Here is a 288,358-nt window from a genome sequence, read left to right on the forward strand (position 1 = left end):
TTTTGAAGTAACAATGGCACCAGCAGCACTGAAAACACGTTCAGAAGACACGCTTGCGAGTGGGCAAGACAAATAATTTAGAGCCAGGTTGGTGATCAGTCGCCATTTTGAGCTTTTCGTATACCAATAACCCAATGGGTTCTCATTATGACAGATCTCTGTTGGGTCATCCAGATAGGCCTGCACCACGGACTCAAGGTTCTCCAGGGTTGATCCACTTTGCGTACCATCTGCGACCTTTTCATCAGTGGACCGAGCGAACCCTTGCTGAGTTAGCCAATCCTCTTCCGACAATATTGGTTTGCGGCCTGGTGCAGGTGAGGATGAGGATATGGTTGCTGGTGTCGTTAACGGCTGTGAGGGAAAGTGACTCCCTTCGGCCACGGATTGAGAAGTGGAAATTGACCCGGATGGCCTGCTGATTCAGTTGTACTTGTGCTGCCTCCTTGAAGGTTCAGCCGGTCTTTTTCGAACCGAATGGCTGACACAGCTAGTCAATGTTTGTACTTTGAAACTTCTGCTTCAGAAAAAGGAAAGAAAGTATTGGTGGGCAGTGCCTTTTTGTACCGTGGATCAAGAATAGTGGCACAAATGTAATGTTGTTCTGTATGTATCTTTTTAAGCCTTTCATGGTCTAGGAGGCGCCATAATAACTTCTGCGCCAAACCATATGCTTCTCGCTTTTTACCATCATCTCGGAACGTTGAAGACACCTCCTTCAGTTGGTGCTCTAGCATGCGCAACAATGGGATAGCTTTGGTCAAAGAACAGTCCTCCCTGCTGACTTCACGCGTGAAGAGCTCAAAAGGACGAAGCATGTCTGTCAGGCTTGCAATTAGCTTCCATTCCTCCAACTCTAGCATCAAGTCTTTGTGAGCAGCACCCAGTTTAAAGACAAACTCATGTATTACCTCCCACTGCTCAGACAGACGCTCAAGCATGTAAAAGGTTGAGTTCCAACGTGTTGCTACCTCCTGGATTAGTCCTTTGACTGGCAGTTTACGTTCATATTGAAGGCCCCTCAGCTGCTTCTGGGCCTTAAAAGAATGGTTGAAATGGGTGCAGATTTTTCGGCAGGTGGTCAGTACTTTGACGACTGGCTCTTCTGCTTTCAAGAAGGCTTGCACCACGATGTTTATACCGTGCGCCAAACACAGCACTCTGAAATAGCCACCGTTGTCCATGGCCTTAACTATATTACTGCCGTTATCCGTGGAAACATAACCAACTGTGCGGTTTCTTGGATGCAGCCATTCTTTGACCTTCCTGTTAAACTCATCCAAAAGGTTAGGTGCAGTGTGAGATTTCTCCATGGCAAACATGCCTACTGTTGCATGTTTGCGAGTAGCTTGAAAAACTTCCTCCGTGTCAATATCTTTGTGTTTTAACTGTTTTTCGACCCCTGCAAAAGAGACCCAGTGTGCAGTGATGCACATGTAATCAAGGGCTTGGCAACTGGTCCACATGTCTGTTGTCATGTGGATAGTGTGAACAGCACTCTTCAGAATAGCTGCACCAATCACCTCCAGCACATCTTGATGTAGTGCTTGCAAAATAGTACCGGCTAGGAACCTTCCATTTAGGGCAGACTGTTGCCACAAATGCACGAAAACCCACCCCTTCCACGAAAGAGAAAGGGAGAAGGTCCAGCGCTAGCATTTTAGCCAGCTTTGCGTTATAGAGACGCACCGTTGGGTGGTTGCTTTCAAATGGCGGATCCGACCAAAACATGCTGCTAATGGTGCGCTGGACCGTTTTACGTGATGATGATGATGATGCAGACTTCAAACCAGTTAGGCTCAATGATTTACTTTTTTGCATTGGTGTCTCTCCCGGACTCTTAGTGTGCCTCATACATGTTGCAGGGGTAGAGGGTGTTGAGGTTCAAGGGGGCCTGGTTCCTTCTGTCTAGTTCCCCGTTAGCGGTTTTTCTTAAAAGTGCCAAGTGCATATGCGAATTTATGGACGCTCCCTAGAGCTCGCTTTAAAAGGGGGCTGCCAACAGGAAACAGGTGCTTGGTTTCTTTATTGGTCCCTTGCCGTGTGTTTCCTGTTCCTGTGGTTCTACCTTGTTTCCCTTCCTTCGAGCTCCGTTCCAGCGGTCTTTTCTAGTGCTGGGTTTTCCTATTCCCTATTCCCTTGGGCATTTCAGTACCCTTTATTGGGGACCTGTTTTTGATCTTCGGTGACGTTCTGGGATTCGCGGCTGCGTTTCCTTTGAGTTTTAACGTCCCGTTATTATCCCTTTTTTGTATCCAAACCATCTTGTTATACGCAGTGTTTGGGTGGTTTCACAAAGGAGCTGGATAACGGCCGTTTTTGTGCTACCTTTGTGTTCTTTTTTAGATTCCAGGGTTTTTTTGGGTGTCTTTCGTATTCCCTTTGATACCATTTTTCCCCTGTCCTTTTTGTCCTAAGAATTGGGAATTCCACCCCCTTTGTCATTCTCGGTGTTTCCCGAGGGGGCATGGTTGGTCTGGGGTTATGCAAGAAATAACCAATACGATTGCAGTGGAAGAATTCCTGTTTCGTATCAAGCCACTCCCGTTTGTTATCTCGGGTAAGCAGGGAGGTCGGTGGTTCGTGTGTGTACTTGGCACTGGTAATAGTAGTAGGGGTGTGTTTAATCTTGTCTCCTTCTTTCATTTTAGCGGTCTCGTCTGTGTCAAGATGTCAGCTGCCGAGAAGCCAGAGGAGACGAGTTGTGTTCCCCAAGACCTTGGGTTCCCTTGTTTTGTTACCCACCTTCTCCCGGTGTCGTGTTCTCCACCATCCGTTTTGATTGCGGGTGTTGGGGGTCACAGTGAGGGTAGAGGATTGGGACGTTCTTCACTCCCGCGGTGTTGGGCCGGTCGGCAACAGAACAGAAAACCAAGCCCATGAATTAACACACCGCCCGAGTGAAGAATGGTTGAGGAGGCAGCAGGGGGGCTTCTTCGATGCAGGAAATCATGCTGGCTTTAGCGCACATACAGGGTGAAGTCCAATCCCTGCGTCAGGAGAATCAGGACTTACGGGGGACACTGAGTGAGGTGAAGGAAAGCACTAAAAGAATAGGGAGGGATCCCTCAGTTAAGGCTAAGCCCCCATTGATTCAACCAGCCACATTTCAATATGAGAGGAGTGGGGGGCAGAGTGGGTCTCCTTCTCCTTTGTCCGTTACAGTGAACACTCCCGTGCCGGTGCCTCTAGCAGCTCCAGAGAGGTTTTCCGGGGATAGTAGCAGATATGCTATATTTATGAACCAGTGCCATTTGCACTTCATGTGTCGACCAACTGCTTTTCCTGACGACACTACTAAAGTAGCGTTTGTGATCTCATATCTTTCGGGTACTGCAGCTAGTTGGGCGGTCCCCTTAGTGGAAAACAATGGCGCTGTGTTGAATAGTTTCCCGGCCTTTAAGAACCAGGGGCCAGATGTAGGTAAATATATTTTACCGACTCATAAATACCGAATTTTACCGATTCGGTATTTATGAATCGGTAAAATATAAGGAGGGAGATGTAGGTAAATCCAGATGTGGATTTACCGAATCTGTAAAAGTCGGTATTTACCGATTCGGTAAATACCGACCGGTAATGCCCATTCATTCCTATAGGCTTTGAAGCCCATAGGAATGAATGGGCATTACCGATTCGGTATTTATCGAATCGGTAAATACCGAATTTCACAAGGGTGCAGGGGGTGTCACTTTGACACCCTCTAGCACCCCCAAAACAGGTTTGGGTGCCATGTGGCAGGCATACCTGCCCTAAGGGCAGGTCTGCCTGTCATATCGCACAGGTGTGCATGCACACATGTGCATGCACACCGGAATCGGTATTTTACCATCAAATTGAATTTGATGGTAAAATACCGATTCGGTAAGGCTTGTGGGACTCAGAAGAGTCCCACCTACATATCAAATTTACCGAATCGGTAAAAATACAGATTCGGTATTTTACAGAATCAGTAAATTTACCGATCTGTAAATTTACCGGTTCTGTAAAAATATGCCCCCTACATCTCAAATTCCATATACCGACCGGTAAATGCCTACCTACATCTGGCCCCAGATGCATAGTCTGTTTGCTAAGCATGCTTTTATGCAGGCAAGCGATGTTGAATTGTTAAAGCTCCGGCAGGGTAAGCAGGATCTTTTGGGTTATGTGGCTACTTTCAATCGCCTAGTAGCAGAGACACAATGGCCCATGGCAAAAAGAACCTCTTTGTTTTATCAGGGCTTGTGCGAGGACTTAAAAGATATAGTCTCTCAGGTTGTAGACCCCCCTGAAGATTGTGTTGAGTTCATCGATTTGGTTGTCAAACTCAACCATCGTATGAGTGAAAGAAAAGATCAGGATTCAACCCCTAAGGACAACTGTAAACAAGAGAGAAACATCTGAGAATGGGGGCGTGAAAACAGATCCTGAACCTATGCCTTTGGGTGGGGTGCGGGGTCCCTTATCCAAGGAGGAAAAGGAGCGAAGGCGCTTGTTGCAGTTGTGTTTGTATTGTGGGAGGGGTGGACACTTTGCTGGAGAGTGTCCAGTGAAACCGTCCCGGATCCCGGAGAATAAGGCTGTGGCTTTCGTGGGAAGGGATTGCGAGAGTCCTTTAGTCCATGAAAGAGGTTTTTGTAACCCATATGACGTACAAGGGGCGGTTCAAAGAGTCCCGCATCATTTCACGGTATCGGCTTGCTTCGCTTACTCATCTTGTGGTAGAGCTTCCTTGTCGGTATTATTGGATTGTGGGGCCACAGGGAACTTTATGGACATTGGGTTGGCAGAGTCGTTGATGGTTCCCTGTGTGATGAAGAAACAACCTGAACCCGTGAGGGCTATTGACGGCACGGAGCTAACCTCTGGGTCGATTGTACGACAAACCGAACCTTTGTTGATGACATTTGATAATGGGCATTCTGAGACGGTCTGTTTCGATCTGATTGCCGCACCTGCATTTGGGGTGGTACTCGGGGTACCCTGGTTACAGGCCCATAATCCCAGAATCGATTGGGCGCGGAGGCTGGTTACGCTTGATTCGGAGTATTGTCTTCTTCACTGTTATTGTGAGGCGACTGATAGGGTGTCTCCGTTGTCTTGTGCAGCGAGTGGTTGCAATCAGATCGGTTTGCCTCCTTCGTTTGTGGCATATAAGGAGGTGTTTGATAAGGATCAGGCGGGTGTATTGCCACCACACAGGGCTTTTGATTGCCGTATGGATTTGGTTCCGGGGGCCATTTTGCCCTGTAGTAGGGTTTATGCGTTGTCGGAGCCGTAGGAGAAACATCTACGGCAGTATTTAGATGAGATGTTAAAGAATGGGTTTATTCGGCCTTCTTCTTCGCCTGTGTCTTCCTCCATATTTTTTATACCGAAGAAGGAGGGTGATCTTCGCGCTTGCGTGGACTACAGAGCATTGAATAAGGTCACAATAAAGAACAAGTACCCATTACCTCTTATACCGATGTTGTTAGACCAGCTGCGACATGCCAAGGTGTTCACAAAGCTTGATTTAAGAGGCACTTACCATCTCGTTCGCGTCCGCGAGGGCGACAAATGGAAAACGGCTTTCCGTACTAAGTTTGGTTTGTTTGAATATTGTGTTATGCCTTTTGATTTGTGTAACGCCCCTGCCGCTTTTCAGTTTTTTATAAATGAGGTTTTGCGTGAGTTTTTGGATGTCAGTGTGATTGTTTACATTGATGATATTTTGGTTTTTTCCCCGTCCTTTGAGGAACATGATGCTCATGTTTCGCAGGTTTTGTCTAAGTTGTTGGAACACCGTTTATTTGTCAAGCTGGATAAATGCACTTTTGGTGCGACACATGTTGAGTTTTTGGGATTCCTGATATCTGCGGATGGTATAAAGATGGATCCCCGGAAGATCGAAGCTATAGTTAACTGGCCCATACCCGCATGTGTTAAGGATATACAGGTGCTACTTGGTTTCGCCAACTTCTACAGGCGTTTTATCAGTCATTTCTCTGACATTGTTTCGCCTATGACTTCATTGTTGAAGAAGGGAGTGCTGTTTGAGTGGACGCCTGCGGCACAGTTGGCTTTGGAAAGATTGATTGGGCTTTTTACATCTGCTCCTGTGTTGATGCATCCTGATCCTGCTCTTCCGTTTTATGTAGAGGCGGATGCGTCCCAGCTAGCCGTTGGGGGCGTGTTGTCTCAGCGTGACAATGAATCTGGGTTGATGCATCCAATTGCGTACTTTTCAAAGAAACTACTACCTGCTGAGCAGAATTATACGATTGCCGAAAGGGAACTATTGGCCATAAAGCTGTCTTTTGAGGGATGGCGCCATTACCTTTGGGGGGCTTGTCACCCCATTACCATCTATACGGATCACAAGAACTTGGAGTTTTTCCGGTCCGCTAGGGCTTTAACTCCCAGACAGATGAGATGGGTGCTATTCTTCAATGAATATGATTTTACCATCACGTATAGGCCAGCTGCTCAACAGGGGAAATCTGACGCATTATCTCGGATTTATGCGGATCCGTCACAAGGAAACAAGACGGAGGAGTTCCGTTTTATGATTCCTGGTGATAAGATAGTTGGTTGTGCTTCCGTGGATGATTTCATGGTTAAAGTTCAGAATGAAATGAAGCAGTTAGATCTGGCTCCGTGGCTGTCAGAACCTGGAATCACGTTAAAGGATGGGTTATTGTATCAGGCAAAGAAGTTGTTTGTGCCCCCCGAATTGCGTACACTGGTTCTTACATATTCATCGTCCTTGGTTAGGCATCCGGGGGTCAATAAGACCAAAGAGCTGTGTATGCGTTGGTTTTGGTGGAAGTCTCTGGCCCATGATGTACAGGTATTTGTGGCCTCATGCCCTGTGTATGCTGTTAGTAAGTCCTCGCACATGTCTCCGTCTGGGTTGTTGCCCCCATTGCCAGTGCCTCCTTCCCCCTGGCATACGGTCAGTATGGACTTTGTGACCGATTTGCCGCTTGATTCAGGGTTTACGGCCATTTTAGTTGTTGTGGATTTATTCACAAAAATGGCTCACTTCGTTCCCTTGCCAGGGTTACCTACATCTAGAGAATTGGCTGATGTGTTTATGGCCCAAGTGATCCGCCTGCATGGGGTTCCTACTGCCATCGTTTCAGATAGAGGGGCACAGTTTGTTTCACATTTTTGGACTGCCCTGTGTCGATCATTAAAGATGGAAGTACGTTTGTCAACAGCTCACCATCCACAAAGCGACGGGCAAACAGAACGTACCAATCAAACCATGGAGCAGTATTTGCGCTGTTTGCTAACGTCACTGACGGGCAGTTGGGTACAAGCCCTTCCTGTGGCTGACTGTGCATATAATAACAGCATGCACTCAGCTTTAGGCATGTCACCGTTTTATTGTTCAATGGGGTTCCATCCCAAGACCATTCCTTTTTAGCCATCTGAGAGGGTACCAGCAGTGGATTCCCTGAGTAGGGGTTTGATTGAAATCTGGAAGAAAGCCCAACAGCATTTATTTGAGTCCAAGAAAGCCATGAAAGCACAGGCAGATAGGCATAGACGGCCAGCTTCTCTGTATGCAGTTGGGGATAGGGTTTGGCTATCAACGAAGAATCTGAAGTTGCCAGGACCAAGAAAATTACAGCCTCGGTTTGTAGGTCCCTTTCCTGTCCAGAAGGTGGTGAATTCAGTTGCGATCAGGTTGGCTTTACCGGCTGAGTATGGTATTCATCCTGTATTTAACACCTCTTTGTTGAAGCCATACGTCACCACTTCTCAAGAGTTGCCACCTCCTCCTCCCGTTTTAATAGATGATAATGTGGAGTATGAGGTTAAAACTGTCATGAATTCTAAGCGGATGAAGGGACGGCTGTATTACCTAATTGACTGGAAGGGTTATCCCCCAGAGGATCGTTCTTGTGTTCCGGCAAGTAGGGTTCATGCTGCCAGGTTAGTTCGTCTGTTTCATCGTCTGCACCCTGGGAAGCCAAGGCCTGTAGAGAGGCTTTCGGGAGGGGGTTTTTTTGGGATTCAAGGGGGCCTGGTTCCTTCTGTCTAGTTCCCCGTTAGCGGTTTTTCTTAAAAGTGCCAAGTGCATATGCGAATTTATGGACGCTCCCTAGAGCTCGCTTTAAAAGGGGGCTGCCAACAGGAAACAGGTGCTTGGTTTCTTTATTGGTCCCTTGCCGTGTGTTTCCTGTTCCTGTGGTTCTACCTTGTTTCCCTTCCTTCGAGCTCCGTTCCAGCGGTCTTTTCTAGTGCTGGGTTTTGATCCCCTTTTTCCCCTGCTCCCTGGTTTTCCTATTCCCTTGGGCATTTCAGTACCCTTTATTGGGGACCTGTTTTTGATCGTCGGTGACGTTCTGGGATTCGCGGCTGCGTTTCCTTTGAGTTTTAACGTCCCGTTATTATCCCTTTTTTGTATCCAAACCATCTTGTTATACGCAGTGTTTGGGTGGTTTCACGAAGGAGCTGAATAACGGCCGTTTTTGTGCTACCTTCGTGTTCTTTTTTAGATTCCAGGGTTTTTTTGGGTGTCTTTCGTATTCCCTTTGATACCATTTTTCCCCTGTCCTTTTTGTCCTAAGAATTGTGAATTCCACCCCCTTTGTCATTCTCGGTGTTTCCCGAGGGGGCGTGGTTGGTCTGGAGTTACGCAAGAAACAACCAATACGATTGCAGTGGAAGAATTCCTGTTTCGTACCAAGCCACTCCCGTTTGTTATCTGGGGTAAACAGGGACGTCGGTGGTTCGTGTGTGTACTTGGCACTGGTAATAGTAGTAGGGGTGTGTTTAATCTTGTCTCCTTCTTTCATTTTAGCGGTCTCGTCTGTGTCAAGCTGTCAGCTGCCCAGAAGCCAGAGGAGATGAGTTGTGTTCCCCAAGACCTTGGGTTCCTTTGTTTTGTTACCCACCTTCTCCCGGTGTCGTGTTCTCCACCATCCGTTTTGATTGCGGGTGTTGGGGGTCACGGTGAGGGTAGAGGATTGGGACGTTCTTCACTCCTGCGGTGTTGGGCCGGTCGGCAATGGAACAGAGGGTGTGGGCGCTACCACTGCAGTGCTGCTGCCAGGGGTACTGGGTGTACCAGAAAAAATGTCTGTCGCTTCTTCACTTGCCCCTGCACGATCAGCCTCTCATCATCATCAGATGCAATATCAAGGGATACATTTGGATTTGTTTTGGCTTCATCGATGTCACTTAGGTGCTTATACCACTGGATAGGGTGGTGTTTTTTGAGATGACCTCTCTGGCCTCCGGTACCATAGTTGGTACCAAGCTTACCCCGACTAACTGATACTTTACAAATCGAACAAACAACCATGTTTTCCGCCTTTTTGCTAACAGTAAAGAAGTCCCAAACTGGGGACTGGAGATGTCTGCTGGTGGTGCTGGAGCTACTTTGACTTCCAATGCCAGATGAAGTGTAGGATGAGCGTGGCTGAATTTGTTTCTGTAGTTGACTTACAGCACCACTACTTGAGGTAATGGGGGTCGAGCTGGATGGAGGTCCCTGCCGGCCCTTCTGACGAGAAAATATGGAAGCTGTAGGTCATGTTGGTGTTGTAGTTAACTGCGTTGGTGGTGGTACTACCAGTGCCGCGCCGCCCACATCCTGCTCAGCAGCCATTCGGGCTAGGGTTAAAATGTCTGTCTGCTGCATGCCCGCTGTGGCTGGAGTGACGTCTGTGATGACTGGGTCATCGTCAGACTCTTCATCAGCAGCAGAAGGCACCACTTCTTGTTCATCGTCAGGAACCATAAGTCGAAGCCTTGCGGGAACCTTCCTTTTAGGCTTAGCTACCTTTGTCGGCTCGTGGCGTGCCTCACTGTCAGACTGCATTGGTAGGTTCCAATCAGGATCAAGGTCATCAGAATGAAGGTGGCTTGAAGAAGAACTTGTAGTAGTAGCAGCCCTCCTTAACCTTTTTCTTGCTGGGGATCTGGAAAGCAATGGATCATCCTCAGGAGGAGTGGATTCCTGGGATGATTCTTCCACTTGAATATCAATTTCCTGATGTGCCCCTACTTCTGGAGGGACAAGCATTGTAGGCAGTTGTCCCGCTCCATGAACCTCTAGTGGCACCTCTCCATGCACCTCTACTTGCGCCTCTCCTTGTGAATGTACTTGCGCCTCTCCTTGCCCATGTACTTGCGCCTCTCCTTGCCCATGTACTTGTGCCTCTCCTTGCCCATGTTCTTGTGCCTCTCCTTGCCCATGTACTTGCGCCTCTCCTTGCCCATGTACTTGTGCCTCTCCTTGCCCATGTACTTGTGCATCTCCTTGCCCATGTACTTGCGCCTCTCCTTGCCCATGTACTTTCGCCTCTCCTTGCCTATGTACTTGCGCTTGTACTAGTTGCACTTGTGGTTGTCGTTGCGGCTGTGATTGTTGAACACTCGCCAGCTGAGTTACACCCGGCGTTGATTGGATGGTACTTTCTTGTAATGAGCCAACATCACTAGTCGATGGTGATTGAACAACCAAAGTGGCTGCCTTTGCGGCACTCATGGGCTTGGGCCTAACTTGGCGTGGTGGCACTGACCCCAATGAGGCGGAGGTGCTGCTTCCAGCTTGATCCCCGGCGGACACCGCTGCTGCTGCAGGCGTAGTTTTTTTTTCTCCCAAAAAAGGTGTCGGTGGTAGGTGGTGCCACTTGCTTCTTCTGCTCCTTCTTACTGGCAGTGGCACTGGCAAATGTCTTCGCTGAGGCGCTAGGGCCACCTTTCTTTGGGCCCATCTTCTTCAGATGTCAGAACAGCAGGCCGCAGTTGCACGAGTTGCAGAGTTGTCTTGTCTGTGGCCACACGTGACGTCGCGTGATGTCATGCTGCACACACCGCTGCAGGACTTCTTCCTGGCACTGGTGGTTCTCTTGTGCACATAAAAGCAATGGAAGACAGAGGAACATCAGTTATACACCCCAAAAAGTCAAAAAACACATAAAAATCACCACAATCCCATGCCATCCATGCCCTAAATGATGTTTAAATTCAAGACACCCCACAGAAAGACTAGGCCCATGCACCACTGAGTACCCCTGGGCATAATGGATGAAAGCTAGGCATAATGGATGAAAGCTAGGCAAAATGGGTGCAGGCATGAGAACACTGCCTGCCTTCAAAATGGCCCCTTGCCCACCAGCACATGGCAAGACCCTGCCTGTGCCAGCACTCAAAATGGCCCCCACCCACATGGCCAGTCCCCAACAACACCCCCAAAAATCGAAAAACACATAAAAATCACCACAATCCCATGCCATCCATGCCCTCAATGATGTTGAAATTCAAGACACCCAACAGAAAGACTAGGCCCATGCACCACTCACTACCCCTGGGCATAATGGATGAAAGCTAGGCATAATGGATGAAAGCTAGGCAAAATGGGTGCAGGCCTGGGAACACTGCCTGCCTTCAAAATGGCCCCTTGCCCCCCAGCACATGGCCAGGCCCTGCCTGTACCAGGACTCAAAATGGCCCCCACCCACATGGCCAGTCCCCAACAACACCCCCAAAAATCGAAAAACACATAAAAATCACCACAATCCCATGCCATCCATGCCCTCAATGATGTTTAAATTCAAGACACCCCACAGAAAGACTAGGCCCATGCACCACTGAGTACCCCTGGGCATAATGGATGAAAGCTAGGCATAATGGATGAAAGCTAGGCAAAATGGGTGCAGGCATGAGAACACTGCCTGCCTTCAAAATGGCCCCTTGCCCCCCAGCACATGGCAAGGCCCTGCCTGTGCCAGCACTCAAAATGGCCCCCACCCACATGGCCAGTCCCCAACAACACCCCCACAAATCGAAAAACACATGAAAATCACCACAATCCCATGCCATCCATGCCCTCAATGATGTTTAAGTTCAAGACACCCCACAGAAAGACTTGGTCCATGCACCACTCACTACCCCTGGGCCCACTGGCTAGTGAGGCTTTACAGGCACCCCAAAATAAAAAAATAAAAACATATAACAGTGAGCTAAAATTCCATGACATAAATGAGAATTAAGTTAAAAAAAATCTGAGAAACAGTTGTATCATGCACCCATGACTAACCCTGAGCCTACTGGATACTGTGGCTAGCTACCCACCACAATATATATTTTTTTAAAGTTGTGAAAAAAGTTTTAGAACTGGAGTTGCCTCAACTGCAATGCCCCAAACAAACAACACCAACTTACTTGTAAAATCTCAAGTCCAAAAGTGATCCAAACTCCTAAGTCCAAAAATTCCTCAAATACAAATATCCACCAGCAGCAAGAAAAAGTAATCCTTCCAGCTCAACAGCCAAATGAAAAGTGGCCAGTACATGGACAAAGCACTGGGAGGAGCCTGCTGGACAGGAACAGGAAGTTGGAGACTCTGAGGCACTTCCTTCCTCCCACCCCACCCCACCCCAAAAAATGGACTCCTGCACCAAAAAGTGCAGCCAAATGTCAATCTGAGGAGTTATTCTGATCAAAATCATCATTTTCACAAGGTTTATGCTTCCTGCGGTGGATTTCGCCGTGCAGGATGGCAAGCTGCGATGACGTAATTGCGTTCGAAACACTCTCGCGCGATCACGCAGCAAGATCAAAAATGGCGCAGCACACGTAAAACCGGGAGAAAAACAACTCGGCAGGCTCAGAGTCAATGCTGCGCGCGCGATATTGTATTTTTGAAGTGTGACCAAGCAAAATAATTCGTACCTTGCGAATTTGCGGATTATTGGGTAAATTCACGCGATTCGCGGATCGCGAAATCGTAAAAAATCCGCAAATTCGCCCGCGAAACGGATTTTTCGCCCACACTTATTCAAGAGAGACAGTCAATTAGGATGTCTAAGATTTACAGTGAGTGTGATTGGATCGATCAAATGAACAAAGTCTGAAGAGATAACCATTTTACCTAAAGCAGGTTTTCATCAAACGTGGCCTTACAAAATCACCCCAGAAGCTTTTGCAGGAATTACTCCCATAATTGAGAGCATAATAAAATCAGGCGTCCTAAAATAAGTCATCAGAAATCCATGTAACTCTCTGATTATGGCCTTACATATGTCAAACATAAAGCAGAAGATAGTTCAGGTTCTCCAGAAAATTAATCAAATCGTCATTCCATCCTATCCTGTGGTACTGAAACCTGCCATGATCTCGTTCCAAATTCTGCCAAAAGCAGAATGGTTCATGGTCATTGACATCTGTGAGGTTTTCTTCTGAGTTCCCCTTCAAAAAATGAGACAATTTGTCTTTACATTTTAGTTTCAGGAGAAGATTCTCATGTGGTTTTGTGCTTCCTAATAGTAAATTGAAAGCCAATCCTATTTCAATCAGAAAAGCTCAGAGGGAAAAGGAACTGAAGCAGGTACAATATCTATGCAGAATTGATACTCAAACGGGGCAACATGAAGAAAAAGTGGTGCACACAAAAAGAGCAATTGGTAAGAGATTATGAAATAATGAAAATAAAAGTTCAAACTATGAAAAAGAATAACAATGGACAAGATATATACATCAAGAACAGGAAAGAATGTAACAAAGATGTATACACCTTAACAAGGAGACAGAAGCAATTTAAGGAAATCAGATCCAGGATGTTTCATAGTAAAGTAGTTACAAATCCACTGAGAAATATTAAGAAGTAAAGAAGAAGGAGACATGTAGTGAAACACAAATAACGAGTTGAGAGATTAGTTGATAAGGCCTTTGCTTTGACGAGGAAGCTTTTCAATTTGATTATAAATAGAATGACGACTCTTGACAAAATGATCTTGTGTATTAGGAGACAAAACCAGAAACAAATATTAGTGAATTGAAGGAACTTTTGTAGAGTTTTTAGTGGAGCATGGATACATAATTTTAGTACATCGCCTTTTTTAACCCCTTCCCTGATCATGACAGAACCACGCCATCATGAGCCACGGGCGGCGTGTGCTCATGATGGCGTGGTTCCGTCATGCTGTGGCCGCTCTGCCCACGCTGCATTGATTCCCCGCCTGTGCGGGCGAATTAGTGAGGGGGCAGAGTCGTGACGGAACCATCATAAGCACAGCGCACCCGTGGCTCATGACGACGCGGTTCCGTCATGAGCATTGTGGCGCCACGCTACCACCAACCCCCACCCAGCGCCGCAGCGGAATTACCGCCGCAGCCAAGGGGTTAATGAAGAAAGCTATCTGCAGGATAGCAGATTAGCTCATGCTCTTGATGATAGAGGACAATGTTATGAAATGAAGAATGACACTCTTATAGCGAAATAGGGCATGGTACCTACCATGAAGCGAAGCATATGTTTGTTATGGCAGGCTGGAAGCAGTGCTCCTGCCCTGCCATAGCAAACAGCAATGTCCCGGGGGTGGGAACCCAGGGATAATTCTGGAGCCAGCCCTGTGGGTTGGTGGTCTCCAGTATCAAGGAGGGCACCTAGAGGGGAACCACGTGACCCCCTCCCATCTATGTGCTGCCCTGGGGAGGTGGGGGTCCCTGGGGCCGGGGGGCTGAAATGGACCCCTGCACTTAATTGATGTATGCCCCATGGAGGTTGCTGTCCTCGGTCAGCTTGGGTGGGCAGGAGTGCGCCTGTGCTATTTTTTATTTAAAAAAACATGAACATGGCAGTCCCTGACGCTTGGGGGGGCCCTAATTTAAAAAAGCCTTGGGGAAGTGGTGGTCGCCAGTGCTCCCCCTGCACATTATTTAAAAAGCCCAGGAAGGTGATGGTCCCTGGGGCAGCGGAGGCCCCCACATTCCCCTGCATAATATTTAATCATTGCTCCCGGGACCTGGACCACCCGGGGCTTGAAAGAATCAAAGAGTAGGAGACAGTACTAGTTATGTGAATCCTGCTGAATTCTTTTTGAAAACAAAATACTTTTTTGGGCCCTCGGACGGGTTTGTGGATCCACTGCAATGGCCAGATAGTAAAATGTTGAGATATAATTTTCTCAGGAACTACTGTACAGATTTATACTATTTGAAGCAAAGAGTGCACTCTGGACCAAGAGCTACCTCTCTGCCAAATTTGGTGTAATTACGTTCAGCAGGTCGGGCTGTTGCTGCAATAAAAGGTTCCTATCAAAATTAACATGGAGAAAACAGGTTTTGGGAGCTCCTTTTTTCCTGGCCCCTCGTTTGATGAATCCTCCCCAAACTTTCAAGACAGGAGCTGACCAGACTGCCCCATTAGTTTTGAAAATTGCTCAAAGATTCGTCAAACTGCGCCAAAGATATTGGCTAAAGAAAAAAAAGTTTTTGGAATCGAAACAAGGTCCTAACTATAACTACCTGCTGGGGAGCGCAGAGGCTCCGAGGATTTTACTGGGTGCCCCCTTCTTCCTAGACCAAGTTAAGCATCTGAATAGCTATAAAGATAGTGAAACACAAGTCAGTGGTTGTTTTTACCCATTTAAGATTGGGCTGGATGGTATTTACCAATCCAAAGATTTAATACTGTGCATGGAGTGGTAAACAGCTTTGATGTGGTTGACATTGTGCTAATCATATGCTTAAAGAATTAGCCATAGCACTAAAAATTGAATCAGAGCAAATTTCCTCTTCTGATCCAAACATTCAATTGATAAAACTTTCCTCAGGGACTACCGGCAGAACAAAAACTGTCCTGCTAATAAATACATATGCACATCCATCGGCATGGAAGAAAACAGCTCATAACGACCAGTTGATTACTACGATAACAGATATAAGGAGTACACACTCCATATGGGACATGGCATTGACAGGGGATTTTAATTCTAACCTAATACACACCCCGGACAAAGATGAGAAGTTATCAGCCGACAATATATATTGGACTGTCCCACAGCAATATCAGTTAAGGAGATCAACATCGGACCCTGAAGGTCGGCGAATAGTTAACGCCCTGGAATTCCTGGGCCTTAGAGTGATAAACGGTAGAACAATGGATGATTTCCCACCAAAACACACATTTCATGGAGGAAAGACATGATCGAGATTTTATTATATAGCTATTTCACTAGCATTGATGCCATATCTCGCTCACTTCTTTATAGAGTATACAACAAGGAGCGATCATTCCTACCAGCATATACATTTTAGGTTAAAGAACGCCAAACATTAAGCAAATACAGAAACAGAAGGAAGCATCCATAAAATTGACCTAAAACCCTTAAAATGGTCAAATGGAACGATAGATACACTTTAGACCAAGTTAAAGACATTGATAACAGCTAGTGAACTAGAGGCCCAGAACAAAATTGAAGCTTGGGTAAAAGTAACCTCGGATCTTACAACATCAATGAAAATCAGTCAATAACTGAACAAAAATCGAAAGATCAGAAATTAATCTAATAAAAAACCATCGAAAAGGTTAAGAGATTTGAAAAATGAGCTCAAAAAAGCCATTAGGAGGTTAAAAATAACCTGTCATAACCAAGAAGCCTGGGACAAGGTACGTCATTTGAGGAAAACGTATAAAAAATAGCTATGGGAAGAAAAAAGAGCAAGCGATGATAAATTCTGGGCTGAAATACTTTGTAGTGCAAAGAAAACCAACTCAAACTCTTTTTGGAAAATAATAAATAAATTACAACGACCGATGAATGAGTTATCATCAAATATTCCAGAACATGAGTGGGCTAGATTTCTATCCATAAAGTTTACAGAAATAGCAACCCAAGACATATTAGCGGCAACGTCAAAGGAGCCCCAGAGGAAAAAAATACACCTGAAACCATCATATAGTGTGCTAGTGACACAAACAACACAGGAGTGGACAGAATATGTCGCATAAGATAAGTAAAGGCCCCAGGACCTATCCCAATTGAAGCAAAACCCAGAGCAAAGATAAGTGAGTCCTCCATGACAGCTGACGGAAGAAAACGTATAATAATGAAAGGCAGAGGAGATGGTGCTCCAGGACCTAATGGAATCCCACAAGCCATTTTTAAAAACGATCCGTCTTTTTGGAGCAAGCATTTACTCAAATTATACAATGAAATGGAGCTCTTAAACTGTATCCCATCGAATTGGCAAGGCTCGATACTGACGCCTATCTATAAAGATGGAAACAGAGGGAATCTATCAAATTACAGGCTAATTGCCCTCCTGGACGTCGAAGCTAAATATCACGCTGCATTCATCTTGGACCGACAATCTTAATCTTATTCCAATTAATCAGACAGGTTTTAGGCAAGGAATAGGGACAATATCAAACATCTTAACCCTATCCTTGTTGGCAAATAAAAGTAAACAGAGGAAACAACAACTCTACCTCTGTTTTATAGACTTGAAGGCTGCATTTGACAGCGTAGACCGCCATCTCCTTTGGAAAAAACTGCGTACGTGGAACATTTCCGAAAGGATACTACAGGGAATAATAGTATTCTATTCAAAGACTTGGATTGGAATCAAGATAGGAGACAGCACCTGATTATCAAGAAAGCTAAATACGACAAACAGCCTCAAACAGGGTTGCGTATTGGCGCCGCATCTTTTTAATTTGTTCTTGTCAGACTTGGCTCAGAAGCTAGACAGCACTAACTCACACCGGCAGAAACTTGGAGGGCTAGCACTCACACACCTCTCGTATGCCGACGATGGGGTGTTAATGAGTCTAATAAAGATTGGCCTTCAAAGAGTCCTGAATGAAATGTCAGACTTCATCTCAGAGAACAAACTAGAAATCAACACATTAAAAACCAAAACTATGGGATTGGAAGTCGGCAGAAATGCAAACAGACCATCTGGCTTAAAGGCAGTTAAATAGAGGAAGTAAAGACCTACAAATATCTCGGATTTCATATAGATAATCTTCAAAATCATACAGAGCAAAAAAAAGTATATGTCACAGAGAACCAGTGCACTCATATTCGCTTTCAGTCAGCTGACAAAAAAGTTGAAAGGTCCAACGCACAAACCCCTACTCACGGTGATAACTGCGAAGATTCTTCCCACGATAACATATGCGAGCTTCTAAACCTACTAATAGTTACCACATATAAAAAAAAATTTCAGGTTGAACGGTCAGCCTCTCCAGCGCAGGTTCGCCTTGAATTCAGACTAATACATGAAAAAATAGGAAGAATGTAGGCCACTGTAAAGCTTTGGTACCGGCTGAAACAGAATGCAATCACATCACCAAATATTAAAGCCCTCTGGACAGAACTAGTAGATAACAGAAAATCACCCTATAATCAATATCTAAATAAATCCTTGTCTATAACCTGTACAAATAATTTATGGAATAAAAACCTGCATACCAGTCCTTTAAACGAACAATGAATAAAGTAGCAAAAACTCACTCACTACTAATAGACAAAAACATTTTCAGGACTAGGTTGCATGCCTGGATGGTGATCAATAATTAAAAAGCACTTGCACCAGGCAATTATATGAACACAGCATTTTCTATTCACCTGAAAAAACAAGTAATGGCTATACGCTTCGGAAAATTACCAACAATAGGGGATCAGCCTGTATGGGTATACAAAGGGCCAAAACCATGCTGACTCTGCGGTTACCATAAAGAAGACATCATTCATGTAATTTGTATATGCAACCAAATCCATAATGCTCGAGCCACTCTTCTCAGACAAACTTTTAAAGATAGAGGCATCAGGTCCTGTAGAGCTGCAATATTAGCATGTTTAAATCCATCGGACACACAATTAAACTGTAAATTGATCAAAGTTTTTGCACAGGCACACAAAAGTTCGTTATTAGTACTGACCTCAGTTAAGGATCAATAATGTGGTAAAAAATGTGTTCAATAATGAAATCCTACAATTTTCTTTGTTTTTACTTTTTCATTGATGTAATGTGACTGTTTCCTTTTTAATGTTTTTACTTCTATTTTTTATATGTGTATATATTATTAAGGTTTTAATTGACCAAACAATAAAAATGTCCTTACTTACTTGACTTTGCTGTAGAAATGGAAAAATAATTTTTCCCTTTCTAGCTCAGCATGGGTGGCACTGTGCTAATCATTTATATACAAAATCCATATAACTTAATTGGGGTAAGGATGTAAGAAGCATCATGCTGGCTCACACCCACTGTTAGTTGTTAAACAAACCAATATTTGTTTCAAAGTCTAAACATTGTTTTCCAATATGGAGAAAAAAGAAAAAGATATGCCAAGTAACACATGAAATCACCCAAATTTATTTATTACCCATTTGTTTCATAGGAAATTTTTAGTACATGACAGTACAACAAAATTCCAAAATGTGTACAAACAAGAACTATCATTCAAATGATTTTTGACACCAGGTTTATAGGAATTGCACTACAGAAGATCTGCAATGTTCCAATATTCTTCAGATAAAATATCTTGAATAGCTATTCTGTAAATCCATTGCATTGGACAAATTGCTGCAATACGTCTTAAAAGCCAGCATGTGTTTCGTTGATTTTATGGAAGCTTCTTCAGGGCTGTAAGGAATTAACACAAATCTCATGAGTAATTCTGATTTTTCATACAGAAACTTTCCTATATTATAATATCTAACTTTATTTTCTTAACAGAATTGAGGGAGAGTGTGACAAAAGCAATGTCCAATATCTCAGTTTGCAAAATATGACACATCACAAATTTATCAACAACATATTGGAAAAGTCGCCAAAACATTCCAACTTCTGTAGCTCCAACATCCCCTTAGGATTTTAGGAAACCAAACCGCAAGCTTCTTTCTCAGAAAGTACTGATGATGTGGCAATAGTCGGGCATTAAGTAATATGCAGTCAGTACAGGTATGCAATGCCCATTGGGCTAAAAGGGCTTCAGCCACCCCGTTGTGTGCTTCAGACCGCGCTATGTTGGGTTGCGCTGCAGATGGGCCGCAGTGACAGCGTTCTACAAAGAACTTCACAGGTCAGCCAGAAACTGAAGTACATTAAATATGGGGACTGAGGGGCTAGATGGTAACAAAATACTCCAACTGTTTTGTGGGCCTTTCAGCCTTCAGGTAAATACATATAAAATGCAAGGTATACACTTTAAATACAAGTTAAAATAATTGGTGTGGAATGTATTATTTTATGCCACAGGACAGCACATTTGGTTAATGTAATCTCTGCAAATGTCTGTGTGTTTAACCAGACAGTCACAAACTGAACAGGGTAATAGGCTATGTGTATTCCACCTCCACTGAAAGCACTATGGTTATTCAAGTCTTTATCTTAATATTATACTCACCTAGAAGTGGGTGAGTCTCAGAAGGCTCAAGCCAGGTGCTCAACTTGAGCTCCTCCTGGCCCCTCATGCCATGAATGAACCGAGATTTTCAAGTGTATTTTTTCTTGATAATTGCTTAAGAGAACACTTTAAACTACATGAGCTCTAGATTTTTGCTGTACAAAAACCACTTGACTTTGATGCAATATTCTATAATGTTGCTCCATATGTAATAAAATGTAGATCACATGTAGGGTGTATGTCAAGTGACTTGACTCATCGTTCACTAAAAGCAAAGTCATCAGGCTGGGGGGACGGCAGGCATACATCACTCTAGATTCCTGCTTACCAACTATCACTTTTAGCAGGTGCTCCTCATTGCAGTAATGCACTCTTATGTACTAAGGTGAAAGCTTCAGCATGTTCACAAATATATATGTCTTTAAGTTTTTAGGTACTTTCATAATTTTTTCATAATATTTGCTGCATGATTTATATGGCAAACATTTTCAGGGCTCAGCTCATGCACCGGCTCTTAGCGCAAACAAGACCCTCTGCTCGATTTGGCTATAGCTCGGGTAGTCATGTCAATTTTAGGGCTCACCCTCTACATAACACCCATATAAGATAGGCTACTGAATTCAAAACACATTTACAGGTAAGGAAGTCTTTATTAGTTTTTTCATTGGCTCTCAATTCAATTCAAATAAGCTTTATCCAATTTTTCCAATAAAATCATAAAAGCACTTGATATCAAATGATATTATAAATTGTTCAACATTAAAGGAAAAACACTGAAAATACTAACAAAAACATGCTTAAAAAGAAACCTTCTGTAAATAATATTATGAGAAATTCATATATAAAGAGTGTTTCTGTATTTAATTACACTTTTTAAGAATGAAGCTATAGTCCTGGTGAAATGTTGTTTCTCTAAATATTGTAATACTAAAACACAGGATGACATTGTCTAGGATCAAGAAGGCTTACAATTGTTAAAATCCATCTCTTTCTTGGTACAGAATTAAATTAAATTGAAAAAATAACATGCATTGTTGTTTGCAGAGACTTAACATCACATGGACACATGGTCATGATACTAGACCAATCATTTGTGATGGGGAAACTGATTAGTCTGTGAAAGATTCCAAGTATAAAACAAGTCAACACCATCCTGTCATAAACACCTAAGATGATTTTAAGATTAGCGGAATGCTGTAGGTGGTTAACAACATTTGATTCGCCTATACAGTTGGCTTCAATATTTCGGTTGAGAATATGTGTGTCTCAAGGAGCATCTCACAATTTATTTTTAGATTTTTATGATACCAGGGTTGTCAAAGTATTCTAGATGCCCAAGGTCTTTCATAAATTTTTTGACGTATTTTAATTATGGGATAATAGAGACCCATTGTAATTTTATGCTATCATTTAGAATATCTTGATTAAATATGGTTTTAGAGGTGAGCCATATCCTGTGCCATGATAAAATGGGATGTATTTTTATAAGGTCGGATATATGCAGCATCCCAGGTTCAAAATAACTTATAAGAGTAGATATACTACTTGGGACTGGCAGCAAAAATAAAAAAAGCCATTCTTAACTGACTGCAGGGGCTGATTGTCTACATAGCCCCAGACGCCAGAGCCATAGATTGCCATAGAGACAATTTGGCTTCATAGATATGTAATATTTCGACAACCAATCATCTTCCCAGTATTCTGGAAAAGTTGGCAACTGCAGAAGTAGCTTTCATAAATAATAATTTTCTTGCTAGAACAGCCTGGGACCATGTCTCCTTCTGGTAAAAAAAAATGCCTAAATAAGAAAATCTCTTGGTAAATTCAACCTTATTATTTTCACTAAATATGTCTCTACATTTTGTATTATCTTTCCCACATTTCATGATACAAGTTTAAGAGGTGTTCACTCAAAAGCACAAATTATGCATAAATGTTGAAAAACTAGTCACAAGCCTTTGATGCCCCAATTGTATTCGCAACATCAAAACAGCTCCGTCTGTAGGGTGGGAATAGAACACTTATTCATTTGTGGCAGGCCCTTGCACTGATTCGCTATGACTTGAGCTAATTCATTATTATACAATGTAAATAAAAAATGTGCCAAAACACATCCTTGTCTTACCTCTCTCCGTATTTTGAACATAGCTGTACACTTCCCACTGGTCCCATAACGAGCCCTTGCTTTTTCATCACTATATAGCTGCCTCAAGAAGTGAACAAGAGGGGTTTCCATTACCACACCCATATCTTCTAAGATTTTCCATAGTTTGTCACTTATGATGCAGTCCAAGGCTGTAATAAAATCTACAAACGCCATATATAATCTACCTGCTTGGCCAGTGTGTACTTTCCCAAAAGAATATTTAAGATTAGTCCCTGCTCGACCATGCCTACGCCCTGTCGGAAACCAAATTGTAGCTCAGTTATGGTGCCATTGTCTTCAGCCCAATCCTGTTCTATTCAGTATAATGCGTCACACCACCATGACCAAGGAATCTAGCAATGATATCGATCAATAGCATACAGGGTTATGACAGTCTCCTTTCTTAAAAATTAGGATCAATGTTGATTTCGACCAAGTTGTTATGAAGCCGGAAGAGCAACATGCTGCTATTACTTGTGTTACCAGAGGGCCCCATTGGGACACATTTTATTTATAAAGATCTACAGGGACTCCGTCAGGGCTGGGAGATGTTCCATCCAAACTTGCAATAAGGGTACAGTTGACCTCTTCTAAAGTAAAATGTACATCTATAGGATAGTAATTCGGTGAAAATATTCTGACGTAACCTTTGATGTCTCATGTACATTATTATTATACGTGTTTGAATAATGGTCTACCCATTGATCCTCGGTAATAGCTATCTCTGTGGTTGGTATATCTCGAGGGGCCAGAAAAGGGCAATTACTGACTTCCAAAAGGCTGTATTATCTTTGGTTAAAGTGGCTTAGTGCAGTGCTGCCCATGATTCTTGACCTTTGCGTTCTAAACAAGCAATTGGAATATGCCCGGGGCGCTGTCGGAAGAGGACCGAAATGGTGATTGATACAGAAGTTTGAATACATAAATATGATGCAGATGATGACAAATAGATGTCACCTCTGAAGCCACCTTTATAGTATACAACCTCTCTTTAATGTATCCTTTCCTGCAAGGGAACTACTGAAATCCATTGATAAATTCTACGCTTCGAACGGTCAAAAATGTTCCTACTTAGAATTTGGAAAGGACATAGCAAGAACCAACTGGCCCTGAAGAAGTCCGTAAGGACAAAATGAGTTGGCTACTGCGTGTCATTTAAAAAAAAGAGAAGAATCTTGAATAAAAAAGATAAACTACGACCTGCTTTTACTAGTTGTTTTTTTATTATAAGTTGCTCTGTAATATTGAGTGGAGTGCCGTATCACTTGCTTGTTTAGTGCGGTCTTGTGGAGTGTTCCATAGGAGGTGTAAGGGTATTGCACGTATATCCACGTTTATAACCCCGTGCTCTTTTAATTTCTTGTCAATTTCTAGTAGGCTTGTGTAAAGCATGTTTCAGTTTAATAAAAGCCTTAGTGCATTTGCCATTGAACCAGCCTTGTTTAATATTATAACATTTTGTGTTCTCCACAAATAAGGCCTTTTTAACGTCTCTAGTGACCTGTGTGAAAGAGTTTAAAATTTCAGCATGGGGGTAGTCTCGTCAAAGCAAACTAAAAAGGCAGATTTACAGTTTATTAGTAGTGACCTTCAAAATTTAGTCAAGTCCGTCATAGGCCAGAATAGGGAATAGATATTAGTTTTGTTCAGAACTAAGTTTGCAATGAGTGATTTCTTCTACCTTGCTCGGCGGCTCTGGTTGCAGAGGTAGCTGGCAGCTGTCAACCTCAGGGTCAGGTCACGCCTAAGATGCTTTGCTGCACAGCCGATGACTCCAACTTCAGGATTTAGGGACACAGCAGTGAGGTCATTGAGGATGTTGGCCGCTGTCACAGTGTGCTGCTCTTAGGCTGGAGATGTCGCTTAAGGGGTCAATCTACTGATTGCAATCTCCAAGCCTTGGCTGCGGCAAATGTAATCCATGGTTACTTGGCCGGCTGAAAGGAGACAGGAGTGAAGTAGCATCTTGATACTTGTGTAAAACTTGGCTACCACTCCTTATTTCCAGGACACCACTTATTTATCTTCAGGCTCACTCTCGACAAGCCCAGTGGGTGCAATTCTTGTCACGTAGCACATCAATTTTCCTGCAGCTTGTACAAGACTGGATCCATCAATCCTTTGGGGTCTGCTTTGGTTTCTGACATCCACTGGCATCCCCCTTGCTGGGAGCAAATAGTTTTTGCCACAGACACATGTTGAACACATGATTCTTACTGTACTGGTACTGGAGCTGTGTTTTCTGGTGTGGGACATGTGTCTTAATGTTCTACTGGTGTTACATCACGTGTAGTCCTAGTTTTGGGGGATGCTGCTGTCTGAGGCACAATAATAATCCACATTTGTAAAGCGCACAATCACCCGTAAGGGTCTCTAGGCGCTGGGGGCCGTCGGGAAGATTAAGCAAGCTATTGCCCAGAGTCACATGGTGCTGGGCTAACCTGCCGCCGGAGCCGGGGATCGAACCCTGATCCCCAGATTCCAGCGTCAGTCGCCCTGGCCGCGACGCCACACCTCTCACAAGGCTCCATCTATGGCAACCTTTATATCATGAAGGGTGCTCTTGAATGGTTGAAAGCGAGCAATCATGCTTGGCAGTTGTATGGCCCTTTATGTCATATCTGTCTCCTACTAGTGGTGTCCCACATCAGAAAACTCGCAGCCATGAGAAAGACCGTCATTAAATCACTGGCCCTATTGAAAAGGTTGAAACGCATCAGCATACTAAAGCATGGTCAGAAGGCTGACATACCTAAACTCAACTAAAGATAGCCAAAGAAAGGTCATAGAGAACATTCATACTTCTGAGAGCCACGTATAAAGTGAAAAACCCAGGAACCTTGAACATATAGGGCCCCCTAGTACCAGTAGAACCACAGACTTGGAGGACAATAATATACCCCAATGAATTTATCCTTTTCACTTTTTATGTTGGACACTCCCACACAAAATAACCCTTATTTATAACAGTATTATGTGACTAGATATGTTGGACAATTATTCTTGTGGATATAACAAGTATTGTACAAAAACAGTCAATCCATGTATTGTTAGGTAATGTTAATTGGATGAACGTTTAAGTCTTCATTTTGGTTAAAAGTTTAATTTATGTGATTGTTCTTTGTATGTATGATGGATACGCTGAGCGCACTGACTAAAAAAGATCCACAGCACCAAGTTACACTCTTTAAATATTATTTATTTATACTATTGTTTGTTTGTAGTATGTTTGTCAGTATGTCTTAATATAAATGAATGTCAAGTAAGCATCTAGGTATGGAAGTGTGAGGAGAGACAGGAAGAATATTATAAGGAAATAACCAGCCTATGTTGGCCCAAGAATTACAGAGTAATTATTTAGCCTACAAATGTAACATGGAAATTCGATTTATGGGGTATACTTGAATACAAACGTACTCAAATTGGCATTTTTAAAACAATAAATCAGACCTTGCCACTAAAGAGGTGCTGCAGGCCCACTATTAGCATTTTGAGGCTCTGTGCATATGCAGTGTGCTTTAGTAGAAACTTGTAGGTAAATTAGGTAAGCCAATTTGGTATATGCTAATCAAACCATATTTAGGGGTATAAGAAAAAAAAGTACTTTAGCACTGGTTAACAGTGGTAAAGTAAACAGAGTCCTAAGGACAACAAAAAAAACCTGCAAAATTGCAGGCAAGCAGGCACACTTTTTAGGTGAAGACCACTCTAAGGCTGACAATCTAACAGCATCACATTCTACAGGGTTTCAGCAAACTATGAAAGGAAGGGGGCATGGGGGTCCTTACCTAAGACAATAAAAGCCCTGGGGAACTAATCCCCTGGAGCTGGCTCACTAGCTGTGTCCTGGAGAGCCCACCTGTGACACAGCAGTTTCCCGCCAGTAACAGAGTGAGCAGGGAAACATGTGTTTGTTCCCAACTGGACGGGGCGTAGATTATTTTCCTGCTAGCTAGGAGCATAATTTTGATCTGTTTCTCTATCCGTACTGATGAAACAGATCAAGAGATTACTCCCATCCATAGGGAGCAGCACAAGTAGCTGCTTCCTCCAGATGGGACAATCCGGCTTCCTTAGCATGCAAAAATCTAACTGGGGCTTTTGAGGGCCCTGGGACTCCCCCATTGCCCTCAATGAGGTTGTGGTTTGTGCCCTGGGGATGGGGTCAGTGAGGATGAAAATGGCTCAGGGAGGAGGGTATGCAAGGCCTCCCTCCCATGTATTTTAAGTAATAGCCCTGGGGATGGTGCCCTCAGGCCTAATAAGGCTCAGGGAGGGTGATCAGATAGCTTCCAATCCCTATAATGTAAACAATGGCTGTGGGGGATGATATCCCTAGGGCCTAATAAAATAATCCAGGATTTTGTAAAGCGTGATAAATCACCCATGACGGTCTCAAGACACTGAAGTGCAGGTATGGGGAGATAACGTTATTTGCCAAGAATCACAGACTATTAAGCCAGTTTCGAGGCTTGAGCCTGGTTCTCCAAGCTCCAAAGCTAAGGCTGCTACGCCGCATCCCCTCCTAAGACTCGGGGAGGGTGGCCATGCAGCCCTAGACCCCTTTAATAAAAAAGGCACTACGGGATGAGATGACAGGGCCTATTGAGGCTCAAGAAGGGGGGCATGTGGTCCCCTTCCACTTTAATAAACAAAAAAGGCCCATGGGGTTGTTGTCCGTAGGGCCTAATGAGGCTTGGGAACACTCAGAATCACTGGATGATATCATCAGTGATGCAATGTGAGAACTCCTCAGTGATGTCATCAGTGATGCCATTTCAGATGTCATCAGTGATATCATGAGTGTTATCACTTGCCATTTCATGAGTGATGTAATATGTGAGGTCATAAGTAGTGCATTGCGGGGCTCAGCTAACTATAACTGCTGAATTTCTCTGTTTCCGTGTGATTGAAATGTGAGCCTAACTATAATGTTCCTGTCACCTTTGGCTTTTTCAGTTAATTTCAAAATAGATTCTCTTTCTATTTTCTAACTATAAAGTTCCACTATCCTTTGTTTTTATCAGTGAATTTCAAAGGTATTTTAAATTCTATTTCCTAACTAGCAGGGAATGGGTATGGGCCTCTCACTAGCTTTCAGCAATCGCGCTGAGTGGACTTACTGGAAGTAACAGAAAGGGTTCTTGGCCCCTATAGCCCCTCACCATCCAAGTGGACTTCATCACCCAGCAATTTGCCAAGGGACACATTTGCAGAGTTATGGAGAAAGGGGACGGGCCTCCAATGAACTTTCAGCAATTCCATAGAGTGGTTCTTACTGGAGGTAACAGACTGGATTCTTGGCCCCCAAGGACCTTCAGCATCCAAGATTGAATTCTTAAAGTTTTTAAAATTCTATGTCTGGAGTACTGGAGAAAGGGGGCGGGCATCCCACAAGCTCTCAGCAATCCTGCTAGGTGGACCTACTGGAGGTAACAGGAGGAGTTCTTGGCCTCCATGGACCCTAAGCATCCAAGGGGTCTTTATCCCCGAACCAGTAGTTTGATAGGGGGTGTGTTTGCAGAGTGGTAGAGAAAAGGGGTGTGGTACCTCCGTGAGCTCTCAGCAATCCAGCTGTGTGGGACTTGCAGGAGGTAACAATAGGGGTTGTCGGCCTCCAAGAACACTTAGCATCTAAGAGTATTTAATCCCCCTTCAAGTTGTGGGCAAAGAGGACCCTTTGCATAGTCGTTGAGATGGGGGACCTCTGCTGACTGCCCCAGAACTGGTGTTTTTTAAGCATTTATTTAAACAATTTTTTTAATGGGGAGAGGGCTGCATCTTCCCCCTCCCTAGGGCTATTTTGGCCCCAGGGACCACATCCCCCAGAGCCTGGCCTTAAAATATAGATTTATAAGGGGATGGGGGCCACATGCCCCCCAGATGATTTTGGCCCTGGGGACACCATTGTGGGGACTGGCCTTTATTTAAATATTTTTTATTAGGGAATACACTATGGGGTGAGAGGGCATAGGGTCCCCTCCAATGGCTGATTTTGGCCCCAGGGACACCTTTCCCCGGGCCCAGCCTCACCCAGTGACATATGTTTCGGAATACCAGGGGAGCCTTACAGGCCACCTGATGTGACTGCTCCCCACCTCCTTCAGGAGCCAGTATCAATATAAAATACAGGGGGCTCCTGAAAGGCGTCACCCTGTCTGTCAGAGGTGTGTTGCCCAGCAACAATTTGAGAGCTAACACAACACTTTCACCAATCCGAAATTTCGCTTGTGTCCTGATGCTTTAGTACCAATAACATTTTGTGGGTGACTAATTATCACCTGAAAAGCAATGTTTCAAGTAAATAACATATTGAAAATAAAATCAAACCACACAAGCTAAAAGTGCAATTTAAAATAGACATATATAGAGACAACTTATAATATGCTCACGTTCAAACAGAGGAACAATACAAATCTTTTCCTACCTTTGCAATATCCTATAATAAAGCGAAAAAACAAATTGAGAAAGACTAGTTAATAACTATTTATATAAAAAAGACCAGTATACAAAACCCTCTATGCTTCAAAAACGTGCATCTTGAGCATTGCTGGCAGTCAAAAGCCATACAGAAAGAACAACTTTCTTAGGTGGAACACTGCTGTCCAGTGCCCGGTGTATGTGCTCTGATCACTATAACATGTAGACATCGGAAAATCCCTGGTTGGCATACTTAACTCTCCTTTATACCAGTTAACACGCATTGAGGAAGAACCAACTGCTGATAAGTTCGGAAAATACAGGCCTAACAGAGAAGTTGCAAAAAAGATAGCTACTAATGACACAGCACCTCCAATTTTAATCACCATTTCCAGCGTGGCCACAGAACCTGACAGACAAGTGGCAGCAAATGCGATTAGGAATAACCTTGATCTCATTAAAGTAACCTTTCCAACTGACAAAAAGGGGGCTAACTACGAAACAAGTAGAGAAGTGGGGGAAAGTCGCCGCTCGGTGAATCTGGCTAACGTAAGCGACTGCTTACCAGCAACAAGGCATGCGATAAACTCAGAAAACGAAGAAAAGCCGTCCCCGCTCCTAAGAAGGCACACCAAGAGTGCAAACTTAGTACTGAGGAATCAACCAGCGCGCTCGGTCCTTCAAGGAGCTAGAGGAGCTGAAATCTCAGCCTATGAGCACCTACAGCCGCAAATGTCACTTCCAAATTGAACCCCCGACAGATCAGTCAACACTGAAAGCCACGTCATAAAAATCCTCTCCTGGAACATTGCGGGCGCTAAAGACATTGTGAACAAAAACGGCAAAGCCGCCACTTAGGACCCATATGCAATAATAGCGTTACAGGAAACGTGGCTAATTGATCCAATCGACATCCCAGGCCGTTTGTGCTATCATGTAAGTGTGACTCGCTTACAGCGTTTTGGGCGAGCCCGTGGGGGCCTTTCCGTCTACATATCAACAGCTCTAAAAATGAGAACAATACAACTTTCTGACTCAACCACGGACATGCAAATCTTAAAATTAAGAGAGCACAACAATGGTCACTACCAGAACGCTGATCCTAATAAACATATACGCAAACCCAAAAAAATCTCTCAAAAAAGGACTGTTCCAACTTATTATTTCTGTGATCTCAAATACGCATTTGGAACACCCAGACAGGGAGATAATTCTTACGGGTGACTTCAATTCAAACCTTCTGCAAGAACCGGAGGATGAGGTCAATATCAACGCCGCAAATGAAATCTGGAATGTTTCGCCGCAGGTGATCCCTCCGGTAAGGAAGAATGACAATCAGGGCAAACAACTGATGCGGGACCTTGAAAACCTTGGCCTAAGAGCATTAAACGGAAGAATCAACCAAGACAACCCCCCTTCCATGACCTACATAGGCCACAACTCCTGCTCTGTACTGGACTACACATTTGTCACACTACCCCTGCTTATCCGAATACAAGACTTCCACATCATCTGCTCCTTGGACAGCGACCATTCTAAACAATATTTTGAGATCATGACGGACATACCTAAACTCGCACCTGCTCCTATGCTACCAGGTAATGTCACAACCATCAACCTGAAGCGGCTCAAGTGGACAAGTGAATCTCTCCCTCGGATAGCAAACGACGCTAAAAACTTACTAGAAGAGTTCCTGACAGAGAACGCCCTGAGTCCAGACGCCAGGAATAACTACTTGAAGCAACTTCCAAGGACAAACTTAACCAATAAAACAAAATTACCTTTTAAATCTAACATCGTACTCAATAGATCAGTACTACTATTAAAAAGGCATCTGAATAAATTAACACACCAAGCACGTGGCCAAACCCAACATGCCAGTGTCTGGGCAGCAGTACGCAAGGCCAGGACCCAATATAAGAAATTAATATGGATCGAAAAACAAAAACTCCAAAATGAGTTCTGGTCCAAACTACTGCATAATATAAAGAGAGCGGACTCGCGGGCCTTCTGGCTACAAATTAACTCCGTATATCGGACAGCCCAACCAACAAGCATGGCCTGCATAACAGAGTCTGAATGGTCCAAACATATAACGGAAACATTCTCAATCAACAACTTGAGCACAGCCACAGCCCTGAATATGGAAACAGAAAATTATGAGCGGGAAGACACCGCCCGAGCTCACCAAGGGAACTGCGCAAAGGCTTCCGGAACAACTGCATTATGCCTCAGGCAAGTTGACGTACAAAGCATTACAAAAATAATCAGAAAAAGTCGACAATACAGTACCCCAGGTCCAAACGGCGTTCCGCAAGCCATCTATAAGGAGGATCCACAGTACTGGGCTCACAAACTTAACTTACTGTTTCGATCGGTAACCAACACAGGCGGCATCCCCGAGAGCTGGAGGGGGGCGATCATAACTCCTATCTACAAAGGAGGAGACCGCAAGGATCCGAACAACTACCGTCTGTTCGCCCTCCTCGGCGCAGAATCAAAATACTACGCGTCATCGATACTAGCAGATCTGATCAAATGGTCTGAAACGAACAGTAAAATACCACCGAACCAGACCGGATTTCGCCGCGGCATGGGTACAATGACGAACGCCATGGCCCTATGCCTGATCGCTGAGAAAAGTCTACAGAATTCCCAAGAGCTTTACACGTGTTTCGTGGACTTCAAGGCGGCCTTTGACCGTGTCAACAGGCAAACGCTTTGGGCAAAACTAAAACATCAGGACCTACCGGACTCAATTCTCTTGCCCATTATCAACCTACATACCGGAACGTGGATGCAGGTAAAAATCGACAACAGGCGCCACTTGACCAGGAAGATCTATACCGATGATGGACCAAAGCAAGGCTGCGTCTTCGCTCCACACTTATTTAACTTATTTATGAGTGATCTGACAGAATGCTTAGACAAGGTCAATGCACATCCTCCCAGGCTAGGTACCCTTTGTCTAACGCACTTATCATACGCGGACGACGTGGTACTGTTGAGCCAGACAAGAATCGGCCTTCAACGCCTGCTACACGACCTGTCCAGCTATACAAAAAGGAACCTGCTAACAATAAACATCAGGAAAACAAAGACATTGCTCATAACACGACGTCGCAAAAATCAGCCAATTTTCCAAATAAATAATGATCATCTGGAAGCCGTGAACAGCTATAAATACTTGGGGGTATACCTAGATAAGCGCCTAAACATCCAAGAGCATTTTAAAGCCGTAGAAAATAAGGGGGCAACCCTTATTAGACTGGCAACCGAGCTAAAGGGTCCTCTCGTATCCCCTTTGCTAATCGCAATGAAAGCAAAATTACTGCCCATAATAGCATACGGCAGCGTCTTGCACCACGGAAAAAGTGCCACCCTCCTGGACAAAATACAAACTAAAGTCTTCAAACGGGTTTTTGTGTTACCAAATAGTTCTTTTCCAGCTCAAGTTAGACTTGAGTTCGGACTACAATCTCAAGTTTTACTGAAAAAATATGAAGCCATCAAATTCTGGTACAATGTCTGGAGGAACAAGGAGAATATAATGAACGGCGCACTCTGGGAAGGAATCCAGACTAGTCCGAACTCTGACTATTCAAAGTACCTAAGATTTTCACTAGAGGCAACCGAGCTGGGAACCTTGTGGGAAACAAAACTGCCAGTTCCTTCGTTTAACCAGGTGGTTAAAAGGATTGATAAGAAACACTCGTTTCTTATTGACAAAATAACTTTTAGCACCCGAACCCACGCCTGGATGACTATTAAATTGTACACAAGGCTCGCTCCAGCAGTTTACCTAGACACCGCATTCTAGCTGACACTTAAACGTAAATTCCTCCATTTACGGATGGGCATTCTGCCCACAAAACTAGACCAACCTAAATGGAGACCGCAAGAAACAACGGAATGCGATCTTTGTGGTGCAGGTAAACAAGACATTATGCACATAGTTTGTATCTGTCCTGCCATGTATCAAGGTCGGAGGCACTGGCTGAAAGACAAATTTAACAAGCAAGGAGTCCACACCTGTTGATCCGCGATAGTCCAGATTCTATGTTCAGCGGACCCACAATTGATCTGCCGATCAGTAAAATTTTTGGACAGCTTTGTGAAAAAAATTAGGCCAACGGCCATCGAACCGATCCTGGTCGAGACCTAAGAACACTGTTTGAATGACAAATTTGTGCTTCAGTAAAGCTCACTGGAACCAGTGACAGCCTTTCTGTAACATAGTTTTTATACTCGTCTTTTAAATTTCTCTTCCCCTCCCCTTTTACAACTTATTATTCCTTCCCCATTCCTTAAAAGTTGTTTTAAATGTCGCAGAATGTTATACATTGTAATGGTTTTAATTAACCGAGCAATAAAGAATTTACTTACTTTACTTACTTAACTCTCCTTTATAGTTGTAGCACTTTGTAGAGAAATTCCATCCAAGCCATGAAAGGTAATATATTTCACCTATGGACTATAACACTTGTGTACCATCCACTAGTATGAGAGAGAAGCCATGGACTAAGGCTGACCAGTGTAGCCTGATTGGTGCAGAGTGATCTGCAGTCAGACCTGTCGAAATACCCTCTTTAATGAGCAAAAAACTATTTAAAATATTTAAAAAGTACCCCTATCTAGTGCTTGTATCCCACAAAGTAGGATGCATGGTATTTAAAAGTGGGATATGTAAAATGTTTATATTACCATAGCACTACAATGACAACACAGTAAAAGCTATGTACACTGCGTGAGTCCCTGATTGTCCTCTAAGGAAAGCTGGAGTACAAATTAAAATAGTAATTTTGCTATCTTGAGCTTGAGACTGAGGGATATCAGGACCTGTTTGCAGTGCCCCCCTACTTTTTGTCCCTCTTTTCCTACTAGTTGCTGGTTTTCTGACTCTGATTCACCCTGGACTCTGCTAACAAGACCACAGGTCCGTGTAAAAGGTATATGGTAATTAGGTATCATTACAATTTTTACTGACAGACCCCTGTAAATGAAATTAACTGAAGAATTTGCATAGCACTGCATATACCCGGAGGTGTCTAGGTGCTTGACGAGCATACAGGCCGAGGTATTATAGTAGAGGTGCCCTAATATAGTCAGGTTTTTAAACCCTTCCTCAATTCAGGCAAATTAGATTCTTTTTTTAGGGATATAAGAAGAGAATTCCAGACTTTGGTGGTGGCATAGGCAAAGCTTTGTCCTCCCCATTTTACTTTGTGTTCCTTGGGGATAATCAAACTACCACTATTTGATGATCTAAGTGGTCTGATTGGAGTGTAGGATTTGAAAAAATGTGACAGTGCCACATACCAAGACCGTGTCTAGTTTTAAAAGCTATGCATAACAATTTGAAATTAATATGTTTGCTTATGGGCAACCAGTGTAGCTTTGTGAGAGCCCTGGAGACCTAATCATAGCGAGAGAGCTCAAACAGAACTCTTGCTATAGCGTTTTGAGTCATCTGAAGTTTGTGTATGCTGCGCTTGCTCGCGCTGGTAAATAAGGCACTACAGTAGTCCAGCCTAATTGCAATTAACGCTGTGACCACAGTTTTCCTTAGCTCAAATGGGATCAACAGAGGTACTTTTTTCAATATTTTCAGAATAGAAAAGCATGCCACTGTAGTATGATTGATCTGAATTTCAAAGGACAGCTTAGTGTTGAAGAAAATGCAGAGATTTGTTACTTTGTTAGCAGGTTTCTGAAGCCTGCCCATGTGATTGGGCCACCAACTGTGAGTAAATCAGAGACGGGCTGCCAAAGACCAAAGAGCATAACATCCGTTTTTGATGAATTAAGTTTTAAACAGTTATCCTGCATCCATTTTCCTATGTGGTCCATGCAGGCTGTGAAACGGGACGCAGTATCAGTGGAGAGCATAATGATCTGCGTGTCATCCACATAGGACACCAAGGTGAAACCGTAGTTTCTTATTAGCTTAGCCAGGGGAGTGATATACAGGTTACAAAGCTTGGGGATCAATGATGAACCCTGTGGGTCTCCACATGGGAGTGAAAAAGCAAGAGAAAAAATGCATCATGAGCCACCAATTGAGATCTATTAGACAGGAAGGAACTGACCAGAAGGAGCTATTGATCCCTGATTCCCAGCGAAGCGAGGCGGTCAATCAACACATCGTGGTTCACCGAGTCAAAAGCTGCTGAGAGATCTAACAGGATAAGTGTGACGCTCCCTCCTATATCGAGAATTTGTCTAAGATTTTCTGTGGTTGTTATTAGTGCTAGTTCGGGGCTGTGATCGCTCAGAATCTATATCACCGGCAGAACAAAAACTGTCCTGCTGAATAATACATACACACATCCATCGGCACGGAAGAAAATATCTCAAAACCACCAGTTGATTAGTACATTAACAGATATAAGGAGTACACACCCCACATGGGACATGGTATTGACAGGGGATTTTAACGCTAACCTAATATACACACCAGACAAAGATGGGACCTGGTAAGACTTTGGGGCTATATAGTTACACACCCACACATGCACATAGACACACATATCTCTCAATATATATATATGTATTTAGATAAGCACTTACACATACACACATATATATTCACACACACATGTATATATATATATATATATATATATACACTCACATGTTTACAAATACACACTCATACATATCTATGTATATACATTCACAGACACATTTACATATCTAACAAAAACAAAACCATCATGGGCTACTACATTCATTTTACATTTTGCATTCCCATAATCCTTTCATCAAGCCCTTTTTGAGCAAATAATGTACAAAAGATATACAGTCTTTCATAATCCCTTAAAGATTGTAAATATGTCCTACCTCAGCTACTTTTTCATAGGATCCTGGAGTCTAGAAAAGCAATTCAGGAGACAAAAACAAATTAGAAATATATATTGAAACCCACATATAAAAATACTTCTCCAAAATCTGATTCTCTGCTCAGAAAAGGCAACCAAACACATTCTGTTATGAATGATACATACATCTCTTCATCAATGCTTGAACTCCTTGGTATACATTAATATGATAATAGATGATAAAAGATCATTGCGCGCCAATGTGCAAAAACATCTTTGAGTTCCCAGGGTCAACAAGGCAAGAAGAGGAGGTTGCTCCTTTTCTTTTCTGACCACTAAATTCTGGAACCCATTGCCTATGACCCTACGTTTTGCTCCTTCGGAATCATTTCTTCATAAACTGCTGAAGACTTCTCTTTTTGATGCATACTTTTTCTGTTGAGGTTTAACTAGTCTTCTTCTCTTATACAATTGGGCGGTTAGCGCTGGACACTTCTTTGGTAGCAGCTACATGCTTTATAAATGTTATCACAGTGTATTATATTGTATGATATACCTGGACTCTGATCTACTTTGCTCCTTTTCCCTTTCACTCTGTATCAATCTCACAGGTCCAGAATATATTTATTTACTTATTTTATCATCCCCCATGGACATTTTCTTTTTTTTTGGGGGGGGGGGGATTATATGACAGCCTGGTATATGGAATCTTTCCTTCTTATAGCTCTTTGATACTGCAATATTCTCTTGTACACCGATAATGATATACTCCCTATATATACTTTGGAGCAAGAACATTGCAGCATATAAATAAAAGAGGCTTAGATTTACTTACTCTATCTCCATGGTGGTGAGGCCAACAACCTAATTTATAAATGACCACCAAGCTGGCAATCATTTATAAAGGTATTGAAGGGAACCACCGTCACAGTCGTTCCTGCCAAAGCAGTTTACTGTTTGCAACAGGGCTGCATCGGAAGGTTGCAGCCTTGTAGCACACAGTATTCTTTTCAAAACGAAAATCGCAAAACAGGACTTTCAATTTGAAAAGAAGAAATATTATTATTTCCTCGCCATGTGAGTCTTCCCCCACGGCAGGGAGAGCACAATACTTTTATTGTTCTTCACTACCAGAATTTACTGCAAAAAATTACTGCATGTCTGTCTAAATAAGTCAGGAAGACATGAAGCTATTTCTCTGATGGCCCTGGGAGGTAAGGGCTGTCAGAGAAGTTTGGCCACAGTGGAGACGGTACTCTCCACTGTGGCCAAGCTGAACATCTGCTGTTATTTAAATGGGGCAGGCGGTCCTTCATATTGGTGGTGCATATAACTTGTGACCTAAGATTGTCTGCAGGTACAAAAAGGTAGGGCAGGAAAATGCCAACTTTCTAAAAGTAACTAACAAGTGGGGTTAGGCCCAAAGAACCAGGCTCAGGTAGGGCCATATAACTAATAAAAAAGGGGTGGGGTGGGGGACCTGATACCTGCTTAACTTCTGTGCTGTCTCTTTATAGCAATGGTCAGACAACAATTATTCTAGTTTGATCTGGTTATTTATTTCCCTTTATCATCTATTAGTATTTTATGCTTTTTTCACAGTAATTCAAATATATGAAAATAATAATACTTGTTTAATGTTTTTGTTTATGAATATTGTTGAATCTTTGAATGTTTTGTTTATAAGTTGTTCATGTCTTTGGAATGAACACTAATATTTGTTTGAGACTTGCAGGAAACTCAAGACTTAAAAGTACCTGAACAACCTTTTAATTACATTACATTCTGCCCTATGTGCTACCTAGGGCCTAACTTAGGGGTGCCTTATATATGCAATAAAAGAGGATTTTAAGACTTGGTAAGTGAGTCTAAGTGCCAAGTTCACATGACAGTGTGGCACTGTATTCAGGCTGCAATGGCAGGCCTGGGACACATTTTAGAGGGCTACTTAGGTGGGTGAGACAATATGTACTGCAGGTCCACTGGTAGCATTTAATTTAGGGGCCCTAGGTATACGATATACCACTCTACAAAGGACTTCCAAGTAAACTAAATATGCCAAGCAGGTGTAAGTCAATTATGCTGTGTTTTAGGGAGACAGAAATAAGAAATGAAAAATAAACAATAGTCTCATCTGCTCATTATCTAGTAGAGTGGAGTTTCCAGTCTCCGATGGGTTTCTACACTACCTAAGAAATATATAAGGTACTACTGGAATACTAGAAATAAGCATATCAATGCATAAATACATTACCACTAATTAAACATTCCTTATCATCATTAATTTGTCACAGCTTGCATTAGTCAAACTTGTTTGCATTCTTTGCTTCCCTACATATATTTTCAGTTATATGCAACAGAGCTTTACAGTTGGTAAGAACTTTTAGCTCTTATTTTGGACAGGCCAAATAGTTTCTTAACCTATTTTACTCTCCATGAGGGCAATCACCTGGACTCATTTTTAATTTCAAATTTTTCTTTTTCTTGCTATGTACTGTCACAGAGCCTTTCCCAAGTTTCTAAAATACAGAAACTGACACTGGGGAAAGCACATGTTGTGCGGCTCTGCTATTTACTTTGATTCTTTCTGAAAACACTTGGGGGTCCATTAGGATGTCCGGCGGTGGCACCACCGCGGTGGTGGCGGGGCGGAAAAACAGGTTTTACCGCCCGCGAGCAGCGGGAATCACGTCTGCCATATTAGTATAGCAAAACATAGGTGATTTCCCATCTGCCGCGGAGCGCCGTGCACCGCCATTAAAGTGTGCCCGCCACCGCGGCGGTGGGAGCCAATCGAGACTCTCCGCCATGCGGAATGACGTCCGCCCGCTCCACAAATTAGGATGGCCCAAACAGGCAGACGCACCGCAGCGGAGACACCGCACAACCAGAGACTGCGGAAAGTCGACAGCGGAGCGCGATCGCCGAGACCTGGTCATGAACGCCATGGACACAGCCCTCCATATGCATCCGGTGATGTACCTCCTACAACACTAGCATCAGATGGGACGCCGCGGACGCCGCCACAGGTATGCAACTACACAAATACAACACACAGGCCGACAGAGGGTCCAATCACCACACAGACACCCTGCTGGGGGTCACAACACATTCACAAGGGCACCCACACATGACCCACCTGACAACAAGGAACCCCTCTGCATCCGAGACACACATCGACCACCAACCAGCAACAATGTCCCGGTCCCTGTCACGTCCCCGCCGCGGTCAACACATGCACACAATGCAGAAGGCAGGGCCACTCCAAGGCATGGGCAGGGCACAAACACCACAGGGACACACCACCCCCAACCAAACATCAACACACACCAGGAAGTCACAGGCCAGCTGTCCATCCTGTGCAACCCCATGCACACCAACAAGCACTGCAACAAGCAAGCACAATACACACCCTGCACCACACAACACACAACCAGGGAGACAGACACTGCAGGAGTGGCTGACAAGGAACACACAACACCAGTGCCACATACACTGAAGGCTGCCAATACTTGCCAGCACATACACACACAAACAAACACAGACCCTGGGTGTAGCCACAGACACAACACACACACACAGGGAAGCACCAATAGTTGCCTGACCAAAAACAACACACACACACTACAGGAACACACACTGAACCCCAACAGAAACAGACATACCCTGTCATCCAAACTGGGGAAAGGGAATGGGAGCACCGACACAACAGGGGTGCACACCATCATCACTTAGGAACACAACACACACACCATAACACAAATCACACAAAAGAAGTGAACCTGCACAGACCCACACTGCCACATCAAAACAACCACAGATGCACATGACATCCCCATCAACAAACACCACAGGACATCAGGGGATGCACATCAGGCAATGCCAAGGCCACAAACACACAGCCCTGTATTCACAACAAGCAGTGTGTGCACAACACGCACAACAGCCACACACAGACATGAATGACACAACCTCAACACACACACCACAAACCAGCACTACACATATACAACAGCACACCCAGGAAGTGAAGGAACACCACAGCCAACACACAGACAACACAACAACAACACATGCACCACCCCGGGATACAAGAGCCCAGCCACCCCAACCAGAGCACTGGGCAGCACACACAGCTGAAGTGCACATGACCAATCCTGAATGACTAATAGCACAAGAACAGCACACATAAACCACTGGGGCAATGTCTAGAGTGGAACAACACTCTTGGCCCAAGAACTGCACCACAAAGCACAGTCACACAAATAAAGTGTTTGGTAGGCACACACACATGGAAACCAAGGGGACAGCTGAGCTGACATCAAAGTGAACTACCCTGCATGTCAGTAGTAGACATGTAAGGGGTGTACCACACACAAATAGAGGGAAGGCAGACCCACAATGACAGGCACAAGTGGCACACATAGGGGATGGCTGCACACCTCACACACCATGCCATACAGGAGCAGAAAAGGCACCATGTGCCTCGAATGCATGACAAACACAAACACAATGGCAGTGTGGAGCAGCAGGGCCACACAGTCTACACAAACACACCCAAGACACATTGAGGATCAAACAAACACAACACTGCTGTGCAAGTCACACACTTTGCACACTTCCAAGTTAACAAAACAACAAGGAGGAGTCACACAGAACAGCATGGACACACCAACACAAAGCACAGTGCACAACAAACAGCTCACCCAAGTGCCTACAATCTCCTACACAGGAAAGACAAAACAAAAAACAGGCACACAACTCCTGGGTGACACATGTGTGTCTCTCACAATCCAGGGGCCCACACACATCCCCTACAAACTTACACCCTTCACACTGCACACCTCTGCTACACCCAAGACAACACATCTCATGTAGGCCATGGTACCAGGACTAAGGGCCAACACAAGATGACCATACACATACACGGCTGGGCACACAGAAAGGAATCCACAAACACTCTACTACTGAAGCGCGCACGCCCACTCTGCTACTACTGCTGAGTTTTACTCTTTTAAAATCACTTGCACTATCACGCTTAGGCCACAGGCGCTTTTTTAATCTTTGCTACTTTGGGGAGTGTTTATTTTCATTAGATTCTTACCTGCACATTAATAGGTCCTCACCCCGTACTTTGCGGGATTTAGGACGAATTAGAGCTCGCTTTCACTGCGTCGCGGCGATTCAGGCCGCCATCTTGGGTGGGGGAAACCAGGTGGGTGCCGATTTGCAGGCCCCATCTTGGTTGTGGGTCTAGAGGTCCCCTCGCAGGACTCCCGCGTTTGGAGGAGCTTTTAAAAGCAGACTCCTCTTACTGGCAGGTAGACTCTACTACTGCAGCGCGCACGCCTACTCTGCTACTACTGCTGAGTTTCACTCTTTTAAAATCACTTGCACTATCGCGCTTAGGACACAGGCGTTTTTTTAATCTTTGCTACTTTGGGGAGTGTTTATTTTCATTAGATTCTTACCTGCATATTAATAGGTCCTCACCCCGTACTTTGCGGGATTTAGGGCGAATTAGAGCTCGCTTTCACCGCGCGGCGATTCAGGCCGCCATCTTGGGTGGGGGAAACAAGGTGGGTGCCGATTTGCGGGCGCCATCTTGGTTGTGGGTCTAGAGGTCTCCTCGCAGGACTCCCGCGTTTGGAGGAGCTTTTAAAAGCAGACTCCTCCTACTACCTCGTAGGACCCCCGCGCTTATCGGCACTTAAGATACACAGTCATCAAGCTCGCAGCGCCGGCGCGCAGCGGTCGCGCCGTTGGCGCGCCGGAGGTGCGCCAGAGGTAAGCCCGTTTGCACCCGTTCGCGCACAGTTCACGCCCAGCGCCAGCCAGGCTGCCTCTTTTGCCCTACCCAGCTTAGTTTATTCCAGGGAGGAGCTTATTCGGATGGACCAGCGTTCCAACCGGAGTTGCCGCCCAGACACTACCCCCTGCTGCTCGGGCATGCTGTCTTGTGGCCTGCTGAATGTTAGATCCCTCAGCAAGAACCATGTGGAAATTGTACTCCTCATCGAATCGTACGAGCTCGACGTGCTATTCCTGACGGAGACGTGGACCCATGCCGATAGCATGGTAGAACTCGGTATGGCTTGTCCCCCGGGTTATAAAATTAGGCATAACCCTCGAATTGGGAGCAGAGGGGGAGGTGTGGGTTTCATCTTCAGGGACACATTGGCCCTATCTCAGCTAGAGATTAAAGAGGTCCAAGGTTTTGAACTCTTGGGCTTCTCTTTAAGAGGCCAGGGCGGAGTCTTGTACTCTGGGTTGCTATGTTATAGACCACCTAGCAATGCCTTGTCAGCTTTACCTGAGTTGGTAGATCTTATTTATGATCTTGCCAATACTCATGCCAGGCTAGTAGTTCTGGGGGATTTTAATTTATGGCCTAATGGCCCCTCGGACTCAGCTTATAGAGACCTGTGCCAGGCCTGCTGTAATATACATCTACAGCAGCTAGTACTATCCCAGACTCACCTGAAGGGTCATTTTCTGGATCTAGTCTTTGCGGACGCCACTCAAGTTACGATCAGGGACATAATTTCCCAAGGCTGGACAGACCATGCCCTTGTTCACTTCTCCCTACTTCTCCCTGCTGACACTTTGAGGTGTAGCAACTCAGGGGACACCACATTTAGTAGACAATGGTCTAAACTTTTGAAATATCCTAGCCTACCAACCCTGCTATCTGGTGGATTTACTTTAGGAGGAAATGTGGAAGAGAGCTATGCGAGCCTCTGCCAACAAATTACAAAATCTTTGGATAAAGCGGCTCCATTGCAGAAAGCAAGGGAAAGGTCAAAACTTGCCATGCCTTGGTATACTAACGATCTCCTCCAGTTGAAGTTGCACTGTAGGCAGGCGGAAAGAGCCTGGAGGAAGCACTATTTAGAGCCAGATAAAGCCCTTTTTAAACAGACACTTCTGGACTATAAAGCGCAGATTAAGTGCGCAAAAGCTAAGTTTCTTGAGGAGACGCTAACTCAGGCAGCGAACAAGTCTCGGACTCTGTTCAAAATTGTTAAGGACCTCTCTCATCCGGTCTGTGCTACTAACAACATTCCGGCCTCTCAGTCCTTATGTGATTCCCTGGCAGCTGCTTTCGAGGATAAGATTGCTGCCATTTTGAGTGGCCTATCCGACCCAGCTACCCCTTGCCCCCATCCTTTGACTGTCCCGGCACTACTGCCCACCCCTGGCGTTTTTGAGGAAGTTTTAGGGCAGGTACGCCTGGATAGTTTTCTTCCCCCTTCCTATGAAGATTTTTGTCTTCTGGCCAATAGCGTGTCTTCGGGATCCCCTATGGACCCGCTGCCCCACAGATTCTGGAAATTGTTCCAAGAGGAACTTTTCCCTCCTCTCCATGCCATTTGTTGTCAGTCCCTCAGTACTGCCACGGTTCCCGACTGCTGGAAACTGGCTGTGATCTCTCCTCTTCTGAAGAAGGCCACGCTGGACCCCACATGATCGGCGAATCATCGGCCAATTTCGCTTCTTCTTTTCCCTGTGAAAATCTCGGAGAAGCTGGTCACTAAACATCTATCCAGTTTCTTGGAAACTAATATCTGTCTGGATGTGGCCCAGTTCGGCTTTAGGCCAGCTCACGGCACAGAGTCTGCGCTGGTGGTCGTCTTGGATGATCTTCGTTCGCGAGTCGACTCGGGTCGGGCAGCCTTTTTAGTGCTGCTCAACATGTCGGCCGCGTTCGACACAGTTAGCCACGCCATTCTCGTCAGCAGACTTGAGGAAATTGGGGTGGTTGGCCTGGCCCGGGACTGGCTGATCGCCTATCTTCAGAATAGGCACCAGGTAGTGGCCCTGCCGCCTTTTAGATCTGACATTAAAAAAGTGGGACAAGGTGTGCCTCAGGGGTGGGCAATCAGCCCTATCCTATTTAATCTTTACCTCCGTCCTTTGGTCAGGTTGATCAGATCATTCGGGCTTATGGTAATCAATTATGCGGACGATACACAGCTCATTTTCTCCTTTGAAGGCAGAGATGCCGTGTCTCAGGAGACCTTTCATCGCTGCATGACAGCCACGGTGGACTGGTTGCGACAGAACTCCCTTCAGTTTAATGGCTCTAAAACTGAGGTGCTGCGCTGTTCTATGGATCGTATCCCCCGTCCTCTGCCGGCGGACTTCTGGCCTACTTCTTCCCTGGGCACAGTTGCGTCGGCCGCCTCCGCCAGTAACTTGGGCGTTATGTTTGGACCAAACTTACAGTTGGATGTCTTCGTTAACAAGACAGTTGCCACATGTATGTCGTTGCTCCGCATGTTATGTAAAATTCTTCCCATGCTTCCGGCTCAAGCTAGACCAGAGGTAGTGCGCAGTATTATTCTTAGCAGGCTTGATTACTGCAACGCTCTACTTCTGGGTTCTCCTAGTACCTTGATCGGTAAGCTGCAGCGCATACAGAACATGGCTGCTAAGTTGGCCCTCTCTCGGTCGCGCTCAGCCTCTTCACTCTTGGCGCTCAAAGATCTCCACTGGTTGCCTGTTCACCAACGCATTTGGTTCAAAGCGTTCTGCTTAGTCTTCAGAGCCCTTCATGGACAGGGGCCTGTCTTGCTGCAAAAGATTTTTTCCTGGTACTCCACAGCTAGACTTCTGCGATCTACATCGGCATGTCTGGCGACAGTTCCAAGAATTCAGAGGATACGGACGGGCGGCCGTTCCTTTGGAATCACTGCTGCCAAATTCTGGAACTCCCTTCCTCTGCTCTTAAGGTGTGCCGGGGAATTCACTTCCTTTAAAAAAGGATTGAAAACTTATCTTTTTCCTCGGGTGTTATAACATTAGGTCTGCATGATGGTCAGGTAGAGACAAAGTGCCAGGATACCCTCTGGGTGACAGTCTGCGCTATAGAAGTATGCGATACATACATACATACATACATACATCATGACCTTTCCCACCCTGCATGCAAACCTGTGCACAGCATCACATCCTGTGCTGGCAGTGTCCCCCAACCTGACATGTGAACAGTGTAGCCAACAATAGCAAATCACCAAAAACATGACTGCATGGCATGTAAAATATCCATCACAGATAACACTAGTATCAGGGTCTGATGTGGGCAAAGAGCTTGGCAAAGTTGAAGTGATACATAGAGCATGGGGCACAGGCAATCTAATGCAAACACCAAAATAACTCCAATCAGCAAGGGCACTGGCAAAACACACAACATGAGTAACTGTATTTATTCACATATTGTACAGATGTGAAAGTATAACAAAAGTAGACAACAGCAAGGCACAGAATGATGCTCATATGCAATAGAATCTGCACAGGTTAAATACAAACAGGAAGGCCAGTGTCCATGGCACAAGTGGCACAGCAAGTACATGAGAGGCTGCACAGGGGAGAGTACAGCACAGCAGAGCAATAGGGCCAGTGTCCAGGGCACAGGTGAGAGAACAGCACAGCAGAGGAATAGGGCGAGTGTCCATGGCACAGGGGAGAGTACAGCACAGCAGAGCAATAGGGCGAGTGTTCATGGCACAGGTGAGAGTACAGCACAGCAGAGCAACAGGGCCAGTGTCCACGGCACAGGTGAAAGTGCAACACAGCAGAGCAATAGGGCGAGTGTCCATGGCACAGGGGAGAGTACAGCACTGCAGAGCAACAGGGCCAGCAACACACCCAGGTTGTAAACAATGTCATTAATAGCACACCTGTATGAGAGACAGGCGTATGAGGGGGATGTCCACTCACTCCTGGCTGTCATGCGGAGTTGGACCTGGCTGTGTTTCGGGGACAGCAGGCCCACTTGAGTGGGGTGCCAGAGCCCCAGGTGATGTAGGGCTATCAGTGGCTTGGCAAGCTGGAGGGCTGTGTGAACCAGGTGGCATAGTGGCACGTGGATGTGGAGTCATGGCGACCTCTGACACAGTGTGGGTGGGAGAGCTTTGAGAGGTGCCCTTCCATTTTTTGGGAATATGAAATGGCTTCCCTGTCTTGGGGTTGATGGGAAGTGGTGATGACACAATAGGCACACACACCAACTGTCCCACATCAGGTGCAGACACTCGCACTACCTCTGGTGATGTGCTGGATCCTCCGGTACGCTTTGTCTTGCTACGCCTCTGGACCACCTTCCCCTCTTTGTCAGGTGTACCTCCTACAGTGCCCTCCTTTGCCCTTTTCTCAGGGGTGGTCTTTACAGTGCCCTCCTTTGCCTTTTTCTCAGGTGTGGTATTTACAGTGCCCTCCTTTGCCCTTTTCTCAGGGGTGGTCTTTATAGTGCCCTCCTTTGCCTTTTTCTCAGGGGTGGTCTTAACGGTAAGTTTGGTGATGTTTTCTCATTTGGTTGGGCAGGCACTGGGTCTAGTGTCTGGGTAACACAGTCAGACAACAGGGGGAAACATCCTTTACAACGCAACTTTTACCACGCAGTGCTTTTACATCGCAACTTTTACAACGCAAACCATTACAACGCATTGCGCTGGGGGGCGCTCTAGGATAGGGAATAGATTTAATTTACTATCCAACACCTTCCCTACTATCCACAGGGACTGGAGTTGGAATAGTAAATTAAACTATTCACTATCCAGCACCCCTCAACACTATGCGTTGTAAAGGCATGCATTGTAAAAGTTGCGATTTAAAAGCATGCATGGTAAAAGCATGCGTTGTAATGTCATACATCCGACAACAGGGGCACACAGAAACATTCACACAAGCAATTGCTGTCCTGGCACCTACACGGCTAACATCCGGTGGCTCTGTATGGCTGACAATGTAACACGCCCCACACACATACAAGTGCAGGCAGGGAAAAGACTGACATTGGGATACACACACTCGCTCGCCCTGGAGACAGCTTGTTTGTCAGTGTTTGACACACCCCACACCCTCAGGCATATACGGTAGCAGCACAACTACATGTCTGACACCCCCATGCCCTACAGCTACCTTCATGGTGACTTACCACTACATTAGGACCACCAAACAGCCTTGGGGACTGTGCCAGCACCTCATCCACAAGGACCTCCAGCTCCTCGGTTGTCAATGGAGTGGCACAGATCTTCTCTGTCCTTGCCATCCCTGTGGACATGGAACACCTGTGGTGAAAGTGAGTGGTGAGAGGTCCCAGGCAGCAGGCACTTCAGGCAGCAGCAGGAGAGGGTCCCAGGCAGCAGGCACTGCAGACAGCAGCAGCAGAGAGTCCCAGGCAGCAAGCACTTCCGGCAGCAGCTGGAGAGGGTCCCAGGCAGCAGGCTCTGTGAGCAGTGGAAATGTGTGGCTCACTCCCACTGATTTATAGCCCCCTGTGGTCATTTGTGAGGTGCAAAGATGCAACAATTGATTGTCCAGGTCTGCCTCTTTCAAAAGCATCCAATGACCGCCTCCGCGGTGGCCGAGCACACATACTGCGATTTTCAAATCTGCATCATGCCACCGCAGACATCGCTCCCATTGGCTGTAGGCAATGCTCCATGGCGGTGATGCACCGCAGATGCCCGGGGTGTGCTACAGCAATGGTGCATCATTCAAAATCATCCAATGACCGCCTCCGCGGTGGCGGAGCACAGGTACCGCGATTTTCAAATCTGCATCATGCCACCGCAGACATCGCTCCCATTGGCTGTAGACAATGCTCCATGGCGGTGATGCACCGCAGGTGCCCGGGGTGCGCTACCGCGATGGTGCATCATTCAAAAGCATCCAATGACCGCCTCCGTGATGGGGGATCACACCTACCGCGATTTTCAAAGCTGCATCATGCCACCACAGACATTGCTACCATTGGCTGTAGGCAATGCCCCATGGCAAGGCCAGGCGGTAGCTACCGCCATTTGGCTGGCGGAGCATGCCCACAGACATATACACATGTCTCCATGCCAATGGCTACCGCACTTGTGAAGGGGGTGGGGGAGGTGTCACACCGCCGTGGCCAGGCGGTAGCTACCGCCATTTTTGTAACATGTAATGTCTATGTACATCGTGAACACTACATCAGTACACCGCAGCAACATGGTGAGGGGCACATCATTGTGCACACAATGCCATTCTTCCATATATTCCACGGGTGGACGCACGTTATGTGTGACGCACTTTGGTCTGTGGTCCCTGCCATGTCACTTATGCATTTGACGGTTGATGATGCTTGACAGTCTTAAGCTGGTGTCAAGGATGTGTAACAGATCAATGTCTTGGGGGTCAGTGCTGACCTTGGCACGGCTTGTCTCACTGTATGGTATCGTACCAGACTGGTGCTTTCGTATCAGCTCATGCACACAAGTGACAGTTTTCCATCTACTGTGATCATTGTGGTGTGGATGTCTGCAAGGTTAAGATGATGCATTGAGGTATGACAGGTACAGCAGATGGGTATGATACAGTCAGGGTCATTTTGAACACATTGGCGGATGGCACAGCACCATGCGTTCACATGTGAAATGTGTGGTTCAATATGTGAGCATTCACATTCACCGATGTGTTGTTAGCGGCACTTGTGTATTGTTAATGGAGAGGTGTGCCCTCTGTGTGTCACAAATGGCCACCCATGTAACCTGGTGTACCACGCATCTCTCAGGGCAGTCATTGTTTTTCCATGACATCGTTGATGGTATGTGCTGTGGCCATCTCATGATGGTTGTCATTGACATTTGTCCATTTACATCTCAACTAGGAGGAGGCCTAATCTCCTATGTCACCTGACAGTGCGGGAGGACATGCAGGATATTGAAATAATTTGGAAATTCCACCTCGACAGACCAACACTGAAGACCCTATGGGATCTGTTGGAGCCCCACCTGCAGCCTCTTTGCCACTACCCAACGCAATTCACACCCACATACAAGGTCATGGCAGCACTCCACTTTTTTTGCAACTGGTTCCTTCCAGGAGACCATGGCCAGCGCTGCAGGGATGTCGCAGCCCTTGTTCAGCCAGGTGCTGAGGGATGTTCTTGCTGCCATGATGTTATATAAGAATCGCTACATTCAGTTCCCCCGGGGAGCAGAACTGGCCGGTGTGAAGGGTGACTTCTATCCTCTTGGGCGCATCCCCCATGTTGTAGGTGCCAGCGATTGCACCCATGTAGGTCTGGTCCCACCACAGGCAACTGAGCACATTTTTTGAAATTGGAAACATTACCATTCTATCAATGTGCAAGTGGTGTGCCTTGCAGACATGACCATTTCCCATGTGTGTGCAAGATTTCCTGGATCTGCCCATGATTCGCACATCATGAGGAACAGCATGGTTCCACGGATGATGGAAAATCTGCATCCCGAGCGTGCTTGGATTGTGGGTGAGTATGCCTAGTGATATGGGGTGCTGTGTGTTACCTGCTGCCCTCTGGCTGTGCAACAATGCAATGTTTGTTTGTACTTCACAGGTGACTCTGCATATCCCAGCCGGCCATGGCTGTTGAGCCTGCTAAGAAATCCCAGGACCCGGGCTGACATCAGGTACAATGAGGCCCATGGTAGGACCCACCGTGTAATCGAGCGGACTTTCGGCGTGCTGAAGTCAAGATTCCGCTGCCTTGACAGGACAGGAGGTGCACTGTCATACTCGCCTGGGAAGGTCTGCAAGATCGTTGTGGAATGCTGTATGCTGCACAACATGGCCATCCACAAGGGGATCCCCCTGCTCATGGACGATGGTGAGGAGCTAAGGCCACCGCCTGCTCAAGGACCTCAGTCCAGTGATGAGGAAAGTGGAGAGGAGGAAGAAGATGACCTGCGTCAACACCTCATCGACCGCTACTTCACTTGAAGGTGGGTAACAAGGTACAACTTGTACATTGTTTGGTGTGGTTGCTGTTGTTGTGAAGGGCTATGTGCGGATGTTACAGACAGACACATGTGGAGTCACCTGTGTGTGGAAATGTAGCAGTGACATTTCACATGTGAGCATATGCAGGACTCTGTTTGTTGAGACTTGCTGCACATTGTGTAGCCTGCCTGTACAGTAATGTTGCTGTTTGGTGTAGTGTTATGGCTGTGTTACCATCTGTGATACCACACTGACGCCAGTGACTGTTGTTCTGTTGTGTCTCCCTAGGTGATGGAGCAGTGAGTTGACAGTCATGGTCGATGAGATGCAAGAGTAAAGACCACATGGATGTGGTGACTCAGTCCAACAGACATGTGCCATTGACAAGACAGTGTGGGGACGGACAGTATAAAGAGTCAATGCAGTGGGGAAGAGGGTTGCCATCAGGGCTGGCTCCGTGACTGGCGTGTGGCAGGTGCTTTGCCAGGCTCTTCGTTGGACGCCCCCTAGATCTTTTTGGCAGTGGGGGGCCTGCTGAATGGCCAGCGGTGTCAGAGGACTCACCCCTCTCTGTTGGCGCAGGGGCGGATGGTGCACGGTCATCCTGCGGCACAACAGGAGGGGGCGGAGGTGTTGGTTGGGACACAGGCCTGTCCCTCTGCAATGCCACTTGCTGGCCCATGAGGTCCACCGTCTGTCCAAGGCGGTTGTCGATGGACCACATCAGCAGGATGAGCTCCCGCAATAGTTCATCAGACCGGCCACTTTGTCCCTGGACCTCTTGGTATGCCTCGACAACTCGAGTAAAGTGATCCAGGGATGGTGTCCACTCCGCCTGAGGTCTGGTGGTGACCCTGGCCCTCCCACCTGCTCTGCTGCCACGGACCTCTTGCCTCGCCACTGTCCACAGTTGTTGGTGTGGCCTGGTCATCCCCTGGGACAGGGAGGGTGCTGCAGGTGGTACTGGTGATACTGGTGGTACTAGTGGTACTGGTGGTGGTGGTGGTGGCGGTGGTGGCAGCGGTGAAGGCAGAGGCTGTGACTGCAGGGGTCTGCTGTGCTGTTGTTGCAGCAGACGTGGTGGTGGGGAGGATGGGGGCCTGGGACCTGTTGGGCCTTGGCACACCAGATGGGCCGGCCTGGAGCTCATCATCCAAACTGTCCTGGGAGTCAACATCCGAGAGTCCATGTTCCGGGGTTGGAGACTGGCTCTGCTGTTCGTTGTTGTGGTCCTCAGCAGGGAGTTCTTCATCACCTGTGGATTAGATGAGGAATGGTCAGTGTTGTGCACTGTGCAAGTATTGTGTCAGCTGCGTGTCCACTAGTATTATTCATTGCACCACTGTGTGTACTTTCATGGTGCAGAGGAACATCATTTACTCATACATGCCAAGTGTCAATGCATTGCATGCAATTGTTGCTGGGTGTAGGGATGCAGGTCTCCCACACACACACATCCAGAACAGTAAAGATGGCTACCTACCTGTAAGTTTATTTGTTGAACAGTGCAATGGCTGACACAGGCTTCTGGGTGGGGGAGGCCTCTTTCCTGCTCAGCTGTGGGACAGGGGGCATGGTGGTAGTGGTAGTGCAGGACTCCCTCCAACAGACAGACATCACAAGCAAGATAGCTACCTACCTGTTAGGTGAGGGTGAACAGTGCAATGGCTGACACATGCTTCTGGGTGGGGGAGGCCTCTATCCTGCTTAGCTGTGGGACAGGAGGCATGGTGGGAGTGGTAGTGCAGACCTCCCTCCCCCAAACACCCTCCCAGTGAAGATGGCTACCTACCTGTAAGTTTGTTTGTTGAACAGTGCAATGGCTGACACATGCTCCTGGGTGAGGGAGGCCTCTATCCTGCTCAGCTGTGGGACCGGGGGCATGGTGGGAGTGGTAGTGCAGGCCTCCCTCCAACAGACAGACATCACAAGCAAGATAGCTACCTACCTGTTAGGTGAGGGTGAACAGTGCAATGGCTGACACATGCTTCTGGGTGGTGTTAGGGGAGGGATCCATCTTGGTAGGCTGTGGTACAGGGGGTATGGTGTGAGTTGTTGTACAGACCACCCTCCCCCATACAGGCCTCCTAAGCAAGATGGCTAGCTACCTGTTGGGTGAGGGTGGACAGTGTAATGGTGTTTGGGTTGTACAAGGAAGTACTTCTCAATGTGTTGGTTGTCATTTGTTTTTACTTACTAGCCTCCGTTCCCCCGGCTACTCTTGTGAGACTCTCAGGATGCAGTATGGCAAGCACCTTCTCCTCCCGTGGTGTGAATGTTTTCTGTGGGATGGGAGGGCCACCGCCAGTCCTGCCAGCCAGCTCCCGGTTTTTGCTCCTCCTCTCTTTGACAACCCTCTTGAGATCATGCCACCGCTTCATGATCTTCTTCTTGGATCACAGGGTGGTCCCTACTGCATTGACCCTTTGTACTATCCTTTCCCACATTTGTGTCCTTGTGACTAATGGTGTCTGTTGGACCAGGCTACCAAACAGTTGTGGCCCCACTCTGACCATTTCATTGACCATGACTGTCAACTCACTCTCTGTGAATTTGGGCATTTTCTGTGATGCCATGGTGATGTGGTGTTTGAAGTGTTTGTGGGTGCAGGTGTGTGGGTGGTGGGTGTAGTGTTGTTGTGTGAGGTGTGTTGTGTGCTGGGGGATTGTTGGTGCTGGTGTAATGGTGGTAGTGATGGTGGTGGTGGTGGTGGTGTGTGTGTGCTCTGCTCTTTTGCCTCTTCTGTCGGATGTGGTGTAGGGCCTTCTCTTCTGGAGTATTGCAAAGGATTGTGGTCAGTGAAGGGGCTGGTTTTATACTCAGCTATGTGGGTGTGTCCAAGTGGGATTTGGCTGTCAGGTGTGTTGTGGGAGTTGTCCTGGGCTTTTGTTTTGCATTTAATATATTACATTTGTATGTGTTTTATGTATTTGGAGGGCATGGCTACTTGTTTGGCATCACTGCGGTGTTTTGGCATCGTCCGCCATGTTTTTCATGTATCGTCCGCTGCGGTGGCTATGCTGCGGCTCTTCCGCTATCTCTCCCATTCACGCGGCGGTCGAAAACAGCGGTTCCTCCGCGGGATCATCGGAGATATCCTAATTTCCCGTGCGGTGTCTCCGCTTTGCTTGCGGCGGGTCTTTGCTTTTCCGCTGCTTTTTCGACTGCCACAGTCGTTTTTTTGCCATCACCGCCTGCGTCGGACGGTTTTGGTTGGCCCGCTACCGCCGCGGTCGATCTTTGTTGGCGGTTCATCCTAATTTGGCCACTGGTTTATCCGCGGCCCCAGCGGGCGGTTGTTTCCCGCCTCCATGGCGGTTGGGGTGGTTTTCCACCCGCTATCCTAATGGGGCCCTTGTTTTCTATTGTTTTAACTAATCGATTGTTAGACTAAGGGTTCACATTAGTTTCTAGACATGCTGTCTGTGGCTTTCCTGATAAAGGCGCTTTGGTTACCCGAAACACAAGTAGACACGACACAACAGGATCCATCCATGATCAAAGCCACTTGACTGTCTCTCAATTTGGACATATGTGTTACTTCATAATTGTTCTCTTGTTTTTTCCTATATTATTGATTTTTTATAAATATTTAGACATTTATGGTCTTCATTGTATGACTAATTTGACTTATTCTGCAATACTATTCCTATATTAATTCTATTGTTGAAGCAATATACATGAAACATTTGTTTGATTATAGTTTTTCATTGATCGATATTTATTGAATGGAGCATATCTCTTGTCTTTCTTTATGTTTTTAAGTTTTGCCATGGAACATTACCAGACCTGGGCAAAAAAACTCTGCAGAGTTCCGTAAGACGCAGAGATTAATGAGAACTGCTGTTCGGACTGAACTTCCTGCCGCTCTGGTAGAAATTCTACCTGAGCAGCAACTAGCGCACTTAATGTTTGCGAGCGGGGAAAATCCCAGCTGCACTAAATATTGCAGGCAGGATGCATTATACATTTTTAGAAAATTTGTACTAATAAAAGTATTTTCTACATTATGTATGAGTGATCACTGAGCCTTTTTCAGTATCATGTTGCAAATATGTAATAAAATGCAAATTAGAACATTAATTGCCTAGGGATTTATTATTTACAATTGTATGTTACTTGCTCTTGGAATAGGTATAAGTCGCAGGGGGTCCTTATATAGACACATCAAGTCCCTACTACATACAGCTTTCGCCTTGTGCGGAAGTCTTTAAGGTGATTGACCACTCCTTCAAAGCAGCCAATTGGTATTGGTCTCAACTATAGACACCATACACCTCAAGATCCCTCATTCCCATTAGATTGTCATGCCTCTACTAAACACAGATTTCGTCTTCTACAGAAGTTTTTATGAAGAGCCTACTCCATCCAGTCACCAAGGCCCACTTTGAACACACTTTTTATTATGGCCCTCAACTTGTGAGTAATATTTTCAGAGAGATGATCCCCACCAGACACCCAAGCCTCATTGGGTGGCAAAGCTCGATCTACGCATAGCCTTCAATGTGTACAGAAGACTTTGTGGGGAGTCCAATCCTTAAAAACACCCAAGCCCATTACACAGCCAGCCTGCAACTGTGCAGAGACTTCTCCTTTTACAAAGGTCTTCCAGGAGAGCCCGCCCAACCAGACAGCCAGACCCCATTAGGTGGCTATGCCCTTAATATGCACACCATTCCCCTTGTGCAGAAGTCATCATTGAGAGCCCACTCTCTCAAGACAACCAAGTCCCATTAGCTTGCAAAACATACTTTTACCTCTAGACACCCAAGCCCCATTAAGAAGTGAAATCCCCATTAAGCACTGGATTGCTCTTGTACTGAAGCCTTCATGGAATACCCACACCCACCAGACAACTAAGCCCTATTATGTGATCAATGCGCTGCGACTCACAGTCTTTAGTTTATACAGAAGTCTTCATGGAAATCCCCATTTTTTGGTGGACAATTCCCTACTATGCAGATCCATCACCTCAAGACACACTAGTTCCATTAGGTGGCCAAGCTTATACTATGCACTTCTTTTGCATTGCGCAACAGTATTCACGGAGAGCCTACTCCGTCCAGATAACCGAGCCCCATTAGTGGGCCAAGCCCCTACTACTTATACCCAAGCTCAATTAAGTGACCAAATTCTTACTAGGCACATCGTTTGACTTGTACTTAAGTTTTTCCTGAGAACCCACTCCCTCCAAATACCAAACCCCATTTGGTGGCAGAGCTACTATGCACAACCTCCCTCTACACATACACAAACCCCATTGTCTGTCAAAACAATTACTATACACACCTTGCAAAGAAATCATCACAGAAAGCCGACTCCATCCAGACATCCAAGCCCCATTAAGTCGTCATGCCCATAATATGCATTCCCTTTGCCTCCAGATACCCAATCCCATTGAATTGCCAAGCACCAGCCATTCTCAGATTTTTATCTTGTACAGAAGTCTTCACCGAGCTCTCACTACTCCAATACAGCCAAGCTCCATCCCTACTTTACAATTATCTGGTCAAGTCCCGTGTACGCACATCCTTTACCTTGTGCAGACGTTTTTTATAGAGAGCCTTTTTTCACAAACAGACATCTGCGTCTTGGCTCAACCATTGAGCTGATGTGCGGCTGTCTGTTTGTGAACATTCTAGCATTTTCCTGGCTGGATGTAAACTTGCAATGTTGAATATATATATATATATATATATATATATATATATATATATAATCGACATTGTAAGTTTCCATCCAGCAAGGAAAATGCATACTTCTATCTGTGACCAGGGAGACCAGATCACCAAAATGTGTCAGGTGTTGTCCGTGCCACCTGCACACACTTTCCATGGGTCTATCAGCTCTATATATCTGGTAAGCAGCTTGCGGTGCAAGTTTTACTTATCAGATTGAAACTTAACTTGCAAAGTTGATTTAAATCTCACATCGACTGTGCACCGCAGCCAAATGAGCATGGGACCTCGTAAGACTTTGGGGCTATATAGTTACACACCCACACATGCACATATACACACATCTCTCTCAATATATATATGATATATATATATATATATATATATATATATATATATATATATATATATATATATGTATTTAGGTAAGCACTTACACATACTCACACACACAAACACATATATATATATATATATATATATATATATATATATATATATATATATATATTCACCCACAAATATATGCACTCACATGTTTACAAATACACACTCATACATATCTGTGTATATACATTCACAAACACATTTACATATCTAACAAAAACAAAACCATCATGGGCTACTACATTCATTTTACATTTAGCATTCCCATAATCCTTTCATCAAGCCCTTTTTGAGCAAATATTGTACAAAAGATATACAGTCTTTCATAATCCCTTAAAGATTGTAAATATGTCCTACCTCAGCTACTTTTTGATAGGATCCTGGAGTCTAGAAAAGCAATTCAGGAGACAAAAACAAATTAAAAATATATATTGGACCCACATATAAAAATACTTCTCCAAAATCTGATTCTCTGCTCAGAAAAGACAACCAAACACATTTTGTTATGAATTATACATACATCTCTTCACCAATGCTTGAACTCCTTGCTATACATTAATATGATAATAGATGACAAAAGAACATTGTGCTCCAATGCGCAAAAACATCTTTGTGTTCCCAGGGTCCACAAGGCAAGAAGAGGAGGTTGCTCCTTTTCTTTTCTGACCACTAAATTCTGGAACCCATTGCCTATGCCCCTACGTTTTGCTCCTTCCGAATCATTTCTTCACAAACTGCTGAAGACTTCTCTTTTTGATGCATACATTTTCTGTTTAGGTTTAACTAGTCTTCTTCTCTTATACAATTGGGCGGCTAGCGCTGGACACTTCTTTGGTAGCAGCTACATGCTTTATAAATTTTATCATGGTGTATTGTATTGTATAATATACCTGGACTCTGATCTACTCAGCTCCTTTTCCCTTTCACTCTGTATCAATCTCACTGGGGAAGAATATATTTATTTACTTATTTTCTCATCCCCCATGGACATTTTTTTTGGGGGGGAATTATATGACAACCTGGTATATGGAATCTTTTCTTCTTATAGCTCTTTGATACTGCAATATTCTCTTGTACACCGATAATGTTGTACTCCCTATATATACTTTGGAGCAAGACCATTGCAGCATATAAGTAACATAGGCTTAGATGTACTTACTCTGTCTCCATGGTGGAGAGACCAACAATCTAATTCATAAATGACCACCAAGCTGGCAATCGTTTATAAAGGTATTGAAAGGAACCACCGTCGCAGTGGTTCCTGCCGAAGCAGTTTAATGTTTGCTACAGGGCTGCATCGAAAGGTTGCAGCCTTGTAGCACACAGTATTCTTTTCTAAACGAAAATCGCAAAACAGGACTTTCAATTTGAAAAGAAGAAATATAATTCTTTCCTCGCCATGTGAGTCTTCCCCCACGGCAGGGGGAGCACAATACTTTTATTGTTCTTCACTACCAGAATTTACTGCAAAAAATTACTGCATGTCTGCCTAAATAAGTCAGGAAGACATGAAGCTATTTCTCTGATGGCCCTGGGAGGTAAGGGCTGTCAGAGAAGTTTGGCCACAGTGGAGACAGTACTCTCCACTGTGGCCAAGCTGAACAGCTGCTGTTATTTAAATGGGGCAGGCGGTCCTTCATATTGGTGGTGCATATAACTTGTCATCATTGGGATGGATTGCATATACAGTCATTTTATAAATTTGGCCCTTAGTCTCTCCAATATTCAATGCTCCTTTTCACATTGATGTTTTTCCTAAACGGTGACTAAAAGTCATTATGTTTTCATATTGACAGCATGCCTTACATTTATTGCATTTGGTAAAACCTGCTTTTGGTTTTCCTTTGTGATGTCACTCGATAGAAGTTGATCCTCAAGCAATCCTATCTATATGTAATAAGTGGTGTCCTGGTCATGAGTGTCTCAGCAGGGGTGTATTTCACTAAGTGCCATTGCTATGTTTGACTTGTACTTAAGTTTTTCCTGAGAACCGACTCCCTCCAAATACCAAACCCCATTTGGTGGCAGAGCTACTATTCACAACCTCCCTCTATAGATACACAAACCCCATTATGTGTCAAAACAACTACTACACACACCTTGCACCTTGCAAAGAAAGCAGACTCCATCCAGACATCCAAGCCCCATTAAGTGGTCATGCCCATACTATGCATACCCTTTGTCTCCCGATACCCAATCCCATTGAATTGCCAAGCACCAGCCATCTCAGATTTTTATCTTGTACAGAAGTCTTCACCGATCTCTCACTACTCCAATACAGTAGTGTTCCATCCCTACTTTATAATTATCTGGTCAAGTCCCTTGTATGCACAATCTTTACTTTGTGCAGACGTTTTTTATAGAGAGCCTTTTTTCACAAACAGACATCTGCGTCGTGGCCCAACCATTGAGCTGAGATGCGGCTGTCTGTTTGTGAAAGTTCTAGAGTTTTCCTTGGTGGATGGAAACTTGCAATGTTGATTAATTATCAATCAACATTGCAAGTTTCCATTTAGCAAGGAAAAATGCGTACTTCTATCTGTGACCAGGGTGTCCATATCCCCAAAATGTGCCAAGTGTTGTACGTGCCACCTGCACAAATTTACCATTTGTCTATCAGCTGTATAAATCTGAAGTTAGCAACTTGGGGTGCACGTTTTACTTATCAGATTGAAACTTGCAATATTGATTTAAATCTCACACCGACAGTGCACTGCTGCCAATTGAGCATGGGACCTCGTAAGCCTTTGGGCCTATATAGTTACACACACACACACACACACACACACACACACGTACACGCACACACGTCTTTCTCAATATATATATATATATATATATGTACTTAGATAAGCACACACACATACACACACACACACATATATATATATATATATATATATATATATATATACACACACACACATACATATACACTCATATATTTACACATACATATGCACACATACATAACTATATATATATACGCACAAAGACACATTTACATTTCTAACAAAAACAAAACCATTTTGGGTGCCTTCGGTCATTTTACATTTTTAATTCCCATAATCCTTTCATCACACCCTTTTTAAGCAAACAATGAACAAAAGCTATAAAGTCTTTTATAATCCTTTAAAGATTGTAAAGATGTCCCACCTTCGGTGCTTTTCCAAAAGAGCCTTGAGACTAGAAAAGCAATTCAGGAGAGAAACACAAATTTAAAATATATTTCAAACCACATATAAAAATAGTTCTCCAAAATATGATTCTCTCCTCAGAAAAGACAACCAAACACATTTTTGTTATGCAAGATACATACATTTCTTCACCAAAGTTTACACTCCTAGGTACACATTAATATGATAATAGATGATAAAAGATCATTGTGCTCCAATGCACAAAACATCTTTGCGTTCCCAGGCTCCACAAGGCAAGAAGAGGAGGTTGCTCCTTTTTTCCACCAAACTCCGGTACCCATTGCCTATTACACTACGTTTTGCTCCTTCCAAATCGTTTCTAAATTGTATTATAGCGTATGTGGGTTTCCCTAATCACGCATTCGCAAATCAGCGCCCTCTGTCGCACATGCAATGAGTTTTATAAATGTTATTTGTGTAGTGAATTTGTATATTGATTGTTAGGATTGTACGTATAGTCTCACTTAATAATACACTTGGCACTTATGTATGTTATTTATGTCCTCTTTTCCAGCCCTGATGAAGTTCATTTCCTGACCGAAACGAGTTGGCTGATGTTCTGTTTTTGTACATTTTGGATAACTTTAAATAAAGGATGATACCAACGAAGGAACTGATTTTGCTTCATCATTGAACGTTAGCATATTCTGGTTGTCAGGATTTCAGTCCCTGTTTCAGCGTGTGATGGCATGGAACTACAAATCCCATGATGCCGGTGTGCTGACAGGAAGTCATAAAACTTGCCAGGGCGCGCGCGAGGTTGCGCGTAATTCTTCCTGTTGTTTTCCTCGTCGGGTTGGCGAGGTTTGTCCTGGTGACTGGGGAGAGAGAGCTCGGAGCTGACGAGGCGGAGTCCTGAGCGTCGTTGGATTACCGTGAGTAACGGTGTGGTGCTTGTTTGGAGTGCTCCGCCTCTCCCCTGATTCTTTCTTACTGTTGGCGTGCCCAAGCCGCTAGCGGTTCCGTTCTTTCTGGACACAGCGGGTTACTGCCAGCATTCCGCCGCGTAACGCCGTATGTGTGAGAAACTATACCGATTCTGGAATTGACATTTCAGCGGGTTACTGCGTGCCGAGGAGGCAGCGTAACGCCGTCTGATTTTATCTATTTGGGGAATATTGTTTTGAGGACATTACAGCGGGTTACTGCGTGCGGCTGCAGCGTAACACCGTCTGTATTTTTGGACCTTGTTCTACTTGAAAGTTGAGGTGGAGCCGTGCGGTGGTCGCAACTGCAGGTTACCGTCACTAAAGGAAATTCCTTTTGGATTTGAACTTCTTCAGTTTAGCTGTGAGAGTAACAGCGCCTTTTTGTTTCTTTTGATATTGAACGATCCATCATCATAGGCAGGGGGGAGATCTACTGTTGGGAAGCATTCAGGCAGGGTGTCTTCCAACCTTGTCTTGCTGCCTTCCCATTCCACTGTTCCTGTTGATTCATATGTCCTGTAAGGCTCAGAGGATATACAAGCAGGGTAGGGGTTTTGATATAAGCATTGGTATTTGAGCGTATGCGAATGATTGACATTGTATTGATACTGTACTCTGCTTTCCTCATCAGATGGTGTACAGGGGGTCTATGATGTTTTATTAGAGATTTATGCAGAGGATGCTCAGGTATTATTGACATATGTGTTCTAGCAAGAATTGATGAGAGTAGTTGGTGTACAAGTATATAATGGTTATGTTTATGTCTTTTCAGAGCCTTGGTCCCTGCTGACCCCTCCCCTACCTGGTGTCCCTCACTTGATAACTCGAAGACCCTGCGGGGGAACCCCATGTCAGGGTACTTGGTGATGTCAGGAGATGGTCCTTTATTTTACTGCAGCTGAATCCTGCGAAGCCAAACCTGACAGAATTACGCGCCCAAGTTTATTGCTTCGCCCGATTCGGTTGTAGTGGAATAATGGCCACTATGGATGATGTGATGCAGGCTCTTCTGTTAGTACAGCAGGAATTAGCTTCGTCTAAAGCAGAGGCCACTGCCTTGAAAGAAAAAGTTGATAGAATGTCCAGGAATCCATTCGATGCAAGCACTGGGGCCTCTCAGATTCAGGTGACAGTCCCTCCTCCCATTCCTCTGGCCAGTCCGGAGAGGTACTCCGGGGATCCCTCGAAGGTGCAGGTGTTTTTAACGCAGATAATGCTACACTTTTCATGCAAGCCTGCTTCTTTCCCATATAACCACTCACGAGTAGCTTTCGCCATATCTTATTTGGTTGGGGATGCGGCTAACTGGGCGGTTCCCTTGGTGAGAAATAACGATCACATTTTATCAGATTGGGCTGCTTTCAAGGCTGAGTTCGAACGTGTATTTGACCGCAGAGCTACTACTTTTAGCGTTGACAGGGAACTGCTTGAGCTAAGACAAGGGAAAAAGGATCTGATCACCTATTTAACTACATTTAATAGGCTGATTGCAGAGACTGAGTGTCCAGAGGAGAAAAGGATGTCCTTGTTTTATCAGGGCCTACGAGACGAGCTCAAGGATGTCATAGCCCAGATAGACCCCCAACCTACCACTTGTGCTGCTATGATTAGTTTGACCCTAAGACTAGACGGCAGGATGGTCGATAGAGGTGGGGACAGACGGAGATGGGACAGGGGGGCTTACAGGTATGACAGGTCTTTTCGCAAGCCAAACCCCTCTCCGGAATCAGGAGCGGAACCTATGGAAATAGGAGCTATTAGACCTGCCCTGTCCAGAGAGGAAAGAAACACTAGACGCCTGCAAGGGCTGTGTATGTATTGTGGGAAGAGAGGGCATTTTGTAAGGGAGTGTCCCACCAAGCCCAAATCCTCTGACAGTTGGACCAGTGGCAAAAAAGTTGCTGTGTCTTACTTCGGTAGTCAATCACAGAGCAGCGACCCATTGGTGAGGGGGAGGTCAGATCAAGGGTTGCAGCTTCCTTCTTTGACGGCTTTGGCGCTGGTGGAAAGTGAGACACACATGAAAATACTCATGGATTTAACACACAAACACGAGACTCATCAGGTACAAGTGATGTTGGATTCAGGTGCCACCGGCAATTTTATCGATAGCGGTTTGGTATCCCGGTTTGGCATTCACAGGGTGAGATTGGGAAAGGCTGAGGAAGTGTTTACCGTTGATGGACAACCTCTGAAATCAGGGTTGATAGTGGAAAGAACGGAGACTGTGGTGTTGACGTATAAAATGACTATGGAAATGCACACCGAGAGTCTGACCCTGAATATAATAGAGGCCCCTCAGTACGAGGTCATATTGGGTATGCCATGGCTGTGTTACCATAATCCCATCATAGAATGGAAGACAAAAACCATCACATTCTCAGCTGAGGATTGCATAGACCATTTGTTTCCACTGCATCAGGTAGCGGTGACAGCTTTGTCTCAAGCTTACGTAGTGGCTACTGCAGAAGAGAAGGAGGTGTCTTTACCATTGGAGTATATACAGTACACTGATGTATTCAGTGAAAAGATGGCGGAGCTCCTGCCCCCCCATAGGGAGTATGATTGCCGTATCGATCTGATTGAAGGGGCCACTATTCCATCTTGCAGGGTGTATGCACTTTCCGAACCTGAAACTAAGCATTTAAGGGGGTATCTGGACCACTACCTTGAGATAGGTTTATACAGACTTCCAGGTCTCCTGCTGCGTCGCCTCTTTTCTTTATCTCAAAGGCGAATGGCGATTTGAGGGCCTGTGTAGATTATAGAATTCTCAACAAAAACACAGTAAGGAACAGATATCCGTTGCCCCTAATTCCTGTGCTATTAGATCAGGTTAAGGAGGCCCAGATCTACACACGACTAGATTTGAGGGGGGCGTACCATCTGGTAAGAATAAAAAGCGGGGACGAATGGAAGACAACCTTCAAAACTAGGTACTGGCTGTACGAATATAAGGTCATGCCTTTCGGCCTTTGTAATGCTCCTGCAGCATTTCAATTCTTTTTAAACGATGTGCTGAAACACTTCGTGGATTTGTTCGTTGTGGTCTACATAGACGACATTTTGATCTATTCAACTACTCCACGTGAACACGAAGGCCATGTTTGCAAGGTGTTAGCTCAGCTACGGGTGCATAAACTGTATTGCAAACTCAGAAAATGTGAGTTTGGAGTGAGGCAGGTTGAATTCCTGGGTGTGATGCTGTGTCCGGAGGGGTTGCAGATGGCCGAAAGAAAGGTGTTAGCCGTGCAAGAATGGCCAACTCCAAAGACTGTCAGGGAGGTGCAATGCTTTTTAGGCTTTGCAAACTATTACAGAAGGTTTATCCTGCAATTCTCCAAGGTGGCTGTACCCATTACTAGGTTGCTAAAGAAAGGGTGTGTGTTCCGGTGGACACAAGAGGTCGATGACGCATTCAACTACCTGAAGAAGGCGTTTACGGAAGCCCCGGTTTTGTCTCATCCTCGTACGGAGGACCCCTTCATAGTAGAGGCTGATTCATCAGACGAAGCAGTGGGTGCGATCTTGTCCCAAAGAGACCAGAGTACGGGACAGTTACCCCCCGTGGCGTACTTATCTAATAAGTTGAATTCAGCTGAAAAACATTATACCATAGCCGAAAAAGAACTATTGGCTATTAAAAAAGCTTTCGAGGAATGGCGACACTACTTGTGGGGGGCCAGACATCCCATCACAGTGTATACAGATCATAGGAATCTGCAATATATGAGAACAGCTAGACATATCTCCCAAAGACAGATGAGGTGGATGCAGTTTTTCGCTGAATATGATTTTGTGGTTACTTTCCGACCAGGGGCGGAAAATCATAAAGCGGATTCCTTGTCCAGGCTGAATACCGGAGAGGACTGTGCAATAGAAGCAGTGCCTGTTGCTATACTTGAACCATCCAAGGTGGTGGGTGCGGTAACAGCCGCAAGGTTTCTGGATCAGGTGAAGGAGAATCGCTCTGTGGGAGAGTGGAATACATGGGTGGCTCAAAATGGAGAGCGATCAATGCGACAAGGGTTGCCGTTTCATCTCTCTAAGTTGTACCTACCCACGTCCACACTACAAAAAGAGGCCTTCCGGTGTTGTCATGTGTCTCCTTTGGCCGGTCATCAGGGTATCAAGAAATCACAAGAGTTGCTGCAGAGACACTTCTGGTGGCCAGAGCACAATAAAGATGTGGCAAGGTGGGTGTCTGAATGTGAAGAATGTGCAAGGGCAAAAGGGGAGACGAGGGGCCAGAAAGGGAAATTGATGCCCATGCCCACGCCTATGAGTCCTTGGTCACACATAAGTTTGGACTTCATCACTGGGCTACCCCTAGAAAAGGGGTTCTCGGCGGTCTTGGTGGTGATAGACAGCCTTACTAAACTTGGTCACTTTATCCCTTGCACCAATCTTCCTACTGCCAGCCAAACTGCTCAAATTCTCATGTCTAATGTGATTAAACTGCATGGAGTACCTGAGACTATCGTGTCAGATAGGGGACCTCAATTTATAGCCAGGTTCTGGAAGATGTGGTGTAAGGCTTTGCACATAGATTCCTCCCTTTCAACCTCCTTCCATCCGCAAACGGACAGACAGACGGAGAGGTTGAACCAGACACTGAAGAAATATTTGAGATGTTATGCCAAGGATGCTCAGGAATCATGGGTAGACATGTTGTGGATGGCAGAACTGGCATATAACAATTCATGGCACAGTTCTATTGGTTTATCTCCCTTCCATGCCACCTATGGGTTTGACGCTAAGGTACTGCCTATCACCATCCCTGTAGAGGTGCACAATCAGCCGAGGGTACTGTCGGAAGCCAGGAGACTGCAAAACTTACAGAAAAAGGTGAGATTGCACTTGATTCATGCTAAGGAGGTGTATAAAAGATGGGAGGACAGACACAGGCGTGACGGACCTCAATACCAGGTGGGAGATAAAGTGTGGTTGTCAACCAAGAACATCAAGTTCAGGCTGCGCAGCATTTTTCATCCCAGGTTCATAGGCCCATATACAGTGGTGAAGCGTATCAATCCTGTGGCCTACAAGTTGCGTTTGCCGGGTTCATTGAGAATACACCCCGTCTTCCATTGTAGTTTGTTGAAGCCGGCTGTGAGAGCCAGACGTTGAGCTCCGCCTCCGGTGGTGTGTGATGGGGGTCTGGAATACGAGGTCAAGAGCATCAAGTATTCCAAGATACGCCGGGGGGTGTTGTGGTACTTGGTGTCCTGGAAGGGGTATACGGCTGAGGACGATTCCTGGGAAACATGTAGGGATGTGCACGCCCCCGCGGCTGTTCGTTCCTTCCATCTCCGGTTCCCTGCCAAACCGGGGCCAGGGAGGCGTTAGGGAGAGGGATGTACTGTCAGGATTTCAGTCCCTGTTTCAGCGTGTGACGGCATGGAACTACAAATCCCATGATGCCGGTGTGCTGACAGGAAGTCATAAAACTTGTCAGGGCGCGCGCGAGGTTGCGCGTAATTCTTCCTGTTGTTTTCCTCGTCGGGTTGGCGAGGTTTGTCCTGGTGACTGGGGAGAGAGAGCTCGGAGCTGACGAGGCGGAGTCCTGAGCGTCGTTGGATTACCGTGAGTAACGGTGTGGTGCTTGTTTGGAGTGCTCCGCCTCTCCCCTGATTCTTTCTTACTGTTGGCGTGCCCAAGCCGCTAGCGGTTCCGTTCTTTGTGGACACAGCGGGTTACTGCGAGCATTCCGTCGCGTAACGCTGTATGTGTGAGAAACTATACCGGTTCTGGAATTGACATTTCAGCGGGTTACTGCGTGCCGAGGAGGCAACGGCGTAACGCCGTCTGATTCTATCTATTTGGGGAATATTGTTTTGAGGACATTACAGCGGGTTACTGCGTGCGGCTGCAGCGTAACACCGTCTGTATTTTTGGACCTTGTTCTGCTTGAAAGTTGAGGCGGAGCCGGGCGGTGGTCGCAACTGCAGATTACCGTCACTAAAGGAAATTCCTTTTGGATTTGAACTTCTTCAGTTTAGCTGTAAGAGTAACAGCGCCTTTTTGTTTCTTTTGATATTGAACGATCCATCATCATAGGCAGGGGGGGAGATCTACTGTTGGGAAGCATTCAGTCAGGGTGTCTTCCAACCTTGTCTTGCTGCCTTCCCATTCCACTGTTCCTGTTGATTCATATGTCCTGTAAGGCTCAGAGGATATACAAGCAGGGTAGGGGTTTTGATATAAGCATTGGTATTTGAGCGTATGCGAATGATTGACATTGTATTGATACTGTACTCTGCTTTCCTCATCAGATGGTGTACAGGGGGTCTATGATGTTTTATTAGAGACTTATGCAGAGGATGCTCAGGTATTATTGACATATGTGTTCTAGCGAGAATTGATGAGAGTAGTTGGTGTACAAGTATATAATGGTTATGTTTATGTCTTTTCAGAGCCTTTGTCCCTGCTGACCCATCCCCTACCTGGTGTCCCTCGCTTGATAACTCGAAGACCCTGGGGGGGGAACCCATGTAAGGGTACTTGGTGATGTCAGGAGATGGTCCTTTATTCTACTGCAGCTGAATCCTGCGAAGCCAAACCTGACACTGGTAGTGCACCACACCATTTCTTTCCAAGTTGTGTTTCCGAGCAGCGGATTGCATCCTTCAACGGCAGATGCAGGAGTAGCTTGTGCACACCACACACTTAATAGTGTCTTAGAACATATTTTGGGTTAATTTACTGACGCTTGTGCGGAACTTGGAGTACGCCTTTGGATGTTGTGCTTTCATTGTTTGATTATAGTTGTTCATTAAGAGATATTTATTCAATGGAGCATAAGTCTTGTGAAATGAAATAAAATACCAGCATTTGTAAAGCGCACAGTAACCTCCTGAGAGGTGTCCCGGCGCTGGGGGCTGTTGGGATGATTAAGTGGGATAGCCCAGAGTCACATAGTGCTGGGTTAACCTGCCTCCAGAAGCGGGGATCGAACTGTGAACCCCATGGTCCAAATCAGGCACCCTGGCCGCTGCACCACACCTCTTTCTTTGTTTTTTTAAAGTTTTGCCAAGAAACATTACCAGGCCTGGGCAGAAAAACTCTGCGGAGTCCCGCAAGTGGCGGAGTTCAATGCAAACTGCCAGTTCTACCAGAGCGGCAACTTGCGCACTTACCGTTCACGAGTTTTCTGCACTCCGTAAGTTTTGTGGATTGCCGAGTGTAGAAAACTCCTCAAAGTCTGCGAGCGGAGTTCACCACCCAGGCCTAAACATTACATGCAGGATGCATCATACATTTTTTTATAATTTGTACTAATGAAAGTCTTTGTTACATTATGTATAGGTCATCAATTAGCCTTTTTCGGTATCATGTTGCAGTTATGTCATATCATGCAAATTAGAACATTAATTGCCTCGTGGTTTGTTATTTACAATAGTATTTTCCCTGTCTTTGGAATAGGTATAAGTAGCATGGGGTTTTATGATAGACACTCAAGTCCCTGCTACTAACAGCTTTCGCCTTGTGCAGAAATCTTTAAGGTGAGGTGACCACTCCTTCAATTCAGCCAATTGGCATTGGTCTCAAATATAGACATCTCAAGGCACTCAATATCATTAGGTGGTCATGCCCCTACTATACACAGACTTCATCCTGTATAGAAGTTTTTATGAAGAGCCTACTCATCAAGTCACCCCAATCCCACTTTGAACACATTTCTTATCATGGCTTTCATCTTCTGAGTAATCTTTACAGAGACCAGACACCCAAACCTCATTGGGTGGCAAAGCTTGATCTACCCATAGCCTTCAATGTGTTCAGAAGACTTTGTGGAGAGTCCAATCCTTAAAACACCCAAACCCATTACACAGCCAACCTGCTACTGTGTAGAGACTGTTACAAATGTCTTCCAGGAGAGCCCACACAATCAAGACAGCCAGACCACATTAGGTGCCCATGCCCTTACTATGCACACCATTCCCCTTGTGTATAACTCATCATTGAGAGCCCACTCACTGGAGACAACCAAGTCCCATTAGCATGCAAAACATACTTTTCCCTCCAGATATCCAAGCCCCATTAAGTGGTGAAACCCCCATTAAGCACTGGCTTCCTCTTGTACAGAAACCTTCATGGAGTACCCACTCCTACCAGACAACTAAACTCCATTATGTGATCAAGCCCCTGCCACTCAGAGCCTTTCCTTTATATAGAAGTCTTCATGGAAAGCCCCCTTTTTGGTGGCCAATTCCCTACTATGCAGATCCATCATCTCAAGGCACACTAGTTCCATTAGGTGGCCAAGTTTATATTTTGCACAACTTTAGCATTGCGCAACAGTCTTCAGGGAGAGCGCACTCTGTCCAGACAGCCAAGCCCCATTAGTCGGCCAAGCTCCTCCTACTTATACCCCATGCTCAATTAAGTGAGCAAACCCTTACTAAGCACAGCCTCTGACTTCTACTGATTTTTTTCCAGAGAACCCACCCCCTCAAAATACTAAACCACATTTGGTGGCAAAGCTACTAGCCACTAACTTCCTTTACAAATACACAAACCCCATTATGTGTTGAAACCATTACTACACACATCTTGCACCTTGCAAAGAAATTGTCACAGAAAGCCCACTGCCTTCAGACATCCAAGCCCCATTAGGTGGTCATTCCCATACTACGCACACCCTTTGCCTCCAGATATCAAATCCCATTAAGAAGCCATGCAGCAGCCATTCTCAGCTTTTTACCTTGTACAGACGTCTTCACTGAGATCTCACTACTCCAATACAGCCAAGCTCCAGCCCTACTTGTAATTCTCTGGTCAATCCCCTTGTAGGCACATCCTTTACCTTGTGCAGATGTTTTTTATCGAGAGTCTTTTTTCACAAACAGACATCTGCGTCTTGGCTCAACCTTTAGTTGAGATGCGAATGTCTGTTTGTGAACGTTCTAGCGATTTCCTTGGTGGATGGAAACTTGCAATGTTGATTAAATATACAATCAACATTGCAAGTTTCCATTAAGCAAGGAAACTTCATACTTCCATCTGTGACCAGGATGACCAGATCCCCAAAATATGTAAAGTGTTCTACGTGCCACCCGCACACATTTACCATTTGTCTAAGAGCTGTATAAATCTGAAGTAAGCAACTTGGGGTGCACGTTTTTTTCTTAGTATTTTTTCCTTTTTGGCAGCAGACAGAGAAAAAAACAAATACAAATATAATTCAGACAAAGCAATATATAAAAAAAACTCTTCACAGATTTCAATTTTCAGCCATCCTTAACAAATCCAACCAATAAGATAAAAACTTATAAACCTATCCAACTAGCAATTGGGGCCCAGAGCTTCCGGCTATTGGTTTTCCTTCTTATACCTTTGTTATGTTATGTTATGAGTTTGATTAAGCGCTAACAGCTGCCCCCGCAACGAGGTGTCCCGGCACTAAAGAACCTTGAAATACCTGCTGAGGGGAATGGGGAGGGGAAAAACAGGAGGCCTAAAACAGTGGGAACAGATGAGTTTTAATTGCCTTCCTGAAGGCGGACAAGTTGTTCATAGAGCGAATGTTCGGTGGCAGGGAGTTCCAAAGTTTAGCCCCCAGAACTCTGAAGGAACGGCCCCCAACACGACAGAGTTTCGTTCGAGGGACAGTCACAAGATGTTGGCCTAGGGAGCGTAAATTGCGTTGAGGGATGTAAGGTACTAAGAGTGGGCGTAGAAGTTCAGGACATTCTGATTTAAGAATTTTAAAAGCAATAGTGAGGGTCTTGAATTGAATTCTAGATTCAATAGGAAGCCAGTGTAATCTTTGGATAGTAGCTCTGGCGGAGCACCTGTGGGGGAGGCCCACCACGGCTCTTGCTGCTGAGTTCTGTACCCGTTGCAGGCGCGCTATTTCTGCTTTATTAGCGCCCAGGAATAGAACACTGGCGTAATCCAACCGGGATAGAATGGTGGATTGGATTATTAGCTGTCGTGTTTTTGAATCAAAGAATCCGAGTATTGGGTTAAGGCTCCTCAGCAGGCCCACACAAGCAGCCACTTTCTTTGTGTGGGTCTGAAAGCTGAGCGAGGAGTCCAGCCATACACCCAAGTTTTTCACCAGAGTTTTTGGTGACGGGATGGGGCCCAGCGCGGAAGGCCACCAGTAATCACTTTCATTTTATATAATGCAGTTTCAAGATAGTACATAGATAAAAGTTTTGTTTGCCACATTATAAAGTTGGGTGGGTCTGTGTCGAGCCAATGAGATGTAATACATGAACGATATGCTGACATGCAGATAAAGATGAAGCCTTCTGCTTCCTCAGTTCTTGACTGATTTAACCCCTGATTCAACCCCTCTTCATAGCCAAAAATAGCCAGTGATGCTGTTATTTTAATAGGAATACCTAAGTTCCTCAGCACAAAAAAATCTATATCGGCAATAAACTGACCCAATTTGGGACATGCATGGAACATGTGAACAGCGTCAGCTGCATAAAAACTACAGCGGTTGCACATCGTCCAACTCCCAGAATTCCATTTTACTAGCTTACTAGGCGTGTAATAAAGCTCAAATACTGACATAAAATGCTGGCTTATCAGGGGTCCATTCAACAGTGCTTTACCAGCTAACTCAATGCTTTTCTCTAAATTAACACAATCCATACCCATTTTGTTTTGCCACTTAACAGTTCTAATAGCAAATGAAAAGAAGAAAACTGCGGCTGACTAAGGTTCGCACTCAAATTCCAAAGTAGGAAATGTTTTGACGGTCGTGCAAATCACATCCGGGGCTAGCCGCACAGAAGCTCCACTGCCAAGGCAGATCTCAAATTATGCGAATGAAGGATGGTGCACCGAAAGAACTGGTTCATTAACAGCAAAGTAATTTTGAAAAAGTTCCTTTATTTCAAATGTTAAAAAGGCCTCAGCCAACGCATTTCGTCCCCAAGGGGACTTCGTCAGGGCTAGAGTGAACCGTAGATTGTAAAGGTCACAAAGCAATCGGGTTGTCGCTCCTACAGCAACAGCTAGATTATTCAAGGTTATTAATCTTCCATGTACGGAGAAACAGCAAGCGGTGTGGCATCTAATAATCCTATACACCGTTATAGTAAAGATCGCCCCATATTAAGGGAAAACACTGTATTCGCGGTGCCGTGTTCCCGCAGGTCCGAGATTCAAAGGCTCAAAAGAAACAAACTCATTCCCCTGAAACACATCCCCAAATTTACTAATCCCCAGGTTATACCATCTAAGCATCATCCCATCTTGAAATAATTCTGGTAAAAACGTACAGCCCCTCAGCGGAGTATAGATATTAATATTCGGGCCAAAACAAAATCTCTTTTTTAAATTTCTCCATATATAATAAGCCGTTACAAAAATCTTAAATTTGGTTTTCTTATAGTAACTAGGTTCAATGACCCAGGTTAGGAAACTTGCAATGTTGATTTAAATCTCACACCGACTGTGCACTGCTGCCAATTGAGCATGGGACCTGGTAAGACTTTGGGGCTATATAGTTACACACACAAACACACCCACACACATACACGCACACACGTCTCTCTCAATATATATATATATGTACTTAGATAAGCACACACACACAAAAACACACACACACACATATATATATATATATACACACACACACACATACATATACACTCACATGTTTACACATACATACAAACACATACATAACTGTATATACATACAAAGACACATTTACATATCTAACAAAAACAAAACCATCTTGGGCTACTACATTCATTTTACATTTTGCATTCGCATAATCCTTTCATCAAACACTTTTTGAGCAAATAATGTACAAAAGATATACAGTCTTTCATAATCCTTTAAAGATTGTAAAGATGTCCCACCTCGGGTTCTGTTCAATAAAATCCAAAAGTCTAGAAAAGCAATTCAGTAGACAAACACAAAGTTAAAATATATTTCATACCACATATAAAACTACTTTTCCAAAATTTGATTTTCTGCTCAGAAAAGACAATCAAACACATTTCTGTTATGAATGATACATACATCTCTTCACCAATGTTTACACTCCTTGGTACACATTAATATGATAATAGATGATAAAAGATCATTGTGCTCCAATGCGCAAAAACATCTTTGCGTTCCCAGGGTAAACAAGGAAAGAAGAGGAGGTTGCTCCTTTTTTGCCACCAAACTCTGGAACCCATTGCCCATGACCCAACGCTTTGCTTCTTCCGAATAATTTCTTCACAAACTGCTAAAGACTTCTCTTTTTGATGCATAAACTTTCTGTTGAGGTTTAACTAGTCTTCTTCTCTTATACAATTGGGCGGCTAGTGCTGGACACAACTTTGGAAGTAGCTGCATGCTTTATAAATGTTATCATAGTGCATTATATTGTATGATATACCTGGACTCTGATCTACTTTGCTCCTTCTCCCTGTCACTCTGAAGCAATCTTACAGGGGCAAAATATATTTATTTACTTATTATCTCATCCCCCATGGACTTTTTCTTGGGGGGGGGGATTAATTGGCAATCTTAGCTGGAATCTTTCCATCTCATATCTCTTTAACCCCTTCCGTGCTCTTGACGAGCTGAGCTCATCATGAGTTGCGCCGCTCGCATGCTCATGACGAGCTCAGCTCGTCATGTAACACGGCTTTTGTAAAAAAGCCGCACACAGCGCGAAAATCGCGGCCGCACGCATGTGGTCAATAATGCATAATTCACTTGTACACGGATAATGTTGTACTCACTATAAATACTTTGGGGCAAGAACATTGCAGAATATAAATAAAAAAGGCTCAGATGTAATGACTCTGTCCCCATGGCGGAGAGGACAATAAGTTAATTTCTAAATGACCCCAAAGATGGCAATCATTTATAAAGGTATTTAAAGGAACTGCAGCTGCTGTGGTCCCTGACAAATCATTTAACTTTTTGCTTCAGGGCTGCATCGGAAGGATGCAGCCTTGTTGCAAACAGCATTCTTTTGAAGACGAAAATCCCAAGAGAGGATTTTCTTTCTGAAAAGAAGAGCTATAATGCTTCCCTCATCATGTGAGTCTTCTCCCAGGGCAGGGGAAGCACAATACTTTTAATGTTCTTTACTACCAAAATTTACAGTAAAAAACTTGCTTCATGTCTGCCTAAATAGGTCAGGAGGACATGTAGCTATTTCTCTGATGGCCCTGTGAAGTATGGGCTGTCAGAAACGTTTGGCCACAGTGGAGACCGTACTCACCACTGTGGCCAAGCTGAAGGTCTGCTGTTATTTAAATGGGGCAGGCGGACGTTCGTATTGGTGGTACATTTAACCTGTCATCATTGCGATGGATTGCATATACCGCCAATTTAGGCCCTTATTCACTCCTATATGCAATGCTCCTTTTAACATTGATGTTTTTCCTACAAGGTGAAAAAAACTCACTATTTTTCCATATTGACTGCATGCCTCACATTTTTTGCATCTAGTAAAAGCTGCTTTTGGTTTTACCCTGACTCCCTTTCCTTTGTGATCTCACTCTAGACAAGTTGATCTCTCCTCATGCAAGCCTCCCTATATGTAATCAGTGATGTCCTGGTCATGAGTGTCCTCTAGTAGGATCGCATTTCACTAAACGCCAGTGCTGTGTTATCCCATGGAGTTGACAATTTTGGGCTAATTTACTGGGCTGTCACATGTGATATACACTATGTACAGAATGGAGAGGATGGTATCTGATTTTGGATGAACACAACAAAGATTATTGGATAGATATCAATTTCCCACTAACTATATTTGTTATAGAATTTTTACAGGGTTAAGTCCAGAATGACAAAAGCAGAATTTTGTTTGGGAAAGGAGACCCTGAACAATATTTTATTAAGATTTCATTGATTTAATATGTTGTAGATTGAATTGTCTTATCCTCCACTTCATTTGGGAGGTTTGTTTAATATTGTGTAGATTGCATTGTTTTTCTCTTCCACTTTATGTAGTTATTGCTTTACTGGTTTTGATTTTACTTTGTGTAACACTTTGAACTTTACCTCCCATAAAATGGCACCGCCTGTAGCATCTACATGGGTCTGCTTTCTGTGTTGTTGAATTTGGTTTTATTTAAAATCTGTACTTCACTATTGTCGTCATGTGAACACGTCATGGGTAATGAAGAATAAATATCCTTTGCTCCTCTATAGTGTATGTGTGTGTTTTCCCCTAATAATATGTTTTGAAATTGGTTTTGTATCTATATACACTTGCACGCACCCACAACACACAGATATAAATAATGGTAAAGGTACATATATGTATATATATAAAGTTAGGCAGAATAAAACTATTTTTACCTTAGTATGTACCTTCATTATGTTTGGTACTTGGAATTTAGGGCTTGAGATTTAGGCTCATGATATTATGTAGTCGATATTGTGGTGGAATACTACTCATATCACTTGTAAGATTCACAAGTGTGTTGTGCCAAAGGCATCACAACAATCACATGCTTGAGGCCAGATTTAGCTACACTTTGCACAGGTGCAGTGTCACAGAAATAACTTTGTGTGAAGGGTGCACTTTCAGGACAAAAACTATGCTAAATATCACACATTGTGTAAGAGCATAGATACAGGACCTAAAATGTGCCAGCTAAATGGAAAGAGCAAAAGTGCAATACCTTGGGAGATAGATCACTATCCCACTATCTCCCTTTTTATGCAATGCAGTGCAACAACGTTAGTTTCTGATCTGCATTGCTTGATTTCTTAGTAAAATTATCCCTAAATGTTCAGGTCATCTGACCTGTCCTATCTGTCTAAATCTTAAACAAAAAAACGCAGTGCCTCTCTCTGTCAGTCCTGCTTAAAGCCTTTATCTCCCAAGTTTATAACTTGATATAAGAGAGAGTCCCATGGTGTAAAAATGATAGAGATTCATCTTTCATGTTCTCTTGGGAGGAGATCAGGTATGTGTTGAAGTGCATGATTTGAATTTCTGAGTTCCTGGTTTTTATTTTTCTGAAGCCCTGTTCATAATTCCTTATCTTTGCTTCTCCCTATCTCCTTGCTGTCTTATCTGCGCTATATTCTGATTATTCTTTCAGTTTGAAAATATTGAGAGGATTCTTAGTTATTATGTTTTTTTATTTAGGGCCTGTCTATGATTTTAGTCAGAGTTGCCTCCAACCGACATCTCTGCGGTTTCAGAACCAACTGCCAATCAGTGGGTGGTCCGAAACTGCAATTACTATGCAACTGCACTTTTCTCTATGGAGTTTGTGCAGCACAAGCTACCATAGAGAAATGGGAGTTACTGTAATCCTTATCCTCATGGTGCCTGCCTCACAGGGCATGGATTTACAGGGGACACAATAGGTGCCCCCTGCCCAAAACCAGAGGCCGTGGAAGGAGTGGGGGCCCTGCTAGGGGCCCCACAAAGTCACTTTCCAACCGGCCTTCCATGTCAGAAAGACAAGTTTTCCATGTGATATAACCTGCCATGGAAAGCCTATGGGAAACCGACCTCATAATCTCCACAGCGGAAACACCATCTGTAAGGGATTATATGGTGGCTACGGCTAGCCGATGGACTCCTTGATCCAGTTGGAAGCCATTAGGATTGACTTGCCAGTTTGGACAACAACCACTGTCATTGAAATATGGCGGTTGGACTTTAAACCAAAAATGTCAGTGGGTAAGCCTCCGACGAACGGTCAAATGCTTACTGACCAACATCCTAATCAGGCATTTAGTTGTTAATTATTTATGTGCTGTTTAAACCACATACATGTATTTCTTGATTTAATTAAATATATTTTGTAATGAGAATGAAAATTGTAGGTTATTTTCATTTTATTCAAATTTAAATTGTACATATATTGAAGAAAAGTGTTACATAATTTAATTATTGTAAAATATGTTATTACAATGTTATTGTAATATTCTTCAGTTTAAAGTTGAAACATTAGTTCTATACCTTTGTAATTATGAGTTTTTTGAAGAATTTATGGAGTGGAGTGGAGCTTGCGTATTATCTAAGTTACGAGAGCCCTGAATATCTCTATCTTGTATGAATTCCTGTCATATTCAAAAACAAGATCAAATTGATGTTACATGTTGGTTGCTTTGTGGAACTTCAGTGCACTCTTTTAGTCAGATAGTTGGGGTAAAGACTAAAACTGCTCTCCTCTGCATCATGCCTTTAATACTTCTTAGAAGGAGCGGTTAAGAAATCACTGATGTAAAAGTTGTTCCTTCTGTAACAATGATGCCACTTAGCTAGCTTGACCTGCAATATACTGATGCATTTAATGGGGATGAAACTTTTCCATGGCCGGTCCAAATTTCAGATGTAAAAGGAGGAGGGTTATGTGAGGGGTTAGCGACCCCAACATGTAAAAAAAAGATCTTAACTACAGAAATGTCAACCAAAAGACATCCCAGCCTTGGGGAAAGAGGAATCTCTTTCACAGAGAGCTATGATGCCTTGTGGCGAAAGCCAGACATCCTTAGAAGCCACGAAGATGACTAAGACCATCACTATGGGAACATAGAACATGAGGACTATGTACCAGACATGCAAGACAGCACACGTGGCGGTGAAGATGAAAAAATTAAAACTGTCCCTGCTTGGCATCAGCGAGACCAGGTGGACACAGCCCTGACAGAACAGACTGGCTGCAGGCAGAATGCTGCTTTATTCTGGACATGCGCAAGAGAAGACCCAGCACACTCAGGGAGTAGCACTGATGATAACATCAGCATCATACAGAGCTCTGAATGGGTGGGAAGCTCTCACTTCCAGAATCATCACAGGGACCTTCTGCACAAAGAATAATGGATCAACACAAATGTAAACTATTGCTATGCAGCCATAAATGACAGCAAAGGAGAAGAAAAATAACAATTTTACAACAGATTATAGTCCATTCTGGAGTAATGCCTTGAGAGAGACTTCACCATACTGATGAGCGCCCTCAATGCGAAGATTGGAAGCAGCAACGTTGTGTACAAAAAAGTCATGAGCAACCATAGACTTGGCAACATAAAGGAGATTGGTGAAAGGTTTACAGATCAAGGTTCCCTGAACAGTATGGTGATAGGCAGTAGTGTATTCCATCACAAGAGAATACACAAGGAAATGTAAGTGTCACCAGACCATTTAAGTGAGAATAAGATTGACCATGCGTGTATTGCCAAGAAGCTCCAGAGGTTCCTGCATGATGTGAGAATACTGAGAGGAGCAGATATGATATCAGACCATCATCATGTAATGGCCAGGCTAAAGCTCAAACTGAAGAAGGCATTGATGGTTTGAACCAGGAAACCAACACCAGTGATGTAACACCAGAATCCTCAAGGATGCACACAACACCAGTTAATACTCAGTTACCCTCAGTACAGTAACAAGTTTCAGGTCCTGCAAGAACTAGCGGACCACAGAGACCCAGTAGACAGAAGATCAAAGAATCAGTAACTGGTCACGATTACCTGCCAGGAGGTACTGGGTCCCAAGAAATACAACCATAATGAATGGATATCCACTGAGACTCTCCACAAAAACTAAGTGTGAAATTTACAGTAAAATAATACTACAAGTATGCCTAAATAGGTCTGGAAGAAATTAAGCTATTTCTTGGATGGCCAAGGGAAGTAAGGGCTGTCAGAGAAGTTTGGCCACAGTGGAGACAGTACTCTCCGATGTAGCCAAGCTGAATGTCTGCTGTTATTTAAATGGGGAAAGCGGCCCTTGTATTGGTGATATATATAACCTGTCATTATTGTGATGGATTGCATTTACGGTCACTTTCTACATTTGGCCTTTAATCACTCCTATATGAAATGCTACTTTTAGCATTGATGTTTTTCCTAAAAGGTGAATAAAACTCATTATGATTTCATAATGACAGCACGCCTTATACTTATTGCACTTAGTAAAACCTGCTTTTGGTTTTACCCTGACTCCTTTTTCTTTGTGATGTCACTCCATACAAGTTGTTCTGTCCTCAAGCAATCCTATCTATATGTAATAAATGTTGTCCTAGTCATGAACAGACATCTGTGTCTTGGCTGAACCATTGAGTCGAGATGTGGCTGTCAGTTTGTGAATGTTCTAGCGTTTTCCTTGCTGGATGGAAACTTCCAATGTTGATTAAATATATAATCAACATTGCAAGTTTCCATCCTGCAGGGAAAATGCACACCATCAGTGACCAGATCACCAAAATGTGTCTGGTTTTGTCTAGGCCACCCGTGCACATTTTCCAAGGGTCTATCAGCTGTATAAATCTGAGGTAAGCGACTTTGGGTGCACCTTTTACTTATCAGATTGAAACTTGCAATGTTGATTTAAATCTCATACCAACAGTGCACAGCTGCTAAATGAGCATGGGATCTGGTAAGACTTTGGGGCTATATAGTTACACACACACACACACCCACACCTACACACCCACACAAATACACACGTCTCTCTCAATATATATATATATATTATATATGTATTTAGGTAAGCACACATACATACACACACACACACACACACATATATATAATATACATATATAAACACACACACACACATATACACTCACATGTTTAGACATACATACACACACATACATGTCTACGTATATACACACAAAGACACATTTACATATCTAACAAAAACAAAACCATCTTGGGCTACTACATTCATTTTACATTTTGCATTCGCATAATCCTTTCATCAAACACTTTTTGAGCAAATAATGTACAAAAGATATACAGTCTTTCATAATCCTTTAAAGATTGTAAAGATGTCCCACCTCGGGTTCTGTTCAATAAAATCCAGAAGTCTAGAAAAGCAATTCAGTAGACAAACACAAAGTTAAAATATATTTCATACCACATATAAAACTACTTTTCCAAAATTTGATTTTCTGCTCAGAAAAGACAACCAAACACATTTCTGTTATGAATGATACATACATTTTTTCACCAATGTTTACACTTCTTGGTATACATTAATATGATAATAGATGATAAAAGATCATTGTGCTCCAATGCGCAAAAACATCTTTGCGTTCCCAGGGTACACAAGGAAAGAAGAGGAGGTTGCTCCTTTTTTGCCACCAAACTCTGAAACCCATTGCCCATGACCCTACGCTTTGCTTCTTCCGAATAATTTCTTCACAAACTGCTAAAGACTTCTCTTTTTGATGCGTAAACTTTCTGTTGAGGTTTAACTAGTCTTCTTCTCTTATACAATTGGGCAGCTAGCGCTGGATACTTCTTTGGTAGCAGCTGTATGCTTTATAAATGTTATCATAGTGTATTATATTGTATGATATACCTGGACTCTGATCTTCTTTGCCCCTTTTCCCTGACACTCTGAATAAATGTCACAGGGGCAGAATATATTTATTTACTTATTTTCTCATCCCCCATGGACTTTTTTTTTGGGGGGTGGGGGGGAATTAATTGGCAATCTTAGCTGGAATCTTTCCATCTTATAGCTCTTTGATAATGCATAATTCACTTGTACACGGTTAATGTTGTACTCACTATAAATACTTTGGGGCAAGAACATTGCAGCATATAAATAAAAAAGGCTCAGATGTAATGACTCTGTCCCCATGGCGGAGAGGACAATAAGTTAATTTCTAAATGACCCCAAAGATGGCAATAATTTATAAAGGTATTTAAAGGAACTGCAGCTGCAGTGGTTCCTGACAAATCATTTTACTTTTTGTTTCCGGGCTGCATTGGAAGGATGCAGCCTTGTTGCAAACAGCATTCTTTTGCAGACGAAAATCCCAAGACAGGATTTTCTTTCTGAAAAGAAGAGTTATAATGCTTCCCTCATCATGTGAGTCTTCTCCCAGGGCAGGGGGAGCACAATACTGTTAATGTTCTTTACTACCAAAATTTACAGTAAAAACTTGCTACATGTCTGCCTAAATAGGTCAGGAGGACATGTAGCTATTTCTCGGATGGCCCTGCGAAGTATGGGCTGTCAGAAACGTTTGGCCACAGTGGAGACCGTACTCACCACTGTGGCCAAGCTGAAGGTCTGCTGTTATTTAAATGGGGCAGGCGGACGTTCGTATTGGTGGTACATTTAACCTGTCATCATTGCGATGGATTGCATATATCGCCAATTTATAAATTTGGCCCTTTTTCGCTCCTATATGCAATGCTCCTTTTAACATTGATGTTTTTCCTACAAGGTGAAAAAAACACTATTTTTCCATATTGACTGCATGCCTCACATTTTTTGCATCTAGTAAAAGCTGCTTTTGGTTTTACCCTGACTCCCTTTCCTTTGTGATGTCACTCTATAAAAGTTGATCTCTCTTCACGCAAGCCTCCCTATATGTAATCAGTGATGTCCTGGTCATGAGTGTACACATAGTAGGGTCGCATTTCATTAAATGCCAGTGCTATGTTATCCAATAGAGTTGACAATTTTGGGCTTATTTACTGGGCTGTCAAATGTGATATACACTATGTACAGAATGGAGAGGATGGTATCTGATTTTGGATGAACACAACAAAGATTATTGGATAGATATCAATTTCCCACTAACTATATTTGTTATAGAATTTTTACAGGGTTAAGTCTAGAATGACAAAAGCAGATTTTTGTTTGGGAAAGGAGACTCTGAACAATATTTTATTAACATTTCATTGATTTAATATGTTGTAGATTGAATTGTCTTTAACGTCTACTCGCGACCAGTGGCCTCGCCAAATGAATCACCAACCCTAAACGATCTGTCCTCCTTTTTGGGTCAACTTCCGGGAGATCTCAAGGTGGTGCTTGGAGGAGACTTCAATTGCCACTTTGAACCTCTGGAAGGTTTACTGGATGGTGCCCTTACGGCCGAGGATGACCACTGGGGGGTTCCACCCTCGTCTTCTCCTCACCCCAAAGCCTGGTCCCCCCTAGCAATACAACTCATGTCCCTTACCCTGAATTGCGCACTGAGGGCGTGTAATGGTCGTACTCCTTCCGACACCCCCTCAGTGTGTACTTTCAACAGGAGGGGCCATGAGTTGAGGCTAGATTACATCATGGTGGACATTACACTCTGGCCAAAAGTCCTCGACTTTAGGGTAATAAATAGGGCAGATAGTGATCACAATGCCCTTTGTTTAAATATCCAGTGCCCTTTGCCTCCGGCGGACACATCCCCAGTAGATCAAGGGGAAGACATGGGGGATTTGCTCCTCACAACAAATAGGCGCCGGGTTAAGTGGGGAAAGTTGGTGAGCTCAGAAGAGGCCATTAATAAATTATATGAGCTGGCACTCCCAAGGTTCATGGAGGTGGACGCACTTCTGGATGAACCGAGAACCCCAGATTATAATGAGAAACTGGGAAACATACATCAGGATCTAGTGAGGGATTTGGTTGAGGTATTCCATCCGGTGGTGCCAATTCGAAAGAAAAAGACCCATGTTCCTACCTGGTTCACCTCCGCCTCTAGGGCAGCAAAATCGGAGCTCATTGCTGCAATAAAAGAGGGGTCCAATAAGGCCAATGTACGTGACCTTAGGAAGCACTACAAATCAGTGACGGTGACCGCCAGGACCGAGTGGGATTGGAACCACTGGCAGGACCTTCATGATGCCCTAAAAGTTAGGGACTCCCGGAAATTTTGGGCCCTTGTAAATAATGGGATAGGGGAACTCAATAAAGCAATTGAACCTAACATTGCCCCCGCGGTTTGGGAGGCCCACTTTGGGGTACTTTATCAAGACATTAATTCCTGCCCGGACATAGCACTGCAACTGCCCTTGGGTTCTCAGGTTTTTGGCATGGAATTATCCCTGGGGGAAGTGGAGGCTGCCCTAGAGCGTTTACCAGTGGGGAAGGCGCCAGGTCTGGATAGGTTACCCGGGGATCTATTTAGGCATCACCCGGACATCTGGGGTCCATACCTTCTCATCCTTTTTAATGCCATTCTCGGAGGTATGGCGATCCCTGGGTCATGGCTGGGGGCAGAGATTGTACCAATCCACAAGAAGGGATCTACTCTGCTCCCCGCCAACTACAGGCCTATAAGCCTAATAGACGTGCCCCAAAAGCTCTTTGCGCGCCTCATTCTAAACCATCTCCTAGACTGGGTGGAGGACAATGACATCATGAGCCCCCTTCAGGCTGGCTTCAGGAAGAACACGTCGACCATGGACCAAATCTTTCGCCTCCTTCTCCTATATTGGAAGACGGTAACGCTAGAGGGAGGTCGATTGTACATGGTCTTCGTGGACCTGAGGTCAGCCTTTGACCTAGTCCCCAGAGGGAAGCTATGGGAGGTTCTGCAGAAGCTAGGAGTACCCCCCCACCTCCTTAGTATCATCATTAGGCTGCACGAGAACAACTTTGCACAAGTGAGGTGTGGGAGGGATGGAAAGCTCTCGGGTAAATTCCCGGTCCGTCGAGGCGTCAGACAGGGCTGTGTTCTGGCTCCGACCCTGTTCTGTCTGTACATTAACAGCGTCATTCAACATCTTGACGCGGTTAAAGACAATGACGCCCTGGTTTTGGCAGGAAGGAGGGTCCCGGCAATAATGTTTGCCGACGATACCCTCCTGCTTTCCAAATCCCCTATGGGGATCCAGAGGATTGTGGATGGTTTTGGCCTTTTCTGTCGCCAACATGGGTTGGAGGTGAACACGGAAAAAACTAAGTTCATGATCTTCAACCCCCCCACCAAAACTAGACCCAATCCAAAACTGGGGGAAACTAGTCTCGAGAGGGTCTCGACCTTTATATATCTAGGGGTATCACTTCAAGAAAACTTAGCATGGGACTCCCAGGTAGCAAGATCTAGGCTGAAACTTTCCCAGCTATCGGGTGCACTCTTGAAGGTGGCCAATAAGTCCACCTTTAAGCCCGTAAGCCCGGCTTTGGAAACATACAGGTCCCAAGCGAAGGCAGCAGCCACTTATGGCAGTGAGCTGTGGGGACATAAAGCAGGGAAGGTTATGGCAGGGGTGGAAAATTGTTTTCTGAGACGCTTACTTGCTCTCCCGCAAGGTACACCACTCCTCCCCCTAAGACTTGACCTGGGCCTTCCCTCTATTGCTGAGGATCTACTGTCGAAACCTGTGAAGTTCTGGCACCGGATATGGACCACCGAGGAACTGTATCATTATAGGCAGGACCTTATTCATGTCATGAGGCTGAATGCTAACTGTAAAATTCCTTGGCTGGCATTTATTAAGTCGGAACTGTTTAGCCTGAATTTGCCAGACTTATGGGATGATCCAGCTCAGGGCTGTCGAAGTATTTCGCGCAAAACCCTTGCCCAGCTGTACAAGAATAAAAACCTTGTTGACATGGTTAATGCTCATGATAGTGGCACTTTGACGGGACGTTTTATGGAATCCAAAAATTCTTATGTGTTTGAACCTTTTATGGATTTTATTTTTCCTCTCTTGGCGAGGAAACTGTTCCTGCAATGGAGGTTTGGCACACTCCCTACTAAAGTATTCACCTATAAATGGTCGCCAGGGGGTGATAAACTCTGTCCATGCTGTAAAGCCAATGACGAAGATGACTTGCACATAATGTTTTGTTGCCACGCCTACCGGAGCCCGAGGAGGCGCTGGTTAGCACCTCTGTGTCGGAACTTGGGCTTTAGGAAGTATTTACAGGCCTACAGGGTCATGAAAACCAACACCCTGGGCCACATTGTGTTCGCGGTTTCTAAATTCTTAATGGCAGCATGGATAATAAGGAAGAAAATGTCCGGCTAATTTATATTACCTTGTATTTCTCAACATTGCAGGTCCAGTAGGATTTTTATTTGTAAATATCGTGTTCTAAATGTATGTATTGTTTTTCACTGCATCTTTTATGGCCCATGTGGCCGAAATAAAGAATTTTTGGAATTGGAATTGGAATTGTCTTTATCCTCCACTTCCTTTGGGAGGTTTGTTTAATATTGTGTAGATTGCATTGTTTGTCTCTTCCACTGTATGTAGTTATTGCTTTACTGGTTTTGATCTTACTTTGTGTAACACTTTGAACTTTACCTCTCGTAAAATGACACTGGCTGTAGCATCTACATGGGTCTGCTTTCTGTGTTGTTGAATTTGGTTTTATTTAAAATCTGTACTTCACTATTGTCGTCATGTGAACGCGTCATGGGTAATGAAGAATAAATATCCTTTGCTGCTCTATTGTGTGTGTGTGTGTGTGTGTTTTCCCCTAATAACATGTTTTGAAATTGGTTTTGTATCTATATACACTTGCACGCACCCACAACACACAGATATAAATAATGGTAAAGGTACATATATGTATATATATATATATAAAGTTAGGCAGAATAAAACTATTTTTACCTTAGTATGTACCTTCATTATGTTTGGTACTTGGAATTTAGGGCTTGAGATTTAGGCTCATGATTTTATGTAGTCGATATTGTGGTGGAATACTACTCATATCACTTGTAAGATTCACAAGTGTGTTGTGCCAAAGGCATCACAACAATCACATGCTTGGGGCCAGATTTAGCTACACTTTGCACAGGTGCAGTGTCACAAAAATAACTTTGTGTGAAGGGTGCACTTTCAGGACAAAAACTATGCTAAATATCACACATTGTGTAAGAGCATAGACACAGGACCTAAAATGTGCCAGCTAAACGGAAAGAGCAAAAGTGCAATACCTTAGGAGATAGCTCACTATCCCACTATCTCCCTTTTTATGCAATGCAGTGAACAACGTTGGTTGCTGATCTGCATTGCTTGATTTCTTTGTAAAATTATCCCTAAATGTTCAGGTCATCTGAACTGTCCTATCTGTCTAAATCTTAAACAAAAATACGCAGTGCCTCTCTCTGTCAGTCCTGCTTAAAGCCTTTATCTCCCAAGTTTATAACATGATATTAACTTGCCCACATTTTATCTGAAAGAGAGAGTCCCATGGTGTAGAAATGATAGAGATTCATCTTTCTATGTTCTCTTGGGAGGAGATCAGGTATGGATCAGCAAGGAAAAATGCGTACTTCTATCTGTGACCAGGGTGACCAGATCCCCAAAATGTGTCAAGTGTTGTACGTGCCACCCGCACACATTTACCATTTGTCTATCAGCTGTATAAATCTGAAGTTAGCAACTTGGGGTGCACATTTTACTTATCAGATTGAAACTTGCAATGTTGATTTAAATCTCACACCGACAGTGCACTGCTGCCAATTGAGCATGGGACCTGGTAAGCCTTTGGGCCTATATAGTTACACACACACACACACACACACACACACATACACGCACACACGTCTTTCTCAATATATATATACTTAGATAAGCACACACACATACACACACACACATATATATATATATATACACACACACACACATATACACTCAGATATTTACACATACATACGCACACATACATAACTATATATATATATACGCACAAAGACACATTTACATTTCTAACAAAAACAAAACCATTTTGGGTGCCTTCGGTCATTTTACATTTTTAATTCCCATAATCCTTTCATCAAACCCTTTTTAAGCAAACAATGAACAAAAGCTATAAAGTCTTTCATAATCCTTTAAAGATTGTAAAGATGTCCCACCTCGGGTGCTTTTCCAAAAGAGCCTTGAGACTAGAAAAGCAATTCAGGAGAGAAACACAAATTTAAAATATATTTCAAACCACATATAAAAATAGTTCTCCAAAATATGATTCTCTCCTCAGAAAAGACAACCAAACACATTTTTGTTATGCAAGATACATACATTTCTTCACCAAAGTTTACACTCCTTGGTATACATTAATATGATAATAGATGAGAAAAGATCATTCTGCTCCAATGCACAAAAACATCTTTGCTTTACCAGGCTCCACAAGGAAAGAAGAGGAGGTTGCTCCTTTTTTTCCACCAAACTCCGGAACCCATTGCCTATTACACTACGTTTTGCTCCTTCCAAATCATTTCTGCACAAACCGCTAAAGACTTCTCTTTTTGATGCTTAAACTTTCTGTTGATGTTTAACTAGTCTTCTTCTCCTATACAATTGGGAGGCAAGCGCTGGATAGTTCTTTGGTAGCAGCTGCATGCTCTATACATTTTATCATAGTGTATTATATTGTATGATATACCTGGACTCTGATCTACTTAGCTCCTTTGACCTGTCACTCTGTATCAATCTCCCAGGGGCAGAATATATTTATTTACTTATTTTCTCATCCCCCATGGACGATTTTTGGGCTGGGGATTATTTGGCAATCTCGTAGCTGGAATCTTTCCTTCTTATAGCTCTTTGATAATGCATAATTCTCTTGCACACCAATAATGTTGACCTTCCTATAAATACTTTGGAGCAAGAATATTGCAGCATATAAATAACATGGACTCATATTGAATCACTCTGTTCCCATGGTGGAGAGGCCAATAATTTAATTTATACCCCAATATGGCAATCATTTATAAAGGTATTGAAAGGAACTGCCACTGCAGTGGTTCCTGCCAAAGCATTTTACTGTTTGTTTCAGGGCTGCATCGGAAGGATGCAGTCTTGTAGCAAACAGCATTATTTTCAAAACGAAAATCCCAAGACAGGATTTTCTTTCTGAAAAGAAGAGTTATAATGCTTCCCTCATCATGTGAGTCTTCTCCCAGGGCAGGGGGAGCACAATATTTTTTATGTTCTTTACTACCAAAGTTTACAGTAAAAAAACTTGCTACATGTCTGCCTAAATAGGTCAGGAGAATATGTAGCTATTTCTCTGATGGCCCTGCGAACTATGGGCTGTCAGAAACGTTTGGCCACAGTGGAGACCGTACTCACCACTGTGGACAAGCTCGCACGCACCCACACACAGATATGAATAATGGTTAAGGTACATATACGTATATATATAAAGTTAGGCAGATTACAACTATTTTTACCCCAGTACGTACCTTCATTATGTTTGGTATTTGGAATTTATGGCTTGAGATTTAGGCTCATGATATTATGTAGTCGATATTCTGGTGGAATACTACTCATATCACTTGTAAGATTCACACGTGTGTTCAGCCAAAGGCATCACAACAATCACATGCTTGGGGCCAGATTTAGCTACACTTTGCACGGGTGCAGTGTCACAAAAATAACTTTGTGTGAAGGGTGCACTTTCAGGACAAAAACTATGCTAAATATCACACATTGTGTAAGAGCATAGATACAGGACCTAAAATGTGCCAGCAAAACGGCAAGAGCAAAAGTACAATACCTTAGGAGATAGATCACTATCCCACTATCTCCCTTTTTATGCAATGCAGTGCAACAACGTTGGTTGCTGATCTGCTTGCTTGATTTCTTAGTAAAATTATCCCTAACTGTTCAGGTCATCTGAACTGTGCTATCTGTCTAAATCCTAAACAAAAAAACGCAGTGCCTCTCTCTGTCAGTCCTGCTAAAAGCATTTATCTCCCAAGTTTATAACATGATATTAACTTGCCACATTTTATCTGCCAAGGAAAAGAGAGAGTCTCATGGCTCCTGAGGGCAGACTGCATCCTACATGTTGGATTTCTGCCCTTCTTCTGTCTAACAGTCATCATGCGTGCCCTCACCATGCTCTAGCGGGCCTTTACCTGCTGCACTGGATACTGTCTCCCCCCCACCCTATCCAGGTTGTACTGCCATAGAGTGTGGCTGCCCTCTGCACTCATGGCTGCATCCTTCACACCATCAGGCTTTCCTGACAGTGGGGGTGGCCTGCAGCCATTTGCCCCATGAAGGTCTGCCATACATGGATGGCATGGTAGAATTTGCAAGTTTACATGCTATATGTGCCACTGGTGCTATGTACGTAGTGGTGAATCTAGGATGCCCTAAGATGCTGCAACTCCCACCCATGACTCCCTATATGGGATATATGCCTGGACAGAGAGGTAGGCCTGCAGCATCAGTGGAATGAGCTCCTCTGTGCGTATGATGTGGTGTCAGGAAATACCTTTGGTGAAACATGTTGTGACTATGTGTGATATTCTGACATCCAATTCCCATAATAAGGCTATGGTTTTCATAGATGGTCTATTTTCATGCACTTATAAATTGCTCAGATCATAGCTGGAAGATTTATTAAAAAACGAAAAAAGGAGCTTATTTACTTTTCAGAAGATAGGACAACTGTCAGTTGACTTTTACCCTTCCAATTATGTTACAAATGAATGTTATGGTGTTACATTACAAACCTGTCAAACGTGATGCTTCCATCAGGTGGTACTACTTGAAGACCTTCTTCCATTGTGAACACTACTTTGAAATCTGTGCTGCATTTCAATGCTTATTCACAAACTTGAATTCTTGCCATATTCTGAAACAAAGTCCAATCAATTTTCGACTCTAAAGTTTTGTTTTGCCTTCTTGTTGATTTAACTCTTAATGCATTATGATACTTATATGCCATCCTTGAGTCTGCCCATAGGATGGGAGTATTGTACTTATTGTTATAATACTTTGATTGCTAAGTTTCAAATTCCATCATGCACATGTTCTCTCTTGTATGAATTCCTGTCATATTCAAAAACAAGATCAAATTGATGTTACATATTGGTTGCTTTGTGGAACTTCAGTGCACTCCTTTAGTCAGATAGTTGGAGGAAGGACTAAAACTGCTCTCCTCTGCATCATGACTTTAATACTTCTTGGCAGGAGTGGTTAAGAAAATCACTGGTGTAAAAGTTGTTCCTTCTGTAACAATGATGCCACTTAGCTAGCTTGACCTGCAATATACGAATGCATTTAATGGGGATGAAACTCTGCCATGGCCGGTCCAAATTTCAGGTGTAAAAGGAGGAGGGTTATGTGAGGGGTTAGCGACCCCAACATGTAAAAAGAAAATCTTAGCTACAGAAATGTCAACCAAAAGACATCCCAGCCTTGGGGAAAGAGGAATCTCCTTCACAGAGAGCTATGATGCCTTGTGGCGAAAGCCAGACATCCTTAGAAGCCACGAAGATGACTAAGACCATTACCATGGGAACATAGAACATGAGGACTATGTACCAGACATGCCAAAAGTCAGTCAAAAGCTTTTTATTATCGGTTAAAAACCATAAAAAAGACAGTTAAAACATTCTCAAACAGCAATACTATGTACATATAGATATTAAGAAATGCTAAAAGGACCACAGAGGACAACGTGCTTAAATATAAAATCCAGGCAGCAAAAAAAAAAAAAAAAAAAAAAAGACACATGCGTAGGTATCCAACAGAAAAACAAGGGTTTCCTACTGAACCGCCTAGGAGGTTTAAAATGAGGGGGGATCTCCCATGTTATGTTTTTCTGTTTACCTTTAATAATGCACACCTTGTGAACCACATGGACAAAAGAAATTTTGATGTTGCATATACAGCCAAAAAGGTCGTATCAGTTTTAAAAATTCTAAAAGCCTCTCTATAGTCCCTTATACCACTGGACTTTCAGAATTGAATTAACCATTTGGCTCTTGCCCTGAATAGGAGGGGCAAAAGAGCAGAACATGTAGATCTGTCCCTCTGCTACCCTCGCATCCTGGGCAAGTGCTCACAGGGACTGGAACTTTTAACCACTTGTCTGTGGCTTCCCTAAGGGAGTGTGAGCCATGCCTGAACTGGACATATAATTTCTTGGCCAGGGGTGGCTGTATGTGGTCCAGGAATGTCTCAAAATTAGGGTGGACCTTGGTCTCTAAGAAGGTGTTAGTGAGCCTGCCCAAAGAAGATTTAGGTAATAGGAGTGCCCTGCCATGCTCTTTCAGCGCCAAACTCAAGGTTTTTCTGGGGAGCAAGGCACAAACCTCCTCCGGGGAGGACCAAAGGTCCCCCCTACCCATAGACTGAGAGAGGTGCTGAATGTACTTCAACCATGGGATCCTCCTCGCGCCCCTTCTGGATAGCAAGTCCCGCAGGTCCTCCCTATAACTCTCAAGTTCCGGGGTAGCCCAAAGCCGTCTCCAGTATAGCAGTGAACGACTCGAGACGACCTCCTGGATAGGAACCAGGCCTATGTTCAGCCTTAGGGGGACAAGGGGGTACTCCGAGGGAGTCGCAAAAGGCGCCTCATGAAACTATTATCTGTGAGGGATAGAAGAGCCATGCTTGCATGTCCCCATAGTTCCGCACCGTAAAGCGTGCCACCTCTAGCTTGAGCCTTGTAAATTTCTATAGGCGGTCCCATCAGTTTGAGAGAAGATTCATTAAAAACTTTTAGGATGCCACCCAAGGACTGAGCAAGCTTCAAATTAGTTTTAGCGATCTGCGAGCCCCATTCCATTCTGTCATTTAAGGTGACCCCCAGATACTCAAAAGTGGATACTCGATCGAGAGCTATTCCGTCCAGGTGCGGATGGGGGCAATTCGGGTGATTCAAATTGTACACCATATACTTCGTTTTAGAGAAGTTAATTTCCAGGTTCCTTAGTTTACAGAAGCTGGAAAATGCCTCTAGAGTACGCTGAATACCCCCCGATGATTTAGACAGTAGTAGGGTATGATCGGCAAACATCAAGGCCAGAATTTTCCTACCAGCTAGTGTAGGGGAGTCCAGGTTATTCACTCCCATAGGTGGACAATAAGATGGTTGAGGAATAGGGAAAAAAGCATGGGGGCTAGAACGCACCCTTGCCTCACTTCCCTTTCCACTAGGAATGGGGATGACAAATCCCCTGCCCTCTCAAACCTCACCCTCGCGTACGCGCCCTAGTGAAAACGCTTAAATAGCTCACACAGATAGGCCGGGGCACCCATTTCATTTAGGATAACCCAGAGCTTGTCCCTCTGGACCAGGTCAAAAGCGGACAGAAGGTCCACGAATATCAAATACAGGCTACCGCCCCCAAGAATAACAGTACTCCAGTATACCAGCTGTAACCTGAACAGCTGGTCGATCGTAGAAACCCCCGCCCGGAATCCTGCCTGCAGGGAGGTTAGGATGTGATGGTCGTCCACCCAACCCTGCAACCTAGTTAGAAGGACCCTGGCAAGAAGTTTCTGGAGGACATCAATCAGACTTATGGGGCGGTAGTTGGCCGGGTCCAGGGGAGAAGCTTTCTTTTGAATGGGTATAATTACCGCTCCCAACCAAGTCGGTGGAATGTCCATGCCCTGCATGATGGCATTAAAGAATATACAGATATATGGTGCCCACACCCTTTCTCGGTTTGGTACAAATCCCCAGGAATCTTATCGAGACCCAGGGTCTTCCCCGGGGTCAAGCTCCTAATGGCCGCCTTAATTTCTAAGATCGTTATAGGATAGCCATCGTAGTCCCTACCACTTGCGGGGGCTGAATCAGCGGCTTCAAATAAAACAACCGAGGTCTCCTCTGAGTCTAATGAATAGAGGAGCTTGAAGTGGGCAAGCCACACCTCTTCACTAAGATTAGGGATAATAGCGGACACCCCTGTGGCCGAGCCTCCGCGAACCAGGTTACAAAATGTCCTGAACTCGCGGGCGTCAAGAGCTTCTCTAATTTCTTCCCATCTGTCGTCCTCCCACTCCGACTTGGCCGTACAGATGAGACTTTTGTAAGTTAGCCGGGAATTTCTGATGGACAACTGAGAGCCCCATTTCACCTCCTTTATCAAGGTAGTTTTGGCCTCCCTACAACTTTGGTTGAACCAGTGCTCTTGCTTGGGTGCCCTCACCCTACCACGATTGGGGGTTACAAACAAATCGGCCAAAGAATTAAATAACGAGATATGGGTAGCCTGCAGGGCCGAAGAGTGTAAGGACTCATGGTTGCTGTTCCACAAATCACTAACCGCTGCAAGTGCTCCAGCTACAAGGTTATAAATCTATGCTAGCGTGTCTGGGTATTGGGCCACCTTCTCCCACCTGACTCGCCTGCCTCCCGAGCCTGGAGTTGGTCTAGAGCGGATGGGGTCCCCACTCGATCCTGTGTCGAGTGGTTCCCCAAAGGGTTGACTAGTTCAAGTGACAATAAATTGGTGGCACTATCAACCCTTGGTATTACAACAACCGCTTTAAGTTGTGCCCAAGAATCCACATTTACAAGGATTTAGTCAATTGTTGTGCATTTCCCTGGCCTATTAAAGGTGCGAGCACCTGGTACATCTGGGGGGAGTCTGCCATTACAGGCCCTTAAATAAAAAGTGATGGCCAGCTTATTAATAGCGAGTGCAAGCGGCGTCAAGCGCTTTGCGGCATACATAGAACACTCCAGAATAGAACTAGACTCGTCCTCTTCTGTCATAATAGAGGGAATCCCAATAAGTGGCTCAAAGTGGCAATTAAAATCTGCCCCAATAATTTTATGGTAGGAAGAAGGGAAGGTAGAAAGGAGCGCTTCCAGGGCCTCCAGGGTGAAAAGGCCCTTCTGAATAGGGGCGGGCGTAAGTAAATATTAATCACCGCCAGAACCAGTCCCTCTTTAAATTTGAGTGTTATACACAGAATGTCTGGACAATTGGTATCAATTACCTTTACTACGCACCCCAGGTGAGCGGCCACCCATGTGCAGAGCCCTCCCGAGGATCTTCCCCTAGGGCCCTGGAATGCCACTCTATGGTATGAAGCAAAACCTACCCTCACAGGTGCAGACAAGAGCCAGGTCTCTTGAAAAAGACAAAGGTCAAAGCCATCCACCAGCTCCCCCCACTCTGGGTTTTGTAGCTTAGGCCCCAGCCCGGCCACGTTCCAGGACCCGATCATCGTGGAGCAGGCGGCCGCTATCTCGAGGGGTGCTACGGTAAGGTGCGCTTGCCCAAGGGCGATAGGTGTTATGCGGGGGGTGGGGGGGGGGGGTATGGGGTAGTCCAGCACCTGTGCTTCAACCTTGGATACAGAGTTATTATCTGGCAACGGTAGGCCATGCATAGTTAGACTAGAGGTCTGTGGCAGGGACTCTTTCACCTTACAGGTGCCTTCCACCTCCTGACTCACCTCAAGGCTTTGGGTCAATGTGGAAGCGCCCAAAGATAACGACAGTCAATCCACACTGCTCAAGGCCCCGAAGCGGTTAGCCACTGGGATGTTAAACTCTGGGACACGGTTAACAAATGGGGGAAGGGTTGTTCTCGCATGGCTGGTACACGGTTTAAACAGTAGAAATAACCCAAGTGACAAGTGTCAATTGTACCGGGAAAGACTGGGCAACCTCTCCCCAATATTTGCTTAACAGCTGCGGGGTCCCAAAAGTTAACAATTATGCAATCCCCCTCAATATCTTTAGGTCTAGTACCCAGCCATTTAACCCTGTGTGCAAACATGATCTCCCCAGACCCTGTCCCAACAGGAGTCTTTGCCTATTTAGCGAAAAAATGACCCTATTTTTCAACGCATGATAGGATTCCCCACGATTGCTATCAAGAGGTGGAATGCCTGTGAGCACCACCACATAGGGTGCTGCCTCTGGCGGAAGCTGAGGGCAAGGAGGAGGCTTTAATTGACTAGTTTCTTGGGGTTTGGTAGAGGAGGGAGATTTATGTCTGCTAGAGGTTTCATGTTGCTGCCCATGGTGTACCAGGGGGGGAGGAGGATCACCTATCGACCTGCCTGGTGCAGCGGGAAGCACATTAGTGGGCCATAATGGTCCATTGTTGGCGGGTGGTTTAGTGAATTTGTTTGCTACTACATGTACTGGAGGATTTGAAGAGTTGGCTAGGAGGATGCTGTTACCCCGTCTAGCATCTGAGAAGGTGGCCGTACTGGGACCAGAGCCTGCTCTTGAATCCAAGTACCCCAATACACTAGGAGCCTGTACTTTCCCCACACCTTTGCTATTAATAAGTGTCACTAACCTATCTATCCTGGAGGACAGTGTTTTAAAATGTGAGGTAATGAGCTGTTCCAAGTGGGCCTGAAGGTCAATTAACAAATGAGTAGCCCATAGTGGTGGCCCAGAGAGAGGTGGGTCCGACTGCAAAGCTGCCGAAGTGGAGGCTGATTTATGAGCTTGTTTACGTACAGGTTTCTTTTCCCTGCGTTTCTGGCTCTCTCGGGTGGCCTTCCCACCTCCTAGTGTTGTGTCAGGCAGTGGGGCAACTATTGGATCAATCACTTCTGCGACCTGCTGTGCGCAGGGCAACTCTGCAAAAGACCACTGTACCAAAATGTATCAAAACAAAATTAATTACACGTTAAGGGGGTCACGATAAAAGATAATAAAGCACAAAGTCCCGACTCGTTCTACAAAGAGCAATAGGGGAAGCTTAGACTGCTAATAAAATATTAAAGAGCACATGGATAAATTATGTCCAGTGTTACAAATCGAGTCAGTAGAATTACCAGTTACTGGTGGCAATAGCTCGAAATATCAGAGGGGTAGCCCAGCCGTGCCTCGTCCTGCCCCCGATGGCCACAGATGGTCCCGCCCTTGTCCCGGGCTTCTCCCGGGACGCCCCTGCACGCTCCCGCGCAACGGGAGTTTGGGGTACTTTAGGTAGCGTCCGGTCACGGCGGAGCACAGTCTCGTGTGCAGGTGGGTTCAGCCCGATGGTTCCTGGGCAAAGTAATCAGGGATTCCGTTGCGGGCGTCACTGGTCCCGGGCCCGATAGATTAATTGAAAGCAAGCTGCCCCAACACAGATGGACTCCGGATAGTGCCTGCAGACCCCTCTCCTCGCTGCGGCGACCCGTGGCAGTGAAGATGAAAAAATTAAAACTGGCCCTGCTTGGCATCAGCGAGACCATGTGGACACATCCCAGACAGAAAAGACTGGCTGCAGGCAGAATGCTGCTTTATTCTGGACATGCGCAAGAGAAGACCCTGCACCCTCAGGGAGTAGCACTGATGATAACACCAGCAACAGACAGAGCTCTGAATGGGTGGGAAGCTCTCGCTTCCAGAATCATCACAGGGACCTTCTGCTCAAAGAATAATGGATCAACACAAATGTAAACTATTGCTATGCAGCCATAAATGACAGCAAAGGAGAAGAAAAATATCAATTTTACAACAGATTATAGTCTATTCTGGAGTAATGCTTTGAGAGAGACTTCACCATACTGATGAGAGACCTCAATGCGAAGATTGGAAGCAGCAACGTTGGGTACAAAAAAGTCATGAGCAACCATAGACTTGGCACCATGAAGGAGATTGGTGAAAGGCTCACAGATGAAGGTTCCCTGAACAGTCTGGTGATAGGCGGTATTGTATTCCATCACAAGAGAATACACAAGGAAATGTAAGTGTCACCAGACCATTTAAATGAGAATAATATTGACCATTCATGTATTGCCAAGAAGCTCCAGAGGTTCCTGCATGATGTGAGAATACTGAGAAGAGCAGATATGGTATCAGAGGTAAACAACGTTTACCACAAATTTTTTACAACACGGTACCTTTACCACGCGGCCGTTACAACGCAAGTCGTTACCACGACTTGAGCTGGAGGGCTCTGTGGGATAAGGAATTTTATAAATTTACATTCCAACACCTTCCCTAGTATCCACGGGGACTGGTGTTGGAATATAACATTATAAAAATCCTAAATACGCGCCCTCCAACGCAAGTCGTGGTAACGACTTGCGTTGTAGCGGCCGCGTGGTAAAGGTATGCGTTGTTACAACCTGCGTTGTAACAACGTACATCCGGTATCAGACCATCATCATGTAATGGCCAGGCTAAAGCTCAAACTGAAGAAAGCATTGATGGTTTGAACCAGCAAACCAACTCCAGTGATGTAACGCCAGAATCCTCAAGGATGCACACAACACCAGTTAACACTCAGTTACCCTCAGTAACAAGTTTCAGGTCCTGCAAGAACTAGCGGACCACAGAGACCCAGTACACAGAAGATCAAAGAATCAGTAACTGGTAAAGATTACCTGCCAGGAGGTACTGGGTCCCAAGAAATACCACCATAATGAATGGATATCCACTGAGACTCTCCACAAAATCAAAAAAGTGTGAAAGGTAAACAAATCTGCACCAGCCTAACATAAACCATAAGTACTCAAGGCGAGTACATCAAAACCATAAAGGAAGCAAAGAATAGTTTAACGGCAGACAGGCGAAGATTCATCTAGGGTCTTGCCACAGAAGCCTAGGAATCAGCAAATCATGGAATCATGAAAGAACTTGATGACATATATATATATATTTATATTTAAGATTTAGGGAGAGTAACATTCACCCAACAGACATTTTGGGATGGTAGCAATGTCATTTTACTCACAAGGTCTTACTTGCAGCAAAGGGTATTGGTAGAAATACTGTATTATATCATGCTAATTTTGGAGAAGAGCCATGTTTTCAGGCTTTTTATGAAACTCAGCAGATTTGAGTTTAGTCTCGGAGAATTTGGGAGTTTATTTCAAATTTGGGTTGCTTTCACTTGAATCACCTCCCTCCTTATTTTAACTTTTGAAAACTAGGTACACAGACCAAGTTAGTTGAGGACATAACAAAGAAACTGTCCAGCAGCTACTGCAAGCCATAAATACCTGTTAAAGACAAAGCTGTGAAGACAATCGTGGGTGAGGAAGGCCAACAACAAAGATGGGTGGAGCACTTTGAAGAATTGCTGAACCAGCTGTACTGCATTTTCCACATGACATACATCCAGTTGACAAGGACTTGCAAATTGACTGCAACAGGCCCATCAAGGAACAAATACTGCAGGCCATCAACTATCTGAAAAATGTGAAGGCAGGTGGACCTGACAACGATCACTACAAGGCACTAAAGGCAGACATTGAAACAACAGCAGACATGCTCACCCCCATGTTGGGAAGGATCTGGTAAGAGGGAAAGGTGCCAGTCGACTAGAAGGAGGACTATCTCATCAAGATTCCCCAAAAAGGTAACCCGAGTAACTGCACAAACTACAGAGGATAACTTTTCCATAAATCCCAGGCAGACAGATGAGGGAACAAATTGATGCTCAGTTGTGAGACCAGTAAGCCAGCTTCCACAGACATAGATCATGCAAATAAATAACAGATGGCAACATTGTGCCTACTCATTGAGCAGTCGATGGAATGGAACACTTTCCCATGTGAATTGTTTTGACTATAAGAATGCATTTGACAGCTTGGGCAGACTGACCCTGTGGAAAAGCCTTCACCACTATTGTCTGCCAGATAAACGTATAAGAATCACCAGCACCTATTACGATGGAATGACCTTAAAGAGAGTTCATGGAGGACAACTCACAGACGTCTTACTAGTGAGAATTGGAGTCTGCCAGTTTTGTTTTTCCTATCTTTTCTCTTCCTGATGGCCGTAGGCTAGATCATGATGACATTCACAGCCAGGAGAAGAAACGGAATCCAATGGAAACCTTGGATGCAGCTCAACGACTTGGACTTAGTGGACAACTTGCCCCTCCTCTCCCATACCTATCTGCAGATGCAAGAGAAGACCAACAATGTGGCAGCCACATTAGCACAACTTGATCTCCACATCCACAGGGGAAAACTAAGTTCATAAAGGCTAACACAGCCAACACCAACTGCAGTCACTCTGAACACTGGACGACATTGAGGCCTTCACCTGCCTGGGCAGTGTCATAGACAAGCATGGTGGACCATGATCACATACCTATTGCGACACACACACGCTTAGTCACAAACTCACTGACCCACTCTTACACTCACTCACTCACACATCCATTTTGAAATGTTACAGGTTACAGTTAGAATTTATTTTTTTTAAATATTAGAAATGTACTGAAAAAACTAAGGTTACAGGGATGTTAGGGTTAGGAAATATCATTTTAACACACCATAGAAATTTACTGAAAAGAACGACGATTACAGGCATACTATAGTAAGGTTCAGATTTCATTAGTTCAATCCAGTAACATTCAACAGCAATATTTCCCTTAGCTAACTATACCTTACACCCCACAATGCACTGCTTATGGCCTCACATATTACATCCCTCCTGACATGGTCAGTGACATCATTGATTAAATCACTGATGACATCCTAAATTATATCACTGATGACATCTTCCACAGAGCCTCTCTCACACCTACTCACGCCCCATGGAACCTCTTATAAACCTACTCCCACAATCTCACAACTGCTCACAACTAATTCACAGACCCATTCCAGTACTCGCACAACTAATAACTCGACCCTAGAGCCCCTCATATAACCACACACTCATACTGTCCCTCATATAACCACTAACATACTCATACAGCCACTAATGCACCCATTCATTCACCAATACAGCTACATACATATCCAGACATTCAGACATTTACACACCCATACATATTCTCTTGCAGCCACTCAAACAAAAATTCAATCACACATACAGTTCATCATACAGCCACTCACTCACCCATATAGGTACTCACACTTCTGCTTACTTATCAATACAGCTACTCACACACCTACTCACTTATCCATACAACCACTGACGGCTACTAACTCACCCATACAAACACTCACACACCCACTCTGTCACCCATATATCCACTTACACAGCTATTCAGATACCCATACGATCACTCACACACCGTTGCAGCCACTCATACAGCCTCTAACTCACCCATACAGTCTCTTCCACAGCCACGCACTCTCCAATACAGCTATTCAGTCATCCATACAGCTAATCTCATACCCACTAACACATCCATACAGCCACTCAGAAACCCATACAGCAACTCAGACATCAACTCACACACTTTTGCAGACAGTCACACAGACACTCAGATGAGATATATACATAGTATGGCTAATTACTAGTATAGAAGAATAGTATTTTAACTTATGTTGTAGTTTTGTTTATATCCGTAAATCTCAAAAACATTTAACTCTTGTACTCACAGGGTGATTTCATCTGTGAAGTCATCAGTGATGTCATTTGAGATGTAATCAATGATGTCACTGACCATGTTATGAGTTATGTAATATGTGTGGTCATAAGAAATTTATTATGGGAACGCAAGCTATAGTTAGCTCAGGTAAATATAGTTGCTGAATCTCTATGGTTTTGTACGAGTTGAAATCTGAGCCTAACTATAACCTCCCTGCAACCCTTGGTTCTTTCAGTGAATTTCTAAGGTTTTTTTTAACTCTATTTCCTATTTATAACATCCCTTTAACGTTTTTTTCAGTGAATATGCTCTTATAGTTTGCACCTCGTATTATTGGAAATGCATTTTTTTGTTTCACCAATAACTTTGGCACCTTTTGATGAAACTTTGCAAATGAAAGTTCAGCTACTACGCATAACGTTTTGGGGAATGAGAAACAAATTGTGTCCCAAAATGCAATTATGCTATGCAATTTCCAAAGGGATTTTCAACAGTACCACAACCAAAACAGCTGAATGGGATTGCACCAAATTTGGCAGAAAGTTAGATATTCTTCCAAAAAGAATGCTTTGGTAATTTGGTATGATTCTGTTTAATAGTTTTTGAAAACTTAAGTTCATAATGTATAAATATCTGAACCGTTCGGCTGAAATTCAAAACTTCAAGCCTTCTGATTGGCAGAGAGGGTTTTTTCAGGGCGATCACACTGATTGACTGGCTGCAACATGCATGAAAAGAAATGTTGTAACACGCATTACAGGAGCCTGTCCTGAAATGTTTGATTAACAAAAAACATAAAGGGGCTGGGTAGGGATATCCCGACCCCTTAGCCTTAGTGGGGGGCTCCGAGAGGGAGCCCGGGACTAAAATAAAAAAAAATCCTTTTTCTATTTTGGTGTCCAATGGAAGTTCTGTAAGAACCCACACAGAACCACCAAAGAGAAGGGCAGCCATGTTTTTGATTACATTTTCCTCGGGTGGGCTGGAATTCTGAAGGCTGTCACATTTTTAAATAAGATTTAAGTGGGTAAGGGGAGTGTACAGAGTCTTCCCTCCAAACCAACCATTCGCCCCAGAGACCTCATCCCCTATGACGCAATGCAAAGTTAATTTCCTGGTGGATTCCAACCCTCGGTCAGGACAATCTATCTTTTTCCCCAGCCCATGCTTGTGAATTCTCGGTCGTTTTAGTTGTTTAAAACTGTATATTTTAACTGATATTTTAACATAACTATAAACTCTCTATAACCTTTATTTCTTTTGTGTGAATATCTACATGTATATTTCATTATTTATCATTAAGTATTATTTAAAATCCATGTCATTATTTTCTTTGCGAGTATGTTTTAGTACTTGTGAGCTGCCTTGGGGATTTCTTCAATGACCTTAGGGCTGGATTGGACAACATTTATTACTGTTTTACCACTTTTAGGGTTATGGTAACCTTAGATGTGTAGTTCGTTAGGAGCAATGGGGTTAGTCTTTTTTGGGTGGTTGACTGTAGAAGCCTGTCTCTTCTCAACCTTATCCTTACTTTTTTGTAAATCCTTTACATTTTGTGTTAGATAATTCCTATTTTCCCATCACTCTTCCCCTGTCCTACATCTATGTCTCGGTACAGTGCTTCCAGAGCCTGGCATTACCAGGTCTGGTATTTTCATACCAAGGTATCAAGGACCCAGAAACTCTAGTCTCCTCACAATAACCTAGAGTTGTATGTTCCCTGTCAGGGACACTCAGGAGCCAGCATCTTTAAAGTACATGAGCAAAGAGAGATGTGGAGGCTTGACCAAAAATTGGTCATAATGCTGTCTATTGCTTATAATGTATTCCTGAATTTGTAGACTGTCGATTGATTTTTCACATTATACTTCTGGTTACATACACACAGGCATGTGACAATGTTCTATACTACTGCTTATTATTGGTGACACCACCAGTTTTCCTTTGGCACCATATGTGTCATGAACACCTTTTCTAGCAATGCCACTGGACGAACACCAGAGAAAGGTGAGGTGGTACTAGAAAGCTTCTGACCAAAGAGGCCCTGCAAACATTCGACCAGTAGGGCAGTTGACTTCTGTCTGCTGCAATTTTCTCCCTGTATACAGGGAAATCCATGTATTACAGTGCCACAGAACCTCTTACACACAGAGCTGCAGGACCAGAAACCAGGGATCAACAAGACAGAAACCAGAGTTGGCAACTGATAATGCATTAAGACCAGCAAACTTTGTGTACGACTCTCTCATGAAAGGATGTTTCATTGGATGTTTCATTGGATATATAAGGGCTCATGAACTTCACAATTAGTTGCAAGTTATCGGAGAACAGAAATTGGGAATGTACTTTCAAAGTAGGCTGTATTGCCACAAGCTCCACCAGATAGACAGAAGCCTCACTTTTTCACATAGTTACGGGTGTCATCCAGTATTAAGATCTGTACTCTACCATGTAAAGATGCTAATCTTAGTTTTCTTCTACCCCTCTTAATACTTGGCCTCAGTGTAACTATTTTACACCAGAGTAATTTAACATAATCTCATAAATGTTGCACTGGGGAAAATAATACGTAATGCTGGAAGTTATGCCATTATGCCCCTTTGCATGCATGATATTTCCACTCTGTGGAAAAAAAAGTATCCCAGGAACATGGCCACTGCACAATCAATCCAACCACCAGCAGTATTTCTTTAATTCAAGCGCCAGTGAAAGAAATTTTGTGTTAATATTTTTACCGGAGTGAACCGTTTGGGTACATTTTGAGCATCAAATGCATTTTATTTTATTTCTGTGTTTACACCGAGGGAATTCCATAAAAATGCGAGGCTACTGTACACATGAATGCAACTTCCTCTTCCTGTCCTTAACACTCTCCTTTGTGTTTTCACAGCCCATGGTCATTTTGGGTTTAGGTTCTGGAGGAAAAGCATTACACAGCCTTTGTTTGCATCTGCAGTTGTCTCTGTATCATCCAACACTAGTTTTTAATTTGTATTGCATTTATTTGTTACTGCTGGCCTAGGGTTTTGAATATGGAGAGTGATGATTTATGATGGAACCCTGCATGAATTTCCCATACATGCCTTTACTCCACAGTCACTACTCTAACTGTGATGTTACCACGCATTACTTTATCACAAAAGTTGTTAAAACAACTTACATTACGGGGGCACTGGACTTTTGAATAGTATAAATTACTATTTCAACTCTAGTCAGTGTATCAGTAGGGAAGGTGTTGGACATAAAATCCAACACTAGTTCAACAATGCACCCGCTAAAGCAAGTCATTGTAAAGAGTTGTGTGGTAAAGGAATGTGTGATAACATTGCAGTCAGGGTGGTGACTGGGGAGTGAAGGCAGGTTGTGATTTTTCCTGTTGGGTAAAGGATGTTTCCCGGCAGGACTGAGTGAAATTAAGGTACGATGGACATTTTGGGGTTTTGGATGCTGAAGTTATTAATAATTACACATTTTACTTGTGTTTTGGTGAAACACCTAGGGGCATATTTACAAGCCCCTATCACCCCCCAAAACATCATTTTCCGTGACATTGTGGTGGTGATAAGGTCTTCACCTTATTTACAAGGAGTGTTAAGCCACTTATTGTGGCCTAACACTGCCTTGTAAATACGGCTCCCTTTCATGCTATACTTAGTGTGAAAGGGGAGGGCAATGGGTGTTGCGGTGGACGTTCCACCGCAACACCCATTTATTTTGACGCTGCCCATATTTACAAGTGTGGCATAATTTCTGGGGCAGCTCCAAAAGTAAGACCTGGGTAAACCTGTTTTTTTCCCTGGTGCGATAAGGAGAAGTGTTGCTATTATTGGAGATTGCAAAAAACAACAAGTGATGGACTTGCTATTATTGGAGAGGCACATGTACCATGCAAAGGAGGGATGACACATAGAAGCATAGGGGTGCATTAAGGAGACAAAAAAGTGAAAAGCAAGTTAAAAAATGTGAAGTGCACTGGAATAGAATGAATATGGTTTGATTAGAGAAGACAGCTACAAAAGAGCATGCTACATTCTGAGAACAGCTTACTGTTCAAAAACGATCTGCACCTGTTCCAACCATCATGCTGGTTTGCATGCTATTATTTGTTTTAGTCTGACATGCTTATTTGTGCCATGTTTGTGCGTGAAATCTCAGGATCAGTATTTCACATATTTTCCCAATTTTGTATTTCATCTGATTATACTAGTAGCAATTGTGCAATATAGTACCTCACACCCACTCACTTACCTCTACACACAAAACAATATATATCCAGGCCCTCATTTATGTGGATTTGGTGTGCTGCCCCATATTAAAGTAAAAGGGCAAGAATGCACCATATTTATGCACTATGTTGCATCCATGTAATTTCCACCTGTGCTATTGCAATTTCTGCAGCTTAGCACCCAAGCAGGCAACCTTGTACCTTAGTGCAAGAGGGCCTGTGTTGTCGGCAGGATTGCTTTTGCCCAGGAAGTGGCCCTTTAATGCAGAGAAACAATCCTAATAGGCAGTTTCCTCTTTCTATGTGTGCTGCATAATACATCAAACATAAAAAGAGGACAAAACAGGAGAAATAACGTAATTTCTCCTCATTACTCTTCGCATTAGGAGGCATAAGTATTTGGCACTTCCCCTGGTTTTCATGGTCTTGTAAATCTGGGGAAGTATCAGAATCCATGGGTGTTGCATGTGAACACACACAGCACTGCCCATGAAATGCCTCCGGAGCGCAGAGTAAGGCAATGCAGTAATTTGCTCTGATTGGCCTTACTTCATATCTGGGATGTAATTCAAAGCTAAGCATAGGGGCTTTGTGTGGCCTGAGAGATATGATTTTGTAGTCTGCGCTGCCGAAGCTTCACAAAAGGTGTTACTCTGGCTCTGCATGAGGCTCGTAAACATACCCCTCAGTCTGCGAGTGATTTGCTGATTTTTATCTCCCGTCTTTCCACCCCACTTACTCTTTATTCTCTAAGTGTCTTCCTTTGTATACAAAGAAATCTAAATAAAATGTATAAAACAATTCCATATAAAGATAGGGGGCAGGTACCTTGCTGCAAAAGTGTCTGGTTCTGTCTCTTCTAAATTTAAATTTACTTCACCCAATCTACCTCTTTTGGAAATCACATTCTAAAGAACTTCACAAAGCAAAACGTATATTTATTACATCGTTTTACCTCTGGATGTCCATTGGAAGATTCTACAAAACAAAAAATAGGAAACAGAAAAAAGGAACATTAATAAATATTGCAGTTATTAATATATGGATTCCTTTTTGATAACACTGTCATCAGTAGAATTAATCACACCATGTCAAAGGTATGTCCTCTCAACCTTCATAATCCTTCATGCCTAACTAGTATTAAGCGACATTCAGAGCTAAAGTTTGGTTCCCTGCCACATGCTGGCAGCTTGTTTATAGATAAATTCCACAAATAATTGAAACTACCAATTGTTGCCCTCATATAGAAAAACCCATGAATAGATTGGATGCCGGAGAGATTAGCAATGGTGAGCAACATAAAAGACATCTGCCTGCAAAGAATCTATTTCAGTTCATCTTGGAAATATTTTCCAATTTCTTTTGTTGTTGTCATTTTACTAATGACAATTTTGTTCATGTCAAGGTTGTGTGGAATCCCTTCTTGTGCTATATTATATTGTATTGTAATGGTATTTACAGTGCAAATTAACAAACCTACTGATGCTGTACAGAGTGATCTGGTGGTATTTTAATAAAATAGTTTTAACTCTAGTTAAGTCTCTGGACCAAGGCCCATCGCAGGTCCTAACAGGCCCAAGCAGGAAAGATGCCACTGAAAAAAACACTCTCAATCTTCTGCCCTTCACCTGATTGCTCCGGGAGGAGGAGTGAAAATTGAAACAACAGATGATGGTGATAACCTCCAACTAAAGAAAATCCACAAATCTGTATGCTCTGAGTCTTAAAAGCCAGAGGATAGGGGTAGGTTAGAAATGCAGTTAATGTACTTTAATGTGGAGGGTTGTTGCTTTACAGCTTACTGTTATGGCTTAATTTTCCTAGAATGTTGTTGTAAATACACTTAGAAATGCAAGGAAAATATACACGATTTGATCACCGACTGATCCCCAATTCATTTGTAAATACATTTGCAATGAACACATTTTTGTAAAAGCATCATACAGGTATTTTCCTACAAAAGAACTGAAACGTCCTCTCCTACCCTATAAAAAGATGTTTATTAATCTACCTCATGTATAAAGGTAACCGAATATAAACTTACCAATGCAGGAGATAAGCGTCAGAACAATGAGGACAACAAATAGCTTCATGATGAAAGATGTTTGAGCCTGTTTCTGCAATACTCAGCTCAGTCCCAGATGAATGTACACATACAGAGCTCCTATATTTATATAGAACCTAGCAGCCTACATTCCTCCCACAGTCACATGACAGGTCCATCTTCAATATTAACTATGTTATGTTATGTTATGTTATGTTAAGGGGTGCTTATAAAGCGCACTGTCACCGTGGGTTTCCTGGCGCTAATCTGATACTGAGGGAGGCAAAAAGAATTGTGGGAAAAGCCAGGTTTTTAAGGATTTACGAAATTGAATGAGCGAGTTAGAGGATTTGAGTGAAGGAGGGAGAGAGTTCCAGAATTTGGGGGCCAGGAGAGCAAATCTCCGGCCACCGGTTCTGCAGAGATTAAAGGAGGGGACAACCAGGAGACGGAGGTGAGAAGATCTAAGATTACGTGAGGGGCGGTAGGGACAAATGAAGGATTTCAGGAAGGCAGGGCAGGGGCCGGTGAGGGATTTAAAAGTAAGACAGCCGATATTAAAGGCTGCCCTCGAAGTGACCGAGAGCCAATGAAGTTTAGCAAGAAGAGGTTTGGCGGATTGCCATTTCGGAATCCCAAAGGCCAGTCTAGCCGCTTGGTTCTGAACGATCTGTAGTCCAGAAAGAAGAACCTTAGGCAGACCATGGTAGAGAGAGTTCGAGAAATCCAAGCGGGAGAGGACAAGAGCCATGATGACTAGAATCAGGGCTTCGGGGGTTAAGAGGTATGCCACCTTTCTAATCCTGCGCAGCTGATACATGCAGGTAGAGACCACCGTCCCTATTTGGGGTTTAAGGGATAGTTCGGAGTCAATAATGACTCCGAGGCTCTTTACCGAGGCCACGGGAGTGGGGGAGGGACCAAGCTCTACCGGCCAAAAATGCGGGCCCCAATGGGCGGAGCTCTTACCAGGGAGGAGGAGCTCCGTCTTCCCGGGATTCAGTTTCAGTTGGTTCTGGCTCATCCACTGAAGAATGTGGACCATAACCGCCTGGAAATTAGAGATAGCGAAAGAAGAGTCAAGAGGGAAAATAAGTTGCAGGTCGTCAGCGTAATTAAAGACGGTGACGTCCCACTGCCTTAGAGAGAAGAGAAGGGGTTGGAGATAAAGATTGAAAAGAAGAGGGGATAAGGAGGAGCCCTGAGGGACCCCGCAGAGTGAACGCTCCCTGGGTGCCCTAAAGGTGCCCAGGCTGACTGTCTGAGACCTCCCGGTTAGGAAGGATTTAACCCAGGCCAGCGCCAGGCCCTGGATGCCGGCCTGCTCGACACGGTGGAGAAGGATGTTGTGGTCCCCCGTGTCGAAGGCGGCCGACAGATCTAAAAGAACCAGGGCCTGGGGGGTGCCCCTGTCAACGCCGACTCTCAGAGCGTCCAACACAGCCAAGATCACTACCTCCGTGGAGTGGCCAGGTCTAAAACCTGCCTGGTTGGCTTCAAGGAAGTTGGAGCTCTCGATGAACTGAGAGAGACAGGCGGTGACGTGGGCTTCCAGGATTTTAGCAAAATAGGGCAGAAGCGAGATAGGTCGATAGTTCGCCAAAGCTGTGGGGTCGGCGCCAGGTTTCTTCAGTAAGGGCACCAGGACGGCTGCCTTAAAGGAGCTAGGCACCGAGCCCGAAGAAAGAGAGGAGTTCAGCAGAGGGAGAATGCTATCAGGGAGAGAAAGGCATATGTCCCGTAGTATGGATGGTGGACAGCAATCGTCCGGAGAACCGGATTTCACCCGAACGGCCAATGTTGCCAGGGATTTTGAATCAAGAGGGGGAAGATGTGAAAGGGAGAGTGCGTTAGGAGGGGGGCAGACAGAGTTAGAGCCGTGAGAGGTGACCGGGATGGTGTCCTTAATCATAGCAATTTTCTCTAGGAAAAACGTGCTGAGGGCATTGCATGACTCCTGTGTGGGGGCCTGGGTCGGGAGCGTCCGAGAGTCGGAGGTAAATTCGTCAAAGACTCTAAAGATTTCCTTAGATTTACAAGAGGCAGATAGAATTCTATTAGATACATAGGCTGTTTTAGCTGCAGCGATGGCTTTTTTGTATTTGTTGCGAGCAGCCACATAAGTGTCTCTGCTCGTGGAACAGTAGGTTCTTCTCCACTTACGCTCCAATTGGCGTAGCTCCAGGTGTTGGGTTTTTAGTTGGAGATCAAACCATTTGTGGGAGTTACTGTGCCGAGAGCGGGGAAACTTGGTAAACGGAGCAAAGATATCGCTAGCTGACATAAGCCAACGAGAGATATTGCCGTCTAGCTCATCGGCGCAGATAACGTTGGGAAGGGAAGGACAGAACTGAGACAGATGGGAGAGGAATTTAGAGGGGTCGACAGCCCTCCACTTACGGGCGACACCGCCCTCCAGATGGGGGGCCCTGGTGTTACCATCGACTAAGATTGTAGTCTCGATCAGGGAGTGATCAGACCACACACAAGGAGTGATCTGCGGGCAGGAAGGCTTCACCCCATGAATCCAGATGTGGTCGAGGATATGACCACCGCTATGGGTGGGGGTCTTAAGAAGTTGAGTGAAGTTTAGACTTGAAAGAGTCTCGAATAGCTCAGTGGCATGTGGCCCGGCATCCTTATGTTGGAACCAATAATTAAAATCGCCAAAGATGGCGACACGAGGGGTGGAGGTGATGAGATTGGCAAGCTGCTCAGTGAAGGATGAGGGGAAGAAGGGCATAGGGGAAGGGGGTCGGTAGAGAATTATGACCGTGACTGCACCCACCTCAGTTCCCAGGCTAAGCACCATATTATCCACTTCGGGGAGAATGAGAGAGGCGGTAGCGATGGTTTTTAAGTTCTTGCGTATTACCGCTGCCACCCCGCCACCGGGACGGCCCCCAGGGCGATTGGCATTCAACAGGTAGTAGTCAGGGGGTAATGCCGCCAGGATATCAGGGAGGGAGTCGTCGGTGAGCCATGTTTCTGATAATAGCAGAATATCAGGACTCTCAGCCAAAAGTAGGAGGAAGATGTCCGTTTGGTGTCTTACAAGGGAGCGAGTATTAAGATATAGTATTCGGATGTTAGATTCGGTAGTGGCAGGTGGAATATGTGGCACATCTGATCCCAGGTGGGGAGGACTATTCCCCATGATACCCAATGAAGAAATGCGAGCTCTGACTGCAGGCGGGAGGGAACTAGGGTAGAATTGTAAGCTCTTTAGAGCAGAAGAAGTGTAAGAGAACGCGGCAGCAGCGTCCCTGGCCCCTTGGCCCATCCGGTCGCGGACGGGCGCAGACGGGCTTAACTCAGGCGCAACTCAGGCGCAACTCCGGCGCGCCTACGAAGCGCCCGCTGCGCTCGTCCGCTGCGCTGACGCATAGTGGCAGTTTAAATAGGAAGATGACGAGGGGGGTGTGGCGGAGGTGGAGCACGCCGACCAACCCAACCCAAGATGGCGCCCGCCGCCGCCGGGGAGCACCGTTAAGCGGTCAGCCCAGGGAGGATTGCTGGTTTCAGGCAGGCTGACGAGGTAAGTGTGGCTGCTAGTAATCAGCAAGGACAAAAGTGAGGGAAGTTTTAAAACTAATGTCACTGCTCGCAGTCAGCAGGACAAAAATGTCAGGGAGACAGGTTAGACTGCTCGTAGTCAGCAGGATAAAACCAAGAATTAAAATAAGTTAAAGCGGCGCTCCAACAGTTGCACGCAAGCCCTCTGCCACCGGGCTGCAAGCTATCACTAGAGAGGGGGGAAGGTGGGTCCTAAATAGGAAGATGACGAGGGGGGTGTGGCGGAGGTGGAGCACGCCGACCAACCCAACCCAAGATGGCGCCCGCCGCCGCCGGGGAGCACCGTTAAGCGGTCAGCCCACGGAGGATTGCTGGCTTCAGGCAGGCTGACGAGGTAAGTGTGGCTGCTAGTAATCAGCAAGGACAAAAGTGAGGGAAGTTTTAAAACTAATGTCACTGCTCGCAGTCAGCAGGACAAAAATGTCAGGGAGACAGGTTAGACTGCTCGTAGTCAGCAGGATAAAAACAATACTTTCTACATTATTTGCTCAGAAACCACATGTTCAGAAGACATCCGCTTTCAGACCCATGTGATGTGGAAAATGAATCACTGTACCAGACAGGCTCCAAAGTAATGAAAGTTAAAAAATAATATCACTATTTGCTTTGAAAGAAAATCAAAAGCCATGTTCATGCATACATAACCCTCTCTCCCCTATTAAAAATGTACATTGATTTTCATTCTGTTTAAATCTTCTTTGGGGAATATCTTGAGTATTCACAGTGCAGCATGTGGGTTAGTGTGGATCATGGATGACATTCTTCCAGGGATGTATTGAGGCACACATTCATATGTTATAGGGGAGGAACATATATAGTCTGTTCTTGTCACAGCTATACCTGATGGATGCATATAGCTAGTAATTCAGAATGTGGTGCCCTGATGCTGTCCATTTTCACAAACAACAACTAGAAAAATCACTAAACCCATTAGAAAAGCACCGCACCATAGCCATCACTTGACAACATTCAGAATGTACATTTTGGACAGTAAAGAACCAAAGCCACTTCATTATTTACAAATCAAATATAACTGTTTCCTTGATGCTGACTCTTGCTTCAATCATTTCTCACTTAATGGCACTCACTGTTTATCATACTTCAGGATGAAACACTGAATAAGATAACTGAACATCTAGCACAGTCCTTCAACATGTGCACAACACTTGTATGCATCCACGGTGATGTCTAACTCGATGTATAGACTACTTTGTCTGTGGTGCTTTGAATAGCCTGAAACCCCTGGGGCTACCTGACACTGAATGCTGCAACCAGTTGGTGATTCGGTGATAACACACTGCCTCTGATAATACTGATTATTGATATGGCAGTGTAGTGCTTGTAGTATGGATTTGATTAAATCCATTGCAGTCACCAACCATTTGTCCTTTCTTCCCTTAAATGTTAATACCCTTACACACTGTATAATGAACAAGCATTTGCAATGCAATAGGTCTCGCATTTGCGACAGTTGGAGCTATTGGCATTGTAAATGACAGTGGCTTTTTTATGTTTTGAAACCTGAAAGCGGTGCCTAAACACCCACTTTGTACTCATAAATGTTGCTTAATAGAAGCAAGGCTGGCAGTAACTGTGCTTCTTTTACTGCCAGCCGTGCTTCTTGCAAGCAACAATTACAACTTATAGTACAAAGTGCTTGTTTAGGCACCGCTTGCACGTTTTCAAAACATAAATAAAAGGCACTGTCATTTACAATGACAATAGCTCAAATGTTTGCAAATGAGAGACCTATTGCACTGCAAAGGCTTGTTTTTTTAGTCCCTGAGTCTAACACCGAGGCATCAGTGAGCATGGAAGTTGCCTTAATAACATAAAGCTGCAGTCCTTGCTGAGGTGTATAGAGAACGCTGTGGGTGTAGTGTAGTAACATTTGCAGGCTTGGGTTCTGGTAATGTGATTTAAATAAGCAAGCACAGGGGAAAGAGGAAAGGGTGGTAGTGAGGAGCCGAGAGAGAGAGCCCAAGATATGTAAAGGAGTATTGGGCGATTGGGAATCAACCTTGGGACCGGCTTAAGACCTGGGGTTTAGTACTTCAGACACGGATCCTGTAATTCTGATCCAATCACTACAACTCCCTAACTTTTAATTCGCAGAGCAGTAGTTCTGTCACTTTAAGAGGGTAGGTCGAACCAGGCAGACTACTTTCGGCCAAACACGCACATAACCATTAGGCGAAATAAAAAAAAAATACACTTTGCATTAAAACACAGCCATTGTTTTTCGTTGCTTTCTTTGCTCTGGCACAAGCCTCCGCTTTGTTTGTTACAAGTTACTTCAAATACATAGGTAACAAGAAAGGAGTGTGAAAAAAGCAGAGTGAGGCTCAAGGACGGAGAGTGAGGAGAAGAGCAGCTTGAGGCACAAGGATAGAGGATGAGGAGGAAAAGAAAATGTCTCAAAACAGTCATGCGCGATTGAGTCACAGTTTGTATTCAAGCGGTAACGTCAAACATTGCATTTATGTGATAACATCAAACATTGTGTTTATGCGTTGACATCAAACTTAAGCCTCACTTCTATAATAAAATCTGCTGGGTCCCGTTTCTTTGCAGAATCCCTGTGCGGCAGACAGAAGTGTAAATAATAGGAGTAGTTTCTGTCCTGTAACTCCAGTTCTGTAGTAGGGGTATCTCTGTTATAGTCATAATCTAGTGAATAGTCCCGCCCATGTGCGTGGACCCTGGCAATCAAAAATAATATCTTAAGTTGTCAGAAAATTGCAGAACTGCAAAGACACTTAAGAGAAAATTTAAAGACAAATAATGCAGCCTATATTCACAGGCTACACTGTCCAGTACTTCAACTAGAAAATTCCACCAAAATCCACAAACAGCAAAACCTGTCCAGATTTCCCTTGCTTTCACAGCAAACACCCTCAGAAATGATAGAGAGGAAGGCATGGACAGACAAGCCCCATAGGCTGCCATTATGTGGCTTAAATAGGATACTGTGCCTTTAAGAGAACCTTCCAGAACTTTCTCCCAGTATCCCAGAATGCATAGCAGGTCCAACTTACTTTCAGTTCTTTTTGAAGGCGTAACACGCCAGACCTGTCGCATTCCTTAAATGAACATCTCTCTCCACCGGGGAGGCGGGAGGGCGCTTATGACTATAACAGAGATACCCCTACTACAGAACTGGAGTTACAGGACAGAAACTACTCCTTCTGTAGTAGGGGATCTCTGTGTATAGTCATAATCTAGTGAATAGAATGGCAAGCCCATCCCCACACCAAAGCGGCGGTGGAGAAAAGAGAAGGAACACCACTACTGTGCGAACAGATTTCGCAGCGAAGCCTGTCCAACCTGAGCGTCTGCCCTGGAATCAGTGTCCAGGCAGTAATGCTTAGCAAAGGTATGAACCGACTTCCAAGTGGCCGCCTTGCAGATTTCTGCAATAGGAACATTACGGAGCAAGGCTGTCGTGGCAGCTTTGCCCCTGGTGGAATGAGCCTTAGGCTTACCTCCTAAGGTCTTATCAGCTTTTTGGTAACATAGCTGTATGCAGGACACAATCCACCTAGAGATAGACTGCTTAGAGGTCGCAAGACCCGTCCTGACTGATCCATATTTGACAAACAATTGGTCAGACCTACGAATATCTTTAGTCTTATCCAGATAAAATTTCAATACCCTCCTAACATCCAGGGAATGTAACGACCTTTCTGCTGGAGACAAAGGATTCTGAAAAAACGTAGGCAAAGTTATGGTCTGGTTAACATGAAAATCAGAAATAACCTTGGGAAGAAATTTAGGGTGAGTACGCATAACAATCTTAGCCGCATGAAACACAGTATAAGGTTCTTGGCAACACAACGCCTGAATTTCACTCACCCTGCGGGCCGATGTAATGGCCACGAGGAACGCCGCCTTCCAGGACAGGTGCTGCAGTGAAGCCTTATGAATGGGTTCAAAAGGCTCCTTCATCAACCTGGACAGCACCACATTCAGTTCCCACGAAGGCGAAGGAAGCCTGACAGGAGGAAACACTTTCTTCAGGCCTTCCAAAAAGTCTTTGATCACAGGGACCTGGAAGAAGGAAGTCTGCGAAGGGCATTTTCTGTAGGCAGTCAAAGCAGCAAGATGAACCTTAATAGAATGGACATTAAGGCCCGACTGCGCCAACTGTAGAAGATAAGGAAGGATGACATCTTCCTTACAAGTCGTCGGATCATAGTTCTTAGACTTGCACCAGATACAAAATCTCTTCCACTTGTAAGCATAGGAAGTCCTAGTGGAAGGTCTCTTAGACTCCTTCAGTATGTCCATACAATCTGCAGGAAGATTCAGATGACCATATTGTACTAACTCAGGAGCCATGCTGCCAAACTCAAAGACAAGAGGTTGGGGTGCAACATCAGCCCCCCGAACTTCGTGAGAAGGTCCGGCCTGCACGGCAGACGAATGTGAGGAAGGAGAGACCGGTGAAGCAGGTCCGTGAACCACCACTGTCAGGGCCATTCCGGGGCAATCAGTATCATCCGCCCCCTGGACTGGGACAGCTTGATGAGAACCGTCGGAATCAGGGGAATGGGTGGAAAAGCGTACAGAAATCTGTTCGACCAGTCGATCCATAACGCGTTCCCCAGCGTCCCCGGCTGGTAGTACCTGGAGGCGAAGCCTCGGCATTTGCTGTTTTCGTCGGTGGCGAACAGATCTACGTCTGGAGTCCCCCAGCTTGCGAAGACTTCTCCTAGTACTTCGTCGTTTATGACCCATTCGTGGTTTTCCTGAATCAGTCTGCTCAGTGCGTCTGCCTGAACATTCTGCACACCTGGCAGATGGGTAGCCGTTATCGTCAGTCCTCGAGCCAGAAGCCATCGCCAGATCGCCTGCGCCTCCTGCGACAGGGTGCGTGACCTCGATCCTCCCTGCTTGTTGAGGTAATACATCGTGGTCGTATTGTCCGTTTGCACAAGTAGAGAGTCGGTCTGAAAGGACGGGTGAAAGGCCTTCAGTGCCAAGTGAACAGCTCTGAGTTCCAGGAAATTGCTGTGGTACGTGGACTCCATCGGGGACCACGTCCCTTGAATCTGTAGGTCTCCGGAATGCGCTCCCCAGCCCTGGAGAGAAGCATCCGTCACGATAACCTGAGTGGGAATGTCCTTGTGAAAGGGAACCCCTCTGAGGAGATTTTCCGCCGAACACCACTACTTCAGAGACTGAAGAGCATGCAGAGATAGACGTATCTTGTCGTCCCAAGAACCTCTCCTCTGATCCCACTGATCCTCCAAGCACTCCTGCAACGGTCTCATGTGCAGCCGTGCGGTAGGCAGACAAAATATCGAAATTAAAATATCGATATGCAATAATATCGATGTTTTAATAACGATGGTACAGTATATCGATGTGCCATAATATCGACAGACAGAATATCGAGATTAAGGTATGTATGTTAGTAATATCGAAATTTTGTTGTTTAGTGTTATGTATTTTATTTTGTTGTTTGTATGTTTGCTAAATATGTTTAGAAATGTATGTTTGAAAATTAGTCATTTTGTTAACATTTTGCGTTTTAGTATTAGAGCGGGTTGTGGGTTTATAGGGGAATAGGGTGGGAAGTAATTTAATAATAATTAATTAATTAATATATGTTTGTACATATTTTAAATTAATAATTAATTGGTAATTAATTAATATTAATTAGTTAATTAATTAATATAATTTTGTACATATTTTTATTTAATAATTAATTGGTAATTAATTAATATTAATTAGTTAATTAATTAATATAATTTTGTACATATTTTTAATTAATAATTAATTGGGAATTAATTATTATTAATTAGTTAATTACATTAATTAGATTAATTTTTTAATATATATAATTTTTTTATTGTTAATTAATTATTTGGGAAAAATTAATATTAATTAGTAAATTACATTAATTATAGCTAATGTGCTAATATATTTACTTTATTGTTATTGTTAATTAATAATTAATTGGTAATTAAATAATGTTAATTAATTTTGGGTAAAGGAGTATTTTTAGGGTTCAGGGTCAGTTTTCAGTTCTTGGGTAAAGGGGTATTTTTGAGGTTCAGGGTCAGTTTTCAGTTCTTCGGTAAAGGGGTATTTTTAGGGTTCAGGGTCAGTTTTCAGTTCTTGGGTAAAGGGATATTTTTGGGGTTCAGGGTCAGTTTTCAGTTTTTGGGTAAAGGGGTATTTTTAGGGTTCAGGGTCAGTTTTCAGTTTTTGGGTAAAGGGGTATTTTTAGGGTTCAGGGTCAGTTTTCAGTTTTTGGGTAAAGGGGTATTTTTAGGGTTCTGGGTCAGTTTTCAGTTTTTGGGTATTGGGGTATTTTTAGGGTTCAGGGTCAGTTTTCAGTTCTTGAGTAAAGGGGTATTTATAGGGTTCAGGGTCAGTTTTCAGTTTTTGGGTAAAGGGGTATTTTTAGGGTTCAGGGTCAGTTTTGGGTTTTTGGGGTACAGGGGTATTTTTAGGGTTCAGGGTCAGTTTTGGGTTTTTGGGGTACAGGCGTAAAGGGTAAAAATAAAATAATTTTAAATTTAATTTAAATCAATTAAATGAAATTAAAAGAAATAAAATTACATTAAATTATTAAAATTTTAATTTATTTTAAATGTATATGTATTACTTTTAATTATTTAATTATGTTTTAATGTTTTTATTAATATTTGTTAAATTATATGTATTTTAACATTATTTTTACATTATTATTAATACATTTAAAAAAACAATATTTTTAATTTCGATATTTTTGTACTACGATATTATTTTTTCAATATTTTTGTACTTACCTTTATGAAGATAGGATCCCGATATTATTGTCCTCGATATTTTTGTTGCGATATTTTTGTATTGCGATATTTTTGTGGTCGATATTATGTCAGACATTCCAGCCGTGCATGTGGCGTCAGGAAGATACAGGAGGCCATCGATCCCAGTAGAGAAGACACCGTCCTCACTGTCGTGGATGGAGCAGTCATGAGAGCCCGAGCCTTCCGAAGCAGTGATAATCGTCGCTCCTCCGAAGGAGACACGCTTGCTGACAGCGTATCGATGGAGGCTCCCAAGTACTGAATGCACTGGACTGGAGTCGGAACCGACTTGGACATGTTGATGTGCAACCCCAGCTTGTTCAACAGAACGCACGTCTTCTGGAAGTGTGTTTGCGCTTCCGCGAAGGAGGAGGCTGTGGTTCTGAAAAATCTGGATTCATATTATAGTACCGGACTCGAGAATAAAAAAACTTCGTCGAAATAGGACGAATTTGGTATCAAAAGACCGATAATGACGAGTACATCAAGTACATGTATTTTCGTCATATTCGAGTGACGATTTCACCTCGAAATCGTCACTTACCTTCTGAACCCTTAGCTGCATGTTGCCCTCTACATAGGCCTTAATCCAGTTGAATTTGATTCCACAAGGACACATACTCCTTAATCGACTTCTCTCTGACCCCAGTACAAGTTAGAACCATTGCCCCAGGCCGAACTCGTTAGGTCAGTTCCCTCCCAGTGGCCGAGCAAGATAGCATCTAGGCCCAACCAGCCATAAAACCATTTCAGCATGCACAACTGCCATATCTCGCTCACAATCTTTCTTCACTCCTTTCCTTCACTTGCTTTATGATGGGGAGGTGACCGTTTTTATTAGGGGTCCAGCGATATCTGATGAAATGTTGGGCCTTGCCGGATGATTTGTTATGAGCAGCACGACGTGAAATATGTACATGTCATCATGACTCTGCTTTTCTTTTGTAATCAGTAACCGTAAATGAAATTCCATGAATCCAAGGAATGTCTTGCCCAAGGCTGAATATTATGTATAAGAAGAGAAGCCTGACTTCATGAAAGTGTGCAGTCTCCTGAATATACTTGTATCGTACTTCTAGGACCCTGTCACCTTGGTTGCAGCCAATAAACGAATCTTTGACTTCACCTGGAAGACTCTGAAGTTTCTGTCGGTCTGACTCAGGAGAACCCGAGGTCTCTGGGTGTTGATCCCCTGGCACCGCTGGGTTATCGGTTCTGTACCGGTTCTTAAAAACTCAGTACCTCAATTGGCGCCCAGCGTTTGGGGCGATTCCAGTGGTACCAATCAGCCTGAAGATCGTGAGGAGCTTCGTGTGAAAATTCCGGAGGAGGGCCTACCACCTCATCGACCCCTGCATGTCGACGTGGTCCGAAGGTCTTTACTGCGAGGTTCCCCGCTTCCCGACGGCTACAAGGACTGCTGCCCTGGCTATCGCCCTGATGTTGGACCCTTGAAATTTTCGGTAGAGCGAAACGTTGAGACGAGTCTTCTGGTGAAGCCATCGATATATTTCAGTTAAGTATAAGTGGAGCGTCTCCCAGTCCTTAGTTGGACTTACTTTGTGGTATCTTGGAGATACATAAAGGTTTTTATTGGTTCTTGCAAGCACCATAACCGAAGGACTCGTGTTTTCACGAGAAATATCGTAATTGATAAATCCTTTGAAGTTTTGGAACTAGACTAGAGAAAAAGGATGCCTAGTCTTAGACTCAGGAATTGGTTTTGTCTTGGTAGTAATAATAGGGACTCCCGATTGGAGGACTCATGTCCGGTTCCTCCAGTTGGAACTCCGACATACGAGCTATACGTTAAACATGGGGTAGGCCCCATCGTTTACAACGAGGTATGGATTAAATACACTAGGAAAGATGGTGTTTTAAAATGGCCCCAATATGGTAGCTTTGATTCTGAAATCTTAGACAACCTTGAAGTTAAACTCTTCAAAAAGAAAGCCCGGCCGGCGATGTTTGACTCTTTCCGCATATGGCGCAAAGAAGCCAAACAAAAAGAAATTAAATTAGCTAAGAAAAATAAGAGAGAAGGGGGACTTTCAGTAATGCAAGCTGCCGTGCAGTTTAAAGATAATGAGGAAGAGCAGATAAATGAGCAATTGCACAGGCAACGTAAAATGGCAATAGATAAGTGTTATCCAGTTTTGCCGTCTCTTCAGCAAGGGACAGCAAAAGAGCGTGAAAAAGACCAATTAATGTCGCAATTATTAACTTCGCCACCCCCCTATGCGCAGAATGCTACAGCACCCCCGCAACCTTTAGTTGCACAAGCTGCGCCTCTGGCTCTTCCACAGCACTCACCAGCTGTTCTTCAGCTGGCTCCTACTTCTTCGGTGCAGCCTCCTCCAGGCCCACCGACAACGTCTGTTTCACCTGTGTTTTCTACGATGTTGCCTACTGTACTTTTTACGTCTCCTAATGCTCCCTCTACGATTTTGCCTAGTGCCCCCTCTATTGTTTCTCATACCTCTTCTGCCATCTCTACCCCGCCTTATCTCACCCCGTTTTTTCATCTGTTTGTCCTTCCGTTTCACCTTCCCTTCGGCAGAAAATGGCCAGCACTGTTACTAATCTTCTTTTACCCCTTTTCGGGTCGCCTGCTACGACCCCTAACATAAGTAGAAGACAGTTGCGAAGTCAACTGCCTGATTATCAAGAGAGAGATTCCCTGAATAGTTTAGCTCGGAAATGGGTCTTGGACACTGCAAAGTATGATTTACAGTCTGTCATGGAAGTCTTCCATCAATGGGAAGCAGCGACACAGAGATATGTGTTCGAACAAATGTGTGTTTTTCTTTGCGAGGATTTAGAAGACAATGATCAGGATTGCCTCCCACAAGAGATGTGTCATATAAGGTTTAAGTTTGGACAGGGTATGATTGTAGGTCCCGATGTGGAAAAAGCAGTTGAGATGCTATTATCATATCGAAGTAAGGGAAGTAGTCCTGGGTCACCATCGGAATCTAGTACATCTAGTAGGAAAAAGGCACGACAATACCCTATGAGAGAAGTTCCCCCACAATGGAGAGAGGGTGACGCGACAGCTGTCCCACCTGTCCTGCCCCACTTTCACCGAGTATGGGTACATGTTCCATGGAAGCGAGCTGAAGTTTTAGCACTCAAACAAACACTACCAGATCCGCGTAAAAATCCTGCAGGGTACTATAAAGAATTGTCGCAAACTGCTGGGTCATGTATAATGAACTTGGCCGATATCGATATGTTATTCGGGAACGTTGTTCCACAGCCCTTATGGGGAAAAATTCGTCATGTAGATCATGACCAGGAATTAGGTGACACGTGGGCTAATATTACTGCTGCAGATGCACGACAAGTTGGTGGTGCCAAGCCTGAGCCTCTGATAGCGGAACTACCTGGTAGAATAGTAGATTACATGAAAACAATAATGCCTGCAATACGCGTAAATTGGGATAAGTTATCTGCATGCAAGCAAAAGAAAGACGAAACTGTTTCAGATTTCTTCACCAGATTTGAAGAAACATTCTTGACCACAGCGGTCAAGATATGACCACAGAAGGTGGTCAGAGATTGTTTGTCGATAAATTTGTGCACAATTTACTTCCAGACTTGTGTAGAAAATTACAAGATTCAGAAATTTCTTGGGCAGTCTCATCCTCAGCCCAGATATTAGCTACCGCACAGTACTACGAGAATAGAGACAAAGATGAGAAAGATAAAGTAGAGAAGAAAACTAGAGAACTCAAAACGAAGGTTTTGCTACAGCAAGCCTATCCGCCACGTGGTGGTGGTAATAAAAATAATAATGGTCCGAATCACTACCAGAACAGTTTTCAGCAGCCTCAGAGAAACTTGCAGAGATTCGATTACAATCAAAACCGCGTAGGTCCTAATCAGTGTTTATACTGCAAACAAGAGGGTCATTACAAATATGACTGTCCTGCCCTACCACAACGCGCAAATGGATTCTCTGGCGTAAGAGGTCGTGGTAGTCAGCAAGCGCCTAGAGGTAGAGGGCGTGGTAACGCCCCTCAGGACGCACGTCCCCTTCCACCGCAAAACTCTATGAACAGGTTTGATCAGCAAAATAACGTATCTGACAGGACAGCTCAATACTACGTTGATGAGTATTACACAGAAAATGAGCAGTGGGAGAATAATGATTGCTAGGACAGCCTTAGACAAGGAGAGGGAGTTGTTTCAGTTCCAGTAGATCAGAATGGACCTTACGTCGAGGTGATTACATCGGGTGTGTCAGAACCTTTTCTGTTGGATACTGGTGCTACAAAGAGTTCTATTATGCACTCCAAACTCCCTGGCGCACCTTTGTCTGGCGAAATGAACGTTTCCGTAGGTTTTTCTGGCGCCCCGGTTAGAAATCCGATATCTGACCCTTTATCTCTTTCTGTTGGTCCTTGTGAATTAGAAGCACCCCTTATTTTGACAACAGGTTGTGGTGAAAATTTACTAGGATTAGATTTGCTAAAAAGATTATATGCGACTTTGTACTGTTCTCCCTCAGGAGTACAACTTACTTTAGGTAAGATAGTGGTTTCTCCCATGTATTTGTCGAGAAATACGCTTCCAGCAGAATTGGCACTTCTTCCAGATATTCTTTGGGCTACTGGTCCGAATGATGTAGGTCTCTTGGAAATTCCACCATATGTTGTAACATTGAAGTCGAATGTCAAATTGCCACGTATTCCCCAATACAGAATATCCAATGAGGGCGAAAAAGCTTTGCTAGCGATTGTTTACGAGTTGATTGAGAAAAACGTAATTGAAGAAACACGAGGCAATGTTTGCAATAGTCCTGTTCTGCCTGTTTTAAAACGAACTGACCCTTCTCAGCCAACTGTGTATAGATTCGTGATTGATCTTAGGGAAGTGAATAAGATAGTGGTGCCGCAATTCCCAGTTGTCCCCGACATTACAACATTATTGACTATGATTCCAGCATCTGCATCCTGGTTTTCGGTGATTGACCTGAAGAATGCCTTCTTCAGTATCCCGATTGCTGAGGAAAGCAGGGATATTTTTTCCTTTAGTTTAGGTGGTCGCAGTTTCCGCTTTAAACGCGCCCCTCAAGGCTACTGTGAAAGCCCCTCAATATACAGTCAAGCTCTGAAAAGTCAGCTTGACGCAATGGTTTTGCCCAAAGGTTCCACTCTCGTACAGTACGTGGACGATTTACTAATCGCTGCGGATACTGAGGAAATTTGTAAAATGGCCACGTTGACGTTACTGCGTCATCTATGTGACCTGCATCACAAGGTGTCACTTTCCAAACTTCAATATTGTCGACAAGAAGTGACCTACTTAGGTCATCTCTTATCGAAGGAGGGAAGGAAACTGACCCCAGAAAGAATACAGGCAATAGCTAAATTGAATGTGCCAAGAACGCAGAGAGAAGTACGCGCTTTCTTGGGCATTACATCGTACTGTAGACAGTGGATTCCAAATTTTTCGTTATTAGCCAAACCCTTATTGGCACTAACGTGTACAAATACACCCAATCCCATTCCTTGGTCTGATGAATGTCAGAAAAGTTTTCTCGAATTACGCACAGCATTATGTTCGGCCCCTGTGTTAGGTAACCCCAACTACAGTAAGCCTTTCACATTATATGTCCACGAGAAGGAGGGTTGTGCATTGTCCGTGCTGACTCAGTTATACGGAGATAGACAGCGGCCATGCGCCTATTTTTCGTCAACTTTGGATCCGGTAGCACGAGCATTGCCGAGTTGTCTTGATGAAGCAAAGCTTCACATATTTTGCGGCTTGCCGAAGTCAAAAACCTCGTTTATGTGTAATAAGGTAACATAAGTATGTTTTACTAACGTTTATTTTTGTTTAGGCAAAGTTTATGAAGCTTGCCTACGTGTATTTCTAATACACTTACCCCGTGTACTTTAACATGGCCGCCGCTTGTATTTTAGTTACTGCGCATGCGTCAGCCACACTCACGTGTCCTGACGCGTCTGCAGAAGTGGAGGGAAATTTATGCGCATGCGTAATTCATAGCTGTGCTCATCATGTGGTACTGCTCGTGCCACTGCTCTTGTGCTCGTATCAATGTAGCTAACATTTAGAATGCATAAGTTTATTTCTTGATGATGAGTTAAAAGTACAAACCCTGTGATGTGTTTTCATGATGACATTATTATGTATTAATTTGTTTTCGCTTACTTTTCATGTACCGCGGGGAATGGGGGTCTGTCTGTACTGAGAGCCATCTTGGAGGTCCCTTCTGCGCAGATGCGACTTTCCGGGGACCTGACAACCTTGGCTGATGGAACTTAGCCAGCTGGCAGTAGTGGGCAAGATGCTCCTGAGAAGTGACCTGCAAGCTCGGCTGAACGGAGTCACATGACCCTGCTATGTTACATTGTTAAATTGTCATTGTATTTCTGCACAATTTCTCCTGGGAACCCCAAACTTGCTAGGCGGTACCCAAGTATGCTAATGAAGGCTTAAAATCTTGTATTGTGATTGGTGTGTTACCCAAATCCTACCTTAGGACCAATCGAAATTGAGGGATTCTGACACTTTGCAACATTGGGGGGTGGTACACTGTCCCCAAAATGTATATCTACCCTGGGTTCACCTAGGGAGCCGTCCGACTTGTCTGGTTTAGCTGACCTGTCACTGACCCATCGTACTCAATAGGTGACTGAAGATACAGAGCGCTGCGGAGCACTCTGTCCGAATTTGACCATAGACTAAGGTTCTACTGAACCTTAAAGTGCTGGCGAAGCACTTTGCTGGGAGTTCGCTGACCCAATCGGGGTCTTGATCGATAACTGCAGAGCGGGTGGAGCGCATGCGTTGCTTCCGAACTGTGGGTTCCGGTCCTGTCCTGAGCGGTCCTGTCCTGAGGGTTTGCTGTCCTGTCCTGAGGTCCTGTCCTGATTCCTTATCCGAGGGTATCCTGTCCTACCCGGGGTGTCCATTCTGCACCTGCTGTCCTTTGAAGGGTATCCTTCCTTGAGGGTTTCCTGTCCTTAACTGACCCGTGGCCAGGGTTTGGTTTCCAAACCTTTCTAGGTAAATATTGATCTGAACCTCTTAAATCTTGCACCTTCTGAATTTCTAACTTTTGCTTTAATAAAGTTCACCATTGCATATGTTATTTTTCCATGTCTTTCCGCAACTATTAAAAGTCATTTGCATTTTTCCATAAGTTTGTTCCTATGTCTTCACACTTGTTAGAAATTATATTTTGCATTGCAGTTTGTCATTTTCTGATATGGTCTAGAACCTCATTGCCTAGATTGTTCAAAGGCCCGTTCACCTTAAGTGAAGCGTGTTACTCTTTATAGGCCCTCCTGTAGTTATACCTACATAGTCTGCCCCATCTCAAATAATTCTGATTAGCATAGTATCTTCTCGTTATACTTTATATCAGTATTTCAATGATTACTCTGTCATTGTTTCTTTACAGTTATATCATTTACGTTATCTTGGTTATTGATTGCCTTATTTTACTGTACCTTATGCACGAAGCAAATGAACTTTAGATAAACATTTTTAAAACTTCCAGTTGTCCGTGGTCATTTCAACAGTATTTTGAATGTTATTGGTTGGGTTTGTATTTTGCTGCTTTCTTTTTACAGCTAGCTCCCTGATTCATTGTGGTCATTAGGTACTCGCATCGGTGGATGGTAAGTCGGGTGCACTGAGAAATAATAGTAGGGAACACATACACAAATTGATAGAGCTCGTGAAGTCACCTGATCGATGTATATGGTGATTTGAAAGTATATGGGCCCTGAAGCCGGAAACGGCGGAAACTATTGGTCGGGTGGCCTCGTGCGCTCTATCAGTTTTACTGGTAAGCAGAGGTATGGTTAGGGACTAGCTAAAGGTTAGGCAGGATTAGTTAGACTAGTTGAGTCGGAAGCTGCTAGTACATTAATGCTGCTATAAGAGCGGCTGTTCCGAGGGGACTGATCACTCTCTTGAGAATACGCTGCTGAAATAAATGAACTGTTTTTTCATTATTATTCTTGTTGTTATATTGTTATATGTACTAATCCATGCGTTAGTAAACCGTATTGTTTCTTGTTGTCCGAACTCCCCGGGGAATTGAAAGGGCAAGTGGTGAATAGAATCCATTGTCCTGAGGTCACAGGCTCGAGGAAAGTTAGGTGCAGGTTAAGATAACCGGGAAGCACTAACTAGGGTTTTCTGAATACATGTGTGAATAAATGTCAGTAACGGGGTTCATTGGCAAAATTCCCATAGTGGCGTAACCTGGTAAGGGTCACATCGGAAGAGTAGCAGGTTCCTCGGAGCTAGCGTGAAAGCAGAGGGGTCCGCTGGGAAACCTTAAACTCGGAATATATCCCGGAAAGAAGTGGATGAGTTTAGGGGAATAACAGGTTCACCGATGCTAAAGTGAAGGGTAGGCGGAAGAGATCTACCCGCAGCGAGTGAAAAGTAAATGGAAGTAGTTTACTTGCAGTAAAATAATTCTTTCTCTGTCTAGACACTTGAGCACTGTGGCGAATGTGTATTTGTTGTAAAATAACCAAGCACTGAGCACTTTAAAAGAAAGAAAGTTTCCGTTACCTTGTGAAGGGAGGGAGTCAGTCGCGAAGCGCCTCTGACGTCACTCTGTGCCGCGCTGGGATTGGTAGAAGCAGCGGGCGGGTAGCGGAGCTGAGATTGTAAAGGAGGGGTGAGAGCCAGAGCGTGGGAACTGTCTCACGAAGGGGCCGCGCACCCATTGGCGGAGATTATTTAGAGTCGCGCACCCATTGGTTGCACAGATTTCTGAAGCGCGTTCTGATTGGAGGTAGTTTGTAAACAAAGTTTAGCGTAGAAGTCGTATGTGGCACTCGCAGACTACAGGAACTCGACCTGATCCAAGGCACCTAGGGTTTGAAAGGGATCAGTGGAAAACTAATAGATACGATATTATGTACGGAACAAAGAGAAAATTGTCCCTTGTAAGTAAGGTGAAAAATTATTTTAAAACGGACAAACCAATTAAATCTAGAGAAGGTGTTCTTGTCCCACCACCCAATACTCCTGCCTCATTCATGATGTTTGACCGAGGGTACAATACCTGTGTGTGGTTGGAGAATTGGGTGAAGTACACAAAAGATGACGGAGTATTGGCTTTTCCGTTAGATGGTACTTTCAATGGTAGGATCTTATTTAATTTAAGAACTCGGATGAATGAACTGCATCCCAGACCGAGACTAACGCAGTATGAGGCATTAGAGGAATGGGAAATTGAGGCTTTTGAAAGAGAAAGACCCCGAATGGACAAGGGTTTGACCAAGTGGTACCCCAGGCTGAAACAGGAGTCCAGGGATAAAAGGATGAAACAGTGGAGGCAGAGCATGATTGTTGAGGGTCTGTTTCCCATGATGCCGGCATGTCATAATCCTGCAGCGGGTGAGAAAAGTACCGAAAAGTGTAAACATTGGGGGGCCCTTGGGGAGTCAGATGATGAATTGATAGATGACATCTGTACCAGAAGTCCGCCACCTTATAACGAGGGAACCCGACCTTCCAGTGTAGGAGATGCTCCCCGACGCCACTTCCTCAAGGAAGAAGACAGATCCCTAGGACTGGGAGGGGGTGGTCAAGTATTGCCCTATTTTGAAAAACCTGAACTGGCGGAAACAAGGGATATATATCCCAAAGTGCCCGCAAGCCAGGAAGAAAAATATTCACGTACAAAAGTTTTCTTTCCCAGACCCCTGTATGAAAAGGAAGAGAAACCATCGAATTCAGGACTGCCTTTTGTTCAACCTCCATATGAGGAAGAACGCAGGTCCTTTAACACTGGAACTTTATTCCCGAAACCAAATTATGGTGGGGGACCAAGTGAAACGCATCCTACTGCCCCGAGTTTTACTCCTCCCTTGACCCCACAGATATTACATGATACGACTTTAAGAAGGATACTAGTGGAAAAGGAGCAAGAGGCTCTAGCTAGACAAAGGACAGAAATAATTCAGAAAATCTCCCAGTTAAATACCAGTCCTGAGGCATTGACTATTCCAGTAACTATTGGACCAGTAGTCCCGTTATATGGAAATGGTCAGGGAAATCCGATTACTCCAGTTATGACCCCAGTCATGGCACCCCCGAGAGAGGAACCGATAATCATAGATGATCAGTCCAGTGAGTGCGAGTCTGAAGTTGCGTTCTTGGACTTGCCAAACAAACCGACCGGAAAGGGAATGCAGCAGAGGCATAACCCTTTTAATGCGAAAGAGATTAAATTAGAATCAGCAACAGGCACTAGGAATGTCTCTCTGGTAACTCCAGATGAAATTGAGAGTTGGAGTCGTGAATTAGAGAAACAGACTCCGCAAACGAAACCTTTAGACCTCTACAAACTGAGGGTAGAAATAGAAGAATTAATGGCAGGAAATGTGGGGTTGGATCGATTGAATACCTACTCTGAAGAAGAATTGTCGTTTATATGTAAAAGCTTTACAAGGAACACCAGAGTGCTCCACGAAAAACTGACCGAAACAGCAGTTAGCATGGGGGTAGATATCTCAAAATCCAAGCCCTTACAGAAACCGTACAGAGCAGACTTCTCAGACAAAGATATAGAGCACTTGAATGTGGCAGGAAAAAAGCTGCAGATTAAAGAATTATTGGGAGTACTGCAGAAATGGGGAGATGTGGAAAGATGGAGAAGCAGGTGGGCGAAAAAGAGGGAAGAGGCTCGCTCCCGACAAGTGACTCCTGAATTTGCTTTAAGGGAGGTGGAGAAACCTGAACAGTTATGCCCCATGCGCGAAGTACCTGGAGGGAAATATGTGCATGTCCCCTGGTCTAGACAGGATATTGTGTCCTTTACGAACGATTTTCCAAAATTACGAGAGAAACCAGTAGACTGGTACAGGCAGGTGGAAAGGTTCGTGAAGGTGCAGAAATGTCTGTGGAAAGACCTGGAGGGGTTTTTCGACATTGTGGTTCCGGTAGATTTATGGACCCAGTGTAAAATAGCCATAGACTGGCCCAGTGAGGAGTACCCAAGAAATAAGGAAACAGGGGAGCCATCAAAGGATGTCATGCGAAAATATGAGCAGGTAATTCAGCATTTGAAAGAAAAGGTGCCCGCAAAGGAAACTGATTGGACAAAAATAGATAGAACAACACAGGAAAGGGACGAGACAGTGCACTCCTTCTATGCGAGGTTATTGCAGGTATTTAAAACATACAATGGTATTGATAACATCGATTTGAAGGACATGACGCACTTTATTTACAGGTTTGTAAATGGGTTAAGACCTGAAATTTGTCAGTGGATAAAGGATAATAAAATCTGTTGGCATACCAAGAAAATGGATGAGGTCCTGCGGTACGCTAAGTACTGCGAGGACAAGATGGCAGAAAAGAAAAAGGCCCTTAAGGAAAAAGTGATGTGGGCTCAAGTAAAGCTCGCAGAACAGCAGGAAAAACAATTAAGTAACATGGTTAAAAATGCTGAGAACAAAAGTCCTGGGGGAGGGGGTGGAGGAAAGCCCCGGCCCAAATTTAGCAGGGAAGAGGCTATGAAGAAATTTCCCTGCCATCAGTGCGGCGAAATTGGACACTGGCGAAATGAGTGTCCCCAATTAATAGATGATAATGCAAAAACACCTGATTTAACTCCACAGACGCAGAAAGAAAGACCAAGAAAGACTCAACCTCAGGTAAAAACAGTTCAGGTGCCTCGTGCGCCAAAGCAAGTATACAGGGGAAAACAGGGAGAGGGTGAGGAGATAGAAGTTTGGGAAAGCGGTGAGAACAGAAATACAGCAACTTCGCAGTATCTGCTAAATGATACCTTCCTTTGTAATGATCAGTACTGACGGGGCCTGAGAGGGGAGGACGAGGAGTGCGTACTTGGCGCTTCCTTGCCGGTAGACCAGTCTGGACCATACATTGAAGGAAAGGTCGACGGAAATGATGTCACCTTTCTATTGGACACTGGCGCTACCCGTTCTACTGTAAGAACAGTGGACGTTCCAAACCTACCCCTCTCGGGAGAAAACATCCAAGTAGTGGGTGTATCTAATCAATTGATTAGTACTCCTGTTACCGAACCAATGGAGATTTCAATTGGAAATTTTAAACAAATGCATAGGTTTGTCGTCTGTGACACCAGTCCAGTGAATCTACTGGGTCGTGATTTGCTGTGCAAAATGAACTGTACCATCTTTTGCACACCAAAAGGTGTTGAAATACAGACCCCGGATGAAGATGGCATTTATAAACTATTGTTACTTAGACCTGACTCAGAAATTAAAAGATTGACCCTGCAGGATTTGCCCCAAGAACTCCAGGAAGCGGTAAAGCCAGAGGTGTGGGATTTCACTGGAAAAGATGTGGGCTTAATGAAAGATGTGGACCCCATACAGATAGCCATCAAGGACAATGCAGTATATCCTAACACTAAGCCCTACCGAATGAATGCTGAAGTGAAAGCAGGTGTCACTCTGGAAATACAAAAATTATTAGAAGGAAACATCATACAGGAAGTGATGAGCAGCCCATGCAACTCACCGATTATGGGCATCAAGAAGCCTAGTGGCAAGTATAGGGTAGTGCAAGACCTGAGAAAGGTAAACAAAATTGTAGTTCCTTGCTGCCCTATTGTCCCGAACCCAGCAGTGATATTGTACCAGATTCCTTGGGATGCTGAGTGGTTCACTGTGATTGATTTGTGTCATGCATTCTTTTCGATACCCCTGCACCCCGACAGCAAATTTCTTTTCTCATTTGCCTTCGAAGGTCACGTGTATTGCTGGAACCGGGTCCCTCAGGGGTATACAGAGAGCCCTTCTATCTTTAATCAGATCTTGAAAAAATGTCTAGAGACTTTGATCTTACCTGGGAACTCTGTCTTAGTGCAGTACATAGACGACCTTCTATTGGCGTCTAAAAGTCATAGGGACTGTGTAGTTGACACCATTGCCCTACTAAATCATCTGTGTGAGAAAGGGCATAAAGTGGCCCCTGACAAACTACAGTTCTGTGCAAAATCAGTGAAATATCTAGGACACCAGATAGAAAAGGGTGTCAGAAAAGTCACATCAGAAAGAGTGAGAATAATTCAAAAGATGCAGTTGCCCCGTACTCAAAAAGACGTCAGAATGTTCCTGGGTGTACTAGGATACTGCAGGCAGTGGATTCTGGGATTTGCAGTCTTAGCCAGGCCTTTGATAAAAATGACCACGAGAGGAATGCCAGACATTGTAGAATGGGACGATGAAAGCCTAATGGCTTTCACAAGACTGAAAAACTGTCTGTGTACAGCCCCTGCGCTGGGAATGCCAGATTATTCCAAAGAGTTTGCCCTATTCTGTGACACTCGCGATAATTGCGCATTGTCAGTCCTGACTCAAGAACATGGCACGACCAGAAGGCCTGTGGCCTATTTCTCTGCCACCTTGGACCCAGTAGCTGCTGGGTTACCAGGCTGTCTGAAAGCAGTAGCTGCTACCTGTGCAAGTTTGGAACAGAGTGAGTCCATAGTCATGGGACATCCTGTGACTGTGTATGTTTCACATGGAGTGGTAATTCTATTGACCAGAACTAAAACGCAGTATCTCACCCCTAGTCGGCTGACTAAATACGAGAGGATTCTTGTGGGTGCAGCAAATGTAAGCATTGTCAGGTGCGGTATTCTGAATCCTGCCACTTTACTCCCCGACTCCCTGGAAATGGAAGGTGGGGATGATGATGAACATGATTGCATTGATCTGACAGAGTTCAGCACAAAACCCCGCCCAGACATAAAAGAAACGCCATTGCCTGAGCATGATAAAGAGCTGTTTGTAGATGGTTCCTGTCTAAGACATGAACTAGGAGGCCTGAGTGCTGCTTATGCAGTAGTCTCTTTAACAAAAATTGAAGAAGCAGGTTACCTATATAACATCAAGTCTGCACAAGTAGCCGAATTGATTGCTATGATAAAAGCTTGCAAAATTGGGAAGAACATACGCATAACAGTGTATACTGACAGTCAGTACTGTTATGGAGTTGTGCATGACTTTGGCCAATTGTGGCTACAGAGGGAGTTCCTGACTTCCTCAGGTACTCCCATTCGGAATGCAAAAGTTGTTCATGACCTTTTAGAGGCCATCCAGTTACCCAAGGAACTGGCAGTGGTAAAATGTGCTGCTCATAAGAAGAGCATGGACAAAGTGTCACTGGGAAACGATTATGCTGACCGAGTGGCCCAATGGTGCGCCAGAGATCGGTATATCGTAAATCCAAAACGAGGGGGGCCAGGAACCAGCTGCCAACTTCAGGTGTTTGAGGAAGTGCCTACTTGGGATGAAGTGAGAGAGTGGCAGGAGTCGGCTCCTTGGCAAGAAAGAGAGAAATGGAAGGAGGATGGGTGTAGACCGAGACGTGTGGATGGTGTCATCTTGGGCCCAACTGGTATGCCTGTATTACCCCGACACTTGCTTGGCACAATGGCAAGATTAATACATGAAGGATCACACATTGGTAGGGATGCCATGATTCTGGTATTTCAACAGACTTGGTATAGTAAGAAGTTCAGGAAAGTAGCAGAGTCCCTCTGCCAGAGGTGCCTGTCATGTCAACAGATGAACCCAGGCAAGAGGACAATGGTTGAGCTGAGCAAAATTGGGAGATCAGGGGGTCCCTTTGTAAGGATACAGATTGATTTCATCACCATGCCCCGTTGTGAAGGGAAGCGATATGTCCTTGTCATTGTTTGCGTATTTTCAAAATGGGTAGAAGCTTACCCTACTCCCCAAAGTGACGCACTGACAGTAGCGAAGTGTTTACTAAAAGAGCTGATACCTAGATTCAGGGTGCCATTCATTATTGAATCAGATAAGGGTGGACATTTCCAGAATGAAATACTGGCTGAACTCTGTAAGGCCTTTGGAATAAGGCAAAAACTTCACTGTGCATATCATCCAGAGGCTTCTGGAATAGTGGAACAAGTAAATGGAACTATCAAAAACAGACTAGCAAAGCTGACTGATGCAACTGGCATGACCTGGGTGAAGGCCCTGCCCCTGGTCCTGATGGGACTGAGAAGTGTTCCTGACCGCAAGACAGGCCTAAGTCCCCATGAAATCATTATGGGAAGAGTGATGAGACAAGCATGGGTGCCAGGAAGCAAACTGTTGAGTATTACTGATGATTTGGTGCTTGAATACTGCAGAAGATTGGGTGACCAAGTGCGTTCTATCTCTCGCCAGATTGGAGACGACGGCATCCTCAATCTAACGACTCCTCTCCACAGCTTGGTTCCAGGAGACTGGGTCAAAATAAAGAAGCACACTCGATCAAGCTGTCTGGCACCAAGGTGGGGAAAGAAACGCCAAGTAATCCTGGTAACAACTACTGCAGTGAAGGTCGCAGGTGTTCCCCAGTGGATCCACGCTGGCCACACCCAGAAGGTATTGCCAGACAAGGGATTTGAAGAAGAAGGGCATCCAGCAGAGGACTCTGCAGGAGCCAGACCAGAAGCAGCTGACAACGAACAGCCCAGCACCAGTCAGGCTGCAGGAACAGCAGACGTTGGCCCAGGAGTAGTTGACTACGAACTGCCAAGAATCCAGCCTGCTGAAGAGGTCCAGGAAGCTGAGCCAGGAGTAGCTGATGACGAGCTGCCAAGCATATGGCCAGAAGAATGGATACCGATGATTGATCTGACCGAAGATCCTATCAGAACAAGAGAGCGACTTAGTGAAGGTAGAGAGTGGACTAGTCAGGAAAAGCAAGGCACAGGCGAAGAACCTCAGCCGCCTGAGATTCACATCAAAACTGAGGAAGGAGAAGGTCAGACAGGGACAGAACAGGTGTTCGATACACCTCCGCTAACTCCTGATGTGGATAAGGGACAGCTTAGAAATAGAGTAATAGTTCGAGCAGAAGAAAATCAAGAGATCGAAGTGCTTGAACAGGATCAGATAGGGTTAGAAGAACGGGTTCAGGAAACAGAAACAGAAACAGAAACAGAGACAATCGAAAGCCAAAAACAAAATATTCCTGAACAGGGCCAGATTAGTAACCAGGAAGAAGAATTTGATGCTAGCCCTGGAACTAGCGAGATAAGAGAAGAAGAAGAAGAAAGTGAAGCAGAATTGCCACAAGCTAAAGAGAACAAGAGGATAAGAGAAGAAGGTGAAGTCCAAGTACCCACTAAGAGACTAAAGAAAAGAAACAACCTTGAGCCTAGGTTCGTAAAGAGACTAAGGCTAAGGATAAAGACGGTGGAAGAAAAACGTGCAGAAGCAAGGAGAAGTGCACGGATAGCAGAGCAAGAAGAAAACTCTTCCAAAAGAAGGAGTGAACGAATAAAAAGACAAAACAAGAAGTACAAGTCTCCTGAATGGACACTCGTTTTGGAAGAACTTGAAGATCTTGATATAACTGACGTAAGCGACGGAGAGCCCGTCCCTGAGTACTCTGCTGAAGAAGAAGACGAACCACCGTGAATTTGCACAAAGTAAGCTAGCTGTGTAAAGACACAAAGAGGGGTCGAGAAACTTCTTCTGAGCCGAAATGTCTGATTCAACTGTGAATGGTAGACCAAATTGCAGTCGTTGCAAGACGTGCTGCAAGGTGTGTATATGTAGTATAATAGTATTGATAGTAATTTGGATAGGACTAACAATCTTTATACCCTTCACTGTAAGTAAAGATATTAACATTGTCCCTACTGAAATTGTAAATACAGACAGTGAGGAGTTGACAACACAGAGTGTAGCAAGACATGAGAGAGCACTGAGACAAACAAAACGAGACTTAGAAGCATCAGATGAGGGAGGACTAAATTATCATGGAATTAAGAACAGGACACACTTAAATGTTTTTGCAAACTTGTTAATACACTATGTAGAGACTATGGAAATTGAAGATTGCTATGTCTGCATGAAGCTACCTACTTCCGTGGCTGAAGGCGTGACATACCATCACTTGCCATTAACATATGGAATCTCCTGTAGCATTTTAGCTAGTTTATTTTACAAAAGAGGACCGTTACAGTACTATTACTCTAATAATGATGTAATCTTTTCTGAACTTCCTATACGTGGGAACTTGAATCCTGTACATACCAAAAGCGACACCATAAGATATATGGGAGACTACTTCTTGACTATAGGTAACATTGACATAGCTGAAGCACACAGAGATAACTTGACTTGTTCTTTGCGTGAACAGGAAAAGATGTTCCTGAACATGGCAGAGAAAAGAAGAATTAAAATACAAAAGAAGGCTAATGACGAAAGTCAGAAAAAGCCAAAGTGGGCAGAGAACATGGAAGGCACCTCAAATGGTGGGGCGGGACCTGCTCTGTTGCTGGATTTTGAAAAGAAAGGCAAGCTATGTCTTCACCGCGAGAAGACTAGCTATTATAATAATGTTTTCATTGGTTCCAGTGAATGCGAACATAATTACAAGGTAATTGGAGGTTGGGGTTTCAAAAATGGGTCAGAGCCTGTGTTTCCTGGAATTTATTATATTTGTGGGGACAAGGCTTATTTCAAATTGCCGGATCACTGGTATGGAAGCTGCTATTTTGGCATTGTCTTCCCGAAAATATACCATGTGAATGGAAAAGCTGGAAGCAATGAAGATACTAATGGCTTAGTGCGTAGTAAAAGAGAAAGTATAGGTGAAATTATGGGTAGTATTTTCAGTGCACTGATACCTGGAGTGGGAGTGGTTCTGAACACTCACAGAATTTGCAAATTGTCTACTATAGTAGATGTGCTGTCTACTGAAACAGCTCATGGATTTCTGCTGGTCAATACCGAAATGGTTGCGATCAGATCGATGGTTTTACAGAATCGACTTGCTCTTGACACCTTATTAGCGAAAGAGGGCGGAGTCTGCCGGATGTTGAAGGCGCAACATTGTTGCACTTATATTCCGGATAAAAGTGTACAGATCAAAAGATATGTGAAAAACATTACTAATTTGACAAAGGAACTCAAACCACTCGAGGTTGATAGTGCCTGGAAGAGACTGGTAGATGGTCTCTCAAATGTAGGTCATTGGCTTGCTAGTGTAGGTAAAAGCTTATTGTTCAAGATACTGATGCCAATTGGTATTATAGGTCTTATTATATTTCTCATTTTTATCTGTTGTAAATGCCGTAAGCGCACCAAGAAACACGAGGTAAATGCAAGAGGGTTGAAACAGAGTGTGGATGAGATTGAATTGGAGGAAGTGAATGATCAGATATACAAAAAGGTGAAGACTTCTCACCCTACTAGAACTGAGAGAGAAAAGTTAGAACGATTGCTGGAAGAGATAGAACTTTATAAGGTGTGAAAGAAAGTTGGCATCTGGTTCCATTTTTTGTGATGATAGTAAATATCATCAAAGAGGGGATTGATGAAGCAAAGCTTCGCATATTTTGCGGCTTGCCGAAGTCAAAAACCTCGTTTATGTGTAATAAGGTAACATAAGTATGTTTTACTAACGTTTATTTTTGTTTAGGCAAAGTTTATGAAGCTTGCCTACGTGTATTTCTAATACACTTACCCCGTGTACTTTAACATGGCCGCCGCTTGTATTTTAGTTACTGCGCATGCGTCAGCCACACTCACGTGTCCTGACGCGTCTGCAGAAGTGGAGGGAAATTTATGCGCATGCGTAATTCATAGCTGTGCTCATCATGTGGTACTGCTCGTGCCACTGCTCTTGTGCTCGTATCAATGTAGCTAACATTTAGAATGCATAAGTTTATTTCTTGATGATGAGTTAAAAGTACAAACCCTGTGATGTGTTTTCATGATGACATTATTATGTATTAATTTGTTTTCGCTTACTTTTCATGTACCGCGGGGAATGGGGGTCTGTCTGTACTGAGAGCCATCTTGGAGGTCCCTTCTGCGCAGATGCGACTTTCCGGGGACCTGACAACCTTGGCTGATGGAACTTAGCCAGCTGGCAGTAGTGGGCAAGATGCTCCTGAGAACTGACCTGCAAGCTCGGCTGAACGGAGTCACATGACCCTGCTATGTTACATTGTTAAATTGTCATTGTATTTCTGCACAATTTCTCCTGGGAACCCCAAACTTGCTAGGCGGTACCCAAGTATGCTAATGAAGGCTTAAAATCTTGTATTGTGATTGGTGTGTTACCCAAATCCTACCTTAGGACCAATCGAAATTGAGGGATTCTGACACTTTGCAACATTGGGGGGTGGTACACTGTCCCCAAAATGTATATCTACCCTGGGTTCACCTAGGGAGCCGTCCGACTTGTCTGGTTTAGCTGACCTGTCACTGACCCATCGTACTCAATAGGTGACTGAAGATACAGAGCGCTGCGGAGCACTCTGTCCGAATTTGACCATAGACTAAGGTTCTACTGAACCTTAAAGTGCTGGCGAAGCACTTTGCTGGGAGTTCGCTGACCCAATCGGGGTCTTGATCGATAACTGCAGAGCGGGTGGAGCGCAGGCGTTGCTTCCGAACTGTGGGTTCCGGTCCTGTCCTGAGCGGTCCTGTCCTGAGGGTTTGCTGTCCTGTCCTGAGGTCCTGTCCTGATTCCTTATCCGAGGGTATCCTGTCCTACCCGGGGTGTCCATTCTGCACCTGCTGTCCTTTGAAGGGTATCCTTCCTTGAGGGTTTCCTGTCCTTAACTGACCCGTGGCCAGGGTTTGGTTTCCACACCTTTCTAGGTAAATATTGATCTGAACCTCTTAAATCTTGCACCTTCTGAATTTCTAACTTTTGCTTTAATAAAGTTCACCATTGCATATGTTATTTTTCCATGTCTTTCCGCAACTATTAAAAGTCATTTGCATTTTTCCATAAGTTTGTTCCTATGTCTTCACACTTGTTAGAAATTATATTTTGCATTGCAGTTTGTCATTTTCTGATATGGTCTAGAACCTCATTGCCTAGATTGTTCAAAGGCCCGTTCACCTTAAGTGAAGCGTGTTACTCTTTATAGGCCCTCCTGTAGTTATACCTACATAGTCTGCCCCTGCTCAAATAATTCTGATTAGCATAGTATCTTCTCGTTATACTTTATATCAGTATTTCAATGATTACTCTGTCATTGTTTCTTTACAGTTATATCATTTACGTTATCTTGGTTATTGATTGCCTTATTTTACTGTACCTTATGCACGAAGCAAATGAACTTTAGATAAACATTTTTAAAACTTCCAGTTGTCCGTGGTCATTTCAACAGTATTTTGAATGTTATTGGTTGGGTTTGTATTTTGCTGCTTTCTTTTTACAGCTAGCTCCCTGATTCATTGTGGTCATTAGGTACTCGCATCGGTGGATGGTAAGTCGGGTGCACTGAGAAATAATAGTAGGGAACACATACACAAATTGATAGAGCTCGTGAAGTCACCTGATCGATGTATATGGTGATTTGAAAGTATATGGGCCCTGAAGCCGGAAACGGCGGAAACTATTGGTCGGGTGGCCTCGCGCGCTCTATCAGTCTAAGGGCCACAGCAGCAGCAGCTGTTTCTATTCGACAGCCTGCAGGTCTAGTAATGAATAATACACTAATCGTGACGGTCCCACATGCAGTAGACACATTGTTAAATAGGACCAAGACACAGCACTTAACTAGTGCTCGACTGTCCAGTTATGAATTGACGCTACTAGCGAGCCACGTGCACATAAAAAGATGCAGTACCTTGAACATAGCCACATTGTTACCAATTACTGAGGAATCGGATGCTTCAGAGCAGCACGATTGTTTCCTCAGAACAGAGGAGGAGACGAAAGGGAGAGTTGATTTATTCGACACTCCTCTTGCTGAATGTGATGGTACATTATGGGTGGATGGTTCATGTTTTAAACTCCCAAATGGTAATGTGACTACAGCATATGCTGTCACAACTTTGCACACAATCGTTGAGACTGCGCGAATACCACATGGTTCAGCTCAAGCCGCTGAACTCGTGGCGTTGACGAGAGCATGTGTGTTATCTAAAGGAATGAAAGTGACTGTCTATACCGACAGTCAGTATGCCTTTGGAGTGGCTCACAGTTTCGGACGATTGTGGAGAGAACGTGGGTTCCTGACTTCGCATGGAGCTAAGATTCAGCATGGTCAGTTGGTGAATGAGCTTCTTGAATCACTGACGTTGCCCCTGAAAGCAGCGATCGTGAAATGTAGTGCACACAAGAAAGTGATTGATGATGTTGGTCGTGGGAATGCATTCGCTGATGAAACTGCTAAGGACACTGCAAGAAATATGATGAGCCGAATGTATGTTGCGAGCCCAGAAAGATGGACTGGTGATGTTGGAATATGTGAAGACACGATAGAAAGTGTGAAGTCCATCCAAGCTGAGGCCACGGAGAAAGAGTTAAGCATGTGGAGAGAAAGTACAGGGAGAATGGATGCAAATGGTTTTTGGATTGAATCGACAGAGCAACAGAGATGGTTGTTACCCGATGCATATGTGCCTGCAGTGGTTACAATGGCTCATGGGATGGCCCATATCAGCGCGAAAGGGATTTGCGAGTTGTTGGCCCCAGTGTGGAAGAATTCAGGGATTCCCAAGTATGCAGAGAATGTTGTCAAGAATTGCATGGTATGTCTGAAGCACAATCCTGGTAGGGGAACCCCAACTCCAGCTGGTCATTTTGCGCCTCCTACGTATCCGTTCGAGGTTTTGCAGCTAGATTTCATACACATGGAGAGGTGCAACAACTTAAAATATGTGCTCGTGGTTGTTTGTGCCTTCTCAAGATGGGTAGAAGCCTATCCCCTCAGGGACAATACTGCCTTGTCCACAGCGAAAGCCCTTGTGAAAGAGTTCTTCCCCAGGTTCGGAATGCCTAGAATGGTCTGGTCGGACAACGGAAGTGAATTTGTGGGTTGTGTGATGAAAAGAGTGTGTGAAGGGCTAGGCATTAGGCAGAAGTTCCACGCTGCAAATCACCCCCAATCAGCTGGATTAGTGGAATGTTACAATGGCACGCTTAAACTTAAATTGGCCAAAATCCAAGCGAGCACAGGTCTTAAATGGCCTGACGCTCTACCCTTAGCACTCCTATCCACCAGAATGACTGTGCATTCGCGAATGAAACTCAGCCCCTATGAAATAATCTTTGGTCGGCCAGCCAACATATGGGGAGTGCCTAGGCCCACGAAGTTTAGCGAGCTGCAACACCCAATTTTGCTTGACTATTTGTATGACTTGACGGCTAAATTGCGTGTTTTGTATCAACAGGTCCACAACACCTTGCCTCCGGTCTCTGAGACACCGGGTCACTCCATTGACCCCGGTTCCTGGGTGTTGGTCCGGAACTTCCGAAGAACAAGAAACGACCAGCCCAGGTGGACCGGGCCTCACCTCGTCCTCCTGTCTACAAGGTCGACTGTTAAAGTGGAGGGGAAGGCCAATTGGGTCCACGGGATCCATTGTAAGAAGATACCCTTCCCTCTGCCACATGACCAATGGGTCCGAAAAGGAGGCACTGACTCAGATCGCACAACTGATGAACGTGTAAAAGAAGCTAAACGTGATTATAAGAGTGGGAACATTTTTCAAGAGACTACGCCACCATCAGAACAATTGAACTCTGTGGAACCTGAGCTACTATTTCTGGACCAGACAGTACCTGGGAAAAGACGCTACAATTTACGTCCAAGAAAAACAAACTAAAGTAAAAGTGATTTATTTTATGATCCGAGAAAAAAACCTGTGGACTAATAAAAAATTGTGTGTTTCCCCAAATCCTATTTTTGAAAGTGCAGATTCTCCCATCTAGGTAACTTGCTTATTTTTGTTTTTTTCGAACCGCCATCCGGGTTCCGCTGCTAGGGTCGCGGTTGATTAAAGACTTTTGGGTGCAGCTGACGACAATAGGTCGCTGGTTCCAGTTGGTCCAAGGGAGCCACCCTAGACTGACGGAAGCATCCTTTAGCAGAAACAACCTACCGCCGCGGGCAGCACCTTAGAGAGGATGGAGTTTCCTGATGTGGAGAGAGCTGCCAAAAAAATGAACTTTAAGCAGAGACTTTTGAAAACAGTAACGAAGAGAATTTTTATAATAATGTGTATTTTTATGCTATTTAGCGTTATGGTCTTTTTGATAAGCTATGTTTTATTCTCTTTTCATGTGACATTCACGCCCACTACATCACCCATACCTCCCCCTACTGTTTCCTCTCATTCTTTCCACTCTTTGCCTGACCACGAATCAAATAGGAGATTAGAGTTCATCAATAACTCCTTCGTTCAGCTATTACACCAACACCAACTTGTAATGAACACAACCAACTGTTGGGTGTGTGGTCTCATGCCCCACACCACGGATAGAGGTATCCCCTATTTGGTCCTGCCATTTAGTCGCAATGGGTCAGTATGGGCATATAGGACAATGTTCATATATACACGAGAAATCCAACCCCTACGCTCGGTAAAAGACAACCTCAAGACTAGCGCCCTAGTCAAGGGTATAGTTGACATGATCAAGGAAGTAACCTCTTACGAAGATACCCCGGATGATGAGATACTTGCATATGTAGGTTGGAATGTGACCGGATATGGCACTACATTAAGTGAGAAACAGCAAGCCAAGAGATCGTCCCCTATCTGGATCGTACCCCATCAAGGTCACCTGTGTCTGCAAGGTATTGGTAAGAATCCCAGAGCTCAGCTAGGGAAGAGTGTCTGTACAGAAACGTACGTTTTTGGATCCCAGACTTCCCCTGCCTTTTTAGCCTCTAAGGGTACTTATTTCATCTGCCATGATAGAGCCTATACATGGTTGCCCCCTGACTTCTCGGGCTCATGTTTTGTTTCATTCCTGTTACCTCCCACCTACACAGCAGCGGCGGATTACCATCGGACAAGGGTAGTTAGAGGTGTTTTGAGTAAAGAAGACACTGCAGGTCAAGAATTTGGTGATTTTGCAATGGGTGTTCTGCCGTTCTGGGGAGCCATGGCTAACAGTAGAAACATAAGGCAATTGACAAGGGTAGTTGAATCCACCGTGATTGAAACTGCTGGTGCCCTTAGTAACCTGACTGCTGAGCTCCAGTTGGATCGACTGATGACCCTTCAGAACCGGGTCGCTTTGGATGTAATACTGGCGGACCGAGGTGGAGTATGCAAATTGATCCAGTCCAGTTGTTGCATTTTTATTCCAGATAATGCTCCAACAGTGTACGGGGCCATCTCCAAACTACATAAGATTTCCGAATCTATTCATGTGGATAAAGGAGATTGGTCATTAATGGGATGGTTCTGGGGACTGATATCTGCCTGTGGATGGAAAATTCTGATGGTCATTGGGATGGTCTTAGCCATTCTTTTCCTGTTCTGTCTATGCATACAGTGTGCTCTGCAATATGTGGCCTCTGTGTTACATCATGTGTAAGGAAGCCTGTGTCAAGACATGAGCTCAGCACTAGAATGATGTTGCAGCAACATCTCAATGACTTTAGGAATATAGATCTGGACTCAGATTAACATGAGGATAGATTAATTGCCTATGTAAGGGCAAAAGGAGGGTCTGTGGTTCTGAAAAATCTGGATTCATATTATAGTACCGGACTCGAGAATAAAAAAACTTCGTCGAAATAGGACGAATTTGGTATCAAAAGACCGATAATGACGAGTACATCAAGTACATGTATTTTCGTCATATTCGAGTGACGATTTCACCTCGAAATCGTCACTTACCTTCTGAACCCTTAGCTGCATGTTGCCCTCTACATAGGCCTTAATCCAGTTGAATTTGATTCCACAAGGACACATACTCCTTAATCGACTTCTCTCTGACCCCAGTACAAGTTAGAACCATTGCCCCAGGCCGAACTCGTTAGGTCAGTTCCCTCCCAGTGGCCGAGCAAGATAGCATCTAGGCCCAACCAGCCATAAAACCATTTCAGCACGCACACCTGCCATATCTCGCTCACAATCTTTCTTCACTCCTTTCCTTCACTTGCTTTATGATGGGGAGGTGACCGTTTTTATTAGGGGTCCAGCGATATCTGATGAAATGTTGGGCCTTGCCGGATGATTTGTTATGAGCAGCACGACGTGAAATATGTACATGTCATCATGACTCTGCTTTTCTTTTGTAATCAGTAACCGTAAATGAAATTCCATGAATCCAAGGAATGTCTTGCCCAAGGCTGAATATTATGTATAAGAAGAGAAGCCTGACTTCATGAAAGTGTGCAGTCTCCTGAATATACTTGTATCGTACTTCTAGGACCCTGTCACCTTGGTTGCAGCCAATAAACGAATCTTTGACTTCACCTGGAAGACTCTGAAGTTTCTGTCGGTCTGACTCAGGAGAACCCGAGGTCTCTGGGTGTTGATCCCCTGGCACCGCTGGGTTACCGGTTCTGTACCGGTTCTTAAAAACTCAGTACCTCAAGGCCTTGATCAACCAGTCGTCCAGGTACGGGTAGACAAACACCTTGTTCTTCCTTAGGTGTGCTGCTACCACCGCCATGCACTTTGAGAACGTTCTCGGCGCAGACTTCAGTCCGAATGGCAGTACTGTGTATTGATAGTGATCGGCGCTGACGTGGAACCGCAGGAACTTCCTGTGTTTGTGTGCAATGGGCACATGGAAGTAAGCATCCTGGAGGTCGATGGCACACAGCCAGTCTCCCCGTTGCAGCTGAGGATAAATCTGATGCAACAACAGCATGCGAAACTTTTCTCTGCAAATCCACTTGTTTGCTTGTCGCAAATCCAGAATGGGCCTGAACTCGTTCTTGTCCTTCTTTCGAACCAGAAAGAACCGGGAGTACAGACCTCTTCCCTTTGAGACAGGGGTACGACTTCGATCGCCCTTTTCCTTAACAGGATATCGGCCTCCGCCTGGAGCTAGACTGTATCCATTGCAAACAATATTCAGCACCCACTTGTCCGGAGTAATTTTTCTCCACTCTGCCAGAAAAGATTGAATGCTTCCCCCCACCGGAGCGGGTAACAGTTGTCGGGGAAGTAAGTGCTCAGGGCCTAGACCCGGCCTGGCCCTTAGTCGCTGGTGCCGACTGATGGCCGCCTCTGCCCCTCTGGCGCTTCTGGAATGGTGTTCTGAACTGCTGCTGTTGTTGTTGCTGCTGTTTTCCAGAAGACTGGCCACGCCCTCTGCCTTGACCACCGAAGCGGCGTTGGAACGGACGGTACGTCTTCTTGGTCTCCTTGGGCTTCTCCAAACCCACCGCTGTAAGCGTCTCAGCTTCCGCCTTCATGCGGGCCATTTCATCATCAGCGTGCTTCCCGAACAGGGTTTCGCCAGAGAATGGCAGATTGGCAACCCTCTGCTGAGCGTCCTGTTTCAGAGACGTAAGGCGGAGCCATGCATGTCGTCGCTGGTTTATTCCGTGGCAGAAACCATGCGCCGCCAGAAGAGAGGAGTCGGCTGCAGCGCTGATGACTTGATTCGCCACCAACATCCCTTCGTTAAGCACCTCCTGGAAGTCTTCCCGCTTGTCCCGCGGAAGGAGTTCCACAAATTGTTGAAGAGATTCCCAGAGGGCTCTGTCATACCGACCCAACAAGGCAGTGGCACTAGCTGCCTTCATTGAGGTCGCCGAGGTCCCACAAACTCGTCTCCCAGAGGAATCCAACCACCTAGATTCCTTGTCTGGCGGAACTGTGGAGGAAGGCGTGGTGGCATGCTGTTTGCGCGCCACCGTCACAATCACCAAGTCTGGAGGAGGCTCCAGCCTTAGAAAGGCCGGGTCCGAGTCCGGAGCCCGGTACTTCTTCTGCAGTCTGGAAGGCGCCGCCTTAGTCACCGCTGGAGTGAGGAAAAGATCCAGGGCCGGTTCTTCCAGGCCCGGCACCAGCGGTAGTAACGGCCGAGACAAATGCTTCTGATGGAGCGTCTCGAAGATGACCGAAGTCTTTGGAGTGGGCACCGTCAAAGTAATGCCCAATTTCGCTGCACCCCGTAACAGCACGTCCTGGAAGGACACCAGATCGTCGACCGGTGAAACCCTCGTGTCTGGCGAATCTGACAAGGTCGGGGAGTAGTCCCTGGTCCCAGACGACCTGGTCCGTGAACGAGACCTGTGTCTCCTGTGGCGCCGTCTAGATCGTGTGGAAGACCTATGACGCGAACGTTCCCTTCTCCTGGAGCGGGAGCGCGACCTCCCAGCACGTGGGCGCTCTACCGGTTTCCGTGGAGGCATCTTCCGTGGCTTATCCTGGGGCTTCGGGGTAGGCGTACCCTTAGGAGGTGTCGGAAGCAGAGGCAGGGACACCGACCTCGGTGGCCTATGAGGAGGGACCGGCGGCAGAGGCCGCCCCTCAGGAGACGGGGGAGGCAGGGAGGGGAGCAGCGGCTTAGCCGGAGGGGCCTCCTTCGGTAGGGGAGGAGGGGTCAAAGGCCTTGGCGGTGTATATACCACCGAGTACATCGTGCCAGATGACGTCTTCGAGGGAGGGGCCTGTGATCCAGACCCTCCAGAGCGTGAGCGACGCCTCCTACGTCCTTCACCAGATCCAGCGTAACTTTTGGCACCAGAATCCCTCTTGCGCCTCTTAGAGGAGGTTGAGATCCTTGGTGACGAGGATATCTTTCTGCTCGACGTCGAGCGTCGTTTTTCAGGCGTGGAACGGCGATCCCTCGACTCTGGCGTCGAACGTCGTCTCCTCGACGTCGAGTGTTTCTTCCTCGACGCCGATCGTCGCCCCCTCGACGACGAGCGGTCAGACCTCGACGGCGAGCGTTGACTCTTTCTCCTCGATGACCGTTTCCTCACGGTCCTCGACGCCGAGGATCCCCTCGACGTCGAACTGGTCGACGGCGACCGGCGGTGTCGCTTCGACGGCGAGCGCCGGTGTCTTCGTCGACGGCGATGCCTCGACTTCGACAACGTTGAAGACGCCGTCGGCGGTGACTTCGACGGTGGCCTGGCCAGGCCTCTCGACGTCGATCTTCCACGCTGTCTCGACCCAGAGCCCCGGGGAGAAGGGGAACACACCGTCGTCATCCCTCTCGACGTCGTCGTCTATGCTATCGACGGAGACGGAGACCGGGACCTTTTGCTGGTTTTCCTGCCTCTGGGGAGCCCCCCAGAGGCCTCAGCAGGGGCAGAGGGAACCTTCCCAGCCAGCCCAGACCCACCTGCAGCCTGCAGTCGCCTCTCTTCCAGGCCTTGGAGCCTAATCTTCTGCCTTTCCCTCAGGGTCCTTGTAGAAAAGGCCTGGCAGATGTCACAATCTTCAGGGACATGCTCATCAGGGAGGCAAATAATGCAGACGTCGTGTGGATCAGTCTTTGCCTTCTTCCTTCCACATGCTGGGCACTTGTCGAATAAGGCAGGCATTTTAGATCCCTAAAAGCCTGAACAAACACACAGAAGTGAACAGGAAACACCAAGAATCAAATGAGAACACTTTTAAATCCAAAAAGTGCAAAAAATCCAATAAACCCTTGAAAAAGGGAGAGCTCAATGCACAGGGTCCTGTAAGCAGGAGCCGGAAAAAAGAACAGAAAGTAAGTTGGACCTGCTATGCATTCTGGGATACTGGGAGAAAGTTCTGGAAGGTTCTCTTAAAGGCACAGTATCCTATTTAAGCCACATAATGGCAGCCTTTGGGGCTTGTCTGTCCATGCCTTCCTCTCTATAATTTCTGAGGGTGTTTGCTGTTAAAGCAAGGGAAATCTGGACAGGTTTTGCTGTTTGTGGATTTTTGGTGGAATTTTCTAGTTGAAGTACTGGACAGTGTAGCCTGTGAATATAGGCTGCATTATTTGTCTTTAAATTTTCTCTTAAGTGTCTTTGCAGTTATGCAATTTTCTGACAATTTAAGAGATTATTTTTGATTGCCGGAGTCCACGCAGATGGGCGGGACTATTCACTAGATTATGACTAGGCTGTCCTGTTTTCACTTTCTATTTTTGATAAATTCTGGTGGGGTTTTTTCAGAGTTTTCAATATCTTAAAAAACAGTTGTTATCAGTGGTTACACATTTTCACGCCACTAAAAACAACTGAAAAAGTGTTTTTCCGGTGTTTATGGAACATTTTGCTTTTATCATTGCTTGCTTTCTGCACTGAAATAACATGGTATATAGGCAGTGTACGTATATGGTAATTTGAGGTCCAAAGAATTTTTTGCAAATTAATCTTATTGTAGTACACCATACACTAATTCTTCAGTGAGTCTTTGGTCATGTGATCTCGCGCTTTCCTTCCCATGTAAACCTTTGTGAAAAGGCCCTCTGAGCATTCATAGCCCCTTGGGCTGAGAACCGTCAGCTAAGGGACACAGTTGGGATGACTCTTTCTTTGATGCCACATAAAGCACAAAATGATAAATATTTGCGTTTTAGTTCCTGGGCATAAGAAACAGTGCACTAGAATTGACTAAAAAGTCGAAAGCATTCCTCATTAACTCTGAAGATTGTAAAGATGCTTTCAGCATACCATCTAACAAGTGGCAAGGATCTCCTACAGGGAATCGCTTCAGCTCAGGTATCAATTTTGACAGGTCATCACACAAATGTTTTAGATACGTAGTTGAATCACTGCAAATACAAACAATATCACTCCAATCTTTGTTGAACTTGGAAATAACCTTTTTTCAGAGCATAACAAGTGACACTGCGTTCCATGTTTTCCAAAAGTCTGGTGTCACGTTTTCACCACTATCCCAGAGGCTTGGTGATATATATACATGTCACTATACCTTGCAGTATCAATACTGACCCACTAGAAACTATGGTCTGATGTATTAAGGGTTTTTACCCATTCTCGGTGGGTAAATGTGATGACACATATTAGGAAAGATTTTTATGAAACTAGCCATTTTACCTATCAGTGAAAGAATAAAATGCAGCCAAAGAATCAAATATGAGTTTGATATGTCCTGATTCTCTACCGTTTATAAAATAATTAAACTAGACCTAAAACATGAAACTAAACCCTGCATCTTTAGACCAAAGGCCATAAAACTGAAAAAAGTAAAAGGAAGAAGAAACAATATTTTAGTGGCATCCCTAAAGAACAAAACTCAAGCAGAATAATGTTAGCCAGTCTTTCTTACTGCTAGCTTCTATAACAAAGTTACATTTTATTGACCCCTTCAGTAAGAACAAAATTACTTCTTCACTTTCTTTTTCCTTCTTTGAATGGCATTTAGTTTGTGGTTGTGCAGGTGTTTTTTCAGTGTTTATATGTTTTCACCGGTGAGGGCTATTTTTCTTTCAGTGGGGTTTTATCAGTTATTATAGGTTTAAACCTAAAACCCCACAGCCTAATTATGACTATACACAGAGATCCCCTACTACAGAACCTCAGTTTCTCCTCCACGTTCAACATTTAATTACACGTGTACACACAAGGAGAGGGGTAGTTCACAAGAAATGCTAATGAACGTGGGTTTCCCCCCTTGGTGAATGCATTTATCACCCCCTGGGTATTAGCAGCGCCGGCTTTTAGGCTGGAGAAGGGGGCGTAGGCCAGGGATGTGTAATCGGCACAAGGTATAGATTATTAGGCCTCCCTGACGACTAATTGACAAATGTTGGTGTGAGAAGAAGAGAAAAAAAGCAACCATTGATGTTACTTTCTTATAACAATACTTTAAAAAGCGCTGAGTCTGTCAGATTGCTTCCCTCGCATCATAGGATCTCCGTAAACCTACAAAGTATATACAATCTTTTGTGTTTATATTCATTAAATCGGTACGAGATCGGGGAACTGAACCGAAAGCATTTGGATCTAGAGAGCACGAGGCTTGGGGATCAGGTAAACACTGCCAGTGTGACACTTCAGGGTAACTCCAAGGGCGCAGCTACCATTGATGCAGCAGGTACAGTGCCAACGGGGCACTGGAAACCCTGATTAATACTGCAATTTTTCTTCCTCTTCAGCAGTCAAAAGGGGACACTTTCCTTCCTTGCAGGGCCCAGGACTTCTTTGCCGCGCTACTGGTAACCTCTGATATTTATTAACACCAGGCATGGAATGCACCAGCGGTATCTCGCTTAACACCGCTGCATTCTGCAGTAATGCTGGCAGTAATGGTACCACTGCTGCCGCCAGAAGCGCTTAAGGAGGAGTAAAGTTCCTACGGGCCCTTACTGCCATGGACAGCGCTTTGTTTCTGTCCAGTGAGGTGTGCCTTAAAGAGCAGAGCAAGAAATACACTCACAAGAGGTACGCGTCACAGCAGTGCAGCGCCGAGAAGCAGGACAGGTAGCACAAGGTTAACCGTTGTAGTGCTTCTGGGCACCGCAGCTGTATACGTCTGTAACCATCAAAGGGTAAATAATACAGTAGTGCAGCACTGAGAAGCACGACTGGTGGCGCAAGATTAATCGGTGCATGAGATGCCTTACTGCAGTGCTGCACTGCAGCAGTATAACTGTGTAACAATCAAAGGGTTAATTTTAAATATCATCAGTGCAGCGCCGATAAACATGACTGGTAGCGCAAGGCTAACTGTTACAGTGCTGCGGTGCGTAACTATCAAAGGGTTAAATATAGGCAGTGCAGGATCGAGAAATGCAACTAGTAGCACAAGGTTAACCGCTGCAGTGCAGTAGTAGAACTGTCTTCCTGAAAGTTAAATATCAGTTGTGCAGCGCAGAGAAGCATGGCTGGTAGGACACGGTTAGCAGCGCTGCCGTGCAGAAGTAGAACTGTGTAACCATCAAAGGGTAAACAACACAGCAGTACAGCGCAGAGAAGCGTGACTGGCAACACACTGTTAACCACTGCAGCGCTGCAGTATAACTGTGTAACCAAAGGGTTAAATATCATCATTTCAGCGCCAAGAAGCACGTCTAGTAGTGCACGGTTAACCGCTGCAGTGCAGTGCAGCAGCAGTGTCCTCCTGAAAGAGTTAAATATTAGCTGTGCAGCGCAGAGAAGTACGACTGGTAGCACACGGTTAATCACTAATGCGCTACAGTGCAGTGTAGAACTACAACTGTGAAATCATCAAAAGTTTAAATATAGACCGGGTGAGTGGGGGATTCTCAATTTGTGCCGATGAAGGCACAGTATCAATGTTTATTTCCTGAGCGGACCCGCCATTGCAGGCCACTCCAACGATGGGGCGAAAGTGAGGGGTGAAAGTGAAACTGCATGCTGGAAAGCGGGACAGGAGATGTGCGCGTGCCTGTACATGCATGTCCACAGACCCCAATCGCCTGCGCGTGCCCCTGTCTGTACCACTTGAGAGGCAAGTCGCTGACAATAAGTCTCGCTGGCGACAGCGCTTTCCGCTGCATCACCCAGTGCGAGACCTAAAAAGGAGGTCCACATGTTTCCAGGTGCTAGACACTCTGATATAGTTATTGTGAGAAATGTGGTTGTTGGTTTAGGGATGTGTGATCCCATCTCAAGCAAATGCCACAATCCTTGTCAGGGTGAACTACAAACCGTCAATATATTAACCTGGTGGCTTGGCACAAAAGCAGTCAGGCTTAAACTACAGGCAATGTGTAAAGTATTTAGCCGGCACTCAAACAGTAATAAAGTGAAAACACCACAAAAGAAAAATCACACACCAATTTAGAAAAAATAAATGACAATGTAATAAATTACACAAAAAAGACAAAGATCCAGTCAGTTCTAGTGAAAGTTAGTGCCACCCACAAACATTTAGTCGCATGAGACTGGGACAAAGTCAACCATTATGGCCGACCATGATGGAATGTGGTTCAGTAACACAAAATGGGTTGGCCCTGTCTCCGATTATCTTTGGACTTAAATGAAATTTCAGAGAAAAATATACGAGAAGGCAAAGTTCAGTTGGGCAAGGCAGCCTGCAGTGTCCAAGGAGGAAGCGGATTCACAGTGGAGATTTCCACATTCAGACTTAGCCTCTATTTTGAAAGCTGAAAATCTCTAGCGAGATGAGGCTGAAGGCTGTAGCCAATGTGGTATGTACATGGCCAGATTCCCTTCCAGAGAGGAGCCACTGATTTGCTGCTGCAGACTAACCCTGGGCGAAGAACTACGCTCCGTTCGCGGAGCTTGCGGAGTTTCGGCAACTCCGCGTTCCGCGGAGAACGCGTAGCTGTCGATTACTCCGCGATCCGGTGCGTAGCGTAGTTCTCGCGCGCTGAATAACATTATCGCGTGCGCGGCAATGGCTTTTTCCCGGTCGCGTGTGCCACCATGTAGGTTCGCGCGATATTTAGCGCGATCACGCACTTTTGTAGAAGATAAGTTCCCGAACATGTCTTAGCGCGCTAGCCATCCCGAGCATGCAGGCAGCGCCCCGAACACGCGCACCGCGCTCCCGAAGACGAAAAACGGCACGCGAACGGGTCTAGCAAGCAACTACGCATGTCCGCGGAGCTACGCGTAGGTCGCGGAGTGCAAGTGCGTCTTCGCGTAGCTCCGCGGAGTGCGGCTCCGCGAACTACGCCCAGGGTTACTGCAGACAAGAACAGAGTGGGTTCTACATGAAGTAAGGCTGACAGTGATGCACCTTGGGTGGATCGGCGAACAGGTAGGTCCTGGTATCCTCTCAGTTCTTAAAGTACATTTTGGCCATGGACTGGAGGGGCGCCACGCCACGCCACTACAGTGTCCCCCATGCTTCCAAAAAGAGCACCGTCTTCAGATTCTTCCTGAAGATAAGAAGATTATTTTCTTTCCTCAGTTTAACTGGAAGAGAATTCCATACTCGGGGCACCGTGCTTGAAAAAGCTCTGCCGCCCTTGGATACCAGGTTGAACCTAGGGCACATCAAATTGCATGCCTCAGTAGACCGAAGGGTCCTGTTTGGTGTATATTTAGTCAGCCGATCCTTGATATAGGTAGGGGCTGAGCCATGGACGGCTTTATGTGCAATACAAAGGCTCTTGAATTTAGCTCTCTGAGCAATTGGCAGCCAGTGTAGGTCCTGAAGTAAGGGCGTTGCCCTTGTACGCCTAGGTTTATTAAAAATAAGCCTGGCCGCATCATTCATTACTACTTGGAGTCTGGCTAGAAGGTTATTTGGTAGACCCAAATATAAGGAGTTACCATAGTCCACGCCACGCACTACAGTGTCCCCCATGCTTCCAAAAAGAGCACCGTCTTCAGATTCTTCCTGAAGATAAGAAGATTATTTTCTTTCCTCAGTTTAACTGGAAGAGAATTCCATACTCGGGGCACCGTGCTTGAAAAAGCTCTGCCGCCCTTGGATACCAGGTTGAACCTAGGGCACATCAAATTGCACGCCTCAGTAGACCGAAGGGTCCTGTTTGGTGTATATTTAGTCAGCCGATCCTTGATATAGGTAGGGGCTGAGCCATGGACGGCTTTATGTGCAATACAAAGGCTCTTGAATTTAGCTCTCTGAGCAATTGGCAGCCAGTGTAGGTCCTGAAGTAAGGGCGTTGCCCTTGTACGCCTAGGTTTATTAAAAATAAGCCTGGCCGCATCATTCATTACTACTTGGAGTCTGGCTAGAAGGTTATTTGGTAGACCCAAATATAAGGAGTTACCATAGTCCACGCCACGCACTACAGTGTCCCCCATGCTTCCAAAAAGAGCACCGTCTTCAGATTCTTCCTGAAGATAAGAAGATTATTTTCTTTCCTCAGTTTAACTGGAAGAGAATTCCATACTCGGGGCACCGTGCTTGAAAAAGCTCTGCCGCCCTTGGATACCAGGTTGAACCTAGGGCACATCAAATTGCACGCCTCAGTAGACCGAAGGGTCCTGTTTGGTGTATATTTAGTCAGCCGATCCTTGATATAGGTAGGGGCTGAGCCATGGACGGCTTTATGTGCAATACAAAGGCTCTTGAATTTAGCTCTCTGAGCAATTGGCAGCCAATGTAGGTCCTGAAGTAAGGGCGTTGCCCTTGTACGCCTAGGTTTATTAAAAATAAGCCTGGCCGCATCATTCATTACTACTTGGAGTCTGGCTAGAAGGTTATTTGGTAGACCCAAATATAAGGAGTTACCATAGTCCAGCCGCGCCAGAATCAGAGCGGAGACAGCCAGCCTAAGGGTGGAGACGGACAGCAGTGGGGAAAGTTTCCAGAGCTGGCGTAGTAGACTAACACAGGTGCCTACCACCGCCGACACCTGCTGTGTCATGGATAACAGGGCATCAATTTTGATTCCTAAGCTCTTTACTGCTACCGCTGGTTCTGGACATGGTCCCAATTCTACTGGCCAGAACAGATCATTCCATGGGTTGGCTGCTGTGGTAAATGCCAGGACTTCCGTTTTGTCCGGGTTGATTTTCAAAAAATTATCCGACATCCAGTTAATCGTAAATATGAGAATGTCTTGCATTCTCAAATAGGCCGCAGGTGAGTGTTCGATCTGGATCAAAATTTGCGTATCATCGGCATAATTATAGACCCTGCAGTCCAACTTGTTCAGGGCTGTAATCAAAGGCTGAAGATATATATTAAAAAGCAAGGGCGAAAGGGCTGAACCCTGGGGCACTCCACATGTCAACTTAGCTGGATTTGACATGAGGTCAGACAGTTGGACTCGCTGTGAGCGATCTTTCAGAAAGGAGGTCAGCCAGACCAGGACTATACCCCGAATCCCTAAGTCCTCAACCCGCGACAGAAGCTGACAGTGGTTCATGGTATCAAATGCCGCGGATAAATCCAGAAGGACCAGGGCACATGGATTTCTTTTGTCAGCCTTCAGTCTCAGGTCATCCAGCATGGAGACCATCACCAATTCCGTGCTGTGATGAGCTCTGAAACCTGCCTGATTAGACACAAGAAGATGGTTGCTTTCTACGAAGTGTGTAAGAGAGTGCAAAACATGTTGCTCCAGGATCTTAGCAAGAAAGGGTAGCTGGGGGATTGGCCTAAAGTTCTTTAAGTTTTTAGGGTCGGCACCAGGTTTCTTTAGGAGGGGGACCGCCCGTGCTTCCTTGAAGTTGAAGGGGACAAGTCCCTCTTCTAAGGAGCGGTTCAACAAGGTGGGGACTTTGTCCTCCATACCAGACCAACCCAGCTTGAAGATCTTGGGTGGGCAGGGGTCTGCTGGGGATCCTGATTTCACCCGGTTCATTATAGTGAATAGAGACTCCTTTGTGAGGGCTGGCACCCCCGTCAGGGAGCCCAATGTCGGTCTCGGGGATATAAGGGGTGGCTCAATAGAGCAAAGGAAGTGCGGGGTCTGCCTGATCTCTACCATCAAGTCCTTTATTTTATTTTAAAAAAAGGCCTGAAAGTCTTGACAATCCTTCAAATTAAAAATCGGATATGGTCCTTTCACTGTACGCAGATCATTCAAGACTTTGAATATTTCTTTCTGCGGGTTGACTGCCTCCGAGATAGCAGCTTCATAAAAATCAGCTTTCCTCAAGCGGATGGCTTTTTTGTATGCTGCAAATTGTGCAGTATAGGCATCCCGTGCAGTAGGCGTACGAGATTTACGCCAAGCTCTCTCGCATTTGCGAAGGACTTGTTTTTTTTCTCTAAGAGCACTATTGAACCATAGTGCTCCTTTGCCCTTGTCCCTCAGTCTAATTTTATGGGCCGCAGTTACTACCTCAATAGCCTCCTTCAGTATAGACACCAAGGCAGTGCTTTCACTTTCCAAATTATCCACCAGCGGCGGGGGGTAGTCAGAGTGTGATGGAATAGCTGTCAAATCTGCAGCCTTAACCTGGTTCCAGCTGCGCAATCATTTCCAGTCTGGTTTAACTTCCGGCCGTTTTATGGAAAGTGGAAAGTGACCTTCGATCAGATAGTGGTCTGACCAGGGACAAGGGGAGATCGCGAGCGGGGGCTAGGAGTGGACAGGAGGACCACATCAGGTCCAGCGTGTGACCCCTCTCATGTTTAGGTTCTCCCACCAGCTGAGTAAGACCTAGGGATACTAGGATCTCTTCCAATTGTTGAATCTGGCCATCTTTCGGGGTCCTTTCCCAGTGAAAATTCAAATCACCAAGCACCACCAGACCTTCATAGTGGGAATGAAGGTCGTGCACCACCTTCAAGAAAGGTTCCATGAACTTAACTGATGTGCCAGGCGTGCGATGTACTAACAGGAATACCACCCAGTCTGTAGGGGAGCTGAGCTTCACGCCTAGGACATCAGCACCTTCAATACACTCTGAGCAGAGTGTTTCAGTTTTCAGAGTGTCTTTAAAAAGGATAGCAAACCCCCCCTCAAATGTTATCTGGGCGGTTGGCATGGATGGCGAAAAAATTGGGGGGCAGGGCTGCCACCATCTCCGGCGTCGAGGATTCGTTAAGCCAGGATTCGGTGACACAGAGAAGATCTAGGTTATCCTCCTGTAGGAGGGAAAAGACCTCCAGACAGTGCTTCTGTAATGAGCGAGTGTTGAGTAATGAAAACCTACACCCCTGCTTTGGCAGAGACACCAAGGAAGGTGCCCTGATTCCCAACTTAAACCTTACATGCGGTCTCAAGAGCCCTTCCCGCTTAAGTTTCGACAATATTTTATCGGGCAGTGGTTGGGCCTCGGATTCCCAGCATAGTAGGGACTGCCTAGCCTAGACTACCCGAGGAGCAGGGGTCCTGGGCCCTGGGCCCGACCTGGCGTGGACGGGCGCAGACGGGCTCGCCTTGGGCACGCCCGTGGCGCGCATGCTGCGCGCATCCGCTGCGCGACGGCGCCGCCATTCCTCAAGTACTAATCACCCTGGAAGGCCCGCCTCCAAGAGAAGCACAGCTATAGGTCGGTAAAGCCCTCCACTCAAGCGGCAGCAGCCGTGGTGGAACGGGGCGAGAGACCAGCGTTTTTAAACAAAATGCAATAGTAAACACAGCAACAGTGCGTTAAAAACAAGTTAAACGAATAAAAGCTCTCCTCAGGTTCAAGCACTCCCAAGGTTTTATTAAAAAGTATCAGCGATATGTGCAAATGGCAAATCAGTGCAGTTTTAGGTTTATTAGCAAGATAAAATGACTGAATCAAAAGGATGTGCAAATTAGCAAGCAGGGCGCTCCGTAGAGAGCAGCTAGCGCCTTACCAAGGACATAATGCTGACAATGCAAACATTTTCCCCCCGTCAATCGATCTGGGTTGAATCCATCATTCTTTTGCCCACTACATCACCCCAGTTCGTAACCAGCAATATGCAAATCAGTCTTGACTCTGTGCCTCATGGGAACAGTCCAGACCAAACTGCCAGGCCCTACCTAGACCGGAAACAAGCATTCTGGGACCAGTTTCATGGTATGTCACCCTTCTTCATCCAGGTTAATACACGTGTAACAAGGTTACATGTTACTCCCTATTGCAATGGAGTTCTATTCAGTAATCATTGTCAATTTGAAAACATGGCAGAAATAATTGCACAGAATATTTTACTCTAAAAAATGTCTTTTGGAAACTCAATTGTGATTCTATAACTGTCCCTCATTCTTGCAAAGCATCCCGAGTGGAGCTGCTTTGGTGCCAGCATCTGACTTATCCTGTATTGGGTGTTTTTGTAATGGTTCCTTTGGTAACACTCTGGGATCGCCCACACGCTACATTGTACAAATACAGTACTATACTCAGCTACCCTGTCACAAGTACTGGGGAGAATTGCAGGCAAACTCATGCACCCCACTGGGATGATTCCCGTGTGTTCACTACTGAGACCATTTGTTTACAGTTTTGGGTGAAGAGGGAGGGTAGTACACAACCTGATTGGGGGGTTGGTGTGGGTGGGGGAGTACAGGGGTACTGCTCTATTTATTCTTCCTGCATAGTCAAATGTCACTACTAATGGAACACCACTGTAAGATGCATGCTTCCTGTTGGTTAGTTATTGATATTAGGTATTTTGCATGTCAGTGTTAAAATGCCTTTCCTGGAATGTGAGAGGTCTGAATGACCGGAGAAAGGTCAGACTGGTCCACTCATACCTTGTGAGACACAAAATAGACATAAGCCTCCTGCAAGAGACCCATTTGACGACTACAGCAGCTACTGCACTCAGACACACAACATGGGGGAGGTGGTGGAAGTTGGGTTCTCGAATTACTCAAGGGGAGTGACGATATTGATTCGGAGAGGGCTACAATGGCGGACACATCACAAATATATTGACAGCCAGGGGGGGTATATTTTACTACAAAGCACACTTTACAACACCCCAGTAGTGATTATAAATACCTATGGGCGGAATACAGACGATCCCCTTTTCTTCAACGATTTAGGGCAGAAGATTAGGACTTTAGGTGGAGCACTTTGAAGAATTGCTGAACCAGCTGTACTGCATTTTCCACCGGACATACATCCAGTTGACAAGGACTTGCAAATTGACTGCAACAGGCCAATCAAGGATTAAATACTGCAGGCCATCAACTATCTGAAAAATGTGAAGGCAGGTGGACCTGACAACGATCACTACAAGGCACTAAAGGCAGATATTGAAACAACAGCAGACATGCTCACCCCCATGTTGGGAAGGATCTGGTAAGAGGGATGGGTGCCAGTCGACTAGAAGGAGGAATATCTCATCAAGATTCCCCAAAAAGGTAACCCGAGTAACTGTACAAACTACAGAGGATAACTTTTCTATAAATCCCAGGCAGACAGATGAGAGAACAAATTGATGCTCAGTTGTGAGACTAGCAAGCCAGCTTCCACAGACATAGATCATGCAAATAAATAACAGATTGCAACATTGTGCCTACTCATTGAGCAGTCGATGGAATGGAACACTTTCCCATGTGAATTGTTTTGACCATAAGAATGCATTTGACAGCTTTGGCAGACTGACCCAGTGGAAAATCCTCCAACACTAATGTCTGCCAGATAAACGTATAAGAATCACCAGCACCTCTTACGATGGAATGACCTTAAAGATAGTTCATGGAGGACAACTCACAGACGTCTTACTAGTGAGAATTGGAGTCTGCCAGTTTTGCTTTTCCTGTCTTTTCTCTTCCTGATAGCCGTAGGCTAGATCATGATGACATTCACAGCAAGGAGAAGAAACGGAATCCAATGGAAACCTTGGATGCAGCTCAACGACTTGGACTTAGTGGACAACTTGCCCCTCCTCTCCGATACCTATCTGCAGATGCAACAAAAGACCAACAATGTGGCAGCCACATTAGCACAACTTGATCTCCACATCCACAGGGGAAAACCAAGTTCATAAAGGCTAACACAGCCAACACCAACTGCAGTCACTCTGGACACTGGACGACATTGAGGCCGTCACCTGCCTGGGCAGTGTCATAGACAAGCATGGTGGACCATGATCACATATCTATTGCGACACACACACGCTTAGTCACAAACTCACTGACACACTCTTACACTCACTCACTCACACATCCATTTTGAAATCTTACAGGTTACAGTTTGACTTTATTTTTTAAATACTAGATATGTACTGAAAAAACGAAGGTTACAGGGACGTTAGGGTTAGGAAATATCATTTTAACACACCATAGAAATTTACTGAAAAGAACGACGATTACAGGCATACTATAGTAAGGTTCAGATTTCATTAGTTCAATCCAGTAAAATTCAACAGCAACTATACCTTACACCCCACAATGCACTGCTTATGGCCTCACATATTACATCCCTCCTGAAATGGTCAGTGACATCATTGATTAAATCACTGATGACATCTCAAATTATATCACTGATGACATCTTCCACAGAGCCTCTCTCACACCCACTCATGCCCCATGGAACCCCTTATAAACCTACTCCTACAATCTCACAACTGCTCACATACCAATTCACAGACCCATTCCAGTACTCACACAACTAATAACTCGACCCTAGAGCCCCTCATATAGCCACACACTCATACTGTCCCTCATATAACCACTAACATACTCATACAGTCACTAATGACCCATTCATTCACCAATACAGCTACATACATATCCAGACATTCAGACATTTACACACCCATACATATGCTCTTGCAGCCACTCAAACAAAAATTCAATCACACATACAGTTCATCATACAGCCACTCACTCACCCATATAGGCACTCACACTTCTGCTTACTTATCAATACAGTTTCTCACACACCTACTCACTTATCCATAAAACCACTCACGGCTACTAACTCACCCATACAACCACTCACACACCCACTCTGTCACCCATATAACCACTTACACAGCCATTCAGATACCCATACGATCACTCACACACCGTTGCAGCCACTCATACAGCCTCTAACTCACCCATACAGTCTCTTACACAGCCACTCACTCTCCAATACAGCTATTCAGTCATCCATACAGCTATTCTCATACCCACTAACACATCCATACAGCCACTCAGAAACCCATACAGCAACTCAGACATCAACTCACACACTTTTGCAGACAGTCTCACAGACACTCAGATATATAAATAGTATGGCTAATTACTAGTATAGAAGAATAGTATTTTAACTTATGTTGTAGTTTTGTTTATATCCGTAAATCTCAAAAACATTTAACTCTTGTACTCACAGGGTAATTTCATCTGTGAAGTCATCAGTGATGTCATTTGAGATGTAATCAATGATGTCACTGACCATGTTATGAGTTATGTAATATGTGGGGTCATAAGAAATGTATTATGGGAACGCAAGCTATAGTTAGCTCAGGTAACTATAGCTGCTGAAACTCTTTGGTTTTGTACGAGTTGAAATCTGAGCCTAATTATAAACTCCCTGCAACCCTTGGTTCTTTCAGTGAATTTCTAATTATAAACTCCCTGCAACCCTTGGTTCTTTCAGTGAATTTCTAAGGTTTTTTAACTCTATTTCCTATTTATAACATCCCTTTAACGTTTTTTTCAGTGAATATGCACTTATAGTTTGCACCTAGTATTATTGGAAATGCATTTTTTTGTTTCACCAATAACTTTGGCACCTTTTGATGAAACATTGCAAATGAATGTTCAGCTACTACGCATAAGGTTTTGGGGAATGAGAAACAAATTGTGTCCCAAAATGCAATTTAGCTATGCAATTTCCAAAGGGATTTTCAACAGTACCACAACCAAAACAGCTGAATGGGATTGCACCAAATTTGGCAGAAAGTTCGATATTCTTCCAAAAAGAATGCTTTGGTAATTTGATATGATTCTGTTTAATAGTTTTTGAAAAATTAAGTTCATAATGTATAAATATCTGAACCGTTCGGCTGAAATTCAAAACTTCAAGCCTTCTGATTGGCAGAGAGGGTTTTTTCAGGGTGATCACACTGATTGACTGGCTGCAACATGCATGAAAAGAAATGTTGTAACAGGCATTACAGGAGCCTGTCCTGAAAAGTTTGATTAACAAAAAACATAAAGGGGCTGGGTAGGGATATCCCGACCCCTTAGCCTTAGTGGGGGGCTCCGAGAGGGAGCCCGGGACTAAAATAAAAAAAAATCCTTTTTCTATTTTGGTGTCCAATGGAAGTTCTGTAGGAACCCCTCAGAACCACCAAAGAAAAGGGCAGCCCTGTTTTTGATTACATTTTTCTCGGGTGGGCTGGAATTCTGAAGGCTGTCACATTTTTAAATAAGATTTAAGTGGGTAAGGGGGGTGTACAGAGTCTTCCCTCCAAACCAACCATTCGCCCCAGAAAACCTCATCCCCTATGACCCAATGCAAATTTAATTTGCTGGTGGATTCCAACCCTCGGTCAGCACAATCTATCTTTTTTCCCTGCCCATGCTTGTAAAATCTCTGTCATTTTGGTTGTTTAAAACTGTATATTTTAACTGATATTTTAACATAACTATAAACTCACTATAACCTTTGTTTCTTTTGTGTGAATATCTACATGTGTATTTCATTATTTATCATTAAGTATTATTTAAAATCCATGTCATTATTTTCTTTGTGAGTATGTTTTAGTACTTGTGAGCTGCCTTGGGGATTTCTTCAATGATCTTAGGGCTGGATTGGACAACATTTATTACTGTTTTACCACTTTTAGGGTTATGGTAACCTTAGATGTGTAGTTCTTTAGGAGCAATGGGGTTAGTCTTTTGTGGGTGGTTGACTGTAGAAGCCTGTCTCTTCCCAAACTTATCCTTACTTTTTTGTAAATCCTTTACATTTTGTGTTAGATAATTCCTATTTTCCCATCACTCTACCCCTGTCCTACATCTATGTCTCGGTACAGTGCTTCCAGAGCCTGGCATTACCAGGTCTGGTATTTTCATACCAAGGTATCAAGGACCCAGAAACTCTAGTCTCCTCACAATTACCTAGAGTTGTATGTTCCCTGTCAGGGACACTCAGGAGCCAGCATCTTTAAAGTACATGAGCAAAGAGAGATGTGGAGGCTTGACCAAAAATTGGTCATAATGCTGTCTATTGCTTATAATGTATTCCTGAATTTGTAGACTGTAGATTGATTTTTCACATTATACTTCTGGTTACATACACACAGCCATGTGACAAGGTTCTTTACTACTGCCTATTATTGGTGACACCACCAGTTTTCCTTTGGCACCATATGGGTCATGAAGGATGTATGACATCACAACGCATGCTTTCACAACGCATGCCTTTACAACGCGGTTTTCACAACGCATACCATTACAACGCATAGCGTTTTGGGGTGCTGGATAGTGAATAGTTTAATTTACTATTCCAACTCCAGTCCCCGTGGATAGTAGGGAAGGTGTTGGATAGTAAATTAAACCTATTCCCTATCCTAGAGCGCCCCCCAGTGCAATGCGTTGTAATGGTTTGCGTTGTAAAAGTTGCGTCGTAATGGCACTGCGTAGTAAAAGTTGCGTTGTACAGGTTGTCTCCCGTCATGAACACCTTTTCTAGCAATGCGGCTGGACGAACACCAGAGAAAGGTGAGGTGGTACTAGAAAGCTTCTGACCAAAGAGGCCCTGCATTCATTCGACCAGTAGTGCAGTTGCAGTCTGCCTGCAGCAATTTTCTCCCTGTATACAGGGAAATCCATGTAATACAGAGCCACAGAACCTCTCACAGACAGAGCTGCAGGACCAGAGACCAGGGAGCAACAAGACAGAAACCAGAGTTGGCATCTGATAATGCATTAAGACCAGCAATTTGTGTGTAGGCGCTCTCATGAAAGGATATTTCATTGGATGTTTCATTGGATATATAAGGGCTAAGGAACTTCACAATTAGTCGCAAGTTATCGGAGATCAGAAATTGGGAATGTACTTTCAAAGTAGGCTGTATTGCCACAAGCTCCACCAGATGGACTGAAGCCTCACTTTTTCACATAGTTACGGGTGTCATCCAGTATTAAGATGTGTACTCTACCATGTAAAGATGGTAATCTTAGTTTTCTTCTACCCCTCTTAATACTTGGACTCAGTGTAACTATTTTACACCAGTGTAATTTAACATAATCTCATAAATGTTGCACTGGGGAAAATAATACATAATACTGTAAGTTATGCCATTATGCCCCTTTGCATGCATGATATTACCACTCGGTGGAAAAAAAAGTATCCCAGGAACATGGCCACTGCACAATCAATCCAACCACCAGCAGTATTTCTTTAATTCAAGCGCCAGTGAAAGAAATTTTGCGTTAATATTTTTACCTGCGTGAACCGTTTGGGTACATTTTGAGCATTAAATGCATTTTATTTTATTGTTGTGTTTACACCGAGGGAATTCCATAAAAATGTGAGGCTACTGTACACATGAATGCAACTTCCTCTTCCTGTCCTTAACACTCTCCTTTGTGTTTTCACAGCCTATGATCATTTTGGGTTTAGGTTCTGGAGGAAAAGCATTACACAGCCTTTGTTTGCAACTGCAGTTGTCTCTGTATCATCCAACACTAGTTTTGAATTTGTATTGCATTTATTTGTTACTGCTGACCTAGGGTTTTGAATATGGAGAGTGATGATTTATGATAGAACCCTGCATGTATTTCCCATACATGCCTTTACTCCACAGTCACTACTCCAACTGTGATGTTACCACGCATTACTTTATCACAAAAGTTGTTAAAACAACTTACATTATGGGGGCATTGGACTTTTGAATACTATAAATTACTATTTCAACTCTAGTCTGTGTATCAGTAGGGAAGGTGTTGGACATAAAATCCAACACTAGTTCAACAATGCACCCGCTAAAGCAAGTCATTGTAAAGAGTTGTGTTGTAAAGGAATGTGTGATAACATTGCAGTCAGGGTGGGGGCGTGGCCAGCAGCATGGCCGGTTGAGAAGTGCCTTGCCGGAGCTCCCGACGAGCTGCACACAGATCCGCCGTTTCCATCATCCCCAGTGAGGCACCACGCACACAGACAGGAGCGGCAACACCCCTGGGACTGCCGGAGGTGCACCCACCGCACTATCGGTGCAAAGACACACAGCGAACCGAGCCCGAAGCTCCGACCCGGCGCCTGTCAGCGAGGCCAAGATGGCGGGCGTCGAGTCCGCGAGTCGCTGGTGCGCATAGAAGCCACCCCCAGGCCTGGTGGGGTCGGAAACCGCTGCCTAGAGGACGCGGCGGACAGGTCGGTCCGCAGTGCTAGCTACCCGGAGTGTGACGAACAGCACGGGCAACACCGACAACCGGCCGCCTTTACCAAAATGGCGGCCGGCATTACTCAGAGCTGGTGAGAGGGAGCCGGGCTGGTCGCCTCTGTAATTTCCAGCGCGCACACCAGCTGACTGTAGCTTCGGGGGACGGAACGTCCCTGGTGCATTCTCGGCGGAGCGGCGACCCCGGGAGCCGGCTGGCACTGGACCACTGAGCCCGCCACAAGGACCCGGATCCTGCACCAACATGGCCGCGGTGCTCGAGGGAGGCCCGAAGGAGATGACCGACGCGGGAGTGCTCTGCCCACGGTGAGGCTCCGGAGCACGCGACCCCCCCCCACCTCCCCCTGGCGCCCCACTGAAGACCGGTTTGCTTGCTGCCCTGCTCGCCTGAGTGTCGAGGGGGAGGCCCGAAGTGGCAGAGGTGAAGACGGTGAAGGAGGCCCTAAGCACCCGGCGGTGCTGTGCTCATTGTGGGTGGCAGGTGGTGACACCGCGTCCGGACGGGCATGCGGGACGGGGCCGGGTACGCACTGAAGAAGCCACATCTATCACTGGCTGGAGGTCGGCCCCCGGTGGCGGCAGGGGTCTACAACCTTTACTATCAGTCGGCGTTCCCCCCCCCACCACTGCTCGGCTCCAACTCTACTATTGACTCGTCAGGGGTCTGCAGATTACGGCCCTCGCCCGACGAGAGCGCAGCAATGGGGAAGAGAGACGTGGTCCCTAAAAATGCGAAACAAGGCCCCATGGACAACTTTGCGGCGCCAAGACCCACGGTGGAGCACCACTCTTTGACGCCCGGAGTGCGGACCGACACGGCGCTGTTGATGGAGGCCATTCAAGCATCCAGGACGGACATCCAGGAGTCCCGGGTGGCCCTGGAGGTGAAGATCGGGGAAGTGGGCTCCAAGGTTACACTACTACGGCAAGATTTCCGGAAACTGTCTGAGAGGGTGACGGAGACCGAAACGAGGATAAACGACAACATTGCGGCGATATCCGCCCTGAAGCAAGACATGGCAGAACTGCAGGCCTCGCACCGTCAGCTGCAGTGGAAGGTGGACGATGCAGAAAATAGATCGCGACGCAACAACCTGCGCTTCGTGGGATTTAGAGAGGGAATTGAGGGGACAAACATGACATCATTCCTCCACGCCTGGTTGAAAACCACCTTCCCGACAGCACAGTTCTCCCCATGTTTCATCATTGAAAGAGCGCATAGGGCCCTTCTAGCGAAACCTCCGGAGGGGGCGAGATGGAGACCGGTCATAGCACGCTTCTTGAACTTTGCGGACAGAGATCTCATCTTGAAAGAAGCCAGACAAATGGGGGAGATACGATCGGAGAACACGACCATAATGATTTTCCCAGACTACAGTCAGGAAGTCTCGAAACAACGTCGATCATTCGACTCTGTGAAGGCAAAACTGAGGACTCTGGACATTCGATACATGCTCCTTTCCCCGCTAAGCTCAAGGTGATCTACAAGGATAAAGCCATCTTCTTCTCACACCCGGAGGACGCCTGGCAATGGCTTGAGGAACGCCCTGTACTGAACAGCAGAGAAGCCGCGTGGGGCGAGAAGCCATGGAGAGATCAATACGGGAGAGGACACGCTGGGAAATGCCGAAACCACAGAGACGGAAATCACGGAGAGTGAGAAAGTTGACACCGGCGACCCCATACCGATCCCGGGCCACGGAAGACATTCGGGGTGGTGGATCGACGACACCCGCAAATAACTCAGTGGCGGGCTCAAGGTTCAGTTGCCTGCGCAATGGTATCCGATCTGAAGGAGATGAAGAGGAAGAATCGGAGGGCCGCGCATCTGGGGGAGAGGAGGTGGTGGAGGACTTGATCCATCCACTAGTCAAGGAAATCCATCACTTGGAACAGGACTCCTCAGGGCGATCCGGCGCGCCTGTAATGGACACTCAGGACTCACACTCGTGAAAGAAGGTGCTCTGAGAGTCATGGGATTGCAGCACGACATATGGGAGCACGCAAGTTACCACGCCCTTCTACGTTCTTTAAACTTCTCTCACTGTTTCTGAGTTTGTAAAGGGAGGGATGTGTGGGAGGGCGACAGGCCTTCACCTGCGGATGGTTTGGTCCTTTGGTAGGATGCAACTGGAAGGGGGGGGAGGCGGGGAGGTGGGTGGGGGGGATGAAAAGTTTTTGAACTCTCTCAAGTTGGGGGAAGGAGAGGGCAGAGGGAAGGAGGGGGGTTACTTGCACTAGATTCATACAGCAGCGCACATTGAACCCATGTACCACCTGCACAGGCCGGTATTGGACCACATGCAATCACCTCACAATCCAATGGCAAGTAACGTAGCCACACCAATAGGGGCGGATAGGAAAATGAGCATCCTGACATGGAATGTCAACGGTTTGGGTTCTAAAATCAAGAGGGGACTGGTGAATGCCTATATCAAAAGGGTCGATCCGGACTTTACCTTCCTGCAAGAAACTCACCTCCGGGGTACTGCATGCGCTTTCCTCGCTAGGGGGAGACACAGGGTATTGGCACATGCGGGATACACATCGGACTCCAGAGGGGTGGCAATTATCGCCAAAATAGCTTCCCCATTTTGCATTACCCGCACCTGGCTGGACCCCCAAGGGACGTACGCTGGAGTGCAGGGCACCTGGAACAGACGCTCCTACACACTTGTCTCGGTATATGCACCACCCAAATTGCAACCACGTACTCTCACGGCGCTCAACCGCATACTCTTAGAGACCTCAGATACAATACAAGTGGTGGGTGGGGACTTCAATGACGTTATGGACACCCAACAGGATAGATCAGGAGCGGGGGCCAGAGGCGAGAGCCAGACAACACTCTGCAGCCAGATGTCCGCCATAGGACTTACAGATATTTGGAGGTGGCTTCACCCGACACTACAGGCATACTCCTACTACTCCGGGGCTCATAAGGTGTTCTCGCGCCTTGACTATGTTTTTATGTCCCGCCAACACCTGAGGGTAGATGATGTTGCTGAATACAGGTCCAGGGGTATTTCGGACCACTCGCCGTTGTATGTAAGGGTAGGACGAGACCAGGCTAGACACATGGGAACCTGCCGCTTGGCGGCCTGGGATTTACAGAATGCGACCCTACTTAAAGGTATACGGGCTGACATTAAGGTCTATTTGGCTGAGAATGTGGGCACGGTGGACTCGAAGGTCACTCTATGGGAAGCCCTGAAGCCAGTCCTTAGGGATAGGATAAATTCTAGGCGGGGTGAAGAAAGACGTAGACTCCAGGCACCCTAGAACAGACAATCTTAGAAAGAGAAAGGGAATATCTAACCCAAAAAAGCGACGAGATCCTCAGGAAGCTGCTGGATGTCCAGACACAGTATTAGGGAATTGGTGAACGAAGAAGCAAAGACCCAGGCCCTTGCCACCCTCCACAGGCTATATGACGTAGGGGACAAGTCGGGGAAACTTCTGGCGTGGCTCAGCAGGAAAGAGAGGGCGGCGAGATGGATTGATGAAGTGCGAGACGGTAACGGCGTTACTGTACACACGGATAGGGAGATAGCCAAAACTTTTGCCACGCACTTTGAGGCATTTTATGCGGCACGTGACCTTGCCACGCAGGAGGAGGCGTTCTGCTACCTGGATGCTGCAGTTCTGCCGTCCCTCCCCCCTGAGTCAATGGAGGCCCTAGAGACGGCCATAACGGTGGATGACATTACCGAGGCCATTGCCAGCTTGAGGCCCGGCAAAACCCCGGGACCCAATGGCTTCCCGGCAGAGCTCTTCAAGCTCTTCTACTGTCGCTACACCTTGGGGGACTCTTTGCAGGCGTTTTTGAGGAGGGAGAGCTCCCCCCTGACCTGTCGAGGGCAACGATCGTCCCGATTTATAAAGAGGGCAAACCTCGCGAGGATTGCGCCTCATATCGACCCATCTCCCTACTGAACACTGAGGTGAAGCTGTTGGCCACCATCCTGGCTACCCGACTGCGAACTGTTATCACGGATCTGGTACATCTAGATCAATGGGGATTCCTTCCAGACAGGGCCACTAAATTCAATCTTAGAAGGACCCATAACTGGTTGCAAGAGGTGCGGGCCGTGCCGACCCCCACTGGTTCCTCTCTTTGGATGCTGAGAAAGCGTTTGACGCAGTGCACTGGCCATTCCTTTTCGCTATTCTACGTAAGTTCGTCTTTGGTCTCAATTTCATGCGGTGGATACAGCTCCTCTACACTGCTCCGAAGGCCAGAGTGCGGGTGAACGGGACTCTGTCCCGAGAGTTTCAGATTCAAAGAGGTACTCGGCAGGGTCCCCCCTCCTGTTCACGCTTACCATAGAGGTACTGGCCGCTAGGGTCCGACAGAACACTGACATCCACGGTTTTACAACCGGTGCCACTGACTCGATGCCTGAAAAAATCTCACTCTACGCGGACGATGTTTTATTATACATAACACAACCGGAAATCACGATCCCAGAGCTCTTCTGAGAAATAGACAGCTACGGCAGGAAGGCTGGTCACAAAATAAACTGGCACAAGTCAGTGCTTTATGACCCTGGGGGAAGCGATAGGTGGGGAACACTGCCGGACGACCTTCTGACTACTACCGAGGGCTTCCAGTACCTCGGGGTATTCATTACCGTGAACAAGGCTCTCTCCTTTAATAGGAACATAGAAAGGATCATACTTAATGCAGTGGCGGATATGACCCGGTGGAGACAGCTCCCGCTGACTCTCCTAGGGAGGGCGGCCATTTATAAAATGGTCACATTGCCAAAATTCCTCTACGCTCTGCAAAATGAATACTATCCGATACAAGCATCGGTCTTCTGTAGGATCCATGCAGACTTGAGATCCTTTCTCTGGTTAGGTAAACAGGCTAGGGTGGCTCTGTCCACTCTCCAGAGACATCAGTACAGTGGCGGGATCTCACTCCCAAACCTAGAGGCCTACTACTGGGCGGAACATCTAACGCCAATAAATGATTGGTTCCATGCCCCAGTGGATCACCCAACATACGCACTAGAAAGAGCAACAATGTCGAACAAAAATCTATTGTGTTTCCTCTATGGGACTCCGGGGCGGACCTCCCTCCTCCCAGCAACGCAAGTGACGCTACACGCGTGGAGGACGGCCACCCGTCGTGTGGGATGGGACAAAAAGCCAACACGACAGACGCCACTGTGGCACTGCCAGTGGTTAACGGAACTCCACAAACTAAAAGGCTTCCAGAGGTGGGATGAAATTGGCATCTCCACCATAGGGGATGTAATTGCCAAGGGGGAATTCAAATCATTTCAGACCCTTAAGTCAGACTTCGGGCTCCACAACACACAGCACTTTAAATATATGCAACTTCGGCACGCTTGGCAGGCCCAAAAAATCACGCTAGTAGACATCCCCGAATATGCACCTCTAGAGGGGAGGCTCCTGCAGGAGCAGATACAGGGGAAGGCAGTATCACTGACGTATAAGACTTTGACTAACCATATGCTGGGGGATTTGGCAAAGCTCAGGGCCACATGGGAGGCGGAGGTGGGAGAAATGGAGGGCCTGGACTGGGACACAGTGCTGATGCATCCCCCTGAGGTAGCTGTCAAGTCCCGACTGCGATTGATCCAACTCAATGTACTCCATAGAACCTATTACGACAGGCAGCGACTCTGCAGAATGGGAAAGGTTGAGGACCCCGACTGTCTTAGATGCACTCAGGAGATTGGGGGTTTTTACCACACGGTATGGTCATGCAGTGTAATACAAGCATACTGGTCCCAAGTGTTCAAAGAATTGGAGGAGGTCCTAGAGGTCCCGATCACGCAAGAGCCCAAACTAGCCTTATTGGGCATGACCAACGAGGTAGACTTGACACGTCCCCTTCTTATATTCCTGGTCTTGGCACTAGTAGTGGCAAAACGAGACATTGCAAAACATTGGGGAGCGCCAGAGCCCCCGACATAGAGGAATGGAGGAGGGGGCTTGATATCTACATGGCAGCCGAACGGGTGACATATAAGGCCAGGGGTTGCCCCAAACAATTCCGCAGAGTTTGGTCTAAATGGAGACGATACAGAGGACTAGATGGAAGGATGTGACTGTGATCCCATGGTTGAGGGGGAGGTGGAGGGCTGGGTTTGAGGGGACAGAGTTAATGTAAACTTGCTACATAAAAATGCGCCGGGGGACTGCCGTACACTGCCTAGGAAATGTGATGCAGATCTAGAAAGCGAAATCACTGGCATCGGCAGGGAGGGGGGATGGGTGGGAGGGTGCGGCTGCTGATGGGTTTCTTTCTGCATTTAGTTTGATGGATGCAAGTATCATGGTTTTTATTGTTCAAAGGGGGGGGGAGTTTTTTCAGCAACAGGGGAAAATCAACAAAAATAAGAAAAACTGCAGAGGTAAATATGGGCCCTTGAAATGCTTTGAAGAATACATTGGCCTATGCAAAAGCGTTTGATTGAAAATTGCCGCCCGACCTCCGGGGTGTGGGTTAAATGGCCGTGTACCCACTTGGGAAGCATGAGAGGCGCTATACGCGACGAATTTGAAGGTGCCTGATTATTTGTTCCTTGATTACTGTGAATCTGCAATAAAAAAAAACAATAAAAAAAAAAACATTGCAGTCAGGGTAGTGACTGGGGAGTGAAGGCAGGTTGTGATTTTTCCTGTTGGGTAAAGGATGTTTCCCGGCAGGACTGAGTGAAATTAAGGTACGATGGACATTTTGGGGTTTTGGATGCTGAAGTTATTAATAATTACACATTTTACTTGTGTTTTGGTGAAACACCCAGGGGCAAATTTACAAGCCCCTATCACCCCCAAAACATCATTTTCTGTGACATTGTGGTGGTGATAAGGTCTTCACCTTATTTACAAGGAGTGTTAAGCCACTTATTGTGGCCTAACGCAGCCTTGTAAATACGGCTCCCTTTCATGCTATACTTAGTGTGAAAGGGAAGGGCAATGGGTGTTGCGGTGGACGTTTTACCGCAACACCCATTTATTTTGACGCTGCCCATATTTACAAGGGTGGCATAATTTCTGGGGCAGCTCCAAAAGTAAGACCTGGGTAAACCTGTTTTTTTCCCTGGTGCAATAAGCAGAAATGTTGCTATTATTGAGGAGGCACGTGTACCATGCAAAGGAGGGATGATAAATAGAAGCATAGGGGTGCATGAAGGAGACAAAAAAGTGAAAAGAAAGTTAAAAAATGTGAAGTGGACTAGAATAGAATGAATATGGTTTGATTAATGAAGACAGCTACAAAAGAGCATGCTAGATTCTGAGAACAGCTTACTGTTCAAAAACGATGTGCACCTGTGCCAACCATCATGCTGGTTTGCATGCTATTATTTGTTTTAGTCTGAAATGCTTATTTGTGCCATGTTTGTGCGTGAGGCCCCAGGATCTGTATTTTACATATTTTCCCAATTTTGTATTTCATCTAATAATACTAGTAGTAATTGTGCAATATAGTAACTCACACCCACTCACTTACCTTTACACACAATACAATATATATTCAGGCCCTCTTTTATGTGGATTTGGTGTGCTGCCCCATACCAAAGTAAAAGGGCAAGAATGCACCATATTTATGCACTATGTTGCATCCATGTAATTTCCACCTGTGCTATTGCAATTTCTGCAGCTTAGCACCCATGCAGGCACCCTTGTACCTTAGTGCAAGAGGGCCTGTGTTGTCGGCAGGATTGTTTTTGCCCAGGAAGTGGCCCTTTAATGCAGAGAAACAATCCTAATAGGCAGTTTCCTCTTTCTATGTGTGCTGCATAATGCAGCACACATAAAAAGAGGACACAAAAAAGAGAAATAAAGTAATTTCTCCTCATTACTCTTCGCATTAGGAGGCATAAGTATTTGGCACTTCCCCTGGTTTGCATGGTCTTGTAAATCTGGGGAAGTATCAAAATCCATGGGTGTTGCATGTGAACACTGTTGTAAGGTGGAAGGTACATAGAGGTTTATTAGTCAAGTTCCAAGATAGTAGTTACAGGTTCCAAGCTACTTCAAGAGCTGGTTCAAAGCTGTAACAGAGCCCCACCAGGAGCTGCATCTTCGCTGCTCAGCCCACTCTCACCAACTGTCATCCTTCCCATCCACCAGGCACACCAACATTCCACGCAGTCATCACTCATTCCAAGGTTCCATACATACACACATACACACTGGCTGAGCAGCATAAATGTAAGTACAACATATCCTCTCTCTTTATGGAAACAATCAACAAAGATTAGTTTTAACTCTAAGAGAGAGCAACATATGTCTGTAAACAAAATGATACAACATTGCAAACAGATCAATTTAACTATAAAGAAGAATGAAAGTGGAAAGAATTGTGAAGCAGAGCAAGATGAGTACATATTGCAGAAGAACGAAGAAGGAAATGAAAAGTATAGAAAACCAGCAAGGAAAGAGTGCAAGCAGGAAGATATAGCTAGGCACATCCCCTTCCCTTGGGAACATCATGAAGAAAATATAAAATGCAATAAGTAAGTAACATGCTCATAGTGTGTGGGAATGGGAGAAAAGTAGAAATGAAGAAGATGTAAAATTCAAACTAATCACCCATTCTTACATAACACACACAAAAGAAAACACTGCGCAAAACTAACAGAATGGGGAAACACCCGCGGTGTGTAAACACCAAACCATTAAGTATCCTACACAAATGAGTTCTTGGTACACATTAATGAAGTGTACACAATAATCATGTAAATAAAAGATTTCAAAGGTACAAGAGTAAAGGACACATGTGTACAATAAAAATGAAATTTTTTTTGGGTGCAAGGCCTAATGTGTATTTCAAACATAGATAAAATCTAGGCACCGCTTTAACAGAGGCCAAAGTATGGGTACATCGCCCAAAACACTACAAAACCAAGGCGAGATTATGGGTCACTGCCCATCCCACATAACCAAGTATATGTGCATAACAAAAGAAAATTGGTGCATAACCCAAAACACATACCAAAAGTATGGACCACTGACCAACAAAGAGGCCAAAACATGGAACAACTGTCCATCGCGCATAATCCAATAAAAGTGGGTACAGAGCCCAATGCGCATAACAACAAAATATGGGTGCACAATTCAAGGCACTTAGCCCAAAACACATGCCAAAAGTATGGATCCACTGTCCAACAAAGAGGCTAAAACATGGACCACTGTCCATCGCGCATATTCCCATAAAAGTGGATACAAAGTCCAATGCGCACTACAACAAAATAAGGGTCTACAGTCCATTGTTCATCATGAATGAATGAGTAAACACAATAAAAACTAAGAAGAAACAGCAATTCACACTAGTGGATGAAAAATGTGGTACGAGTAAATGGTAATACTGAAGCTAGGTAAAATCAAAGACCATGTAGAGTGTGACAGTGAGAAGGGTGTGCGCACCACCCACACTGAAGATTAGGCCGAATGTATGGAGACCAGCTCCCGTACACAACTACCCTACAGGAAAAGTATAAGTTAATACACTAGCGATACCACAAACAGTCCAACCTGGAACAAATGAAGCTCTCACGAAAACATACCCACAGTAAAACACTCAATTAAAGTGCAAATGAAAATAGTGTAGTACCACCATAACATAAAACAAGGACTGTGATCAATTTCTTCTTACTCAGCCATTGCTAAACACAACACCATCTTCCTTAGATCATTAAATAAATCATTAAAAGCATATTAATAGGCATGTTAAATAAATGTACATAAACAGTTAAGGTGACAATGTTTTGTGAGCAAACTCCGGTGAGCGAACTCTCTCACCCGAGATCTTAAAGCAATATATTAGCTTTTCCATAGATACTTTGAGTAGCTGCAGCAAAGTGCAATGTGATGAGAATTCAAGATTTGCTGGTCTGGCAGTCTGTCTATAGAGTAGCGCAGAATACACTTTTTCTTTGTCTCAAAATACCTTAAAAACAAAGTTTTCACAAATACCATATGCCAGAAACAGCCCCGATCCGACATGTCGATTAATGACTTGCTGTGGTGTTGTCATGGTGATGTTACCTAAGATGGCCCCCAACGTCGTATTTGCGTCCTTTCTACGGAAAGTTGGGCTTACTTGTGATGTAAGTGCTGTTTCCATCGGAGATTGAGCACAAACAACCTGTGACGTGGTATACCATCAGCTCGAGGACTGTGAAGAAACAGTTGGACAGCTCGCTTGAGCCCACATTGCAGGTAACGACTTTCAAGTTGGCTTAACAATAGGAATAAAAGTTAACTAAAGAAACACTGACAGTACATTCCCAAAGTCCGCTGATAAACCTATTTCAGTTTGCTTAAAGGATTCCAAAATGCCGGCAATAAAAAAAATATTTGTTCGTTTTTATTTTCATACTTGAATTCTGCGACTTCCACACACAGGACTGGTATGCTGCCCAAATCGTCATCTAGATGCTGCAATTACGCTGTCAGAGCATAAATCACTTTTAAAACCGTAGATAACAATATTTCCATTAGTTTGAAGGCGGAAAATGGAGTACACTGGCAGGCCCACTAGATGGCACTAAATGCTCACACTGTTGGATAATGCATACTCAAGCTAAAAATGTGGATGAACGATCTCCTTTAATGCCGAAAGGCAGCAAGTTTGCATTCCTGACACAGTCTATCAATCTTAACTTTGTAGTCAAATGCAGATAAATGATTCTTAGTGACGTTTTTGGAAGGCTAGAGGCTTTGGTGTGAAACAGTGACTGATAGCCTTAAACGACACAACAACATTTCTTGAAGTTGCCGACTGTTTACACACACTTCTTTTCATTAATGCCTTCCTTTCCTTCAAAGGTGATAAACACGAGGAGTGTGAAGCGCCCGGAGTAGGCTGTCCCGATAGTAATGGACACTGGTGGGGCTAAACGGGCGTTCTTCTCCTTCTTGTTATTTTTTTCCTTAAGACTGCTTTATTTTGTTACTTGAATTAAAAAAAACGTTCCGTACAACTGTAGGTTTCCTCACCTTCAATAGATGAACGCAGGTTTCTCACCTTCATTAGGTTGCTTCCCAAAACATACAGGATTTGATCCCAAGCGTCGCCAAAATGTTGTAAGGTGGAAGGTACATAGAGGTTTATTAGTCAAGTTCCAAGATAGTAGTTACAGGTTCCAAGCTACTTCAAGAGCTGGTTCAAAGCTGGAACAGAGCCCCACCAGGAGCTGCATCTTCGCTGCTCAGCCCACTCTCACCAACTGTCATCCTTCCCATCCACCAGGCACACCAACATTCCACGCAGTCATCACTCATTCCAAGGTTCCATACATACACACATACACACTGGCTGAGCAGCATAAATGTAAGTACAACAAACACCCACAGCACTGCCCATGAAATGCCTCCGGAGCGCAGAGCAAGGCAATGCAGTATTTTGCTCTGATTTGCCTTTCTTCATATCTATGAGGTAATTCAAAGTTAAGCATAGGGGCTTTTTGTGGCCTCATAGATATGATTTTGTAGTCTGCGCTGCCGAAGCATCACAAAAAGTGTTACTCTGGCTCTGCATGAGGCTCGTAAACATACCCCTCAGTCTGCAAGTGATTTGTTGATTTTTGTCACCCGACTTTCCACCCCACTTACTCTTTATTCTCTATGTGTCTTCCCTTGTATACAAATAAATCTAAATAAAATGTATAAAACAATTCCATATAAAGATAGGGGGCAGGTGCCTTGCTGCAAAAGTATCTGGTTCTGTCTCTTCTAAAATTAAATTTACTTCACCCAATCTACCTCTTTTGGAAATCACATTCTAAAGAACTTCACAAAGCAAAACGTATATTTATGACATCTTTTTACCTCTGGATGTTTCTTGGAAGATTCTACAAAACAAAAAATAGGAAACAGAAAAAAGGAACGTTAATCAATATTGCAGTTAATAATATATGGATTCCTTATTGATAACACTGTTATCAGCAGAATTAATCACATCATGTCAAAGGTATGGCCTCTCAACCTTCATAATCCTTCATGCCTAACTAGTATTAAGTGACATTCAGAGCTAAAGTTTGGTTCCCTGCCACATGCTGGCAGCTTGTTTATAGATAAATTCCACAAATAATTGAAACTACCAATTGTTGCCCTCATATAGAAAAACCCATGAATAGATTGGATGCCGGAGAGATTAGCAATGGTGAACAACATAAAAGACATCTGCCTGCAAAGAATCTATTTCAGTTCATCTTGGAAATATTTTCCAATTTCTTTTGTTGTTGTCATTTTACTAATGACAATTTTGTTCATGTCAAGGTTGTGTGGTATCCCTTCTTGTGCTATATTATATTGTATTGTAATGGTATTTACAGAGCAAATTTACAAACCTACTGATGCTGTACAGAGTGATCTGGTGGTATTTTAATATAATGTTTTTTTACTTTAGTGAAGTCTCTGGCCCAAGGCCCATCGCAGGCCCTAACAGACCCAAGCAGGAAAGATGCCACTGAAATGACACTCTCAATCTTCTGCCCTTCACCTGATTGCTCCAGTAGGAGGAGTTAAAAATGAAACAACAGATGATGGTGATAACCTCCAACTAAAGGAAATCCACAAATCTGTATGCTCTGAGTCTTAAAAGCCAGAGGAAAAGGGGTAGGTTAGAAATGCAGTTAATGTGCTTTAATGTGGAGGGTTGTTGCTTTACAGCTTACTGTTATGGCTTAATTTTCCTAGAATGTTGTTGTAAATACACTTAGAAATGCAAGAAAAATATACACGATTAGAGCACCGACTAATCCCCCATGCATTTGTAAATACATTTGCAAAGAACACATTTGTGTAAAAGCATCATACAGGTATTTTCCTACAATAGAACTGAAACTTCCTCTCCTACCCCATGAAAAGATGTTTATTAATCTACCTCATGGATAAAGGTAACTCAATATAAACTTACCAGTGCAGGAGATAAACGTCAGAACAATGAGGACAACAAATAGCTTCATGATGAAAGAGATGTTTGAGCCTGTTTCTGCAATACTCAGCTCAGTCTCAGGTGAATATACACATACAGAGCTCCTATAATTATATAGAACCTAGCAGCCTACGTTCCTCCCACAGTCACATGACAGGTCTATCTTCAATATTAACAATACTTTCTACATTATTTGCTCAGACACCACTGTTCAGAAGACATCCGCTTTCAGACCCATGTGATGTGGAAAATGAATCACTGTACCAGACAGGCTCCAAAGTAATGAAAGGTAAAAAATACAATCACTATTTGCTTTGAAAGTAAATCAATAGCTATGTTCATGCATACATAACCCTCACTCTCCTATTAAAAATGTACATTGATTTTCATTCTGTTTACATCTTCTTTGGGGAATATCTTGAGTATTCACAGTGCAGCATGTGAGTTAGTGTGGATCATGGATGACATTCTTCCAGGGATGTGTTGAGGCACACATTCATATGTTATAGGGGAGGAACATATATAGTCTGTTCTTGTCACAGCTACACCTGATGGATGCATATAGCTAGTAATTCAGAATGTGGTGCCCTGATGCTGTCCATTTTCACAAACAGCAACTAGAAAAATCAATAAACCCATTAGAAAAGCACCGCACCGTAGCCATTACTTGACAACATTCAGAATGTACATTTTGGACAGTAAAGAACCAAAGACACTTTATTATTTTCAAATCATATAGAACTGCTTCCTTGATGCTGATTCTTGCTTCAATCATTTCTCACTCAATGGCACTCACTGTTTATCATACATCAGGATGAAACACTGAATAAGATAACTGAACATCTAGCACAGTCCTTCAACATGTGCACAACACTTGTATGCATCCATGGGGATGTCTAACTCGATGTATAGATGACTTTTGCCCACATGCATCAAACTGAATTGTGTGAAAAATGTACTTAAAGTTTAATTTCAAGGGTGCGGAGGGGATGGGGGTTCCTTTGGACCCCCCCTGCACCCTTGAAATTGGATCGCAAAATGAGAATGCCTTCCAATTGATTCCTATAGGCATCTAGGCCCATATGAATCAATGTAAAGGGATTCCTTATTTGCGATTCGCAAAATTGGGAATCGCAAATAAGTAAAAATAAGGAATCGCAAAACAAAATGCGAATTTTTAATGCATAGGTATTTGCGATTTCTAAATTGCAATTCCTCAATTTTCGCAATTTAGGAATCGCAAATACCAACAATGATGCATGTGGGCAAAGGTCTTTGGTGCTTTGAATAGCCTGAAACCACTGGAGCTACCTGGCATTGAATGCTGCAACCAGTTGGTGATTCGGTGATAACACACTGCATCTGATAATACTGATTATTGATATGGCAGTGTAGTACATGTAGTATGGATTTGATTAAATCCATTGTAGTCACCAACCATTTGTCCTTTCTTCCCTTAAATGTTAATGCCCTTACACACTGTATAATGAACAAGCATTTGCAATGCAATAGGTCTCGCATTTGCGACAGTTGGAGCTATTTGCATTGTAAATGACAGTGCCTTTTTATGTTTTGAAACCTGAAAGCGGTGCCTATAAACGTTGCTTAATAGAAGCAAGGCTGGCAGTAACTGTGCTTCTTTTACTTCCAGCCTTGCTTCTCGCAAGCAACAATTACAACTTATAGTACAAAGTGCTTGTTTAGGCACCGCTTGCACGTTTTCAAAACATAAATAAAAGGCACTGTCATTTACAATGACAATAGCTCAAATGTTTGCAAATGAGAGACCTATTGCACTGCAAAGGCTTGTTTTTTTAGTCCCTGAGTCTAACACCCAGGCATCAGTGAGCATGGAAGTTGCCTTAATAACATAAAGCTGCAGTCCTTGCTGAGGTGTATGGAGAACGCTGTGGTTGTAGTGTAGTAACATTTGCAGGCTTGGGTTCTGGTAATGTGATTTAAATAAGCAAGCACAGGGGAAAGAGGAAAGGGTGGTAGTGAGGAGCCGAGAGAGAGAGCCCAAGACATGTAAAGGAGTATTAGGCGATTGGGAATCAACCTTGGGACCGGCTTAAGACCTGGGGTTTAGTACTTCAGACACGGATCCTGTAATTCTGATCCAATCACTAAAACTCCCTAACTTTTAATGCGCAGAGCAGTAGTTCTGTCACTTTAAGAGGGTAGGTAGAGCCCGGCAGACTACTTTCGGCCAAACACACACAAAACCATTTGGCAAATAAAAAAAAAAAATACTCTTTGCATTAAAAAACAGCCATCGCTTTTCGTTGCTTTCTTTGCTCTGGCACAAGCCCTGCTCTATTTGTTACAAGTTACTCCAAATACATAGGTAACAAGGAAGGAGTGTGAAAAGAGCAGAGTTCGGCTCAAGGACAGAGAGTGAGGAGAAGAGCAGCTTGAGGCACAAGGATAGAGAATGAGGAGGAGAAGAAAATGTCTCAAAACAGTCACGCGCCATTGAGTCACAGTTTGTCTTCCTGCGGTAAAGTCAAACATTGCATTTATGCGGTAACATCAAACATTGTGTTTATGCGGTGACATCAAACTTAAGCCTCACTTCTATAATAAAATCTGCTGGGTCCTGTTTCTTTGCAGAATCCCTGTGCGGCAGACAGAAGTGTAAATAATACCTCAGTTTCTCCTCCACGTTCAACATTTAATTACACGTGTACACACAAGGAGAGGGGGAGTTCACAAGAAATGCTAATGCATGTGGGTTTCCCCCCTCGGTGAATGCATTTATCACCCCCTGGGCATTAGCAGCGCCGGCTTCTGGGCTGGAGAAGGGGACTTAGGCCAGGGATGGGTAATCGGCACAAGGTATAGATTATTAGGCCTCCCTGGCGACTAATTGACTTATGTTGGCGTGAGAAGACGAGAGAAAGTGCAACCATTAATGTTACTTTCTTATAACAATACTTTAAAAAGCGCTGAGTCCGTCAGATTGCTGCCCTCCCATCATAGGATCTCCGTAACCTAGAAAGTATATACAATTTTTTGTGTTTATATTTATTAAATCGGTACGAGATCGGGGAACTGAACCGAAAGCATTTGGATCTAGAAAGCATGAGGCTTGGGGATCAGGTAAACACTGCCAGTGTAACACTTCAGGGTAACTCCAAGGGCGCAGCTACCATTGATGCAGCAGGTACAGTGCCACCGGAGCACTGTAAACCCTGATTAATGCTGCAATTTTTCTACCCCTTCAGCAGTCAAAGGGGACACTTTCCTTCCTTGCAGGGCCCAGGACATCTTTGCCGCGCTACCGGTAACCTCTGACATTTATTAACACCAGGCATGGAATGCACCAGCGGTAACTCGCTTAACACCGCTGCATTCTGCAGTAATGATGGCGGTAATGGTACCACTGCTGCCAGAAGCGCTTAAGGAGGACTAAAGTTCCTACGGGCCCTTACTGCCATGGACAGCGCTTTGTTTCTGTCCAGTGAGGTGTGCCTTAAAGAGCAGAGCAAGAAATACACTCACAAGAGGTACGCGTCACAGCAGTGCAGCGCCGAGAAGCAGGACAGGTAGCACAAGGTTAACCGTTGTAGTGCTTCTGGGCACCGCAGCTGTATACGTCTGTAACCATCAAAGGGTAAATAATACAGTAGTGCAGCACTGAGAAGCACTACTGGTGGCGCAAGATTAATCAGTGCACTGCTGCAATGTAGTGCTGTAGTATTACTGTGTAACCATTAAACAGTAAACATCACATCACAGCAGTGCATGAGATGCCCTACTGCAGTGCTGCATTGCGGCAGTATAACTGTGTAACAATCAAAGGGTTAATTTTAAATATCATCAGTGCAGCGCCGATAAACATGACTGGTAGCGCAAGGTTAACTGTTACAGTGCTGCGGTGCATAACTATCAAAGGGTTAAATATAGGCAGTGCAGCACCGAGAAATACAACTAGTAGCACAAGGTTAACCGCTGCAGTGCAGTAGTAGAACTGTCTTCCTGAAAGTTAAACATCAGTTGTGCAGCGCAGAGAAGCACGGCTGGTAGGACACGGTAAGCAGCGCTGCCGTGCAGAAGTATAACTGTGTAACCATCAAAGGGTAAACAACACAGCAGTACAGCGCAGAGAAGCATGACTGGCAACACAAGGTTAACCACTGCAGCGCTGCAGTGCAGTGTAGCAGTATAACTGTGTAACCAAAGGGTTAAATATAATCAGTTCAGCACCGAGAAGCACGACTAGTAGCGCACGGTTAACCGATGCAGTGCAGTACAGCGGCAGTGTCCTCCTGAAAGAGTTCAATATCAGCTGTGCAGCGCAAAGAAGTACAGCTGGTAGCACACGGTTAATCACTAATGCGCTACAGTGCAGTGTAGCACTACAACTGTGAAATCATCAAAAGTTTAAATATAGTAAAGCAGTAACGTTTACTAATGGCATAAAACTGTAGCGCGTCTTATGCTGCGGCGTACATTAGTAAATAATCCGAAAATGAGAGTTATTAGCAGTCCAGTGTAGCGCAACGATGCAGAGACACTTAAATACCTACAGATGAAGCCTCACGAAGTTGCCAAATCGGAACAAGCTGTTACCATGCCATTGCGTGAATGAACAAAAACAAGCAAAACAGAAAGCAACTTCACATCTGTCCTGGGGAGGAGACCTGGGAGGGCAAAGGCTGCCGGCGCATGCGTGGTACCTGCAACTTTAGCGTGCCCTGCGGTTCCTGCCCATTGGCGGTGCGTGCAGCCGTGGCAGGCAGCGCCTGGTCCCTTCCGGGGCTCCCGTGGTGAAGAGAGAGCCCCAGCGCCAGAGAGGAAGAGTGGTACATAGCAGTGTGGGGCTCACATGCGTATGGAGAGAGCCCCGCGTCATGCAGCCAGAAGTGTAGAGGAGTTGGAGTGCTCCGGCCGCAGCCAGCCAATGTTCAGGATAATCCCCCCCAGACCCGGTGAGTGGGGGATTCTCAATTTCTGCCGATGACGGCACAGTATCAATGTTTATATCCTGAGCGGACCCGCCATTGCAGGCCACTCCAAAGATGGGGCGAAAGAGAGGGGCGAAAGTGAAACTGCATGCTGGTTTGCCTGGGAAGCGGGACAGGAGATGTGCGCGTGCCTGAACATGCTTGTCCACAGACCCCAATCGCCTGCACGTGCCCCTGTATGTACCACTTTGGAGGCAAGTCGCTGACAATAAGTCTCGCTGACGACAGCGCTTTGCGCGTCCTAAAAAGGAGGTCCACATGTTTCCAGGTGCCAGAAACTCTGATATAGTTATTGTGAGAAATGTGGTTGTTGGTTTAGGTATGCGTGATCCCTTCTCAAGCAAATGCCACAATCAGGGTGAACTACAAACAGTTAATATATTAACCTGTGCTTATCCCTCTGGTGGCTTGGCACAAAAGTAGTCAGGCTTAAATTAGAGGTAATGTGTAAAGTATTTAGCCGGCACTCAAGCAGTAATAAAGTGGAAACACCACAAAGGAAAAATCACACACCAATTTAGAAAAAATAAATGACAATGTAATAAATTACACAAAAAAGACAAAGATCCAGTCAGTACTAGTGAAAGTTAGTGCCAACCACAAACATTTAGTCGCATGAGACTGGGACAAAGTCAAACATTATGGCCGACCATGATGGAATGTGGTTGGCCCAGTCTCCGATTATCTTTGGACTTAAATGAAATTTCAGAGAAAAATATACGAGAAGGCAAAGTTCAGTTGGGCAAGGCAGCCTGCATTGTGGATTCACAGTGGAGATTTCCACATTCAGACTTAGCCTCTATTTTGAAAGCTGAAAATCTCTAGAGAGATGAGGCTGAAGGCTGTAGCCAATGTGGTATGTACATGGCCAGATTCCCTTCCAGAGAGGAGCGGCTGATTCGCTGCTCCAGACAAGAACAGAGTGGGTTCTACGTGAAGTATGGCTGACAGCAATGCACCTTGGGTGGATCGGCGAACAGGTAGGTCCTGGCCTCCTCTCAGTTCTTAAAGTACATTTTGGCCGAGGACTGGAGGGGCACTACTTTCAAGGTTCAGACTCACTCAGGCTTGGTCCAGGTATGGGTTCAAGATGGTTGGAGCCTTTTACATCCCTGAGGCTCTAAACAAGAGGGCAGTCATATAGCTCTTTGTGTTGCTCAGGTAATCTTGTAAGCAGAGAAGCAGTTCTCAAGCAGCAGGACACTCCTCTGACTGAGGGCACAAGGCAGGAGCTGCACAAATGGCAGCCCCCTTGATGCAGCCAGGCAGTCCTCTGGAATACACAGACGGTCACATGAAGCAGGGAAGTCCTCTGAGACTCCTCTGCAGGTCCAGAAGTCAACTGATAAGTGTGTGTGAGGGTCCTATATTTATACCTGGTGCCAGCTTTGACATGGTAGAAACGTCTGAAGTTTTTCCCCCACATAAGTGACTTGGATTTGCTGCATCCTTGCCCAAGTGCCACTGGATCTGGTGTCACAAAAGTTAGTATGAAGTTCTTCGTGTGTGTTTGTGTGCAGATGCTGTTTGAAACCCTATCTTCGCGGTGTCCCGTTTCCACCGAGAGCCGTATTCGGAGACCGTTTTTTATATCTAGGAAAAAACCCATCATGAGTTATCATCAAATCCCCGGCTCTCGGCCGCTCGCAAGTCATCAGATTTAGATCAGAGGATCCCATTTTTCTCCACTTCATCATCGACAAAATTGTCTTCCTATTCAACTAACCTTGTGCACATACAATTGGATGTGGCTGTAAATACGTTATAAACACAGGGGCCATTTTGAGGAACCACTACTACCAGTACCTGACGTTGGGGCACTGTCCAAAATACCTACCTTCACCCATTACTAGCTCAACCAGAACAGTGAATGTTTTCAGACTGGCGACTTCTAAACGCTCTCTTTCTCTCTATGTATGGCCTGGATAATATAAAAAGTTTTTTTGCAATAGACGGTCACCTGAGGAAGGCTGTCCAGCCGAAACGCGCGTAGTCACTACCCTACCGCATTGCCTCCATCATCTGCCATGTCTTACGCTAACTGTTTGTTATGTGATTTTAACAATAATTTTTGTACATGAACTGTAAATCATTTTTACAACAAAAGAAAACAAGAACAGAAAGTGTTTAAAAAAAGATAAAATATATATACAATTTATGATGAATAAAACAAATAATTGATTCAATAATTGGGTAGTTAGTCTTTGTACTTTTGGGCGTTATTATTATAATTTTCATTAGTGTCTTTTATATACACTGTTTTGCATCTTTAGCTCTCTCACTTGGCTATAGACTGTTCTCAAACAGATGCATTGTGAGCCATTGTCTTTGAAGTGCAAGATGGGCTACGACCATCTCCGTCCCTCCATTGTGCTGAAATGACCCACCCTGCCAACACCATGCCCCCTTCTGTGTGGCTGTCTGGCAGGAATACACACAGATCAACTGTCAACTAGACCTAGTCATGTTCCCATGAAACAGGCTGATGGCACCAAATCGTTAGGACAAGAAAATGACGGCTTTCTAAAAGTGGCATTTTCAAAATTGTGATTTTAAACCTGACTTCATAATTAAAGTGAATTATAAATCAGAACATTCAAACTCACCCAACATGACATATCAACCTGTTCCCACACAAATAATTTCACTTAAATGTAATAAGGCAACCCTAATGTTATCGTATGGGAGAGGTGGGCCTCACAGTAGGGAAAAACAAATGTGTGGTTTTTGTTCCTACCAGGATCGTAAAAAATGTAAAGTATATATATCCAATGTTTTAAATATACTGCACCCTGCCTTATGACTTGTTTAGGGCCTATCGTAATGATGATATATGTATTAAAAAGGATGTTATAGGCTTGATTAATAGTTTTTTTTTTAGCAAGTCAAATTGCCAGTTTAAAAATCCCCAGAGGGTGCAAATGGCAGGCTTGAGACAAGTTTAGAAGGGCTTCTTAAGTGTTGCAGGCTCACAAGTAGCAATTAATGTTTATATGGCATTGAACTTTAAAAGGGACTCATAAATACATTAAATACGCCAATAAGGTGTAAGCCAGTTTGACCATGTTTTAGGGCTAAGCACAAGCACTTAACACTGGTTAGCAGAAGCAAAGTGCACCGAGTCCTAAGTCCAATAAAATCTATTTTAGAAAAAAAGAAGGAGTGCTAAATGTTTAGGGGAAGACCACCCTAAGGCTGACAGGTAAGGTGATTTGTGTGTATTGGTCTCAGTCCACCAATCTTAACAAGAGGTCTTGGTAAAATCAAAGAAAAGGGAATTTTGTGGTACTTCTCAAAAAACCTGTATCCAAGTGAATGCTTAAAACCTAGTCTAACACATTGCAGCATTTGGGTTGAGCAAAATTTAAATTAGAAAACTCTTCTGTCTATGCACTGGTTTGAGATAAAGCATACTTTCTCATCACCTTCTTTTGGAAAGCAAAGGTTATTGAAAGGTGGACTTTGGAATTCAATCATTGATATGAACTTAGACAGAACTGGAAGGCCTGACCTTAGACACATGAAGGACAGACAAAGAAAGGGAGATGTTTTAGCCGGCTACACATTGATCGATCCCTGACAACTGGTAAACCTTAGGGAGTAGGGACTACACTTCCTATGTTTATGGTACACTTTCACATATTGATTATTTCCGGTTTTCCACAACTCTAATGCAGAGACTTTCTTCAGCATCCATCATTCTGAACATAATCTGATTGAAATATTGATGAACTTTGCCTTATTGGTATTATTTACCTGCCTGCTGGCTAAGCAGATTAGATTTCATAATATTGTATGTTTTGCAGATTTCAACTGGCACTTATCACCAAGCATAAACTCAAATAAGGAGTGAACACAATTATCATCCATCAGATTATTGGAGTCCTCCTGTATTATTATTCCATTTTCAAACAATGCACACAGAGTTTTTGTGAATGTGATAGAATTTTGCAAACTGAGCTTTGTACTATTAGGTAGGTTCACAAAATACTGAATCACAACGGGTTAAAGATCACCCGCCTAATTGGTATTCATTAGGCTGGTGTCAATTTCTAATTGTATGCAATATGTTGTACTTGCAGGGACAGTGGCCTTCAAGGGACAGCTACAACTAACAAATGCTATGATTATGTACCAGGGCTAGATACAGAATTAGTGTTATTAGACTAGAGCTTTTTCTACATTTTGAAATAATAAATTCTGGTTCATTTCACTTGAACAAATTAGACTAAAACATTTGAACAATAATTTGTAAAAGCAAAGGCCAGAACTGGTAAAGTTGCATTAAATGATGTATCTATTATTGTGATCATTAGTACCATTTTTGTACACTCAGAAATGAAATGGGCATTCAAAGGACTTCTGTGCATGGATTAGAGTGGCAGGCCTGTGCAGATAGTGCTAATCTTCCACAGGTGCAGCTTTTCAGAAGGAAAGCAGAAGCGTGCTTGGTTCTGTTAACATGGAAATCGATGCATTAACTGATGAAAATTACATCTTGTCCTAATTAACATAATTGCCCATTGTGTACTCCACATCAACCGTGACTCACAAATATGTAGTCAAGTAGGCCCTGAGACCAAGGCCCGGGATTGCTAATTGATAGGTGACAGGAGGAACGATGTGTAGCTGTCAATCTACTGATCGGGCAGGAAACTCTTGATCAATCCCATGGATAGGTGCAGCAACATTACAAGGTTCAAGGGAGATTGCCCCGATAAAGCACACATGACCGGTAGGGATATGAATGTTTTTAAAAAAACATAAAAAGTCAGAAGCCACATGAGTTAGGAACGCATAGCCAATGAGGAAGTAGCATATGCAGTGATCACGCACTTCCCATGCCAGACACCTGCACATGTTATCCACTGTCACATTGTGTCCACGCGAGGTAGAGAGCCACATCTGGTAACCATTAGACAAATGATTTACACTTTTAAAGAAAGCAACCAACATTTCTCACCACATTTGATACGCTGGAAGCTTTTATAACCCATCATGTTTTGTATAAAATAAGGAAATATCCTGATTGTAAATAGAGAGAGTCCCCAGACCTTGTGCCTATAACTGTTCGCTTGGCCGGAAAATGTCTTTAAACAAACTGTTCCTGTTTTGCCAACCGCCTCTTTCCTTCTCTTTGTAAAGGCTTTTGAACTCAAGTTCAGGAGTTGCAGCTCCTTGCCCGGATCTCCAGCTGTTGAGACTCCTCTGTATGGATCATGGCATTTGCACTGGTGGTGACAATGGCTCCTTTACTAAGGTCACAGCATCAGGAAGTGGTGCACCAGTCTCTTAGCATATGTCATTGATGCCACAAGATGCTGCTCTTCAGTTGAATGTCTTGCTTCAGTTCTCTATGAGAACTGCTGAGGGAAACTGAGAGACCCTTCATGACATGGATTACCTCCTGACTTTGTTCCCTTCTGTTTTTTCTCATGCTAGGCTTCTCCAACTGGACAGTCTCTCTCCTTCTATCTCTGAGAAGACAGGTAGCCAAGTTTCTAGGTGGCAGGCAATCCATCAGGTCCCCCAGCAAGAAATGCACACCTCAGCTGATGGCTGTCATCTCTGGGAGATTGTCTGTCCTGCAAATATCAGCCCTGAGCACACAACAGTTTTTCAAGCAGTCTGCAGAGAACTCCTTTCCTGAGGCATGAAGAACCTGGAACTTGTTCAAAGTGGGGTAATGTTGGTCCCTCTGTCACATTTCAAAGCAGGCCCTGCCAGACAAGTGACGTACCTGGTAATGCAATACTGGAGAAACGTATAGCAAAAACAAATCGGTAGTACAATGACCACACAATATCTAACAACACAAATGGTTATAGTTTATCATCCTTTGTCACTGATACAGTAGCAGATCCTACTTTGAAAATGTAATAGGAGAACCCTCATGCATACCCTCTACCCTATGTCATCACTTAGGAAAGAAGTAATTACAGCCCTTTGCTAACAAAGACCTCACTGAATTTCATACATACATGGAATATCAGCACAACGTTTTGGGAGTCACAGACAACTCTACTGGTCTTGACTCTCAATTCCTTTTTATAGACCTTCAAAACACTTCTGCCACATATGTATACATATTGTTAGATTAGTGGACAGAGGCACAATGAGAGCATCAATTGCCCAGAATGTAAACAATTACTTGAAGAAGTAGACACAAGACTGCAACACTGCTACTAGCTGAAAAGGCTACACATTGCCACCATATTGCATTTTGGTGAATATACCATGAGAATAGGCGCTTGCTACTCCCCAAGGAACAGCCTGGACATTTTTAACCACACACTTACTTGCAGTTATCATATTGATTCTAAAAGCTCACAGTTTTGTCTAAGGAATACGTTTGAAAAGTGATGATTTTCTGCCTGCGCAAAACCACAGTTTGACAAATTGGAAGCTGTTATTTAAAACTGTATTTACTAGTTCCACATTTTCATGTAGTCTTCTAGTGGCAGTGACTCTGATGGCAAGCTTGTGGTGTTGCCCTTCTAAGAAGTTGTGCTGTAGGCCATATCCAGCTTTAAAATATAGAGTTTATTTTTAGCATATTTATGTCAAATTGTAACACTGAGATTAGATGTTTAGTATCCTAGGTCCATGGCTAAAACATGATCAACCGAATCAGATCCTGTGACATTAGCTAGTTACTGAGCGGCATGTGTGGTATATCCAGATATATACCATTGATGTTCCAAATCTCAAGACTATTTCATTCTGCTTAGATTCCAAAGTTGCTCATTTTCAAAACATGGCAACTTTATGTAACTTGTGAATTCTGATAAAAATCTACATCATAAGGATATTAACCCAGCATAGCATCAGCGGAAAACTAAGTACACACACTGAAAGTATTCTCGGAACACTAGCCAACCATATTTCACTTTGCTCTTTCAGCTCTAAACTTACCAAAATGAATTGTGGCAGTCGAGTAAAAACTCTATCACATACCATATTAATGTACACTAATCCACCAAAACGGAAGTGCTTTATACTGCATTGTGAGCTCTTAGGACACTAGTTCACCATTCTTTATTATGTCCCAGTCACATGAATGCACAACACTGTGCTGCACAATAAAGTTAGAAAACAGCATGCTGAGCTTCACTCTATGAGCATTCCCTGTGCACTACAGTGCTGATTAACCATACTGCTTTGCATCACACCTCAAAATGGTCTTGTCCTTTATGAACTAAAACAATCATTCCAAATTGCATTCCAACTTTAGAAAACTTAGATCGTGATGTTGTGTTTGTTGAACTGGGTATGTCTCAAACACAAATGTTGGGGAGTGCCCTGTCTGCCACAATTACAATCCACCAGCATCATTATGTTTTATGTTGACAATTATTTCTCCAACAGTGATCTCGATCTGGCTCTGCAAGTGCAACACTGACACATTTGAAGTTAATGGTGTAGGTGCATTAGAGTCTCCAACTTATTTAGAATGGAAGGTCTAATGTACTTTTTTCAGCTTGGAACTGCGAGGATACATGGTGGCCACTAAGCAAAATTCCAATGTCAGAGTAGCTTCCATGGCCGAGGCTTGTATGAAGGCTCAGAGACCTCAGCAGGGCCTGTGGCAATATCAAAATATGGGAGGCAGTAATCGGGCTGGCCACACACTAAAGTCAAAATCAGGCACAAAATTACCTAAACAAATTTACCTCAGCATTCCAGAAGCAATATGCATCAGCTTGCACCCTGGATGCTGTCACCAAATTGTGGTGCATCCTAAGAATACTAGTCATCATACTGCAATGATTCCTTTCCTTTCACATGTGACCCAGCAGTTCATTATAGTGGCATTAAGGGCCAGATGTACGGAATTCTTATTTTGCATGTCCTAAATAGCAGTTACGTAGGAAGGTATATTTAGGAACTGCAAAATGGTATGTACAAAATTAGCGATTTGCTAATAGTGATTCCTACAGATTAGGTATTGGTATTAGAATATTGCAATAGGAGTTGCTATTGCATTCCCACCTATGGGCGAAATAGGAAATTGTTTGCGTTTCCTAAATTGTGATTTCCCAATAGGAATTCACAATTTAGGAAATGAAAAGCTAAAGGTGCATCTGGGCTTAAGGCCCCCTGGAGGCACCCCAAAAATCGTAGTGAACATGCAAGTGCACATATGCATTTTAGATTGTGCACACGGTTACCATCTACTTGGAGTCGATGGTAATAGCATTTCCTAAAAGCTTTGTACATGTGCTTTAGGAATTGCAAATAGGTAATCCCTATTTGCGTTTCCTAAATTGGAGTCACAATTTGCGATTTCTATTGGGGTAGAAATCGCAGATTTTGACCTGTGGACATATGAAAAGACTGTTTTGCATCTCTTAACTAGCCAAAATTGTGATTCAGCCCATTAAATCTTTTGTACATCTTGCCCCTAAATCACTATGCTACTGTGCCCTGCATCATGGGGAAATTAACAAACTGCATTGCTTGCAAAGCAAGACTAACTTCCAACACCAAACTATATTCAAGAGATGCCAACACATTATATTGCATCATATTCCGGAGGACACTAACTCTGAAACACATCACATTGCTCTGACCACAGACACCCAAGCCATCACAGTATGCTGTTTCATTCGAACACTAATCCCCTACATTGCACTGCATCCTAAGGACTCAATCAAATTACCATGCACTTTACCATACCTACATTCCACGCCACAGTGTAACTTATGATCACTTATTGTCATGATTCTGTCCTTGTGGACCTCTGGTGTAGCTAAGTTTCTTGGCGATCAGGTTACTTCATCACAACAGTGATGGATATCCTGTCCCCTGAAATATAAATCTCAATATATCCTAGAGGATTTATATTTTGCCTTGGCAGGATATCTGACGTTGTGATGGAGTAACCTGTCCACCGAGATCTAAATCAGGCACTAATTCTGATTCCAGCTATTGAGTCTGCCCCAGCTCTTGGATGTGTTTCAGTGTGAATCTTTCACTTTGCCTCTGAGACTTATGAATGGGAGGAAGCAGGATCTCTACAGACTTCAGCTCTTCAGACTCCAGACTAGGTAATCTCAGTGCTTTACCATATTCTTGTATTGTATGAGCTCTCCATTTTCATGGCACTAAGGGCAGGGTATACGTATGGAATGGTTTTACAATTACCAAAAAGCAAATTTTTGTGATTCCCTATTTGGTGATTGCGAATACCTATGTACAAATGTGTGTTTTAAACATTTTGTGATTCCCAGTGAGTCACAAATAGACCTACCTCATTAATATTCATGAGTTAAGTCTCCGTTTGCGACTTTTTAGGAATTGTAAAAAAATCACAGGAATGGTGGTCGGCTGAGGTAGGCAGCCCACCATGTCTGTGATTGCTTTTTAATAAAAGTAAAGTTTTTTTGTAACCTTAAATGAAAATGTGATGCATTTCAAAAATAAAAATATTATTTTCTTTTTTAAACAGTGGGGACCCCTTCCCATTTGCGAATGGGTTACCACCTACTTGAAGAAGGTGGAAAAATGCAGATGTTTTGCAACCACATTTCGGTGACAAAACTGTAAAGTTCTGAAGAAATAAGTAGAAAATCCAGGTTTCTCAAAAGAAGTATTTATTGAGAAAAAACACAGTATAGCTGTCACCAGATAAAGCACCAGCATAATCCCAAAGCTCCATTCTAAGTGCTGTAATACAACAGTCAGGCATGAGCCATGGATTGAATGTATACAGTCAGGTTAAATGGGAAATACACAATTAAAAGGGAAAGAAAGAATATAACACATCTCTTCTCTTACAAAAATCAGAAATTATTCATTTTACATTTTGAAACTCGTCTCATATTCCACACCTGTCCGTCTTGTGTTACCACACTGTTTTTGTTAACCCTCACAATTTTCACAGGTCTGCTAAACTTAGCTTCATGTTTCTGAAGAATCCCAGGTCTACGAATTCTGACAAAATCTCCCACAACAAAATCCGGACATCATAATTGTCTTTGCTTTTAATTTGCTTCTCTTCCACCCTCATTGCTATATCTTCCTTGTTTAACTGAGGGATCTGACTATTTACAACTTTTTTAAACCACCCAGGACACAACTTAGAAACGGGATCCCTCCCTCTAAGCAAACGGAAAGGTGAAACTTCAGTGGTGGTATGGGGATATACGGTACAACCACAATTTCTCTCTCAACTTATCTTTCCAATCAGCACCAAAAGTTCTTTCCCATAAAATATCTTGCTTAAGAACTCTGTTGCATCTTTCCACTTGACCATTTCCTTGAGGATCATAGAGAGAAGTAGTAACATGCCGAATATAATGTAATTTTAAAAATTCCATCATTTCACGAGACTTCAACTGTACTCCATTGTTTGAAATAATAACTTCCGGACACCCCTCTCTGGCGAAAACTTCCTTCAAGAACATAAAAACACTATTGGTGGTGACATGCGGAACTAACTTCACTTCAGGCCATTTAGAATGATAATCCACCATAACAATGGCAAATCTGCAATATTGTGGTAGAAAATTAAAAGGACCAGAAATATCTAATCCAAGCTTCTGCCAGGGATGATCAGGTCACTTTACTGGGATAAGAGGAGCAGGATTACACTTGCGAGATTTCTCACTGCACACACATTCTGGACACTCCCTAACAATCCTATCTACATACCTGTCAAAACCAGGCCACCAAAAGAAAGATCTAATCAGCCTCTTCATGGAAGACATACCCAAATGATTCTCATGACTTAGATTTAGAATAGTTTCACGTAAAGGCACAGGTGGAATACATTTACCTTGCTTATAAATGAATTCACCTTCCACAAACATCTCATCCGACACTTTCCAAAATGGAAACAATTAATCTGAAATATCCTTCCTGGAAGGCCAGCCAATACAAGCAAATTTAATAACTTCTTGAAAAATGTTGTCTTCCTTCATACATTTTCTCCACAACTCCTCAGAAATTGCAGCATATACATCAGATATTATTTTAGGAAAAGTAGCTACAATTTCTTCTTTACAAGAGACGTCACCTTCATCATATGGAAGTCGCGATAAACAATCTACCATAACATTAACTTTTCCTGAAACATATTCTACAGTAAAAGTATATTCTTGCAACCGTGACATTAATCTAGCAATTCTAGCTGTAGCATTCAACCCTCCAAGAGGAGCTAGAATAGTAGTCAAAGGCTTGTGATCTGTTTTCAGTACAAAACGTGCACCCCAAATGTAATTCCTGAAGTGTTCAACACCCCATACACATGCTAATAACTCTCTTTCTATAACAGCCTAACGCCTTTCTGTAAGATTCAAAGTACGCGAGGCTAATGCCACATTCCATTCATCTCTTCCAGAATATTGCGACAATACGCACCCTTATCCATATAGACTAGCATCCACAGTAAGAGCACAAGTTTTTCCTACACAAAATGGTTTGCGAGACGGTGCAGATATAATTTCTGCCTTAATATTTTCAAACACTTCCTGTTGACTCTTCCCCGACATAAATTCAACATTTTTCCTTGAGAGTTCCCTTAATGGCTCCATCTTTGAAGCAAAATTCTTTATGAATTTACTATAATACTCAAAAAGACCTGAAAATGATAGTAATTTCTCTTTGCAATCTGGGGCCGGAGCTTTTAGTATGGCATCCACAAGTGACTTTTTCGGAATGACCCCATCTTTAGACAGTGTATTCAACAGATTCTTGAAAAAATGTACACTTGCTCTTTTTCAAAGTGAGCCCATGGTCTTTAAGAATTTTACAAACATTACTAAGATGTTCAGCATGTACCGTTTCATTAGGTGAATAAATCAATATATCATCTTGAAAACACTTTACACAAAACTCCATTTGTTTGAAAAGATGGCACATGGACCTTTGAAAAACTGATGCTGCAGACGCCAGTCCGAAAGGCATCCTCTTGAATTGGAACAATCCTTGTGGTGTTATAAATGCGGTTAAAGAACGAGACTCCTCAGCTAATTCTATTTGATGATAAGCTGACCTGAGGTCCAAGGTCGAAAAAACAGTAGCACCACCCAACATGCTCACCACCTCATTGATATTGGGAATATGATGACAATCGATTAAAATATTGGCATTTAAGGCTCGAAGATCAACACAGAGTCTTAAAGAATTATCAGCCTTCCGTGCCAAAACAATCGGAGAAACCCATTCCGATGACTCCACCTCTTCAATCACACCTTCATCCAACATTCCTTTCAATAATTTTCCAAGCTCATCCCTCACATTTATAGGTACACTCCTAAGTTTTTGTTTAACAGGACAAACTCCTTTTTTTAATTTGATTTGATGTGTAAAACCAGTCAATCTCCCCAAAGTGTCAGAAAATACTTCAGGAAACTTTTCCTCAATAAAATGGGGTTCTGCACTATCCCTCATGACACTCACAAACTCACAGTTATCCAATATCATAACTGGATCCTTACTACGTGGATCGAGAATGATTCCTAATCTCCACTGATCTTTCCATCCCAAATCATTCACACCTTTTCTTGCTACATACAATTTAATAAAAGCAGTTCTACCCTTAAATTCAACATCCGAAGCAACATACCCTGCAAGATCAATAATTGATCCATCAAAACAGCGAGCAATAATATCAGGATTGACAAATCTTCAATAGACAAAATTTTACCAAACATTTCGTGAAAATATTTTTCTGTTATTATGGTCCATGGCGAACCAGAGTCTGCCATAAGTTCTAGAAACACATTAAAAAATTTCACAGTACATTTGGGCGAGCTCAACTCCTCCTCCTCCTGAACCGCACACACATTCATAATAGAGACAACCATACCTTTCTCCAAATCAAAATCTTCTAAAATAACATTCCTCACAACGGACACATTCTTATTCCTAGAGTTAAAATTCTTCTGAGGATCAACAGTCTTCCTACAATCATCTCTGCACGCAATTGCAAAATGTCCCACTCTGCCACATTTGATACATTCCTTACCTATGGCCGGACAAAATTTAAATGAGGCCGCATGACTGTTGCTTCCACACCTAAAGCAAACAATATCCTTTGGATCTCTAGTAAATTGTTGAGAAGATTTAGGCGGCATTTATTTTTTACCACACATACTTCAGCAATACTTTTACTACTACTATCCCCTTTTGCATTAACATCTTCAATCATTTTCCTCCATTTATTTATCTGATTGTTCAAAAGCTTTAGCAGTGGATATAGTGTCATTAAGATTAGGATTCCCTAAGATCCACAATTGTTCTTGCGTTTTTTTACTCATTACGTTAGCAATGATCTGATCTCTTATCATTTCATCAGCAAGATTACCAAAATTGCACAAAATCACTAAAGTCCTGAGAGATGTCAGAAAACCATCAAAATTCTCCCCCTCCCTTTGGGCTCTGGTATAAAACTTATACCTATTAAGAGCAATACTAGTGGTTGGCTTAAAACGGGTTTCCATACGCATAAGGGCTTCATCAAATGTACCATATTCTCCACTAGCTACTAGTAAGGTTCTAAAAACAGCTTGTCCTTCAGAACCAAGACAATGTAATAAAATGCTTTTCTTCCTTTCATTACCCATTCGTTCTCCATCAATGGCTTTTAAATAGGTTATAAATTCTTCCTTCCAGCGAGACCAAGGGATAGGAGGTTCTCATTTAGCTTGTAAAAACTTAGTGGACGGATCAAACTGCATATTGACACTATAGATGTAGACACAGTAATATGAAAATTCCCAATTAAAAGAAAGTAAAGTGATACTCTGACTTAGTATATCGCTAAAATACAACGAACCACACTGTTTGTATTGTTAAAACTAATATGATCTAACCTCAACACTGTTAGAAAATGAATACTTCACAATATACATTTAAAAAATAAAACTGGTTCCTTAATGAGAAATTTGTAATGTGCTTCGATTTGTGCTGCTGTGCGCATCGGCGAAAATTCCATCGATACTCGATATTCTTTAGAAAATCCACCTTCGTGTGCATCAACAAGTGAAAAGACAAGAGTTGTAGCGTTTCCAAGGTGATCCAAGATGGCCGCCGGACGTTTCACGTTGACGCGATGAAGTGATCGCGTTGACGCGATGATGCAATGACGCTCGTAGTCCTTTGTCAATTCTTACAATTACCTCACCTCAGAGCTCGAGTAATCCTGCACGTGCAAACAGCAACAGCACGTGTGAATGGCAACAGCGCGACTTACGAATTTCCAAAGGTAACGATAATCCAAACAGGTGATAATTACTCAAAAATCCATAAATTGTCACAGACACATGTGAGAAACTTTAAAAAAAACGCCAAATGTAGATTGTAGATCGTAGATGCAGATTAATGCATAAATCAATTGAAAGTACTTGTAGAAGTCACAAAGACAAGTAAACAATCCCACAAAATTCTTGAAGAAAGATTTTTCTTTAAGAAGAATGAAATCTCCTCTACAAGAACTCGAACTCTGCTTCTCCACAAACACCAATTTGGAATAAAAAAATTGTGAAACTCCAGTAACAATTAAATCATTGTAATCAGGGAGATCCCAAAATTGTACCGCGCCTGTGCTCAAATAAGTAGCAGGTACATAGTCCTCGTCGCCAAAATTGTAAAGTTCTGAAGAAATAAGTAGAGAATCCAGGTTTCTCAAAAGAAGTATTTATTGAGAAAAAACACAGTAGAGCGATCACCAGATAAAGCACCAGCATAATCCCAAAGCTCCATTATAAGTGATGTAATACAACAGTCAGGCATGAGCAATGGATTGAATGTATACAGTCAGGTTAAAAGGGAAATACACAATTAAAAGGGAAAGAAAAAATATAACACACACATTCACACATACCACTGAGATTCGGTATTAGGAAGGGACACCCTAAACATGCCCCTTCCTAAAACCGAATTGCAAAACCAATTTGCGATATGGTAATAGGTTACTGAATCGGAAATTGGGCCTGTTTACATTAGAAAAGGTATTTTTCCATCCGCAATGGTCCTATTCTGTGAATTAGGCTGTTTGCGAACTAAAGCAAACTTTGTACATCTGGCCCTAGGACTCATTGGCTCCTCATTGATCCACCATTTCAGTTTTATCACCCTCTTCCAGTTTTCACTTCAGTACCTGCTGGAATCACAAAACGCAAACTAGATTAGTTAGTTTATTACAGGTTCAGTAGTTGTTCTTTGCTTGTATTTTGCAGTTACGACCTTAGGACTTCCGTTATATTTAATTTCCAAGGATGACTTAGTCAGTTCACCTGCCAAGCCTGGTGGTGGCAACTATAAAATAAACATCTTTTTCACACAGTCTGCTAAGTTCCATTTGGAACTTGATTCTACAGCATTATGCGTGTGATTTTGTAGTGAAATATCAAACCTAACCTGAAACTATGCTGGTACCCTGTTGTCTAGACCTTATAGACTCCATATCAAAAAATGCTCACAGCACATAGCCAGATTGTGAAAGCATTTCACCATGAAAGTAGGGTTCTAGCAGCACAACTGGGGTGTTCACTGTCTGTTTCTATCATATATCTTTCCCTCGCATCAGCTGTACTCTCTGTGATGCTTTATGGCAAATGTGACAAGTGTGTGAAGGAGTGGTGGATGCACGATGCTCATGAATGACTAATGATGGCACACAAGTTTACGGTCCTAAACACTCACAGTTTACCACACATTTAAAAAAGGTGGTAAGCTACACGTAAGCAGGAAGGGGTTTGCAGGGGACCCCTTCTCCTTTGTAGCTGGCAGCGGAAATATTTTTTAAGACCAGGCAGTGGTTTCACGGACCACTGCCTACTCTTAAAAAATTAAACAGAAACGTTTAATTTTCCTTTTTTGAAATGCATCCCGTTTTCCATTAAGGAAAATGCGCTGCATTAAAAAAAATACTGCTTTATTTCAAAAGCAGTGTTACAGCAAACAAATGATGGATGGAATTCTGACAATGCAAACATTCTCCCCAGTCAAAAGATATGGGTTAAATCGATCATTCTTTTACCCACTACACCACCTCAGTTTGGACCCAGCCATATGCAAATAAGTCTTGACCCTGTGCCTCATGAGAACTGTCCAGATCGAACTGAGAGGCCAGGCCCTCACTGGACCGGAAACAAGCATCCTGGGACCAGTTTCAGGGTATTTCACCATTCTTCAGCCAGGCTACCTTGAATCCAGTGGCATAGTGAGCAAGAGACCCACGTCTGGGCACACCCATCCCACTTAGGGTGAAAATTGTTACATCAAAAAAATTAGGGATGGAATGCTGACAATGCAAACATTCTCCTCAGTCAATAGATATGTGTTAAATCCATTGTTATTTTCCCATTAAGCAACCCCAGTTTGGACCCTGCCATATGCAAACATTCTCCCCCAGTCAAAGGATCTGGGTAAAATACATCGTTCCTTTGCCCACTAAGACAGCCCAGTTTGTAAAAAGATATATGCAAATCAGTCTTGACCCTGTGCCTCCTGGGAACAGTCCAGAAGGAACTGCCAGGCCATGTCCTCCCTGGACCCGAAAAAAGCATACTGGGACCAGTTTCATGGTATGTCACCCTTCCCCAGCCAGGCTAGCTTGAACCCAGTGGCACAGAGAGAAAGTGACCCGTGTCTGGGCATACCCATACCACTTAGGGCAAAAAGCGTTAAAGCAAACAAATGATGGATGGAATGCTGACAATGCAAACATTCTCCCTCAGTCAAAAGAACTGGGTTAAATCCATTGTTCAGTAGCCCACTACACCACCCCAGTTTGGACCCAGCCATCAGTCTTGACCCTGTGCCTCACGGGAACAGTCCAGACCGAACTGCCAGGCCAGGTCCTCCCTGGACCGGAAACAAGCATCCTGGGACCGATTTCAGGGTATGTCACCCTTCTTCAGCCACCCTGGCTTGAATCCAGTGACAGAGTGAGAAAGGGACCCACGTCTGGGCATACCCATCCCACTTAGGTCGAAAAGTGTTACAGCAAACAAATGATGGACATTCTCCCCCAGTCAAAAGATCTGGGTTAAATACAACTTTCTTTTGCCCACTACACCACCCCAGTTTTGACCCAGCCATATGCAAATCAGTTTTTACCCTGTGCCTCATGGGAACAGTCCAGAACTAACTGCCAGGTCAGGTCCTCCCTGGACCAGAAACAAGCATCCTGGGTCCTGTTACAGGGTATGTCAACCTTCTTCAGCCAGGCTAGCTTGAATCTAGTGGCACAGTGATCAAGGGGTAAACACAAAAGGGGTAACCCTGTGTCCCTCAGAACCTGGGTATTAGCATTTTCCAAAGCAATTTGTCTTACCCAACAGAACCATTTGTTTGTTTTACCACAGTGATCAAGGGACCACACGTCTGGGCATACCCATCCCACCTAGGGTGAAAAGTGTTACAGCAAACAAATGATGGAAGGAATTCTGACAATACAAGCATTCTCCCCAGTCAAAAGATCTGGGTTAAATCGATTATTCTTTTGCCCACTACGCCACCCTAGTTTGGACCCATCCATATGCTAATCAGTCTTGACACTGTGCCTCGTGGGAACAGTCCAGAGGGAACTGCCAGGCCAGGTCCTCCCTGAACGGGAAAAAAAGCACCCTGGTACTGGTTTCAGAGTAGGTCATCCTTCTTCAGCCAAGCTAGTTTGAATCCAGTGGCACAATCAGCAAGGGACCCACGTCTGTGCATACCCATCCCTTTTAGGGCGAAAAGTGTTACAACAAACAAATGATGAACGGAATTCTGACAATGCAACCATTCTCCCCCAGTCAAAAGATCTGGGTTAAATCCATTGTTCTTTTGCCCAATATTACACCACAATTTGGATCCAGCCATATGTAAATCAGTCTTGACCCTCTCCTTCATGGAAACAGTCCAGACCGAACTGCCAGGCCAGGTCCTCCCTGGACTGGAAACAAGCATCCTGGTGCCGGTTTCAGGGTATGTCACCCTTCTTCAGTTAGGCAAGCTTGAATCCAGTGGCACAGTGAGCAAGACACCTACGTCTGGGCATGCCCATCCCACTTAGGGCGAAAAATGTTACCGCAAACAAATGATGGATGGAATGCTGACAATGCAAACATTCTCCCCCAGTCAAAAGATCTGGGTTAAATCCATTGTTCCTTCGCCCACTATGCCACCCCAGTTTGGACACAGCTATATGCAAATCAGTCTTGACCCTGTGCCTCGTGGGAACAGTCCAGACCGAACTGCCAGGCCACGTCCTCCCTGGACCGGAAACAAGCATACTGGGAACAGTTTCATGGTATGCCACCCTTCCCCAGCCAGGCTAGCATGAACCCAGAGGCAAAGAGAGAAAGGGTCCCTTGTCTGGGCATGCCCATCCCACTTAGGGCAAAAAGTGTTTCAGCAAACAAATGATGGATGGAATGCTGACAATGCAAACATTCTCCCTCAGTCAAAAGAACTGGGTTAAATCCATTGTTCTTTAGCCCACTACACCACCCCAGTTTGGACCCAGCCGTATGCAAATCAGTCTTGACCCTGTGCCTCGTGGAAAAAGTCTAGACCGAACTGCCAGGCCATGTCCTCCTTGTACCAGAAACAAGCATTCTGGGACCGGTTTCAGGGCATGTCACCCTTCTTCAGCCAGGCTAGCTTGAATCAAGTAGCAGAGTGAGCAAGGGTCTGACGTCTGGCCATACCAATGCCACTTAGGGAGAAAAGTGTTACAGTAAACAAATGATAGATGGAATGCTGACAATGCAAACATTCTCCGCCAGTCAAAAGATCTTGGTTAAATCCATCATTCTTTTGTTCACTACGCCACCAAAGTTTAGACCCAGCCATATGCAAATCAGCCTTGACCCTGTGCTTCATGGGAACAGTCCAGACCACACTGCCTGGCCAGGTCCTCCCTGGGCCAGAAACAAGCATACTGGGACCGGTTTTAGGGAATTACACCTTCCTTCAGCCAGGCTAGTTTGAATCAAGTGGCAGAGTGAGCAAGGGACACACATCTGGCCACACCTATCCCACTTAGGGCAAAAAGTGTTACAGCGAAAAAATGATGGACGGAATGCAGACAATGCAAACATTCTCCCCCAGCCAAAAGATCTGGGAGAAATCCATCGTTCTTTTGCCCACTACACCACCCCAGTTTGTACCCAGTCATATGCAAATCAGTCTTGACCCTGTGCCTCATGGGAACAGTCCAGACCGAACTGCCAGGCCAGGTCCTCTCTGTACCGGAAACAATCATCCTGGGACCGGTTTCAGAGTATGTCACCCTTCTTCAGCCAGCCTAGCTTGAATCCAGTGGCACAATGAGCAAGAGACCCATGTATGGGCATACCCATCCCACTTTTGGCGAAAGGTTTTACAGCAAACAAATGAAGTACAGAATGCTTACAATGCAAACATTCTCCCTCAGTAAAAATATCTGGGTTAAATCCATCCTTCTTTTACCCACTACGCCACCCAAGCTTGGACCAAGCCTTATGCAAATCAGTCTTGATCCTGTGCCTCATGGGAACAGTCCAGACCAAACTGCTGGGCCAGGTTCTTCCTGGAACGGAAACAAGCATCCTGGGACCAGTTTCAGGGTATGTCACCCTTCTTCAGCCAGGCTAGCTTGAAGCCAGGGGCACACTGAGCAAGGGACCCAAGTCTGGGCATGCCCATCCCACTTAGGGCAAAAAATGTTACAGCAAACATAAGATGGACGGAATCCTGACAATGCAAACATTCTCCCCAAGTCAAGAGATCTGAGTTACATCCATCATTCTTTTACCCACTATGCCACCCCTTTTGGACCCAGCCGTATGCAAGTCAGTCTTGACCCTGTGCCTCATGGGAACAGTCCAGACCGAACTACCAGGCCAGGCCCTCCCTGGACCGGAAACAAGCATACTGGGACTGGTTTCACAGTATGTCACCCTTCTTCATCCAGCATGCTTGAATCCAGTGGCACAATGAGCAAGGGACTCACATATGGGCATACCCATCCCACTTTGGGCGATAAGTGTTACAGCAAACAAATGATGGACGGAATGCTGACAATGCAAACATTCTCCCCCTGTCAAAAGATCTGGGTTAAATCCAGCGTTCTTTTGCCCACTACGCCACCCCATTTAAAAGATCTGGGTTAAATCCATCGTTCTTTTGCCCACTATGCCACCTTAGTTTGGACCGAGCAATATGCAAATTAGTCTTGATCCTGTGCCTCATGGGAACAGTCCAGGCCGTAAGGCTGGGCCAGGTCCTACCTGGGCCGGAAACAAGCATCATGGTACCTGTTTCAGTGTATGTTACCCTTTTTCAGCCAGACTAGCTTGAATCTAGTGGCACAATGAGCAAGTGACCCACGTATGGGCATACCCATCCTACTTTGGGCGAAATGTGTTACAGCAAACAAATGATGTACGGAATGCTGACAATGCAAATATTCTCCCTCAGTCAAAAGATCTGGGTTAAATCCATCATTCTTTTGCCCGCTACGCCACCCCAGTTTGGACACAGCGATATGCAAATCAGTCTTGACCCAGTGCCTCATGGGAATAGTCTAGACCGAACAGCTATGCCAGGTCCTCCCTGGACCGGAAACGAGCATCCTTGGACCGGTTTTAGGGTATTTCACCCTCCTTCAGCCAGGCTAGTTTGAATCCAGTGGCAGTGTGAGCAAGTGACCCACGTCTCGGCATACCCATCCCACTTAGGGTGGAAAGTGTTACAGCAAACAAATGATGGACAAAATGCAGACAATGCAAACATTCGCCCCCAGTCAAAAGATCTGGGTTAAATCCATTGTTCTTTTGCCCACTACACCACCCCAGTTTGTAACCAGCAATATGCAAATCAATCTTGACACTGTGCCTCATGGGAACAGTTCAGACCAAACTGCCAGGCCCTACCTGGACCGGAAACAAGCATCCTGGGACCAGTTTCAGGGTATGTCACCCTTCTTCATCCAGGCTAGCTTGCATCCAGTGGCACAAGGGGCAAACCCATCCCTCTTAGGGTGAAAAGTGTTACAGCAATGACGGAATGACAATAATGCAAACATTCCCCCCCAGTCAAAAGAAGCTGGTCGTAATTTGTGTTTGATTTATTGAGAAATGTGGTGTTCAAACATGGCATTTTGCCTGTTGTAACTGTATTATATCACATTTGACTAGCTTTTTGCTGGCAGGGTGCAATACGATGAATTTTAAATAACATGTACCGCCATTCTTTATATCCAACTGAAGGAGTGGTAATTTTTCTTCAACTTTATGTGTCTTTTGAGCAACTGTTTACTGTCAAATGTATGAGTGCGATTCATGTTACGGTTAATTTCTCAACTGTTTGTTGTTTTTCTTGGTCTTGATATGTCATAAATGTTATATGTATATACTGAAAAATATTTGAACTAAGAAGGTGTAATAAAACACCAAACCACTTAAGTTGCCATAGTGGTTTCTGTTGAAACAATATCAGTTTGAGACACACACCCTCCCATCTTTTTGTATTAAACTATTGGTGATGCCCTGTTTGGGTGTGTTATCGGGCCCAGCCCCTATTGTGTCTGTTTGCAGTCCTAAAAGTAGCATTTCACTTATAGGCCCTGGGTATGTGGTATTCCATTCTAAAAGGGATTTATATGTATATTAAATATGTCAACCAGGTATAAGACAACCAAATCATGTTTAGGAGAATGAGCACAAGCACATTAGTACTGGTTAGCAGATTGAAGTGCACAGAGTCCTAAGACAGACAAAACAAATTCCAGCAAATAAATGGAGGTAGTAGGCAAAACCTTTGAGGGAAAAACACTCTAAAATGGCAATATTTTCAAGAAATAGTTGAAACTCAGGCTTTAATATTAACATATCTGCAAAGACAATTTAAGCTCCTACTCCCAGGATAATACAAGTGTAACAAGGTTACAAGTTACTCCCTATTGCAATGGTGTTGTTGTAAAGCAAGAGTTCAATTTCAGTAATCATTGTCAATTTGAAAGCATGCCAGAAATAATTACACAGAATATTTTACTCTAAAAAATTTCTTTTGGAAACTCAATTGTGATTCAATAGCTGTCCCTCATTCTTGCAAAGCAGCCTGAGTGGAGCTGCTGTGGTGCCAGCATCTGACTTATCCTGTGTTGGGTGTTTTTGTAATGGTTCCTTTGGTAACACTCTGGGATCTCCCACATGCTACATTGTACAAATACAGCTGGAACTTTGCAAAAAGCTCTCATTTTTGTACTTATAAAAAAGCTAACAGTTACTGCATTTACGAGTATGTGCATCGGACAGCGTCACAATGCATTACGGGCCTCATTTATGAGAAATGACGCATCGCTGCATGAAAGCAGCGATGCGTCATTTCTCAATGCGCTCTCCTTGCTAAATACGTGATGCGTCATATTTACAGTATGACGCATCATGGCGCAAGGAGTTTCAGATACGTCAGTATTTCTGACGCATCTGTAGGCGCAAAAGTGACGCATTGCTGGAGTGTGTCACAAAAGTGACGCAACTCCAGCAATGCGTCCTTTCAGATGGGGCAAGCCCCATGTGAAAGAGCCTGCGTCAGTCTTACACCTGCTGTGAGGCAGGTGCAAGATTTTGACACACCAGCGTCCTAGAAGTGACGCAGTGAAATCTCATAGATTTGACTGCGTCACTATTACGAGGCTTTTTGCGGTGGAACGCCCCCTCTGCATACATTATACCTGACGCAGGTATAATGTAGCGCAGGGGTTTACAAAGTGATGCATCTGCAGGAGGCATGTTTTACGCCGCCAATGCGTCACAACAAGTGACGCATCGAAAGTGCAAAACTGACGCAAGGCCTCATAAATGAGGCCCTATATGTTTATTGTTTGATGGTAATTAAAATTACTTACATTTTTATTTGCATGTGCTTTATTTTACTGTGTGCACTCATGGAAAGCGTACCTGTCCTATTAATGTTTTAGTACTATTTTTAAGTCTCCCCCTTACTGCAATGAAAAAGATTTAATAATGCTGCGGTTTAGGTGTAAGACTTATTGTTTTTTTTAATTGTTTTTTTGTCCACATATACGCAACCGTTATTCCCACCGATTGTACACACTGACCTATACTATATCTGTCTCTTCATGGTCATTTATTCATACACAGTCTATTGACCCTGTATTGGAGAAATGCGTCAGGGTGTAATCACTGGACAAACTCATTCTGCTCATTCTAAAGTCCTCAAATGGTGACCATAAGTCAGTCCCACTCACTTAACACCTTGCCACGGCTAATGCATGCACATGTCTAACAAGACAATTCAATCAACGATAGTTGGGGGTTAACTCTTATCCACATTGGAGGGCGTGCCCTGGCCGAGCAGCGGAATGGCCGCATTGTAGAGCGGCTCCGCCGGCCGAGTTAATTAATCTGCTAATTGATCCGAAAACGCCACATGCGAATGAGGTCCACCAGCTGGAGACATTCATGGGACCTGCCCAGCAGTGAATGGTGACCCGACTGCAGGAATAAATAAACGAACAAAGACGGACTGACTCACGGGTCTCTGTGGGGCCTAGAAGCACCGCCGTTGTTGGCCGCCGAGGACTGGATTTGGATGTTGCCTGTAGCGCTGGCTAGAGAGAGCTGGCAGAGTTGCACGGATCGGCAGGCTGGGAGGAAGCGGCGAACCATTGCTGGAGCGGGGGCGTCCCTTTTCGGACATCAGGGGAGGTGGCGGCGGGAGGTGGCGGCGGACGGCGCCCCCTCCCAGCAGACAGCGCACAAGACACCCCCTAAGTGTGTGGCGAGACAGAAGGCCACAGGGGATAAGACTATCAGCTGATGGTGGCAGCACCCAAAAAACAAAAAAGGAAAATCGAGGGAGAGTGCATAGAGGCCTCTGGAAGGGGATCTGCTGCCCGGGAGCCAAGGAGGTGAGAGTGCAGGTCTAGAGAGAACTTGCACAGAGGAAAGTTGGTAACCCCAGAGCAAGGTGAGAGAGTCTGAGAACCATTCCTGAAACTCGCTGGCATTGAGTACTGGCCAGAGGGGACGGGTTCGCTCTCGCATTGAGATTGTGGCTGTGAGACTGAAGCGGCAGTGCAGAGCACTGCTTGTAGAAAGCAGCCTAGTGGGAGAGAGCTGAATTGCGGGCTGTTCACTTGGAGAGGCGCACTAGGACGCAACCGTTGCCCGGGCTGAAACCCTTTGCGGCACACAAAAGTACACTGGGAGCCTATATACTGAGGCAGTTCAGCCGAATTGTGCTTAACAGAAAAGATAAGTGGGTGGCCCACGGGGGCAGCGGAAACATCCAGCAGCGGTAAACTACAAGATATGGAATTTGCGAAGCGCAGTGTAGTGGGTTGTATGTCCCGCTGCAGATACGGGTCAGTGCCCACAGAAGAGCGCTTACACTAGGCCATTGCGTGAAAAATAGTTTTTTGGTGACGTGTGAACAACACGGTGCAGAAAAAGTAAGTTGGGAAAGCCGGACATTAGACAACCAAAGATAACATTTGATAAAAAGAATGCTAAGGGAATGGATACAGATACTAGCCACCAAGACCAAGCGGGGGACATCGCATCGCAACAACCACCGGCTGAAGACATCCGTGAAATGTTTCGAGATCTTAAATCTAGTCTCCAGGGCCTTGACACTAAGATGGACTTATTGGTGGACAAGATGGACAGAATCATGCAAAGAATGGACAAGCAGGAGGGCCAAGTGAGAGTATTGGAAACAGGGTTACTGAAACAGAAGAGGGCCAAACGGAAATGGACAAGAAGATTCGAAGTATGTACGGAGTCTTGTATGCGATCCAACAGAAGAACGCGGATTGGAAGCAAGGTATAGACGCAACAACATACGCATCACAGGATTAGAAAAATCCACTGACATTCAAAACATGGAACAATATATTGAGTCGATGATGACAGACCTATTTGGACAGGATCTCTCAGCCATGTTTCTTATAGAACGTGCACATCGTACGTTGGGACCAAGAACAGGAGCGCTAGCTTGGCCCATCGTGGCACGAGTATTAAACTACAGGATTCGAGACATCATTTTGCAAAAGGCCAGGGAAAGAGGTGAAATACAATACCAAGGCAATAACATAGTGCTGTAACCAGACTTCACACTACAGGTTCAGGCAGCGTGGAGGGAATTTGTACCGGCCAAGAAGATATTCCAACAAATTGGTACTAAATACTCGTTAATTTACCCTGCAAAATTAAGAGTCCTGGGGCCGGGAAAACCCACCTTTTTCACGGATGCAAAAGCAGCGTTACAGTATGCTAAGCAAATTGCGAAAGACCACAAACAACGAGAAGGGGCCAGCGACCTGCAGACCATGAATAATTTGAGCAACAATGACTAAGAGCTGACGACGGGAGAAGATCACGTAGCTAAGTATTGAGACCTGGACTTTGGGGCAAATGTTAGGCACCGCTAGGGTGTTCAGGGTAGAGGTAGATTTGGAAGAATTGGAGGGACGCTGAGGCATTCTCGTACACTATATGTTCCATGACGGATGATAATTTTGACATACAAAAGTATACATATTAGGACTGGGGACGTATGTACTATACTCAGCTACCCTGTCACAAGTACAGGGGAGAATTAGATCACTGACATAATATCGAGGGACATAATATCGACTAGAAAAATATCGGTGACAAAATATCGACAGACAGAATATCGAGTTTGTATCTACAAACAGGTAAGTACAAAAATATCAAGTAAAAAATATCGTTTACAAAAATATAGTTTATAAAAATATCGACTTTATTAAAAACAATGTTAAATTAAATTAATATTAAAAATTAATTACTAAAATATACTTTAAAATACTTCAATTACCTTATAATAATTAAATAATTAATGAAAGTTATATAAAAAAAATTACAATCATATTTGTTAAAACATATATATATAGTAACATAATATAATTAAATAATATCCAATATTATTACCATACGATAGCGGAAGTGTAAAAATTACTATTCCCACTCCAGAGAGTGCAACAGTGGGGAAAACGTTGGATACCGTAGGGATAAAAATTACTATTCCCACTCCAGAAAGTGCAACAGTAGGTAAGGCGTTGGATAGCGTAGAGATAAATATTACTATTCCCACTCCAGAGTGCGCAACAGTAGGGAAAGTGTTGGATAGCGTAGGGGTAAAAATTACTGTTCCCACTCCAGAATGTGCAGCAGTAGGTAAGGCGTTGGATAGCGTAGAGATAAACATTACTATTCCCACTCCAGAGAGTGCAACAGTAGGGAAAGCGTTGGATAGCGTAGGGGTACACATTACTATTCCCACTCCAGAGAGTGCAACAGTAGAGAAAGCGTTTGATAGCGTAGGGGTAAAAATTACTATTCCCACTCCAGAGAGTGCAACAGTAGAGAAAGCGTTGGATAGCGTAGGGGTAAAAATTACTATTCCGATTCCAGAGAGTGCAACAGTAGGGAAAGCATTGGATAGCGTAGGGGTACAAATTACTATTCCCACTTCAGATAGTGCAACAGTAGGGAAAGCATTGGATAGCGTAGGGGTACAAATTACTATTCCCACTCCAGAGAGTGCAACAGTAGGGAAAGCATTGGATAGCGTAAGGGTAAACATTACAATTCCCACTCCAGAAAGTGCAACAGTAGGTAAGGCGTTGGATAGCGTAAAGGTAAAAATCACTATTCCCACGCCAGAGAGTGCAACAGTAGGGAAAGGGTCGCATAATGTAGGGGTAAAAATTACTATTCCCACTCCAGAGAGTGCAACAGTAGGGAAAGGGTTGGATAGCGTAAGGGTACAAATTACTATTCCCACTCCAGAGAGTGCAACAGTAGGGAAAGCGTTGGATAGAGTAGGGGTAAAAATTACTATTCCCACTCCAGAGAGTGCAACTGTAAGGAAAGGGTTGGATAGCGTAGGGTGTAAAAATTACTATTCCCACTCCAGAGAGTGCAACAGTAGGGAAAGCGTTGGATAGCGTAGGGGTACAAATTACTATTCCCACTCCAGAGAGTGCAACAGTAGGGAAAGGGTTGGATAGCTTAGGGGTAAAAATTACTATTCCCATTCCAAAGAGTGCAACAGTAGGGAAAGCGTTGGATAGCGTAGGAGTAAAAATTACTATTCCCACTCCAGAGAGTGCAACAGTAGGGAAAGCGTTGGATAGCGTACGGGGAAAAATTACTATTCCCGCTCCAGTGAGTGCAACTGTAGGTAAGGCTTTGGATAGTGTAAAGGTAAAGATTACTATTCCCATTCCAGAGAGTGCAACAGTAGGGAAAGGGTCGGATAGTGTAGGGGTAAAAATTACTATTCCCACTCCAGAGAGTGCAACAGTAGGGAAACCGTTGGATAGCGTAGGGGTAAAAATTACTATTCGACCTCCAGAGAGTGCAACAGTAGGGAAAGCGTTGGATAGCGTAGGGGTAAAAATTACTATTCCCACTCCAGAGAGTGCAACAGTAGGGAAAGCGTTGGATAGCGTAGGGGTACAAATTACTATTCCCACTCCTCAGAGTGCAACAGTAGGGAAAGGGTTGGATAGCGTAGGGGTAAAAATTACTATTCCCACTCCAGAGAGTTCAACAGTAGGGAAAGCGTTGGATAGCGTAGGGGTAAAAATTACTATTCCCACTCCAGAGAGTGCAACTGTAAGGAAAGGGTTGGATAGCGTAGGGTGTAAAAATTACTATTCCCACTCTAGAGAGTGCAACAGTTAGGAAAGCGTTGCAAAGCGTAGGGGTATAAATTACTATTCCCACTCAGAGAGTGCAACAGTAGGGAAAGGGTTGGATAGCTTAGGGGTAAAAATTACTATTCCCACTCCAAAGCGTGCAACAGTAGGGAAAGCGTTGGATAGCGTAGGAGTAAAAATTACTATTCCCACTCCAGAGAGTGCAACAGTAGGGAAAGCATTGGATAGCGTACGGGGAAAAATTACTATTCCCACTCAAGTGAGTGCAACAGTAGGTAAGGCTTTGGATAGCGTAAAGGTAAAGATTACTATTCCCATACCAGAGAGTGCAACAGTAGGGAAAGGGTCGGATACTGTAGGGGTAAAAATTACTATTCCCACTCCAGAGAGTGCAACAGTAGGGAAACCATTGGATAGCGTAGGGGTAAAAATTACTATTCCCACTCCACAGAGTGCAACAGTAGGGAAAGGGTTGAATAGCGTAGGGGTAAAAATTACTATTCGACCTCCAGAGAGTGCAACAATAGGGAAAGCGTTGGATAGCGTAGGGGTAAAAATTACTATTCCCACTCCAGAGAGTGCAACAGTAGGGAAAGCGTTGGATAGCGTAGGGGTACAAATTACTATTCCCACTCCAGAGAGTGCAACAGTACGGAAAGGGTTGGATAGCGTAGGGGTAAAAATTACTATTCCCACTCCAGAGAGTGCAACAGTAGGGAAAGCGTTGGATAGCGTAGGGGTACAAATTACTATTCTCACTCCAGAGAGTGCAACAGTAGGGAAAGCGTTGGATAGCGTAGGGGTAAAAATTACTATTCCCACTCCAGATAGTGCAACAGTAGGGAAAGCATTGGATAGCGTAGGGGTACAAATTACTATTCCCACTCCAGAGAGTGTAACAGTAGGGAAAGCGTTGGATAGCGTAAGGGTAAAAATTACTATTCCCACTCCAGAAAGTGCAACAGTAGGTAAGGCGTTGGATAGCATATAGGTAAAAATTACTATTCCCACTCCAGAGAGTGCAACAGTAGGGAAAGCGTTGGATAGCGTAGGGGTAAAAATCACTATTCCCACTCCAGAGAGTGCAACAGTAGGGAAAGGGTTGGATAGCGTAGGGGTGAAAATTACTATTCCCACTCCAGAGAGTGCAACAGTAAGGAAAGCGTTGGATAGCGTAGGGGTACAAATTACTATTCCCACTCCAGAGAGTGCAACAGTAGGGAAAGGGTTGGATAGCGTAGGGGTAAAAATTACTATTCCCACTCCAGAGAGTGCAACAGTAGGGAAAGGGTTGGATAGCGTAGGGGTAAAAATTACTATTCCCACTCCAGAGTGCGCAACAGTAGGGAAAGCGTTGGATAGCGTAGGGGTAAAAATCACTATTCCCACTCCAGAGAGTGCAACAGTAGGGAAAGGGTTGGATAGCGTAGGGGTAAAAATTACTATTCCCACTCCAGAGAGTGCAACAGTAGGGAAAGCGTTGGATAGCGTAGGGGTACAAATTACTATTCTCACTCCAGAGAGTGCAACAGTAGGGAAAGCGTTGGATAGCGTAGGGGTAAAAATTACTATTCCCACTCCAGAGATTGCAACAGTAGGGAAAGCATTGGATAGCGTAGGGGTACAAATTACTATTCCCACTCCAGATAGTGCAACAGTAGGGAAAGCATTGGATAGCGTAGGGGTACAAATTACTATTCCCACTCCAGAGAGTGCAACAGTAGGGAAAGCGTTGGATAGCGTAAGGGTAAAAATTACTATTCCCACTCCAGAAAGTGCAACAGTAGGTAAGGCGTTGGATAGCATATAGGTAAAAATTACTATTCCCACTCCAGAGAGTGCAACAGTAGGGAAAGCGTTGGATAGCGTAGGGGTAAAAATTACTATTCCCACTCCAGAGAGTGCAACAGTAGGGAAAGCGTTGGATAGCGTAGGGGTAAAAATTACTATTCCCACTCCAGTGAGTGCAACAGTAGGGAAAGTAGATACTTCATATATTATAAAAAAATATATTTATATTAATATCTATAAAAAAATAATTAAAAGTAATTACCAATTTTATATAATATAATAATTAATTTATTACAAATACTAATTTAAATTAATCATTACAATTAGTTATCTATTGATACTAATAAATTACAAATTAACAATTAATTAATTAGTAAATAAAAAGTTACTTAATTAAAATCTAATGAATACCCAAAAAAATTAACATATGTAATTACTTATAATTAAATTACTTCCCACCCTATTCCCCTATAAACCCACAACCCACTACAGAAAAAAAATAGTTAAATTAACATAATTATCAATTAAATTAATTGGCAATTGAAATTCAAATAATTACAAAATAAAAATTATTTAACAATTAATTATAAACAAATACCAATAAATAAATTAACATAATTATCAATTAATCAATAAATAAAATTAATTGGCAATTAAAATGTAATTAATTCCAAAATAAAAATTAATTAACAATTATAAACAAATACCAATAAATTAATTTACATATTTAATTAATTATAATTAAATTACTTCAAACCCTATTCCCCTATAAACCCACAACCCGCTACAGAATAAAATTACGCAAAATTTAAATAACTTTAAATTTATTAATTTAACTACATTATAACATAAATAAACACTTTTAACACATAAAATACACTATAAAAAATTCGATATCATTAAATGTTCGATATTTTTTATTAACCTAGATTATGTACTTCGATACTTTGACTATCTATATTTTAAAATTCGATATTACATTACTTACCTTCAAAACGATATTTTTGATGTCTATATTCTGTCCATTCGATATTTTGTCCAGCCTATATTTTGTACTCGATATTATGTCCATTCAATATTTTGTAGACGATATTATGTCTGTTTACCGGGAGAATTGCAGGCAAACTCATGCACCCCACTGGGATGATTCCCGTGTTCACTACTGGGACCATTTGTTTACAGTTTTGGGTGAAGAGGGTGGGTAGTACACAACCTGATTGGGGGGTTGGTGTGGGTGGGGGAGTACGGGGGTACTGTTCTATTTATTCTTCCTGCATAGTCAAATATCACTACTAATGGAGCACCACTGAAAGATGCACGCCTCCTGTTTGTTAGTTATCGATATTCGGTATTTTGTATGTCAGTGTTAAAATGCTATTCCTGGAATGTGAGGGGTCTGAATGACCCGAGAAAGGTCCGACTGGTCCACTCATACCTCGTGAGACACGAAATAGACATATGCCTGCTGCAAGAGACCCATTTGACGATTACAGCAGCTACTGCACTCAGACACACAAGATGGGGAGGTGGTGGAAGTTGGGTTCTCGAATTACTCAAGGGGAGTGGCGATATTGATTCGGAGAGGGCTACAATGGTGCACTTATCACAAATATATTGACAGCGAGGGGAGGTATATTTTACTACAAGGCACACATTAAGAACATCCCAGTAGTGATTATAAATACCTATGGGCCAAACACAGATGATCCCCTTTTCTTCAAAGATTTCGGGCAGAAGATTAGGACTGTAGGTGACACAGCGATACTGTGGGGGGTGATTTTAACCTTGTACTATCATCAGATGTGGACAGGCAGGGAGTGATGAGGGAACACCACCCGAAAGCAACTGAAGTCCTGCTGGGACTTATTGAAGAACACTGCTTAGCTGACGCCTGGAGAAGGGTACACCCAACAGATAGGCAAGGCCCATGCATGACGTATCATCGTAATGCCGGATCCAGGCTGAATTTCTGGCTTGCATCAAGGGATATTCACACATGGGTAATGGATGCTACACACCGTCCCCGCACTTTATCTGATCATGCGCCCACACTGATAACACTGCAAATACCAACACCATATCGCCAACCCTTTAGCTGGCGTTTCCCCTCAAGAGCGCTCCTAGATCAGGTTTTTCGTGAGGAGCTAAGAGAGAAAATAAACGACTACTTCACATTGAACGAAGGGACAGTAGATTCACCGGGTACTCTGTGGAAGGCGTTTAAGGTGGTCATCAGGGGGAATTGTATGTCACTTAATACAGGGGTGCTTAGGGACACATACAACACACTAAATGGACTGGAGCACAACATAGGCGAAGCTGAGCGATTAATCCAACAAGCCCCAACTCCCAGCGCCCTAGCTCACCTGAGAGCAAAACTAACAGAGTACCAGACAGAGGCAGAACGAGAAACCTCATACATGTGTTAATATACACAATCGAAACGGTACGGTGAGGGAGAAAGAGCAGGCAAAACCTTGGCTAGTTTGCTCAGATGCCCAAGAGGAGTTAATTATATCACTGAGCTACGAACGGAGAGTGGTGAAGCAGTAAGAACACCCAGCGACATAATGCACATAATGACTCAATTTTATAAATAACTATACACTTCGCAGACGAATCCCGCCCTAATCCACCATTGTAGTATACCTAGACACAGTGGCGCCAGCATGGTTTAATAGGGGAGCTAGTGAATACATGGATTTACCAATTACGGTTGAAGATGTGAGACAGGTTATAAGTGGAATGTCAGCAGATAAATCCCCTGGAGCAGACGGATTGACAGCGGACTTTTATAAAGAATATGCCGATGTACTGGCACTGTATCTATTGCGGGTATATATGGAGGCAATGGGAATGGGTGTGCTGCCACCCACTCTTAAGGAAGCCACACTAATTACGATATTAAAACCTAACAAAGGCCCGACTTTTACAGGCCACTGTCTTTAATTAATATAGATGCCAAAATATACACCAAATGGCGTGCAAATAGACTACAGCCGATGCTGCCACAAATAGCGTTGCAGACCAATCCGGGTTTATCCCCGGCCGGTCAACGGCGCACAACCTACGAACTATATTTGGACTATTGCACTACCTGGCCCCTCAAGTGAAGGCAGTGGCTGCCTTACTGGACTCAACAAAATTGTTCGACTCATTGGAGTGGAAGTATCTATTCACTCTGTTACCCCGGTTAGGGTTCAGCCCTTCGTTTGTGAAGCAGATACAGGTAATCAACTGCACCCAATGGCACGCGTAAAGGTGAATGGGCAAATGTCAGACTCGTTTGGTATCACGACGGAGACACAACAGGAGTGCCAACTCTCGCCACTATTATTTGCAATCGCAACAGAGCCACTGACGGCCAGCCTCCGCCAACATCACACGCAACGAAGCATAGGATTTACGTCTCAGGGATTACCAATATCTATGTATGCAGATGACACGACGATATATCTTGTAAATCCAAGTGAAAACTTTGATGTAATTCTAAGAGAACCAGTGCGCTTTGGAGGCTTAGCAGGAATACGGATAAACTGGGAGAAGTCGGTAATGTTACTACTCACTGACGGCACTACCACATGTGAGACAGAATTTCCCATTAAAGGGGTGGAAAGCACAACACAATATCTAGGCATTTGGATAAGTAGATCCATGCATGAGATATGGTGAGCTAACTATGGGAAGGTGATAAATTGGATCGAAAGTCAAGTCCGGTGTTGGAAGGGACTTCCGCTGTCATTGACCGGCCACATAGCTATAACGAAAATGATAATACTCCCCAAACTCCTGTATCTATTTGTAAATATACCGATGCCACTGAACACACATTTTTTAAAAAGACTGCGTTACAATATCATCACGTTAACATGGGCGGGTAGACAACCCAGTGTAACGTACTTGTTGACATTGCCATTTGCTCAGGGGGACTGGCGGCACCGGACTTTAAGCTCTATGCATATAGCGCAGAGGCGCAATACCTCCATTTTTGGCAACATCCTACCCCATACCAACCACATGTAGCGATAGAACTTGACAGAGTTGCGCCTACCCCGCTAAACCTGGCAGTTACCAGCCAAAGAAGAGGCCCCATGATGAAATTAACACGGTAGAAACAACAAGATGGGCCTGGAGAAACATAGCTAAAAAGGCAGGCCACAGCAAACTATACGCACCATCAATGCCGTTGGGAGGAAACCCACTTTTGGCGCCGCTAACGGACCATGCCACCACACTGAGAGCGAAGGCACATGATTTGCGATGGGGGGACCTATATCCTGATGACAAATTTCTAGAGCTACAACAGATGTGCAAATAACAGATACCATCGGCATAAGACATGATGTTTTACTACCAGCTTAGGGCTGCAAGTACAGCCAGATATGATAGCTTTCCGCAGGTGCCTACCAATTGGGCAGCACTAGAAGATGTGTTCTCGAATGCATCTCCTCGTAAATTGATAACTCGTATATATAGCACAGAATTCGTCCCCTATCATTACTAGCACATCTAAAGTGCAATGGGAGGCTGAAACGGGTACCACTATAACCGACAAACAGTGGCAATTCTGTTGCTCGCAGCTAGAACATTTATCACCAAATTATAGGTTGCGACTTACACACTTTAATTTTTTAAACAGGGTATACAGAACACCGCTACAGCTACATCGCATGGGTTTACAGACTGACACGAGATGCTGGAGATGTGGGGCGCAAGAGGCAACGTTCCTCCATCTGGTCTGGGCTTGCGGGTCGATAGCGCATTATTGGGAGGAGGTGGGCAGGCACATTCGCGATATTACTGAGACACAGTTACACCTCACCCCATTCATAGCACTAATGGGATTTGTTTTGGAAACACTAAAAAGCTCGCCAAAATTAACAGCGATGTTGCTGCTGCTGGCAACGGCAGGTGGCTATGAACTGGAAGAAGCAACTGCCCACCACTCAAGCGGGATGGCTGCACGCAGCCACGTACTGCAGAGATCAGCTGACGAATTATTGGGAACTAATGCCAGTAAGATCTAGGCCTATAGATATATGGGAGCCGTTTGCAAGATGGTTGGTGTCAGGGGTTGCTGACCTCCAGGATGCTATTTAAAAGATTGACCAATAGAGGGTGGACAAGGGGACTGGGTGGAGAGTGACCAGGCTGATCCAGCTAACTGTAAGGGCAGAAGACTACACACTGATGGATATGGGAAGATTATAGTACACGTATAGTTGTTGGACTTGTAGGCATGCAACATCAGATGGACATTTGGAATGGCAGGAGGGAAGGGTTGGGGTGTCAATATGGGTTTGTTGAGGTTATAAGTTAGATACAGTTGCAGTGAATCAGCGCAACTTATTGAATTTCATGTCATATTGACTCCTCAAATGTTAGGAGGGCTGAACCGCCGCTGGGCCTCAGGCAAAATGGCTGTGTTATATGAGTCTGTAGATGCTTTTAAAATGCTGCCAGCCCCAGTGGTTGTAGGCGTCAAACTGTGTTCACTGTGCGTATGTGAAAATAAACAAAAAAGAAAAGTAAACTTGTAATAACTCGCAGGAACAGTTGTAGTTTTTAAGACAATACTTTATTAGCAGTTCCCACCAGCACGTCTTATCACTAGCCCGAAGCACCATAAGATGGCCGAGACCACCACCAACTGTCACTGCCTCTCGCGCGCCAGCGGGCAGCACGAGAGCCATGCCTCAGACATCACGCGCGAGGCAGACAAGCCCACTACATATCTCCTTTCCCTAAAACAAGGAGAAGAGAAAGAGAGAGAAAGAGAGAGAGAAAGAGAGAGAGAAAGAGAGAAAGAGAGAAAGAGAGAGAGAAAGAGAGAGAGAAAGAGAGAGAGAGAGAGAGAGAGAGAGAGAGAGAGAGAGAGAGAGAGAGAGAGAGAGAGAGAGAGAGAGAGAGAGAGAGAGAGAGAGAGAGAGAGAGAAAGAAAGAGAAAGAGAGAAAGAAGAGAACAGGAAAAGTACACAGAAGATAAGAAGAGACCTAACGTCGGTATCTAACCGGAATTCTGATTGCTCTAGTGCTCCTCCTCACAGTAGAGGGTTGTGGAGAGGAACCCTGAACACTGAGATCACTTTGTGGATTAACATGTGAAACATTCTTTACATCAATAGAACTCTTCATATCATTTTGAACATTTTTGACTTTCACCACCTTGTTAACTTCCACCAGTTTTGTCCTTTGACTCGAACAGCACCTCCACACACTTTATCAACCACAACAGTTTCCCCAAACTTGGATTCACCTTTTTTTACAAAACCTTGTTTCTTTATCCTGACACAATCACTCACGGCAAACTCTCTGTTTTTAACCCGCTTCCTCTCATCGAAGTATTCTTTCTGTTTAGACTGGACTTTCTCATTCATGTTTCTTACTCTTTCATCAATTTCTTGGGGAGTGGAATTAGATTTAAACCACTTAGACATCCAAGCAGGCCTAAATTCTGTACATGGTTTCCTGCCCCTCAAAAGTTCAAAAGGAGACACACCTGTTGAAGAATGGGGTGTGGTCCTATAAAACAATAGCATTGCCCTAACACATTGGGGAACAACTTTGTTATGTTCTATAGCCCATTTGACACAGTCACCTATAACTCTATTGAGTCTCTCCACCAAACCATTGGTTTGCGGGTGGTAAAGAGAGCTTCTGTAATGAACAATGACTGATTCTTTTAGGAACTCCTCCACCTCACCAGACACAAATTGCACCCCATTGTCGGAAATAATGGATTGGGGAAACCTTTCTCTCATTTATATTTCTTTCATGAAGTCGATAATCTCTTTAGAGTCAACCTTAGATACAAACTTGGCTTCAGGCCACTTGGTGTAGTAATCCACCATCACAATAGCAAATGTGCATTGTTGAGGTAGACTATGGAAGGGTCCTAACACATCAATGCCAAGTTTTTCCCACGGAGCACCAGGAAGGGGGAATAGGCGTGAGAGGGGAAGGGAACAAGCTGTGCGAAGACATTTGTCACTAGAAGAACAAACAGTGCACTCCTGCACCATTGCATCAATGTCTCTGTCCATCTGTGGCCACCAAAATACTCTCTTACTCTACGCTTGGTGAGAGTGGCTCCCAGGTGCCCCTCATGAGCTTTGGCTAGAAGAGTAGATCTAATGTTCTCTGGTGGTACTAGTTTATCTAGCCTGAATACCAGACCATCTTCAATAGACAGCTCTTCACACACCTTCACATAGGGTTGTAAAGCCACCTTCACATTCTTCTCTCTAGGCCACCCTTGGGTAATATACTTCATCACCTCTTTTAAAACCTCATCACTTACTAGTGCCTCCCGCCAACCTTCTTGTCCTACAGTACATACATTCATCAATTCCACACTGGCTATGATACAATCTTCTTTTTCGTCATAACAACAGTCATCAATACATTGCATGGCCTGACTGGTAGTTGCTGGCAAATGTGACAATGCGTCTGCCCTCACATTTTTCCCCCCAGCAATGTGAACTACCTCAAAATTGAATTGTAGAAGCTTTGATGCTATGCAGGGTGTAGCACTGCGGCTGTTGGTATTACCTACAATTGCGACCAAAGGTTTGTGGTCTGTTTGAAGTGTAAACGTACGCCCCCACAGATAATTCTTAAATTTCTCAATGCCCCACCAGCATGCTAGAAGTTCTTTTTCGATAACCGAATAATGTGTTTCTGCCTCTCTAAGTACCCTGGATGCAAATCCTACAGTGTGCTCGTTAGGGCCAACCACCTGTGTCAGGACGTCCCATAAACTGTAGCTAATAGCATCCACAGTCAGAGTGCACGGGACATCCTGTACAAATGGTTTCAATGCTTTGGCAGTACTCAATTGTTCTTTGATCCAATTGAACGCAAGCTTGCATTCATCATCCCACACAAATTCACTTTTGTCCTGTAGCAATCTTGATATGGGGCGTATCTTTGTAGCATAGTCTTGGATAAAGCGGGCATAAAATTCAGTAAGACCCAAAAGAGATTTTACTCCAGCTTTGTCTTTGGGTGCAGAAGCATCAAAAATGGCTTGAACCAAGCTCGGCTTTGGTGTGACTCCTTCGCTTGAGATGGTGTGACCAAGATATTCAACACTGTCTTTTGAGAACACACACTTGTCCCTTTTTAGTACCACACCATGTTCTTGGAAAATGGACAAAATTTTGCTCAGCACCTCATCATGTTCCTGTTGATCCTTAGCAAATAACAGGATGTAATCTTGGAATATGGCCACGTTTTTGATTCCCTTGAGCAGATTGACTATCACTCTCTGAAAGACAGAGGCTGCCGACGCCAGGCAAAAAGGCATACGACAGAATTGGAACAATCCTGATGGAGAGTTGAACGCAGTGAAGTGGCGTGAATCCTTGTCAAGTTCGATTTGGTGATATGCAGAGGCCAACTCCAGTTTAGTGAAAACCTTAGCTCCTGCAACTACCCCCAACATATCCGAAATATTTGGTAATGGGTGCGAATCCACCCAAATCACTTTGTTTAGGCTGCACAGATTCAGAGTTCATTGTTTTTCTTCCGAGCTACCACTAAAGCCGAGGACCAATCCGACGACTCAATGAGTTCAATAACTCCTCTTCTCTGCATAGACAAGAGTTCTTTTTCCTAATCTTCTCTTATGCTGAAGGGTATTCTTCTTATTTTGTGTTTGACAGGCACAGCATCGCTCCTTATCTTTATTTTGTGCTTGAACCCTTTGATCTTTCCCAATTCTCCAGAAAATACTCTTGGGTATTTATTGAGCAATTCCTCCACATGTGTTTGATGGCGAACAACCAATATTTGTCTTTTGCTCCTGGGCATAGCATAATACTGAACAAACCTTGATGGAACCATCCTAATATGTCTAGACCATGCACGGTCACATATATTTTCCTATATATGTGTCTGTTTTTGAAAACCAAGACGTCTTCAAAATACCCTAGAAAGTCTATACTCCTCCCTTCATAGGATACAGGCTCTTAATCTGGTGGTTGCAGGGGTCTATTCCCCCATTTTCCCCTGAATAATGATTCATTGATCATTGTGATCCTAGCTCCAGAGTCTACCAAAAGTCTCAGATTCTTTTCACCAACTCCGATGAGCGCGCAGACAAGCCCACTACAAAACTCTTATCCACATTATGTAAATCTCACTTCTTGCTAAAAGTATCAGATACAAGGTCAGTTTTTATCATCTAGATTTATCGCTTTCCCATCTGGGACCATTTCCACTGTTCTGAAAATGATTAGAGTAAGGCTTACCTCAATCTCAAACTTGAACATTCTATTCGATGCCTTACCAACATCGCACCAATATGACAACAATTTCAGGCATTTGAAAAAAATGGGTACATCATCTGTTGCTATCAGCGCGCATAAAAAGATAGGCATATCCTATTTCTACACTTACTGCGGATACTCTGCAATCATAAACATTCTATTATCTCCCTGTCTTTGTGAATACCAAAGCAAACATAAACGTATTCAAAAGTATGAGTTTACTTTTGTGAATATGACCCATTGTGTGTTTTCCCACCCCTCCTTTGGAGCTCTTAGCACACAGACACTAGCTCCAATCTAACTTCCTGTGGTATCCTTCAAGGAGAAGCAGTCTTGTATTTGATCTGGTAATGGCAACAAGTTCATATTAATGCACACGACAAACCATAATTAAGCACAAGCATTTTGCCTGTCCTTTATATGCATTCTTGGAACTGCCACTAAATATTATTTATTTATTATTTATTCTTCTCAAGGCTGGAATAGAAAATGTACTTAAAACAACAATAGTTTGCCTTACAAAAGCACCACATTAGATACTCTCTAATGTTTTAGATTATTGTGAGGGTCAGTAGACTTAGCATTCCAAGACTAGGAGCAATCTCATTGTTTGAGTCTATTGTCAAGTGTAACTCAGGATCTTCCAAGGATGCCTTACATTGACATTAAGCCCCCTTTTCTATGTAAATCACTTCTCCCATGAGTACATGAATGTAAGCTAAGCTCATATACATAGTTGTCTCCTCATATCTCCTGGTCTCTGATCTTTGAAAAAGAGATTTAAAAAAGATAGGCTTATGAAGTCACTTTTTTTTTTTTTTTTAAACCTTTATTTGCAGCAATAGGATATACAGTCGTGAGCCTACAACCAATTTGGCCGGCTACTAATCAAAAAGCGATCAAAAGTCGTAGTAAGCAACATAAGACCAGTCAGCCGGCAAGCAAACATAGTTAAAACATTGCTAAAAAGAACACGCGACTTTAACGGCCCAGTCTCAGGAACAATGAAGGTCCATTTTATAATAAGGGGACAAGGCCCATGGCAGGTTCATGGAGAACACGGGAAAGCCCGGTGTATAGGAATACACCCTCGCCAAACTGAAAAGAGGGGGGGGGAGGATATGAAGAGACGAGGTCATCGAGGTGTAAAAAAATGCAAAGTATACGACAAGCAGACAAGTATTACCAGAATCACATGCCCCCCACCCAATGATACGTTAACAACGCTAGGGGAGTGGATAAACTGCACGAACACAACCAACCCGCCATACTAGCCTGGGGAAAAAGGGGGGTGGGAAAAAGGGGGGGGGGGAAAGGGGGGGAAGGAGGGGAAAAAATAGGGGGAAAACTGAGGGAAAGGATCCAATAGGGACAAAAACTAGGAAGAAGGGAAAAAGAGGAACAAAAAGAAAGAAAATAAAGGGAGAAACACAGCGTGCAAGAAGGGCGCCACCCTGGGCCAAGCAACCCGCGGCTAATAACACAGAAGAAGTAAAAGGCTGGCGAAAAGAAGGGTATGGAAGTCGCGACGGAAAACATCCAAAACCGATTAATGTGGCATAGCGACAGATCCCAACCCACTCATGCCAGAGAAGCGAGGACAGAGGCGGCACCTCTATAAAGAGATAGAAAAGGGCCATAGAACCAAGAAAATAAACCCCGCCCACCCGTCCCACCCCGCATCCATGCAGAAGGCTACGGCCCACCCTCCAAACAGCGTGCCTGTCGCCCTAATCCGAAACCCGAAATATAGTAGAGAAAGAAAGAAGAATAAAGAGACAAAAAGAAAGAAGAGGAAGGAATGTAAAACAAAAAAATAATACGGGAGGGAGGAGCCAGAGGATACAAACAAATACACTCGGCTGCGGCCCTCCCCCGACCATCAGATGAATAACTACCAGATCAATAATACACCTTCACATACATCAATAACCCGCAGGGGGGAAGGGGAGGGGGAATTTTGTTTTGCAAAGTCTCACAATATCAAGAGTACAAGCGACAGTTCGACGGACAGGTAAACCAGCAGTCTATCAAGGTTGTGCAACTTACCCCCAGCCCTTCCTAACCACGAAACCAACCCAATAAAGAACAACATGGAGCAGACCATCGAAAACAGAATAATCGTAATGCTGACTAGGGTTACGGCAGTGACGTAGAGTAGGGAGAGCCACCATGCTAATGGGATACAAAAATTCAATGAAACAAGTCAATTGTAGCAGCAACAACAGGGCAGGCAAAAATAAGCAGGTGTCCAGTCTCGCAATTCGACAATGCAAAGGCACCCCTCCAGGACAAAGACGTGACTCCATCGAAGCGGGAGCAAACAGCAGTCCACCACAGTTCCCAACTACCCGGGAAGGAGCAGGTCTCCGCGTCGTGTGCAAGTCATCGAAGTCCGGGCAGTGAAAAACTGGAGGTTCAAGAGCCACTGGACCATCAAGCGGCCGAAGAATAGCGGCATCGACTCTTGGCGCAGCCAGAGGGAGCAAAGCAACGGAGGCAGCAAGTCGATAGGGGTGCTTGAAGGAGTGTCGACCCAAAATGGCGGCGGGCCGTATGGAGTCGGTAGAAGCACCGGGAGCCAAGACAGCATATAAGGACATCAAGGCGTCTACCGAGTGTGGGCTCACGAGCACACGCCCAAGCCCCCGTGCAGTCCGGCCAACAAAGTTCTTCGGTGCAAGGCGGAGCACCCCCCACGTAGCCGGTAGCCATTTTGTGAGTTTCGCCGCCCCGCACTCCACAGTGGGCCTCCAAACGGTTCCCAAATGTAGGACTTTACAAGACTCCGGAGGTTCCCAACAACGGTCTCACTGGCACAGAAAGGGTAGACGCTCGATGGGGGGGGGGCCCCGCACGAACAGCGGCGGGCCCTACAAGCGAGAGCCAAGCGCGGGGTCCAGGGCCGCCGGACAGAACAAAGGCGAAGGGACCCCTCCACACACTCAGCCCCAACACAGCTCGTCCCCCTCCAGCCGCACGGTCCAAAAAGCCGGGCCGGTTCAGGATCACCAGGGTATACAAACAACGGCTCCCACCAGTGGCTCACTCTCTCGGCCGGGGCCGGCAATCTCAGCACCGCCGGTCGGGTCCCACAGGCGAGGTCCCGGTCTCGAACACCCGGAGGCCCCAATCTCCTCGAGGACACAACCGCGGACCCACAGCACGCAGGAGTTTCCGGACCAGGCGGTGAGTAGGAGTATATCGTTAAGTTCCGATAGCTGTAGTGAAGTATCGTCGCGGCACAGGATAAACTGCAGGATATTCGAGGTTGGCCGGAGGGCCGACGGAGCCGAGCTAAAAGGCGACCATCACGCTCTCGGGCTAGGCTCCTCCCCCCTATGAAGTCACTCTTGAGCAAATTATATATTTTAATTTATTGACAGCTTTACTGAGCATAGATGAAAACATTTCAGTTGTTCAGTTTTGTAATGCATACATTAACAATACCATGGCATGCAAGTACTGACTCAATAATAATCTCATTATTTTGTATTAGTATTATGAACACAAAAACCTCCAACTTTGACTTTAGCAATGTGAAACAAGGATTACTCAATACCAATACGCCAGTCTCAGTGGATTGGTCTGATCATTTTCTCATCTGCAGCTCATTTCATTTCACTTAAATAGTAGTCACAGATACAACTAAAAGACCCAAGCTGTGGGACAGAGGTCCGAGGAATATTGTCTCTCTGTCACTAGCCTAGGAGTGTCTTACACCTTCAAACCATATTATGATATCAGAATATCAGTGGCCCACATCCTAGAGATATAAATCAATGCTAGGGATCATAGATATTTTGGTTTTAAAAAAACTCTAAATTTTAAACACCAAACAATCTGCACAAAAAACTGAACATAGAGGAAAACTGTGAAACAACTGAATGAGTGAGACATAAATATATCTCCCCTAAATATCTGGTGTAATTGCAAAGTTTAATACACAAAAATAAAGATGCATTTTTGATTTAAATCTACTCATTTCAAAAGGGAGCCTAAATAAACTATTAGCCACCAAAAATGTTACTCAACATTGTAAAGCAATCAACTCAACCCCAAAGCAATGATCTCAAATGCCTCTAAAAAAAAGATGCAAGGGCGGGGCCAAGATGGTGAGCGGGTAAGACGTGTCTTGTAATATCTCCCCACTCCTGGGTGCCCAACTCAGCCCTAAATTACGCTCTTCACTCAGTAAATATTAATCTTCGCAAGGAAAATTCTCCCTCAGCCCGGCTGATGTCTTACAGAGGAAGGACTGAGGCTGGGGGCTCGAGAGTCGACTCACTTGCCACGCATTGGACTGTGAGGCACTGACCTGAAAATGGCGGCCGGACCCGGCCGGATCCGGCTGGACCCGTCTGCTCCAATGGGGGCTGGTGAGAAGCAGCTGAGACCTCAGAGCCACCAGAGAGGTAGTCAAGGGCTCCCCGAAGGCTGCGGAACACAGTGAAAGGCTGGTGGAGCGCCCAACGCATGCCTCCAAGACGGCGGGAGAGCAGAGTCTGTCGGGGACCGGGAGCGAGTGAGGGGCCTAACAGGCTGTAAAGAGCCCACACAGAGAGTCACTGCGAAACTGCAGGGAGGTCCAGGCTTGCTGACACGGAGCATCAGCAAGAGTTATCGACTGGCGCTCCCTTGCAGGCCTAATGTTAGAGCAGTGGCTTCCTTGCAGACCTACACGGGGGCGATAGAGCGGTGCACCTGGGGGCCGGTACTGCAGCAAGACCTAGTGATGTGCACGTAGGCCTGCAGCTAGGTAGCAGGGGCAGCGACAGTGCAGATGCTGGAGTAGCCACACGGCACAGGGGGGCATCGGCCAGGCAGCTGACAGTCAATAGAGGGAGCCAGCCCAGGTACAGTGGAGCACGCTGACTCCTTGAGAAAAGGGACTGTGCAACCCAAGCGGTGGTGCCAAGGGACCTGACAGACAATCGGGCCCATGCTGAGCCGAGAGCCTACCTTGAGTGGAAACGGCTTGAGGCTACGCACCTCGGTAACCACCTGGGACTTAAAACCGGGGGTGACCGAAATGACGGAGAAGCAGCCATCGGAAATACCCGGTGGCAGTGACGAGGAGATGACGACCACTCCAGGGGGCGAGCATAGGACCACTGAAGGTGACTGACCATGGTGAGTAGAGTAGCGGTGAGCTCTACACAGAGATCGGCAGTGGAGGGAACAGAGCAGCTGCCTGAGAGGGAGCAGTGCGAAGGGGCCTAGAGAGTTGCACAGAACCTAGGCACGCAGCAGATGAGGTGGAGCAGGGTGCAGAAGTGGCACCAAATACAGCGAGGCTAGGCAACCAGCCAGAAAACCGCTTGGTTCCCGGGACCCCATACCAAGCCACATCACTCCAATTGTTGAAGCTGCCACATGCAGACATCAGGCGAGGGCTCAATCGGCACGAAAAAGGTGAAAGCCCCAGCGTGGTGTGGCTGAGGCAAAGCTGAGCGGAGGGGAGATGCACTGATCTGTGCCTCAGGGGCATCAGCCAGTAAGTCGACTGGCACCGAAGGTCTCATGCCGGGTGGATCCAAAGATACCCAGAGTTAAGGCACTGCAAGAGATAATATCAGAGCCCCGGCGGTGGGCTCCATCTGGGCAGCTTCAGGCAGAGATTGGTGGAGAAAGGGCTCTGTGTGAGGAGGAGTGCAGGACAAGCCCACACACGGGGGCAGTAAGACGGACAGATACCTGAACAGCGACAGATGGTGGAATAGAGGGGAGGAGAAGGGAAACCTACACTGTACAGAGAGTTCACTCTGCCCTGCAAAGTATTGACCAAAGCACATGCCAGGAGTGAATGTCCTGAGACGGTGGAGCTGTTGGACACACACACCAGCCATGCATAATCCGGAAGCGTAGAGGGGCAAAGATACACTCCACACCCTAGAACCTCCACTGGTAATATGGCTTCCAAGAGGGGGAAAAAAGAAAGAACATTGAAAGACATGCATACTAAGCCCCCAGAGGTGGGCAGTGGAGAAGACAGATCCTCCCCCACGAAACAACTTCATCTTGACTCGGAGAGCATGAACGCCCGATCACCCGCTCCTTTTTGGAGAAACTATACAACACCCTGAGGGAGGACTTCCAAACACTCAAAAGCGAGGTGGCAGGAGAGGTGAAAGAGATCTGAAGGGACATTGATGCGATCGGAGAAAGAGTGGCAACCATAGAGGACCAGCAACAGGGCAGGGAAGAGGAGGTAACACTGCTCCAGCAAGAAGTGATCCGCCTTAGGGAACTACAGATAGACCTACAGGCTCAAATGGTGGATCTCAAAAACTGCTCTCGGCAGAATAACATCCGGGTCAAGGGAGTACCTTCGAACTCACAGGGTGCAGACATGACCCACTATTTGCAAGAGCTATTCTCAGACATCCTGGGAGCCTCGCTAGACTCGGAGATTCCATTGACCGGGCACATAGAGTGGAGTTGAGACGACGGACCCCGGCGCCCCCACCAGACATCCTAGCTTTTTATGGGTCACTCTATAGCCCTCTACCAGGACTTGGCAGCCAGCACACTACAAAATAGGTGAGAGTTAAGAGCAGGACCCACCCATCTCTGGGACAAAGGAGTAGCTTACTCTTGGGGTCACCTGTTCAGTTTAATCTTCAAATGGGGCAGCAAACTCTACCAGGTTGGATCCCTTCAAGAGGTCTCTAGGATAGTGGTTCTACCACATCCCTGCCCTGCGGAGTCGACCAGCCCAGAGATCCAAAATGCACAAGATCGTTGGAAGAGAGTCAGAAAGAAATGCTTCCCTGGGTCCTCGCGGGGGCCCGATACTACGACTAAGGCACAGGAGCGGCCAGTGGCCTTAAACACACTACTAAAGGACACTGCATCCCAGGACAACTCATAAACTCTGGAGGGGCTGCAGCAATAACGTGCGATAAGCAGGGCTGGGGAGGGGTCTTCTGGGAATGGGAAAGGGCGATTTTTGGACCACAGTATGTCCCTGCCTTCTTTCTTTTCCAGATGCGCACGATTATGATTTGTGGGCACTAGACATTGTGGGGGGGTTTGGGTGATCAAGCTGGGATTAGGAAGGGGGGAACTGGTGTGCTGCATGGTAGGGGATGGCTGTCGACGAGTGGAGGACCAGCAAAGGGGCGGGGGAGAAAGAGGTGGGCGAGAGTCCCCGAAGGAGCAGCGAGCGATCTGTGACCACGTCTCATTACTTTACAGATTGCTACTCTAAATGTGAGGGGCCTGAATAACCAAATAAGTGGAGAGCCATGTTATCCTACTTAGAGAATTTAGGGGCTGATATATGCCTTCTGCAGGAGACCCATCTCCTCCCCAAATATTGGCACTGTATGTGAGCTAGAGCCTTGCCTTAACAATTCTTCTCATCAAAGCAAGATAAGAAAGTGGGGGTAGCCATCCTGGTGGCTAATCATTTTGCCAGGAAGGTGGGAGATAAGGTAGCGGAAATAAAAGGGCGCTTATTAGCTAACAAGTTTTGGGTGGGGGCTCACCCTTGGTGCTAGGGTCCATATATGCACCCAACTCAGGACAGGAGAAGTTTCTGACAGCGGCCCTCTCTGAGAGCGCAAGAGAAGTGATTACTTATTGGAGGGGACCTCAATTTAGTGATGGACATAGCAGCGGATAGATCAAGTCACTGTTACACTCAAACTGGGGAGCTATCACCTGAGGGGAAATTCTGGCTACAGACCCGGGGGCTGACTGACCTGTGGCAGGAGGCTCACCTACACACTTCACAATTCTCTTTTTACTCGCACGCCATGGTACATACACTAGACTGGATCACATGCTGGGCACAACAGAACTCCAGCAACTAGTCAAGGACATAGATATAACACGGGCAGCACTTTCTGACCTTGATGCGGTGATAGCGACTCTTGGGTGCCTCAACTACATAACACATCCCGGGGATGGAGACTGCGGGAGGGTATGATACATAGGCCGGAGGTGAAAGAGCAGATCCTCAAATGCCTCACAGATAATCTTGCACTAAATGACTCCCCCTGTATTTCCCTGTCCACTTTATGGGGGGCATTTAAGGCAGTAGTGCATGCGGAATTAATAGCAATATCAGCGGCTGAGAACAAAGAACGCAAAGCTAAAAAAGAACAGCTAATGGCGCATGTTCTTGAACTAGAGAGAGTACACAGTAGGACAGGAGCACAGGTTTAGCACCATCTAAAGGCGGCATTGGGGCCAATTGGCGGGCCTTGACTTGGACAGGGCTGAATATGATGCACTCAGGCTCAAACACTCCTATTATATTAAGGGGACAAAACGGGGCGTATGCTGGCTAGCAACTTATGAGCCCACACCCAGCACACGAAAGTGCAATCCATCCAGTCGAACTCTGGGAAACTAGAGGAAAGGCCTTTCAGGAATTTTACTTTGAGCTCTACCACAGACACCCCACCCGCTCCTGCATTAACACTTGCCTACCGGACACCCACAGGACGTTACTATACCCAGGGCACGCAGAATCTCTGGAGGCACCAATAAGGGTGGTGGAAAGGCTAGGGATGATATTGCGCCTCAAGCCAATGAAATCACCGGGACCCAGCAATTGCTCACCCAGGTTCTATAAGTCTTTCTGTCAGGTTTTAGCTCCAATTTTGACACAACTTTTCCATTCCTTTACGGGGCCCGGGACGATTCCCCTGGAAATGCTGGCGGCCTCTGTCATGGTACTGCCGAAACCAGGGAAAGATAAAACACTCTGTGGGTCCTACCGCCCGGTGTCGGTTCTGAATGTGGACTTGAAGCTCTTCACCAGAGTGCTAGCATCCCGTCTAGGCCCTCTCATGCCAGGTATCATCGAACTGGACCAGTCCGGCTTCTTCCTTAACAGACAAAGCAGCGACAATACAAATTGCATATTAAACCTGGTCAACAAAGCCCACCGTACAAACATGAATGCTCTTCTCCTGTTGGAAGATGCCCAAAAGGCATTTGATTGGGTGGGCTGGGACTTTTTAGACCAGACCCTGTTGCACTTTGGTCTGGGAGACAGGTTCAGGGCCAGGGTGTTGAGATGCCACACAGTGCCCACGGTGACTAGGGGGTTTCATCCAGCCGCTTAGAGATGCAAAGAGGGACCTGGCAGGGATGCCTGCTGTCACCCCTCCTCGTCATGTTGCACATTGAGCCGCTGGCCCAGAAGATCAGGGATAATCCCAATATTTTAGGCATTCCCTTTGGCAGGGAGGGACATGCGATCACCCTCTATACGGATAACATCATTGCATCCCTCGAATCACCAGAACGCTCGGTCCCAGCATTTTTACAGCAACTGGAATCCTTTAGCCAGGTCTCTGGGTTCTGAGTCAACATTGAAAAATCGACGATTCTTTGGTGGCACCAACAGGGAACAACAAATACGCAAGGAAGGGACACCTATACTGTGATACCAGTTATGACATCTATTCCATACCTTGGAATTAAACTGGCCGCATCCATTTCACAAACGGTTACATTTAATTATTACAAGTTAACCACTCAGCTCACTAATGAGCTGCAGCATTGGAAGCCCTATCAACTATCACTCCTGGGAAGGGTAGCAGCGATTAAGATGTCCATCCTTCCTAAAGCACCATATCTCTTCCTGACAATTCCGCTATGGTCCCCTCCGGGTACTCTTCACAAACTACAACAAGGGATACTACAGTTTTTCTGGGCTGGGGCACATCCTCGGATGTGAAGGGAGCTGGGTTACCTTTGACTCAATGAGTGTGGCTTGGGGATACCGTGCATACTGGAATACTTTAGAGTAGCACCACTCCGGTACTTTGTGGAATGGAATAGGTCAGAATCCGAAAAGAGACGGCTGTTCCAGGACAGAGCGTTAGCAAAACTTTCCCTCTGGAAGGACCATTTCCTCAAGAGTGCAAATAGGCCCTTAAAGTTACGGGGATCATCCATCATACAAACACAACTCAGGGTTTGGGATGGTGTAGCTACTAAGAAAGGACTGATTGGAGAACAAAGACTTTACACCGGGGCTGGACAGAAGAGCATTTCTGGGGTGGTGGGGAACTGAAAGTAAGTCAGCAGGACACTTCTTTGACCTCAATGGGATTTTTTAATTCCCTGACCGACAAGAGGATCCCCTTCAAACTCCTCACCCACGCACACAAAGCACTCCACAACGCCGGACCAGCCTACCTGATTAGCAGACTCAGCTTCTACCCACCGCCAGCTCCGCTCCACCAGCCTCGCACTCGCCGCAGTCCCCCGCATCCAACGAACGACCTCCGGCGGCAGATCCTTCTCCTACCTCACCGCCAAGACCTGGAAAACCCTTCCTACCCACATACGACAGACCCAAAACCTACTCGCCTTCAGAAGACTCCTCAAGACCTGGCTCAGAGAGCAGTAGCAGCACACCCCCTCCCCTCAGTGCCTTGGGACCCTCACGGGTAGGTAGCACGCACTACAAGTACTCTGATTGATTGATTGATTGATTGATTGATTGACCTCCGAGTAGAGTATGGCCTTCCCGAAGCAGAGCAATTCCAATATCTGCAATTCCGGCACTGGCTTCTGCAAACTGAGGTGCAGCCAAAGGTGAGCAGGAAGTTCACAACATATGAACAGTGGCTATTAATAAAGGATACCAATAAGAAAATTATCTCCAAACTGTATGATATGATAAGCCCACAAACACCTGAGGCGCCCACAGCTAGTCAGAAAAGATGGGCGAAAGACTTAGGAAGGGACCTCACTGGAAAAGAATGGAAGGATATCTACTACTGAGCCAATCATATGGCGAGTAAAACAAACAGCAGGGAGACCAGAATTAAAATAGCAACATACTGGTACCTGAAGCCGGTTCGCCTTAACAAGGGGAACCGGGATCGTAGTCCGACCTGCTGGAGGGGCTGTGGGGAAAAGGGCCTGCTCGTACATCTGCCGTGGAAGTGTAAGGAACTAGGCTACTTTTACTAACTCCACAGCCACCTTTACTGAAATTTGGCAGCCAATAATCTCTTTGCTAGCCACTGAAATGATTGAAATCATATGCCCAAGGTACCTCCGGCTCCACCGCTTCACATCTCCGGATACATCGACTCTGACCTCATTATCAGTGACCTCACCAATATTCTGATCCACCTCAAATAGGCCTCAAGCACACCAGTTTGTGGGTGGGAAGGGGAGGAGTGGATTATGTTCCTGTTTTTTCTTCTGTTTCAGTTTTTTCTCCCTTTGGCATTGCTGCATAAGTACGATTGTTATGATACTGGAACATACACAGACTTTATGGATAACCTCATAACTGTTGACACCCATAAACCATCCGCAGATTTGAATATGTATGCTCCAAACAGGGCAGTGGTGATGAGGTGCTGTTTCACCCTTGAGATGTATGTTCTGTTATGGCTGCAGAATGTCGATAAAACAAAGTTAAACATAAAAAAGATGCAAGGATGTCTCTGCCTGCTTAGTATTAAAGGTAATAAGAGGTAGAGCTCTCAGTCAGATCAGATTACTAGATGGTGATCAAAAGTGGTATTAGCACATTGATAGCCTTCCACACCAGGAACCGGTAAATAATCGTACACATTCTCTAGTTGCAAACCATTTCCAATAAGGAACTGCTAACCAGATGCAAGCTACAGAGGATACAGCCCCATCATTATTTGAAAAATGTGGAGAAGGATAAGACACACCCTGAGAAGAGAACAAGAACAGTTCTTCATGGCCTCTTCAGGCCAAAGAACACCTGGAGGTAACTGTGGAAGCTGAACTGAAGCCCTGAACCACATCCGGGTACCCGTACAGAAATCCACGCAACACAAACCAGACGCAGAGTTCCTTCATTGCAGCCCTTCATGCCTGCTGGCATAATGAGCAGTAGAGGTACTCTCACTCAAACTCCTCAGAGATTCTGAAGAAAAGATAACATGCTCCAGAATTTGTAGGATTTCTCTTATGAGAAGTCACTCCTTAGAAACAACATAGTGGTATCACCAAGGCTAACCATTTATCCCATGTTTAAGAATGTCAATTAAAGAAAAGTCCCAGAATGTATAAATAGACCAGGTCTTAGTTTTACAAAAGAAATTTGACATGGGGTATATTTAGGTGAAATGAGTAACTCTTGCTGGGTCTCGAATTTACTATTCCGAACACAATAGTCTAGGACCAAGATTTAACAAGGATTTGCATAGGGGTTGCATCTCTTTTTTAACACCAACCTGATGTAAAATCATTTTGGGGATTTACAAACCAATGCAAATTGTTATCTGCACAGGCTTGTAAGAAAAAGTTGCTGGTTTGCATTACTTGGCATCAAAGGGGTGATACGTGGGTGGTACATGGGCAATTTCACTCAACCACTCATTTTTTTTGTGTAGCAAAAGTAAGACGTACAATACATAAATACTGTAGAAATGCTAATAATACATAACTCTGTAGTTTAATTATACAGTAGTCCAGAAAAGGAGGCGACAATTAAATCAGGTGTTGCAGAAAACGATCCTAGCCACAATTTATGTAACAACAATGTTTTCCCAAAAAGAAACAACAAAGAAATAATAAAGAAGCATCTGACATAAGCGCAATAGCAGAGCATATTATAAAGTGATAGTGCCTCGTTACCCCCATTGGAGACCGGTCCAAATCCGGTTGAATTTAAACTGCGAGCACGGCCATCTAGCGAGTTCCATCTCATATGTCTGTCTGAGTAAAACCCAGAACTCATTAACACTAGGAATGGCATTATCAATCCAGACTCTGGCGACACATAGCACATGCTATAATAATAGGAGCCAACAAGTTAACATAGCTAGCCACCTCACTTTTAATACCAAGAAATATTTATTTCTCAGTAAGCTGAAAGTTTGGCCCGAGGAGCGAACTAAGAATATGGAGACCCCACTCTAAAACATATTCAGGCTTGGACAGTCAACAAGCGGGTGCCTGAGGTCTGCAGCATACAGCTGACATTTCTGACCAAGTGACTTTCCAAAGATCAAGAGGCCCACTTAGATGTCATCTCTGGTGTATAATACAGCATGTATACTACCCAGTGTTGTTGCAGCTTTGAATTAACTGTTGTTACCCCTTGGTCTAATGCGCCAAAGGATTCCTGTATTTCCTCTGCCGTTATTTCAGCTCTGACGGCCCAAACCTAATTGGCCAGCGATCTGTAAGCTGTTGTCACAGGTGCTAGTCAGAAACTGCTGATAGGCTAGGCCAATAGCCCCTTGGCCAGAGTACTTATATATACACCGGACACTATTGCTGATGGGTTCGGCATTGATAATATCTTTTTGTCTCTAACCTGTAACTACCTAAAGAACATATTTTGGAAAAGGCCAAACTCGTCTTTAAGCGCAGCGAAAGAGTAGAACCCCCGTCCATCATATAGTTGACCCAGCTGGGTAATGCCCTTGCATTGCTAAACTTTCCCACTAGGATCTGGAAATATATTGGGCAGATAGGATTACTTCATAACATCCTGTATTGATGCAGCACATGAAGCGAATATTACTTACTAATATAGTAAATTGCCATATCTGACTAATGTCCTTAACTACCTTAAACTACACTCGCTTGCAGTAGTTAGGATCAAAAGTTGTATACAGCAAAAACCCGACGATGGGCCACAGGCTAACTGATAACACAGCAAGGTTGGGACAGCCTCCAGCCCGCAGAGCAAGCCACAAATCCGACCAACGAAGAAAGCCCAGTAATAGAGCTTAAAATCTGGGAGCTTTAAGCCCTCTCGTACATATGGTAATTTCATACACCTGAGAGCCCTCCGGGCACGCCTGTAAGCCCAAATGAAACTGCCTATGACACTATCTCCTTTCTTTAAAAAAAGGACCATGGAACCCGCAAGGGTTAGCCACAGGCTAACTGATAAAACAGCAAGGTTGGGACACCTTCCAGCTCGCAGAGCAAGCCACGAATCCAACCAACGAAGGAAGCCCAATAATAAAGCTTAAAATCTGGGAGCTTAAAGCGCCCTCGTGCATATGGTAATTTCATAAACTTGAGAGCCCTCCTGGCACGCCTGTAAGCCCAAATGAAACTGCCTATGACACTATCTACTTTCTTAAAAAAAGGACCATGGAACCTGCAAGGATATGGAGCGAAGCAAATATTTTAAAAAGGTTCAAGGTTGCATTTAGAATGTTAAATTCATTAAAAGTCAGTGTGTATGGATGATAACAAATGAAACTTCCATTTAAAAAGTCATATTCATAAAAGCCAGCAACAGCAAGTAAAATTTGGCAGCATTATTCCAATGGGGGGGTCGCAAACTCTGGGCAGCTCAAGTACGTTTTTTTGCAGCGCGCTCCATGAATCTTACTAGGGCACAATTTAATTTAGTGTTCCTAGGGTCAAAACAGGCCAAAACTGCTGCTCTACAGCTTCTAATCATGTTTCTATTCCAATGATGCTTGAGTAGGGCCCGTCTCTCTGTCAATAGTAGAGGGCACAGGCATATGATGTGTATGATGTCTTCTTTGTGGGTCCCACAAAATCGGCATTGATCTTTTCCATGTTGTCTTTTCCATTTTGGCCAATGAGTCAACAGATTAATAACTCCCAGTCTCAGTTTTAAAAAACTTAGTTTCGTCCGAGCACTAAACGATATAGTAAGGTACGGCTGTGGAATTAGCGAGGCATAAGATTGAAGGGTCATCCACCCATGACTTCTTTTTGCAAGGCAGGCTTGGTCTTCCACTATTGATAATTGTTTGATGCTGATTTTCGCTAGCCTTTTAAATTCCATCTGACTAGCATGCAAGTTCCAGAGGTCATTTAGGCACAGGGTTTTTAAAGCCTTTTGACCAGTATTCATGTCCTGCTCGCCATGAGTTGTTATCAATGCTGGCCCACAAATGGTATCCTAACCTTCCCTCCTTTGATAACCTCAATTTGTGACAGCACACGAGGAAAGACATGGCTCTGGCCAATCGTTGTTTACAGATGCCAAGTTCCAACCTAATTTGTGCCGGTGATGTATGGTTTGGTAATTTGAACACAGACCTGTAGATCTTAGTAAATATTTTATCCAGATGGTCACTGTCCAATCCTTTTAATGCTTCGCTGCCGTAAGTTAAGGTAGGAATGATTTTTGCCTGAGCCACCTGTAGTGTGGGTGCTAGAGTAGGGCCTTATAGTTTCTTTTGAATTAGTCCGATTGCATAAGCGAGTGCCGTACCCTTCCTTTTTTGCTCTTCAAGGTGGGATTTGTATTTTCCATTGTTGTTGAAAGTGACTCCAAGGTACCTTTGGCAATTTGATTCGACAATGCTTTCCTTGTTCAAAGCCCAAGACAGTTTCTTAACTTTCCTTGAGTGCACCGCTAAAATTTTCATCTTCCTGTTGTTGATGCGAAGCTCATTGTCGTTTGAGTAGTCGGAAGTAGCATCCAGAAGTCTTTGCATTCCGATCTTTGTTTTACTTAACAGTACCACGTCGTCAGCATATAATAGATTTGTCAGCAGCAAGCCAGATAGTTTGGGAGCGTGGGAGTTGACCTTATTTAGAGCTTCAGGGAGGTCAGCTAAGAATAGATTAAAAAGTGTCGGGCCAAGACCCAACCCTGTTTGAGGCCTTTTTCCGTCGGAATCGGGCGAGACAGTCTTGAGCCGTCCCCGATCTTAATTCTAACCCATGTGTCCTGGTGTAGGAGTTGTATGGCTCTTAGGGGGGCCTCTGGAATGTTAAGTCTGGACAACTTCAGCCAGAGTTTACTTCTGTTGACATTGTCAAAAGCCGCTTGGTAGTCAATAAACCCCATATAAAGTGAACAAGAGCAGAATTTCGCTTGGTCAATTAAGCATGAGAGGGTCATGAGATTGACTGAGGTACCGGTGTTTATTGTGAAACCTGTTTGATTCGGAGGAATTATAGATTTTTCATCAGCCCATGCCCTAAGTGAGTTGAGCAGCACTCCCGCAAAATACTTTGCTTCGTTGTCAATGAGTGCGATGAGACGGTAATTCCCTAGGGATTTTTTCTCCCCGCCTTTGAAGATTGGTGCAAGGATGGATCCACGCCAGGAGGGCGGTATGGTGTCGTTTTGCAGACATGTATTAAAAAGGGGGCTTAGTTTCGCAGCCCAGAAAGTTGCATCTTCCTTGAACAGAGCTTGAGGAATTCCACCTGGACCAGGCGCGCCATCCTTGCGTCTGTTTTTTATTATTTTTTCAATTTCGACCTTCTGGACTGTCGCAAAATTGACGCGGCTTTGGGTCGAGTGACGTTCTTTTGTTGGTGTCATTTTGTGACCTAGCTTCTTTAGGGAGTTTGAAGTGTTCAGGAGGGGTTCCAGGACAATCTCTGTTTGTGTTAATGTGTCCATGGGAGGGAGATTTGGATGGTTAATGAGCAGTTCCTGGTCATTAAAGTGGGAAAAGAGAAATTCAACCCACTCTATTTCAAGAATGCTCGAGGAAGCAACTTTGGATGTGCGCCCAGATGCGCTATTGATTGTGCGCCAAAACCTGGCAGAGTTATTGTTTTTATGTAATGCTGCAGTTTGACCTAAAACAGGTTCCATTGGCTTGTGCGTAGTTCACGTTTCGCTTTCTTGAGGTGATTGCGGGCCTCTCTCAATTTTATTATTTTAATGGGATCCATTGGATCAGCTTTTAAAGCCCGCCATAAGCGATTCATCGATCTTGTTGCAGATAGTATCTCAGAATTCGAGCGCGGCGTATACTTTTGATCAGTTTGACTTGTGTGTTTTGTTGGTTTGGCGAATCGGTCAGTAAGTTCGGTAGCAAATGTTGACCAGTTGGCACATATATTGTCCGGGCACGTTTGTCGCTCAATTATTTGTTTAGCCTCTGCTGATATGAGTTGAAGATTCTTAAAGGAGCATTTGATGCGTTTGAGGTTGATTGTAAGGCTCTCAGATGGCAAATCCCTTACCTTTTTGTGTTGTGTAAGGCAAGTCCTCAGAATAATTTCTTGCGGGCAGTGATCACTTTCTGTTCTGTTTCCAAGACAGTATCCTGCTACTTGATGGAGCAATGAAATGCTGACGAAGGTATAGTCAATTAATGAAGTGCCTTTTTTCGATAGATAGGAGAATCGAGGTGGCTTGTCGGCAGGATAACGCCCATTTAAGGCTCTTAGGCCCAGATTTTCAAGGTTACCTTGTAGAGAACTTCCATGTGGATCGTCCTTGTGCCAACCAGGCTTGGCTTGTGGTGGGATCACCCAGATGCTATCATGTGATTTAGAGACCTCATTTTTTTGAAGGACTGACATTAACCACATGTTAAAGTCACCAGTGAGTAGGATTTCTGAGTTTAGAAAACCGGTTTGCACTCTTACTACTGACGCTGTTACTTCGTCTACAAAGGATTTCCTGGATGCTGTGTTTGGGCGGACGTAGGCATTCATGAAGATTAACCTCCAATTATGGCCATTGTTCAAAGTAAGAGAGATTCCCACACATTGGAGGCGATTTGATGAGCCCGGCAGGTCCCAGGAGGTGACTGCATTTTTTGTTGATATATAGACTGCAAGACCGCCACTACTCCTTCCTGGACGATTCAGTTTATGCGCTGGAATATGGTGGGTTTTAAAGCCTTCTAGGTGCTGATGTGCTGTAAGCCATGTCTCTTGTAGTAAGAGTATGTCGAAACCCCGAAAGTAGGAAATGGTAGCGTTGTCCTCGAGTTTGCTCGTAAGGCCATTTATATTCCATGAACAGATTTTTAAAGGAATCTTTTCGTGGCAGTCCACCCTGCTGGGATGTCAACGTAAAAGGCGGGTTGTATTCAGGGCGCCGGCCAGCCATGACCATGAACCCACCTCGTCCTGATTCCTATTTGTTTTGATCCCGTCTTCTTTTGCTTTCCTCATTGGGTGGACAGAGTGGGGGTTTTGTTGCATGCACCCCTGAGGACGGAGTAAACTGTACCCCTCCCTGCACTTCTATGTTCAACACCACAGCTTCCCTGTAGAACGTATGGATAGCCCTCTTCCCTGCCCGGTTGTATCAGTATTCCCCATTGCTTGAAGGTGTCGATTAGCCCTAGAATGTTGTTCATTGCCTCTGCGGTTCTCCAGGTGATCTTTGTGGATTCGTTTAATTGGCCTTGACCTGGTGTAATGAATTCCGCCGATATTATGTCTTGAGTGGTAATTTCGTCTGACAAACCTGACGCTTGTATCAGCTTTAAGATGTTACCCCGATTTAGGATATCATGGCTGCCTTTAGACTTGTATTCTGGATAGAAAAGGGTAGAGAGGTTGTCCCCACTCCGAACTGTGCTATTTGGCCTGGGCATTGCCTCAGTTTTGTCCATGATTGGCAATTGCGCAATTTTTATCGAAGGACCCGTAAAAGGGATCTCGTTGCGCACAGTATCAGGCCTTTCATTGTTTACATGACCAAAGTTCCAGTTTTCACTTGCTGGGAGTGCGCCCTGTTGGTAGTTGACACGATTTACTGTATCTTCCTGCTTTAAAATGGGGCCTCCAGGCGGCCTTGTCGCGAGACTCTGAGTGTGATTCACATCTGTTTCATTCTGCTTGATGTGTGTGTTAGGGGGAGCCGAGTTGGTAGTGGTTTTTTGTTCTTTTGCTTCAATGAGCAAGCATTGTCCCGGAGGGACGGTTGGTGGTTTCTTTACTGTTGGCGAGCTGGAAATGAGGCTCTTCCTTTTGTCACAATACTGGTTAATTGGTTGTGCTTCCGTTGTTAATCCTGGGTCAGAGGGATTTCCTTGCTCATCGTCTCCGGAGACACCAGGACGTCTAAGGCTGTTGAACATCGGGTAGAGGTTTAGGACTTGTTTGCTCCTTCTCATTTTATTTCGTCCTTTCCGCTTCCTCTGTCTTTTGACTTTTCCCGTAGGGTTTTCCACTTCTTGTTCAATTGGGGGGATAGGGGTGGAACTAACTCTACTAGTGACCTGGGGAGATTGCTTTCCTCTCGTGCCGCCACCTTGCACCGTATTCTCTTCAGGTCGTGGGGAGTTGACAGCTTCTTCCTCTCTTAGCTTTGAATTAAAAACTGTTTTGGATTGCCGAGCTTCTCTTGGATTACCTGAATCTGTATCGCTGCCATTCCCAGCGATAGGTGTAGCTTTTGGTATTTCTTTTAAGTCTGCTACAAGCTTTTCCATTATGCCTGGAAGCGAACAAAGTTTCTCCACTATTGGTGAGCAATCACATCCTTGCTGCGGGCGATCTACAGTTTCCTGGGCCCGTCTAATCAGGCTGTTTAGATTTGAGATCCTTTCATCGATTTTTGCAACATATACGGCAAGTGTATTTAGAAGGCTGATTTGAATGTCCATTTTATCAGCCTGGTAGAACATTGCATCTGCTGACTTGTGAAGGATATCAAGGGTGGTAGCCCATGCTTTTTCTTGTGAGGGGACCTCGCTCTTGTCCTGCCTTGGAGTTGCTGGTGGCTTGGGAGGGCCAGGATTTGAGTTCCCATATGAATTCAACATTTTTGCCCATTCCGTCGAATCGAGATAGGAAAGCTCCTTCATGACACCCTCAGCATCTTCTGTGTTCGTTACGATTTCAGTGTGCACTGGCTCAGATTTGCACACACGGTGTAGGTCCTGTTGGTTGCAACCACCCGCCCCAAAGGAGGTGCCTGGTTTTTCCGTCGCAAAGGCGGTGTTAATGCCCTTGATGAAATGAAGCGCAGATTCTCCGTTTTGACTGCACGGGATGCTGAAGCTGGCTTCAGGAAGCATTTGGTTAAAGTTTCCCAAAATGCTGGTTCTTTCAACCGCTGGTTCTATATCAATTTCCTTTGTGTTGAGGCCAACGCTGGATATGGATATAGAGAGTCTGGATGGAGCAGAGTTGTGGCGACGCGCTCTCAGTCTTGGGGGAGTCTTCCTTACTGGGCTCCACCTGAGCGCGGTTCGAACTGCCGTTAGCGGTTTGATGGAAACTGTGGTTGACTTGTAACTGCATTGAGGAGTCCTTAATGCCCCATTTGCTGCGCGGACCTTGGAAATGATCACCAGTGGGCTTAGGGGGGTTGGAAGCCCAGTGATGTTCTTGTTGCTAGAAAAAACCGTTGACCCGGGGTCCTTTATTTAGTTGAATTTTGTTGTTATCTTTGGTTGATTTCCAATAGGTTTACTGCCCCTTGTATCAGGACACTTCCTGGAGGCCTGAGACTCGCTATCAATTGTGATGTCGGTGTCGCTCAGCAGCAGAATAGGTGACCGTTCTGGGTCCGAGACTGTCCTCACGTCTCTCCCTTTGCTTTTCTTTTTCCTTTGGGGAGCAGTTGTCCTCACCCTGCCAGATCTCCTCTCAAGGCAACGAAGTAGATGAGGAGCTTAACTGAGGAGAGGCTCACAGGACTACAGCTGGACCTCTGCTACGGCAGAGCTTCAATCAGCTGCTACTGGCCACCAGTCGCTGGGCACAGGTCCCTTTTCACAAGGCCCAGATCACTGGTCACTGATCTCTTATGCCTACACGCCTCGGGCCGCGAGAGGTTAGCTAGCGTTCAGGCATAAAACCCACAAACTCGTGTCCCTAGCCTTGTTCCCGCTTTCTCTTCTATTCGCCAGCCCGCACCCCCAGCACTCAGGGTGATGGCGGCGACGACGGTACAGTCTTTAGTCTTTAGCCGTAGGGCTCAGTTTTTTAGTGGGGACTGGGTGTGGGTGTGGGTATGGGAGTAGGTGTGGTTGTTTTCCGCCGAGTCCCTGCCAACCCAAAACCCAGAAGGCAAGCAACAGTTTTAGATAACACGAGCCTCAAACGCTGCACCCCTACCTCTTCGGGTGTGGTTAGGTCACGACGCGTGGTCCAAGGACTAGGTCCGACCCCTTGGAGCAGCCTTTTGGAGCAGCCGGACTCCTCCTGCCAGTACCCTCAGCAGACTTGGCTTGGCTCAGCACAGCAGCTCGGCGCCACTCACACTGTCTCCCTAGCGCTGTCTCTCTAGCGCTGTCTCTCTCCCTGCCGTGATACTGAAAGCACAGGGCAGCCGGCAGCTTCAGGGAGTTATGGCCCGATTGGGGAGGGCCAAGTGGGGCCAAAGGCGGCCCGGCCGGCCCACTCCAGGTGCAGCCCGGTACTTCGATGCTCAAAATGCTGAAAACGCCAAACGCCAAACCGCTGCCAAACAGCCTCTCGCAGCCGGTCCGCTCTTCGCTCTAGCTCCGTGCTCCTCGCAAGACGTGGCAGGCTGGACTCCCCCAGTCCTAAGGGCTCGCTTTGCACTTCACCTTCGCCCCCACCGAAGCTTCGGCCCTGATGCAGCTTCTGCGAAGCAAATATAAAAATTAAGGGAGAATTTTCATTCTTTTGACGTTACACCTCCCTTATATACTTAACGGGAATCAATGCCAGCTGTGCAGTTTAGCAGATACTGTCTTCAGAAGAGGTTCATAGTTCAGCGTTACGATATCATTAATCTGGCTACTAAGACAGACCCCCAGATACACTGCTGTTTGTGTAACCACCACTCATGGGTTTTTATTCAAAATCCTGTTTACTAACATTTGTTGACAGGGTTTGGTGATAAACAATAATGCTGCTTGAAAGAAGGCCTTAAAAGGAGGCGTTTTCATTTCTCCTTCCTTTTCCGACTGCATGTGTGCTGTACTGGACAGCCCACATACAAAGTAGGAAAAGTTTAATAACTTGCCTTATCATAGTATTTTGTACTGGGAAGTCTTCTAAAAAACCTATGCTAGACTCACACATGCAACCTTGCCCTTTGGTGCAGAGTTGTGTACATGGCATTCAGCAGCAAAACTCTGCCCTAGCACTAGGGGGAGAGGGCCATATCTCTACAGATATGGCACTCTTATGTTCTCTCCTTATCACGCAAAGCAGCACAAATTTTTTGAGTGCGGTGTTGTGTGTCCCTTTTGTAAATCTGGGTTAAAGAGTGCTCTGTCAAAACTTATAGATGGAAACAACCTCTTTGAATATCTCCGAGCAAGCCTAGGGTAGGTGTCAGAAACATTAGCATATATTCAGCCAGACTGTTGGCAAACTCACAGCAGACACTGTTTAATAAATGGAAATGCATGCAGTCATGGCTATTTCATCTGGCAGCAGAAGAATGCATTTCAAATGTTTGCAGTTCAGACAAAGTCATGCAAAGTTGTTGTGAGGGAAATAAATAACATCAGCAATATGCAGCTGATTTTTTTTAAGAGCGGTTCTTCTGCAAGAAGGTATACCAAAACCAAGGTGATGAACAGTAAACTGACGTCATGACAATTTCTTATATGAGATGTCTGCGATCCATTTTAAAAGTGTGTTGTGCGGCCCTAGTGTTAGTTAAGTTAGTAAAACACAATAGCAAAAAGATTGCTTACAGCTTGCCATAGTACACCCAAGAAAAAGCACCCCCTAAAATGATGTGGTAATGCAGCACCACTTCCAACACTCTGGCTGTCATTTGTTGCTTCATTTCTCTTAAGTGCAAGCATGAGGGCTCTAACATTTCAAAACAACAGTTGATGGACAGAATGCAGAACAATGTCATGCATTCACCCCAGTACAGAGATCTGGGCCTAAATCCATCGTTTTCTTGCACTCCACACCACCCCAGTTCAGACATGGGCATATGCAAATCAGCCTTGACCCTGTGCCTCATGGGAACAGTCCAGCCCGAACTGCCAAGCCATGTCTTTCCTTGACCGGAATCAAGCATCCTAGGACCGGTTTCTGGCTATCAGCCGTCTTCAGCAAGGATAGCTGGACAGTGGTGTGGAGAGCATGGGCCTCACATCTGGGAATACCCATCCCACTCGGGGTGACAATTGCAAAACAACAGTTGATGGACAGAATGCAGAACAATGTCATACATTCACCCCAGTACAGAGATCTGGGCCTAAATCCATCATTTTTTTGCACTCCACACAACCCCAGGCTCTGCATTGCCCCATGATTAGTGGGGGGAAGGACAGATCTAAGTGGAGAAGGATATCCTCATGAGCAGGGTATGGGAAAATCAGTACATTTGAAAAACAGATATGATTAGTTGTATGATGTGAATATTATTAAATAACATTTTTGGGCATAGTTTACATTATAGCACCTTACATAAATGGAAATTTTAGCTCAAAACTTCATGAAGCCCATAAGAATTGTAGATGTGAAATAGAATGTTATGAAGTTGGAAGGTGGTGGAACATGAAGCCTTGGTAGGTTTTGTAAAGTGTCTAGCCCTCGGTCAGCATAGGAAGCATCTTCACCCCATGGCCTCTCTGAGAAATTAAAAATGCGGGACACCCCTCTTGCCTCTTTCTGCACCCCTGTTGCTTCATTTTGTACTTCTCTTGCTCTTTTCTGCACCACTCTTGCCTCTTTCCCACCCTTTTTTTCCCCTTTGTGCGCTTCTCTTGCCTCTTTCTACACCTGTCTTGCCTCTTTCTGTATGCCTTTTTCTGCACCTCTCTTGCTTATTTCTGCAACTCTCTTGCTTCTTTCGACCCCCCTTGCCGCTTTCTGCAGCCTTCTTCCTTTTCCTGCACATCTCTTGCCTTTTCGGCAGTTCTCTTGCCTTTTTTTGCACCCATGTTGCTACAATCTGCACTTCTCTTGCTTCTTCCTTCACAATCTTGCTTCTTTCTGCAACCCCCTTGCCTCATTCTGTATCCTTCTTCCCTCTCTTATCACTTTCTGTACCTCTTTTACTTCTTTCTGCACTTCTAATGCCTTGTTCTGTACCTCTCCTGCATCATTCTGCACCTCTGTTGCCTCTTTCTGCACTGCTCATGCCTCTTTCTGTCCCTGCCTGGACTCTTTCTATCCCCCTTTTGCGTCTTTCTGCATTACACTTGCCTCTTTTTGCACCCCTCTTGCCTCTTTCTGTACCTATGTTGCTTCTTTCTGTACTTCTCTTGCTTCTTTCTGCAACCCTCTTGCCTCATTCTGCATATGTTCCCTATTTTTGCACATCTCTTGCCTCTTTCAGCACCCCTCTTGCCTCATGCTGCGCTGCTCTGACTCTTTCTGCACCTCTCTTGCCTCATCCTGCACTCCTCGTGACTCTTTATCCACCTCTTGCTTCTTTCTGCACCCTTCCACCCTTTTACTACACATGTCTTGCCCAATTCTGCACCTCTCTTGCCTTTTTCTTTAGTTCTCTTTCTTCTTGCTACATTACTGTTATTTCTTGCTGTACTTCTCTTGCCTCTTTCTGGACTTCTCTTGCTTCTTTCTGTACCCCTTGTGTCTCTTTCTGCATCTCCCTTGCTTCTTATTATACCCTCTTGCCACTTTGTTCACCCTTCTTCCTTTTCTTGAACCTCTCTTGCCTCTTTCTGCACCTCTATTGCCTCTTTCTTCAGTTCTCTTTTCTCTTTCCTCACCTCTTTTCTTCTTCTTTCTGCACCCTTCTTGCCTCTTTCTGCACCTGCGTTGCTTAATTGTGATTTTCTATTGTTTCATTCTGTACCTCTCTTGCAAATTTCTGCACACTTTTTGCCTCAATTTGCACCCCTCTTCCCTCTTTCTGCAGTGATATTGCCTCTGTCATCCTGTTCCCTCTTTCTGCACCTCTTTTGCCTGTTTCTGCAACTCTGTTGCCTCTTTTTGGAGTGTTTTTGCCCCTTCTGTGCATCAGTCACTTCTGTCGGCACTTGTCTGGTCTCTTTCTGCAACCCTTTAACCTCTTTCTGCACCCCCATTGTTTCCTACTGCACTTTTCATGCTTCTTTATGTACCTCTCTTCCTTAATTATGCACTCCTCTTGCCTCTTTAGCACCCCTTTTTCCTCTTTCTGTACCTCTTTTGCCAGTTTCCGCACCTTTTTTGCTTATTCATGCACTTCCCTTGCCTCTTTCTGCATCTATGTTGATGCTTTCTGCACTTCTCTTGCTTCTTTCTGCACTTCTCATACCTCTTTCTACTCCTTTATTGCCTCTTTCTACAGTTCTATTGCCTCTTTCTGCACCCCTGTTCCTTTAATCTGTACTTCTCCTGCTTCTTCCTAGACCTTTCTTGCTTCTTTCTGCTCCGCTCTTGCCTCTTTCTGCACCCTTTTTCCCTCATTGTGCACCTCTCTTCTCTCTTTCTGCACCACTCTTGCTTCTTTCTGCACTTCTCTTGCTTCTTTCTGCACTTTTCTTACCTGTTTCTACACTTTTATTGCCTCTTTCTACAGTTCTATTGCCTCTTTCTGCACCCCTGTTGCTTCAATCTGTACTTCTCTTGCTTCTTCCTAGACCTTTCTCTTCTTCTTTCTGCTCCGTTCTTGCCTCTTTCTGCACCCTTTTTCCGTCTCTGCGCACGTCTCTTCTCTCTTTCTGCACCACTCCTCCCTCTTTCTACACCTCTAGAAGTTTTGAAAGAGGCAAATTCAAATATAAAAGACATTCATCTGAAGACGCCAGGAGAACTATGCTCACTATAATACCCTTCAAATATTTGCACATATTTTAATCACAGATTTTAAGAAAGGTTGGCTTTCATCTTGAACAAAACAAAACATCCTCTTGGAGAAGTGAATAATTTATTTTGGCGTAAAGAACACCAAGCCAGAGGTGCTCCCCATTTTCACATGCTGTTGTGGGTAAAAGTTGCCCCAAAGTTTGGAACAGTGATGAGTCTGTATTGTCTGTAATAAATTGCTCCATCTCAAAGCAGAGACAACAGGATCTATGATTCTAAAATCATAGATGTGGAAAATATTGTCAGCGAAAATGCAGAGCAAAAGATAAATGTTATACAAGATGTTGTTTCAGGAAGAGACTTATAAGGAAATTTCCCCAAATTACCTTCAATCTAAGAAGAACTTAGGCCTTTAAGTACATTAATAATCTCAACCTTGTGATTCTGAAGATATGAAATGCAAATATGGATGTACAGTTTGTTGCAGACAACTCAATTGATGTTCTTTATGTTACATCTTATATAAGAAAGTTGGAAAAAACTGAGATCAAAGAGATGTGGGAAGACATTTCAGCAGAAAAGAATCTTACGAAGAAATTGTACTGTTTTAGTTTGAAAATGCTTTCCCACAGAGATAGGCTCCTATAAATGCATAGACCATTTAAGCTCAACTAGTAAATACACTGCACATGCACTATAGCCAGTTTAGGGCGTACCTTAGTGGTAACTTTGATCTATTAGTAAAAAACATTTAGGACTAACAAAAGGTTTATTTTGCCAGGTCAAAGTAGCACTATTAAATTGTACACACTGCAATGGCAGGGATGAACATGTTCTTGTTTGAAGGGACTCTTAGGTAGGTGTCACACTATGTGTGGCAAGCCCATTATTAACATTTACTTTATAGGCCTTGTTACATGTAGTACCAAGGTCTAACACTGTCCTATTGTGATATGGAAAGATCGGACAACATTTGATGTAAAAGCCCCTCGATGTGAGGCTACCTTTGTTATATGGGATGATTGAATGATACTATATAATGCTGGAGAGACAGCGAGAGAGAGAGAGAGAGAGAGAGAGAGAGAGAGAGAGAGAGAGAGAGAGAGACAGAGAGAGAGGCAGAGAGAGAGACAGAGAGAGAGACAGAGAGAGAGACAGACAGAGAGAGACTCTCAAGTGTCTGGAGTGGAATGATTGCTGGCAGAGAATTTCCATTGACAAAATCTGCTAGTCGTGCTCGATCTGACCCAAAAGATGTTATATTATCCCCTTTTGAGCAGGCTTGCATGTTTGATTAAACCATCTTCAATGTTACTTTAAAATGTATGTCACGCCTTTTCATTTGAATGAAAAGTGTGCCTAGTACTCTTTTGATGTGATCTATTCACTAAAATAATTATTAATTCAGATATTTCAATCATAAGTGATGCTATAAACATGAAGCCGTCACCAACAGATGACCTTATACAAGCTTCATACACAGTTACATCCTGACGTGTAAATGAAGCACATAAGATATTTGTATTTTGTCGTGCAGACACAAAAAGAATATAAAATGTAAAACTCCATTTGAAGTGCAGCACCTTATTTCCAATTATTTGAACCCCACCTTTAATTTCCAAAATCATAGTACATCATGCTTTTCAATATCATAATAATTGGTACTTTAATTGAACTATGCATTCATAGAAGAGACATTAGGAATATCACTTTGTGATGTCTCGGAGTGTACAGTCTTCTGACATTTTTCCCAATGATATTCACTAAACTCTATAAGAAGATACCTGCCCTCTTCTATCTTTTCTGTGTGGAGATCTCCACAAACATACTCCTACATTCTAGTGGTAAATGTGGGAGCAACGGAGAGTGGCTGGAAAAGGAGGGTCTTTACTAATTTATGCAAGTAGTTTTGGGAGGAGTAAGGTGAAGTTAAGGGATGGATGGGGGTTAAAGTAGAGATAAAGTAGGGAACTCCCAGTGTGGATCTTAGCCCCGGTGGTGGATATGGTGGACCACATGTCCTTTCGCGCCTGGAAGACGGGAGGCTGCGAGACTTTGGCGGACCTTTATCCCGATGAGTCCTTCGTGTCCTTTGAGCAGGCCATTGACACCTTTGGCCTGGGAGAAGGACAATACCTACACTACCGGGGCCTTCAGGAGGTGGCGAGAGCCACGTGGCCCCAGTTTCCGGAGGCGCCCCCGTTGACCCACACCCTGAACATCCTCCTCTCTTGCGGGAGAGGGCGGAGGTTAATTTCTCTGCTATATTCAGCCATGAGACGGAACTCGACCGCGCCGGTTCCGTCTTCCTGGGATGCCTGGGAGAGGGACCTGGGTATCGCTCTGTCCCCGGGACAGTGCAAGCGCGTAGGGAGTCTTACCCGCAAAGTGTCCTGCAATGCGAGATTCAAATTGACACATTTTAACTTCATGCACCGCACCTATATGACCCCGCTGTCCTTAAAGCGTATCTCAGGAGATAGAGAGGACACCTGCCCCAGGTGTGGGATCGGGGGGGGGGGCGGGATTTATGCACCTGGCCTGGGACTGCCCCTTGGTTGCTAGTTTCTGGAGGGAGGTGGTAGTGCGTACCCGGGCGGTAACTGGCCTTCGGCTTGATCTGAGCCCGCTTCACTGCCTACTAGCCCTGGTTCCTAAACCCAAAAAGAGGAACCTTTCCTACAAACTTTTGCAATTAATGTTGGTGCTGGCGAGGCGTAGAGTAGCGATCACCTGGATGGGGCACAGAGCGCTGGAGTTGTCAGCATGGCGTAGAGATGCGAGAGAATGGTCGTTAGCTGAAGAGACGCATATGCAGATGTCCCGAAAGGATGCGCGGTTGCCGGACGACCTCTTTGCATGGAGAGTTGTGTGCCTCGGAGATGTCTCATAGCGACTCAGACGGTACGAGCGCGGAGCTCTTCTCCTCAGGGGACTCGGGACCAGAAGGGGAGGGGGGTGGGAATGGGGAGGTCGGACCCACGCCAATGTAGGTGCACCGCCTGTTCCTTGATAGTACCTCATGCGATTGCTGTGGTTGTCACGATGCTTATAAATATAGACTGTATAGGACTCACTGTACCATTTAGTGCCATAATGTATTGTATTCACTTACTGGATGAACGATGCCAAGGTTCGGGGGGGGGGGGCGGACTGTTTTTTCGTCCATGTTGCAAAATCAAAAAATAAAGGTTTAAAAAAAAAAAGTTGAGATAAAGTAGAGATATGCGTCCACCCACATATTGAGGCCATATCTATCTGCAGGTCCTACAGACATAAAGATCCAAAACATTAAAATCTCATAGGAAATAATCTTTAAAAAAGTATTTGTTTTGCCATTTTTTTAAATATACATATATGAATATAATTACATATTTGAAAATTATATAAAAAGTATAATTTGTATTTTATTTCAAATCGAATAAATATTTTTTTCAAAATATATGTTACTTTAGTTTATGATAATAATTTAGTTAATATAAATGAATTACATATATTTTAATAATTGTTAATGCCTAAATCATACATATAGAAATGTCTTTAGCTGAAAATGTACACTAATAAATTAGGCTACCCCTGTATATTTCTTCAATTTAGTCATGTATTTAGTAATTTTATATAGCCTGTAAATTCCAAAAGGCAAAAAACATTGAATAATCATTAGGTTTTCATTGCTTTACTAACACTCAAATAGCAAGTCATTGCTTGTCAAGTCCAGAGGAAGGAAACTACCTAAAGAACACATTTTGTAAAAGGCCAAACTCTTCTTTAAGCGCAGCGAAAGAGCGGAACCCCCGTCCATCATATAGTTGACCCAGCCGGGTAATCCCCTTGCATTGCCAAACTTTCCCAATAGGATCTTGAAATATATTGGGCAGGTAGGATTGCTCCATAACACCCTGTATTGATGCAGCACAGGAAGCAAATATTGCTTATTAATATCTTGCCATATCTGACTAATGTCCTTAACTACCTTGAACTTCACTCGCATGCAGTAGTTAGATCAAAATTTTTATACAGCATAAACTCGACCGATAGGCCGCAGGCTACCTGATAACACAGCAATGTTGGGCCAGCGTCCAGCCCGCAGGGCAAGCCATGAATCCAACCAACAAAGGAATTCCAGTAATAAAGCTTAAAATCTGGGAGCTTAAAGCCCCCTCGTACATATGGTAATTTCATAAACTTGAGAGCCCTCCTGGTACGCCTGTAAGCCCAAATGAAACTGCCTATGATCCTATCTACTTTCTTAAAAAAGGACCACGGAATCCGAAAGGGTATTGAACGAAACAAATATAAAATTGTAGGGAGAATGTACATTCTTATGACGTTACACCTCCCGTATATACTTAACAGGAGTCAATGCCAGTTGTGCAGTTTAGCAGATACTGTCTTCAGAAGAGGTTCCTATTTCAGAGTTACAATATAATTGATCTGGCTACTAAGATAGACCCCCAGATAGATTGCTGTTTGTGTAACCAACACTCCTGGGGTTTTATGCAAAATCCGGTTTACTAGTATTTGTTGAAAGGGTTTGGTGCCAAACAATAATGCTGCTTGAAAGCAGGCCTTAAAAGGAGACATTTTCATGTCTCCTTTCTTTTACGACTGCATGTGTGCTGCACTGGACAGCCCACATACAAAGTAGGAAAAGTTTAATAACTTGCCTTATCATACTATTTTGTAGTGGGAAGCCTTCTACAAAACCTATGCTAGACTCACACACACTACCCTAGCACTAAGAGGAGAGGAGGAGAGAGCCATATCTCTACAGATATGCAGTGGTATGTTCTCTCCTTGTCACGCAAAGCAGCACAGATTTTTTGAGTGCTGTATTCTGTGTCCCTTTTGTAAATCTGGGTTAAATAGTGTTCTATCAAGACTGAGCTTAAATGGTTTATAGATGGAAATAATCTCTTTGAATATCTCCAATCAAGCCTGGGGTAGGTGTCAGAAACATTAGCATGCAGTTCAGACAGACTGTTGGCAAACTCACAGCAGACACTGTTTAATAAATGGAATGCATTGCCTCATGGCTATTTTATTTGGCAGCATATGAATGCATTTCAAATGTTTGCTGTTTAGGCAAAGACATGCAAAGTTGTTGTGTGGGAAGTAAATAACATCACCAATATGCTGTTGATTTTTTTTAAGAGGGGCTCTTCTGCAAGAAGGTATACCAAAACCAAGGTGATGAACAGTGACTGAAAACTGACCTCATGACACATTTCATATATGAGATGTATGCAATCCATTTTAAAAGTGTGCTGTGCTGCTCTAGTGTTAGTTAAGTTAGTAAAACAAAATGGCAAAAAGATTGCTTGCAGCTTTCCAACGTAAACCCAGGAGAAAGCCCCCCCCCCCCCTAAAATGAAGTGGTAATGCAGAACCACTTCCCACACTCTGCCTGTCATTTGTTTCTTTATTTCTCTTAAGTGCAAGCATGAGGGCTCTAATATGGCCCCATCATTGATAGGGGTGGAACGACAGATCTAAGTGGAGAGGATATCCTCATGAGCAGGGTATGGGAATATCAGTACATTTTAAAAACAGATTTGATTAGTTGAATGATGTGAAAAATATTAAATAACAACTTTGCTGATAATTTACATTAGAGCTCCTTACATAAATTGGATTATGAGCTCAAACCTTAATGAAGCTATGAAATAGAACCTCATGAAGTTGGAAGGTGGTGGAACATGAAGCATTGGTAGGATGTGTAATTTTTCTAGCCCTCGGTCAGCATAGGATGCATCTTCACCCCATGGCCTCTCTGAGAAATTAATAATGCGCCACTAATTGTACAAATGCACTAAGCTTCCTTAAAATAAATCACTGCTTTGTGAAGCATTCCTTTATAATTTGTATTACACCTTTCCTTGACCCATTCCAACCATTACCAGATGAGATGTTGTAAACTGATGCTTTCCTCTAAAATTCTATAAATTGTTCTACTTTCCTTTTCATTCTGCATGGCATTTATCTTTAACTGCTGCTTATTCTTCATGCTATGTTCCTCTACTTTCCGTATAAGCCCAGTCTTTTCCCCTTATAAGAAAACTTTGAAAGTGGAACTGTGGCAGCATGTACGAAAGAGGATAACATGTGTCGGACATGCTGTCTCAACACTAAACTATAAGAAACTAGCACAATTAAATACGTGCAGTCTTTTGATTACAAGCACCCCTATAACACAGAAGTCTTTTCATGACATGATAATAATTGCATTTTACACAGTTATTTTATTTTTATTTATTTTACAGAGTTTTATACAGCAAGTTTTATACAGCGAGAACTTGACCCAAATCGGGTATCAGAGCCCTTTACATCGCACCAGTTGCATTGCATGAGAACACATTTATTTTTGTTAGGCACGGGGAGATTAAGTGATTTGCCCAAAATCACAGGATGTTCAGCATTATTGCCGAGACTCGAACCCAGTTCCCCTGATTTGAGGTTGACCAATCTATAGGGTAGGGCCAAACAAAGTTCCGCTCGCGGAATTTGCGGATTTTCGGCAATTTCACGATCTGCGAATCTCGCGAAATTGCCGGAAAATCTGCAAATCCGCTCGCGGGCGGATTTGTATTTTTTGATGGCCAGCTCACTCAAGGGACTAAAGTTACAGGCACACATGGTCACTGGAGGCAAATCTTCTGGCCCTTTACACAGCTGCAGTGTAGGAAAAGCACTATACATTTACCCAACGAGGTAGCACTTACTGATTAGCCAGTAGGAAGTACTCCAGTTGGGAAGAGGTATCGCACAAATTAGTGGCCACTTCTTTGGGAAATATGCAGGCACACACGGTCACTGGAGGCAAATCTTTTGGCCCTTTACACAGCTGCAGTGTAGGAAAAGCACTATACATTTACCCCACGAGGTAGCACTTACTGATTAGCCAGTAGGAAGTACTCTAGTTGAGTAGAGGTATCGCACAAATTGGTGGTCTCTTCTTGGGGAAATATGCAGGGCAGGTTTCATTCTGGCATGATGCTCCTGTCACAAAAATTAAACCTCAACAGGAAGCACTTACATATATAAATAAAGCAGGTGCCCGAGTTGTAGCTCAAATTCAGTAACACATTAATCAGCCCAAAAAATCGTGAGCTTCGTCGAGGCTGGGCGGGTGTGCTTTCTCCCCATATCTACCATAGAAAATTAGCTGTGATGCTTGATGGAGGCCTTTGCATGAGCGCAATCCACGTGCAGTCCTGTGACCAGGAGATACTTTCTCCTCATCTGCTGCCCTGCTGGTCTCTGACCTTTTATCAGCAGAACAGACATGTGAACTCGCCTAGAAGCCCGCCCGTTTGGCCCCGCCCCACACACTAGCGGTGTCCACTGTCTTCCCACCCTTTACCCTCTATGAGGGACAGCTCACTCAAGGGACACCGGCGTCCTTCGGTGCGATGGCAAAGTTACACACACATGGTCACTGGAGACAACTCTTCTGGCACCTTACGCTGCTGTAGTGTAGGAAAAGCACTATACATTTACCCAATGAGCTAGCACTTACTGATTGGCCAGAAACAATCTATTTGTGCAAATCTGCGAGTTTGCGAGTTTTTTTGCAAACTTGTGGATTCTTTTGCGATTTTGTGCAAATTTGCGGACCGCAAATCCGCAAAATTCGCCCATACTTACCAATCTAGCCATTAGGCCAACTCCTCTCCCCATGTCTTCATTGATATTGTTGCATAAACTGATTCTCTGGTTCAGCTTTACAAGTTTGCCTTTTCTACATGGAACACTGACACAATATCGAAAACAACAATATTGTGAAACAAAAATATTGTGTAAAAAATATTGTTTTTACGAAAATATTGTATAATATACTTAGAATGGTAAGTACAACAGTATTGAAAAAATATTGTTTCACAGCAATATCAATAAACAAATACAAAGCGCCCATGTCAGCAGCTCCCTTTGCCCTAAAGCAATGCTGGCTCCTGCAGGAGGAGGGGAGCGGGGAGGGACCCCGGGGCATCAGAGTTCCTCCACTGCCCCCTACAAAAAGGCCATGGATAGGGTCCCCGCAGCCAAAAATGGCCTGTGAGGGACCTGGGGGATTGGGTCCTAGGTGCCAAAATTGGCTTCAGGAGGGGGCCAGGCAGGCCCCATCCCAAAATGTTTTTTTTAACGTTGGCAGGCCCCAGGGGATTGGGCCTCAGGCCAAAAGTGGCCCAGGGAAAGGGGGCACCTGGCCCCACTTCCATAAAAAACTAACTGAAAAATTGGTCAGGCCCCAGGAGATGGGGTCCCTGGGACCCAAAAGGGACAATGGAAGTAGGACCACACAGCCCCCTCCCTAAAATAAAAAAAGAAACCAGCAACTGTCGGAGGCCCTGCCCCTTCCTTGCACAACTCTGCAAACACACCTCCTGGTGCACTGTGGATTTAGGGATTAGGTCCCCTTCGATCCTAAGGGTCCTTAGGGGCAAACTATACTATCAGGTACCTTCAGTAAGTCCCACATAGTGGGATTGCTGAGAGATGGTCTAAAGCCACACCAATTTTAACACCACACTGCAAACATGCCTCTTGGCGCACTGCTGGTGGGGCGATGAGATCCCCTTGTGTCCTGAGGACTCAGGACTAAAGTGGACTTCACCTCCCAGGCCACAGTGTGCCAGGAGGCATGTTTGCAGAGTGGTGTAAAAAGGGTGTGTGGCCTCTGAGCACTCTGAGAAATCCAGCTGTGTGGGGCTTATTAGAGGTAGCAGGAGGGCTAGTTTGCTCCCAGGAACACTCGGGAGGCAAGGGGACTGCATTCCCCAACCAAGAGTGTGCCAGGACGCGTGTTTGCAGAGTGGTGGAGAAATGGGCCATGGCCTGTGTCCACCTCTCAGCAATTCCACTGTCTGGGGCTTACTGGAGTGTATCAGGTAGGCTGGTTGGCACCTAAGGACCCCAGCAGGAAAGAGGACTTTAATGCCAATCCAAGAGGGCACCAGGGAGGATGCTTGCAGAGTAGTGGGTAAAAGGGGCATGGCCTGCTATGAGAATTTACCAATACTGCTGTGTGGGAATTACTGGCGTTAATAGGAGGGGTAGTTGGGTTCCACGGATATCCTTGGTACCAACTACCCCTCCTGTTACTTCCAGTAAGTCCCACACAGTAGGATTAATAAGAGGTCTTTGGAGGCCACTCACCCCTTTATCCACCACTCTGCAAAAGTGTCTCCTGGCAAACTACTAGGAGTATGAAATCCACTTTACTCCTGAGGGTTTTTGGGGTGAAGAAGCCCTCCTCGTACCTCCTGTAAGTCCTACACAGCGGAATTCCTGAATGTTGGTTGGGGGACCGGCCCCCTTCCTCCACCTCTCTGCAAATGCGACTACTATTCAAAGAAGCATTTGAAATTTAATAAGTTTCACTTTTGCAAAAGTTTGGGCTATTGGCATTGTAAATGTAAATGTTTTTACTAATGCTTTTTGGAGTGGAGTGGATTTATGTTGTGTGTAGTGGAATTATGTGGTATGTTGTGCAGTGAAATGATGTGGATAGAAAGTATGTGGTATTTAGTGTATAGGAATTATGTAGAATGGGATTATGTGTTATGGAGAGTAATTATGTGGTATGGTAGTCTGTGTTGTGGCGTGGAAAACTCAGGTTTACTGTTCCTCATTTTCACAGAAGCCAAACTATACATTTAAAGAGAAAAGAAGGAGGAGCCACTGAAGAGCACTTCTGGGCCTAGTCGGAGTTAATAACAGGGCCACTGGAATTATGCAAATGTTTGGCTGCATTGATCTTTGCATAATTATACATTTTCTGGATTTGCCACATAATCTATCATGTTTTACAGTTTGTTGGACGGCCTTTTCAAACATGGAATGGTTCCCTGTTATTTATTGCTAAATGTGGGTGTTAAATTGTTAGACAGTAGCAGAGATATATGATTAGAAGCACAAACAAGGTAAACGGATGATACAGCTCTACCATCTTGGGATAATCATGAATACATACAAGAATATAAAATACATGATAAAAAGTGAGTGCTCCTACTATGTCTCCCTAACTAGATGTACCTGCATGTACCTAGCATATATGTTGGTGTTATGCCAAGAATTACTCTAGGATCTAGTCAATCCCATTACCTGAGAATGAGAGAATCTAGGACCCCGTCCTTGTCTCGAGGGGGACATCCCGCGAGTGATGTTGGACCACTGCGAGCTGGAGTGTCTGCTTGCAGGAACCTCAGTGTCTCTGGTCAGTGTATCTGCTGGGAAGTCACAGTCTCCTCTGTCATTCTAAAGCAAAGTCTGATGTATATATTCCCACAGGTCTCCCCAAGGGTCCTACCTTTCTGTGTTACCCTGTCGGTTGGGCCTGAACTTTATAGAGAGATATTATATAATAGATGTTCGTCCTGCTGTGCTTCCCTGAAGCCTCATGCATAATGTATGATGTATGAGTTTTTGAAAAAGTAAAAAAACAGCATTCTGAATGTAGTGTTGTATCTAGGTAAAAGTCCAGTTCCTATGAACTGTTATGTATGTAAAGTAGGGTAGGATATAGGTGAAAGTTTGCAGTGTTACCTGTGCCTATATATTGTAACCATATGGAATATAACATTTTGTGCACCATTCTTCCTTTTTCTGCACTGCTCATGCCTCTTTCTGCACATCTATACTGCTTTCAGCACCTCCCTTCTTTCTGCACCTCTCTTGCTTTTTTCGGCACCTCAGTTGCTTCTTTCTGTACTTCTCTTAACTCTTTATGTACCCTCTTTCCTCTTTCTGTACCTCTCTTGCCTCTTTCTGCACAACCCATGCCCCTTTCTATACTTCTTTTGCCTCTTTCATTACCTCACTTGCTTCTTTCTGTACTTCCCTTGCTTCTTTCTGCACCTCTTGCTTCTTGCTGCGCCCATTTTGCCTCTTTCTGCACCTCTATTGCTTCTTTCTGCACATTTCTTCTTTCTTTCTGCACCTCCCTCGCTACTTTCTGCACCCCTCTTCCTTCTTTCTGAACCCCTCTTCATGCTTTCTTAACATCTCTTGCCTCTTTCTGCGCCCTTCTTTTTTCTGCACCTCTCTTGCCTCTTTATGCACCTCTCTTGACTCTTTCTGCAGTTCTCTTTCCTCTTTCAACACCTCTTTTTCTTCTTTCTGCACCCCTCTGGCCTCTTTCTGAACCCCTGTTGCTTCATTTTGTACTTGTCTTGCTTCTTTCTGCACCTCTCTCGCCCATTTATGTACCCCTATTGCCTCTCTTTGCACCCTTCTTCCTACTGTCTGCTGCTCTGTTGCCTCTGGCTGCACCCCTGTTTCCCTCTTTCTGCACCTCACTTGCTTCTTTCTGTTTTTCTCTTGCTTCTTTCTGCACTTCTCTTACTTCTTTCTGCACCCCTTTTGCCTCTTTCTGCAGTCCTCTTGTCTCTTTCTGCATTTCTGTTGCTTTTGCTGTACTTTTCTTGCCTCTTTCTGTAACCCTCTTGCCTCTTTCTGCACATCTGTTGCTTCTTTCTATACTTCTCTTGCTCCTTTCAGCACCACTCTTGCTTCTTTCCTACCTTTTTTTCCCCTTTGCGCACCTATCTTGCCTCTTTTTGTACCGGTCTTGCCTCTTTCTGCATGCCTTTTCCTGCAACTCTCTTGCTTATTTCTGTAACTCTCTTGCATCCTGCCTCTTTCTGCACCTCTCTTGCTTCTTTCTGCACCCCCTTGCCTCTTTCTGCAGCCTTCTTCCTTTTCCAGCATCTCTTTTGCCTTTTTCAGCAGTTCTCTTGCCTTTTTGTACCCCTGTTGCTGCAATCTGCACTTATCTTGCTTCTTCCTGCACCACTCTTGTTTCTTTCTGCACCCCTCTTGCATCTTTCTGCATCCTTCTTCCCTCTCTGCACACCTCTATTATCTCTTTCTATACCTCTGTTACTTCTTTCTGCACTTCTAATGCCTTGTTATGTACCTCTCCTGCATCGTTCTGCACCTCTGTTGCCTCTTTCTTTACCCCTTTTGTCTTTTTGGCATTACTCTTGCCTCTTTCTGCACTCTTCTTGCCTCTTTCTGTACCTATGTCGCTTCTTTCTGCACTTCTCTAGCTTCTTTCTGCAATACTCTTGCCTTATTCTGCACATTATTTTCCCTCTTTAAGCACATATCTTGCTTTTTTCTGTACCTCTCTTGCCTCATTCTGCACCCCTCTTGACACTTTCTGCACCTCTCTTGCTTCTATCTGCACCTTTCCACCCTTTTCCTGCAACGGTCTTGCCACTTTCTGCACCACTCTTGCATCTTTCTTTAGTTCACTTTCTTCTTGCTGCATTCGTGTTACTCCTTGATGTACTTCTTAGCTCTTGCTGCACCCCTCTTGCCTCTTTCTTTACCTCTGTTGCCTCTTTCTGTACTTCTCTTACTTTTTTCTGCACCCTTTTGTGCCTCCTTCTGCATCTCCCTTGCTTCTTTCTATACCCTTTTGCCACTTTCTTCACCCTTCTTCCTTTTCATGCACCTCTCTTGCCTCTTTATGCACCTCTATTGCCTCTTTCTTCAGTTCTCTTTTCTCTTTCTGTACCTTTTCTTTCTTCTTTCTGCACCCTCATGCCACTTTCTGCACCTGTGTTGCTTCATTCTGTATTTCTATTGCTTCTTTTTGTACCTCTCTTGCAAATGTATGCACCCCTCTTGACTCATTTTGCACCCCCTTCCCTCTTTCGGCAGCTATGTTGCCACTGTCTCCCTGTTCCCTCTTTAGGCACCTCTTTTGCCTGTTTCTACAAATCTATTGCTTCTTTCTGCACTCTTCTTGCCTCTTTCTGTACCTATGTCGCTTCTTTCTGCACTTCTCTAGCTTCTTTCTGCAACACTCTTGCCTTATTCTGCACATTATTTTCCCTCTTTATGCACATATCTTGCTTCTTTCTGTACCTCTCTTGCCTCATTCTGCACCCATCTTGAAACTTTCTGCACCTCTCTTGATTCTATCTGCACCTTTCCACCTTTTTCCTGCAACTCTCTTGCCACTTTCTGTACCTCTCTTGCCTCTTTCTTTAGTTCTTTCTTCTTGCTGCATTCATGTTACTTATTGATGTACTTCTCTTAGCTCTTGCTGCACCCCTCTTGCCTCTTTCTTTACCTCTGTTGCCTCTTTCTGTACTTCTATTACTTTTTTCGGCACCCCTTGTGTCTCCATCTCCATCTCACTTGCTTTTTTCTATACCCTTTTGCCACTTTCTTCACCCTTCTTCCTTTTCATGCACCTCTCTTGCCTCTGTATGCACCTATATTGCCTTTCTTCAGTTCTCTCTTTCTGTACCTTTTTTCTTCTTTCTGCACCCCTTTTTCCTCTTTCTGCACCTGTGTTGCTCTATTCTGTATTTCTATTGCTTCTTTTTGTACCTCTCTTGCAAATGTCTGCACCCCTCTTGACTCATTTTGCACCCCCTTCCCTCTTTCTGCAGCTATGTTGCCTATGTCTCCCTGTTCCCTCTTTCTGCACCTCTTTTGCCTGTTTCTGCAAATCTGTTGCCTCTTTTTGGAGTTCTCTTGCCTCCTTCTGTACATCAGTTGCTTCTGTTGGCAATTCTCTGGTCTCTTTCTGCACCCCTATAACCTCTGTCGGCACCCCATTGCTTCTTACTGCACTTTTCATGCTTCTTTATGTACCTCTCTTCCTTCATTCTGCATTCCTCTTGCCTCTTTCTACACCCCTTTTCCCTCTTTCTGCACCTCTTTTCCCTGTTTCCGCACCTCTCTTGCTTATTCACGCACTTCCCTGCCTCTTTCAGCACCTATGTTGCTTCTTTCTGCGCTTCTCTTGCTTCTTTCTGCACTTCTCTTGCCTCTTTCTGCACCTCCATTGCCTCTTTCTACAGTTCTAGTGCCTCTTTCTGCACCCCTGTTGCTTCAATCTGCACTTCTCTTGCTTCTTCCTAAACCTTTTTTGCTTCTTTCTGTACCGCTCTTGCCTCTTTCTGCACCCTTTTTCCCTCTCTGTGCACCGCTCTTCTCTCTTTCTACACCACTCTTGACTCTTTCTGCACCTATTTCGCTTCTTTCAGCCCTTCTGATGCCTTTTTCTGCACCTCTCCTCCCTCTTTCTGCACCTCTAGAATTTTTGCAAGAGGCAAATTCAAATATAAAAGACATTCATCTGAAGACGACAGGAGAACTATGCTCGCTATACCCTTCAGATATTTGCATATATTTTAATAACAGATTTGAAGAAAGGTTGGCTTTCATCTAGAACAAAACAAAACATCCTCTTGCAGAAGTGAATGATTTATTTTGGTGTAAAGAATACCAGTCCAGAGGTGTTCCCCTTTTTCACATGCTGTTGTGGGTAAAAGTTGCCCCAAAGTTTGGAACAGTGATGAGTCCGTATTGTCTGTAATAAATTGCTCCATCTCAAAGGACAGTAGTAACAATATATGAAGACAACAAGATCTACGATTCCAAAGTCATAGATGTGGAAATTATTGTCAGCGAAAATACAGAGTAAAAGAGAAATGTTATATAAGATGTTGTTTCAGATTCCGCGAACAGTCATCTCATAAGGAAGAGACTTACAAGTAAATGACCCAAAATTACATTTAAGCTAAGAAGAACTTAGGCCTTTAAGTACATTAATAATATCAACCCTGTGGTTCTATACATATGAAAAGCAAACACTGATGTACAGTTTGTTGCACACAACGTAATTGCTGTTCTGTATGTTACATCTTATACAACAATGTCGGAGAAAACTGAGATCAAAGAGATGTGGGAAGAGATTTCAGGAGAAAAGGGTCTTACAAAGAAATTGTACAGTTTTAGTTTGAAAATGCTTTCTCACAGAGAGATAGGCTCCTCTAAATGCGTAGACCAGTTAAGCTCAACTGGTTTGCTTTTTAAATCTAGAGGAATTTAATGTGTAACTTTTTAATTACACTGCACATGCACTATAACCAGTTTAGGGCGTACCTTAGGGGTACCTTTTATCTATTATAAAAAACCATTTAGGCCTAACAGAAGGTTTATTTTGCCAGGTCAAAGTAGCACTTTTAAATTGTACACACTGCGATGAACATGTTCTTGTTTCAAGGGCCACTTAGGTGGGTGTCACACTATGTGTGGGAAGCCCATTATTAGCATTTAATTTACAGGCCTTGTTACCTGTAGTACCAAGGTCTAACACTGTCCTACTGTGGTATGGAATGATCTGACAACATTTGATGTAACAGCCCCTTAGATGTGAGGCTACCTTTGTTATGTGGGATGATTGAATGAGAATATATAATGCTGGAGGGAGAGAGAGAGACAGAGAGAAAGAGAGACAGAGAGACAAAGAGAGACAAAGAGAGACAAAGAGAGACAAAGAGAGACAAAGAGAGACAAAGAGAGACAAAGAGAGACAAAGAGAGAGAAAGAGAGAGAAAGAGAGAGAAAGAGAGAGAAAGAGAGAAAGAGAGAAAGAGAGAAAGAGAGAGAGAGAGAGAGAGACTCTCAAGTGTCTGGAGTGAAATGATTGCTGGCAGAGAATTTCCATTGACAAAATCTGCTAGTCTTGGTCGATCTGACCCGAAACATGGTTTACTATCCCCTTTTGAGCAGGCTAACATGTATGATTAAACCATCTTAAATGTTCCTTTAAAATGTATGTCATACCTTTTCATTTGAATGAAAGGTGTGACTAGTCCTATTTTGATGTGATCTATTCACCAAAATAATTATTAATTTAGATATTTCAATCATAAGTGATGCTATAAACATGAATCCATCACCAACAGATGACCTCATACAAGCTTCATACAGTAACGTCCTGACATGTAGATGAAGCACATAAGATATTTGTATTTTGTCCTTCACTAACCAACAATGGTTTATCTTCAGACACACAATGAATATCTGTTAGATCTGGGGGTCTCTAGTTGGCAATGGTATTCACCATAGTCCAAATAGGGACCCTTACTTTTAAGTCAGGATAAGGGGATTACACTCCTTAATAACCCCTGCTCACCCACTTGGTAGCTTGGCACGAGCAGACAGGCTTATCTCAGAAGCAGTGTGTTAAGCATTTGTGAATATACACAGTAATACAGTGCAAACACTACAGATAGACACAACACAGGTTTTATAAAAAGAAGTATTCTTTATATAGACTTAAACACAAGACAACAAACTACAAAAATCCACAATACTACACTTAAGATTGCTTAAAAGACGATTCAAGTTTCTTAGTTCAAGTTGTTGGTAAATGCGACAAAGTTCTCAACAAAGTACCTGGATGCGTAGTGCAAAGTAAACAAAAGGTTTGCAAAAGGGGAGATGAGTCGTTTCTGTTATCCGGGAGAACAGGTACGTCCTTCCTCAATGCTTGTGCAGAGCAGGGGACTCGTCGTGAGCCTTAACGGAGCAGAGGTGATGCATAGATTCTCGGCCTGGGGGCCCGTTGCGGTGCACAAGATGGCACCGCGATGCGATGATCCAGTTGCGATGCGAGAAGATGGCGCCTTTGATGTGGCAATGCGATGACGGTGCGATGACGTCCTGGCAGCCTTGCGACGACTCTGTACTTTGGAGCCACGACAGGCCCTGCGACACGTTTCTCTGGCGATGCAATGGCTACTCTCTCGATGGGGTCACGCTTTTCCGGTGATGCGACAGCAGGCAGCTTGATGAACACACGCTTCCAGGGAGATGCGACGAAGGCTCACTTCTCTGACGTTGCGATGACTTCAGCTGCGGCTACGCCGTGCTTCTTCTCGATGTGTCGCACTTCCAGCTCCCAGTGGCACGCAAGTGACTGGTATCAGAATTCCCAGCAAGGAAATTCAGGAGGGAGCTGGAGGTGAAGTCTTTTGTCCCTGAGACTTCAGCAGGAGGCAAACACAGTTCAAGCCGTTGGAGAATATTCTGTAGATGAAAGTCCTTACAAAGTTCTTTCTCCTTTCCCTTAGCAATGAAGCACCACTGCAGGCCAACCCAGCAACCAGCACACTGGCAGAGGGACAGTACAACTCCTTGGTTCTTCTCCTTTTCAGAAAGGTTTCTTGTTCCAGAAGTGATCTAATTTCATGGGATCAGGGTCCCAATATTTATACCCCGAAATCATTTGTTCTCTGAAGGCAGAGAGGCCTATGCCTATTCCAAACCAGTTCCTGAGCACTTTGTATACATGACTCTCTTCTTCCTTTCACCGTGCAGGTCAGAGACATCAGTCGCCCCACAGGAGGTGGATCCAGCACAGGGAAGGGAAGATACAGCTCTGGAGCACTCTGTTGGCATGATTTCGCCTCTCCTTTCACAGTGCAGGGCAGAGACATCAGAAAAGCCACAGAAGGTGGTGCCAGCATTTTAGAGGGAAGGCCCAGCCCTATTCAGGTCCCAGGTGCAACTCCTCCCCCTCATCTAGATGCAGATCTCTCTAATCACCAGTGGTCTGCCCCAGCCTGTCTCCAGCCTGTCACTCACAAACCCAGACAAGGAATACACAACCCAGCAGAGGCAGGCTTAAATTGTTAGGCAAGCAAATATCTACTTTCTAAAAATGGGATTTGCAAACACAGTATATTAAAATAAACTTTACTAAAAGATGTATTTTATTACTCTAAGTTCAGGCATACTAAATTCGAATTTCTACTGTGTTCCCTAAATCAGTTAGGATTATAAGAATGTAATAATATAACTGCCCCTTCTGGCCTATGACAACAAGTAGCCTTCAATAGTGAAAAACGAAAATGGCTGTAATTCACTATTAGAAAATGCTACACACATCAGAGCATGTCCTACATTATATTTACAATGCACCCTGCACTTGGGCCTACCATAGGGGTGTCTAATATGAAGCAAAGGGAAGGTTTAGAGACTGGCAAGTAGATGCACTTGGCCAAGTCAACATGACAGTGCTAGACTGTACACAGGCCTTGAAATGGCAGGCCTGAGACACACTTTACAAGCTGCTTCTGTGAGTGGCACAACCAGTGCTGCAAGCCCACCAGCAGCATTTTATTTATAAGCCCTGGGCACACATGGTGCACTGTACTAATCATGGAATAACCAATTAGTACATTAATTTCAAATAGGGAGCACTTGCACTGTGGCACTGATTAGCTATGGCACAGTGCCCAAAGCATAAATCCAGCAAAACATATCAAAACAGAGGAGGAAATCCGTCAAAATGGAAGTTAGACTCACACCAATGATGCCAGGTCTAACAATATCAAATGTAAAACTCCATTTGAATTGTAACGCCTTATTTTCAATTAATTGAACCCCACTTTTAATTTTCAAAATCATATTACATCATGCTTTTCAATATCATAATTATTGGTACTTTAATTGAACTATGAAACATAGAACTTTGTGATGTCTCAGTGTACAGTCTTCTGACATTTTGCACAATGATATGCACTAAACTCTATAAGAAGGTATCTGTCTCTTCTATATTTTCTGTGTGGAGATCTCCACAAACATACTCCTACATTCTAGTGGTGAATGTGGGAGCAACGGAGATTGGCTGGAAAAGGAGGGTCTTTACTAGTTTATGGATGTAGTTTGGGGAGGAGTAAGGTAGAGTTAAGGGATGGATGGGGGTTAAAGTAGAATTAAAGTAGAGATATGCGTCCACCCACATATTAAGCCCATATCTGTCTGCAGGTCCTACAGACAAAAAGGATCCAAAACATTAGTATATATATTTCAGTTCAAACCTGGAGTAAGTCTGGTACTGCACCACAGTCCTATGGAAAATAATGGAGGCAGGCACTTAAAATAAAATCCCATAGGAAATAATCTTAAAGAAATTATTTGTTTTGCCATTTTTTAAATATACATATATGAATATAATTGCATATTTGAAAAGTATATCAAAAGTATCATTTTTATTTTATTCCAAAACAAATACATGATTTTTTCCACATACAATTTACTTTAGTTTATGATAATATTGAAGTTGATATAAATGAATCTATACTAGTATTATAAAGAGAGAACACAAACCTTTGAGCCAGGTAAATTTGGGCACCACAGCGCCAATCCACACACCCGATACATCGATGAAATTGTAAGGGTGTGCAGATGGACATAGGCTATAAAAAATAAAAATTTAACGTAAATTAAAAAATTAAACTTAAAAAAAAAGTAGTCCCCTGAAAGTAGCACCGGCCGCGACGTAGCACCGGCCGCGACGTAGCCCTGGCCGCGACGTGCGTGATGACGAGGAGGAGCGGCGGACATGGAGCGGCGGTGAAGTGAGGAGCGTGGGGAGGAGCGGCGGATTAGGTAAGGCACAGGGAAACGGAAAATGTCGGGGCGGGAGGGGGCCGGAGGGGGGCAGGCAGTTGGCCTTGCTTACATCTGGTCCGTGTCCATCCCTGAATACAAAAACAAAACAGCATTAGCAAAGCTAATAGTGCTGTGCAGCGTGGGCAAACAGAAATGCTTTTTCCCGAAGCTGTGCAGCAGCAGAAAAAAAGCAATAAGAAACAATGCACGGACGTAGATGCGCATATGTGCGTACAGGTCCATCTGGTCCATGTCTGTGCATGGGCATGCATGGACAATGTCGGGGCGGGAGGGGGCCTGGGCGGGCGGTTGGCCCTGAAGCCTCATTGCCCCCGGACAACGTCCGGGCGGGCTGCTAGTTATATATATTTTAATAATTGTTAATGCCTAACACATAAATATAAAAATGTCTTTAGCTGAAGATGTACACTAATAAATTAGGCTATCCCCTGTATATTTCTTCAATTTGGTCATGTATTTAGTCATTTTATATAGCGTGTAACTTCCCAAAGGCAAGAAGCATCGAATCATGACTATGTTTTCATTGCTTTACTAAAATTCAAATAGCAAGTCATTGCTTGTCAAGTCCAGAGGACGGAAATTTTTCAGTTCAGTTCAAAAAGACTTTATTTCGGTCAATATGACCTAAAAAGTACAAGCAGCTGCAACCAATCATTTCTAAAATTACATCAAAACATGCAAACAATCGAAATTTAAAAGCAATAGAATTCATTATACACATAATTATCATATTAAAATACAATACATTTTTGGGGGTTATTACTAGGCGAAGGTGTGGTGATGTGTTGTGTTGAATAGCCTGTGACATCAGTCAGTGATGTCATATAGAGTGTTAGTGATACGAAGTTCTGAGAATTCAGTTATGTATATTTATGCCTGGGCTGTGCCTTGTCGGGGCGGCTCTCTGTTTCCAAAAATAAACTTCTTTGAAGTTACATCTTCACAGCGTTTGACTTCCGTCCTTTCAATGGTGACAGAAGATGGGATTCGTCTCTAATCATCATAAACTACACAAGGACTCTCAAGTCTGAAGCTCTACATTACTGTAAACCTAGCGTTTTCTCTACAACTCAAACGTGAGTAAAATTTGTCTGTTTATTATCTCCAGGCATCCACTCTATTACAGACAGAGAGCCGCACCCGTCAATATATATTTTTTGTGAACTTTCACTAGAACGGAGCGGAGCTGCTGTTTTCTGACTTTTTACATTGATTCACAGCGTTTTTTTTTTTTTGCGAGGGCATTCTCTGGCCTTTCTGTTACCTCTGTGTTCTGCCTTCCACCTTCCGCAACATGAAAATCGGCTAATTTTATGCTTTTGCGCATTTACATTTAACTGCCTCCCTCACGCGCTTTCCGATCTTGACAACCATTGAGCTTACACTGAGTTATTTCATGCGCTGGTTGCCTGGACAACGCATCGGCCTGTCGCACTGTGCACTTGATGAGTATTCAAGCACTAACACAGTCAATCAATCAATCAGTGACACTTATAGAGCGCGCTACCTACCCGAAGGGTCTCAAGGCGCTGGGGGGGGGGGGGGGGGGGGTGCCGCTACTGCTCGAACAGCCAGGTCTTCAGCTTCTTCCTGAAGGAGAGGTGGTCTTGGGTCAGGCGCAGGTCGGGAGGGAGGGAGTTCCAGGTCTTGGCGGCCAGGTAGGAGAAGGACCTTCCTCCTGATGTCGCTCTTCGGATGCGGGGGACGGCGGCGAGGGCGTGGTTGGCTGATCGGAGGTGGCGTTTGGGAGCGTAGAAGTTGACTCGGCTGTTGAGGTAGCTCGGGCCTTGGTCGTGTAGGGCTTTGTGTGCGTGGGTGAGGAGGCGGAACGTGATTCTTTTGTTGACGGGGAGCCAGTGAAGGTCTCTCAGATGTCCGGAGATGTGGCTGGTTCGTGGGAGGTCGAGGATGAGTCTGGCTGAGGCGTTCTGGATCCGCTGGAGTCTCTTCTGGAGCTTGGCGGTGGTCCCGGCGTAGAGGGCGTTGCCGTAGTCCAGCCGGCTGGTGACGAGGGCCTGGGTGACGGTCTTCCTGGTCTCGGTGGGGATCCACCAGAAGATCTTCCGTAGCATGCGCAGGATGTTGAAGCATGCCGAGGAGACGTTGTTGACTTGCCTGGTCATGGAGAGGGAGGAGTCCAGGATGAAGCCCAGGTTGCGTGCGTGGTCCGTCGGTTTGGGTGCGGTGCCCAGGGCGGGGGGCCACCAGGAGTCGTCCCAGGCGGAGGGCGAGGAGCCCAGGATGAGGACCTCCGTCTTGTCCGAGTTCAGTTTCAGGCGGCTGGTCGTCATCCACTCGGCTACCTCTTTCATCCCTTCGTGCAGGTTGGCTCTGGCGGCGGCGGGGTTGTTGGTCAGGGAGAGGATCAGCTGGGTGTCGTCGGCGTAGGAGATAATGCTGAGGTTGTGTTTGCGTACGATGGCCGCGATGGGGCTCATGTAGACGTTGAAGAGGGTGGGGCTCAGAGAGGATCCTTGGGGGACGCCGCAGATGACTTCGGTGGCCTCTGACTTGTACGGTGGTAGGCGGACTCTCTGTGTTCTTCCGTCGAGGAAGGAGATGATCCATTCCAGTGCCTTCCCCTGGACTCCGGCGTTGTCGAGGCGCTGCACTAGGGTGCGGTGGCAGACCGTGTCGAAGGCCGCGGAGAGGTCAAGGAGGATGAGGGCCGCTGTTTCTCCATTGTCCATCAGGGCTCGGATGTCATCGGTGGCGGCGATGAGGGCGGTCTCGGTGCTGTGATTGGCTCGGAAGCCGGACTGTGAGGGGTCGAGGGATCCGTTCGTCTCGAGGAAGGCGGCCATCTGCTTGTTGACGTTCTTCTCAATGACTTTGGCTGGAAACGGGAGGAGCGAGATGGGGCGGTAATTCTTGAGGTCGGTGGGGTCCGCTGTTGGTTTCTTGAGTAGAGCGCTGAGTTCGGCGTGCTTCCAGCTCTCCGGGAAGGTGGCGGTGTCGAAGGATGTGTTGATGATGTCTCGCAGGTGGGGTGCGATGACAGCGTCGGCCTTGTTGAAGACGTGGTGAGGGCAGGGGTCGGTTGGTGATCCGGAGTGGATGGAGTTCATCGTGCGGATGGTGTCTTCGGTGCTGATCGGGGTCCAGGCGTGGAGGGTGGTGGTGGGGGGTGGTTGTTCGGTCATGGTGTGCGTTGGTTGGTTGTTGAAGCTGTTGTGTATGTCCGCGATCTTGTTGTGGAAGTATGAAGCGAGGGAGTTGCAGAGGTCTTGCGATGGGGTGATGTCGTTGTTTCCTGCGCTGGGGTTGGAAAGCTCTTTCACGATGTTGAAGAGTTCCTTGCAGTTGTGTGCGTTGTTGTCCAGCCGGTCCTTGAATGCTGTTTTCTTGGCGGCGCGGATCAGCTGGTGGTGTTTCCGGGTGGCGAGTTTGAAGGAGGTCCTGTTGTCCGGTGTCGGTTCCCTTTTCCAGACTTTCTCGAGGGCTCGGCAGTTCTTCTTGGAGCTCTTGAGTTCGTCGGTGAACCATGGGGCCTTCTTGCTGCCGGGTCTGCTAGGCGGGGTCCTCAGAGGGGCGAGCTCGTCCGCGCAGATGCTGATCCACTTCGTGAGGTTGTCGGCGGCCTGGCTGGGGTCTGCTGAGCTGGCAGGAGGGTGCTGGCTCAGGGACGTGGCGAGTTGGTCTGCTGTGATCTTGTTCCAGCTTCTGCGGGCGGTCTGTTGCTGGTGGTGGTGGGTCGTCGTTCTCTTGAAGGTGAAGTGGACGCAGCTGTGGTCCGTCAGATCGCCGATAACACGGAGTTAACAAAAAAAAAAAAAAGTTTTGTTCTGACCTTGGTGATTCCGCGCTGACACACACAGCAATTCCAAGTGTTGGTCAAGTAAAGCTTCCTTTTCCTGTGGCAGCGCTGACTGACACAGCACACATTCTACATATTTGGATCACTCACGTGCTGCGTGATATCGTCATATCTCTCTCTTCCTGCCATAGAGACAAGACAAGACACGATTTTCAATCCTACACTGCCATCTAGTGACAGATGTTCGAATTAAGTTTGAGCGAAACATTTTTCTTTAAATCTTTTCCTATGTTATTCACACACAATTTTTACAGTGTATTACTTCTATGATACACACACATTTTTCCTTCTGTTGAGAAATAGTGCTTTATATTTCTTCTGTTTATTGCGAAGCACTTTATTCTCAAATTGAGCATTAGTAGGAAATTTTCATTTTTCCATGACCAAATATTTTCTTCTTCATTCTTCTTTCTAATTTATCTTCTTTTTAACCTATTTTTATTCTACAGTTGTTCTGGTCAGAATGCAGAGTGTTACTCCACCAGCACCTTTTTTACAAGAGCCAGGCGATCCGCCTCTAGAGTGGAAATTGTGGTTCAGATCCTTTAATGCATATTTAGGTGCTATTGATGGTCTACATTATAGAGCAGAGAGGAAGAAAAATCTCATGTACTATCATTTAGGTGTTGAAGGACAAAATATTTTTGATCATGTACCTCCGTATGTACCACCTGAAGGCCAAAATCCAGATGAGTTTGATCAAGCTGTTGCGCAGTTGGATAAGTACTTTACTAAAACTAAGAACTTGGTAGTTCATAGGTACAAGTTCTTTACAAGAATGCAAAAATCTGAGGAAAACATTGACAGTTTTATTACAGCTCTAAAAGTTCTGGCTTCAAAATGTGAATTTGAAAATTTCACATCTCAACTTATAAGAGATCAATTTGTTGCACGGTGTTATTGCAAGAAAACTCAACAGAGGCTTCTTACCTGCAAAGATCCTACGTTAGATAAGGCCGTTGATATTGCGAAAAGCATCGAAACTTCTAGGGATGATGTCAAACAACTTGAAACTGCATTATCTAATTCAACTGTTTCTGGCGCTGTTTCTTCAATGCAACCAGTTTCAAATACTAAGCTTCCTACTCCCTTGAATGATAACACCACTCGAGGTTATGTCAGAAGACCGTATATGTTTAGAGGTGGTGGAAGAAACTATGTGCATAATAGACAACAATTTAACTCAAGAATGTTTTGCTATAGGTGTGGTACTTCTCAACATGTTTCCTCCTTCAAGAACTGTCGAGCCGTTAATCAGCAATGTGGTCAATGTGGCAAAATGGGCCATTTTGCAAAGATATGTATGAGTGGTAGAAGGAATAATGTAAGATGTGTTATCAACGAAAGTGATGAACTTAATGATAATGTACAAGGTGTTACTAATCAGGATTATGTTGTTGTAGTCAAACAAAACACTGACAAAGAGGAAACATTGCATATTTCTGATCCTGAAGTTGATGTTTGTATCGATACGAGTCATATTCAACTTCTTGTTGACACTGTGGCACGAATCACTATTGTTTCTCAAGAAACATTTTGCAAGCTTTGGAAAGACAAATGTTTATTAGCACCAGATATTCTTACTGTGGCTTTTGAAGGCAGCAAAATTGAACTGTTAGGTTATTTTTGGGCTAACATTACTGTTTTAGGAGCAACTATCAAAGGAAAAGTATATGTAGCAAAAAAAGGTATAAATGTTCTTGGTCTTTTGCATCAAGCTGAATTTTGTTTAACCATCAAACCTGGTCAAGCTAATCCTGTCATGATTGACCAAGACAAAAACCAAAAGAATATCAACTTAGTGTCCTCTCCCCATATGTCCACTGTTTGGGAACATAAATTTAGTACGATTTTTGAGGATCGCCTACGTAAAATCACTCATTTTCAACATTTCATTAAGGTAAAAGAAAATGTCTGTCCTGTGAAACACAAATTACGCAATGTTCCTTTAAGTATCAGGAATGATCTTTCGAAACATTTACAAACGTTGTGTGATCAGGGGATTATTGAAAAAGTGGAGTCCACCCTCTGGCTTAGTCCCATCGTTTTAGCCAAGAAAAGATCTGGGGATTTGAGAATGTGTGTGGATTTGAGGAGCCTAAACGAAGCTATCTGGGTTGATGAGTTTCCGCTTCCTCGCATTGAAGAACTCATTGCTAGAGTTGGGTCATCTTCGTGTTTTACTAAACTAGATCTTAAAGCAGCCTATCATCAGGTTGAATTGCATCCTCAGTCCAGACATCTGACTGCTTTTGTCACACCTGATGGTGTTTTTCAGTTCTGCAGGCTTCCTTGTGGGCTAGCTGCGGCAGCTGCCGTATTTCAGAGACTCATGACTGAAATGTTTATTGACAATCCCAATGTAGTTGTCTTTCAGGACGATATTCTTATTTTTACTAAGACTGAAAGTGATCATGATTTTGTTATCAACCAAGTTTTTAACATTCTAGAAAATAGAGGAGTTACTTTACAGAAAAGTAAATGTATTTTTAAAGTAAAAGAGATTGAATATCTTGGTCACATTATTTCTAAAGAAGGCATCAAACCTAGGCCAGATTTAATCAGAAGTATTGTAGAGGCGCCTGCTCCACAGAACAAAGAACAACTCATGTCCTTTCTTAGTCTCTGTGAGTTTTATGCGAAATGCATGAAGGATTTTGCCAAAACCACAGAATGTTTCAGGGAATTACTAAAAAAAGGAAGTGTATATATATATATGGTCTGAGAAATGTGAGAAAGGTTTTCAATCTATTAAAGACCATATTGTCAAAGCTCCTGCTTTGCAAGCTTTTGTAAAGGGCAAACAGACAATTGTCACAGTCGATGCTTGTGAATATGGATTGGGTGCTGTTTTATCACAGTATTCTGAAGGTAGAGAACACACAGTAGGTTTCGCTTCCAGGACGCTTCGTCCTGTTGAGCGAAAATATTCAGTCATCGAGAAGGAGCTTCTAGCCTGTGTCTGGAGCATTGAAAAATGTGTGTCTTATCTATTGGGCAGATCTTTTATTCTTAAAACTGATCATCGACCTCTAGTTGATATTCTATCTGGAAACAATGCTAAACACACTACAGCTTGTTTAGCTAGATTATCTACAAAGCTCTTAGAATATACATTCAGTGTAGAATACATTCCTGGTGGAAAAAATACTATGGCCGACTGTTTATCTAGACTACCGATTCAAGATGCAGAAGAGCAAGAATGGGAGAATGAAGTTGAGGAATGTGTTGTGGCTCACATAAGTCAAGATAGTTTATCTTTTGCAGAAGATAGTTGGGCAATAGAAGTTAATAAAGATTCCATATTGAAAGAAGTTGTTTCTCTAATTAAACAAGAATGGCCAAAAGAGAAATGTCTTTCTCCTGAACTACAAATGTTTTGGAAAGTAAATGATGAGCTTTCAGTGGAGGGTGGAAAAGTTGTCAGGGGTAATAAACTTGTACCTCCCTCATCTTATCGTGAAAAAATTATGTTAGCTGCTCATTCTGGTCATCTTGGTCCCACTATTACCAAGAGAAAGGTTAGAACAGACTTTTGGTGGCCTAGAATGGATTCCCAGATAGATGATCTTGTGAAACAATGTTCACGATGTAATACCAGTGATAAGGTACTGACACTTGAAGGTGTAACTAATTCTCCTGTTCCCCCACCTGAAAGAGCCTGGCAGAAGTTGGGTATGGATTGTTTGGGGCCATTTCATGTTCTTTCTTCTAATTCAAAGTATTTTCTGGTCTCATAGATCATTTGTCTAGATGGGTAGAAGTCGAATCTGTTAACATTCCCAATTCGAAAAGTGTAATTAATTGTTTGAACTCAATTTTCCTCAGGGAAGGTTATCCTGAAGAGATTCTCACTGACAATGGTGTGCAGTTTGTTTCTGAAGAAATAAACTCTTTTCTACGGTCTTGTGGAATTAAGCACACTAGAACTCCGCTTTATCATCCACAGAGCAATGGCAAAACAGAAAGGTTTAATAGAGTTGTGGTGGATTGTGTACAAGCAGCTTTTAAGTCCGGATCCTGTGTTTTCCAAGCTGTGAAAGATTTAATATAGTCGTATCGCACTTCACCTCATGTTAGCACTAAGTTTAGTCCATTTGAACTTATGAGGGGAGGAAAAGCTCCTTCTCAAGTTTACCCTTTCTGGATGGTGAAATCTTTCCATCAAAACTGTGACATGAAGTGCATGTGGGATTCTTCCAATATAAAGTCTACAGAAATGTGTTAAAAAAAAGTGAGTCTGCTACTAGGAGAATACCCCACAAACTTTGTATTGGTGATTGGGTTAAATTTAAGAATCCTGTTTCTGTGACAAAAGGTTTGTCAACATTTTTAGAATCACAACAGATTGTTGATATTCGTAAAAATGCAGTCAAATTATCTAATTGGTGGAGCACTTCTCGTATTGCTAGAGATCCGTGTTTCTCTTCTGAAGTGAAAGGTAACAATAAGGTTTCTGAAGGTAGTAGTAACACAAGAATGAGCACAAGAACTCATAATAGACCACGATATTTAAGAGATTATGTTTAGTCAAATGAATATAAGCATTGAAAGTTTGCTTGAAGTTTATACAATGTTGGATTCTTTTTTCTGTTTTATCACTTTCTGGTTTTTTTGTGTTTTTTTTTTTTAGTTATTAAGGGGGGAGGTGTGGTGATGTGTAGTGTTGAATAGCCTGTGACATCAGTCAGTGATGTCATATAGAGTGTTAGTGATATGAAGTTCTGCGAAATTCAGTTATGTATATTTATGCCTGGGCTGTGCCTTGTCGGGGCGGCTCTGTTTCGAAAAATAAACTTCTTTGAAGTTACATCTTCACAGCGTTTGACTTCCGTCCTTTCAGAAGGTCACATATTTAATTTCGGAAAGTGCATAGTACAAATAAATAAATGCAAAAAATAAGCTAAGAAAGGTACCTAAAGAGGGAAGCCCTTGTATATAAAACTGTACAAAGCAACGCAGGGAAATTGTGCCTAGTTACTATGCTAACACTTTGCGTTCCCTATGGAAAGGCCTATACATCATTAGATGATTTCAAAAATACCCTTCTGGTACACCACATAGAGAACAGGAATCCTGCAACCGGATAGACAATTAGGATACTGAGGTCAGACTTCAGTATCCTAAATACTTCAAGACAATACCTATTACCTAGGTTTCTGCAAGTCTGTACCAGCCAGCGTTTCCTTGCTTTATAATAGCATGGGCAACTAAAGAAAACATGGAGCACTGATTCTTAGGGGTGTTCACATGCCGGGCAATGTGTCACTTGCTGATCTCTCCACTTAGATGTAAAGCAGCGAAGAGGAAGCACCCCAAACCTGTAAGTAGAGCTTCCTTGCCGCAGGTGGTTTAATAAGGTCTAGTACCATCTCAAAGCAAGGGGTATCTATTATTTCTAGGAAAGCTCTGATTAGTTTCCCTGTTTTGGAACAAGAATGAAGTTGAGCCATTCTGTACTCTTCATAGTGTACCTTCATTTGTTTCCTTGATATTACAGAACAGGCTAACTCAGGTTCAGCCCGGCAGTCCCCTAGGCTCATGCTAGTTAGCAAGTATTTAATATGGTCAAACCACAGAGGCTTGGCAGCACCCCGTACCATCATTACCTCTGACAACTCCTCCCCAGAAGGTAAAAGTTCAGGAGTAGTCCACAGGCGGCGGCAATACATTACGGGTTTAAGGCTTGACACTTCTGCAATTGCCATTATTCCCATATCTAGTCGCAACGGAATTAGCGGAGTACCACGTGGCAACTTAAACAACTGTCTTAGGTATTGGTTCTCCACCTGTGGTAGGGTCTCAAGCTTAAGGTGGACCCAAAGCTCTGCGCCATATAATGCCACACCTCGAGCCTGGGCCCTATAGAGTTCTAATGCCGGGATAACTGCTCTCTTGCTAGACTTGTTAAAAACCTTTTTGATGCCACCTGTAGATTGCTGTAATTTTAGTGTTGATTTCGTAATGTGAGCCCCCCAATCCATATTCTCAGTGATTCTAATGCCTGAATAAAAAAAGGATGACATTCTTTCAAGGGGTTTACTGTTTAATGAAGGGTTTGGGCGTGTGCTTTTTGGACAATTGAACACCATCAATTTGGTTTTCTGTAGATTTATTTCTAAACCTCGTTCCCTACAGAATATCTCAAATGTATTCAAAACCCTTTTTGACCCCATAGGAGATTTGGCTACCAACAGAGTGTCATCGGCAAACATCATTGCCGATATTTCACGGGAGGCTAACTTAGGGGCATCTAGGTCTTTTTTTGCTAGCAGGGCATCAATCAAGCCATTAATATAGAGGCTGAATAAGGTTGGCGCGAGCACGCATCCCTGGCGTACGTCACGTTTAATGGGTACGGGTGCAGTAAGGTTACCATCCTTACCATGCCTAATTTGCGCATAGTTGCACTCATGGAGTCGTTTGATGAGTTGGATTAAATATTTAGGAACTAACCACATCTTTTCCCTAGGGACCACATCAAATGCAGACCTTAGGTCCACAAAAATCAAATAGAGACTGCCCCCCTGCAGGCAGACGGTCTTCCAGTGTGACAATTGCATCTTAGTACTTGGTCCAGGGTCAACAACTTTTCCCTGAACCCCACCTATAGGGAGGACAGTACCCCCATCTCTTCCATCCAGGATTGTAGCCTGAGGAGCAAGACTCGTGCAAATATTTTTTGTGAAATGTCTATTAAACTGATTGGTCTGTAATTGGTTGGGAGAAGTGCGGAACCCTTTTAAAAAATCGGAATTATTTCCGCACCAAGCCAACTAGGGGGGGATCTTCATGCCCTGCATTATTGCATTAAAAAGCATCCAAAAATACAGGACCCAGATAGATGGTTCACTCCTAAAGAGGTCCCCAGGAATCTTGTCCAGGCCGGTAGCTTTGCCCGGAGCTATTTTTACCAATGCGCCCTTTATTTCATTAAAACTTATACTTGGGCCCAGAACGCCATCGGACTGGGGGTTTGTATCCCGATTGATTGGGGGCTAACCACTGCCAAATGGCAACCATTGGTTAAATCAACTCCGGGCAGCGTCTCCTTGGCATATTAGGGATTCAAAATGCTCCCGCCAGACCTCTTTGTCAGACCTCTTTGTCCAAATTTGGTTCAACCGCTGTTTGGGGGCAGACGATCCTGAGTTTACAACACCCCAGAAGGTCCTCATATCTCTGTCCCCTAGTGCAATTTACAGAGTGGCCCAATTTTCCTTTTCCCACCTTTGCTTAGCTTCTAAGGTGACCGCTTTATAATACTTTCTTGCAGTTCTCATTAGTGGGCGATCCTTGGCTTTAGTGGATGCTACTAATGCCCTTTTGGCCTTGCTGCAAGGGGCATTAAACAAGAGGTGGGACGGGGGCCTACCCGGCCTGCTGGTTTTTTTTGGATAGAAGAAGTTCAGTGTAGCTTCTCCTAATTTGACATGATTCGTCTCAACCAACTCTAGGTCTATACCATCCCTGCTTTGGCTGCATAAAGTAGACTCCTCTACAAGTACGAGTAACAAGGCGTCATATAAGCTACCCATATTGTCCTTTGATTTACTAAAATCAGTCCATCTCACTCTCCATCTACATTTCGAGACCACCACCTTGGGATCAATGGAGTTATCTGAGGGGTACATACTTCCAGAGTTTAAAGCTTTAAGTTCTACTACTAGCGCATGATGATCACTATCTAGGCGTAGGATGATTTTAAAATTAACTATGGGCGAAAAATGCGAATCCCTGGTACTCGAATTCGTGCAAAAGCGAATTCGCGTTCCACATAATACGCGAACCGTTCCGCATAATCCGCGAATTTTTTTCTGCGTGTTCGCGAGGCGCTTTGCGTGTTCGCGGGCCTCTTGCAGCGCACCGACGGCGAAGTTACCCATGCGGTCGTACATGGGCGCGGCCATCTTGTTTGCGTTGGGTATTTCCGTTTCCGGGTGCTAGTTGCATTCTCGCGTTGTGCGCGGGGCACGATTACGTGGTCGTGGGCGTTATTGCGTGCTTGTGGGGGAAATAACGAGCAAACTTACCCATGCGGTCCTCAATGGGTGCGGCCATCTTGTTTTTCATTCATTGCTATGGTTCTGGGCATGCTTTTTCAATCCTCCCCTAATCTTTGCAATCCTTTGTTTCTTTGACCTTTTTTTTAATCTTTTTTACTCATTATCTATCCCTCTCTTTTACATCTATATTTTGTGTTTTTTTCTACTTTTGGTTACTTTAAACTACTTTCTTTAACTCTTTTCTTTTATTTACTTTTTCCCTATTCTTTCCCATTTTTTATTTAACTTTCCTGTCCAGGACCATGGCAATGGGAGCCGGGAAGAGCAAGGGGAAGGGTCCCGCACCCCGTACCCAGCTCCCTTGCGGGCAATTAATGGGGGAGGATGTAGTGGCCAGGGAGATTTTCAGCACGGTGGAGGTGACCGCACTTATATTTTATGTTCAGCGCCATCTCCCGAAGACCGTGGCAGCAGGGGGCAGGCCCGGTTCAGGGTATGGCCTCCGGGAGCGACGCCAGCTGTGGGATAAGGTGTGCCGGGCCATGCGTTGGGAGTCGGGGGTCCGGTGCACCTATGACCAAGCGACGCACCGGTGGGCTGCCTCCTCGACCGGCAGCAGGACCTGCTCCACCTGCTAGGCGTGGAGATCCCTGGCCTTGGTGAGTAGCTATTTAATAACTACTTTGTTTTCTTCTGTTCTGTGTTATATTGCTAATATATGTTTTTCCTGAAGAGCAAGAATGCTGCCGATTTGATTACATTGCAGGTAAATTATTGTTTAAATAGCTTCTGTGATTTCAGGTGCTCGTCTGCTCAGTGGCGTCGTTACTATGCTTACTTGTTTGCAACTTTGTGCTCATTTGAGCAGAACTGGGTAATGCTAGAGAGACTATAAAGTAGAGACTCAAGTCTAGTCCTTCCTTTGTACTCCTGCTTCCACTAAGAAGAGATAGTGGTGGAAGTGGTGGATTGATAGGTTGAGTATATGACTTGTTATTTAGTGGTCTGCAATCATGATGACGGACTGTGTCTGTCACGTCGCATGCTGCTGAGTGCTGGCAGTCATAGTAGAACCTTTTTGTTGTTGGTTTAGTTAGTGATTTACATAACTTTCCAATTAGACGGTCTGAGAATCCAGCAATACTGTACAATCTATCCTAGTTGACCAGATCAGATAGGTCAATCAATACATGTAGTGCAATTGTTGGTAATTTGTTTCCCTGAGATAATTTTAGATTGTGGTCAAAAATATTTAAAAAAACAATCATCCATGTTTGTGTTTATTTCATGATCATCAGCACCTCCCAGGGGAAAGAAGACTACTGAGACTCCGGCGGAACAAAGTGGGCAGGAACGGTCCTCTGCAGGCTCTTCTTCTGGCCCAAGTAAGTTGTTCTGTTGTTAATATAATTATACTTCCCTAAATTTTACAGCTCCTATTCATTCCAAACTGTTTCCTAATTCTATTTTTTACAAAATACTCTTTGATCTTCTTGTAGACTGTTTCTACATTCTTATCCTGCCTCTCTATCATCACTCTCTGTGCTACTACTATTTACTATTATTATGAGTCGGTCTGTGTAGGTAGCTAAGCTTGCCCAGTCGGCAAACGGTGTTAAACAAAAGTCTGATCCAGCAATAGCTCTAGAGGCACTGAGTGCAGTCCTCTGGGTTGCCCTTGCTGTGTATTCCAGTCTTCTTAATGTTAGTGTTTTGACAATTTCCAACAACAAAATGTCAATGTCCACCAAGAATAAGCTAGTAGTTGGCTTTTTGATTTGATAGTAGCACATACATACCGTTAGTGTTTCAGGGACTATTCTGCACATACAGATCCTCGGGCATGACCATATCATGTGTACCAGGTCTTCTCCCTCTAGTTGGCATCTAGGGCAGAGGTGGCGCACTGTCGGGTACCTCCTGTCAAGTTTGTGTGGTGTAAGATACGCCCTATGCAGGATCATAGTTTGAATATATTTAAAGTATGCATTCTGTAATACTCTTTTAGGGTGTCCCATCACTCTCTCCCATTCCTTATCCGCAAGGGCCCTGTCTATGTCCCTCTCCCAGGCTGTGCGGAGCGGTGTTAAATCTACAAGTGTGTGGGAGCGTAATCCTACATATAACCACCTGATAAGGTGACTTCCCCTGCCCACGTAGTATAGTGTTTTGACCTGGTCGTTAGTGGAGAGCTCCAGTCTCTGCAGGGCCCAATACTTTCGAACATACTGTAGTGGTGCTGCATGTCAGAGGTACAGATGGTCTGGTGCTCCTGTTACACGAACAAAATTATCATGGTCTATTCCTGGCATTGGCAGTATATGCCCCTGTATACTGCAGTGCCGCCCTCCAACATCGCAGCGCCGTGCACAGAAGAGGGGGGAGGTCTCGCGGTAGCTTGTTATGTGGTAGTAAGAGGGTGTGGAGTGCCCCTTTTCCTATATCTTGTTTGGTCATTCCTATCTCCTGCAAATTACGCCCTGCTGTCCAAAAGGATAACCACTGTAGTTGACAGGCATACAAATACGCCCTGAGATAAGGCACCCCTAGGCCCCCTCCAGACGTGCTGCGCTGCAATTTCTTTAGGCTGATCCTCCGCCTACCTGACCCACAAATAAGTTCAACTAGCAAGATGTTCATTAGCTTAATAGTGGTGCTAGGGATCATAAGTGGTATGTTCGTAAAATAATATAGTAGCCACGGAAGGAACACCATTTTGACGATTGCTGCCCTGCCTGCCACCGACAGCGGTAGTGATGTCCAGAAATTAATGCTGGACCATAGGGCTCTGTTCAGGTTGCCCTCTAACATATCTATTTTGGTCCATATACTTGGATGCCTAAATATTTACGTGTATGAGGAGCAACATTGAAGTGTAGCGAGCCAAATCAAAAGACCAGCAAAGGCACCAGCTCTTTAAAGTAGAAAAGGCCCGACAGTCTTTCGAAGGACACAAACAGCGTGGCCATAGAGTCCATAGGGGAGCGGAGGTCGCGCAGATAGAGAATGATATCATCAGCATATGCCGATAGCAAATGCTTGGTGTCGCCTACAATTATCCCCATGTCCGACAGGTCCGCCCTGATCTTTAATGCCAAGGGTTCAAATGCCAATATAAAGATAAGGGGCGAGAGCAGGCACCCCTGCCTCCTACTCCTACGTATCTGGTATGCCACCAATATGTGTCCCCCGGTCCGCACTCTAGCTGTAGGAGCATTGTATATGAGTCAGATCCAGTTAATGTATTCCTCCAGCAGTCCAAAGCTTGCTAGAGCCGGAATATATAATCCCAATTTATAGCTTTGAACGCTTGGCGCATATCCAACGAAACACAGCCCGCATAGTCTTCCCGTTCGGGACCTCTGCAATAAGGTTGTCCAGCTTTACAGTATTTAGGGATGTACTGCATGCTGGTAAAAAGCCCGTCTGGTCTGTATGGATCAGTTTGCGTATTATTGGTAGTAGTCTGTTGGCCAGGACTTTATTGAGTATTTCGTCAGTAATGACAGAGGCCGGCAGCTAGCCATGTCTATGGGATCCCTGCCTGGTTTCGGGAGTGCCACTGATGGAGCGAGATAGAAAACAAAATTTTGTTTAAACTCGTGAAGTCACATTTCCATAACATGAATAATAATATTAATGATTTGTGATATGTCGTGCTAATACAACTTAGATTAAACTTTACACATGGGGGGACTAACATGTGTGCTCATAAACGTGCATAATTGTTGCATCTTTTTGTTCGTGCAAAATAATAAAATAATTTATTGTTTTCGTTTTTGTCACTACTAACTGCTGCAAACTTAAAAGAAGCATGTGCTTGTTTTTGCTTTTCCTTGTCTGTGTGATGTCATTTCTACTATTCTAGGTGCACATAAGTCTCATGGATTAACGAAGACTGGTAGATATAAAAGCTGCTTTATTTGTTTGCATTTGCTAGGTAACATTAGATTAATCGGGTGGGTTAATTAATTAGTAAATCCTGGGGTGGATACAGAATCTACATTATTTCTTACATTAATACTTTTCTTGTGTTTGTTTTATACTAGAAAGCATAAGTTGCCTGCTTTTGGGCCTAGTTTGCTCGAGTTACAAAAAGGCTGAATTTTACTTCTGCAAAAGTCACGAGACGCCCATTCTGAAATAAAGTGATCGTCAAAAGCTGCATTCACAAAGCAAAAACTGACGTGCTATCATCTTTCTGTCGGACGTGGCCAAGGTCGAAAAAGAACATTTTGTCAGTCCTTAACTTGGCATCCGCGGAAGTCAATTGGAAGCAGTGAGAACATTAATGTACATTTGTTGCAAACCTAGGAAGCTCCTGGTTGCATTCAGAAAAGACAATGGTCCTTAAGAAAAGTGACCTAATGGAACTTTTGAAATATGGGTGACATGTCACTTGTCACTCTCAGCCAATGGGACGTCGAAGATTTTTGAAAACTTTCCTTTGCGTAGTTTAGTTAGTGTAGAAAGGTATAAAAAGTCATGCCCCTAGGGATGGGCTGGCTGCTGCTTTCTGACTTTCCGATGAGGGTGAAGTGCTGTCGGACATTGCGTGGAGCACGTAAGAATCCTCAAAGAACTTTACTTTAATTTCTATCTATTTAGCTCAGTTAGGGACTTAGGTTTTAGAAATGCTAAACTTTAAATACTCACTTTAACTTTGATTCATCTAGCTTAAATTGTATTTTTCTTATGTTTCTTTACAATCATGCTTGCTTCAATACTAATAAATTACTTTTATAAAACTATCAATTAAAATACCATAATTTAGTAAATAAAATCTTACTTTTGACAAACAAGCTGGTCTTGGTTATTCAGAAGTGCAGGTTACTATTAGCTAGATCACGTCGCCTATGGTGGTCGTTTAAATAATTAGGATTTATTCTAATGACAATATTCTTTCCGCAGATGTATAAAATTGTATATAGTTTGTAGATAATGTGTATATAGATTTAATCTGACCACCTGATTCAGTAGGCCCAAAATATGTCAGGTTTATAAATGGGTCCATAATTTAGTATATAATTTTGTTTATAGGTTATGAAGTTGGGTAGCGTTGTTTATGATATATTTTCTATAGCCCGCTGGATCAATTCTCTGGTAGCAGAGGATGGTTGCTAAGGGTAACCAAGGTAATATGTTGGTTGCTAAGGGTTACTAAAGTGTTATGGTATGGAAATAGGATCGACGTTTTAACACATGTTGAGTTCGTTTTTCGTGCTATCTGTAAGCTATACCGGTATAGATTGTGTGGCGAGAAATTAGTCACGCAAGCCATCTGTTCTGTTTGTAGTGATATCGCCGAGTATCACAAGAGGTATCGCCGTGTACCATAGTGTTGTCGCCGAGCAGCACAGTTTTAGGGCTAGGTGTGAATCTTGTATAGTGAGGGTTTTCTAAGAAATTAGAGCAGCATGAGAATAGGGACAAAGCGACTTCCATAAAACTCACTGTGATAAGAGTATTAGTTATATCCGAGCTTGAATGAAGGGTAAAGTAGCGTCGGTGCATGACTATCTATAAACAGGTTAGAGTCCTGTACGGGTACATGTTTCATATCTATAAACAGGTGAGAGCCCTGTACGGATAACGTCGTTATTTTGCTAACGGTGCATGATTTCTATAAACAGGTGAGAGTCCTGTACGGATTTCATGTGTGTTTGAAATTAGGGAATTTTCCGTGTGAAAGTGCGAATTTGATTTGTATTTTATGTTCAAGTGGAACTCTTAGAACTGTCACTTCGCGGTGCGTTCAGAGCAAAGCGAGTTCATAATTATACGTGTTAGAAGGGTGGAGTAAGGGTTACTCTACTGACAATTGGATATTATCCTTAGTGTGAATAGCGCCGTCTATTCCGAAGTGTGGATACTTGAATGTATGTAAACTATCCTAAATAGTGAAACGAACAGATGATGTCCTTATAGTCATTGTTAAGAATTAATTTACACTGAAAAGTGTTCTTAAAATGGCGCTGTGAAAAGATTTTGTGAAGGAGGGGTAAGCGCCAGGAGTGAGAAACGAGAAACCGCAGCTGCTGTGTACGTCACAGAGCCGCGCTGGGATTGGGTGACCTACGTCACAAGCTATATTCTGATTGGCTCTTGAGTCTCTGACGATCTGTAAGCTGATTGGTCCTTCAGAAAAACTCCAATTTTATTGGTTGAGCAGAAAAGTGACGTAGCTCAACTGTCATTGGCTTGTTGGTGTGTTTCGCGCACGGATTGGTTGTTTTGCGGAACATCCCGGAAATATTTTACGAACGATTTTGTGAATTAGATTTAACTCTTAAAAATGAGTTATCATTTTAAACATGTTGAGAAAAAGCCAACATTATTTCAGAAGTTTAAGAATTTATTTTCACCTGATAAGAAAATTGAAACGCGAGGTGGTAAACTACTTCATAAGTATAAAACACCTGCAGCGTATATGGAAGGTGAATATGGATATCATACTGTCTTATGGTTCGATAGTTGGAAACGCTATACTAAGAACGACGGTGTTTTAACTTGGCCTGATGATGGTTCATTTAATGTAAAAGTCTTGAGAAATTTACGAGAGAAAATGAATGCTCTTGTCCCGAAACCGAGACCAACTCAATTTGAAGCTTTAGTTGAGTGGGAAGATGAGATGTATCAGTTACAAAGAGAAGCTAGTGGAATTAAAAGACCTTCTAAAAATCCACCTTGGAGAAGAGAAACTCATGAAGATAGATTGCGAATGTGGAGACAGGGAAACATGAGTGAAGGATTATATTTAATACAAGAAATGGTAATGGGTACTCCTACAGGGAAATCTATGGAAAGTGAATCTGAGGATGCAGTTATGGAAGAAATATATACTACAACTAGAAAGAATCAACCTTTGAGACCTCCTAGATCATGGTCTACTCCGGTGGTTTCTACTGAAACTTCACCGAGTGCACCTCCAATTAATGAAGCTCCTAAACTTTATCCAAATAATTGTGAAATCATTGAAACACCTAGAAGACCAGAATTTGAAAATGCTCGAAATGAAGGTAGACATTTTACAATGGCTCCAAGGGCAAGAGAAGCTCCAAAAGATTATATAAGAGAGGCAAGAAATGTTGAAGATGTCGATTATAATGAATATTTAAGATCTAAAGAAGAATTAATAAAAAGAATGACAAAAGGCATGGAAGCTGTGACAGTTCCAGTAACAATTGGTCCTGTTCAGCCTGTATTTGACCAAAAAGAAACAAACAAGACAGGATTAACTATTCCTTTAAATGCAGAAATTCAAAAGGTTGCTGAAAAATTTTATTCAGACTTATCTGAAATAAACTCTTCTAAATCAAGAATGCCTGATTTAACCTTTAATGAGGATTTATCTCCAAAAACACCAATGGGTGCTATATCAGATATAGGGAGTCCTGAAGTCAGGGTAACCACACCAAAACTTGATGTGGCCAAATTAAAAGCGAATATCGAAGAATTAATAATCGGTCCAGATAGTTTAAATTACTATCGAGATGATGAACTACTGTTCATTTGCAAAAGCATTCAGTGGAAAACAAAAAATAAATATGATCAACTAGAGGATCTAGCAGCTGAACTTGAAATTGATGTGAGCAAACAAAAGAATTTTGCGAAACATTACAGATTAGACTTTTCAGAAAGTGACATTGAGAGTTTGAACTCAATGGGAAGAATAGTACATATAAAGGATTTGATTGTTTATATCAAAAAGCTAGGAGAACTGAATAAATGGAGAGTAAAATGGACGAAAAAGAAGGAAGATGAAAGATTGGAAAAATTGTCAAAACAATTTCCAATGAGAGAAATTGCAGGTGGAGGATATGTTCATGTCCCTTGGTCGAGACAGGACATTCTGTTGTTTACAAATGACTTTCCAAAATTGAGGGAAAAACCAGTGGAGTGGTACAGACAAGTAGATAGATTTATCAAAGTGTCAAAAGTTCTGTGGATTGATTTAGATGGATTTTTTGACATTGTCGTTCCATCAGATCTTTGGACAGAATGCAAAATATCGATTAGTTGGCCAAAAACAGAACCTGAGCGAATCAAAGAAACAGGTGCTCCTAATCCTCTTGTAATGGATTTTTATGAAAAAGTGATTGTTTGGATGAAAAACAAAATTCCACCCAAAGAAGTCGATTGGGTTAAAATAGAAAGGACAGAACAGGAAACAAAAGAATCAGTTCATTCTTTTTATGAAAGACTACTGTTAATCTTTAAACAATACAGTGGTTATGAAAAACTAGATGAAAAGGATATGAGCCATTTTGTCTATAGATTTGTTTATGGACTAAAACCCGAAATTGGAGAAATGATCAGAAATAGCATTGTCGGATGGCAATCACTTTCTGTAGATGATATTCTAAGAAAGGCTAAGTATTGCAGTGATGAAATAGAAGTAAAACAGAAGAAGCTCAAGGAGAAAGCCATGTGGGCTCAGGTAAAAGTGGCTGAGCAACAGATTGCCAGCATGGGTAATAAGAATACTAATTTTGTTCAAAATGGAAATACAAACCAGATACAAGGAAAGTTTAAAAGTAATAATTTCCCAAAGAAATTTAGCCCAAAGATTGAGGAGTTGAAACAAAGATTACCTTGTTTTAATTGTGGCGAAATTGGACATTGGAGAGACGAGTGTCCTCATCCTCCTAAAAACTTAAAGAATCCCTTATTGAATCCACAGATGCAGAATGGTGTTGACCTGCAGCGACAGCTACAGATGCAACAGGGTTTAAACGAATTAAACATTCAGCGACAGTTGCAGCAACAGCAACAGCAACAGGTGAATAATCGTCAGGATCAATTGCCACAACCACCTTTTCCGAATTGTGGGGGAGTTCAAAAATATAATCCAAACGTGGGATTTCAGGGAAGTGAACAGGTAATAAAACCGCAAAAACAGCAAAAGCAGCAAAGAGTTCAAATGCAAAATGCTTCACAACAGTTTTTATTAGCAGAAAGTCAAGACAGCGATTCTGATGATTATTGCCGACGGTGCCCGAGAGAGAAGGAAGAGTGTGTTGTTGGAGCCACTCTTGAGGTTGACCAGTCTGGTCCTTTTGTAAACGGGAAAGTTAATGATGTAGACATCACTTTTCTAGTGGACACTGGTGCTACCCGTTCTACTGTTAGATCAGTGGAAATTGAAAACCTACCTCTCTCTGGGGATACCATCCAAGTTGTCGGAGTAAGTAATCAGCAAATTAAAACTGACTTAACTGATCCAGTTCCAGTTGAAATTGGAAATTACAGAGACAAACACAGATTTGTGGTTTGTAATAGTAGTCCAGTGAATCTATTGGGCAGAGACATCCTATGTAAAATGAATTGCAGAATATATTGTTCTCCTGATGGAGTTGAGTTACAAACAATGGAGGAAGATGGTTTATACAGAATGACAATGATGATGATGGAAGCAGAAGAAACAAAATTGTTTCCTGCATTTGAAGAAAAGGATTTACCTGAAGAACTCAAGGAAACAGTGAAATCTGAAATATGGGATTTTACTGGGAACGAGATGGGTCTAATGAAAAATGTAGATCCAGTAAAAATTACATTGAAACAGGGAATAGAATTTCCTAACATTCCACAGTATAAAATGAAAACAGAAACAATTGAAGGTATTACACCTATAATTGAAAAATTAATCAAACAAGGCGTATTAAAAGAAATGGAGAGTAGTCCTTGTAATTCACCAATTATGGGAGTCAAAAAGTCTAACGGAACATTTAGAATCGTACAAGATTTGAGAAAGGTTAATCAAATTGTTGTTCCATGTTGTCCTGTGGTTCCAAATCCAGCAGTAATTCTATTCCAGATTCCACATGATGCTGAATGGTATACAGTCATTGACCTTTGCAATGCATTCTTTACTGTCCCCTTACATCCAGACACTTACGAAATCTTTGCTTTCAGATTCCAAGGTAAGACCCTCGGATGGTCAAGAATCCCTCAGGGCTATACAGAAAGTCCTTCAATCTTTAATGAATTGTTAAAAAGATCATTAGAAGACCTAGATTTACCTGGTAGGTCAACGTTAGTGCAGTATATTGATGATCTGTTGATAGCTGCAAAGACAAGAGAAAATTGTGTGACAGACACAATAATTCTGTTAAATCGCCTTGCAGTAGAAGGACATAAAGTGTCCCCAGCAAAACTACAGTTTTGCAAACAAGAAGTAAAATATCTTGGTCACAGAATTGCAAAGGGAAAAAGACAAGTAACAATAGAGAGAATAAAAATGATTCAAGCAATGTTACCACCAAGAACACAAAGACAGGTCAGAATGTTCTTGGGAATGGTTGGTTACTGTCGTCAATGGATAAGTGGATTTTCAGTAATTGCAAAACCACTACAAAGACTGACAAAGTCAGATGTAAAAGATCCAATTATTCTCAATGATGCTGAGATGGATTCTTTTGAAAACCTGAAAAAGAGCTTATGTCAAGCTCCTGCTTTAGGTATGCCAAATTATGAGAAAGATTTTGAACTGTATTGCAGTGAGAGAGAAGGATGTGCATTATCTGTGTTGATTCAGAGACATGGAAATCTAAAGAAACCTATTGCATACTTCTCTGCAGTTCTTGATCCAATTGCAAAAGCATTACCAGGTTGCTTAAAAGCAGTTGCAGCTACAAGTATTAGTCTCGAACAAAGTGAGGGGATCATTATGGGATTTCCTGTGAAAGTTTTTGTACCTCATTCAGTAGAAATATTATTGACAAGAGGTAAGACTCAGCATTTAACAAGTAGCAGATTGACAAAGTATGAGAAAATCATACTAGGAGCAGATAATGTTTCGATTTCAAGATGTTTAAATCTGAATCCTTCTACATTACTGCCTGATTCTGAAATTGTTGATGACATTGAAACAGAACATGAATGTTTAGATGTCATGGAATTCTGCACTAAACCAAGAAAAGACATCAAAGACAGACCTTTGTCAGAATCGGATTTTGTCTACTTTGTAGATGGCTCATGCTTAAGATCCGAAGGAGGTGTCTTAAAAGCTTCATATTCAGTTTGTACAGTCAAAGATGTCGAAGAAGCATCATGTCTCAAAGGAGTTCGTTCAGCACAAGTAGCTGAATTAATTGCTTTGATTCGTGCATGTGAAATATCAAAAGATATAAGAGTTACCATCATTACTGATAGTCAGTATGGGTATGGAGTTGTGCATGATTATGGACAACTCTGGTCACAGAGAGGATACATGACATCAGCAGGATCACCAATTAAAAATGCAGTTTTCATTAGGAGATTAATTGAAGCAATACAATTGCCGAAAGAAATCGCCATTGTTAAGTGTGCAGCGCACACTAGAGGAATTGATTATATTTCCAAAGGCAATGCCTTCGCAGATGAAACAGCTAAATACTGCGCAAGGAAAAATTATGCATACAATCGGGAGAGAAGTAAAGAAACTGATTCAAATTCATTATTGCTAACAACAGTTGTAGAAACATGGCATGAGATTAGAGATTTACAAAATGAAGCAGAAGATGAAGAAAAGGACTTGTGGTTAAGATCAGATTGTAGACCACGTGAAGAAGATGGAGTGTGGGTTTACAAAGATGGCAGAGTAGTCTTACCAAATTGCTTGATTGCTGACATGGCCAGATTATATCATGGTCCAGCACATCTAGGAAGAGATTCTATGGTTAGACTTTTCAGAGAAACATGGTTCAATACTAAGTTTAGAACTATTGCAGAATCTTTTTGTCAAAGGTGTTTGTCATGCCAACAAATGAATCCAAACAGAAAATCAGTGGTGGGGACAGGAATAATTGGTCGAGAGGGTGGTCCCTTTACCAGATTACAAATGGATTTCATTGAAATGCCCTTACACAATTGTTTGAAATATGTGCTTGTAATTGTTTGCTTGTTTTCAAGATGGGTAGAGGCTTTCCCTACACGACATTGTGATTCAATTACAGTAGCAAAACTAATGCTCAGAGAAATCATCCCAAGGTACGGTTTTCCAGTCACTATTGAGAGTGATGGAGGAAGCCATTTTGATAACAAACTGATGAAGTTAATTTGCGAAGCTTTGAGCATTGAGCAGAAAATACACTGTGCATACAGACCAGAGGCATCAGGGGTGGTTGAACAAATTAATGGAACAATTAAAAACAGAATTGGAAAAATGTGTCTTGAAACAGGTGTAAAGTGGACTGATGCTCTTCCACTTGTTTTGATGTCATTAAGAAGTACACCAGATAAAAAGACAGGTTTGAGTCCTCATGAAATTTTAATGGGAAGAGTTATGAGGCAAGCTTTTGTACCTGTAGGTAAACTGTTGAGCATAAATGACAGTGCTATTTTGGATTACTGTAAAAGGTTATCTGATATGGTAACTTCTGTGTCTAATCAGGTGGGAACTGAAGCACAATCAAATGAAAAGGTTTTGACACATGATCTGAGACCTGGCGATTGGGTCAGAACGAAAGTACATCGGAGAAGGAATTGTCTAGCTCCTAGATGGCAGAAGCCTAGGCAGATAATTTTGATCACTACTAATGCTGTAAAGTGCAGAGGATTGAAACGCTGGATTCATCCTAGTCATACTATTCCAGTACCAACTCCTGAGAGTTCTGATGTTGAAAGTGATACCACAGATGATTCTGATTCTGAAGCAGAAGGCGAAACAGAAGGTGAAATAAATCCAGATTCTGAAGATCGACAAGAAAGTCGACATCTGGAAACTGTGCCAGTGAATGGAAATTTGACAAGAAAAGACTTGGAAATCATTGAAATAGATTCTGAAGGTGAAGAGAATCTATTAAAAGGAAAGATAACTGAGGATTCGGTTGTCTCTATCGAAGACAAAGAAGCAGAACAAAAAGAAGTTTCAGACCAGGAGAGTATCGAAAGGCAGAGAACAAGCTCTGGAGTAAGGAACAGAAATCCGAAATCTGGGAAGTTGGGGGTAATTGAAGAAGAAGAGGAAGACGAATTACCGAGTACCAGTGATGGAAAACAAAGTGAAGTTCCTGAAGGAGTGAAATTGCCGAATAGAGAAGTTCCTGAGTCAATTGAAATTTCAGACTACGAAACTGAAGAAAGTGACGTGGATGGTGAAAGCGAAAACAGAAAGAAAAGGACTTGGAAGTCAGAATCAAATAATTCTGAACCAAAGAAAAAGTACGTGAGAAAAGCAGACTACTGGCCTGGTGGAAGATTGAGAGTCAGGTTGATCAAGAAACCAAAAGAACAAGTCGAAGAAATCAGTAGTCAAAAGAGTCCTGGAAAAGAAGTTGGAATTGGAAGGAGAATTGAAGTGGTGTCGAGAAAAGGAAAAAGAATAGTAAGACCAAACCAAAAATACAAGTCTCCTGAGTGGACTTATTTAGTAATTCCACCTGTTATTGACATATATGGTAGTAGTGAAGAAGAAGACGAAGTCCAAGAAATTAGTGACAATGATTGAAGTACAGGAATATTAAATTGGCAAAAGGCTGAAGAAAATTTGTTAGTTGACACAAGGTCGAAGAAAAACTGTTTAGTTAAAGAAAACTTATGTATGACATAAGGTCGAAGAAATCTTGTTTAGGGTTTTAAAAAAAAAAAAAAAAAAAAAAATATTTTAAAAGGGGGGTGTAAATATAAATTTAGATTTTAAAAATTTTGTTTTATTTTATTTTATTTTGAGGCTAAACTAACCAAAAATGCCTTATGTTAAGGAGAGCACTTCAAAGTGTTCTGTTTTTAAGAGATGCTGTAAGATGACTCTGGTGTGTCTGCTCATTTTAATTCTGCTCTGGTTGGTTTTAGCTGTGATTATCCCTTTGGAGATGAATAGAGAATTACACAAAGTTAACATAACAAGCAAAGCTCTGGTTAGCCAAACTAAACATAGTGCGTCTGCAAAAGTTATTGATCATCAGCCTAACATTCATCAAGATAAATCAATTAGTGATTTTTCAAGTAATACATTCACAAAGCTATTGAGTGAATATGTTAAGGTAATGGATGCAAAAGACTGCTACGTCTGCGTTAAGTTACCTGCTTCTGTTTCTGAGGGAGTAACATATAATATGCTTCCTCTCACTTATGGTGTAACATGTAGTGTGTTAACTAGCTTATTTTATCAAACTGGACGTTTAGAATATTACTATTCAAATTATGACGAAATTTTTGCAAATATTAAGATTGAAAATGCTTTAAATAAGCACAAGAAAGCAAAGCAAATGAGAGAATTTTTCCTTGTTACTAACGAACTTACTTATGAGTATGCTTATAAAAATAATCTAACTTGCAAATTAAGTGCTGAAGGAAAGAAATTTTTGAATATGGTTGAGGAGAGAAGAGCAATTTATAAGAGAAATGAATTAGTCAAGCAGACTAAGTCTAATTTCTGGCAGAAAGAGGATGAGAAGTTAAATGGCAAAATGCTTGAAAATATTGCAATTCACATAGACAAACCAGTTAGTGGAAAGCTTTGCATTAGGAGAGATAACACACTTTTTGATAATTACTTTGTAGGTGCAAGTAACTGTGAAGATACTTATCAGATTTTGGGAGGTTGGGGATTCAAAGGTGGAAAGGATCCAATCTTTCCTGGGATTTATTTTGTTTGTGGTGACAAAGCCTACTACAACCTTCCAGACCACTGGTATGGAACTTGTTATGTGGGAATTGTTTTTCCTAAAATGTTTCATGTTGACAGAGATTCAGAAGGATTGTTTAAAATTCATAATTATGTAAATAGAGTTAAAAGAGAAACTTTTACTGAAGTTCTGGGAGATATTTTTCAAGCAGTAATACCTTTTGTTGGTATAACCTTAAATGCAGGGAGAATCAGAAAATTGTCCACTATAGTTGATAGATTATCAACTGACACAGCTGATGGGTTTCAATTAGTGAATGTTGAAGTTATTGCAATTAGATCCATGGTAATTCAAGACCGCCTTGCTTTAGACATACTCCTAGCAAAAGAGGGAGGAGTCTGTGGCATTTTACATGTACAACATTGTTGCACATATATACCTGACGAAAGTAAGAATATTGAAATGTATATCAAGAATATTACACAAATGCATTCAGAGATAATTCCTTTAGAAGAAGATGATTTTACAGGGAAACTTTCAAAAAGGTTCCAAGCAATTAAAAACTGGTTTCACGATATTGGAAGTTCAATTCTTGGCAAGATTTTGGCACCTTTGATTATAATAGTATTCATTTTTATTTTGACCAAAATAGGTTGTTTGTTACATAAAAGAAAGAAGCAGTTGAAAGAAAAGAAAAGAATCTATAAACTTAGAAAAGAAGAAGAAAGGGAGATCGAATTACAGGAGTTACA

General features: G+C 44.1%; 1 long non-coding RNA gene across 1 annotated transcript; it reads right to left on the reverse strand.

Annotated features, from left to right (window-relative positions):
- Positions 1–19,079: 19,079 nt before the first annotated feature.
- Positions 19,080–173,081, reverse strand: LOC144772084 (uncharacterized). The gene is made up of 10 exons (XR_013599638.1): positions 172,994–173,081; positions 171,904–171,926; positions 103,290–103,312; positions 84,970–84,999; positions 78,187–78,216; positions 71,281–71,310; positions 58,474–58,503; positions 55,675–55,704; positions 35,538–35,567; positions 19,080–19,365 (listed from the first exon to the last, which is right to left on the reverse strand). It is a non-coding gene; the product is annotated as an uncharacterized LOC144772084 (long non-coding RNA).
- Positions 173,082–288,358: the final 115,277 nt, after the last annotated feature.

The sequence above is a fragment of the Lissotriton helveticus genome, chromosome 8 (assembly GCF_964261635.1).
Source record: "Lissotriton helveticus chromosome 8, aLisHel1.1, whole genome shotgun sequence".
NCBI classification, from domain to species: Eukaryota; Metazoa; Chordata; class Amphibia; order Caudata; family Salamandridae; genus Lissotriton; species Lissotriton helveticus.